Source organism: Aptenodytes patagonicus, chromosome 3 (genome assembly GCF_965638725.1).
Source record: "Aptenodytes patagonicus chromosome 3, bAptPat1.pri.cur, whole genome shotgun sequence".
In the NCBI taxonomy this organism is placed as follows: Eukaryota; Metazoa; Chordata; class Aves; order Sphenisciformes; family Spheniscidae; genus Aptenodytes; species Aptenodytes patagonicus.
Genome location: NC_134951.1, coordinates 109,371,898 through 109,584,434, shown reverse-complemented (window position 1 = coordinate 109,584,434; position 212,537 = coordinate 109,371,898). Strand labels below are relative to the sequence as shown.

General features: G+C 39.7%; 4 protein-coding genes and 1 long non-coding RNA gene across 11 annotated transcripts; 3 read left to right on the top strand and 2 right to left on the bottom strand.

Moving 5' to 3' along the window:
• Window positions 1-58,174: 58,174 nt before the first annotated feature.
• On the top strand, window positions 58,175-107,069 carry RAB3GAP2 (RAB3 GTPase activating non-catalytic protein subunit 2). 2 transcript variants are annotated; one of them, XM_076334601.1, is made up of 35 exons: window positions 58,175-58,303; window positions 68,277-68,344; window positions 71,629-71,752; window positions 73,327-73,408; window positions 75,614-75,661; window positions 75,778-75,853; window positions 76,003-76,104; window positions 77,215-77,314; window positions 79,819-79,911; window positions 80,758-80,906; window positions 81,901-81,980; window positions 82,093-82,182; window positions 83,002-83,141; window positions 84,896-85,112; window positions 85,438-85,581; window positions 85,838-85,920; window positions 86,469-86,533; window positions 86,970-87,060; window positions 89,330-89,457; window positions 90,198-90,411; window positions 91,901-91,998; window positions 92,855-92,960; window positions 93,994-94,154; window positions 95,653-95,869; window positions 96,241-96,414; window positions 96,544-96,650; window positions 97,689-97,755; window positions 98,503-98,573; window positions 100,693-100,728; window positions 101,310-101,384; window positions 101,629-101,847; window positions 103,589-103,678; window positions 103,763-103,981; window positions 104,659-104,817; window positions 105,108-107,069. In XM_076334601.1, exons 1-35 carry the CDS (start codon window positions 58,195-58,197, stop codon window positions 105,252-105,254), a joined length of 4,149 nt encoding a protein of 1,382 aa, XP_076190716.1. In that variant the 5' UTR covers window positions 58,175-58,194; the 3' UTR covers window positions 105,255-107,069. The 2 variants fall into 2 exon arrangements, with proteins under 2 accessions (XP_076190716.1, XP_076190715.1); XM_076334600.1 differs by having other exon boundaries at window positions 79,813-79,911.
• A 238-nt stretch (window positions 107,070-107,307) lies between these two features.
• On the bottom strand, window positions 107,308-137,785 carry IARS2 (isoleucyl-tRNA synthetase 2, mitochondrial). 2 transcript variants are annotated; one of them, XM_076334598.1, is made up of 23 exons: window positions 137,543-137,785; window positions 136,855-136,977; window positions 135,624-135,780; window positions 134,296-134,444; window positions 134,158-134,207; window positions 133,950-134,059; window positions 133,774-133,864; window positions 133,202-133,317; window positions 131,063-131,232; window positions 130,006-130,096; window positions 129,645-129,796; window positions 128,474-128,634; window positions 121,353-121,455; window positions 120,613-120,706; window positions 115,077-115,185; window positions 114,175-114,277; window positions 113,071-113,196; window positions 112,530-112,661; window positions 111,784-111,890; window positions 110,743-110,888; window positions 110,384-110,574; window positions 107,781-107,925; window positions 107,308-107,634 (listed from the first exon to the last, which is right to left on the bottom strand). In XM_076334598.1, exons 1-23 carry the CDS (start codon window positions 137,783-137,785, stop codon window positions 107,483-107,485), a joined length of 3,021 nt encoding a protein of 1,006 aa, XP_076190713.1. In that variant the 3' UTR covers window positions 107,308-107,482. The 2 variants fall into 2 exon arrangements, with proteins under 2 accessions (XP_076190713.1, XP_076190714.1); XM_076334599.1 differs by lacking the exons at window positions 136,855-136,977; window positions 137,543-137,785 and adding an exon at window positions 136,481-136,537.
• A 3,844-nt stretch (window positions 137,786-141,629) lies between these two features.
• On the bottom strand, window positions 141,630-154,221 carry LOC143158540 (uncharacterized). 2 transcript variants are annotated; one of them, XR_012995023.1, is made up of 7 exons: window positions 154,169-154,221; window positions 152,882-152,935; window positions 150,067-150,207; window positions 147,911-148,162; window positions 147,328-147,435; window positions 144,310-144,415; window positions 141,630-141,708 (listed from the first exon to the last, which is right to left on the bottom strand). It is a non-coding gene; the product is annotated as an uncharacterized LOC143158540 (long non-coding RNA). The 2 variants fall into 2 exon arrangements; XR_012995024.1 differs by having other exon boundaries at window positions 150,067-150,181.
• Window positions 141,648-151,025, top strand: BPNT1 (3'(2'), 5'-bisphosphate nucleotidase 1). The gene is made up of 8 exons (XM_076334597.1): window positions 141,648-141,764; window positions 145,054-145,158; window positions 145,390-145,497; window positions 146,044-146,092; window positions 146,821-146,912; window positions 147,922-148,119; window positions 148,974-149,079; window positions 150,421-151,025. The coding sequence occupies exons 1-8, from the start codon at window positions 141,648-141,650 to the stop codon at window positions 150,567-150,569; spliced, it is 924 nt and encodes a 307-aa protein (XP_076190712.1). The 3' UTR covers window positions 150,570-151,025.
• A 112-nt stretch (window positions 154,222-154,333) lies between the features above and the next one.
• On the top strand, window positions 154,334-198,321 carry EPRS1 (glutamyl-prolyl-tRNA synthetase 1). 4 transcript variants are annotated; one of them, XM_076334593.1, is made up of 35 exons: window positions 154,334-154,421; window positions 157,055-157,139; window positions 161,633-161,732; window positions 163,634-163,790; window positions 164,964-165,103; window positions 165,752-165,846; window positions 167,146-167,272; window positions 167,822-168,014; window positions 168,390-168,561; window positions 169,549-169,782; window positions 171,257-171,341; window positions 171,679-171,738; window positions 172,033-172,053; window positions 174,136-174,246; window positions 175,911-176,047; window positions 176,779-176,986; window positions 177,423-177,535; window positions 178,150-178,267; window positions 178,375-178,752; window positions 179,667-179,897; window positions 180,589-180,837; window positions 181,666-181,896; window positions 182,228-182,493; window positions 183,751-183,802; window positions 184,710-184,919; window positions 185,074-185,146; window positions 185,915-185,994; window positions 186,337-186,438; window positions 187,107-187,262; window positions 187,383-187,580; window positions 187,936-188,109; window positions 190,548-190,708; window positions 194,203-194,281; window positions 197,616-197,680; window positions 197,953-198,321. In XM_076334593.1, exons 1-35 carry the CDS (start codon window positions 154,376-154,378, stop codon window positions 198,101-198,103), a joined length of 5,058 nt encoding a protein of 1,685 aa, XP_076190708.1. In that variant the 5' UTR covers window positions 154,334-154,375; the 3' UTR covers window positions 198,104-198,321. The 4 variants fall into 4 exon arrangements, with proteins under 4 accessions (XP_076190708.1, XP_076190709.1, XP_076190710.1 ...); XM_076334594.1 differs by lacking the exon at window positions 172,033-172,053; XM_076334595.1 differs by lacking the exons at window positions 179,667-179,897; window positions 180,589-180,837 and having other exon boundaries at window positions 154,335-154,421.
• The last annotated feature ends 14,216 nt before the right edge of the window (window positions 198,322-212,537 follow it).

The window sequence follows — 212,537 nt, the reverse complement described above, 5'->3', positions numbered from 1 at the left end:
AACATCCTCACATTGTACGAGCAGCGTGGACTCGCTCTTTGCACATTCAGCATCATGTTGCTCTGAGCATGCATGATTTGTCTGCCTGGAATGGTAGAGGTTCCCAGCTAGTCCTCGGCCCAAAGCCTCCCAAATCCTTGCGAGGGCCTCTGTGAGCTCCTAGCTCTCTCCTCACATAGCTGGCACAACCAACTGCAAGGGAAATTTCAGGGTGCTTCATTTTTCTGGGAACAAAACAATCCAAGATTGGGTTTACTCGGGGTAAACGGCTATGGTCTAGCCAGCATGCCAAAACAAGTTTGTTGACAAACTGGATATTAACCCAGTTTGGTTGCTTAGCTCATCAAAATGCATTCACTTTTATCCCAAATAAGAACGAGGCTGTGTCTAGGGCTCTGCGTGGGGCCTGACTCTGCAACCCTTACTTGGTCAAAACTCCCACTGATGCAATCCCATCACGGTACGGATTTGTGTATGTGCTTGTGGTCAGAGAAGAAAGGAGTGTAAACTCAAATGTCTTCTAATGTATTCAGTGGCACCACTGATTAAGGGAAAGCTTAGAAAGACTTCCTGCCTTAGAATTTGAATATGTTTTGGTCAGTAATTCATAGGAACACGTTGGTTCATCAGAAATTAAAAGTGTAATAATGTAATAATTCTTGTTATCTGAAGATCTGCTTTGCAGTTGTTTTGGCCATGGTTGTTGTTGTTATCATCTTCTTTCATGCTAATACGGTCACCCATTCATTTAATAGCTCAGTCTAATTTTTGTTGGTTATTATTACAAGCCTCTGCTCAGAGGCAGTGACTAAGGAGCTGCGAGGAAGAGAAGGTGACCACAGAGATTGTCCCGTCGTCCCCCAGCCACTCTCCAAAGAGGCAAAACAGAAGACAGGCAATGGGCTGAGCACAAAAATAGCCTGGAAGAAGGATGCTCCAAACTGTCTGAGACCTGCACTAAAATATACAGAAAGTCATCGCTGCTTTGAGCGGCATTAAGTCCCGCTTGGTGCCCAGCGTGAGTCACAGAGCACAGGCAGGGCTCGGATGGCGGAAGCAGCACAGCCCCTGTGGCTGCAGAGGGGTGCAAACAGCAGGCAGCGAGGGGAAGGCTGTCATTTTGGGAAAGTGGGAGCCAGCAGGAGCGTTTTGCCTGGGATCCGTGTTTTGAGGGGCTGGAGGAAGCCTTGGCTCCTGACATCGAAATTGAAAGGACAGACTCGTGTCGATAGAAGGATCTGGGTAGTGGTTGGGGTCTTTTATCCTGAGCTCTGAGAAACCTGTACAGGCCCCTGCTCGAGCCTGGGCGGGCACGCAGTTGTTTTGTTCCTGGCTGGTTGTTCAGGCAAAGAGAGAGGATGAAGAGCTCAAGACTTAAGCTCTTCCACCATTATTATTCTGAAATGTGCTCATTCTCTGCATTTTTGCCAGAATTGACATGTTTGTTTATGACTAGATAGCTTTGTTTAGTGAGGAAACTAAGGTGTCAGTCAGGTTTGTAGGCACTTGTGCCTCCCAAGAGGAGCTCCAGCAGTGAGTCAGCTGCAACTTCCCGACACACAGGCAGAACGGATTCGTTGCTTTGTGCCTTGTAGAAGCCAAGCCCATGTGCCGCCTCCTCCTCCACGAAGCCAGCTGGCTGGTGCTTAGGCCCGGTTTTCTTTTTGTTTGCAGGGATGTGCTGGATGGGAGCAGTGCAGCCAGGCGAGCGCAGACACCCCAGTCCCCCCCCCCGGCACAAGGCCGGCGTCCCGACTCCAGCACTCCCTCCAGACCCACCTCAGAGGGTCTGCGGTTCATGTAGTGACTTGACTTGAACTTTAGCACTGGAAGGGTGGATGTTCCACCACTTCAACAGTAACTGAATCCCATCCACAACTGTAGTAGCAATGTCAGACACTAACCTGAATGAAACTTTTCCCCACAATTTTCAGATTCAGTTCTCGACAGCAAAAGGGTGAGAGGTTCAGAAATAACGCAGGAACAGGTGACCACTGAGATGTAAGCAAAACGGAGCAAAATCTTGGTCTTTGTTGCCATCACTAGGGTATCTACTATATTGTGAAAAACAAAATGAAAAACCTGGCAAATACGTAAGGAATAATATACCTCCAGCTGTATGTAATAAGACTGCAATAGCATTAAGGACTTCTGAGGTCATTCCATCTACAGATACAGGGCTCCATGGATTATTTACTTTCACGGGAGACACAGGACAAAATTATGTGTACTCTAAATATATGTAGACTTTGTAAATATTATTAATTATTAATTACAGTCAAGATTCTGATGTTGCCATAAGAACCGTTGGGGAGTACAGTCTTGGTGAAAAGTTAAAATATGATTTGTCCCAAATACTTTAACCCTCCAAACAAATGAGCAATTTTTCAGTTTAATTGGAACACATAACTGCTGTGAATACTCTTATCATGTGTATGCAAACAAAGGTTTACACACATTTAACAGGCCAGAATTTCTCTCACGGTCAATTGTACTGAAATTTGTCCTTAAATGTAGTGAAGTTTGTGTCTTCACATTTTCTGGGTAACTGAAGATTTTTATAGTTTCAATATGTGGGTTGCCGATGGTCTGAAGAAGCCAGTAAGGACATTTTGCTCTGTCCCTGGGCATGCCTCTGATGGCCTGAAAAAACAGAAGGGTGTTATAAATTGGTCCTACATTGCTAAAGATCCCTGCACTGGCTCTTAATAGTCATCGCCAAAAATAACTAGTTTCAATTGTTTCCTTCAGCTTTGATATCTCATCTTGCTCTTGACACCCCCAGTCTCTACAGCCACAGCCAACTTCTCACATCTGAAGAGTTTCAAAAAGGAAACTAGCAAGCCGCTGTAGCACTGAGGTAGAACCACAACGAAACCTGAGGCGATAGCAACTGCATGGATTTCAGCCCTTGTTTTCATTTGCTGCAGTCTTTTTTTGACCGTTGTGGCTTTCAATAGCGGTTTCAAGCTTGCTTTTTAAAAATCTCATTTTTCTTTCTTTCCTTTTTGTAGCTTGAGTTTAGATTAAGTGTATTGGCAGAGGAGGTAAGGCTCGAATCATTTTCACGCATCAGCACTGTCAATATATTTTTTGATATTCATTTTTTTGGCACTATCAACATTCTTAGAAAAGACTATATATCAGAGAGTAATAACAATGAAAATGTATATTTAGATAGCATAGCACGTTTGAAATATCTGTAACATAATGCAGTATCTTGGTATCCCTTTTATCTGAAAATATTTATTTGTTATCAAAGCAAGGTAAAGGTTAAAATAACTATTAAAAGCAGGTACTTACATGATTCCTATTACAGCTGTATCTGAGTCTATCACACAAGACGTAACGCATTAGACCTGGGAAGCTTCCCTAGCTGTTGCTACAGCTGTAGATCTGAAGAGCAGAGAGAGTAAATGGTCTGTCCAGGGAGAGAGAGGAAGCCCTGGACAAAGGAGACAGCAGACTCTCTATAAGTAGACCTTTGAGACCCTCTGGGTACAGATTTAAAACCAGCTTTAGATAACCCCAGGAGACGGGGCAGGATGGCAGAAAGCCTGCAACAAGATGCCTGGTGATCTGCCATTGATCTTCGGAGGGCCATCAGAGACCAGAAGTGGGGGAAGAGTTGGGAAAGGCAATTAACCTAAGTGGTCACAGATGTTCTCACTCTACATATGCCCTCTGCAGACTTCAGTGGTGTGGTTTCTGTGGAAACAGAAATTCTGTGCTCCTGGCAGGATCTAGTTTTTCCAAAGATGTATTCTACAGTAGCACAACAAGAGCTTGTTGATGCAGAAGGGTGCAAAGCTATCCTGCAGCAGCATTGCATTTCTGATCCAAACCAGAACAGCTTTTGATCCAGGAATAATTTTGTGGTTTGATATGAGTTAATCCAATAAATGATTCTGTAACAGGGAAGTCTCTAATTGTTGCAAAGACCCTATGTAATCCTCAGTGAGTGGGGGGTCAGTTCCAGTAGTCTTTCCTCTCCCCCATTTTGAGGTGACCAAGGAAAGAAAGATTTGAGCTAAGCTCCTGACTGCAAGATTTAAGCATGTGTGTGTGTCTGTGTGAGTGAATATTGTTTTACTTATTTAGGACAACTTTTATTTCCTATTTTTATAATATCTTATTTGGTTAAGATACCTTGTTGAGTGGACAGGGTTTCATTTTTCACTGAGTCATTCTACCACTTTAGAGGCTTCAAATCGCTTGGGATGTTGGGTACTTTTTTTTTTCATCTCCTCCCCCCCCCCAAAAAAAAAAGCAGTCTCCCTGTTTTGTTTTCTGCTGACTGCACTGAACTGGCAGAATAGCCTTAAAGATAATTGACAAAATGACAGGATAGAATAAAATGTTGGAAGGGAAGCTCTGACACAGGCATTCCTGGACTTTTCAACAGTTAAACCACAATGGCCTGTTAAAATGAACGCGTTACTCCCACAAGAGAAAGTAAATTTTATCCCTCCCAGAGTTTGTATGAGGAACAAAATGGCAAACAACTGCTCACTGCCGTGAGCCATACTGACCATGTCTTACAGCAGACTGAAGGCTAAGCTGAATCCGTCCCACCTTCTCCGAGGTTATCAGGAGCAAAGAAAGGCCATCTGGACCTCCTGTAATAGCCGCTGAGCCAGAGCTGGCAATAACCTTGGCTGCAATAGCTTCAGCGATGGATTTAAAAGAGGACGGATTCTAGACGTCTCCTTTAAAGAGTCCTAAGAGGGTATGAAACGACCAGATGAGAATGATAGGCAGCAGGGTTCACTTTGCGTTGACTAAATGACCGCACAAAAACATCACCCCAAAGTCGGGCGCAGGGAGAGGAAAGAGGACCTTACTCTGAGTTACCTGGTCGCCCCGAGATGTGATAACTGACTGTACGGGGCCGTAGTCTGCCACCAGTACCATCATCTTGCAAAACCACGTCATCTTGCTTTCCCAGCCTGCGAAGGGAGGGTGCCTGGAAACAGATAGGAGAACACGGCAAACAAGAAAAGGAGCACGTTGTCAGGTTCTACTTTTTAAGTTAGCCAGAGAAGTAAGAAACAATGTCAACCCGATTTCCAGAATGAGCTAAAAATAAACCAAAGGGTTTATTTTTAGATGTACCAAGCTATCCAATAACAGCTCAGCTTTATGGCATGTAGGAATAGGATCCAGATTCTGATTTTGGTTATATTGCTGGAAGTTTTCCATTGGCTTCAAAGATAATTAGCAGTTTCACCGAAGTAATTTGATCAGAATTTGGCCATAGATCTATTGTTCCTTGATGTGATGCACTTACACATAAATTTTAGTGGAAAAATAATTATTAAAAAAGAAAAAAAGAAGCAACATACCAATCTACCTCACAGGTTTTTTTGAGGTTTAAATGATTTTAAGTGTTTTGAGAATGAACAGTGCTATATGTATGCTAAGCATTATTATTTATTATATAAATGCATAATATCAGGCATGCTTTTTTCATCTTTGCCCACAGCACGATAATGACGTATCTGCAGCGGGATGAAATGCAACACTATATTTAATAAAGGTTATGGATTATGTTTGTATTTCATGTTGTTAGGTGATATGCTGCTTCTGATATATCTAGGTCACTGTTCAAATCTGTCAGGGGTTAACCATGGCCAGTCGTTCCTATCCGACACCTGGTATGCTTCTGCTGCTAGAGGAAAAGTTGTTCCCCTCTGTAACTCATCAACTTAGTTGAGAGCCATCGAAAATGCTCTGTGATGATGCCAGCGCTTACAGGGGTGGAAGAAAATGCCAGTCTTTATTCTGGGATAACCTATTCAAAACTCAGCTAAGCAGTGTTGGTGATGGTGATGTAAAATGAATTAAGGACATAGAGCTAAAATACTGTAAAGTCCAGCACCTTTTAGGAGCGCTAAAAAGCTAACTAAAATATCTGCAAATAAGTTTAGCAAGCTAATGGTTTGCTTAAGATAACAGTTCCTTTTTTTACAGAGATCTGATATGGCTGCAATGAAGTATGGGACAGAAGATCTCACTGGAGTACCAAAACATTGTCCAGTAAGGTTTGCAAGTCCAGCTTTGCGAATACCCAAGTTTATTTCAGTTGCAAAAAAGGTATACAAATTTTTCAGGTTAGATTTGTGTCTCAAGCCTAACTTTTGGCACTGTTCCTGCATTGCCAGTATTTGCCCTGCAGAAGTACACTGAAAATCTACCAGATCAAATCTGAAGGCCTTCTGGTCAGTTTTTACTGAGTCTTACTAGAAACAGAACTCGCGGTAGTTCAAATCCTGATGTATAAAAAGCAGCTGAGCACGCACCCTTCCCTCTGCTTTCCATAGCAGTTGTTGCTGAGTAAGGCCTGGATGCGGCTCCTGCTCCTGCGTCAGGACTGCTGACATGAACAAGTGGGAGGAAGATCAAGCTCCGGCGAGGACGGACTTCAGGAGCTGGTCCATTCTTCTTTCACACGGATGGGAGTGTCACAGCGTGCTTTCCTGCCTAATCAGTCTCAACGCAGCCTTGCACAACTCAGCCTGTTTTAAGCTTTTAACCAGGGTGTAGGAGTTCAGAAAAAAAAACCACCTCCCTTCCCCGAAGAAAAATGTAATTGCAAAGATTTGTTTTGATGTAGCATGTACAGTAAACTTGAATCACTGAAAGTGAACCACACATTTGTGCAAGTATTTTTTCTTTCTCTAATTTTCATTCCTAGTTAGCTATTCATTTTATTTACCTCCTAGAGAAAACATGCTAGAGACGGGATCTGACTCCCAGTGAGGCTCATGGTGGAGCTCCCAAGGCCATAATCCCCGGGGCTGTAAGACAGCTCCTCTCCTCTATTGACCCTGCTGGGTCTATCCCAGCATATACCAGCAGACAATCTGGTCCCCATCATCGTTAATGCGGACAGTCCTCTGTGTGACTCGTCTTAAGGGCCAAAGCAAACATTAATGCATAGTAATAATATCAAAATAGCACATGGTGATAGGTTCCACTCACTGTAATTGTGTTACTAATTACAAGTGCTACTTATTCTTTATAAGGCTCATTTGTTTTAATACTCCGAGAGAGATCGGGAGCCTAGTGCATTTAAGGCTTCATACAAACAAAAGCCCTGATGTTACAACATGATCGGTGCTAAAAGCCATCCATATATGCAACTTGAGCATCAAGATCATGGTCCTTGCAAGCTCTCTAGACCTCTGCTGAAGCCAACCCAGAAGCTTCAAATTTATTCTTCTGTTAACAGGCTCAGAACATGGATCTTGGTTATTATTATTACCAGTACATAGCATGCCAAGATGTGGAGGACAAATGGATGAGCAGTTTAGAATGCAAACGATGCAATAAATGGGCATAGTAAATAGCAGGGCGAGAATGGAATACCAAGGGAAAAAGCCAACAAAATGATGGCTCAGTTTAGGGAAGACAGTCCAACAAAATTGACTAATATTTAATGTACTCACTGTAGAGTCATTTATTGTGACCAACAATAAGAAAAACAGTAATGAATGGCTAGAGAAATGTACTGATTGGGCCCCTTAATATAGATTCGAAACGATGCCATCAATGAATATGGGAGTTCCTTGACAAGACGAAAAGGGGTATAATCCTGTCTCCAGTACTTATACAGCCTCTTTTACCATGGCACCTGAGCATCTTTCTCATAATAGTCGTCATATCCCATGCAATTGGGAAGCTTTAGAGCAGGCCCACAGCAGCAGGCATCTCTGGGAGGGGGGCAGGCTGCCAGGGATGGCACAGCTGGGATGGCTTGTCCTAGCCTAATCCCTACTTCCTACTAGCACAGCTGCTGGTACCATCACCTAATAGCAGCTCTTCAAGCCTCCCCCATCCCATCCCATCCCATCCCATCCCATCCCATCCCATCCTGTCTCATCCCATTCCACCCTGTCTCTCGTCATGCCATGCCATGCCATGCCATGCCACGCCACGCCATGCCATGCCATGCCACGCCATGCCACACCATGCCACGCCACGCCACGCCATGCCATGCCATGCTGTGCCATGCCATCCCGTCCCATCCCATCCTATCCCATCCCATCCTTCTCTTCACCTTTGCTCTTGGTTTCCCTGCAGCAGGACTATGCCACAATCTCAGCCCTCTTTCCCTCTATTCCCAGCAGCATGGGAGATACAGGAGAGAAGGCTGGAACTGCTGCTCCTCAGGGGAAAGGAAAGAGCTGTTGGTTTTTGGAGAGGGAAAGAAAGTAAACTCTCACTCTTCCTATCCCCAACTGCATTTCACTTATCTTACCAGTCCTTCTCCCTTCAGACCTGCTCAGTGCAACTACAAAATTCACTTTTACCCATCTATTTTGGGATTCTTGGGAAATCTTATGCCCTTCATACTAATGGGAACTGAACCATGGAAAGAATAAATGAGGCTATCCAGAAAGTCTACAGCAGAGAGAGACCCAAAAAATGGATCTTCTCACATGCAGGCTGTTTCCCTAGCTACTGAGACTTTCTTTTTGTGGAGCCGTATTTTCTACACGTTAATCCAGGCATCTCTTTTCTTTTTCTCATATTTTTGGGTCTTGAATTCGGTAAGAATGTGTTTTTGCTTCCTCTGACAATGTTGATCAACAGAATTTCACTTGCAAGCATATCTAGGTAGCAAGAAAGTTTTGCAAATATTTGTGCAAATGTTCATCCAGTTCATAAACTGCATGATTTGACCATCTTGAAACCTTCCTATGGTTTGGAGAGTCGTGCAGACAGGGATTAGAAACGGTGACATCTGATGAATCAGGCCAAACTATAGGCAGCTGGTATTCTAAGCAATCATCCTAATGCATAGTTCATGAGCGAGCCATTGGCTGCAATATATTTGTGTTAGTCATTTATCAAATAATAATGAGCGCCGAAGGCTAGATCCTGTAAGTGGATGAATGGGGCCGATTCCTGCACCTTAGTATGAGGAATGTGTCTCGAGGCCCATGTTTATGGAGCTACAAATTTGTTCTTTGATCTCTTACCAATAATAAGACTAAAGGAATGCAATTTTTGTTGTTAATATTTTGCTTAACGTTAGTCTAGGGAAAGATCGTTAGTATTCTATAGCTATCTCGTCAGTCTCAAGGGACAGGTCATATACATTAAAGGGTACAAATCAATAATTAACATAAAACCGTCCTAATCCTAAAGTCAAATATTAACATCCTCCCTTACTTTTTTCCTTTTTCTTTTTTTTTTTTTTTTTTTCTTTGCTTCTGGCAAATTCCTAAAGAACCCAAGGCCGAGGGTGGTAGAAGATTGCCCAGAGATGACAAAAATAATGAGACAGCCATGTGCCTGCCTGTCTGTGTCAGATTTCAAGCATATAAGTCCGCAGTAAGCTCAAAGTTAAGTATGGAGGGAAGTGCTTTACGACGCATTGGAATCCTGCAGGATGCTCTAATCAAGAGAAGGTTCGATACCTGGTACCTATAAAACAAGAAATTTTTGGTACAAAAGGTATTCTTCTCTGGAATAAAGCTGCTTCTTTCTAAAAGTCTGTAAAAAATAATAATTGCCATTTATAGAAACAATTCCATTTATATAATCCTTAAAATATGCTTATTTAATTATTTTAAATATTAAATATTGCTAAATGTTTCCAAAACCAAGTTATGAATCTGTGCATAAATCCTTGTAGTAAAAGCTCTGTTTTCATCTCGCAGCATTAACATTCAGAGCATTTTAAAAGGTGCAATAGTGCCACATGTTCAAAGCAATTCCAAATTCCAATTAAAGGGTAACATCATGTTAAACAGTTATAAAGTTAAATATATGTGCATAATTTATTAGATATAGGCATAATTTTTTTTTTCAAATGTCTGCGCACATCTGAAAATGGTACCTATCACTATATATTTATACCTGTATGCATAATAAACTGCATACCCATAAGTACACTAGGTACAGGCAAATAGATAGTTCAGATACATTCCCAAGACATCTTCTGTTACTAATATTTTTGTAAGTGGAAGGAACGTGATCTTTCATAACAATGAAGTAATTGTTTATTTTCTCCTTGCCATTTTGTTGCAGGAATTAGACATTTTGGGTTACTTATTACCATGAGATAATTCCTGCTGGTCTGCTGAAGGCACAAGCAAGGCAAAGTGTTTCTTAATTCCCAGAAGGCATGTGTTATCTCATGGTAACATACACACGCATTGCAGTGTGACATTTCTTCTTGATACAGATAAATGGACCATACTGTATCCAGGATACAGCTTTGTGCTTCCATTAAAATCTCACTTGTATTTCCCTGCTTGCAAAATACTTTATCAAGCTGTATAGTACAGAATAAAAATTTCACGGAGCGCTTGTACCACTGTGATTTTAATAAAATCCAGAGAAAGACTAAACAGAAACATACAACTGCTTAAAAGCTAAAGGGCTGACATTTAGGTGAAAGTTGCTGTCTTTAGTCGTGTGTGTGGGAAAGGATATTGATAATCTCATGCTACTGATGGGCAACAGTGTGCGGATAGCTGTCTTAAAACATATTGTGACTATAATGGAAACATATTATTGCTAAATGTTTTCATGATGTTTCTGTCGGGGCCTGACTACGACAAGGTTTCCTAACTTAGGTCAGCAAATCAGACGAAGAGCCTTCTGCAAGTCTTCTCCTCCCTGGCTGTTTGTATTTCTCAATATTCTCAGTCAGGAAGGCATCCAGGATGCATCCCAGCTTTCAGATGGCTCCTTGTACTGGCGGTTCTGCAGTTAGTCGCTTAGAAAGATGGACAAGTCTGTGCGGTGGGCAGCTCTCTTGCGTCACGTCAAACACGCCCTGGGCCAGCTCTGACTTATTTCTCCACACATTGGTTTACTCTGAGGCAGAGATTTTCCATGCTGCTAACGTCTGCTCAAAGGAGATGTAAAATTTCCCTTTTAGGAGATGTAGGAGAAGGAAATAGAGGAAGGCACCTGCCTGTGACAAGCCCCCAAATCCATTATTAATTTCTAATTGCAGCATATTTTTCTCAGTTCCTTTATAGTAGAGCCTCATTCCACAACTCTCACCTCTTCATTTGAATTTAAAGTCCACTGAGGTCAATATACAATGAACGTGGACATGAGAGGACAGATTAAGGATGGAATAGAGAGAGGAGAGTGAAAACAGCCTACTAATTCTTGCACTTGGGGATTTCCTCCAGAAACTAAGGTCCTTCCAGATTCCCTCTAGAAAGGAATTTGCAGCCGCTGGGCACATACTCTTTGTGTCAATAATTTGTTGTATACTGCCGATGAGGCGACACAGCCCTTCCTTTATGTACAACTAGCTATTACACTCGCAAATAAAGTCACGCATATGGTATTATAAATGTGATCTTTAAACCCCAAGTTAGTCTGTGTTACAGAATCATCAACAGAGGAATCTGTTTCTTCTATTAAATGGGGACTTGGATATGGGAAAATTCTCCACGGGGAACTCCCATATACCATAAAAATTATCATGAACCTGGTTATCTTCTAAATATGTTCATAAATCATCTTTTCCTTTTTGTTAATAACCCCCCCTCCCCGATTAGTTTGGGACATTAACAGGCAAATTTTTGGCAATAGCTTTTGGTTCTTCAAATGCTTTCCTTCAAGAAAAAGGGGGAAAAGATGCTTGGATTGGAGGGAACTGGAGAGGCATGCTCACTCAAACACAGCTGCGGTAGCAAGACCAACATGAAAAACAGATTTTTTGCTTGTGGTTTTCTTTTTCCCCAAAGTTGTCCATGGGACTAGCTCCCCTACAGATGTATTTCTCCAGCTGACAGCCTCTGCTTTGCGTCGCTTGCATACAGAGCTGAACATGCGCTCTGAAGTTTGAAACTGGATTTCCAGTCAGTCAGAGTTCAAGGAAGACTTGGGATTTTGGCTTGGTTTCATAGCTAATTACATGGGGTAAAATCCTAGCTGTCTTGAAGTCAATGGCACAAATCCCACTGGTTTCAGTGGGGCAAGAATGTCACCCCTTGCAGTTTAGAGGTCAACTACAAAAAAAAAGAACTATGATTCTGACTGTACAGTAATTATATCATTTTTATTTATGCCCATTCTTGTCGTGCTTTTAGTCTACAGGATCTATCCGTTTCCCTTACTATATATTTATAAAGGTTTCCCTGCCTGCCTCTTTCTGGTGTTCCTGTGATCTGTTCAAGGGGTGTGATCTTCAAATCCAAGAGACAGAAAGACCACTGGGAAGTGCATAAGCTTGTGATAAAACGCTGATAGCATTCTGGCACTTAAATTCCAAATCCCAATGGAGTCACAAGACAGATTCCATTTATTTTAATTGTCTCTACATTAGTTCTTTTTAGTGCTTGAGAAGTACTGGACACCATCAGATGAGACATGCCAAAAGTGTTCGTCAGAACAAATTGGCAATAATCTGTGTAGCTATAATCTTTTTTTTTTTTTTATCAGCACGTCTTCCTCAAATATTCCCGGCCATATATGGTATGAACTTTTTGCCTTTATTCAGGAATTTCCTTTTCAATTTCTCTTTTTCTTAAGGCTGCCTGTACTAGGACAACATGAAAAAATTCTGGAGTGTGATCCAGTCCCTCGCATTCATATCTGATAAACAGATGGTTCTGTGAGCCTCAGGCAGTGGAGGAATATCATCACATTTATAGAGTTTTAGTGATAACTCAGATAGTTACTCCAAAACATCATATGTTACACCAATATTTTGCACCAACTGAGTAATGTGGAGTGTTCTGCCAAGGCTCCTCGGTGTGCTTTTTCACAGCTGTGATGCTGTCAGCCCAAAGACAATGCTTGCAGTGAGGAGTCCAGCGCTCCCACAGATGCTCAGCTGTCCCGAAGCTGGATCTCAGCCAAAAGGCTCCTGAAGCATTTTCCATGGGCTACATCCTAATGTATATTGCCTGTGCATTCATACAATTATTTTGAATGGGAGGATGGTTTGCAGGATAGCTGCTGGACTTCCCGCTCTGGAAGTGCATAAGGCAGAGGTCCCCTCTATAGAACTAACATTGCGTTATTTTCTATGACAACTATGAGTTTACACATAGATATTGCGTTGCGCTATTTTGTTTCCTCAAACCTCATTAAACTATGTGGAGTTTAAATATACCCAAGCCACAATGCTGGTTTATAAAATCCTTCTTTGTTGACCACTTTGTTGACATAGCTATGACCTTGTTTGAGACCTTGTTTGACTGAACGGCATGGTGTTCTGGAAAGACAGCCCCTGGTGTGATGATATGCCCCTTGGTTCTGTACCTGGTGGTTTCTCTGGCAGTACACCATGGGATGGCCACCACAAAGTATTGGGGCTGGGTGCTTGGAAATTAATGTCTCTGCTTCTTCTCTAGGTATTGGTTATGATTAACCTGAGCAAGTACTTCAGCAGAGCATTTATCTGCAACAGCCCTTCTCAGTGCAGCACGACTTTGGGTGCAGTGGTGGGTGCAGCAGGGTCCAGATGCCATCCTGGGGTCACCAACGAGAGCAACTATTCCTCGGGAAGCTAAAAGCTCCACTCATGCCTGCATCAGCAACAGGCGCACAGACAGAGCTCCTCTCCAATTGCCACGCCAGACTGCTAATGGCTGTAGCAAGCCAGTTTTGCAATGACTGGTCAACTGCGGAGGCTGTTGTTACATGGGCATTTGTGATTTTGTGAGAAGGTTGCTGCCGTATCACTTAATAAGACATCGCAATGCATAGGAGTTTATTAGTGGCACTGCATTTCAAACAGTTTAGAAAAAGTCCTTACTGACAGACAAATGGGCTGTATTAAATACCTTTAGCAGGTGACACATTAATCCTTTGATTACTAATAATAACATAAAAATAAGATGACCTCATAAAATTAAGTAACGGACCCCAAGTCACAGGTTCCTTCTTTGGTGAACAGGTTATTTATGCAAACCTAGATTCCTTTCACACCCTTCATGCAAAGACATCATCAGTGAGAATGGTTATTTCTTAGTGGGTTTTGACGTATGTCAGTTCAGTGCCCCATATCATTATAGAAAGGACACCTTGCCTTATGCTTCTCTGCTTTCTAAAACTTTTAGCTGTTGGTTGGATAGGAGAAAACAGTGGTCTAATTCTGAACTATGTGTTTGCAGGCCGCTATGAATATGCTCTGAAATAGCCGAAGTTGGTAGCAACGCCTGTGTAAAAGCTGATGTTTCTTAGCATCGTGACTCTATCATGCTAAGTGCCTGATAGATTTTGCACATTTGTGAGTGTAAGAGAAAGATGCTGAAGGGCTGTGGGGAACAGGAGGTCAAGAGATCCTCTGGACATATGTAAGCCAAAGAGGGTATGTTGGCAAGCTGCCTCGTGTGGTCAGGGAAACAGGATCAGGGAGGCATTATGCTCCTGTTTAGAGACCAGAAAATAGTTGGAGGGAAGGAATGTCGTGTAACCAAGAATATGTGTTTGCATTTACTCATACTTGGAGTTAACAGCATGGAAGGATATTATGCTATTTATAGGTGGTACTGCAATGAAATTTTGCAACTGAGTTTATTTTGTGATAAATAATAACAGGAAATAAATGTAAAAATATAGGTAGCGCATTGTTTCTTGTTTCAACAAGCCCCTGGTGAACTGACCTTTTTGGTAATTAGGTGGGTAAGTAATAAAGCAAGCAGATGGTGTAAGTTAATGGAATACAAATCAGGACCTCCACTAGAAAAGTGCTAGAAGTCTGCAAACAGACCACAGGTTAAGAATGACCAATGTAGGTAATGCATTTATTCTCGTCCATCTTCTGGGGGGTGGGATTGCACATCGCGTGCTGTGGGAGAGCCTTCCAATTACCCCTGAATGGTGTATCTTCTCCAGAGTGCAGTACTCCGGGATGCAGCCATTAGTGCCGATCACGAAAGAAGTTAATCCATGACATTCCTCCCCTGCAATGCCTGCATCAGGGCTCTTTCCAGGGAAATGAGCTCCATTTCAGTCCTCTGAGGATTCTCTGGGAAATGCTTTAGGGCCTTCTGTTGGGTTAGGTCCAGTAGCTGGAACAGATCCCTCTCTCGCTCCTTTTTCTTTTTGAACTACATGTTGGCCAATCCATCTGTGTGCACTACTTACTGCTTTGGGGGAGCCGTGGCATCAAAAAGCCTAAAGCAGGTTTTAAAAAAAGATGAAGGGGTTTAAAATTATACTTTCTTAATATCAGTCCTCATGCTAAATGCAACAAAACTGCTCCCTTAACACTACCCCATCTTCAGTTCACACTCTGTAGTCCAAATGAGGCAGTAAAGTGTAATCCAATCGCTTGCTGTAGGTCTTCATGTAGCAAAGATGAGGTGCTTTGGAATATGGCAAGGCAGGGGGCAATTAGCTGGGCGGGGCTGTGGTGGCTCATGTAAATAGAGGACACCAGTCAGCAGGTCAGCAATTCCCTTGTACCCCTGGTTCTCTTTGTACAGGAGGATATTACAGCCTCAGGAATCAGAAAGAGCCTTGCAAGGGTCTTGTGCAAGAGAAAGGACTTTGTCACAACCGTGGGCCAGTAGCTTCAGTGTTCCTCTCTGTGCAGGGGTCTTGTGCAATTTTCGGCCCTGCTGGTTTGTGCAGCGTTGGCTGCTCTCATAAACCTCCTGATTGAATCCCAATGCATACACAAGATCAAAGGAGCCTGCAGTGGGTCTTATGCTGTTTGTTTGGCTGTCTCCAGTGCCTGCCACTGCAGCCTTGGGTGCTTTGCGAATAGATAACCGCCACGCAACATTCAGAGCCTCTGCCTGCAATACTTGCAAAAAGGTGGTCCAGCTTGTCCCTGGGTAATTCGCCTGGAGCTCACTAGCTTTGCCTTGGCAGAGCAGCCAGCGCAGTGTATTCGTTATTCCCTATTTGTCTTGAAAGTGTTCTCTAAAGGTGTCTGCATTCTGGCGGGTCTTCTGAGAAAGACCAGAAAGGTCTGTATGAGTGTCAGTAAAACCTTATCTCTCAGAAAGGGCACACTATGGCATAGTTGCTACAGTACTGGTAGTTACTCTTCTTTAAAATATCAAATGGTAGCAAATTCACATATAATATTCCAATGTGGGGTCTTTATAAACCCTAAAACTAGCCCCGTATGAAGTGCTGACCCTAGATCCTCTAGCTTCTTATCTAAGCCTAGCCTGGGAAATTTGGCAAGTCCCAGCCCCAACCACAGCTTGCCGACACTTACGTACCACGGAGCTGCGTGGTGTGAGGTGGCAGTGACCGTGGCCTATATTTGAGCCCACGAGCTGCAGCAACAGTTGTAGGAAGTAGAGGTATGGAGGATGTGGTTCTAAGTATAGAAATTCTGCAAGACCATTAAGATTTGCTTTCTTTTGCTAAGTCGTTCTTGACGTTGACTTTCTTACAAACCTTGCATGACGCATCTCCTTGCTGCTCTGCTAGTTTTCATTTTGCCTCTGAAAATTTATTTCAAACTCTAAGACATCACGAGACAATTCAACTTTGCTCCTTAGCACCCTTGCAGGACTGCAATCTTATCATTTCGTATTGCTGCTTGTGACGGTCACTAGCCAATTTTGTAGTCCGCGCTTCTGTTAAAAGAGCAGCTAGTTCTGATTTCTTCAGACTGAATATTTGCATGTTTATAGCAGCCTGCTCCCTGCCCCTCTGTGAGAAAATACAGGTTCTGTAATCTTCTAATACGGCTATTGACGTGCTCAGTGCTGCCTGGAGACTTAACACTACGTGATCAATGCAAGCATCTCCTATTCCAATCTGAAAGGTAGAACTTTGCTGTTTTGTTGAAATCACAAGTGATCTGTATACACTACGCTTTCCCTTAAAATCACTCATGCAGCTCCACTGCGTAAGTTATAGGGAGATTGGTGTGGGCTGGTAATGAGGTTTCTACCACCACGTCAGCCAACCTCGTCTGCAACAGCGGCCTCTTTTGCATTCTCAAGCTGGAAGTGATAGTATACCAGTACATAGGAACACCTAATTTCATTTTGGCGTCCGTAAAGGGGACATTTCGATCTCTTCTGGAAAAATGAACATACAGAGTTATGGGAACAAAAAATACTGCAGCAATTACCTTTTGCCAGATGATTAATACAGTGGAATAGGGTTAATTAGGAAGTTGAACAAATCATCACAGAAATGTATGTCGTAGAATCATCTTTTTTAAGTGTTGTTGATCTCTTCCAACAGCATCGTGTAGACAATTTTAACAGAAGAAATTAAGACAAATATAAGCAGCTACTGCTAGAGGTGAGCAACATATCAGTCTCTTAAAAATACCACTGACTGACTTCACGCTCCAGAGACTCCACATAGATCATTCCCTGGATAGTGTTATGAATCATTTGCCCATCCCAACGTTTTGTTCGAACAACAACTCTACCAGTCATCTGATTTGTCAGACAACTGGATGATGTCAAATTTCTCCTCTGCATCTCACTTTGTGCCCCCAGGGCTGAGAAAATGGATTGATTTTAAAATGGGACCTATCGTGCCAAATTTCCTGAGCACTTCAAATGAATATTCTCGCTCGGTCATGACTAATGCCTTCTCAGATTCTGAGAACATGTCCGTGGCTTGCGCGCTCTCCTTTTGGTTGAATAACAAAGAACCTCCATTCATAACGAGATCTTTCAAGAAACTTCTTGTAAATCAATCACTGACAACTGCATAGTCAGTCTTCTTGGTCTTGTCAGTTTTTAATTAAAAAGTTACGCCAACAAGTGATGACAGACATGAGCAGCACAGCCTTCTTCAAAACGTCCAAATACATCTGAAGGTGAGCACGCAGGACAAGTTACAGTGCCACTCACAGAATACCAGCTGAAAATGACCTGCCATGTAGAAATAAAAAGCAAACGTTGAAAGACAGATTTTTTTTTTAGTTCTTTGTTATTTGTGAATACCTGAAATGTGCTCTCTAACTTGCTGCCCTAATCCAGGCCTAGATGTAGCCCCAGGATAAACAAGGCGACTGTACTTACTCTTGCATCATTTGACTGCATGACATCAGCATTCATTCGGTGGTGCTAGCTTACAAGGAGTGATAATGGCTCTGTGTTTCCGTCCATATATTCTCCTAAAATGCACTTTACTGTTTGGATTTTAAATGAATTAACATGTTGGAGGGAGGAAGCCTCTGTTACTAAGCTATCCAGCACTGAACGTATCTTTCCCTTCACATCATCTCCTCCTGGCCATTTTAACTAACGCGTGAGAAGTATTGACACACATCCTTACAGGATGCCAACAGATGTTCATGCAAAACCAGTGAAGACCCAGAATTGACAATCCAGATGATATGAGGTGAAAAGAAAGCAAGGCAATATGATTAGAGGTTAAATCTTCTCAGGCTGCCTTTCAACATCATAAAGAGGGAAAAGGAGAGAGAAAGGACAACTCAGTTTAAAATCATTTCTTTCAAGGCAGATAACCTTAAAAATAGAGCGAAGAAACCTACTGATTTGAGGCTTGTGAAATCTTCTGTCCCTAGACTCATAACCCATGTAGTTTTCTGCTTGGTCAGGAAGCAGAGATTAAGGAAATTGGACCAGATTCACAAGAAAACTTGAGGCTCATTTGGAGACTTTTTTTATCTTTGACCCCAAATATGAAAGTTTACATTTTTATCATTCAGTTAGTCAACTCGGGATTACCTAAGATATAGGGACTTACTGAGGATTTGTAGAAGTCTTTTCAAAGGGCTTTTGTTTCTGCACTATCAAGTAGTTCAGGCCAGCAACTTCAGAATTCCCCACTGCTTTTGTTTTTGTTTTGTTTATGTCAAGAAGTGCTTCATACAGCTTAATATCAATGTTATTATTTTGCTTTTCCATTAATAATTCAATGTCTTAAGAAAATGCCATGATTTTGTCTATTTTTATCCTTCCATTCTTTGTAGCAATGTCTGAGAATAAAGCAACTGGAAGAGAGTGGAACAAAAAAAGACCAGTTTTCTCAACTTTATTTTATCCCAGCACATTGCATAGCTTTTATGTTCTCACTTTTTATGGTGTTTCACCTGCATTGCCAGTTAGGGCTCAGTTCTACACATGGATCCAGCAGCATTGACTACTGCAGTTATGTGGTATTTTATTCTCTGAACCCTGTTTTCCTTGCATTCTGAGTACACAAGGCAGATCATGTCCTTAAATTTTAACTTTCTGCCTATTCTTTCATTACAAGAACATCCTTTTAGACTGTGCAAGTTTCCAGCAGTGCTTGATGTTCGGTGCACCAAATGTATGCAGTGAATATATGTGAGGTACATTACTTGCATGGCCCAGCATGTGTTATAGCTTATAGTACTTGAGAAATATATTTCACTGTAGGAAAGGCAGAACACAATGTTAAGCAGACAGGCAGAATTGCTGGGAAAGCAAGAGAAAATACTAACAAGAAAGAAAGAGGAGAGAAAAGGTAAAAGACCAAATCAATGCTATGTAGTTAACAACTCCATAATGATCAATAAAACCCTGCACCTCTCAGAGACAGGCAGGGCAACCACAAGAACATTTACAGAAAAAATTCAATAATTACAGATCAAGAAATAACATGCTTATTCATAACTTTGTCATTACAAACAAGTGATATATTTGTAGGAAGAAGCCAAACATATTCCCCCCCTCCCAATAAATTATTTTGCCCCTATTTAAATAGCCAGTAACTTCCCAGCCAGAGAAGTACTCGTCCATATTTACCATACATTCTTTTCCTGAGGTTTGCATTATTGCTTAAAAAACCCCTATGAAACACTTTGGGCTTGACCCGTAGCTTCTAGACTTTTCTGTAACTTCTCTCATTAGGAGGAAAGGATAGTATTGTGGTTAAGGTATGGCATTTGGGCTCAAAATGTAGGGGAGCAATCCCCTACAAGTTATCCCAGGCCTCCTTTGGCAGAGAGCTGTAGGGCTTGTTTTCAAAACTGGCTTCTGATTTTTGTTGTGTTTGGTTTTGTTTGCCCAGTTGGAGGCCTGGACTTCAATGCCTCCAACTCCATCTGAAGTCCATGGGACCTGCAGTTTTTACCATGTGCAAATCAAGGTCAAGATGCTCCCAGAACAACTGGAAACGGCATATCCCCAAATTAGAAGCCATGCTTGAAAGTCAAGTTTTTAATCTCTTTGCAGTAATTCAGAATACCTAATTTAGGTGGCTGGGGACTTAACTGACTCTATGAGGAGCCTAAGGCTCCTATGTACCACGCCAGAAGCTTAAAGGTTGGCAGTGTGAACGTGTAATCCCCTGTAAAATGGGATACCGTCCCATCGTACAAGGCCACCGTGAGGTTGAACCCCTGCATGCTTTTGAAGTGCTCAGACAGTATCAGGTGTACATCAAAGACAATATATAGAAAAAGTAGAATAGGGCTCTGATGAGCCTTCAGTTATGCCAGTTGCAGGCACAGAGCAGTACGCTACCAACTTCCCACCAACAAAATCCCTTGAGTAGCCCCCCATTTAACTATATGCAGAAATCACACCAGCATCAATGTCTTTATGGCAGGGATAAGGAAAGATGGTGGGTAGCCAAGCGGAAGGTTAATATATTAACATTAGGGGCCTGATTCTCATCCTTTTTATACGTGTTCAAACCAAGAGCATCTCTCCTGAAACTGATGGATTTGCCTCTGTGAGATTCCTTCAGTGGAAATGAAGAACAGGCTCTGACTGACAGAGACTCCTCTTCTCAGTTTCAGATGCCAGTACCTAGGCAATAGATATTGACAGCGAGAAAGAGCTTAAGTTCAGTTTAATCCTCTTAATGACTTATTATATGTTCTGGTGAGCTTGATGTCATTTTGGGATATCATCCAAGACTAATAATAATTATAATACTATCGCATGAAGATTGGCTTTTACCCTTAGTGGAGCCCAGTGCGGCAGCAAGGAGGAGAGAGAGGAGGCAGACACCCTTTCATGGCTTTTCCCCATCCAGGCTGTGCGCAGGCATTCAGGGAAAACTCACTCTGTCTTCTGCAACACAAACATGCTTTGGATGAGGGTCAAAGAAAGAATAATGGCACCGCCAGCAGCTATAACTGCCAAATCCCTTCCTGATGTGGGATTTACAAAGGTTATCATGGACTGTGGAATAATTTCAAAGGACTTCTTTATTGCTATGGCCTGGGGTCAGGGGAATAAACCTTCTAGAGCAGAGGAGGATTCCCTTTACCTTAGGCTATTCGTTCTAGCTGTGAACACAGAGCAGAATTTGACCTACCAGTCTCTCCCCTCCAAAGGATCCTCAAAGTCTCTTCTTACAGCACCTAAAGAAAATCAGCTGCTTCTGGAGATGAAAAGATTAGAGCTGAATTTGCCACTACCCAAAGCACATTGTGTAACACTGTGGAGGGAAAAGGCTGGACCAATATCAGGGGAAATACGTGCTCCTGTAAAAGCAGCACCAGGAGAGAGAAGCCAGGAATTGATTTCCAAAGCTCCATGTGAAACTCTGAGGCAAGACTAGAGAGATCTACGTTTAAAAACTTAACAGATAAACTGAACAGTTTAAAATGGGGATTTTAATTCTCTGGAGTCTGTGGTCTGAGGCAAACACCTCATCAGATCTTTTGAAACTCCCAGCCTTCATTTTTTAAAATGACTTCTTAGCAGATGGTTATTACTCTCTCTAAGTCAGACATCATCTAAAGCTCAGGTGGGGCAGTTAAATACCGAACTTTCCTCTTCCTAAAATCAAGGTTTGGGTGCTTCAGAGTAGGCACAATTGTACTGAGGCGACAAATGGGAAACTCCTGGAGAAGGTGTCCGATGCTGGGAGACCACCCTTACGAGCAGGACCTCCTCAAGGGGTCCGGCCTCGTCATAGCATTTCTCCCCCAGTCACTTGTTTCATTGAACTCTGGAGACCGCTGGATCACCATGGCTGGTAGAACTCAGTATATGACTTTTTTTGCTTTCTAGTGGAGATGTTGTAAGCTTGTGTAATCTTTGCATCCTAGGCAGGTTGACATAGTTGTGGTTTGTAACTGAAAGAAGGCTGGAAACTTTCTTTCTTTCTTTGCTGTCGTTAGTCAAAAGGCTACGGCACCCTGTTTTGATTGTGCCCTACCTTATAACGTGGCAGAGGTGCTCAGAGACTGATTTCTGGTTTACTGTGGAAGATATTAAAGCTCCAATTTTTTCCCATATCCTTTATTCACTTTTCCGGTCTCTTCTTTCCATGACAATCACAACTGCCATCACTCTGCCTCAAAAAAACCCCATCCAGTCAGGAAACGGACTGAAATCCTGGGAGTGGCCGTACGCCGCTGTCAGTTTTAATGCACATCCTTTTCATTGGCACTAAAGCTGGAGATCACGTGGAGCTGATCGTCACGGATCGAGGGCAGGGTATGAACATGCGTGTGCAATCGCAGGACTTATCCCTCAGTCAATGGGAGTACAAAGCCCATCCCCAGGCCATTATTCATTCGGTGTCCTGCCTTTTGATAAGTTAATTAGCACCTACTTTTGGATGATGCTAAGTACACCTAAACTCCAAGTAACTTCAACAGGAGCTAAGACCAAGCTTTCCAAGCACTGAACACAAAAGAATAACAAGAAAACCTGCCCCTGACCAGGTCTCTCTGCTTGGTTGGTTCCCTGCTCAGAAGTGAGCTTGTTACACAGCCTCAGAGCAGATCATCTTCTTGTCTTACATCGTAAGACTGATGCAGAAAAGGGTTTCTGCTGCAGATTCCAGCCTGAGCAGCTCCTTCTTGGAACAGCTTCTGAAAATGAATTTACAGCTTCAAGACTACACCTGCACAGGAGATGCCTGTGGCAGTCAGTAGGGAATGTGGCTAATTAAATAGGAACAGATTTTCAAAGATTACTTCATCCAAGAAGCGAAAGCTTATAATTATATGGAACAAGATGATTACCTGGAACAAGATGATAAAACTGCTAATGTTCCTGTTTATAATATGACTGTGAAGCGTCTCTGTTAAAGCTGGGCCACAATGCATTACAGTTTATTGTCTAGTAATACAAGAAATAATGCTGCTGGTACTCTGTCAGAATCATGCTTTTCTTCTAAATAAAATTCCACCTGGAACTGACCCGTCCAAGTAACTCCCATGGTTTTCCGTGGTTTATCCTCACCTGGGAGGAAGGAAGGCTTAAGAAGGCAGAACTCTGGTTTTACCTCATATATCTAATATATCCGGGAACTTCGGCAGATGTTGAAGGATTGGTCCCTTCTTTACAGGAGAAAAAAAGACAACCTATATTTCTACGAGACGGCAAGTTGCAGTCAGTGGGGTAGATCTGTGATCCTGTGTCTCCTCTTTTGTGTGACAAAAATGTGCCGATGCAATGGCCACGGCTACCCCTCTCTCCTGGATTTTGTTTTAAAAGGAGGGCTCTGCCACTGTGTGCACATGGCTGAAAGCTACCAGAAATCTTTTGTTCACCATCAGCCGGGGGTGTGATTGCAGGGTGTGCCTGGTCCATGCATCCAGCCATTACACAAGCAAATATAGCAGTTAAAGTGTTGATATTTCATCTACCATTGCTGAGTTAACTCCTCTGACCTCTCCGTGGCAGAGTCCCAGGTTCTGTACAGGCCCTGCTCTGCTCTCCAGCCAGCCTCTATGCCTTTTTATTTATATACACATTTTTGCTACCTTTCTATATTTCTTTTAAAGAAACATAAGATTCTGGAGAATAAAATAACATCTTACGAGAGGTGCCGATGTGTCGTACCAGGAGTATAGCTCAGCACAAGCGCTGTCTAGACTCAACCATAGTACTCTCTATATGTTACCGATGACCCTCTGCAGAATATTAAATTACTGCTTGTCTCAGAACTAACTCTTCCTCCTGCTTTACCGTCTCCCACATCTTCCCTGAAGCCATTTATAATGACCTCTGCAGGTTGGCTTCAAAAATTTGAAAGCATCTTGGCATCTGCCAGCCTAAGTGGCCTTGATGCTGTAGCTCGACATCCATGTGACACCCCCCCCCCCGAAGTGAATCTCGACAGCAGGGGTCAGCATCACTGGGGTTTCAATGCACCACTTAGGTCTTTGGAAATTATTTAATTCTTTCAATTTCCATGAGACGGTTCACATCTTGAGAGCTAAGTATGACTTGAAAAGGCTTGTTGGATCGGGACTTAGGGCTTTACCTGAGACAGTATCTCAGGATTGGGACCTGCATTTCTATATGACCTTTAGCATACCTGTGTAAAATCTCCTGCAGGCAGGGATCCTAGAGTCTCTGCATTTATAGGGCTGAGCAGCCTATTCCAAGTTAAAAAAACTTTGATAAACAATGGCTCTGTTTCAGTTGCTGTTTGTTTTTAACCATTTGTGCAATACCTCAAGCCAGTTGGCAGGATTAATAGGTTAACAATGCTATATTAATTAATATCATAAAATTGCTTTGAAGGAGGGAAGAGCTAATTAACTACGAAGCATTAATACTCCAACCAAGAGAGAACCCAAGGGAAAAAGTCTACAGTGTAATTAAGAGAGAATATATTTTTCTTCATGCCCTACTGTCTCCCCATTGTCACAGTCACTAATGACTTCAGCTTGGCTTTCTGAAAGGTTTTCTGATCTCCGTCAACCTATGCCATGCATAAAAATACCCAGAGGTAATTTGTATTATTTTTTCTTTCTCGACCTTTTTTTCTGGCGATACCCTCGACGCAAGCTATGAACTTTCCTCTTCCCTTTCCTACTGTGAAATACTTCTGAAGCAGCTTCTTTCTTACACGGGAACAGCCGTGCTGGTTAAGATCCAATCTCCAGCCGTCAGTAACCCAGGCACAGCAGGAGAATGGGGCATGCCGCAGCAACCCTTTCCATGCTATACTTTCCCTTCCTACTGTACATCCCACATTTTTCCTGTGAGTGTCAGATGACTCACTGATTTATTACAGACTTTTTTTTTTATCTCGTTGGCAGTCAATCTGCTTCAAACCACACTGCATTTTATTCGTTTGCCGTTCTCTAGTAACAATCCTCAAGAAACAAACAAACAAAATGACAAATTATACACAATTAAGGGGGGGGGGGGGGAGTTAACAAATATGTGCTTGCTTCTATAAAATTCCAGCTGTCCTGAGACAGGGTTTCAAATGAAAGCTTACTGCCCTGCTTTTTGTGTTTGGACTTCAACCACCTGCGCAGCAAACGTTTGTGGAGGTGCCCCCAAGTGAGGAGCTGGGGAAGGGCACAAGGAGAATTGACAAAATAAACATCACATAAAGTGAAAATAGCTACCTTCTTGCTGTAAAAATATCTCCATGACAGAGTTTGGGCGGGGCTGACCGATGGCATGCAGGAAACAAATGTTTATAAACATCTAAACCAGAATTTACAAACGTGCAATACCAGCTTCAGTGAACTAGCCATCAAAAACTAAAACCTTTGTCCAGATGAAAATGCTTTAACTACATCAGTGTAATTGAAAGAGTAGAACAAACAAACGAATAAAAACCAACTGTAATACTGAAGCATTTCCACAACATATAGCTTATTCCCCGGTAAGAAGTATTTTCATGTATCTGCAGCAGTGATTATGCCTAATTATTCAGTTTAAGAAAAAAAAGTCATAATAATGAATTAAATTTATTTTTAAAAAGCCCAGGACTCCAACCTACACAGTCCTTAGAAGTTATTATGCATCCTCCAGCTCTGCTTTCTTAGTGGAAAGCAGTTAGTGCACCCGAGCCAGGAGGTTCAGGTCTGAGTCCAACATGGAAAATACAGCTGTGTGGTATTGCCAGGAGAGTGCTGCGTCATTAAAGAGTCTGTCCTTCAAAGGAGAGGTTAACTCAAGCTCCCTAATCTCTGGATGAATAATCTCATTATTTTCCTGAGAAAACATCTCACCGAGCAAATGTAGTCAAGTCTTGCCCGGACATGTTTTCTATAGGTGGGAATTGATAATACATGGAGGAAGGTGTGGAATGGCCCTTCTTGATGAAGTCTCTCTACATTAATCATTACATGTCTCATACATGACAAAAAGTGTTGATGGAATAGGTTTAGACATACTTTTGTGTTAGAACAAAATCCATGTCACACCAGCTCAACTAACAGTAGTTTTCATGTTGGTGGTTGTCTGGTATGATGCAATGGAAAATTCCTAATAAAATTCTGATGCGCTGTCAGCTCCTGTGAACTTTATCTGCAGGCAGGAGGGTGTCACAGAAATAGAGCAGCTTCCCAGGTCTGGCCACAGACACCTTCCTGGGACAGGAGGAGGGGAAGAGGAAGATCACCACTGTGAGAGATTACTTTTCTCACAAAAGGGGTTTTAACTTTGAGGGCTTTGCGTCTTTATTTTATTTACCTAGGGTTGAATTTCCTTTATCACCTTCTGTTAGTCTGTTTAATCCACATGGGCCAAATTCAGCTGTCGGCTTTATAGAGATAGGCAATGCACCATGATCCCTGTTGCTGGGCTAACACTTCACACGGTGAAAGGTTCCTGCCGCCTCTTCTGGGAAGCTCCAACACCTTTATTATTTGTCTCACGCTTTGAAATCTGGCAGGAAGAAAGGGATCAGCACAGAAAAGTACCTAGTTTTTCTTCTGTGAATTTCTCTTCAGGTATTGCCACAACAGAAATGATTGAAAACTTACTATTTCCTCACTCCTGGAGGAACTGCTGAAAGCAAAAATATTGGCAGCACATCAAAATCGTAGCCGATTACAAATATTCTGAAGAGAGGGGTTCGCGCACCACCAACGCAGCTGCGAGAACTGATACGGCACTGGCAGTGCTTGGAAACTGCCGGAGCAGATGGAGCAGCAGGTCTGGGAAAGAAGAGCGAGTCCAAGCTTCTCTAGCTATCACCTGGTGGTGTTCCCTGCCTGAAAGACACGCAGGATCCTCCAAGCTATTTCCTCCCCCATCCCCTCCCCACATTATTCCCCACCATGTCCCACAGGTGACCTGGAATAGGGTTCTCCTGGTATACCAGACAGGCTGCCAGCTCTCCTGGCTGATACTAGGTCTTATCCCTTTTCAGAGAATCTTGCCTATTCTGTGGGTCAAAAACCCCCAAACCACCTCCAGTCCAGCCCCAAGCTTCTCACACTTTTTACTCTGGGTTCACTGGTTGTTGCCTGAGGAGAGAGCATTGCAATCTGGCACTTACCACTTATTCTGGCAATCAGCCCAACTGGCAGGTCATGCATAGCAGCCTCAGGAGAGAGCAGGAATTGGTTTGGGGCTGGTGCCAGCTTTCCTCAGTAGGGTCAGGGAGGTAGAAGTAGCCTTGTTTGTGGAAGTAACTGAAGGTGGAGCTGAGGGTCCCCCCCACCGGGCTGAACAACTGTCCGTGCAAGATAAGGAGTATCCACTGCTCACTGGGACGTTTGCACCTCCCATCTCGAGCTGCCTTGACACACAGCTCACAAGGTATCTGCTTTCTGATGGGAGGAAAGTAGCTTTTGGAAATACCTTTGCAATGTAAATCCTCAGGGTGGCAGGTTCAAAAACTAAACCTCTGACAAATCCTTTTGTGATATTTCCTTACAATGCCATTGTTATCACGTACCATTGCCAGTAAATTAATTTACTGGAGTCCTTACAAAGTGGAAATACAAAATGTGTAGAAATCCATTCAAAGCAAAGCAAACCAGTGGGATAGCAGAGTTCATTTGGACCTTTGGTGGTGGAAATGAAGCAGAGCCTGCACTCAGCCACGAGTATTACAAAAAACATTGCTCACTTTTCTTCACAACCCACCTCCTGGGCTTCTCCAGCTTGTCAAGTTTAGTGCAGTTGCATACTTAACAGCTATGCCTGAAGCATGTTCATTTAAACATTCAAACCGGGAAATATTTATGCAAAAGCTTCTTGCACTATTCACCCAATTCTAGGGCTGCTTTCCTATATTTATTACAAGGGAAGAAAAGCAGGTAGACAAACATATGTTGTATGTAATGTTCAATATAGTTTTTAAAATGTGGGGTTTGAGCCTAAGGAAGCAAGTGACATCTTCTGCTTCTCTTACATTTTTGCACGATCTGCATGATTCAAGTTCGAGTGTATGGCCAAACAATAATGCAGACTTGTGAGCCAAAGGTAATATCCCCAACTTACTGGCACAAAGCACCTTTTCCCTGCAGCTACTCTACACTGCTTCATCATTTGGCTTTTTATTTTTAGCAGCTTCCAAAACTGATAAAATGTATATTGTTACAAACATTTTGGATGTACATTTTCAAGGCCTTATGACCATGAAGTCATGCTTGTGCGTGTCATTCTTTCCATTAGTGATGAGCCCGAGGTGCTGAGTTTATTTCTGAATCCAGATGCATATTTGGAGCCTGATTTTTCATCTGGGCACATGATCAGATGCGTTTCCTGGCTAAACACATATCAGTATCTGTATTTTTTGAGTATTCAGAGAAAAACATAGTCAGCTTCATGTTACTACTGAATGAGACGATCAGTATTTCTTTCCATGCAGAGGACAAAATAAAGTACAACTGTAATGAGTGAACGTAAAAAGTGGAATCCCCATAATCTTCTGAAAATTTTAGTCCGTTACTTGTCTGTCTGGGTTCAGCATCTTTTCACGCTTCCTTATTTTTACCTTGAGAAAGAAAGAGAAAGCGTTGTCTAGACTGCATCCTTAGAGCCGATGAACTGTTCAAGGGGAAATACACAGCAGGCACAAATACAAAGATTTGGATGGGACCCTTGTTATGTATTTTCACATCATGTCCTGCAGGATAATTCATTCCTTTGGGAATGCACATAGTACAGACTGCTATATTGTGCTACAAAGTCATACTGAAGTTAGTATTTAGGTCTGTTGAGACTGCCCAGGCTCTGCAGCAAGAGCTGCAGTTGGGGTTTGTCCTTGAATCAAAAGTTGCAGTTCCTGAAAGCAGGAATTGAATGCATGTGGTATTTTCTATGTATGCTGTACACATGCCAGCTAAGCTCTCTTTGCCCTCAGCTTCGAGATTTATTACTTGCTGCAGAGTGCTAGGTTCAGCTGCTATCCAGATAAGCGTTATATCTGGTTAAGAGCTAGCTCGGGACCCAGAATGGGTACAGGGTTTTTACCTACACCACCAGCAGGCAGCACACCAGCCTTCCAGGGAACATGGCAACACGCGTCTGTAAAATGGGCATAATAATCCTTACTTGTCTCCGGTGTAGGAAGCTTAATTAGCAATTTTAAATCGTCTTGAGATCCTCAGAGTGATGGTGCATATGCTAATAGAGTGAGTAATTTGGCACAAACGTGTTATCACACCTACAACTTTATTACCATGTAGATATGCTAGGGCAAATAGAGCAGCATGTGTCCCACATGCTGTGGAGACAAATAGCTCTGGAATTGCCCAAAGGCCTCTAGCAGGAGAGAGGGATACACCTACTGCGCACAGGCTTTATTATAGCACATACTGATACAGGAGCAGCCCACAACTTTTCAGACCTGTAGACAAAGACATCCACAACCACAGGCTTTCTGGCAGCACAGAGATACACCTACAGTCCAAAACCTTTTGGGAACCCTTAGGGATATAGTCACAGCCACAACTTACTGGCAGCGCACAAAAGATATGTCTATAGTGTGCAGACTTTCTGGCAACACAGCTGCATCCCCAGAGCCTGGCTTCCTACGAGCAGTGATATACCAATCATACCACGTACCTAAGGCAGAGAGATGATACAGAAACACCTCACGTTGCAAAGGCAGATGCCTTTGAAAAAGCCTTTTTTTTTTTTTTTCCCAGATACACTGGATAACAGGGGCTCTAATTGTTACCTAAGTGCCAAGAATGTCAAAAGCTATCTGGGCGTGAAGTGAATGCTTGATGTTAATAAAATACATCCAGACTGAATAGTCTGTACGTTCTGCTGAGCTGTACAAACCATGAGAACTCTCTGCTCTCGTGGTTTATGTTTCCACCAAGAACCCGTAATAATGAAAGCACTGACCTAGCAATCAGCGTTTTGAGTGCAGGCCCCGAGATTGCTCAGTTGGGTATAGCTTCTTTCTCTAGAAGAGAGCATGTGATGCAATTAATCCAGCTAGTGGTACACTGCATGTTAGGGGGCAGCCGCTCCTCCGTATGAACAAAACAGCTGGCGTTCGAGTATTTCCTTATTTCTGAGTACTTGACTGTCAAAGCTGATGATGTTCTTTGACACAGGGAAGACGAAAAGTAAGGGAGGAGTTATTTAATATTGTACAGCAGATCCAGATTTGTTGTTATTTAGGATTATAGCTAGAATAAAATACTCTGGGATTTACTTTAATCTTCATGAGGGGCTAGGTCTGTTTGGAAATGTCAGTGTTTATGCTACAGCTGATCCACTGGGGATCACTTAGACCTAGAGCTTTTCTTACGGTGATTGTCCTCATGTCACACTCAAGAACTATTCAAAATGGGGTCCCAGTTTCCAGGTGTTTTGCTGGCTGCAGCTGAGTGATGTGGTGGGAATGTCAAGGAGTTTCCTGTTACCTTGTGGCTTCTGCTCTCAGCTGGGATGGCCGCCAGGAGGCCTGGAGGCAAGTGGCTGCCAGGTTGCTGTTTGTCATCTTGCTCAGTCCAGAGTAGCCACTCTGCTCCCCCAGCACCATGTCCTTCAAGGATTCCAGGCATGAGCAGAGCAGGACATCTCTGCCACCTTCACACCACCAAAGGAGGAGGAGAGTGGAGCCAGTACGCTCTGTGCAGAGGAGAAAATTATCAGAAGTCATTATTAACAGCTTGCCAAGTAATAAATCAAAGTCACTTAAATTTTGTCTATCATGCAGCAATAAAAGATGCCATTACCCTGTACGATGTGACTACCCAAGGGGTCTGGAGAAATCCAGGTTAGGATTTGGAGTTTCTTGCTCAGGCTTGTCTCCGGTAGATATGACTCACCAAAAGTGATTCTGCCTTCCCTCTAGCTCATTGCTATAGCCCAGTGGTCGACTAGCTGCATTGCACATGTTAGTGAGAAGACACTTTGACTTCAGGTGTGGGACTGTGTGTAAGGGGTAGTATGCACTTGCACTAGATGCAGATTTTTCTGCAGCTGATGCTCATTCACCATCGTCTGTGGAATGAAAGGCAGGAGAAAAGCCACATCCGTAGGCATTGGGGAGCCATAGTGGCAGAAGGATTGCCTCATGGAGCCTCCAGCATTGGAGACCGAGAATTGTGAAGACCCATGTGGTTATGAGTGAAAGGTGTTGCTTCCCTCAAGAGCCTACATAGACATCTATGGCTGGAACCATGAGATAAGCCTTTCTAAGTGTATTTGACAGGTCTGGACAATGGGACTTGGCACAGCTGCTTCCAGTGCTGTAGCTTGTATGAGAGGTTCTACACGAAGATGAAGATAGAGGTGGATGAAAGGAGGCTGCTAAGTGTACTGATGCACTTACATCTCGACACCTTCTCTTGGGCCTTTATTGAGCTCTCTGTTTGCTGCATGGTGGTTTTGTGGGGGCACTGACAGCGTTTGTCATGTGCTAGTGGAGCTGGTAAACTGCACTGTTCTGCTGTATGATATAATGCTATCATCAACAGTGTTTACAAAAAGAAAATATAGTCCTTATCTTTATGGAAAGCTTGTGAAATAAGTTGCCAGCACGGCTTGTACTTAATGGCAGTGAGAACCAAAATGTATAATAATAATAATAATAATAATAATAATAAAGTAAGTCTTAAGGCTGGTATCTTGGACAGGAAATTGAAAATGAAATATTTCCAGCTTGTTGGGTTATGCCTAAGTACAGTATGTCTTGCTAGGCTATGTCAGGCTCCATTCCTACTTCAAAGTTTACTTTGATCTTCCTTTATTTACATTAGCCTTTGCCACAGTATTCACAAAGAGTTTTCAATGACTGCTCTAAGCCATGTATTACACTCTGCTAAGCCAAGTTCTAAGTCAGTACTGTGATGGTGCACAATATCTGGAATAACAATAATACCCCCAGCAGTATGAAGTATTACCCTTATTCCTTTAACGCACACATGTCAGAATTTATACAACCTCAATGGTGGTTCCAGATAATTAGGGACAGTTTCTAACCAAAACTCCCCAAACTTCTGTGAAAGTTGCCTTGTAGACCCAAACCTTGTACTCAATATGCTTTTTCACAGAGCGTGCTCCCTCAGAATGGTACATAATGGCATATAATGGTACATAATGGTACATAATGAGCGAACTCATAGATTGCTTTGCCCAAGAGAGGTACATAAACAATTGCACTAGGACAACCAGCCAAGTAAGGATCAAGCTAGGCACCAAGTACTGTGGCAGAAAGTGACTCTATATGGCGTCTATATGTGTTAGGGAAGCACAAAATGTGCAGGGTTTTTACTTTTTTTGCTTAGGTGTAAGCAACCCCCATGTTTGAGGGCAACAGAAAATCAAGCCCTAAATGTAGAGTCTCTTTTGCATCTCTTGGCCCTCCCTTGCCTGATGCCACGGGCCAGGGCAGGCACAATGGTGGCTGGCTTGGTCATTCCCATGGAAATCACAAGACAACGTGGCTTCTCGACATTTCTAAACATCCTGAGGACAAGGCAGGAAGTTTCTAAGTGTTAGCTCTCTTCATTATTTCATTACTTATAGCCGGGTCTATTTAGGAAGTATCGTAATAATAACATTGTAACAAGTGTCATCATAAATTAGGTAGCATTTTGCAATGCAAAATTCTAGATTTTTTCCCTCCCATTGACTTTGACTAGGTAGTTGAAAGGGTGACATAATGGAGAGACTAGTGAGATGATCAAAGCATTAGGCCATGAGTTTCATTTTCATTAAGGCCTTCTTAGACTCCCGTAGAGCAAGGGAATCCTAAACCAAGCAGGTATACCGGCAGTGACAGACAGTGTGAGAGAACTATGAATGACTTTGAATGCAGATTTTATTCTGTAATTTACATTTGTCAGGAGGCTACAGTAACTATATCACTCATGTAGGGTGTGGAATATGAATATTCCACCACATTTTCCAGAAACCAGACAGTTGGTACAGAAGACATTATGTAAACACCAAGCTTCTCGCTCCCATTAAGAATCTGTTGCAATCCAACTAATGTTCCCAACTTGAATGTGCTTAGGAAAACACAGAATTCTTTAGATTAAAAATTTTAGTTTTACTTATGTAGCAATCTACCACGCTCCCATCATCATTTAGAATAACAATAGGAAACGAAATAATGCGTTCTGCCAGCCACACTGAAGGGTAAAGGGAAGAAAGCTAACCTCACGCTCTGCAACACATGCATAGAAGAATGCCTAGGAAAATATACTATTTTCCATAATGCCATTTTAAGAACAATTGCATTCTTAACAGTATCTGTTGTTGCAATAAGTCTAATTGATACTGCATTTACACAATAGATTTTTTTAAAACAAAAATGTCACATTAATTGCTGCAAAATGACCAAGTAGCAATAAATCAATAATGAGAAGCTATGGCAAAATATTTGGACGGTTTTATGTAAAAATAGACCCAGAATTACTACTTTGTGAGCTGCTGATTTTTCAGCTGACTGCGTCGTTTAAAATGGAGTGTTAAACGCTAAGTAATTCTCATTTGACATAATGTAGTGTGTGCAAATTGTGAAAGGAATGGACAGACAATTAGAAATCCAGGAATTTAGATGTGATATTGGACTCAGTTCATTTGTCTATAATTCTCTTGAACTTTCTGTGTCCTAATTTCTCTGTCTTTCAATCTGGGAAAATAATGTATTCTTATCTTAATAAAACACTCTGAGATCACCATACACAATTTTATGCATAAATACAAACCATTCTAATTTTACACATAGAAAATATGATCAAGATTTTCGGTGAATACTGACAAGTGGATTTTAACCTTTCCTCTTTAACAACATCACTAGCACAGGCCTGGGAGCGATGCTGACTATAAACAGAAGTCACACCCTTTCTGCTTTCATCGTATGCCTTAGTGGATGGCATACAGTTTGGGGAAAAGACTATTACAGTGAAGCGGTGTAAAGCTGAAGTAGGACAAGAGATGACTACCATATTCCAAACCGGAGGTAAAAGGGGAGCTGGACACATTGCTCTTGTTGCCACTGAAACCACTCATCTCTATCAGTAAGGAAAATAAACAAGTGGAGAGATGCAGCTGATGCTGTATATTAGAAGTCTGTGTCTGCTGTGTTGTTCTGGGTTGACTGGTTATAAAATCAGCAGAGCAGCTGGAAAAAAAGACTGTAGGAGGTATTGTCTGTGGGAAAGGAGACCGCAAATCCTGTGGAGCACAGAGGCACCACAAATTAAAGATAGGATGTGCTCCTCAAGCTCAGATGGGAACTAACACTTCTAGACTTCAGGATATTCAGATTCCAGATTTGGATGCTTCCCATTATAAAATACAGGGCATTTTTTTCAGGATCCAAATCCAAACTCCATCAAATTCATAAAAGCATGAATGAAATGCTTTTTATACTTAAAGGCCTAATCTGCAGTGGCTATAAATCTTTGTAGGTCCATTGATCTCACTGAGAATCTGACCTAGAAGTTTTAACGTTCTCTTTATTTTTTTCCTAAACATTTGTTTAGGAAATGTTAACAGCATTATCAGTCATGGACTGGAAATGTCAGAAATGGTGCATTGAACCTCACAATGCTGAAAATTTCACTTTAGAGAGACATTAGTGGAAAAAATTTAATGACCAGATCTTTCTGTTCAAGACTGCATTATAACCCATAACAGGCAGGTAATCTCTTTTCTGAGAGTTTTCTAGAGTTTTTATTGAATTTAATTACATTATATAGCTCCTGCTTGTATGATTTTTTCTCTTTCAAAACAAAAAAGCGTCATAATTGCCATGAAAATTGAATTGCGCTGTCAGGACACCATCCTGGGTTGCTGTGACCAACAGGGGGTCTTGGAAAACAGTATTAATCTGGAGGGCTTTTCCGTAGTAGGATCAAAGCTTTGCTGACCTGCCATGAAATCATCTTGGGATGCACAACTGTAAAGCAACACCAACGATGTTTTAAGAACAGTATAAAACACAAACCCTGCTATCCATTCTGGGTGAAACGCCAGCCCGTTTGGGTATCCCCATGCAGTGAGCCAGCACAGATTCAGCGTAAACTTCAGCTGGGGAGAGGTTTAGTCAGAGAAAATACAAAGCTAACAATTCTTAAGCAACAAACTGAAAAGTTTCAAGGACCTGTGTCAATGAAATGTCCAGCACCATCTTGTGGCATTATCATTAATTCAACCAGTTGGTCTTTCTACTGTGGAAACTACATAACTCTTGTGTTTTTCTCCCCTGAAGAGAGCTGATCAGAGATTTCTCGTTATAAAGCAAGAGTATGGCTACAAATCTGCTGACAAAAAGAAAGAGTTTAGGACTAGCAGTATCATTAAAGATAAGATGTGCTCCTCAAGTTCAGATGGGAACATAAATATTTCAACATTTGCCTTTATTACTTGAAAAGTACTTAAAAGCTAAAATTAAGGAGTGTTTTTAAAATGCTGTTAGGCAGGAACTAGACGAGGTGACATCGCATATACCCAAAGCACGATGGGGCAAAAGGTGAGAAGGCCTATACCCAGTGTGAAATTTTGCAGTGCCTGCGTTGCAGGCTTCCTGACAAGGCTGTGCTTGCCAGGTCCTGCCTTCCCTCGTGCTGCCAGCATCCAGGAGGAGGCTGGGATCACTCCTTTAGAAACAGGCTGGGGAATAATTATCCTCCTGGATGGCCGGCCAACATTCCTTTGTCAGTAAGATGGGATCGACTTTGTGCCAGCTATTACTGAAATAGAGCTGCTGCCACATTTGCTTACATAGCTGATGCATTACCAGTATCTAAGTCATTGTTTGTAGAGTGCTATGCAAGATGTTCTGCATAAATGTGTATATAAAACCACATCATGCTCTCAGCTAAGTTTATAAAATACTCCCATACAGCTTCACAGCTTCAGCCCAGAGGTAAAATGGGCCAGAGAATGGGAAGAGTCATTTACGGGAAGTTTTCAATATTCTGGACTAATGCTTCTTCGTCTTACTTTGTTCAAACAACAAAACCACCCAGCTGAATTGCCTTGCTTTCTCCACATCTGTGGAGAAACATTCTGTGTGTGAATTAATTTCCAGTGTGAGGGGCTTGATTCACAGATGTGAAGACGAAAACACATTTTTATCCAATTCGGAGGGAACTCTGGAAGCTCACCCTATCGTTGCTTGAAAACTGAAGTTTCTCTGTCTCTTCCATCCCGGTGCTTCTCAGCCTGGACTTTAAAAGCCTGTATTTATGAATAACATTTTCGTTCACTCAGTCTTTGGCCTCTGCTGAGATTGATAAAACATTCCAACTTTAAACTGCACCTGGCAGGGAGGTTGTTTGTTTATTTTTAATGTGGTTTGTTGCAGCAGAAGTTGTATTATCATTACCAGATTCATTTCAGAGGTCATTGGATTCTTTGGCCTCCACCCACAGCTAATGTAAACTGGTATAGCTTCACGGACATAATACCTCCCGAGGATCTGGCTACGTTTCTTAGTAGTGTTTCTAGCTATGCTGCAGATGTTGCTAATGCATAATGCACATGTGTATAAGTATCCACGTATTTTTTAAAGCCTTCGCTTTAAATTTTGAAGCTCATCCAAATCACTTTTATGAGCCCTTAAGTAGCAAAAAATAAAAAACAAAAGAAAGGCAAAAGGATGTAGTACATTCTTCAATTCTGTAATTATTCGTTAATCAGAAAGTCATGGTCATGCCCTGAATTAAAACGGTGGAGATGATGTCCTTCTTATAACAAACACCTGCTCACGTTAACCTCTGACAGCAGGCAGTGTCCTTGTAGCTGGCTGTAGCCTTGCAGCCAGTTGTTGCACTCTTCGGTGTGCCCTTCCCCAGAAATCAGGAACGGGATTTCAAAGGGAATTAAAATGGGGCCGTATAGTCAGCACTTCAGATAGATAGTATCTTTCTCCCCTCTGAGACTGCATTCAGAGCCACGGAGGATGCTGTACCAGAGCCTGGAGACATAGAACTCAGGGAACCTGCTTAGGAACTCATTGTGACTTGCTCATGCTCAGTCACGGCACTGGTAGATACTGGATAGATGCCTAAAAAGACCCCTGAAGGGTTGATAATTTAGATCTAGGGTAATGTTTTGTTTTGTAACGGCCCTTTCAAGCAGGGAGAAAACACAGGTTCTCAAGGTGCACCTTGGCAGTGTCGGCACCTGCGGTCTGGTGCAGCTATTCCTTTTTAAAAAAAAAAATTGGGGATAAAACCAATTGTTGACCAAAGGTAAATGTACACAGATATTTTTTTGGACAAAACAAAGTTAATAGGTATTGAATCTCAGATGTACTTGATATTTAGTTTAGCTCTCAGTTTACCTGCTATTTAAGTGAGACAAGTCTGCACTTTGCTGTAAAACTTCAGTCTGTAGCTACTGTAAGTCCTTCTTGCCTTTCACAATAAATCAGGCGAAACAGAGCTCTGAAATAAGACACATGTGGACACATGATTTGTAGTCAGTGGCCACTGCAAGATATTTTAAGTTGCAAAGCAAGTGGACAAGATTACTTTACCAGAAGAATTGAAATATAGTTGAAAGTATATATTAACCAGATGGGTGCCAGGAAGACTTCCCCATGCTTTTATAAAAAATTGCTTTACAAACAGATGTCTGATCTCTAGCTGAAGGGATTATAGAATAAATAGCAGATTTGTCCTTCTAACTGCAGCTTAGTGAATCATTGGTAATATGTCAAACTTGATGCACATCAATAAATTGACTTAATGTGTAAGTTGTTGGGTGGGTTGTTTAGGTTTGGTTTTTGTAAAATGGAATTTCAATCTGTCAGAAATAAAGTAATGTGAACTACAGCAATGGAGTACCTTGATGTGCATGAAAAAATAAGGAAGAATTATCAAAATTCAGCATAGACAAAAGAAATTATCTGCTTTGGGCTAGGAGAGCAGACTGTGGCCTTACTAACTTCTCCAGGATAACTACATAAATTCATGTTCAGAAAAAAATGCTAATGTTATAAATTAATATATAATAATGATAGATAACCTAAGGGAAGAAAAAATTTTTTTTTTTTTCAAAAATGTTAGAAAAAGATACAATACTCAGTAGTCAATCGTTGAAAGAAATGCTCTGAATGCTTTGAATATGTTTTTAAAGAGAGACTTTCTCTCACCGTTGCCTATCTGGAAACTTGACGAATGAAGACTGTTAGTTTTTACTGCAGGATTACTGAAAACAATTTCTTTTTTATAAAGTGTTATTCAGCAGCTGTATTTGCCTTTTTAAATTAAAATAAAGACATGGCATTGGCTTTGACAACAGATTTCTGTAATGCAGCTTCGTATCCGTTATCTACCCAAGCCTGCAATTGTGCGCTAAAGGAAGAGGATGTTTTCTTTGAGAATACAAATACACCATTTCTGTGGGGCAGCGATGTCTCTCGGCTCTTCCCGGGAGCAACGCTTGTCCCAAGATACTTCAGAAAGAGGGAATTATGTGTAATTTGACAAGGAGCAGACCCACATAACCTTACAACCAACCTTAAGGGAAGATTGATATGTTTGATTCCTGTGACATTGAAAGGATTAACAGCTGAGACTGAATCCAAACCCCTCTATTAATCCACGGGGCGAGCATAACATCAGTATGAGCGCTGGCAGTGCACTCGAGACATTATTCTGTCACTGCCCTCTGTGCCTTAAATCATTTTTGAACATCAGTAACCGTGGTGTGTGGTGCGGCCACACTTCTGCAGGACGTCCCCCCGAGGCATGGGGCAGCTCCTGCCTTCACCCGGTGCAGCTTCAGAGTGGCTGAGAGGGCTGGCCATGGGAGGCTGCTGCCAGTTTCATTTCCTTTGCCTGGAAAAAGTATCTGTTTTAAAATGCTATTCTTCCAATTTCCACCCCCCTGATCTGCCGGGTGGCTCCCTGAGGTGATATAATGAGGGTGGGAGTTGCTTTCTCCTCACCAGTGAGGGGACTTGAGCCCTCCGTACCCTCTGTCCCTGTGAGCAGGACAGGATCCTTCACACCTCCTGGCAGTCCGAGCAGCGTGGCACCCCTGTACTTGGGGTGCTACAGCATTGGCCTCCTGGCAACCTCTGAAGCCCCTCGACTCATTAAGTGCTCCCAGCCTCTATGCGTCCTGGGCACATGGTCCCTTCCTGCTTGCCGGTGAGCCAGGTGGCCACCTGGGCTTGGCAGATCTCTGTCTGCACCAGCAGATCAGCACTGACTCCTGTCCCGGGCTGAGGGAGGGCTCAGGCTGGGAGCCAGGCAAGGGTGACAGCCCTGCAGCCTGGGTGCACGTCACCCGGCGCTCTGCAGCCCTCTGTCCCCACAAGCAGCTCCCCACAAGCTTGGTGCCCCCGCTTCAGCCAGGAATGACCCCTCCAACCCTGTGCCAAGGGGCAGCTGGAGGCAGTCCAGTGGTTCTCACCGGCTTCTTCCCAGTATGACCACCTCCCCACCATTGGGGTGAGGTGTGTCGTAGTTTCTTGATAATATCTAGCAGAATCTTAGTGCTAACATAGATGTTTTCATGTAGGACCTTGCTGATGGTGGAGTATTCCTGTGGAAATTTTCAAGTGGAAATTTGTTGATGGGCTAATGCTGTTGTGGCATTTTTCTTGTAGGAGTTTGTTGGTGGTGGAGTGTTTTTGTGAGAGTTTTCACATGGGAATTTGTTGATGGTGGAGTGTTACTGTAGAGGGACTGCTGGATTTATTTTGAGGTGCAATGTGGAGAGGACAACAGCGGTTTAGTGCAAGTTTATGGAAACAGGACTGCTGTAAGGGATGGGTAGGTGCAGCGTAGAGGGCAAAGCTGAGGTTGCCTATGCAGTGCAATGGGAATGGCATGGAGAGCTAATGTGGGTGCTTTTTCAAAAGTGAAGGGAGTTGAGATATAGCGGGCAGCTTCAGCCCCTTCTGCCTGGGCTGAGGAAGGCCAGGTGGAGCTGAAGTGTTTCCCCAGCAACTTGCTGCACCACTGTAAGTCTGAACTTCCAAAAATCCAAGAGAAAACATAAGGTTTGTGGAAAAATCTGTTCCTAAGCTGTATCATGTATTAAACAGGCAGTGAACTTTCCTCTGCACAGAGTACATTTGGTTAGAAGTGACACTGTTTAACTTTATTTCAGGAGAGAATTTCAGGGGATATTGAAGTTTATTTCAAGAGAGGCCACTGTAAATTATCAAATAAGATCACTTCTTATAGTGCTATTATAATATAATTAAATAAAATTCAGAAAGACTCTGGACTTAATTAAAGAAGAGGAAAGGCAACACAACTGTCAGCTTTGTAGTGAAAATGGAATAAAACCTGCCTTTCATGATGTAGGAGAGTATTTTATTGTAATGCCTTGCCTGCTAATTTACTTTGTATAATAGATACTCAAAGTTCAAAGAAAAGCTCACCTAAATCAAGAAGAAATCAAATAAGGCTGGTGGGTTTTGGTATTAAACGTAAATTACACCCACCTGAGAGAAAGGTGGGGACTTGAGGCTGGGAGTGGAGAATGTTACAGTCAAGAAGGGTGTCTTCTTTGGAAGAGGTGGGCTGTGCTTTTGGGAGTGATGGGGATGTGGTTTTGGTAATAGAAGAGCAACAGTCAAGGCTTGCCTCCTATTTGGGAGAGGAGAGCAGTGCAGTTGTGGAGGTGGTAAGAGGGAAGGAGGACAAGAGCTGTATCCTCTTTGGGAGAGGTGGGTTTTGTAGTTCAAAACAAGTGCAGGTGGATTTAAAATTAATTTTTAGCATAAAGTAGAGACATGTTTCCAAGCCTGGGGCTATGCTGAGCCAGCTTCTCAGGCTCCCTTTGCACAGTGACCTGATCTGGAACCAGGACAGTGTAAAAGAGTTAGTGTAACTGTGCTGAGGAGTTTGCCTCATGGTGGGAAATGTATCTATATGCCAGTTTAAAAAAAAAAAAACAACAAAAAAGGTCATGCTAGTGCATTTGGGAGCTGTTTGAGCAGGGATTTTCTTCTATGTGGCAGAAAGAGAAACAGTAAAACAGACCTCCAAAGCTAAGGGGGTTGCACAGTTGTATTCCAGGTTCCCTTGTGGTTGGAGTGCCTGTTGGCAACAGGCTGTTAAAAGGCATGAGAGGCATTTGGGGGCTCCAGAAAACTGATAGTTTTGCAGTCTTTGCAGGTAGCTAGGATATTGGCTACATGAGTGCGCGGAGAACACGCGGGATATTGCTACACCATTTAGATCCATTAAAAAAACCCAAATCATAAGACCATTGCAGTCAGCTCAAAAGACAGATATACTGGACTCCAAAGGAAGACACTGAACTTGGTTGGAGTACTAGTGCAGGTTTGCTTCCCTGCTTGGCCAGGATATCTCTGGTTTCCCTAAGTTAGTCTATTTGCACTGGGTTTCTTTTTCCCTCTTTTGTTGAGCCATCAAAAGACATACAGAAAGGAAATCTCCTCTGTAGGAGCTGAGGCAGGGGGGGTGGGAAAAGCTCTTATCTCCCTGGGAAGGGGAGTAAGTGCAGCTGTGTGATCTTAGCACACCTGTCTTGAATCTTTTAATCTTCCCCCAGCAAAAATAAAAGCCCAGCCTGCCACCTATAAGGATCATTAAGTAAAATTGTCCTTGATTTCTGGGGGATTATGGGGTAATACCTGGAACAGCCTTGTACACAGGCGAAAGAGCATTGCTGGCTCTGTTCCTTTTCTAATTCCAGATGAAAAGTGTTTTTCAGCCTTTGCTTGCAGAAGTTCAGCCTATGCTCCCTGGGTTGAGGGAACGTGCTTCATCTACTGGTTTACATTTGTACGCTGCAGGCTTTTATTCTGTTGGTGGTCTGCAAAACTCAGAGTCTCTCATTTTGATCTGGTATAATGACTTGACAGTTAAGTCACATTCCTCCCGTCTGCAGAAATGCAGCCATAGAAAGCTGTCCGTGACAGGCCAGCGTTAGCAACGAAGTGCAAACAGGTTCATTCCCCTAGCTGCGAACTGTGGTCAAGTAGGACAAAGTAGTTAAAAACCGAAACAGTAAAGTTTTAGAGGTCCCCTATAACTGATCATTTCCAGCTACAGCCTGCTCCTAGGGTGACACTGAAGGAAGTTAGTTAGCGGGTATTTTGGCTGTCTGCTCAAATTATATTTCTACATTCAGCTAGGTCAGAGTATCCAAACAATAAAAGTATCTTCTAAAAGTCATGATGGACTGCTCTTTTATCCTCGCTGCAGCCATTTTTCAGAAATTACTTGAGCAAATTTTGTAGCTAGAGGTGTAGGTGGACACCTCAGAAGAGAGCAGCCGGGCCAGAGAGCAGCCTCAGGCCAGGACCCGCTCCTGCTCCTGAACTGACGTGCTCCCACATGCCCCAAGAGCAGTTGCATGTTCCAGGCTTTCTTTCTCTGCTTTCTCTGATGCACAACCAAGCCAAAAACACCTCACAGAAAGCTTTGCCAGGGGAAGAATCCTCTCTGTGTCTGCTGCAGCCCCCCAAAGCTTGCAGCAGCAGGCGTGTGGCAGCTTAGATTGCATGCAGAAAGGGGTCCACCGGAGAAAGCTGCTGGATCTGTCGCAAGGTAATGGACATGTCTTTCTTTTTTATTTATTTAATATTTATTTTTCTTTATTTAATATTCTCATTCTGTTCATATCGTTCTGAAAATGAATAACCCATGCTGTTCTTGTTTTGTATGATATTGTTTCCTTAAGGTCTGTTGCATTCTACAAATGCCCACAGGCACCGGCACTCCTCTCCAAAGTTTTCTGTTGAGATGTCCACTGGCTAAAAAGCATTAAAGTTGTTGCTATCTACCCTATTCAGATTTAAGGCTTTTCTTTATTTATACAGGAGATAAGTACCAGCAGTGATATTCACATCTGGGTGCAGCTCTATACACTATGAAAATCCAAGGATATTTGTATCCGGATTGCAGGTTGAAGCTTTTATTTGAGAATGCATCATTGTTAATTCCCCACCTGCGGGCCAGCCTCTGTGAACCCGGTAGAGAATTATTCCTTGACAGCCTCAGACTCTACACTGAGAAACTGGTACAAAGAAACCTTTTCTTTTCTAGAGCTACCCTGTTCTTTCAATTAAAAAAAAAAAAAAAAAAAAAAGTTAGCACATTGACATTTTCTCTTCTGCTTTCGGCTGAAACAAATTACTCCTGTTACTAATAGCTGTTTCCGCAGTCATGAACTAATTTCTTTAATAAAACTACAATGCATATCAAAAATACAGTTCAGTTGTTGCTGTCACTGACCTTGGTGTAATACCTGTGCACTAGGAAAAAAAAAGAAGTTGATTAGGAAAGAAGAGGACTTGAAAAAAATGAGATTGGGAAAAAGGAATGATTTCTTAAATTACCACAGGTCAGGCAGAAATGCTTAAGAGAAAAGTAAGATATTTAATGAAGTAATGAATAATTCCTTTAACCAGTTAGAAGAAAACTGGTACAGAAGCCTGGGTCTTCTGGATGTTGGCATATTTAACAATATGATGTTCTGTTTAAATAAGCTGTTCTTATTAACCATCCGCAGAAATGAATGTCAGACAGGGAAGAAAGACAACACTAGATTATATTTTGCTGAACCTGAGCGTTATCTTCATTCAACAGGAGAGCAGTCAATTTTCACTGGACTGGCTGATGTCCACCCTGTATCATCTTTACCATTAGAAAAACTTTTCACAGCCCATTCTCTTCACAGCCCATGCTTTCCTTTGGCAGCCCCTCTGCAGTCTCACTCCAACTGCATCTCTAGGCTTTCACTCAACCCAAACCTGAATCCTAACCCTAAAAATAACCATAATCTGAGGATTATCCTTCCACACGGGCAACCAGCCATTACCCAGGAAAAAGGTTCTTACAACCCAGGTCTCTCCACAGCCCACACTTCCCTTTGGGTGCCCCTTTCTAGCCCCACTGCAACTGCAGGTATCCAGGCTCTCTCCTTCTCTCAACCCTAAACCTAACTTTTATTTAGGCTGAGCCTGTAAAAAAGCCCCCAGTTACCGCCCAGAGCAAAAATTTCGCATGGCACAGCCCTCTCTGCAACCTATGGTTTTCTTTAGTAATATCCCTTGTGACATGGATTTATTAAATATCGGAGGTGTGAGTGGACATCGCACGTGCAAACCTCTGACTTTCTTCATTTTCTTTATTTATGAGGACACATTTATATTCAACATCTTTAATCAGGCTGATATGTTTAGTCAGGATTTCCAAGAGAAGCAGTCTGAAACTAAGTAACTGTCGAAGGTCTCTTCTGTGTGCGGATTACTAATTATTTGTATAGCATAAACCTTCTGAATAATTCTTCCAAAGCAATAGCAATCCCTGCAGTGCAAAATCACAGGAAGAAACAATACCTATATTCAAAATAGACTCACCAGGAAAGAGGAGAAAGAAGAAATGACTCCTGAACATGCACGTTTCTATCTAAGATTTAATGATGAAGTTGAACTTCTAGGCAGAGTTTGCATCCTAAGTTCGCATTAACAAAACAAACAAAAATACCCCCAAAACCTGGTGAGGTGAGATTCTGAACTCATAGGGCTAAATGTGGAATAATGCAGGCATGAATTTCCTTATCTTAGTTCTTTTATACTGGCTTGGTTGCGTAGATCAGCAGAAACACTGTCCTCAATAGCTTCCTGTGAAGGACCCTGAGCGGGAAGAACCAGCGGGGCACAGCAAGATGGGCTGGGGTGCTACAACTGGGCCCCCGCGGACAGGAGTTACAAGTGCCCACGAGATCTATCGAATACCCACTGTGTACTAAAATGATTCACTCCTTTGCCATACTCTTTTATTTTCCTTAACTAATGCTACTGTTCACTTCTGATCCAGGCACAAATTTTCAAAGGATTTGCATCTGCTTTCTTCAAATTAAAATGTGGCCTGCATAAAGCAGTTTTCTATCAGCTCGTTGGTGAATTTTCTTTCTTTTTAACATAAACAATAAAAAGTAGTGCGACAGTATTCCTTTCATATAACTTCTTCATTAACGAGATGCCCCATATCCCACAAGAGGTATAAATTTATTTATTTAAATAAATCCAGCAATGAGTCATGGGTGGAAAGTAAAATGCTTCCAATGGGAAATGTTCTCTAGCTGAAACTAGACTTTCTGAAGAAACTGCACTGAAGCAAGCAATTTTATTTCAGCAGTGAACTTGATTAGATTTATTTATGCACATGCCTTGAGAAATTTTAATGGGACCTACACTTAGAAATCTCTGTGCTGTTAGAACGGCTTTTATTTTCATTGTCTGAAAAAAAAAGTAGAATTAATTTATTAAAATAGCAAGTTACAGTTTGACATTTCTGCTATTTTATGTTGAGTGTCTACCACTAGGAAGAGATTGTGCAATAACAAATCCTTTTAATTTTTCATACAACTCAGAGTTAGTAAGATTTTAACTGTAAGCTGTTTAGTGGTACTTTCTAGGGGACAAGAAGCCAGAAAGAAATAAAACACCTATGTTATTTTATATGTATTATTTTGGCTACAGTATTAATAACACCTTCCATTTTGTGAGACACGGGAGATGCTGCTGTCCTTGCCATCAAAGCGCTGCTGTGGCCAGAGGAGAATCCACGGGGGCTGTGACTTCCCCCATCAGCTTTGAGAATCAGCTTCCAAAGTGGCTCAGACACTCGGTTATTTTAATACAGGCTTGGTCCTGCTTCTCTTCAAATCGGCGAGAATTTCTGATGTTTATTTAAATGGAATCGGGACCTGTGAGGTCTTGGGTCAATCCTGGGTCAACAAGGTAAAGTGATGTCCTTTTTGTAATGGAAGACGTAACTCAAGCGCTTTAAAAGTCAAGCACCTGGAGTCAGAAATGCCAGAATTAAGGCTGTATGCGCAGCTTCAATTCTTCTCCTTTACGTGTGTGCGTTGCAATACAGCCTATATAATGATGTCCTGCCTTCTCCTGGAGACACTTGTTCTCTCAGATGTACAGGACGGACAGAGAATATGGCAGGAACGTGTTTGGGATGAGCTGGTTTCTGTAGGATGCTTCTTACCTCACACGTGACAGTTGGTTGGCAGAGGATGAGTCATGAGATATGGGGAGGAGTGTGCTTGCAAGTCTTGGCTATGATCCTAATTGTGGCATTTCCAGATATCTGGTGTTTGATTATTTATGTAAAGTAATAACAAACAAAACCAGCTTGGTCTTGATGCTGTTGCCCACACAATTTCTGAAAGAAAACTGAGCTTTCACACATTTAACTCTATGACACTGATGTCGAATGACAACAGTGACTCCTGGATTCATTTATTAGATTGCTTGGGCTGTTGAGTTCAAGCAGTCAGTAAAGTAATAAGCTGTTACCTTTTTTGTTGCATGCCACCTTTAGAGGGAGATCCTACACTTTTCCGGAAAGAAAATATTTTGAAGGCTCAGGTCAGAACTTTCTGCTGTTTAAACAAAAAATCCAGAGGAGCCAATTAAATGCCTTTTTTAGACTAGTATTTATAGGTATCAGAGCTAGGCGTACAGACAGTTTCCTTTGGAAAGCAGTGTAGTTAAATGGACAAAAATTAAGTTAAAGATATAGTTCCTATACTGGAGAACTGAATCTGCAGGACTTAACTCAGCTGCCACAGGATGGTCTCCTAGGTCAGGATACGCAGGTTTGCTTAACACACTAACTAATTGTTAAATTACCATCATTGAAAGAGTTGAAATTTAAAAAACTTCCAGAATCCTAGGCCGGTTGTTTGTTTGTTTGCTTTTCCCCCACCCCGAGGTCACAGATGTGTGATGAGAGCTGAAGGAGGAGGAGGACGTGCAGGTATCCTGATAAAGAGAGTAAAAGCTCAGTATTGATGAAGTATTTGCAAGCTTAAAAAGCAGATATTCAACAGGATTAAGTGGTTGTATCAGAATTTCATAATAGAATTCCGTATGTTTATAAAAATTAAAAAAGCTCTAGAGTCCAGCATTACACTTTTCTAAAAATTCCACTCCCGAATGTTGGAAACATCAGGTGATTTGAAGAAATGCTTGGTAGGAATATTTTTGGCATTAGCAGAATGATAGATTTTAGATTAATTGCCATCCTGAGGATGGTTGTAAAACTGTTCAAATTCTCAAGAAAGCCTGAGCTATGAAAGATAGAGCACGGAAAATATTAACCTGAAAAATTAAAACTTAGCTGACTAGACCCAGAGGTCAAAATGAGTGCTGGGCAACATTTCTGATTGCAGATCCCACAAAGCCCTGGCAGAACTAGGTCATAGTGTCCGGAGACCTTATTTAGGATATCTGCTGCCCTCTAACAGCAATACATAGGAATCACATACTGTTTTTCACAGTTTTCTAGTAAACTAGAAAACACAGGACCAGATCCTGCTCTGAGCTGCACACCCTCCTGTAACTCCAGAAGCGTGCGCTGCTTCTGTTTCGCTATAGCTTTAGAAGACAAACTGCATGCTGCTTTTGCCTGTCAGCCATCACTCCTTTGATTTTAATCAGCCATCAGAATTGTAAAGGGCCTATCAGTATATGCGTAGCTTGGAGTCTTCCCTCCAACACCATCACACTTTAAAACCAAACCAAAACAACCCTTCTAGGGAAGAAAGGGTCTTTTGGGTTGACTTTTTTTTTTTATTTCCTCCCTCAGTAGCTCTGCCTCCTGCACATATGCAAAGTCTGATGGCTACTGAGTGAATCACAGCTGCAGTTGCATTTACCAAAAAATGCAAACTAAATTTCAAAGGCATGTTATCTTCCTGAACCTGTGAAAAAAATGTAAAGGCCAAGGTATTGATGTCCATACTACAAAACTCAGGATATCGTCTCCCAAGAACCACATGGCTGATGTATAAAAAGAATTACCGCCATTTCTGAGATGAGATTGTGAAGAGGTGGCTGTGTTAGCTACTCAGTTTGCTTCCACTTCATGAATGTAATACTCTGATAGAATCTTGGAAGGATAACAGCATAAATAAAAACGCAGGAAATTAAGTTTTCTTCCTGAAACCTATACAAGTACAGTTGCACAAAAAGGGGGTTAGCATTTTTTTATGATTTGAAATTAGTATAATAGGTATATCCAGACAGGATCATCTCAAAACGTTTGTTTAAAACGCCAATTTAGAAAGCCATTTATGTAAGTACTGTAATCACACTCTCTTTCTGCACGATAAACACATGCTGTTCTGTGCAGACAGTTTGAAAGGGCGAAGAGAAACTCCCTGCCAACCTAATTTCTTTTGAGAATTTATTTTTCACGCTGTGTAGGTCTTCAAATCTGTAGGAGAGGTCTAGCTAAAATAATGAAGCTGAATAAGACTGTCATCCACTATTTCGGTTCCAGTTTTAGAAACTAAGCAGCTAATGCTAATGGGATTAACTATTAGCCCATTGGCACACTTGGTGCTTGTGACACTGGCCAATCTAACAAGCCCATGGCACTATGAAGTTAAATAAATTACACAGAGCTTAAAGCTAGCAGCTGGTCTGTCTCCCTTCTCTATCTAGAGGTTGTTTATTTCTCTCAGGAGGCACAAATCATGCAATTTTCATAGTTATAGCCGAGACCTGGACTCCTAACCGTGTCATCCAGCTCAGCAATACACAGCTGCTTGCTTTGTGCGTGCAGTACGTCATCTCAGAGGCATTTATGGATGTTCCCTTTCCTTATGTCTTCTAACAATGAGAGACTGACTTTGGTGTCTCTACTTTTCTGGAGTTACATATAGAAATAAGAAAAGTTAGTAAAATCCCGCTGAATTGAACAGAAGACAACAGGATGTAAATTGGTCATATCTTAACAGGCAATTCTCCATGATTATATAAACAGATTGGTTATCTATTGATGCTCGTAATTGCAGATTTAAAAGACAAATTACTGTTCACTTAGCATTTGAGAAAACACGTTCACAGATCTTTAAGTACACCTTAATAAATGGCATTCTGATTTGGATGTGATTCATTACCTTGGTTAGGTGGGAAGATGACAGACAAAGCATTTCATCAGAAATGTTATGTCTACAGCCTTAATCCAATTTGCAAGTCCAGTCACACCGACCACATCCACACTATGTAAAATAATAGGTAGTGCCAATCCCGTTTCTGCTCTGGTCATGAATAACCACTGCCATGGACTAAAGAGTCAAGAGGACTAGCAAAACCTTTTCCTTTCTAAAATATCCGTGAGAGTCTCTTTGGGTGCTGACTGTAGATTTGTAACCTTCTGTGCATGTGTGGATAAGCCCCTTGCTACATGAATAATTGTTAGGAAGAAAGATTATTCTGAGGTTGATAAGAGAAATTCAGTTATTTGTTTCCTGCTGATGGGGTGCTTCCTCCATAGGAAAAAAGGAAGTAATTTAGAGATCAATGCAGAAACATGAAAGAGAAATTACAGACAACATTCTATATCTGTGTGGATCTCTAAGGTGTATTTCCCTTTGTTTAGTTTACTTATAATCTTCTCTCTTACTTTTTCTTTCATGCTTCTGAATGTGTAAAATAATAAAATGAATGTGCTAAGGAAAGAATGGTAGTTCGCAGGCTCCAGTTTTGCAGAAACTTTTCAGATACTACCACTATCCTGATCTCAGCTGGAAAAGGCTGCGTGGCTTACAAACAACAAATGTTGTGGTTCTCAAAAAATCACTGAAGAGCACTGCTGAGACTCAGTGCTGAGCTCTTCTGTTCTTAAATGGTGGCTGAAAACCAAACGTAATGCCTGGCTGTAAAGCTTACTCTGGCACAGATGAGGTTGAGATTTCTCTCTATGTATAGGAAAACATGTCTAATGACTGTTGACCAGATATATTTATTTCAGAAAAATCTCAAAAACACACTATATAAATGTATTTGTTCAGGCTCTGCTTTTTACACAGTCTCAGCCTGCTTACATCTATGTAGAGAAGAATCTGCAATCACCTTTATTTTCATTTACTGTTCAGTTCATGTCATCATCTAAGCTACTGCAGAAAATAACTAGATTCAGCTCTTACAGATCTTTAACTAGAATCACCTTTTAAGCTGAAGGTTGATAGACAGGGAATCCCATTTTTATCAAGACCATAGAAAACTGCCTCAAGTGTGATAAAAGAAGAATTATTTGCATGCAGAGACCTAGGATAATTTCTTATTACTGTTATTGCCCTTCAGGAAAGATGAAAGCAGATGCAAAGAAATGAAGTGTCGTGCCTAAGCTGTGATAAATCAATTGCCATTAGAAACAAAACCTGCCCTGTCGCTCAAAAGTCTTGTCTGGACACATATATTAAGAGTAAAGATAAGACAAACAGTATGTGAAATTAGGGACATCGGAAAAATGTATAGACAGTGCAGATGCCACTGCCCCACTTTTGCAGTATCCCAACATCCCTAGGAAATGATCCAGGAATGCCTTCCCCTGCCCTAGAGGGCTTCTCTAGAGAAATACGTGGCAATAAGCTAAAATACCCAAACAAGACTACAAGAACCCACTACTCGGAATAAGAAATCTTCTCTTGCTCCAGGGAATTATGGTGATATCTGGAACCAGCATGATGTGGATGAATGTAGCTTGATCTATTCTAGATCTACAAGAGCCTCTGCTGACCACTGTCAAGCTGTCTTGCACCCCCAGCTCCTGCCACACCACCGTGGTTTGACAGCTCAGGCCCGCCTTCTGCTTGCACTCCAGTGACGATTTCATTACAAGCATTTGTGGGTGGCAATTAGCACTCTAGCCAGCTGTTACGTTAGATGGCCTTTGTGTTACATTATTCATAAAACTTTTACACAAACCCAATATTGTACGTACAAACTTTAGCGAAGCATTTCCCCAACTTCTTATGAATGCCTGGGTAGAGGCGGATGGTCCTTTTGTCTTCTGGTGATGATCATAGACAGGTGACCTATGATAGCATGATTTTTTGTTTATTAACCACTCTTTACTATTCAGTATATTTTACTTCCCTCTTTAAAAGGAAACAAAGGGCAAAAAACCCCCAACCAAAACTGAACAAAAATCCCATGTAAATTAAGTAACCAGTCACAGATCAGAAACATATTGAAGGGAAGTTTGAGAACAGGCTGTAGACCGAAAATTATTCATCCAAACAATTTCGCAACTACTCAGAAATCAGGCCAGGTTTGCAAAGAGTTTGCAAACTGAACAACTCGGTAAAAAGTTCACTGGGTAAGATATTTGCAGTGAATGCTTTGACTACTGGAAGGTATCCAGTTAGATCCACCACCCAGGCTAAATTTCTCAGCCCTTCAGCCAGATTTATCAGCCCTAAATCCCCCAGGTGGCAGTCTGAGCTCAGCCTCTGAGATGGTAAATTTGCTTTGCTGACATTCAGGTTTTCTCTCATTAAGGATCACGAAGTCTAGGCATCCTTTCTTCTCTATGTTTGTATCTCTCCCTGATATTTCTCTCTGATCTGTGATATCAAAGTCTCACTGTAATGAATAAAGACATTGAAAAGATGAACTTCAAACACAGAAAATGAGTATTTTTTTGCTTGATTGATAGCATGTTAGCAAAGTAGGAATGATATAGCATCTATAGATATGTCAGCTGCATTCTTAACAATACTGAAACCAAAGGAGAGGTTCCTAACTTTTAAGCACCTCTCTAGAGAGTTCTAGCTGATGTGCTGAAAACCCAGATATATAATTTTCTACTGAGACAACCAATTATTTAAAAAAATGTACTTCAGAGATACGAATTATGTAAGAAATCCATCTTACTGGATTCTGTCACTGAATAAGCCTATGAGGTTTAACTATCTTGCTTTATGCAAAACTCGGAGTAGTATCTGAAAGTTGTCTGAAGATGTATTTGTGAACTAAGATCTCTTAAAATCTACTGCTGACATTCAAGAGCAGGAGAGAAACAGAACAAATGATTGACTGATACCCACTACAAGCAAAGCTGTGTTGCTGAAAAGCAATCACCTTACTTATTTCTCTCTGCTTTTGTTTTCAATGTTCTGAACACCAGAAAACTGTGTAAGCTTGTTCAGATTCACTCACAAATCAATTGTAACAAAGAATTCCTGGCCTGTAAATTTTTCAGTCTAAATATTCAATATTTGAATTCTCATTCATATTGATTTGTCATAACTAGACCAAAAATTCAGTGGGGTACACATATGCTCCATGACTGGGGGGGTGTAAATGGTAGAATCACAGTTGTAGTACAGGGTTTTTTTGGCAATATTCTTCGATATTTGCATACATTTTCTTCTAAGACTATTTCAGCCTGTGAAATTATTTGCTGAAATATTCATGAAAAATGAACATAGCTGGGAATAAGTACTATCGCAGTGAATTAATGACAAAATATTAATATGCTCAGAAAAACTTGCAATTTTTTTTGCTTGGCCTTTATATCTCTAGAAGAATAATGTAAGATAGCGAGCTCAATAACCAACGTGCTTTTTCATGGAATGCTACGATCTGGATTCTGAGGTCAGGGAACTCAGGCAATACAAAAGAATGAGATTTGGCCACACTTAGTTAGCACAGAATGTCCTTATTGGAAGAAAAACTCTTTATGGGCTATGCATGAATGCAGTAGTGACATTGTTAGGGTTACAAAAATTATATGGTGAGTCCCCAGTCACTGCGCAGTCACCCAAGGCCACTGCAGGCTTGATGTCATGCAAGCCAGGGTGGCTCAAGGCGTCAACGGAGGTAACAATCCCCCAGGACAGAAAACTGAACTATTAAATTATCTCACTTTTCTTTCCATATTTTTTATCTCCTATTAGAGGTGGCTGTGAGGCCGCGTTTAAATCGGGACCTGCAAGAGGCAGAGGTGGAAGGTTCTGTGGCAGCGCTTTTTGTTCACTTGTTTATATTATGATATTGTCCTTGAAGACCCCTAGATTTGGAGCTTTGCTGTGCTAGGTTGTGTACAACTATAGAGACAGCGCTTGCCCTGAAGACCACCTAATTCTCTCTTTATTTCTTCCACTTGGGCCACATACATCGTTCCCTCTTTGCTTTTAAAACTCCCCTTTCTGCTTGGACACCTTTTGTTCTTTCTCTAGTGCAAATCACAGCTGCTTTTTTTTTCTCGCTCCCGCCTGCTCTTCAGCTGTATCTTGTCTTCATCAAAACTAATTTAGTTAATTCTCCATTTTGAAACCAGGCTGTGGTGCCTGGTCCACGGTTGCTTAGCAACAGCTACCCTCCGCATGCAGAGATAACAGGCAGGCAGGGATGCCAGTCTGAGTCTGGCCCAGGAAGGTGAGAAAAAAAGGAGCAAGACAGATTGTCTCCCTCTAGGCTTTGACGCTGCACATCGTACTGCTACACGCTGGCAGATATGTTGGAGGGGCAGGGTTTGCTTTCATCTCCAGAACTGGTTTTTCAAAGAAAAAATACTGGCTCCAGCGCAGGACAGGAATCAAGTGCGCACGACAGAGTATGTTTTGGATGCCTATATACAGATCTAAAGTATTCTATTATTAAGCATTAGGTATGGATTACAATTAATCAAATCCCAACACTTACAACTTCACATAAGCCCAAAGTGTACCAAGGAGGAATATGGGTAACTTTATTACGCAGAAATTAGGGGACTAACTGTTGCAATCTCCAACCAGGAGGCCTGGCATTTCCCAAGATGGAAATGTAGGTACAGATCCCTTCTGTCCCAAGACTGCCTTCCAAAAACGCAGAGGAAACTGGGAAGAAAACTTCAGGGGTTTTTACCATCCTCTACAGGTATTTGTATGTGGGAATATACCTTGACGATCTGTTAAAACAGTGTTTAAACCACATCTTTAGGTGAAAATCAAGAAATGCAAAAGATAAGAATCTGAGTGGGCAGCATCAATCACAAACGTGCAATGATGAAAAAAGGTCCAGATTATCTTAAAAACTGTATTACTTCAAAAATAAAAATCTGGAATATGAATTTAGGATTCAGATTATCTAGAGTTTGGGTGAAAATATGCTTTTAATTGAAGGCCAGGATAGTAAACACATCTCTCCAGAAAGATTTGTGAACAAAATCTCAGGAGTAGTCAAATCGAGACACTAGTCTTCATGCCTTCCACGTTACCTCAAGTTGCAAAGGATGAATTTGGAGCAAGGCACAGCCACAATTTTGTTAAGCCTTACAGGCTGTTGTAGATAAATTTCAGCTGGAGCTGCCTGCAGTGGCCCGCCTAAGTATGTAGAGAGGAAAAAGGGTTGCTTAAATCCAGACCTAACGCAACTCAGAATAATCAGAAGAGACATGCTGTCTGGCCCTCCCTATCTTCACTCCTATCCTGCCTTTCCTGTGAGTCAGAACATCTAGTCTAGGGACAAAATGGAAGTAATTTCTTCAGTACGTTGTTTTCCCTCCACAAACTCAGGCTTAGCATATTTTTTTCTATATGCAAGAAACGTAATTTATAGGAAAAGAGAAATATCAAGTGCATCTTTCCATCCTCTGTTCTTCAAATACAACCTTTACTAAATTTCATAAACTGTCTGTAACAGCAGTAATGAATCTTCATGCTTCTAGCCCTGCCCCAGCTCTGCCTCGTGCCCGTATGGGAGCTCGGAACAAAGAATTCAATGCCTTGTCCACTGGATAGACAGAAAGGTCTGTTACAGGTATCCCAAGACGGATCATTTTGTGACATATGGCTCTTTTTATATCTTTATGTTTTTATATGTTTCTATTTTATATATCTTTATGTAAATCTGAATTTAGAAATTTATATAAAGATATAAACATGCAAATTGATGTTCAGAGGTGACAAACCAGCATAAGTTATACTGAAGCTTTGGGAATCGTGGATATTTAGTGTATGTGAGACAGACATCACTTACTCAGGCATCTAAGGATGCAGTTCTATGCTTAGCTGTGATCAGACAGCAGTGAAAGATTTGGTACAAGCATGGATGTTTGACTGAGATTCTCTGTGTTCTCTCTGCTCTTCTCTGCATTTTATCGAACACTGATTAGTTCTCGCTCCCTCCCCATGAGTGCTAACTGCATTACTTGGAAGCCACATATGCATGTATTTGATAAGGTGATTGTTTTTATCAAGCTGGAATTACGGTATAGATGTGTGTCGTCGTTTAACCCCAGTTGGCAACTAAGTACCACGCAGCCACTCACTCACCCTCCCACCCCCGGTGGGATGGGGGAGAGAATCAGAAAAAAAAAGAAGTAAAACCCGCGGGTTGAGATAAAGACAGTTTAATGGGACAGAAAAGGAAGGGAAAATAATAATAATGATGATAAAAGAATATACAAAATAAGTGATGCACAATGCAATTGCTCACCACCTGCCGACCGATGCCCAGACAGTTCCCAAGCAGTGGTCCCCACCCCCCGGCCAGCTCCCCCCAGTTGATGTACTGAGCATGATGTCGTATGGTATGGAATACCCTTTTGGCCAGTTTGGGTCAGCTGTCCTGGCTGTGCCCCCTCCCAGCTTCTCAGTGGCAGGGCGTGAGAAGCTGAAAAGTCCTTGACTGGTGTAAGCACTGCTTAGCAACAACTAAAACATCGGTGTGTTATCAACACTATTCTCCTACTAAATCCAAAACACAGCACTGCACCAGCTACTAGGAAGGAAATTAACTCTATCCCTGCCGAAACCAGGACAATGTGTCTGCTGTAACTATTACTAAATTGCTGGTTTCATTTTCACTTATTATCAAAGACCAAATGCAGGACTCTGCATATGATAGTATAATCACATTCATTTATGCTAACTAGCATGAATGAACGGCAGGTGGAGATCATCACTGATGATGAAGAAAGCAGAGTTTTACTGGCAGTACTCCATAGATCTGTGGATTGACCCTGAGCAAATCACTTAATCTTTCATTACTGTCATTTCCCCAAGTGAAAATCCTTCACATCCGTAATTACGCATTTTTGTAAACTGCATTAAGGTCTCCAAATGACAGGACCTATGTAAATGCAAAGTATTGTTGTTAGTGTAAATGTATTGTTAATTTTGGATATTAAGCATTTATCTGAATGGCTTCAAGAACTTTGGTTAATATTTATGACAGAGGTTTTTCAAAGCTTTTTTTTTTAATAGCCTCCCATATAATTATAACGAATATTTAAAAATTAGTAACTATTGAAGAAGGTATAACAAACACAGAAAAGGTAATTCAGTAGCCAAAATGATAATACGAGTTCATCAGGGCTCAACCCTGTCTTGAAATATTAATTCATTTGCTGAATTATTAACTGCGTTATTTTATGCATTAGTTAGTATCTTGGCAGTTTTGTAACTTGACTTCTTTGTGTACAGCAAAGCAGGCAGGGATATGACAGTGTCTTACACTGTTCACTAGTCTCTAAGGAAATTTTCATAATGCGATGAAAGCGTCACTAAAGAATGACAAACCCGGTTGTTAATTTAATTCCTTGCATACTCTTTATTTATTCACTTATTACCAGTGACTGTGCGTGTTACACATCTAAAGTGTCATTAAATATTTTTTTCCCCCACGGGCTTTGCATGTTGAATTAGAGTGTCTTCAAAGTCATTGGCCATTCCTCAATACCAGTTGCTTTCAACCTTTCCCACACTGTGGCCTTATTTTCGAAGCACCTCCTTCCCACTGGTGCACAGCATGTAATTTTATGCCCGTTCAGAAAAAGAGGATTCAAGGACTCTGTATTGAATAGGCATGGGATTATTCATCTGCTTAAATTCAAGTCAAACCTGTGTATTGCCTGAGAAGCCACAGATTTTAAATGTAAAAACCAAATGTCCTTGCTGTTGCTACGGGCAAAACTGCTATTGGGTCCTGATTACTGCAACAAAATAGAACAGCTGAAGACATTAAAAAGTTGTCACGGTAAGTTAAAGCCAGTTTCTTTGAAAATCTGACAGAGATTTTCTAGAGTTTATAGCCTGTTACAATCTGTGCCTTCAGGAAAGTCCAAATGGAATCCAGTTTGGAATGAAACTTCTCTTAGTAAAAATGTGTTCGGTCTTAGGTTGTGTTTAAAGACCACCCAAAAAATCCTAGACCACAAACCAAACTTTCAGAACGACTTGGACTACTTGCTCAATCATTTCTGCTTTTAACTACTAAAGACACACACGCATTGTTATCTACCAAATAAAAGACATCTGTGTGAAAACAAGCAACAGGATTTTATATTAAAAAAAAAAAAAGCAGCCTGGTAAAGTAGGATCCATTAAAAAACATTGCAAAGGCCTGTGGGCTGGGCAATTTCTATTTCTTTGGGGCCCAGAATACATCCCCTGGTGTTCTTCTCACACAAGCTTTTTTCCTCCTTGCCCTAGGGGTAGATTTTTGAGGCTGTGGATCAGCTGTCAACACTATACTGATGTCACTCCACAGCAAATCTCACTGGTCATAGTCACTGCTGCCACTAAGATGCCTCAATGTCCAGAGAAGGAATAGAAATTGGTTGACATTAAACCCAAACAAAAGCTTTCTATTTGAAAAAGCAATTAAGGTTGAAAGAAACCCTGTCCTCACTACCCATTTAAGGTGTTCCCTGTTCATCAAAGTAACATAGGCATTTAGGGCCGCGTTGGTTCATCACTAGGGCTGGATGATGAAATCGTATCAGCATCTCAGAGCGCCTTTAGACCCAGGCCAGCTGGGAAGTTGTCTTGCCTTCCCTGCCAAGTACACAATCACTGTCGATCAACGCAACTCTCACATGCCAATTACTGCCACTGGCTGCATAATCAGTTGGCCCCGAAAAGCCAACGCAGGACTTGGCGGCTGTTCTTCCTCCTGGGTTTGCCAAGACCGGGCGTTCACAGCTGCTCCTTGGTGCCGGTGCCTGGGCCGTGAGCAGAGCTAGCCCCGAGGGCCGCAGGCATACGGCAGCTCGTACCCCAGCGGCCCCATCCAGCTGCCAGGGAAAAAACGGACACGCAGGCCGCGAGTCCCCGCAGGACTGGGGCGCCCGCCACCGCCCATCCCGCCTCCTCAGAGCGGCTCCCGCCGCCTCTCCGCTGGGCCGCTGTTTTGCTGCCCGGCGGAGGAGGAGCGCGATCCCGGCCCTGCCGCTCCGCGGCTGCAGCCGGCTCCGCCCCATCCCCGCTGCTCCCCCGGCCCGAGGCGGACGGAGCCCCGCGGGCGCCTCAGGGGCCGCGCTCACGACCCGCCGCGCCCCCCCCCCGCCAACGGCCGCCGGGGTCACGTGACAGCTCCCGCGGCACGCGGAAGAGGCGAGCGCCTCTCCGCGCCGCGCAGGCGCTCTGCGCAGGGCCGCGCGGCGCCGGGCGTGAGGGAAGTCTGTCGAGCGTTTCCGGGTTGGGCGGCGGTGGCGGTACCATGTCGTGCGCCCTGGTTCCCTTCGGCTCCTTCCAGGACCTGGAGGCGGCTTGCGACTTCCTGTGCCCGTACCGCCGCCAGGGCAGCGCCGCGGCCGCCAAGGAGAGCGGTGAGTCCGTCCCGCGGTGCGGGGGAGCTGGGGGCCCGGTTCGGCCCGGCCCGGCGCGTGTGGGGGCGGCGGTGGCGGGGCTGTTCCCCGCGGCCCCCTCGGGGCTCCGTCCGGCGGGAGTCTCGACCCTCCCGCGGAGAGCCGCCCGGCGACGGGGGCCTGACGACGGGGCCGTGCGCCCCTGTCCGGTGGCCACAGCCGGGGCTGCCTGACGGCGAGGCCGGGGGTGCCGGCTGGGCTCCGGGTTCGCTCGTCCCCGCTTTCCTGACCGTCCCTCAAGGGTGTGCCAGGGGCGTGCAGGGGGTAACCGCGGATAGCTGAGTGCTCGGCATCGTTGCTGTGATGAAGGGCTGTAAAGGGTGGATGTCCTGCTACAGGTGCCACATCTTCACCTGCAAGTTCAGATTTTCCTGCTGTCTGGAAGTTCAGCTGCTCTCAGATGTCGGTCCTTATCCTGTAGTATGTAGGTGAAGCTCCTTGGCGATAGACCCTGTGTGCCACAAACTTCGAGATGAAAGTTTGTAGTTTTCTCACTAAGAGAGTGCAGTTGTCTGAAGATGTTCTAGTAAAGTTAACAAACGTTGTGTGTGCAGGGTTGTCTAATAATGCAAAATGTGCTTAAAGTATAGTAAAGATTTAGTTTGGCAGCTTAAATTAAAAGACAAATCTTACAGCAACTACAGTCTGAAGTTATAGACCAGATTTCTGTTGTGTGAGGCAGTGCCCAGCGAAAGCTGAGCTGTCTGGCATGGAAGCTGTATTCTCAACAGAGAAGAAGGACCAACAGATCCATGCCCAGGATAGACAGTACAGGGAAATGAAACACTGGCCTGCATGTTGGTAGTCCATACTGTGTTAACTATATTTGGCTGACGTTTTGGCTTTCTGGCAACAGCATGGAAAGAAAGTGCTTGAAGAGGTTAATGAGGATGCGTATAAAGTTCTCTCAACTGTAAACAGAGCTATGAAAGAAAGCAGCAAGGTGCTTATTAAAAAGCTTAAAAGGTCTATGCAGGAATTAAAAGAGGGGGAGATCATAGGATGGCTTGTGTCAGAAGGGACCTTTAAAGTCCATTCATCTAATCCCCCCTGGCCATGGGCAGGGGCATCTTTCACTAAATCGGGTTGCTCAAAGCCTTGTCCAACATGACCTTGAACACTTGCAATGATGGCGTATCCATAACTTCTCTGGACAACTTGTTCTAGTATCTCATCACCTTCATTGTAAAAAATTTCTTCCTTATATCCAATCTAAATCTACCCTCTTCCACTTTAAAACTATTGGCCCTTGTCCTGTCACTACAGGTCCTGGTAAAAAGATGACACAACAGTTGTGAAAAAGGTTTTTAAAGTACACTATATGTTCAGCTAGTTAACTTTACCACTAAAACTTCTGTATGCATGTTGTTATATTTTATTACTGCTTTCTTTTTGTGTTCAAGATTGAATTTAATTTACTTTATTGTTGAAATGCACTAGGAAGAAAGTAATTCTGGAAGAATTTTATACAGCTAGTCGTCATTGTCCGAAACTTTTGGTAGAAAACAATAATGTGCTGCTACTTGTGCTTGTTGTTACACTCCAGTAATGCTCTGAAAAAAGCATGCAGGTCCCATATGGCTTTTCTTTTGGTATCATCTGTATCTAAAGGAGGGATTCTGGAACCATTAGGGTCCTGTTAGTGTCTCTTGAATACTGACGGTAAAAGCAAAAGGTTGTAATGTGTTTGTGTTTCTAAAAGTATGTGCTGAAAGAAATTAAAATATTTCTCTTGTATTTGGTGGTACACATGAGAGGAGTACGTGTAAAATAACTTTTGGATACTTTTGTTGGAGTGGATTTATCAAATGGCAGCTGTAAAGAGAGAAAACAGTATGTTGTAAAACTACAAAAAGGATAGAAGCAAAGAAGATACATGTTCTAAAATGTGCTGTTCTTCCATTTTAATGAGTTGGCTGTATTCTGGACTATTTTTATATTTGCTCATTCAGTCATCAAGGCAGAGTGTCAGACTCGAGTATTTTTCAAAATATTGCTCATTTAGACTTTTTGAAATCTTTTGGATTTGTGCCTGTAATTTTTTGATACCGCAGCTGTTTTCATGGTTCAGGATAAATGAGCATGAACATAAGCAAGTAAGAGTTCCCAAAGTGACTTTTACATAAGATTATAAACTAGTCATTTTGAAGCAGAAATCCTTAGTGCATTCATCTTTGACAGGGAGAAACACTGTTACAACTTGCAGAGGTATCTTAAGGTAGAAACAAGTAAATTGCGGAGGTGTCCTAAATTAGAGAAAAATAGATTTGGCTGCGTGGAGCAGGAGATTCTCTTCCTGTTACACTTGTTTCTCCAAATCTGCTTTGCTGCTACTTTGTGGCCTAGCCAACTGAATAGTTAAGCTGCATATTGCATTTTATGGCACAAAGAGCCAGGGCAAATATTTTTAACTAAGCAAGACATAAATATATGGTTTTTTTTATCAAGGAATGCTTTAGTAAAAACCGTTCCATTGGCAGAACGTACTGTTTTAAAACAGTAGTTTATTAAAGTTGTACATTTAAAAACTTGAATTTTAATCTGCTTTTATATTTTTACTCTTTAGGGAAAAAAAAAAAACCCTAATGAGTAGTTTGTTTTTAGTAATAAGTTCAACAAAGAAAACACATTCAACAGTAGGAAAAGATGATAGAAAGCATCCTATCAGCTACAACTTCACTTAATCTTTTTCTGTAGCCCAACAGTTTGTCTAGTTTGTGCAAAGGATATACTTGTCTGGTAAACTGGGGAGAAAAAAAAAAAGGTGTCGTCCTCCTTTGAACCTCATGTAAAGTCAGTTCTGCAGGTGCCTGTTTCCTCCCAGGTCAGGAAACACTGGAAGTAAGGGTTCACGTTGTCGTTCTTGCTTGCCTTATGCAATCATATGTTAAGATTGCTGATAACGCAATGCTGAAATAACTTAAGAAATGTTCATAGACTGTTGAGGTGACCATTGGTCTGTAGTGATACAAATATATAGCTACTTTTTAATTGTATGTATTAGAATAAAAGGGGTTGGGGTGGTTCTTGCCTCATGTGGCTTAAATTTAAAAAAATGATGTTATGGAGTAAACTGGTTAAAGATGCTTCATATAGAATTCCCATTCCTTTATTCTCTAGGAAGAAAAGGGGTTGAATGCTTTTCCATATTTTAATGAACAGGACTAATAAAGCATAAAAATTTAAGATTCTTGGGAAAAGTTAATGCTAATAATGAGGCATAAATCCTCTGGGGAGCCTGAGCCTAGTGGTATCTAAGTGGCTTTGAAAACTGCTGTTTCAAATGTGCAAATACTGGGAATAGAAGTATCTGCATTACATTTAATATGACAGCTTGCTGTGTTGAAGATGTTTTGTTTTGGGATGCATGTTGGCTAGATCAGAGAACAGCTGTAACAGTTAATTCCATTATACAGCTGGTGTTGTATAAAGGTGTACACGAGTGGAAAAAATGCATCTTATTTGCAAAATGGGATAAAGCTTCACAGGCATAACAGAATTTTAGCATTAAGAAATTAATGGATATTTAACTGAAAAGAGCAGAAAATTGATCAATAAAGACACGTAACATTTTCTATAATCTTTATAATTGGAGGAATTTAACTACAATTTATTTAAAGTGACGTGTCTCTGTTCTTCCAGTAGACTCTGAGCTTGAACTGTGTGTTTTAAAACATTTGGTAGGCTTGATGACAGCAATTCAGTGACATAGCGAGGTAGGACTGCAGCTAGCTAAACTTTGGGGGTGTTAATATGAAATAAAAAAATCGGTACTTTCCTGGTGTGCAGATATTTTTAGTTCCCAAATGTGTTTATCTCCCATTACCTAAATGAAATTAATAAGAAAAAAAACCAAAACCAAACTTGTCCTTGGAAGTTCCCAAGCTATGATACCTGCATCTGTAATAGTGAGCTGACCGTTTCAGAGCGGTGTGGCACAGCACACAACTTTGAGATGCTGCTGCTTATTCAGGGGAGGAAAAAAAAATCCACCTCCTGATTTAAAAGGTTGCTCAGAGCTATGAGGTGTCACTTTACTGCTTCTTTTCACAGTAGGAATGATGCCTTAAGCCTGTAGAAGGAACTCTTCTCCAAAATTCAGCCCTGTTACATTGACAGCATCCTGAAAAGTGCTCTTCAACCCAGTTCCTCTAAACAACATCTCTGGAGTTGTGCTTGCACGCTTTGCTTTATCTGGATCGACTAATTTAATTCAGAAATACAGAAGGCCAGGCTTTTTATTTCAGAGTTGCAAACAAGGTTGCAAAGGAAAAAAAGACTATTACAAAATCAAATTCTAGATTGCATTTAACAGTAGGGTTGTTCTTGACTGTTTCTGTATCCCTCTTATTGAATTTGGTGTATCCCTATTGAAGAGTCTTCTGACAAGCTCTTTTATATTGCCTCTTTAATCAGATCCTTCCTCTCTAGATTGCATTGTATACATTTAAGATTCATTTCTTTCAGTTTTCACTTAAAATATCATAAAAATACGCACCCTACCTGCATTGTGTTACATCTGTAATTGTTAATACATTCTGAGATACGGGGAAGACTAAATGACATGCTCTCAACAAACATGACAGAATGGTGTCAGAGTACTTTGTCCAAATTCTCTTCACACCTGAGTTGTTTTTTGCTGCTTTAGCACCTCCTTTACTGGATAGACTTCCTTCTTTCTTGCTATAACTTAAGGTGTCACTTGCACCTGAAAAAAAGCTAAAATACTGTGTTTTGTATGTAATCTTTCATTTGTTTCCTGTGCTATATAGCATCACAAAGTGCTTCCCCGCTGCCCCCCCTCCCCCGCCCTGTGGTACCTCAAACATTGTTTTTGGAGTTAAGTTAAAACTGTAAGCCATGGAAATTTGCAGCATTACTTTAGAATTTATGTAGTACCTGGATTATTTTTAACTTAGTTGTCTTTTATTCTGTTGAAAGCAATTGTGACCATCTAAAGGAAGAGAAATTGCACAAGTGGTTCTTTTTCAGATTAGCGAGCTAACTTAGTTTTGAGTGTCACTTTTTTTTTCCACTTATGGATATCTGAAGTTATAAGAGAAAACAAATGTAATATTAGTCTCAAAAGGGGCTTCCTAATAATGCTGGCAAAACAACCTAATATATTTGTCAGTCTCCATGTCGGAGGAGCTTTGGAAATAAATGGCCTATGATTACTGAGTAGCGAGATTCTGAACTATTTCTAAAATTCATTGGCCTGAAGAGGAAAGAAACTGCTTCTGTTTCTTCACTTGTTATGCAATCCAGTGGTATCAGAATTGCAGTAAATATACATGGAAAAAAAATCTGAAACTCTTGCACTTAATAAGTAATCATTTCTTGCACTATTACTTAATTTTATAAATTCTTAAAGCATGGATGGGAAACAAGCTGGAAGATCATAAGCCCAGCAAACTACACACATTCAATTAAGTGTCATGGTTTAACTCTGGTAGGCAGCTAATGCCGCACAGCCCCTCACTCACTTCCCCCTACAGTGAGATGGGGAAGAGAATTGGAAAGGTAAAAGTGAGAAAACTTGTGGGTTGAGATAAAGACAGTTTAATAAGTAAAGCAAAAGCTGCGCCCACAAGCAAAGCAAAACAAGGAATTCATTCCCTGCTTCCCATGGGCAGGCAGGTGTTCAGACATCTCCAGGAAAGCAGGGCTCCATCATGTGTAATGGTTACTTGGGAAGACAAACGCCATCACTCTGAACGTCACACACACACACCCCCCCCCCCTTCCTTCTCTCCCCCAGGTTTTATCGCTGAGCATGACATCATGTGGTATGGGATAGCCCTTTGGTCAGCTGTCCTTTGTCCACTCCCAAGTTCTTGCACATCACCAGCCCACTTGCTGCAGGGCAGTGGGAGAAACAGAAAAGGCTTTGATGCTGTGTAAGCATTTTTCAGCAATAGCTAAAACATTGGTGTGTTTGTGTCATCACAAAACCAAACACAGCACCATACCAGAAAATTAACTCTATCCCAGCCAAAACCAGTACATTGAGATATGAAACAAATTGATGCATGATTTGGTTTTATTTATCATTTTTATATGTACAAAAAGTGTACATAATAGTTTTTTGGCTGATGCAGCTTGATACTTTATGGCCAATAATCTAAAAACTGTTGAGGACAAATTATTGGCTTGTGTATGAGTTGAAATTTTTCTTATTTACTTTAAAAAAATAGTCTATAAACATAAATGTGCTTGTTTTAAAGCTATATATCAATGTAGGTACGGGTAGTTTGACCTTTGTGGCTTTGGGGGTCCAGTTTTCAACACATGCTCTCCCACTTGGGCAAGCATAAAGTCTTCTAGGCAAGCCATGCCAACTATGTCCTCTGGTACCTGCTGCATAAAGCTGGAACATCGAGGTGAGGGCAGGAGGGAGAGGCTTCTGCTGCCTGCCCCAGGTCATCATGATGCTCTGGAAGGGAGGACACTGGCAGTTTTCTGTGCTCTGAGAGAGATTCTGTGATTTGGGGAGGATATCTTAGACTAAAAACATCTTTCATATTGAATTTGACCTGTTAAATGCCCATTAGACCTCATTGGTCTAGGTCTGTTGCTAAGGTTTCTCTTTCTTTTCTTTTTTTTTTTAAACAAAACATGCTTATCAGTAGAAATTATTCTTTTGGGTCTTAAGATTATGATAAATATGCTTGAAATGAGTTTTCTTATACATTAGCAGCAATGCTGCAAGTACGCAGCATTTAAAGCAGCTCTAAGGTTTCAAATGTGCTGATGATGGAGCTTTAATGCTATGTGCTTCAAATTAAAGTGATGTGGTTTTTGTAGACCCAGTAGATGAACTTTTATTTTTGCAGTCTCCCCAGTAAAGCAAAATCTGACATATTGCTGCTGCTTTGTCAAAAATAGGGAGAACGGTTTACCAGACATCTACTGCTAGTCAGAGATGGAGATGAATAGAAATGTAGATTTGCACAGGAAAGCTTGATTTTTCCCAAGAGTGGACTGGAAAAAATGAATATGTTGCAAGTCAAGAACTGTTTAGGGCATGTTTACATTTTGGTTACTAGATAATGTCTTTCATTCCACAGTTGCTAGTTCTAATCTGTAATGTTACTAAAGGAAATGGTGGGGTATTTCTTCAAAATCTTCATTGTAGACAGAACTTAGATCCTGTGTCATCTCTCACTTGACCAACACTGTCAGGTACTGGTGGATGGGAAAGTGTCTGCAAGCTGACAGCTTCTGTGGGATGTTTTGTAATTCATTGGCACAGGTGAATAACAGTGTGCTTTGAGTTAAAGTACTACGGGTGTATCCCTCTGTTGCTTCTCTGTCCATTGTTTCAGAGATTAGCTGTCCATTGTTTAATACTCTGCTTCACTAGCCATTGCACAGGTGAAGTGTCTGAATGAAATGGATAAGGAAACAATTTTATTTTTAACTTAATTTCTTTTTTTAAAAAGAATTAATGTATGGGAAGAAGGAAAGAACGCATGCAGGGGCTTGAGAAATACACGATTAGCGCATGTAGGGGCAGTCTATACAACGTGGAGGCTGGGTATGAAAGAGCAAGCTTGTAAACCCTTGTAAGCTGGAGGACATGCTGGCTTTGCAGAGCGGGTCACAGTTCTGAAAGATCTCTGCAGCTTCATCGGTGGGATGGTGCCTCAGCATTACCTCATTTTTCCATCCTTTTTTGATTGATCTAGCTTCATCCGAGGAAGATGACATCAACCATGAAAATGTAGCTATTCACAAAGAGGCAGCAAGAATCCTCACAGTTAAAGTTTTATGTTGGGTGTTTAGTCTCAGAATTGAAGTGGCTGAGGTTTCTTGGAAAGGTTGGTCTGCTCTGTGCTGTAGGGGAAGGCATTGGCCCCGACTGTGTTTCTTGGATATGGTTATGTTTGTCTCTGGACTGTGGCACACTGACAGATTTCTTTCCCCCATGAATTTTACAGGAAGGAGATTTTATTGCCTTTTGAGATAATAAAATGCAAACAGAAGTAGAATTTTGTTACCTAACTTAAACTAAACATTGAAGTTAGTTACTGCTTTCTTCTTGCAGTTTATATTTAAAAGTATTTGCCATAATTCTTCTTTATATATTTGTACACTGGAAAATTCTCAACCTCAAATACAAGATGAGACCGTGACCCTTGGAAGCTTGTTGCTTATATAGTTATGCCTGAAATAACGGTGCAGTCAGATCTGCGTTGATGATGATGCAGTAAAACTGACTCACCCATTTTGTAGATGGTACAGACCTTTCAGTTCTAACAAAGGTTATTCGTGGAGTGGGCGTTTTGTCTTCTACGGTCTTGTGAAATACCTTCTCAACAGCATTGGTGGAAAGTTTCTTTCTTAAGCTAAAATATTTTTTGAAGTTTTTTGTCTTCATTAGCTATACAAAAGTTAAAAAAATCTGCCTGAATAGACAATACAGATTTCTGTTTTCTTGTCCTGGATTCTGCCTTGCTTTGTTTGGTGGCAAAGGAACCATAGTTTTTTAGACCAAATAAAATTGGAGTGTTTGTGATACAAGCCTTTTTATCCATACTGTTTGACCATCCAAAATGGCAAAGTCTTGCTTGTTTAAAACTAATTTGAGAAATGGCTTTTAAACTTCTTCTTAAAGTAAAGATAGCCATGACATCAGTTAATGAAAAACTTGAAAGAAATCCTTGAAAAGTCTTGAAGTCTCATTGATGTTACTGCTTCAGATTTCATGTTAGTGCTTCTGGATGGAAGTCAGTGCTTGGCTTTTCTGCTGAACTACAGGGATGCTTATTGACTTATTGAGGGTCCCAGTGATGGTGGTGTTTGAGAATTGTACATCTTTTACTAGTAAATGCCTGTGCATAATTACCTTTTGCATAGGCTTTTACATTCACATCAAATTCTGTATTTTTAGATTAAAGAATTTCAGATGTTTTCTATATGGCTAATATATTAACTCTTATAAGACAACTGAAAAGTAAGCCTGTCTCTGTGAATCTCTGTTTTCTCAGGTGTTTGAGGTATTTTGTAAGCTTGTGGTTTCTCTGAGGTTTCTGAATGACATAATTGAAACTGATCAGTGTCTCGTTAATTTTCCTCTGTGTTGTCTTGCAAGGAGGTGAATAGCAAAGGTCCTTGTGCTCATTTTCCCCTCAGAGGCCACAGCTTCAGCTTTTGCTTTGGCTCCTTTGGGAATGGTGGTGGTGGGATCTGCATTATCCTGCGCTCAGGTGTTTTGTTGTCACAGATGAATTTCCATGTCCTGTTAAAATGAACTTACGTTGCTACTTATTGATCCTGCAACTGACTTTAACCCAAAATCCATCATTATGGAAAGGGAGATATTTTACTTATAAGAAATAGTATTTCTATACATAAAATCGTGCATATGTGGTTCTTGTGGTGTGTTACAGGTCATCTTATGTCAGTAAGATATCTGGGGACAGGGACACAAAGTCCTGAGGGGTTAGAGAGAGCCTGCTGTCCCCTTACTTCCCCTCTGTAGCTGCCTGATATGTACAAGATGGGGCTTTTGTTGTCTCCGGAGTAGTAACAATTAGATAAATTGGGCTAAAACTTAAATTTTGCAGTGAGGCCTTAGGTCTCTGTACTTGCTGGAGAAAGTTTTTGTCAAGTGGACACGTAGGGTTCCCCCCCTTTATGCCCTCACTCTTTGCTTCAACTTGCTGTATAAAATTAGAAATATGTATTGGCTCTCTTGAAATGGCTGTGGAGAAACTGAGAAAAGACAAATCTGGTTGAATAATTTCTTCTAGTAAAGTGCAGAGAGGCCCTGTTGAAGGATCAATGATGTGTTGTACTCACTCATTTAGTATCTGCCATAAACAAAGTTATAATGCATTGGTGGGGAAAGGAAAACAACCACCAGCAATCCTTTTTGATTGTGTTTTGCCTATGCTGTATTCATGTGACAAATCTCTTTCACTTAAAGCTGGCAAATCAACAAGCTGGGAAGATGATGGCTGGGGAGCCTGGGATGAAGCAGAATTACAAGAACCTGTAAGTTCATATATATGAGTTTTTCTTGCTAACTTGTCTATTCTAAAAGACTTTTCCACTTGTTTGTGTGTGTGGTGGTTTTTTTTTTCTCCTGTATAGTTATCACCTGGGCAAGAAGGATCTTGACCAGTGTTTTAAATGTGACTGCTTGTTTGTCCCTTGCTCCTGTAATTGTTTCTAAATATAGCTTGGATGTTACCTATTGTGATAATTACTCATATTCTTGTATTCTGTAGGTTTTTTCTCGCTAGAGTATATACACATCTTTCTGTGCTGCTGTAGCTGAGGGTATCTTTGTTTTGTCCTATAGCTAGCCAGAGGCAGTAGGGCATGACAGTGGAGTTACAATAATCTAGCATGAATTAATATAAATCAAAGACTCCTAAATCATGAACCACGGACACAAGCAGCTTTCTAATGATCACGTAGTACTACTTTTATGTTGTGATGTGTGGATGGTATTACAAGAGGGATCAAATTACATATGTAGGATGGGGCAGCACAACTGCTCTTTAAAGGGGGAAAAACATCTGTCTGTCCAACTAGTTCAACTAAGAATAACATGGCTAGTCTATAACTGTTGGTAAGGCTGAGACTTCTGGCTGCCAGCTGACTTGCATAAAATGTTAGGGAAGCTGTCTGTGTAGAAATCCTCTGCACCTGAATGAATCATCTAAACAGAATTGCTTGGTTAATTCCCCATTAGAGAGCTAAGGGGGTAGATTGAGGAATCCAGACCTCACCTTACTAACAAAACTTTCTTATCTGCTGTCTTTATCTCAGTATGCAGGAAGTATGCCCAAGGAGTTGGGCACTATCCTTGTAACTACTTACTTCAGCAGGGAAACAGATTTTTCAGCTGAGGTGAGAAATGAGCATGGTGTCTCCCAGGGATGAATCACTGATGCTGATGTCAGGGAATAATAAGAGTATAAAAGCTTTTAAATAGGATGGGTATTCAGCTCCCCTATAATTGCCATGAAATGAGTGTGTTTCTCAGGCCACATCTTTGTAAGCTGTGCTGTAAGGTTTGTAAGTTCCTTAATGAGGAGAACAAATGCTTTCTTTACTACTTATGTTGTAATTTGATAGAGCCAGCAGGTGTTGCTAAATTGAAATTGTCTTCTTTTTCACTCTTCAACATGTCAAAGGTCTTCTGCCAGGTAGTTCACACCCTTCTTGCTAAAGACCTCCTTTTCCCCTCCTTACTTGTTTTCTTCCAAAGCTGTTAGTGGTTCCAGGTCAAACTCTTCAGAAAGAATGAACTGTGATCCACAGCAAACAGGTTGTTCTGTGTAGAAGCATATAAATATGCGAATCTGTATGTCTGAACACACACCAAAATGAGAGTGCATCAGTGCAGCACACAGTTGAGAACTATTAGTATAATATAACAATGAATTCAATTTTTAAAATGTTTAACTGTTGGTTGATTTGCATTATAGTTGGTGTAAAATGCATCTTTTTTTGGAATTGCTCAAGTCACTTGGACAAGTATCTATTTCATGGAACACAGCAACTTTTAAGAAGGCATTGAAAATTAAGAAAAAAAAATTTTTCTTCAACAAAGTGTCTTTTTATGGAGAGCTGATTAGCTATTTTGTAGGGATGGTGATGTTGAAATCCTGTCTTAAATGCTGATTTTAATCATTCTGTCTCTCACCTTTTAAAGTAGTTTCTTTTGACAAGTTCAGTGCTTTTCCTGTTTTAACTCTTAGCTTATTTTTGTCACTAACATGAGATGGCCATATTTTATGTATTTAGATTTCAAGTTCTTTGCTTATGCATGCAGATAATCCCTAGAGAAGCCTTTCACTTCTGTTTCTTTTTTCCTCAGTTTGAAAATCATTACATTAAAAATTACTAAAAGGATTTTCTTTGGGTTTTGGTTATGTGTTTTTACACAGGTTACGTTTATCTCTGCCATGAGGAGTTAAAGTTGTCATGAGTATCCCAGTGAACTTCATCACCTCTTTATGAAGTTTTGAAAAATGTCAGTGATTAGGGACAATGTGTTACTATAGAACTTGGTATCCATTGACAGACAAAAATGACGTGAAAATAGGATGTCGTCTCACACAAAGCAAGTGATAGTGTGGACAAAGATAGGTAGCTGAATATGTGTACTGTGCTAATGTAGACTTTATGATGGACATTCAGGGTATTCTTGTGTGCACAAAGTGACTTTTTATGGTACAACCTTATGAAAGGAAATAAATATAACAAATAGTTGATTATGAGTATGATATGTAAATTATTCTTACAGGGTTTTTTCCATGCCTGGAGTAGATGTCTATATTTTCAAGTACATGCAACTTTATTACAACAGAATAAATTGCACAGATCAGAAAATGATCACACTGAAGTTGCTGGGCTTTTTGTTTGCGTATAGCTGCTTTGAGGTACTAGAGGACGGACTAGTATTTTGAAGAGCTAGGAGGAGGTAGGATTGGATATGTGGCTATGGAAATGGAGACTGTGGACAAGGGAAAGTGATTTTATTGCTGTGATCAAGGTAAGAGGATAGAGCTAAGAAAGCAGGAGTAGTATCTCTGAGAGATCTTGTAGCAGTCTGCTCAAAACCTATTACCTACTTTCTGCCTTTGAACTGTGATTAGCAGGAGCTACCCGTGTTTGTTCTTCAGTGAAATATTTGGCTTGTTGTTCAGAGGAAAAAAAGATGCCATCGTCTTGCTTTTATATGCAATGATGGTGTCTAACTTACCAATCATTAAGTACCACCAAATTTTAAGGGTTTAGTTTGATTTGTTTCTTTGTAAAGTTCCTTGTTGTGGAAAGGCACATGATGATACCCTGTCGCATGTTACCATGAGGCTTTAGTGTGAATGCCAGCTTAGTTACTTTCTTCATATGTGCATATATTTACTCAGTGCTGGTCAGTGTATAAGCTTGAATAAATTGTTTATTTTGAGTATGGATTATAATGAGAATAACTAAAGAGATTCTCTCCAGTCTCTAATCAATAATAATAAAACTTTAAGTCTCATTCTTCTAGTGTCTCTTTGGTGAAAGGAGAAGATTTTGAGGAGTAGAGTTAGTGATGACTCCTTCTTTGTGTTCTGTTCTGTAAACATGCAGGTAGAATTAGTGCAAGGTTGATGCATTTCTCATGGCTTTTCATGCAAGTTGGAGCTCTAGTGACTTGATAGGTAATAGTCCATTTGGCGCTGGTATTGAGAGCAAGCCAAAATGTTGTTACAAATCTTGCAAGTGCTTCTGCGTTTTAAAGTTGTTGCATATATTGATTAAAACTTCACCTGTAGGAAGAAGAGGAATCTACTTCCAAGAACCAGAGAAATTACTGGCTTCAGGACTGTGTGTTGTCCTTGTCACCAACAAATGACCTGATGGTAATAGCTAATGAACAGAAAGCAGTCTTTTTAGTGCGTAAGTATACATTCTACTAAGTATATGTACTGGTACATTTAATGGTAATCAGAACAAGATTGTGTCGTCATCCCCCACCCCACCTGCTTACCCCCAAGTCGTACCTTCAGGAATTTTGGAGTGTTTTGTAGTACACATCATGCATTTTCTAGGTATTGCTTGGCAAGTAAGTTGTTTTGTCTTTACTTCTCAGCTATATTTTGATCTGAGAAAACTATTTTATCACAAATAATTAAATTTTAATATATACTGTAACTACCCAGTTGTTTGAGATGCTCAGAGATATTGACATTAATTGTGCTCAATAAGCAAAACAAAACTTTTGTATTAATTTTAGCCATTAAGAAATATTTGACCTTATTTTTCTTTTCCCTTGAAAAAAATGAGCTAACTGAGCCAGTGTCACTTGGAAGAAGGAGCATTGAGGTGGACTGTTTTTTAAGATTTCCACCTTTGATAGAAAATTCTTCTCCATCTTGAAGAATGGGTGGCTTTATATTTTACTCTAAAGTAGGGCTCTCAGAACTCTTTTAAGGCTACCCTTAGTAATATATGAACACTGATCAGCCAGCTGCTGTTTACATACGTGCTGTTGCCTAGGGTGCTGGTGCTATTAACAGCTGCAGTTGGTGGCATGTGAGCATGATGAAGGGAAAGCTCCTGACATGGGGAATATTTTACCATTTTAAAACAAAAAGAGGCACTTGAAGCTCAGAGTTGCATAATTAGGCAGATTGCATTGAGTTGTCATGCTGCATGTGTCATTCCCTGCAAAGTTGTGTGTTCCAAAACTGATGTAGGTTAGTCACTAATTTTTCACAGAAAATGAAAAGATAGCAATATTCCTCAGAAAGTTCCTATTGGATCAAGAATAAGGAGAAGATTTAGCTCACCTGCTGGAGAACTGCTTCTGCTGAACTGCACAGTGGCAACTTACCACACAATGGCAGAAGTGTCCCTGTGTCTCAGGTTTTATGTGTCAGACAAAAGGCACACAACACTAATTTTTAAGTTGTCCATTGGCACCTGGGAGATGATTCAACAATCAAATGTCATCTGTAATAGCACCCTGTGAATAACAAAGTGTAGTATTTTCTAACCTTGATTATGATGGGATGATTAAAAATTGTCAGATTTAATGTAGGATTCGTGTGTCTGTCTTGGGGGGTTAAAATTAAAATTTTCTATTTGTTTAAGCTCATCTTCAGTAATCATCCCAGAAAAAGTTTGCCCTTGCTTAGTACTTTTCTCCTAAGGCTCCCTGTTTCAATAATTCAACCTTTTAAAATTTGATGAAGTAGATATTACTGTATAAACCTTTTTAAATGAAACTAGACATTTCAGAATTTCAGTGGTATGTTGTTCCATGTAAGTTTCTAAGCAAACGTGGGAGTTCTTTAGAGAAGTCACTAAAAAAATGTAGTGTTATTTTTATGGTCTTCAGGCTTTGTAACTGGTACTTAATCTAAGTGTGGTAGGATGTATCGTGCAGAAGAGAAGGATTAGGGATAGAACTACATCTGTGAGATGCAAGACATTACAGTTTTATAGATGGTGTCTGTTTTCAATGGCAGCTAAATGGAAGCAGAGTGACAAGGGAAAAGAGGAAATGCAATATGCCGTTGGCTGGAGTGGCTCTCTGAATGTTGAAGAAGGGTAGGTGTTGAAATGCAACTGTGATTAAAATGTCATTTTCACGTTTAATAATTAGCATATGCTTTTTACTTGTACTTTTTTTTTTTGCTTTCATCCAAGTGCACTCGGGGTCTTATGCATTTTAATGTTGAAAACAGGAATGGAGTAACCTGGGTGATCAGAAACATTGTCTGCAAAGGTTGCTTTTCATGCGTTGTGTGATATCTCAGGGAAAGTTCATACAAATTATCAGAGGTACTATGTGTGCAAATCAGTGTATTTGCATATAATGTAGATATTTTAATAGATCTGGGTTATCATGCTTATTATAAGTTCCTGTTCTAGAAAGAAAAAAAGTATATGTACCCTTTTTGAAAATCTACTTTTATAGTAGAGATGAAATTTTGTTAGGGGATGTTGCAACTGGAAATGTATGAAGTTGTTTTAGAAATACTTCTTTTAGTTTTCAAAACCTCAAGCAAATATAAAGTCATCTCTCTGATCAAGAAGTCACTCCAAATTATAAGCAGTGAGCAACATTCATGTGATAGAAAAAGCGTTCATCTTTTGAGATGCAGTGAACTTCATGTATGGTTTTCATTTTTTTTACCTCCATTGTAAATATCCTCTTACGTGTTTCAGTCACTTTTAGAAATGGTTTTGGGCTCCAAGTCATTTAGCGGACTTGGAAAATTTGCTTTGGTCATGCATTTGGTATTTATACAATATTTCTGCTTGGTCTGTCTTCAAATAACCAGGCAGATGCTTTCTCAAATCTCCCATATGGAAGAGGATTTTGCATTTTGTTATTAAGTTTGCAGCCTTGAGTTGCTGTCTGCCTTTGAACATGCTCCCTGTTGGCTTCAACCTTCTGTTATGCTGCAGGAGGTGTTGACTTAATCAGACTCTCTCCAATCTGTAAAAATTATAATGCTTTTTTATAAACCTGCTGCTGCCACACATTTGAACTGTTTTATATGCATCTTAAGTTTTTTTTCCCCCATACTACCACTGAAATTACCGTGTCATCTTTTATTTAAAAAAAAAAAAAGGAAAGGAAATTCTGTTTGGGGGTTGGTTCCTTACTGCTGTTACAGCCCCAGAGACACTATCATATGGAACAGGTAGCTTTCTTTAGATAGACACAGTTATATTCACTACATCTTGATTTAAGGCTTGCAAGTGTTTCCCGTAGGTGAGGGTTCTATTTCTGTGGAAGTGTAAATATGGCAATTACTGTCAGATTGTCGAAAGACCTGACTTCTTTTTTTGCCCAAAGTTGCCTTCAACTGTGGGCATAACGTTCTGTGGTGGCTAAGCTTTGCTGTTGGAAGATGAGAAATCAGTGAGATATTTAACATTGCTTTGAAGTTGTAATTGAATTGCAACTCATGTCAGACTTGCATTTAGAAAACTTTTTTCCTGTAATTGTCTAGCCTGGTTATTTAATCACTCCTTGGGGAATGGAGGTGACCTGAAATGCAAATAATCAACAGTACTGCAGGCATTTATGCTTTAAGTGCTGCTTGGGATGTCATCTTGAGTTTATATGCTCTTTCATAAAACCTCTGTACTGCTTCTGTCTCCCCAGACAGTGTAAAACTTTCTATCGTGGTAACAGTTACATAACTTTTGATTTGAGATATTGAGGCCTGCTCATCTGCTTGCCTTCTGCATGCTTTGCCTGCCATGCATTGAGCATGCTCAGTTATTACATTAACTGGGAAGACCATGTTAGCTCTTCAAATGCTCTCAAATTATAAAGTGGTGAAATGCAACGGATATAAAATCTACCTAATTGCGTAATGTATTTCAAAAATTTATTTTCATGAGTATAGTTCAGTTGTTTTTTAAAAAAAGTGGTTGTTCTTGATATATCATTATAGATCAGAAAAAAATGATTTACCTTTAGGTACATGAGCTTTAACTTGAATCTTTACTGAAGAGTACTGGCAGAATATCAGTCTGTGAATGATGAAAGACAACATTAACAAGGTGTAATAAGCACTCATGCAATCTATTTGGGCACTCTTGAGCTTGTAATTGAAAATGTCTTTAAAATGAAAAGGTGTGTTTTGCCTTTTTAATATGAATTTGATAAATTGTGTGCTGCATTAATATATTGTTAAAATATTAAAATGCTGACTCAGCAAGATCTCTTGCGTAGAGCAAAATTTCACAACTGGAGAACAAATGTGCTTACTAGTTTTATCTTTCTGTTTCTAGTGAATGTGTGAGTAGTGTATTGTGTATCCCATTGGCAAGTCAGAAGAGGTAAGGATTGGTATTCTTATGTATATGCATCATCAGTCGTCTTCCATTACTCTTTTGTATGTCTACAGCTTAGAGCAGGATTTGTTTTTAATTTCTAGTATATCTTTGTGAAACAGGAGTTCCACAGGCCGTCCTGACTGGACCTGCATTGTCGTTGGCTTCACGTCTGGCTATGTTCGTTTTTACACTGAGGTATGTTTCTCAGCATGGCAGGCCCACAAGCAAGCTATTGTGTAATAAACATCTATTTCTGTAAAACTTCTGTTTCTGCAGATAGTGCTTTTTGCCTTCCCTAAGAAAAGGGAGAAAAATGTTCATGCTTATTATTCTTTTTCTTCTAGAGTGGAGTACTGCTTCTTGCACAGCTTTTAAATGAAGATCCTGTCCTACAGCTTAAGTGCAGAACCTATGAAATTCCCAGGCATCCTGGTGTCACAGAACAGGTTTTGTCAGATTATTTCAAAAGCGAAGTGGCAGTGTTATGGGGTATGGAAGGGAGTCTTCTCTCTGAATCCTCTGTGTCCTTTACCAGTTTTTGATGGGTGGACAATTCCTTAGAACAAGAGTCTCTGGATTTCTTGTTCTAGAAGTATTCGTGCCTGTATAGTTTGAGGATTCAGAATTTCTTTTTTTTTTTTTTGAGTATTTAGTTAGCTCTATGGATTTGTTCTCTTTTTCTCTGTGGTAACCTTGCAAAGGAAGGCTTAATTCATTTCCTGTTTATTCATTAATGTGCACAAAATATGATAATGTATGGATGAAAGGAGAAAATGCAACTTGACAGGTGCCAAGAGCTATATGTACTCTTTCATAAGAACTTATCTTAATTATTTCACAGAGAAGATAGCTGAAAATTAAAACAATCTTTATAGGAGATAGTGCTAGGAACCTGCATGCCATTATGAGTATTTCCTGCAGAGAAGGCTCTTGTAGAGCTCACGCTATTTAGTAGAAAAGCCAGCTTTCTTTGCTCTTGGCTGAGTTGGCATGCTTTATGCAGAAAACTAATGAAGTTACAGAAATTTCCAAGTTTGCTTTATACAAATGCTCATGTGATTTAGCATGACATTTTGGGATCAGTTTTGAAATACAGAAGCATTAAGGAATTTGAGTCTTGAATTTATATCATCAAATTAGCATTTATGTGCCCAAGTGGTAATCCAGGCGCTAATCCAGTTTCAGAATTTGGCTCATAAAACCTTGATACTTGCATTCTAGATAAACCTGTTTTTCAGCGGCCTTCGCAAGTTGCTGTAAGTTTTGTGTTTTCTCCGTAAGCCATAAAATATATTAAGCAAACATAAAAGTCATTGAAAGAAGACAAAAATATAAAATTTTGTGCCTAAATAACTTATTCATATATTGGACGGTTTAGTACTGGATTTCTGTAGTTTTGCCTTATTCTGTTGCCTGGGGCTTGTTAGATATTAACTCTCTGGATGTAATCCTCATCTTCGTGTAGTTAATAGTATAAAAAGCCAGAAAAGAAGCTGTTACAACAGTAAGTGATTTTTTTTTTTTTTTGGTCTCCCTTCTCTCATTTTCTTCCACAGAATGAAGAACTAAGTATCTTGTACCCAGCAGCAATTGTGACAATTGATGGTTTCAGTCTCTTTCAGTCCCTTCGTGCATGTCGCAATCAGGTAGCAAGAGGTACGTTTGAGAGGAAATGTTTATTTCTGACTCTGTTAATAGTACTTTACATTACATGAAATTTACTTATGTTTGTTAAATATCAAATCAAGGTGAAATTTGGATCTTCCTTGCTTGTCCGTCAATATATAGGCATCTGCTGCATACAAGGAGATTTCTTCCTCTACAGAAAATGTTCTCGGAGCACACGTTGTCTAAGTAGCATTGACTGTCTTGTACATTCTCACCACAATACTGTATACTGGTTTTGGCTGGGATAGAGTTAATTTTCTTCATAGTAGCTGGTATGGTGGTGTGTTTTGGGTTTGTGATGAAAACAGTGTTGATAACACACTGATGTTTTAGCTGTTGCTGAACAGTGCTTACACAATGTCAAGGTCTTTTTTTGTTTCTCACTGTCCTGCAAGCGAGCAGGCTGGGGGTGCAGAAGAAATTGGGAGGGGACACAGCCGGGACAGCTGACCCCAACTGACCAAAGGGATATCCCACACCATATAATGTCATGCCCAGTGATAAAAGCTAGGGGGGAAGAAAGCAGAAGGGGGGAATGTTCAAAGTTATGGTGTTTGACTTCCCGAGTAATTGTCATGCATGATGGAGCCCTGCTTTCCTGGAAATGGCTAAACACCTGCCTGCTTGATCGGAGGTGGTGAATGAATTCATTATTTTGCTTTGATTGCACATGGAGCTTTTGCTTTACCTGTTAAACTGTCTTTATCTCAGCCTACAAGTTTTCTCACTTTTACTCTTTCAATTCTATTCCCCATCTCACTAGGAGGGAGTGAGTGAGCTGCTGTATGGTGCTTAGGTGCCCACTGGGGTTAACCCACAGCATGCTGCTAAGGTGCTTCTTAGCACGTCAGGATGCTGATTTCACTGACTGTCAGTGAAATGCTTTTCTTCCACGTAAGGACTTTGTGGGAAGGGATAGTGCTGTGATGATGACATCGATAGTGGTCACTGCTCTTTGTGTTAATGCCTGAGAGCTTTTGATACCTTGTTTGATTGTGCAGCCTTTGATCCTGTTCCTTTAGTATAGTGCCTGTTCATACTCTAATTTGGAAACAGAGTCAGTTTCCTGGGGTGAGAGGAGAACCACGTAACAGTATTGTGTGGTAGATTGCAGAAGTATGGGGCTCTTACAATTCTGCAAGATAAAATGTTAAACAGGTGCTGTTGCTGAATTGTTCTCCCGAATTTCCTGATGGTTGTTCTCATTGAACTTCAGATTCGTTAGATTCTTGTTTCCTCTACAGCAGGCCACATCAGCAGACAATCATGAGGCTGGGTGTAGGTGGGAAGCACAATGGATCTGCCAGCATGACAGCATTAGGAACTGTTGGGACAGCAGCACCCTTAAACTAGGGCTTGAATCTTACATAGAAGGGATGAGTGGTAAAGAACTGGGAAATGCTACTGTGGTGAGACAGCTCTTCTCTGAATCATATGGGGATGGCCAATAGGAACGGATTGCTCACTCTTTCTTCCAGTTCAGGGTGAAGTGGCATGAAATGAAGCTAGGTGATAGTAAATTCAAAATAAAAAGTGGATGGGTGTTTAAGCAGTGTGAGGTTAAATTGTGGAATTCTTTGCGTGAGGTTGATGTGGATACTAAAAGCTTGCTTGGGCTCAGAGGCAAACTGACAAATTAGTGGAGAAGAAAGCTGTGGAGGTTTACTGAGTGCTTAGAGCTTACCTCTGGCTGAGAAGGTCTCTTTAGAAGCTGGTTTAGAGGAAGGATCAGATATGTGTCCTTGTTCTGGTATTCTTCCCTAGATAGCTGGTTTTAGCTGTGCTCAGATCATGATCTGCTGTGCTAAATGATTCCCTGGGTCTACCTAATAATGTCTATTCTTATCCTCTTAATGAAAAGGTAGTACTTCTATGGAATATAAGAGAAGGCAAAACTCTTGTAAATCAGAACTTTTAAAACTGATATTGTGTGAATCATGCAACAAATAAGAAAGGAGACAGACAGTATAATGAGAAATACCCATCTACTTTCACAACCAGAACATGCTCTACTCTTTTGATGAGAGAAGATCACCATTTGCAGAGGAGCACTTACAGCTAGTTGTAATATCTGCACCCAGAGTGGTATATCTTCTTTCAGTCTTGATCATTTATGTTTGTTGTAACAGATATTTTGAAGAGTTTCAATTATCGCTTTAGTTTTACCACTGTTCTTACCTCACACTGTTACATATCCAGTGAATGTGCTGACTTTGCAAGTACTCTGACAGGGGAGTTTCCACTTAAACATGCCCAGACCACAGAAATAAATCGTAGTAGCATTTTAAAATTGTACAGAATATTAAACCATAAATTATGTATTTCAAAAGGCCATTTTAGCTCAGCTGGTGTTTAGATGTATGTTAATTTAAAACTAGGTTATTTTGTGACTTTAGACTGCATCAAATTTTTTTTCCCTCTGTTACGCTGTTACTCTGCCTCCTACTCAGTAGGAATTGTTTTTGTGTTTTATCAACTTTTGTCAGCTGCAGCATCTGGCAATGAGAATGTTCAGCCTCCACCATTAGCTTATAAGAAATGGGGTTTGCAAGATGTGGATACGATTGTTGACCATGCTAGTATTGGTAAGCATTTCTGTTTAATTTCAAATATTTGGCTTAAATGAAACTGGATGCTTTCGTGCTGTTAAATTTGGGGTGAGAGTACTTAGTGATACTGGCTGGCTAGAAATAAATAGTGGCAGAAGGCTGTCGTCATGAATGATCTCATTAACCATCGTCAAAAATGTATTTTACTTTCTCTTCTAGTCTGATTGAGCCTCCCCTCTCCACTTGAGGGGAGAAAGGATGTTACAGCTGTAGCTGTCTTGTCCTCTCTTCTTTGTTAAGAAACAGCCAAGAGAGACTAGATCAGATGCAGTTATTCCCGTTTCTGCCAGGTTAAAGAACTCTCTGGCAGGCAGGTTAAGACTGGTATGGGTCTTTCCTGAGTCTAGCACATAAAGAAACTAAAATTTGAGATTGCTCCTTTCCAAAAAAGACAAACTGACTTGTAGGCTCTCAGACTTTTACTCCTTAGGAATTTGCAGAAGCCTAGGTTCTTGTCAGACAGGCAGATCTGAGGGACAGTAAGCTTCATTTCTTTTCCGCCCTTTTCACAAAAGTAGGTAAGAGGTCAGAAGGGGGCTAACAAGGCAGGTGAAGTGAATCTGGTAGATGTGTTTTTCCTGCTGAACTCTGAAGGTTTTTTTTTTTTCTTCTAAACAAACCAACTATGCTTTATAATTAACCTAAGTACATGAGGCTATTTCTGCTGTGTTCTTTGGAATTGCTGTGGTTAAAGCTGCTCTCCTCCCTTCCCTCTGAATGTTGACTGGTCAGTCAAGAAGGCAGGAATATAGTTAGACCTTTAGAGCAATTGCATACCTTTGTTCTGAAAGTATAAAACATTCACTTTAATGTTTTTGTTAGGCATCATGACACTGTCTCCTTTTGATCAAATGAAGACTGCCTCCAATATAGGTGGATATAACGCAGCTATAAAAAACAGCCCACCTGCTATGTCTCAGTATGTTACAGTTGGATCCAATCCTTTCACTGGTTTCTTTTTTGCCCTGGAGGTATGTACTACAAAGCTGACTTGCTGAAACTTTGAATAATTAATCCTTCTCTTTTCTGTGTGGGTATTTCTGAAGTATTCCTATGTTCGTTCTATGCTGACATTTCCCCCTCTTCTTGATCTTCTAAAACTGGAATGATTTGGAGTAGATGTGATAGTAATGTCTACCACAGGTTCCTGCTAGTAAGAAACTTTATTTTTTATCTTAAAATGAATGTGATAGTCAAGTGTTTTTTTTTACTTTTTCAGTTGTTAATTTATTGCCAGTTAAGTAACGTAAGGTTTTTTAAAAAACTAGGTTGCGATTGTGTAAACATGCATCTTGTGGATTTTTGGAGGCCTTTGGCCTTTGATCATGTACACATACGGCTTGAGTATACTGTGGTGATTTCAGATAGTAGAACTACTACTTGTAGAAGAAAACTGCAAATTATGCTTAATGATACCTGTAGTACACTTACATCTTCTGTTGTATTGGAGGAGAAGGATAGTAGTGTAGCTGTGTGTCTTGTACATTCAGACCCTACGTGTGTGCTGTCCTTATCAGGATCAAAAGTTGATTGAAAATGCTAGAATCGAAATTTTGATTTTGTACTTGCTTTTCCAATATGTTTATGAAAAAACTGCTTACGTTGATATTTGCAAGGATGCCAAAGCCATACACCAGCTAACTCTCCATGATAAATCATACACAGGGTTTTTTTAACTTCTGTTGCAGACAAACATACTGAGCTACCAGTGACTTGCAGGAGGATTTTGAAATGGTAAAGAGATGTCAGAATGGCTTTTCTGGGGGCAATGAATTAAAATTTTGCAGAGTCTTAAAGCTATGCTTTCTGAGCTGAAAGTCCATAGGAGGCCTGAAAAACTATTCTGCAGTTGAGTTCAGTGTAAGAACTATTTCTTGGCTTTCTAAACACTTTGTTCCTTCATTTCAGGGTGGCTCACAGCTGACTATTTCTTGACTTTCTAAACACTTTATTCCTTTCTTTCAGGGTAGCTCACAGCCACTGTTGTCTCATGTTGCCTTAGCAGTTGCAAGTAAACTGACTTCAGCATTATTTAATGCTGCCAGGTAATAACATAAAAAAATACATTAAATTATTTTCGTTTTAGTAGCTACATAATAGTTTGAGGATTTTTAGGACCATTAGTATGATTCTCCTAATGTGTTTTTCTATTGCAAGTGGCTGGCTTGGTTGGAAGAGTAAACATGAAGAAGAACCTCCCCAAAAACAGAAACCAAAAGTTGAACCTGCAACCCCATTGGCAGTGAGGTAAGTTTTACATACAGTCTCAATTGCTTTAAATCCCCTGTGTTTTTAGTTGTTTGAATTATTTTGAAAGGTGCATAATTGATGAATGCATTTGTTTTTCTTGACTTGAAGCAGCGATTGTAGTTTGCAGGTCATTTATTTTAAGCTTTGTTTCATCTCAGTTTATCATTCTGGGCAAATTACTCATCTCTTTCACTTCCAGTGTGTGGGTTCATTGTTACTGTAAAAGAACAGTGTGCAAGTTTAATGACAGTTACAAGTACACGAATATCAGTCCTGAAGTTCATCACTGAAGAGCTTCTTCTAAAGAAGCCACATGAAGTGCTTGCTGCTTAAGATAGTTTAAAGCCCCTCACAAAAATTAGGAGGGATCCTGTTTCCCTGTTGATTGTGGAGAGAGGAGGATGGGAACAACAGGTTGTAGCCTAATGTTTTCAAGAAAGCTGATGATAAAAGACTAAACTAATTCCTGATTGTTTTTCCTGATACTTTTTAAAAGTATTCTCAAGACTCGTCGGCAATAAGAGAGGGCTTACAAAGTAACCCACTCCTCTGAGATCCTTGCCTGACGATGCATGACAAGGCAATCGCTTATCCTAGTTTCTGAACTTTGGTTTTCAGTAGGACTTTAACAGACTTACGAGACCTTCCAGTAGACAGCACAAAAACTTTTTTCATGCTTTGCTCTTAATTTTACCCATACCTTTATGTTACTTTAAAAAACCAAACAAACTTAGTCCTTATAAGATACTCTGTTTACTATTTCTGAAGAAAAATTGGTATCTAGTGTTTTTTGCTTGACTTTTTTTTTTTTTTTAGGTTTGGACTTCCAGATTCCCGTCGCCATGGTGAAAGAATATGTCTTTCTCCATGTAACACTTTGGCAGCAGTAACAGATGATTTTGGAAGGGTTATTTTACTGGATGTTACAAGAGGACTGGCGGTTCGCATGTGGAAAGGTATGATAGTGTATATTAGTATAGCAAATAATATTCTTCAAAATACTGTGGCTTCTTATGTTCAGACTTAGAATTCAAAGTGTTTTTCCATTATTAAGAAAGACTTTAGTATATTGTGTTATTTCAAACAAAATATTAAAGGCAGATGTAATATAAAGTCCATAAGGGTATTGTTGTACCAATCCTTGAAATACCGATATGGCCTACAGTAAAAATCCAGTTTGTATGGTTTGTATTGTATAGATTTTTTTTAAAATTTTTTTTTCATAGACTGTATCCCAACAGAAAGCTTTTGACCTAATATTTTTTTCGGAAGAGCTTTAGCTCTATTCTCAAAGATTCTTTCTCTTGATAAGCTCTAGTATCTTCTTTAATTCTGCTGAGAAAAGAAACAGAAGCTTGAAAAATCAGCAAGGAGATACACCGTTTGTTAGAGTCTCATTTCATCATGGTGACTGTGCAAGAAGGGAGTGTTCAGTCTCTTCTAAACTGAGGACTTTATGGGGAAAAAAAAAAGCAGATGTTAGGGATAACTACAATTTCAGAGCTTAATGTTACAACAACTTTTATATTTTTTTCCTATAGAATTAAAATTTTGCAGCTTTTTAGGAGATGGAAGATAAGTTTTAAAAACAGATAGAAAATATCTAGCTCTTATCTCTCGCTCCCACACTACCAATTCAAAAGATTAGTGGTCATGAATATAGTAGCTACTTCAGCGACACACTAACAGTGTAACAGCTAGAGCAATCATGTTTCCCCTGTGTGTTCTCCTTCTCTCATATTCTGAAGCATATTAGCTATAACATGTGCTTTCTGATATCTTGGACCTTTTTTCTTCATTACTGAGAGCTTCATATTATCGAGGAAGTACTGTTAGAGTCCTAAGCTTTATTTGATAGTCAGACACATATTTACAATTTGCCAGCCTTTCCCCAGTGAGGCTGTTGAGATGTGAAATAGCGTTGGTTTTTTGTTTGGGTTTTTTGTTTAAGCAAAGCTGTCTGCTGAATTAAATCTTTTGGATCGTACCTTTTCTCATTAATTGAGTTGTGAATACTTTTCAACCTTCTTGGTATAACATATCTTTTTATAAACTTGTTTTATACGTTAGTATTTCACTTGTGGTTTGGAGTCTTCATTTGTACTTGCTAAACCATTACATAGTTTAGTGATGTCATCAGAGCATTTCTGCCTTTTGTTTAGGAAGATTTTGAGGGAAAGTATTTGCGTTACGCAGTGAGAGAGAGAGAGGGAAGATGAGTATTTTTATTGGGTTTACTAAAAATTGCATTTTAATGATGAAAACATAGGAATAAAAAAACCTTACATATCCTATTTAATAGGTTATGCAAATTTCCTTCCTTAAATCTTTTTGTTGTTGTTTTGAAATGTGAGAAATCTGGACACTTACTACGGATTTTTCTTCTCCAAGAAGCTTTTTCATCGGTGTAATGTCCAGAGTACAGACCTGATGAGTTTTGAGGGTTTTGTGGCTTCTCCCAGAAGAACTTGTTCCTCCCCAGAGCTTTGCAGGAGGCTGCATTTGGCTCTGAGGAGTCTTCCGGTGTGCCCTGCTCTGAGTCAATGGACCACAGTTCTTGACAGGAGTCTGGCTACTGGCCAGAGTTGCACAGTTTGAAACAAATTTTAAGACAGCTTGCTGCTGGAATAGTACTTTAAGTGGGTGGTGATGTGTACTAATCATGTATTAATTTCTGTACGCTAATGCACTTCTGTCTTCTCTCACAAAGGATACCGTGATGCAGAAGTTGGTTGGATACAGACTGTAGAGGACCTTCATGAGAGGGAAACGGAGAAGATGGATTTTTCTCCTTTTGGAAATGCACAAGGTCCAAGCAGAGTGGCTCAGTTCCTTGTGATCTATGCTCCGAGGAGAGGCATTCTGGAAGTATGGAGCACGCAGCAAGGGCCTCGGGTTGGAGCCTTCAATGTGGGGAAATATTGTAGGTAAGAAACAGTTAGCAGGTAGGCATATTGGCTGTGCTGCTGCAATAAAGTGATACGTGGATACACCGGTGGTAAAAGTAGAAAGTGCTGGCAGGTGCTTTTTGCCTTGCCCACGGTGTTTCTGCTGAATGCAGCCTTTTGTTGTTGTTTTACAGAAGGGGATTTTGTCATGTTTCGTCACTCTACAGTCTTCCTGGTAAACACATTTAGCAGTTGTTAAACCTTAGCTTTATAAAATTTGTCGTCTCTTTATTCAGTGTGTGGAAAGAGAAGGTTGCTAATTTTGTCCTTCACTGTAAAGGCCGTGGGGTTTTTTTTGTTTCAGATTGTTGTATCCTGGTTATAAAATAATGGGTCTAAACAATGTGACCAGTCAGGGATGGCAGCCCCAGACTTACCAGATATGCCTTGTTGATCCAGTCTCTGGAAGTGTAAAAACTGTCCATGTACCTTTCCATTTAGCATTGAGGTAAGGACTTTCTGTGCTCTGTATAACCAGATGAATTTCATTATTGTTTTTGGAAACAATGTTTTATTTAGACGGAGCAATTCTGGTGTTCCTTCTCAAGCTGAATAGTACTCTGGTAACAGCCTTATTGGTTTGTATGCATTAACTTGATTTTTATTAATGTGATGTTACCTTAAAGTAGCATAATTAATTTTTTTTTTCTGAATCATTCACTTTAGTTCTCTTCACTCATACAATTAAAATTATTTCCTTTTAGTGATAAAAAGAGTGAGCGAGCAAAGGATATGCATCTAGTGAAGAAGTTAAATGCTTTACTCAAAGCTAAAACCTCAGATCCAGGTAGGTTCTCCTGTATAATTTCTTAAGATTGTATGTTATCAAATGGTACTTGTCTTTTTTTGTCCTGTAAGTGTACAAACAAGGTATGATTGCGGTGCATTCTGACAGCTGTATGTGCTATGAATTATGATCTTTAAGTAGCTTGTATTTTTTTATAAGATACCAGATTAAATTTCTCTCATACAAGGATCCAGTATAAGCCTTGTCTGCCATGTAAATCTTAACTAAATTCTACTTTGAGTGCTTGCATAAAACATGGTCTATTTGCAACCCATTACGCTATGTAATGGAATTCAGCATTTGACTCTAGATACCCTTCTTCCTGTAAGTAATATATATTTCTTACGAAAGACAGATTTGGAGTAAGAGATGCCACTGAGCTGTTACTTTGTTTCATTTTCCCCAAGCTTATTTTGGCAACTTCTGTAATAGTGTCTTCCTCTCTATAGCATGAACCCATGTGCGTCTTAACTGTGGCGCGGGTTGACTTGCTTTTCAGAATGCGTTTGAGAAATATGAATTGAAGTCATGATTGTCTTTGTTTGCAGATTTGATTGAAGCTGAAGCAAAGGATTTAATACTTGATATCAAATACCCTGCTACAAAGAAACAGGTGAATATTTAGAGGCCAGTATACTTTAATATTAGAAAAAAAATATTGTGTTATCAGATTAGTGCTAAATCTTTTTAAATCTTTCAAAATATGTTATTTTTTCCTAGAGTTACTTGAAGCAAACAATTGAGCTATTCTGTGTGTGTGTGTGTGTGTTGTTTTTTGTTGTGTGGGTTGGTTTTTGTTTGTTTTGGTTTTTTTTACAACATATTGACTGGAATTAATTTTGACTTGACTTCCCCAAGGCATCTTCCATGATAAAAGTCAATAAAAACAGAGCAGACCTTTCTGTAGGATCAAATTATGCCACAGGTATATGTGAAGACAAAATACAGATGAAAAATCATTGTCAAAGTTGTGCTTTGTTGGCTTACCTTATATATTTTTACAGTAAAATTAAGTAAATGTTTAATTCTGTTGAACGTCTGCTTAACAGGCTCTGGAAAGTATATTGACAAGTGAACGTGTGCCACTTTCATCTCTCACAAACATCACTCAGACATTAATGGATAATTTAAAAAAACAGGGTAGGTGGATATTTATTTTGCAAATATGGAGAGGCATTTGCACTTTGTCTGCAGTGCTGTTAAGACTATTGTAGAACTATTCTGTTCCACAGGGAGACCAGACCTGGTCTGCTTAGTTTTGCTGCTAGATATCACAGAATGTTGCTTCTACATATTTCTTTTTTTTTTTTTTTTTTAATGCAGACTGCAAATAGCTTGCTAGTAAGTATGCTTTGCTATGCTTGCTATGTGCCTAGTAACTTGTGATTATATTCAAAAAGAAAGAAAAAGACAACAACTGGGCTGGGTATTTGCATCTGGTAAAAGCTTCCTTCAGAAAGAAGCTTTCACAGACTTTTGCCTGTAGAAGTTTTAGTTTGTTCTCTCTCTTCAAGGAAGGCAGTAAGGATATGGCACTTCGGATCTGTGAATTTTAATGTACTGGAAGCACAAAATCCTTATCACTGAGAATCTGAGCCTTGGCCAGATGCCTACTATCTTTTCTTGGAAAACTTTGCTGAAGTTATATTTCACGTGTTTTGCTAGAGATTTCAGAGCCAATGTCAGGAAATTTCATTACCCATTCAAAATTTTGTTGCTGAAAGTCTGCAAGATTGTTTCTTTGAAATGATACACTTGGATCTTTCTAAACTGGGAGAACCTTCTTTGTGCTTGAGGTGACCCAATTTTGGAGACCCAGCTGGGTATTGAGGAATAGAGTGGAGAAGCATGTGCCTGCCACTTCCTTTGCATGTGTTGGGACTTCTCAGCAATAGAAGTCTGCTTTTTTTTTATCTCTGGATTCATTTCAGCTTGTTAGAAGATGAGACTTTAGCAATAAGAGTCAGGAAATCCCTACCACTGTTGTGTGGAAGTTCTGAATAAACCATTTGTTAATTAGAAAGGCTATGTCCCTTGTCCTACCTCAGTGAGAACGTGACAAGTTTTCGTAGTTTCAAAGCCTTGAGAGGAAATCTATCTTTCACTTTATCAACGGGGTTTTTTTTTTTTACCATTTTCTTGAAGTAGAGGAGATTGAGAGCTTCACACATGCAGTTCCCTACGTAATTTTGTTCTGGCATTCTAAATCACCAGCATTAACCATTTCTATTAGAACTCCTAAAAAAAAAAAAAGAAAAATGGAGGCGTGCCCTCTTACACTGAAGAGAGATTGACAGAACTGTATACTTACTGAGGTCTGTTTGTTTGAGTTTGTATTTTTCATCATTAATCTCTTATTGTCATACATAACATTATTTCCTCACAGTCACAATAAAGAACAAACTTGGCTGATGTTCCAGCCTTCTAATTTCAGAAGAGTAGTGGCATATCCTTCCACTTGTGCTTAGTAGGTAAAATATAATGTGAAGCAGGTGCTGGGCTCTGTGAATGCTGTGGTTGCAAATAAAAGGTCAAGTGACTGTGCAGCAAGCTCTGTGCCTTTCTCTTTTTTTTTTTTTTTTTGGTAGGATTTTTAATAGCAATGTGTCAAAAGTGTTTAAGGGTATGTAGGGAGAAAATCATGTTTAGAAGCTGTTTCAGATGAAGATGATATATTCAGAGATCTTTTCTATAGAAAGGTCCTTTTAGGATCTCTGTAAAATGATATATTCAGAGATCTTTTCTATAGAAAGGTCCTTTTAGGATCTCTGTAAAATGCTTTCTTTTAAAACAAATAAGTTGGAATAGAGTTTTTTTCAACATTTTGTTGGTGTTAGCTTCCTATATTCTGATTGCTTTAATTGTTACTGAGATTTGAATGTCAATAGATACATGAAATTTCTGAGACTAAGATTGTAGAAATACGAAAGGCGGTGTCTTGCAGAGATGAAATTGAATTCGTATTGGTAGATATCAAGCTCTATTCTGATGCAAGGAATATGCTTAAAATATTGGCATAATGAATAAAAGATTATAGTTTGGTATTGATAAATTCTTGATAAAGGAAAATATGTTTGAGACTTAGTGTATTGCAATTTTCGGCAGTCTCTGGTTTGGCCTTAAACCAGGAAAAGACAATAGATTTGTCTTTGTTCAGTTCCACATTGTCAACCTCCTTCCATTTAAAAATGAGCCTGATATCTTTCTCTAATACCTCTCATAAAAATAGTTTTGTTTTATACTGCCGTGAATTAAATACAATTATTGCAAGCAGCAGTGCATCAAAAAATTACACTGAGACACATAAGTCCTCCAGTTCTAATAAAGGAGGAGTTTAATGCAGCTGCGAAGTATGTTTCACTATTCCAGGCGATATATCAAGTTCAAATGCAGTTTTATTTCTCCTCAGAGCTTGAGTGTGTGGATGAAGGACTACTGCAGTTCTGCGCAAACAAGTTAAAGCTGTTACATCTTTATGAACTAGTTAGCAAACTAAATTCCCAAAGCATACAGAAAGACATTCCACCCTCGGATAATGTGAGTAAATTCAAAATTCACTTGTCTTATAAAATTGAGTGATGACTTGAGCATAAATATGTTTTTCAAGGCCTCGGATAAAATAAGTAGGTAAGCAAGTTACCCGTTCTTGTGGCGTGGAACTTTTAATGAAGTAATTGTTTTATAATGCCTTTTTTTTTTCCCCTTGTACAAATGCCTAGTAATTAATCTACCTAATATTCTTTAGCAGTCACATAAGGTTAAGACAGAAGTGAAAATAGAACCAGAATCTCCTGATTTCAGTCCTTTATCCAAAGTACATAAAATATTCTTAACTTTGTTTAGTTTTTGAGGGGTATTTTGGGACCAGTAGAAATTACAAATTCTGATATTTGCTTGTGTAGCATCGTAATTTGGCTTGCTTTTGATGTCATTTATAAAAATGCTTATACATTTATAAAAGCCATACGGAGTGGTGTTATATGGGCTTGTTTACTTGATGGGTGATTGTTACACTATGAGCAGGATCTAAATATGGGAAATGTATCTGTTGAAGTCCTTAAAAATGAAGCTAGACAAGATCTTCATTTGAGCTATATGAATAAGTGATTTTGAGATTATTCAATCATTTTGGCCCTTTTTAAAGACATTTTTAATGTTCAAAACAAAATATTTTGACTCTTCTGACTTTTGTTTTAGGTTTTACTGTGTTTTGAAAAACATCCGTTTGCATTAGTCTTGTGATGTGCGATTTTTTTTTTTTGGCTTTTGTTTTTAAGGACTTGGCTAAACTGCTTCGGCTGGAAGAAAAAGATTTTCACAGGCTCCAAACTTTGCTGGAGAACTACAAGAAGGAAAATACCCAAACTACTGTTCAGTTTGCTGATGAGAAGTATGACGTATTGTCTGTGAAAATGTTCTTAGAGTATTTGGAGTATGAAAAGGATGTGATTAATGTGAAAAATATGGAAGATGGAGAATATGTGGCTTTAGGTAAGAGGTACTGAACTGTTTGTCAAATTATTTAAAGACTGATTATAATCTAAGATGGTATAAATATTTTAGCCTTAATCAGGGGGCCTTAACAAGCTGGCTTGCCTTGAAGTAGTATGTGACAGTGCTAGTTCCAGACTCTTACCTTTAGCCATAGGATGTGTCTTTCTACCTAGATGGATATTAATACAAGTTAACCACATCTGTGGATAAAAAAGCCATGTTATCACTGTTCATTTGTTTATTAACGCCACTAAGTTGGACAGTGGTAACTAGGTACTTTACAGAGCAGCTGCATCCTGCTGTTTCTTTCGTGATCACAGCACTTCAAGAGTTCAGTTAATGACAGGACTGACTTTAGCCTCAGAGATGGGGAGCTGACCACAGGCAGCACGGGACCATTAGGTGAGGGAATAAAGACCCCTCGTTTGTGGAGTTGAGGAGACTTTGGACAATGTTGATCTGAAATATTACGGATGGAGAGAGTGTCTGAGGTGTCTGTTGGGGTGTGGGAAGGGGTTACTGTCTGTAGTCTGCTTTAGTTTTCAAATCTGTTCCGGACTGTCCTTGAGGGGCTCTTGGGAAATAACTAGTGGAAGCAGCTTGAGTTAAATCTGTCTCAAAGGCACTGTCTTTCCAGATGATTTCTTTTCTGGGGAAATTTTGGTGCTAACACAGAATTCTGTGCACAGGTGTTGTATGGTGTTCACTTTGTAGCCTCCTGCTTCTTTTGGCTTTAATGGTCAGACTTTGAGAGGAATTGGGATTGAAAAGTTGGGCAGAAGAGCTTGGCTTTCATCTGTATGAAGATCAAAGGCTGTTTCTAAGTAATCTTAGAATTTGCATTTTCTCTACTATAACACTATACTTGGTTTTAAGAACTGGGGTAGAAGTACTCTTCTCCCCACCCCCTTGGACAGGGATCACCAGTAACTTATTAGGGTGTTCAGCGGTCAACAAATATAATTGAAACATGAATGTCATGCTGACCAGTTTAGACGTTTTCTTGAAGATCTTGTTTTTCCAATTTTCCTCTGCCTTAAAGGGACATTCACACTTTTTGTAGTGCTGGTAAGGTATGAATTAGGTAATTGTTTGGTTTTTTAATTGCTTGAAGTACCACTAGTTTGCTATATAAGATACAGCATGCTGCCACGCAGCAGTTATGGGTTACTCCATGGACAAACTTGTCTGACACTTCAAGTCATTCTTTGAATTGAACAAAATGTGTAATCCAAGCAGTACAATAACCTTTGTTTTGTTATGAATCCATTTTCCATATGACTCCTGTAGTGGCAGGAACACTTATGTCCTTTGTAATGAACCACCTTCTCCGCTAAGGGTAAACCGTCAGGGTATCCTGGATGTAACTTAGTCCTTTGTATTGCACTCAGTAGGACCTGATCAATAGATGATCTTTCCTGTAAGTGTAAGAGGAGAGGCTGTGGCTTTAGATATTGTTCATAATGTCAACTAATTTTTGCTTCAGGCAGCTTTTTCTTCTGGAAGTGTTTGTGTGGGGGGAGTTCCGCAGAGGAAACGTGTCATGCATTGGAATCAGCAGGGTTTAGCCCTCAAATCTTATTGGTAAGATATTTATTACATACTTTAAAACTTTGATTTAGTATTTTGAAAACAAAATATTGAAAGGAAAAATTCTGAATGTTGACCTTTGGATTAATGCTGTATTCAGGCTGTGTTCGACACCCCCACATTCAGTTCTTTAGGTGCTGATATTTATATTCCCCACTTAAGAGATGTCAAAGAAACAAAAAAAAGAAAATCTTCTAGTAGAAAATGTGGGTATTCTAGTGAGAATGTCTAGAGTATGCATTTAGGACTACAAGAAGATTTGCTGAAGATTTCTTTTACAAAGAAGCAAAAATTATGAGTACTTAATTTCAGGTACTGATGCATTTGTTATAATTCCTTTTTGCAAGCAAGCAAGGAATTTTAAAAAGAATTAAAAGTAAATTTTTCAGAATAGCTAGTAGTGTTCAATCAATCATCTTTATCTTTCATCTGCATGTAATTTTAGTCTTTTGCTACTTTTCTTCCATCCACTACATAATGATGGAAATACCTATTTCAGTATTACATGTCTGTGTGAAGATTTTCAGCTGTAATATTAATAACTACTAATGTTTGCCAAGTTGTGATTGCTAACATACTGGTATTAGCTGGCTGTGCCTTCAAAAGAGGGTGTTTTCTAAGACATCTTTCTAAATGAAAGATACAGATTGTATTGTTTCATTTCAAAGTCTGTCATAGGGTGCCTTATGCAATATATTTTTAACTTTCTGTGTTAATATAATAAGGGTTCATGGATATAACATTTCTGCTCCATGACACAAAATTTGTTTGAGAAAGCGTTTGCATTAGGTATCTTGCAATATTAGAGTTTCATTCTATTGCTTTTATTCCATATTCTCTTCTTTTACAGTCACTCCTTCTCAGTTTATGGCTTTCCAAGGAAAAAGATATTCTAGACAAACCAGATTCTGTCAGTTGCCTTCACACTATGCTGTCACTTCTGAGCAAAATGAAAGGTGAAATGTGCATTTGGAACACTTAAACACATCTGATATTAATTATTATTAGAAATTTGCTACTCTGACTCACCTATATTATCACTTAGAGTTACACACACACACCCCTCCCTCCCCGTCACAAATTGGTAACAGAGCTAAATGCTGCATGTTGATGAACTAACTAAAAATACCATCAAAATCTGAAGGGTGTCACAATTAAAGGCCTTCTTCATGCCGTGCAGTCTCACCCTCCACTAAGTTGACACAGCTCCTGTTTGGCACCAGAAAGTGGCTGTCCAGCTCCCCTTCCTCCCTTTTTTTGGGTGTATAGTTCTGCCCCTCTCCCTTGTGCTAACTGGCTTTCAGAAGTCTGAGTTGCTTTAACTCATTGAGACACTGTTACTCTAGCAGCATTTGTATATTGAACATCTCTGTAACTTGAGGGGTACTCTATAAAGTCAACTTGCCGTTGTTTGGGGTAAGTTGTGTAATGAATAAATACTGATTCTCCTACCTCACACAGAGCTGCTATGGATATGTCTGTGCCAGGTTCCCTTATGTCTGGTTCACCATAGGGCACCATTACCAGCTTGAAACTGGAAGCATGAATGAGCTACTGCTGCTGTCTGAATAAATTAATTGTGCTGAACGCGAGGTAGCCTGAAGAGAGCCAGCTTGAGTGCATTGAATACATGTGGCATCTTGAAATAGCAAAAGAAGCTGTCTGCATTGTGAAGTGTCATTTTGTAATATTCCTTAGGTCTAGTAAGCATGCAGCAGCTTTTACTACCTAGTGATTTAGATCTGGTGCCTGTTTCCTACAAATGAAACTTGGAGAACAAGTAATTCCCGTTCTGCTCTTTATTTTAAATTTGAGTTATAATCTAGAAATTGTATGCTACGTATCTAGAAAAAGATAATGTAGAGTAATTGGAAATTGCTCCTCATGTAAGCTGTATTAATAAGTGATGGTTTCGGGGCTGGTTGCTGCTTTACTAGCGCTAACACCCAGGGACCCAAGTTGAGTTTCCTTCTCTCCCTTTCGTGACAGTTGCTATAGATGAGTCATGGGACACTCAGTCAGTTTCCCCCTGGTGGCAGCAAATGCGTACAGCTTGTGTTCAGTCTGAAAATAATGCAGCTGCCTTGTTATCGGCTCACGTTGGACATTCTGTAACTGCACAGATAATTGACAGTGTGACAGAGAAAAAGGTAAGTCATCTCGGACCTCCCCCTTTTATTTTATTTCTGTATCAGTTCCATGCAAATTGCTGTCTTTGTAATGAAATAACATCCTTGGCATTAATTTGTTATCATTCTGACATGGGCACAAGCATGCCATCCTGGAAGCCTGAAAACTTGTATTTGAGTTTGAGGAATATTATGCTGAGGTGAATGAATGATATATCAGAATTGTTTGCTGAACGTATTTAAATTGTGATGGGAACTGTACAGTGAGTTTTTCTCTTAATAGCAGATGATGTTGACAAACTTAAAGCCTATGCAGTTTCCACATAAATTTGAGAGGTTCACTGAACTTTGAATGGTAAACCTGTTTCAATGCAGTTTTGATTTTTTTTTTAATATATTGGTGAATTTGTTTTAGCCCTTATGTTACTGTGTTTTACTTCTTAAGGTGATGGGTGGTTGTTTTTTTGGCAATAAGTATCTTTTCACAAAGTTGCGATTAACACTGTGAAACTCCACACAGCATTGCCACTCAAAATGGAAGAAGTTATTACATGCCTAAATAGCACTAGGTATATTTGTATTTTACAACTTGCCTTAACAGATTAGATGGGGCTTAAGTGATGTTCAGTCTTGTAAATAGACTGCCTTATAAATTATAACTCGATTACTGGGAAGTGTTTTAGTATTTTTGCACATTCATTTTAACTATTGCAATTCTGTATATTAAACTTGTTAGTGTTGCCCAAATAGGAATGTTGGTAGGTTGCAACATATTACGCTTTACCCATATGCTCTCTCCTTTGTCACCTTCTGTTCTGCTCTTAAAAGAATAAAGCAACAGCTTTATTTCCCTCAGAACTTCCCTTCCATAAAGCCATTTATCTTTCCCCCCTTTTTTTTTTCCTCCCATCCTTTGGCTTAAAGCCTAAAACTGTTAATGGCCAGGCTTCTGAGAACCCTGGAGTTTGCCGTCTTGGTGCACAAAGCTAAAAATCGGACCTGCACCCTACTGGAAAGATTCTTGGGCTTCCTGGCAGAGCGTTTGCCAATAAACATGAGAATTATTAAAATAATGCACAGAACTGTGTGGTGTGATCTAGTGTTTCTGGGTGCATGATATATGTTTTTTTTAATGTGGTAGGAAATTGAAATGTAGGTGGATTAATCATACATGTAGGGAATGTGTATATAGTGGAGGACTTAGAATTAAACCTTTTTGAAGGGATTGTAACTCACTTTTCAACTAAAGATGAATTTTAAAATGGGACTATAAGATGACCTTTCAGGTCCTTTTATTTCCTTATGGTTTTTGTTTAGGAATCTGTGTATCTTGTGAGCAGTGTGGGATATTAATTGATGTTTGCATGATAGTTAATGTACATATCTTGAGCTAAATTATTATTTAAAATGCAGTAGCTTTTAGGATATAGCTTTTCATTTTAATACTGTGCATTTTTTTTTAAACAAAACTGTGCTACTTTAAGTGAACAGACCTAAAACAGTTCATATGTTCTGTTAGTTTTCCCAAATAATTGTAGGTTCAGACACGGAATCCTGGGAAGCACTTTCCCTTGATACTGAATATTGGAAACTTTTGCTGAAACAGCTAGAGGATTGTCTGATACTTCAAACACTACTGCATAGCAAAGTGAGCAAAAGGACAAAAAGAGTTTCATCACTCCAGACTGAGCCTTTGGGCAGGCTTTCTGTAAAGAAATTGCTTGAAGCTGGAAAAGGTACACTTTTTTTTTTCCCCTCTTGGAAAGATGGTCGATTGTCTTTCTAATAGACTTCTGAGCCATCCTTACCTTAACTTATGATATACATTGCATTGGAAATTGTTCTGCTGGTTACTTTTCTTAATTTAAAAAACAATGCAAACCATGTAGAAGAGCATTTTAAAATTTTAAGATTATTACTGTGAAGACTGCATTGTAAACCTCTAATCAGTTGATTAGGAAGTTTTCTAATTGGCAAAGTTAACCTTATGTAATTAATGGTATTAGTTAAAACTCCTATCTCTTCTCTTGTCCTTTGATTCTGAACCATAAATCTTCTGGGATACATTGACTGTACCTCATAATTTTATTTTTTTTTAATGTCCTAGGAGGTATTGCTGACACTGTAGCAAAGTGGGTTTTTAAGCAAGGCTTCAGTCCTCTTGTACTGAATTTGGCCCAACACAAAACCAATATAGATAGTACTGAAGAATCTGTAGAAATGCATGCTAATATCTTTCTTGAGGAACCAGAAGCAGATGCAGGCTTGGAAACAATCCTAGGTAAGAAAATAACATGAATTTTTCAAATTCTGAATGTCTGCAGAGATGTTTTAGTTGCTACTGTTGTGAAGTAGGAGAAATTATAGTGGGAAGAGGTCTGTCTTGTAACTTCAGATTTTCTTTTTCTAGAGCTGCTGCAACTAGCATATCAGCAATTTCCATGTAGTCTTGAAGTGGATGTACTCCATGCACACTGCTGTTGGGAATATGTGGTGCAGTGGAATAAGGACCCAGAGGTAAAAGAACTTCATTTGTGGGGAGTAATGGTTAAGACCAATTCAAGAGAAGCAGTTTCACAAGTTTGAAATAGTTCATAAAAACTCTTGTTAAGAAAACTGACTTTGAAAGCGTGCTAGTTAAAATTTTTCTGTGATAAGTGGCAAGAAGAAATTGAATTGAGAAAATGAATGCAGGTCCTGAGGCTGAATGCCACCTCACAAAGACAGGACTGTGTTTCTAAGCTATCAGAGTCTCAAAACTGGAAGTGTGGAAACTGGATTCAAATAAGCAGCATGAGGAAAGGTTTTGACTGTATTTTGTGCAAGTTCAAAACAGTTTAAGTACTGCAAAATAGTGATGAACCTTTCTTCTGTTCTAGATATGCTAAAACAGATCACAGAATACTAAATTTGTTAGACTAGAATCCATTCCCTTTAAAGAGGAAAGAGATTCCTTGAATATTCTTAGATTCCCTGGCCACTGCTGGGAATTGTCATAGAAGAAGGAAAAAAAAAAAATTCTTTTTTCCACTGCTTTATAACTTCTGTAATATTGGAAAATGTTGTCCTAAGTTCAGATGATATTAAAATTGAAATTAGCACTCCTTATATCTGTGCAACATAACACCTTGCTATAGGACAGGTTCCTTTGAGATTGTTAAAAACTTACTCCATCATAATGAAATGGAGTAAAAATTAATCTTTTTAGCACAAATAGATTTTGTATTTGAAAAACGACTGTAGTCAGTGGAGGGAGGTACCTTTCAGCAAAGAGTATGTGAGCAGTACATATACTAAAACAAAGCCCTGGAAATAGTGCTGAAATCGCAATGTGAATCATGATTACCGAAACATACTTTTGCCACATGCATGTATGTTTGTCAGATAGTAGCAGAGGAGATTGCAATGTCAGAATAACTTACAAGGTTTTTAACTGTCATAAAACAGTAGCTTTAAAATAATTTACCTGGGCCCTTTAAGAATCAATAGTTTACATTTAAAACAAGTTTTGAATAATGTAATAACTTGTTCTTTTACTTTTTTGTTTTACATAAGGAAGCATGTTTTCTCATTAGGTCTATAGATCATCTAAGATGCATCATTAATGCTCACGTTCAGCATGGTAAGTATGAAGCTATTATTAAAAATGATCTTTGAAATTGTAAAACAACAGAATAAATGGCTTTGTCGACTAGTATAAATGTATGCAGTTCGTAGTAGTGATGGCCATTTTTGTCTGAAAAACAAAAACCCAAACAACCCTAAAACTTTCTGCTGACATTCAAGTTTTTGTTTTTCATGTGGAAACTGAATTTCCATCAGAACGGTGAAAATAAGTTGGTTAGATAAAGTGAATGTGTTTCACTAAAAACATTTAAAAATAGAATTGCTCTGAAACTGTTTTTTTTATTTGTATTTAAGTAGTGGCACACGCTTCTTGCAGTCAATTACTTTTCATGCATTTCATGCATTTCTTGATACTCTGTTTTAGTGAATGTGATGACAACTGTCTTTTTTTTTGTAGACTATTTATGTATGCAAATAAGGTGCACTCTGCCTAAAGCACTAGACTGAAACCTGCATGCTTACCACCAAAGTTTCTGTGTACCTACAATGTTTAACCCAGTCTGCATAACATAATAATTTTAACGAATGATTCATTGCACTTCTGACTGTATTTGATCACCAAGGTAGTCTCCTCCTGAGAAATCTGAAGTCCAAGTATAAAGCAGTGGGGATAACCCCCAATTCCTTTTTGTTTCATTCACCACCTTGTTTTAATTCCCCACCCGTTAAAGGAACTGTGGCCCACGGCTTTTCACTCCATACTTGTAAGATCCTGGAGTTTACAAGTTTGTGATTGTTCTAGGTATCGCTCTGATGATGTGGAATACATTCATAGTAAAAAGGCTTTCTTCTGCTACGTATCTAATGGACAAGGTGAGTGCAGTATTGTGACAGTATTTTTGAGGCTGACTTTTTATTATTAACTGAAAAGTGAAACTAGTATTTTTAAACCATCCTTTTTTTTGTTTTTTTTTAAAATAAGTTTGGAATATTTTTGATTTAAGCGTCAAAAAAACCCTGCTTATTTGGTTTATTACGTAGCTAACTTTTGGAATCGATGAAGGAATGTATATTTTAAAATAGCAAATCCACGGAACGATCAACGATAGGCAGCTTTAAGTAATAGCTGATCAGCACTGGCTGATGTGTACTGAAGACTTACGTGCAGTGTTAGCTCGTAGTTGCTAAATAAAAAGTATTTGTGAAACATTTTGAAACTATATATGTGTGTGTACATAAAATTTTAAGTTAGAAAACAATAAATAACTTAGTGTTTTCTCTGTGCCTGTTTCCTGGTAAGTTATTGCCATGAAACTTTCAGGTTCCCGCAAGCAGCAGCTTTTCCTAATGTTGTGGTCCAAGTTTTGCAAAATGCAGAACGTTCTGTGGATGTTGTCGAGCATTTTTTAACTATCGTTACCATTGTAAATCAGCTTCTGTCCTAGTATGCAGCTTGTTTGCCATGAGTTTTAGCAGTCTCTTGTCCCTGCTAAACTTCGGGTTTTTTCATACTTATAAATATGCAGTGGATCTGTTTACTGGAAGACAATTCTGTTTAGGACTGGAAGACAGTTTAGGAAGAGTACTGCCAGTAAATGATAGATCTGTTTAAATTGCATAAGGGGAATCTGCCTATTGGTTTGCCGGCTGTAGAGCAGCAGCTAAGTGTTTTTCAGCATAAAAGTCCAGGTGCAAAGAGAGAAGTGTTGATGGTGATTTAAAAACAACAAAAAAACCCCAAACAAAAACCAACACAAAACCCACAAGAATTTGCTGTCTTGTCGTCTTTTTTTCTTCTCCTTTGCTCCTCTCATTTTCTGCTTTTGCTTTTTGTTTAGCTCTGTAACAATTGGAGAATATAGTCTTCCTTGTTCCTTTCAGCAAATAAGCTCACTTGTATACAGTTGTAGTAGGTGTTTCTTCTGCAAAAACTCTTTTCCAGTTTTTCTGCATACCTTTATGTAAGTCCGCCATCATTACTTCTGCCTCGATTAACACCCGCAGGAGAAGAGATAAAGGTTTTTATTAACTAACTGTTTTTGCACACATCTGTTACTTCAGACAAATAGCATGTAATAACAACTGTTGCTAACTTTTAATAGTTAGTTATGTATGTTTGAAAGCTGGGAATTAGTCCTTAGGGTTTGTGTTACAGAAGCAGTAGCACAACTGATCTCTCACCAACTTCCAGAAAAATACAGTTTCCAAATCTGTTGGCACTTAATCAGTCCCAAAATTGACAGCTGAAAGTTGTCTTGAATTCAGACTTCGAAACAGCATGATGGATCACTTGAATTTGAGTTTAAATAATCCTGTAATTCAGGACCCTGGAATCTCACTTCAGCTGTTGTTTAGACTCTGCCATGATGTTGTAATCATTACTTTTTTTTTTTGTGCTATGGAAGGAGAACTTCCAGTGATGTGTACGTGCTTCATCATGTGCAGCATGTGATTCAACTTGTAGAAATTGGACCTCATAGTAACATTCCTAAACAAGATATGATTGAGGTGTCTCTTCTGAAGAATTCAGATAGGCAAAGCATGGAAACCGTGTAATAAGTTTCTTATTAGACCTTCTCCATCTCGATGAATATGCTGGAGCATTCACTCTTCCTTTCCTCTTCCCTTGTTCCCCAATGTTTGTTTCTAGTATCACGCTTGGTATTATAGCTCTAGTTCTGTATTGTAGAAATCACTGGGAATTTTTTAGCTGCCTTTGAGATTTGAATGAGGAGCTTGGGGCCTTATTTCTCATCCTAGGCTTCTAAGAAGGATGAACTAAATATGGGCATCAGTGATGTTCATTTCTGAGTTGTATGATCTGTATCAAGCTTTTGTTGAAAGCAAGCTATGCAATGTGTTGCATTATGTAGCTGTAACGAGCTATTTCCTCATTTTATGTTAGGAAAATAGTAATAAGTTAAAACATGGGGTAACAGATACCTTATGATGAAAATTATTTAATTGTGCTGAAATATTTTTTTTAAAACAGGTTGGAAAAGCTCCAAAGGACAGATTATGCAGACGGGCAAGTAATACTACTTTTGTCTAAATGGGAAGAAATAAATAAAAATGCCTTAATTTTAATACTCGTTTGTGATTTATTTTTGAAAGTTTCAGAAAAATTCAAAATGCAGCCCTAGAGAAAATGTTACGAATTTTAAGAAATGTAAATTAATCTTTATCTGACAAAGCAAATTCGAACAGTAGTATGACTTCAAATATTATAGAGGGTAGACCTGAGACTATAACATGACAAAATTACTATTATTTTTCATGTGTAATTTCTTTAGTTAAAATTTTTTTGGAAGACAACTGATATGCTCAGAAAATGAAAATTACTAGATGTGATTACTTGAGGAATTCAGTCGTCTTTAGAGATACAGTATTGTAAATGGCTACATTTAGCTTTATTCCTATTTTTTGCCCTGTTATTTCTAATTCTTTGTTGTACTTCAGTGAATATTTGTTTACCTTTAAATGTAATAGGTTAATAAACTGAGCTCAACAATGTGTTTTATGTCAGCAACTGTCTTCTCAAACATAGAGCTAATAAAAGCCTGTTTCAATTCCAGCTGAAACAACTTAAATCATACTGTTTTTTAACAGGACGTAGGTATGGGTGACACAGCAATGACAGCTTTTCTTGGTTGCTGTTCAGATCTTCTGCAAACATTGCTAGAGGTAAACTTTTATTTTTCCCATAGAAAGTAAGGAGCTAATTGATTCAAATTTAATTTTAAAGAATATGGTTATACTAATTTCTGTACCGTTCAGTTCAGACAAATATTAATGAACTTCCAGACAATATGAAATTTTCTTTTTAATTTCACTGCAGAGAACTTGTGATTAAAGCCGTCTCTTTTGCGTAGAAGGCCAATATAGATGACATTTTGTGTGTGACTACTTTTCTGTGTTGCTCTGGCAGGCTGATGTTAGTAGCGATGAAATGCAGGCTCCTGTCTTAGACACTGAAGATGCTTGGGTGTCGGTAGAAGGACCAGTATCGATAGTAGAACTAGCCCTTGAGCAGAAACGCATTCACTACCCACTTGTCGAACACCAGTTTGTGTTATGTACTACCTTGTACGCCATCATGAGGTTTTCTCTGAAGAGTGTGAAGCCTCTTTCGCTGTTTGATAGCAAGGTATGTCTTTTGAAAGCATACATCTTCACATTGCTATCCTTCCTCTTGGTATCTATTATATATGCTAGCTTTCACTCTTTAAACAGTTCGTGCATAACTTTATGAAAAACATTTAGTCCACTGTGGTGCAGTAATGAAGTTGTCACCAGAATTCAGGCTGAGACCCAAACTTGGTGCTTTTCCTTATGAATAAAAGATTTGTAGTGACCTCAGATGCATAAAAATCAGCTCCTTAATAATTAGCTGGCCTAAAAATACTGCATGGTAAGAACACTGGATGACAGGTTTTTCTAGTTCCTTTGAGAAAACATAAATATTTAAGGTCAGAAATGTTATGTTAGTGTCACTGTTGTATCCGTTATTGCTGATGATTAGTCCAGAATTCTGAGCATCTCAAAGAGAATAAACAGCTTGTCATTTAATGCATATAAACCACTTTAAAAAAAAAAAAAAGCCACTGCATTTAAAATGCAGTATATCTCCAATCAGCAATCAAAGCTCGACCCTGATACAAAGCAGGTACCACAAATTGAGCTTTCCTCCTCCTAGCTTTACCACACTGCAATTCTAAAAAAATTTAGAATTGTAATTCTAAATTCTACACAAAGTACTGTTGTAGACTGTCATTTAATTCCTGCTGGGGAGAAAATGATGTAGTCCTGTAATACTGCACAGATTTCTTCTTAATGATTTACTGGAATTTTATAAATGCAGAGTATGACTCTCCTTTTGCCATAGTTTCTTGTCTGTGTGTAAGCTCTGATGAAGCAGTTGGGTCTGGTTTTAGCATTTTACCGTAGATCAAATTCCATTGTTTTTATGCCTTTTTTTTTTGCTTATCCGTTAGCAGAAAGCATTATACTACCTTTTGTCACTTAAGAATGCATACTACGTCTCAAGAGTAAAATTAGATCCTGTTCCTGTGCCTCCTTTCTTTTACATGCAACTATTATTCTCAGCCGCTGCCTTTTTTCCTTCATTCACTCAAGATTTCCATTTTGTTCTGTGAGCTTTATGAGAGAATTTCTAACAGGTCTTTAGAGAATCTTGGCTGACGACTGAAAAAGTGGTTAAAAGTTTCAAAGACCATTTATTACCTTATTTCTGACAAGGCAAGTCACTATCTAGACCTACGCATTCATCACTGTCTTTTAACATAGGCATTTTTTTGTACCAGTTTCCCTACTCCCTGCGTTAGTACGGAGCAGGACTGCCAGAGCTGCTTGGCATTGAGTATGTCACTGCTGGAGCATGATGGGCTGAAACAAGGGCTACCATGTGCCGTCGTTCAGGGTTTTACCTGAAATTTGATTAACCTGTAGTTCAAGAGACCTTAAAATTAAGCGGTGTCAACTATACCAATAGGTAATAGATAAAATGTACTTTTGTATCAGCTAGCTTGCATTTTTTCCTACATATTACGCTGGGTATGTTGGTCTAGAGCCAGGGACCAGGAAATATATCCAAACTTCAGCTCCAGCTGGTAGTATATCAACTACCTAATTTAGTAGGCAGGTAGTTTTAAGTTTGAAAGCAAATCCTTGACATATTATGATTGCATGAACCAAAGTTTTTGTTCTGTGGCTTTAACTTACAGTATTAATTTTTTGTCCTCAAAGAGAAACAGAAGATGCAGTACAAATTAAATGTAAAAAATAAATAGGCTTCTTAGTATTGGATCAAAATGGATTACTTGTATTCCCCTGTATCTCTGAGGCCTGTCTTTGGTTCTCAATTTTAGGGCAAAAATGCATTTTTCAAAGACCTTACTTCAATTCAGCTGCTACCTAGTGGGGATATGGATCCAAATGTGTTATCCATACGACAACAGGTAGGTATAAGTTTTGTACTGAAAGTTCTTAAACTTCTAAAATTTCAAGTAATACTGAAATAACCTGCAATTTTTTCTTCCAAGTTCTTGGTCAAAGTTGTGAGTGCAGCGGTTCAAACACTATGTTCATCACAAAAGGCCAATGAAGTCTCAGAAGAGGAATTGTTTCCTTTTGAAAAGGGGAAGAATTGGCCAACTTTGGCTGTGGACCTGGCTCAGTATCTTCAAATCTCTGAGGATGTGGTCAAAAGGCATTATGTCTGTGAACTGTATAGTTACGGGATGGATCATCTTGGTGAAGAGGTAATAACAGCTTTTAACGATTTTTAAATCAATACAGCATTACGTCAGATATTCCGCTAACATTACTTTTCCACTTACTTAAGATGCCTGGAAGGGTTAGGCAAGTATTATCAGGCTCAAAAAATCCCCAGGCTGAAAAAGTTAGAGGCTGGAAAAGTACTTCTTCAAGACCAGGAATTACCCTCACTTTTCCTCTTCCCAGCAAGAATCTGTGTATAGCCACTAGTGGAAACACGATAGGGAGTTATACTACTGGTCTAAACAAGTACAGCCTTTTTTCTTTTACTGTATTTGATAGTTTCAGGAATCTGCTTTTTTGCCTGTAATCTCTTCTTTTAGGAGAAGTTTACCAGTCCTTGGACAAGAAGATCCTTCCCTTATCTTGAGGCAAAAAGCAAACGAGATTCTATGAAAGTTAGGAATATGTTGCTGAACTGTAAAACAGATCTCGTGCTCATGCTAATCACTGCGTAAATCTCCGCCTTTGTTCACTCTTCCGCTGTTCAGAAGCTTTTAATAATGCGCTTTATTACAGCAACAGATAACACAAGAAACAGTCTCAAAACTATTTGTCCTTTTAGTATCGAGAAGCTTCTTCTGATACAGCTTGTCAAGCCTCTAAGTGAGCTGTGTCATGCTGAAATGGTTTCTAGTTCCTTACGTTTTTCTATCTTCAGGCCTTTCTTCAGGTGACTGACAAAGAAGTGCTTGCATCGCAGCTGCTCATACTGGCTGGACAGAGGCTGGCCTTCGCTTTACTTCATATGCAGACAAAGGAGGGCATGGAACTCCTCGCTAGGCTTCCTCCAACACTGTGTACTTGGCTCAAAGCTATGGTAAGCTAAGCTCGATTTAGGAAAACGGGTTGATTCTTCAGAAGCTTCTGTTCACCAAGACGGAGATTGCATCTGAATGGCCCTTTCTTATTAATGGAAACAAGAATTAGTTCTCATTTTTCCTGGTGCTAGTTCTGTTTCATGAAGGGGAAAGCAGTTTCATGGGTCCAAGCATCAGCTTAATTGAGTTAATAAACCTTAGTAATCTGTTTTATACAAGTTCAGGAGGGCTTGTATGCAGGAGATCATCTGTAAAATTACTCTAATGCTGTGTTTATTCTTTTATATAGGACCCCCAGGAACTTCAAAACGTAGAAGTGCCAATTGCAACAACAGCTAAACTAGTTAACAAAGTCATAGAGCACTTACCGGAGAATCACGGGCAGTACAGCCTTGCCTTGAACCTGATAGAGGCTGTAGAAGCCATCTCGTCATGACATTCTTGGTTAGCAGTTCTGCTGTATAGTGGTGTAATGCATGATTTTACACGAGGCTGAACTTCACAGAAAGAAACTTTCGTGTGGCTCTTGTTAAACGGTGAAAAGAACAATGCTCCCCATCCCAGAATTTCAGAAGGTGATTTTAAATTGGGGTATATTTTAAATTCTGCACTAGTACAAAGATGTTTAGTTTCTAGTACACTTGTCAGTACCTGAAATGCTTTGTTATTTATTTCTGACTTGAGCGCTTTTCGCAGTAGTCTAAATTGGATATATTTGACAGCAGTTTTAGTCTATTTACAAAATCACATCTTGTGAAATTCTGTATTTCATGCTGGCAGTAACTGCTGCAGTTTCAGTGTTCCGTGTATGATTTGTTTTTCAAAACAAGCTGTAGAATTACACCCGAGAGAACCTTCAGTCTCTGAAGTTACCATGTAAAGCCAATACTACTTTTTCAGAAGCTAGAGCTGGTGTTGGCTCACGCCTTGTAACCGCATTATACGTGACAACGATGACTGCACTAGACCTAGGGTGAAACGTGCTGGGCCCTTATGCGGAGGGAGAACAGCCCACATCAGAAACAGCTCGGGAAGGAGAATCCAATTCTCCAGACACAAATACAGACTCATCTTTTAGTCCAGATCTCCCAGTATTGCCTCTAGGGTGCTGGGCTTCAGCTAAAACTCGATTTACATCCCTCTCCTTTATTATTAAGCTCCGCTGAGTTTAAGTAGGTCAAGGAATGTCTTTCTTACTGTAAGATTGTTCCCCCATCTTATCACTGTAGAAGATGTAGTATGCTATAAATCTCTGCACATGTTAACTTGTAGTCAAAAACTGCTTAAATAGTTGACCCAACTTCACTGAAGATCTATAGTACTGAGTACTTTAGCCTTAAAAAAAAAAAACCCAAAACTTTTATTTACAGTACCTACAGGGAATCATATAGTGAGTATCTTCACTATTGGAGTGGTATTAAACATGATTATCTTGCATCAGTTAGTACTGTTTACTTTACTTTCTACCTAAAGGAAGCCAGGAGAGAAAAATGAAATTGGTGTAAACTGTTTTTGTCTTGAAGTCAGCTGAAATTACTTGCTCCATCTTGTAACCTGCTCTTCTTGCATTATATGTAAGAAACATTCATAGTATTCTGCCTTGCTGGAGACAGAATTTGGTCTTATCTTTCTGAAGTATGTGCTGCTGTCATCTAAGGGTTAGACTCCCTCTAAAAAAAAAAAGGTCATGTAGGTGGCTTGTTCTACACAGCCTCCTTCACCTGTTCAGCAGCCCCTGTTCTGAATCACTGCACTTTTGAAGAAGGCTTCATCAGCTACCTTAAAGTTTTGATACTAAATGGTTGACTTCCGACAGTGCTATGAGCTCAGACAGAGTAAAGAATAGTAAGAATTCTAGTAAGAAGTAGTGGCCAGGCCTGGTCTATGGTTTAGGTACTTCTGTATCAACTTCCATAACTGGGGTTAAAACAGCTGTAGGGGGAAAGCGGCAGACAGCAGGATTGTCCAGGTGACTTTACAGCACTTCAAACTTCCGCAGAAACAAGTACGCTAGAGGTTTGGTCGTCATGGAACCTGAGGAAAACTGAAAGTGTTTCTTAGTTGCATATACATTCCTGTATCCTGGTACAGCTATGTAAAGGATTTTACTGTAACAGAGTATCATGTCAGAGCTGACACACTACACCAATCAAATCTGTAATGTATTGTAAGTAACACTGTATATAGTGCTATTTTGTGTCTAATTTGCTGTGGATTTGTGTAAATTGATTAAATAAAATTTGAGGTTTCATTGTGTCTTTTCCTCCTTTTTAGGGAATGGTGGTGGTCACCACCTTTCCTCCTTCTGTTCCGTTTCATGCAAGAGGAGCAGCCGCTCCAGGGCAGAGAGGACTGGTTCTCTGGGGTTCTGTAGAACTACCTGCTGACAGTGTAAGAATTAAACAATAGCTGGTTTATTCTGGAGTTTCACTTAACTGGAAGTGAACGTCAAAAGAACGCAGGTTGCTAAAAACAAGTACACCAGTCAGTTATTTTGAACCACCCTTTTTAATAAGCTGAAAAGTGATATACACAATTAGGTATATATACATAAGGTTCGCCCCAAAACACATGGTAATTCTGCTCCGGCCTTCTGGTTAGCCACCATTTTTGCATACTTAATACTCCTGACTCTGGAGCAGCTCGCGCATAGGCATTTCATCTTCACGTGCTCCCTTTTCCAGCAATGACTTTCAGGCACCGTGGGCAGGGAGTGCTTGAGGAAGGGGAAGTGTATCTCCTGCAGCGAGGGCATTTTGCTTTGGCAATTGGTAGGGCTATAACTTTATATGAAGATTCCTCACGGATATCACCACCTGTTAAAGAAAGCATTATTACTGAGATGGCAGAGTTGAGTATGCTAACTACACCTACATCTGTGAAGCAAACAACGGAGTATGTTGTAGCGCAGAAAAGAACCAGCTGCTTAAGCACAGCAGCCTGCCTGGAATAGTTCTCTCACCTTCCAAGTTAATCAGAAAGGTCCCTTTGATGATGTTTGCATCTGTGGGTGTTTCTTTAGGTAGCTCACTCAGCAGGGTTGTCTGGGAAGCCATCATTATTTCATTCAGCTGTGAAACGCTGGAAGTTTCTTCAGCCTGCAGGGCCTAGGGAAGAGAGTTAATTTTCAGATTTGCAACCTGTTTTTGTTCCTAGAAGATGTTAAAGCAAAAGTAGAATTACTGTGTATGTGACTGCAACAGCTGTCACAGCCTTGCCATGAAGAGAGCATGAGTTTGTTTACACACACGTGCCTGTGTGTGTCTAAATATATGCACATACAAAATTATGTTTAAATCCAGCATCAAAACTGAGGTCTACCACTGCAAGCTCTAAGATGCTCCATTCTTTAAAACAAGTGCTAAGGCAGTGGTTCCTAATCAGAGTGGATGACTTGAACCAAGAGTCTAATTTACTTACTCCTGGCAGGAGTAAGAGTACAGGCTTGAACTGCAGCGTCCAAGGTTCCCTCTGCAGAAAGTTTCAAGTTACTTTGACCCTCACATCAAGAAAGCAGATCACTTTGGAAGAGCACAGCCAGTGGCACCAGAACAGGCGTTTTCAAGGAGTCCAGAGCTAGAGGCCAGTCACTAGTAGTGTACCTCAGGGGTCAGTATGGGGTCCAGTACCCTTTACCATATTAATTAATAACCTGGATGATGGGGCAGAGCATACCCTTAGCAAGTCTGCTGATGATACGGTGCTCGGAGGAGTGGCTGATACACCAGAAGGCTGTACTGTCATTCAGAGGGACTTCAACAGGATGGAGAAAGGGGCCAGCAGCAATCTCACAAAGTTCAATAAAGGGAAGCGCCCCATCCTGCCCCTAGGCAGGAATAATATATAAAATAGTGCACCCTCAGTAAGTTTGCAGATGACACCAAGCTGAGCGGGAGTGTTGATCTGCTCAAGGGTAGGAAGGCTCTGCAGAGAGACCTGGACAGGCTGGGTCGATGGGCCGAGGCCAATTGTATGAGGTTCAACAAGGCCAAGTGCTGGGTCCTGCACTTCGGCCACAACAACCCCATGCAGCGCTACAGGCTTGGGGAAGAGTGGCTGGAAAGCTGCCTGGCGGAAAAGGACCTGGGGGTGCTGGTCGACAGCCGGCTGAACATGAGCCGGCAGTGTGCCCAGGCGGCCAAGAAGGCCAATGGCATCCTGGCCTGTATCAGAAATAGTGTGGCCAGCAGGAGTAGGGAAGCGATCGTGCCCCTGTACTCGGCCCTGGTGAGGCTGCACCTCGAATACTGTGTTCAGTTTTGGGCCCCTCACTACAAGAAGGACGTCGAGGTGCTGGAGCGTGTCCAGAGAAGGGCAACGAGGCTGGTGAGGGGTCTGGAGAACAAGTCTTATGAGGAGCGGCTGAGGGAACTGGGGTTGTTTAGCCTGGAGAAAAGGAGGCTGAGGGGAGACCTCATCGCTCTCTACAACTACCTGAAAGGAGGTTGTAGCGAGGTGGGTGTTGGTCTCTTCTCCCAAGTAACAGCGATAAGACAAGAGGAAATGGCCTCAAGTTGTGCCAGGGGAGGTTTAGATTGGATGTGAGGAAAAATTTCTTTACTGAGAGAGTGGTTAAACATTGGAAGAGGCTGCCCAGGGAAGTGGTTGAGTCGCCATCCCTGGAGGTATTTAAAAGACGAGTAGATGAGGCACTTAGGGACATGGTTTAGTGGGCATGGTGGTGTTGGGTCGATGGTTGGACTCGATCTTTCTTAGAGGTCTTTTCCAACCTCAATGATTCTATGATTCTATAACCCCAGGCACCAGCACACGCTGAGGGCCAACTGGCTGGAGAACAGCTTAGCAGAGATGGGGTGCTGGTGGACAAGCAGCTGACCATGAGCCAGCAATACGCTCTTGCAACAGGGGCGGCCAGCAGCACCCTGCGTTAGGATGCTGCATTAGGAAAAGCGCTGCCAGCAGGTTGAAGGAGGTGATCCTTCCTCGCTACGCAGCCCTGGTGAGAGACGTCTGCAGTGCTGGGTCCAGTTCCAAGCTCCCCAGTGAAAGAGAGATTGAACTTACAGTGTGACTGACTCCAGCCAAGGGCCATAAAGATGATGATGAAGGACTGGAGCATCTCTTGTATGAAGAGAGGCTGACAGTTGGGACTGCTCAGCCCAGAGAAGAGAAGGCTCAGGGGGATCTTATTAATGTATATAAATAAATACCTGATGGGAGGCTGTAAAGCAGATGGAGCCAGGCACTTTCAGCGGTGCCCAGTGACAGGACAAGAGGCAATGGACAGAAATAGAAAGAGGAAATTCCAAGAAAACGCAAAACCACTTTTCTACTGTGAGGGTGGTCAAATACTGGCACAGGTAGCCTGGAGAGGTTGTGGAGTCTCCATCCTCAGAGGTGTTCAAATCCTAGCTGGACACAATCCTGGGCAACCTGCTCTAGCTGACCCTGCCTGAGCAAGGGGCTTGGGCTATACAGGCTCCGGCAGTCCCTTCCAACCTCAGCTACTCTGTGATTTTCTGGCAAGTACAAAGCAGAAGAAAGTTTACAGAAATTACTATTTTTTGCACAGACACCACCACTATTCTTAGTTGCGTCTTTTACCTCCATTAATTCAAACAGCAATCCAGGCTCAATTACAATGACGACTTCATATTCCAAAGCATTCTTGCCAGAGATGGACCCGAGGAAAGAGTCTCTCATTGCGCATGCACCTTCTATCGCTTCCTCAATGCCAGGCTTCTTCCACGCTGAGCTTGCGTTAATCCAGCCAGTACGAAACACGCCCTCCGAGTCTTGAAAGCAAAGCAAATAAAGGAGTTTTTAGTTTAGTGTCTTTCTAGTCAAGTGTTTATTAAATGAATAAAAAAGAATGGCATCTCTCTGTATTTGCATTCCTTTTAACCGTGCAATTAATTAAACAGTGCACGAAAAGAATTCCTTAGAAATTATACATGCTTTACCTTTCTTGTAAGGGAGGTGCTGGAAAACCTCCTCTGCCAAGTGTGGAAGAATTGGTGCAAAGGATCGGACTACGATGTCTAAAGCCTCTGCTAGCACAGTTTGACACGAACGACGCTTAGGATCTTTCTCTTCTTCACAATAGAGCCTGCAAGACAGAGATGAAAGCTGGAAAGTATTCATACGTTCATGTTGCTGTTCTTGCTCAAGATCCACACCTTCAGGACTGCCACTGGAAGTACAGAAGTCTGACCTAGCTTGCCTTTCTAAGGAAAGCTTTTCTTAATTGCCCTTCCTAGGCAAGCACAGTGCTATAGGTACAGGACCATTTGCGTAGGCAGCCACATTTTGTCATAGGGAAGCAGATTTTGTACATGGCATGTTAATTTATTTGCCTCATTTGTATAGAAGAGAATCTTTCCTCAGGGAGGTGAGCCTGCAGCTCTGTTAGCCCTTTGTTCTGGCTCATCTATAAAATATAGCATTAGGGCTTTTTTCTCCCCCCCGCCCCTTATTTGCATTCTGGAAGCTAAAGATCAGCATAACCCCCAATCAGTACAACCCCCTCCCTCCTTCCCCCATGAAACAGCCCTTTCAAAATTTACAAAAGGTATCAGTCACATCCTTTACCTGTTTTTTAGATCAATAAAAGGCATTAAGGTTGCCCAGATGAGTGCTAAAAGCCCTTCCCCCCACCTAACCAAATTCAGATGCACACACCTCTAGGTAAGAAATACAGATCCAAGAATCTATCTTTAAAACTTTATTTAGTTTTAAATGCGTACGCTTGATTACCTTTCAAAATCATTCAGTACCCCTAGTGGACAGAATATAGAAGCAGCACACTGATGACAAAAATACTCGGCTGAAAGCAGCTAAGCTTTCGCCTGTGAGCTTTAGTGCACCAAAGCACAATACACAACTGTGAAATGTTCTCCCGAGATGTCTGTATTCGCTCAACGTTCGCCTGGAATGTTATTACTCTCCATCTCAAACTGATTAACTTGGTTTTTCCCTTTTAAAGGTAGTGGTAATGAACTTACCTGTCTTTGATTACGCTGAAATAAAAGTTAGACAAGTTTCTGGAACAGAATGCTTGCAATAACCGAACAACTTTGCTATAATCATATTCTTTGTATGCTTCTGTAACCTGGGAGAGGGAGCAGAGAGAGATAAGAACAGCGTATCAGTTTTCATCACATGGCATACAATGACAACCCCTGATGAACCTGAACTTGCAGAAACTGTAATGACTGACACAAAGGCTGGGAGAATCTTTCCTTTAAAAGGTTGTTGGAGGGGGAAAAAAAAAGTTAATTCAGTTAACGATTAGGACAAAGAAATAATTTCAATTCAAATTTGAGGGGAGAGGACGGGGGAGCCCCAGAAATTATGTCCATACTTCCTCATTCAGCAGAACAGTTCTGAGTGACAGAAATTACTAAATTTTGGACTACAGCAGATTTCCAAAGCTCTAGAAGTTTTTGGTTTTGTTTTTTTATATCCTATTCTAACTATTTCTAAAGACTTGAGGCCTTGGGCAGGGGTGGGGTGGGAAAAACGGGTCGATGTCAAAACCAAGTTAAGAATGTTAAAAACAAACAAGTTAACAACTGTCAAAAGTTGAAACGGGCTTAAGGGAGTGCACATTGCATCAAAGAAACCTTTGTGGTCATAATTTGCCTACTTGACACATACTCTTTATCATACACTTAAAGAATTTTCCCTAGAGGGTATAACCAGTGAAAAACGTTACACATGTATTCATCTACGTACAATTTACCCCTACCTTGCTGCCATAGTCTTGCAATAAATGCAGCATGTATTGATCTACTATGTACATCTCTGAAGCGGGGATGGAATCGGTTTCTGGGTTGAAGCCAGCCATGTTTCCCAGCATGAAGCGTAGTGTATTCCGAAGCTAGGAACAAACCAGAAAAATTAAACATTAATGGCCTGCACTTTAGATGAAACACAAAGTGATAATATTCTATAATGAATTAACCAAAAGTTGGCTGTTTTTCAAAATGATTGTTTGAATAGTTACAAAAACATCATGAAGAACTTATGCCAAAAGGACCTATAGAAAAGTAAAGACAAGACTGGCTATTATGAAAGCATGCTGCAAAAGCTAGTCTTTTCCTTAGTACACTTTACTATTTGATCCACAGATGTGAAAAGCAGTAGTACCTACCTAAATGAGTTCGGAAAAGCCTTCTTTAGTCTAAAGATTGAAAAGCTTTGCAATGAATTCTACTCGGCCAACACAAAACCAAATATAAAGAGGACCTGTCATTAGAATGAAGAGCGTTAGCAGATTTGGCTCTTACCTTGTTGATATCGTCTCTTGCAGCATTAAGAACAACAGGCCCAATCAGCACCTCAGTAAAAACATTCGATTCTGCCACCCACCAGCGGAGAACATCGGCACCGTATGGAGGATCCTTGGTGTGATCCTAAGTAGAGACAGAAAAGGCACAGGAGTAAAACCGCTGGGGGCCCCGCAGCATGGCGAGCAGTGCAATTCTGTGCTGTCGGTGCTGCGAACATACCTGTAAGCGTGCCCAGAAGGCCACTGTATTTGGAGGCCTTCACCCTCTTTTAGCAAGATTTACCGTTAAACCAGGGCTACAACATACACTCGCAGCAGTCTGCGTTCAGGCAATGCTAGAACTCAGGTAAGCTGAGATAAACTCATCTTCCAGCATTGAGTCCTTTGAATGCTTAACATTAAAATAGCAATGTTAGTATCTAAAACCACATAGGTTTTTTTTCCCCTTCAGACTGTTTTCCACCCTGTTTCCAACTCTGAAAATGGCTTCTCTCCTTTTTGAAAGGATAGAAACTATTGTGTGTTTTACTGAATCAGATTCTTTGCAAGGACTGATTCTTTTGTCTAGAGAGTTGCAAAATCTGCTAAGCAGCCTCAGAAAGAGCAACAGCAGGAGTGGGGAGGGAAAAAAATTCAGAGCATCACCTGCAGTGCAACCTCCCTGACCACGGAATGAAGTAAGTTTCCAGAGTCAATAAACAGCCTAGGCTGAGAGCAGACAGATTGCTGGGGTGTAACCGCTACTCTGACTGCTCTACTGCTAGGCCCAGCTTGTAGGTTTCAGTCAGTTTGAAAGCAAAGGTTAATTATTTTAATTTTTTTTAATCCCTCCCCCCATCACTCCAGCAGCAGTGTTCCCAAGTGAAAAGGAACCATTCTACACCTTCTGTATAACGTGTTTTCTTCTCTCTTAGCACAGAACAAAGGTGTGGGGGTTTTTTGGCACTACAGCTGAAGCAAAACAACTCAAGGCTTTTACTCCAGCCAAATGGAAGCGCAGTGTAGCCAAAGTTTAGAGAAAAACATGCCATGAGACAGCTGCAGAATGTGGCAGCGAAAAATTGTAACTAGCGATTTTAAGAAACTCAAGAGTTTGACTTACTTCGCCTCCATTGATAACTACATCAGGGTCAACCACGTTGCCAATAGATTTAGACATCTTCTCCCCTTTCTCTCCGAGAGTAAATCCATGAACTACCAGAGTCCTGAAGAACAGATTTTAGTGAAAACAAAATCCCAGTGAAAAATCTATGTTAAAAATAGATTTCTAATGCGGATATCCCTAAGTCAAAACATACAGAAATCCTCTGTTTTGGTAAGCCCGAGGCTTCATCTGTCAAGTTCAACCAACCATGAATACGCTGTACTACCATCCAAGTAGTGCATACAGCTTTATTGTCCTCATTTAATTTTGCCATGCGAGCAACAGAATGTTTGCAGATATCCGGGGCACACGTATTTCAGATGAATTAAAGACTAAAGTATTATTTACTCTTTAAGCCAATACATTTCCCAGAATTGCGCAGCCTCTTTGCAACTGGCCCACATTACCCTTCCCCATGCTTTTTGTCTTCCAGCGGACAAACAGTATGTCACAGCCCCAGTATAAGACATGCACACAGTGATTCTGAATTCCTTACAGCCTAACGTTCGATTCACAAGTCAATGATCTTAGGAGATTTTCATACTGCACCTCCCATAATAATCCCTTTGATTATGGGAGCGGAAGAGATGGCAAAAGAACAGACCTGTATCTGATAATGTTATAGGATATACCTAAATGACTGAGAAAGAAAACATCTATTAAAATTATGATGGAAAAAAATGAAACAATAAATCCATTACAATCTAATCCGAGAAAAACTTTATGCTGAAAATGTAAGAACATAAATGAGATACTTAGTAATGGCTTGATTTCTCTTGTTTATACACTCCTGTCCACATTATCAAAAGCCCGGTATTTAACAAATGAACTAGCAACGTGTTTGCAATCCACGCACTTACTTATATGGTGCTTTTTTCCTCGCTGCCACACTGGTTAATAGAGAGGATTGAAACCAACCTCCCAGTTGGTCTTTTCCTTCAAGGTATGTATCAGCTCTTTGCTCTGCACCTTTAAAAACAGAAGATTTTGTTTAAAATATCAGCCTATATCTTCAAACAATTAATAGACTTAACAGAAAATCTCTGAAAGTCATTAGTAGAACTTATTTTGCTCTTTAAACCCAGTAGATAAGTTACTTTTAGAAATGGTGTATGGTTACCTGAACATGATACAAGTGATTCATTAGCATCACAATTTTTTTTAAAGTCCAAGACTCACTAAACTCCAAAATTTAACAAGTAAGCTTGCTTTCCCCCAAACAAAATAATAAATTATGAAAACAGAAGCTATGACGCTCAGAGCACTTCATCAGTTGTTCTCAAAATACTTCCCAAGTACTCCTGAACAAACTGAAGGACCCAAGAAAAGATGACATACTTTGGAATTAATAAAAATCTATGCTACAACCTGAAACTTCACCGGTTGGGAATTACTCAGGATACAAGTCACAGATGTAATGTGCCTGACTAGCCTGTGTAAGGCATCAGGTATTTTCAGAGGAGACCAGGAAGCTTTGGCAGCGACCGCAGCTCATCTGCGACAGAATCTACATTTCTGGTCACTGGTGCTGCAGGAAGATTAAAAGATTCAGGAAAGGGTTAGGACAACATGGGAAACAAAGCCTGTTGTGGGAGAGAGGGGTCTGGAGGAGCCTGGCTTGATTAGCTTATCTAGGAGAAGGCTGAGTGGAAATATTATTCTCTATAAATACACAAAACAGAGGAATACTAGAGAAGAACAACTGGAGCTAATGAGTGCTATTGGCGTCAGAGAAAAAAATGGGCTACAAGGCACAAAGACTGGGTATTAGCTGACTGCACATTAAAAGCAGAAGAGCAAACCCAGCTTTCCCACAGGGTTGAAAGAGGGCAGTGAAATTTTAATGGCTTTACTGGTGGAATTCAGTCACTTTCCAAAAAGGTACAAACCTTGTTGACTCAAGAAGTCCCTCCTCGTCCTAAACAATCCCAGACAGGTCACCATCAGAGTGAGACCAGAATAAATGTGGAGCACAGCAGAACATGCAAGTCAAAGCCTACAGATGTGCAAAATTATATGCATATTTGGCAGGAATTTAGTTTTGATTCTACAAGTTGGTGGTGTAATTTTCCAGATATTCAGACAAAAGTTTCTCTACTCAGTTTTTATCTACTAGTTCCTTTTGACCTCTTCCTAGGACCCCTGAGACAATGCTTCTTTCTGCTGCTGATACACTTGATTTATTTGTTTAACTCAATGGAAGTTTAGATATTTAGATCCATCCTGCAATAAAAGGAAGTTCAACATTACAAAGGTCAAGGCCATACAGTTCCAGCTAGCACAGGAAAAACGTGTGGGTGGATGTTATGGTTTTTAACACGTTTATTTATTCCTTCAAGAAAATCTACAAAGAGTTTGGCTTTTAAAAGTAGAATAAGTAGGGATCAGCCTTTGTATTAACAGACTGCAAAAATACTTGTGAGGACAAGATTAAAAAAAAAAAGAGTATTTGTGGTAAGGAAGAAAATAACAGTGGAAAATCTGTAACAACACATCCGTTATTTACAACTAGTTTACTGGTTTTAGAGAAGTGAACTTTTCATGGAAGTGCCAGTAGTTACAACTTAAAGAAGAGAAGAATTTAAACAACTGACTACAAACAGCAAACTGTATTGGTCTTTTCTGGCAGGAACTAGTACATCTGGCAGGCTCGCTAATGTAGCTTACAAAGTTAATGGCGGCCTGAACATTTTATCTCTGTAAAATACAAACACGGCTTGTGCATATACAAAGCCTGCCTTTTAAGAGCACGGGTAGCTCCCCTACCTCAGTTTCATTAGTTGCGATGGTTATATATAAATTAATTAGAACCATGCGCACGTTTCTTTGTAAATGGAAGAGTATGTCCGACAACCCAGAAGAGACTTTTCAGTTGTTTATTTTACACTGAGGTATAGTACATAGGTCATTAAAGAGAATTACAATTTATGATCCTTCTGGTTTGGATTTCAAGATTCCGTATCTTTGATCTTACAGACTTTGACTGTTAGATTAAACCTATTGTATTTTAATGCCAGGAATGAATCAGCTAAGATAAATTCAAGTCTTTCAGTCAGCACAAAAGTTTAAACACTTAGATAGGTAAGTTGTAAAATAATCACATTCATTCAGTTAAATATTAGCCAATAAGATAGGGAAAAAAGTTATGATGCTGAAAACTACCATCACTGCAATACAAAATGATGGGTAAAAAGCTGTGTGACTTTTACCAACGGCACATCATATCGCAATACAGTCCAGTACGCGTTTTCATATGAAATATTTTGAAAAATAATAATCTCGTTTGTAGTGCAGATGGCACTCTGCCCATGAGGAAAATGCCAAAACCTACAAGAGAATTTTAAGACAGAAAAGAATTCTCTAAAAGGGATACTCCAAAGACAGCTACTGAAATAAGCGCTATCAAAAGGCTGAACAGAAGCTGAACTTCAAAGCAAAAGAAAAAAAAAAAAAGTCCTAGGCACCACAGAATTGGGTATTCAAAATCAGCAAGTGCTTTTGAACCAACTTTTGCCTTTGCCACAGCTTCTTTTTGGAGGCAGTGTATTAACCCTCTTCTACCTCACAGCACTACTGTGAAAAATAATTTATTCACGGACAAAGCATTCAGACTTCAATTTTAACATTGCATAAAAGAATGTGGAAACGGTTCTTTCGAAAAAATATTTGAGGCATGTGTAGTAAGAAAGAAACGGGATTAGATAGCACAACGGTAAACTGTTTAGTGAAAACAGCGTTAGGCAAACAGAGCATTAGCGAAGCAAATAGTATTCCCCGAAAACTTCAGTAGCAGTGGGGTTTTTTTGAGCACGTTGCAGTTGCGGATTTGCTCTCAACAGTGCAAGCAGGTTAGCATTTATTTTACACACAATCTAGTTATAACTGTACATTTTTGGTTTCACGACTACAGTAGCTAAATCCTTGATCTTAGTGTGTAAGTATCCTACCTGCCACACTGCTGACGTAGAACAGTTTGGTTAAATTGTCATTTAGCTAGAAGTGGTACCTGTGACACACCTAGGCTGGAAAAAGGAAGCCAACCGTAATTTAATGCAGAAAAGAGCAATTTTAAGTCATTTCCATCAGAACTATGCCCTGTCTCTGGTAGGAAATGCAGCAGGGCAAGCGTTAGAAATACGACTGTATCCATGCAACCTATGATTTATGCCATGGAGCTTGCTGTCACTGAGCAATTCCTTTAACCTGTTCAAAAACCTCATATTGCAGGATCTCTCTCTCCTCTTCCTCTTCCCCACCCCCTTGCCAACCTGCCATGGTTTTTGAAAGCAATCTGTGTGGCCATCAGCTAAAGGGATGAATTTTATAACTGCTGCACCTCATTTAATAAGCTTGGACACAGCTAGTTCAAGCCCAGTGAAAACTCGGGCCTAAGTTCCCCAAGTTGCAGAGATGTTGAAGAGAACGACTTATTTTTGCGAGACTGGAACCGGCAGGGAAACCTGTAACGCTGTTTATTGCTGCTGGTTACTAACAGACAGATCATGGATTTGTAATTTTCAAGAACTTGAGTTCATGGTGGAGTAAAACAATTATAAACATTAGTCTCACAGTTTTAGCCATCTATTATCTCCTCCAGTTGCCCTGAAATTAACTCATGTGCTGCGAAAGAACCACTGCCATGCATGACGCTGCCATCAGAATGCGAGCAGTAACTGCTGTTATCACTGATCTCCTACCACAAAATTAACAGGGAGCACGCCAGCTTCCACATGCTCTGTGCTTTCATGAGTTTAAGCCACGGGAAGTTCTTCTTCCTGTTGTGACATTCTCTAAGCAATTTTGGATTTCTCTGTGGATTTCATCCATTTTTCCCCAGGAGCACTTTGGAAAAGAATCCCATCAGTTAGCCTGTTTGTAAGCCTTGCCAATTATTTTTATTGACATAGGAAGAAGTTCTGCAAAAAGTTTAAAAGCTGGAGCATATCGGGAAATACAAGACAAAAGTATTAATTCAACAGCTTCTCCTGCAAAGTGCATTTTTCATAAAGGGTAAGTTAAAGCAGTAATTTCATATGAATCACTGCGACTGTACTTCTGGCAGCGGCTGGGAGCCTCAATTACATAGGAGAAAAGGTAATGCAACTTTTGTGTCATTTCTGAAGATAAAGAGGCTTACAAGATCACACTGCTTGTTAGTCCTTCCCCCAACTTTTGAACCAGCGGGGCCACTCCAGTCATGTCAGACAGCAAAAGAAGATGCCTCACACACACCAAGTTCCAGCAAGTTTCATGAAAAGAATGACTAGATAGAGAAAAGGAACTTTCAATGGTTCCGTGAAAGAAGTCTGTACTGTGGAAGACCCAACATTTATGAGACGTTACAGAATCCATACGAGAGCCTTACACAAATTAACAGTAAATCAAGGGTCTTGATTCCGCTATTCCTTATTAAACATGGTGTCTTTCCTCTACACAGGATTAGAGGTAGTTTTTGCATGCTGATCTGTTAAGCCCTTAAAAGAATGCAAGTATGTAACTGTGCACATAAAATACCACTACTTTGTTATACCTTTCAAAACCAAACCAGAACCATTTTTAAAGAGTATGAACTTTACTATATGTAAAGCTCTTCTAGAAAATGAATGTTTGCTGATGGTACTGTTGCTAAGAAATAAAACCTCTGGTACTAACGTGTTTTATAATTCAACAAGATTGTTATCACGCAATTGTGTACTGAGGGTTTAAAGTCCAAGAGACTTGATGTATGGGACCAGACTCCTCCTTTAGAAAGGACTCCTGACTTTGGACTATCCTCCAGGCAAACAGTGTGTATTTTAAATATTTGTATAAAAATATAATCTGCTACCTGCTGAGTAGCAACTACTGGCAGTAGGAGCTGTAAATAGCATATAGCACGTGTAAATATTTTAAGCCACAATATACTGCTTTAGTTACTGAAAGTAATCAGAAGTGAAAAAGTACACCTACACTGTTAACATTACAAAACTTACTTAGATTCAGCAGCTGATCTCAATTTTGTTCCGCTTCAACTAGCGTGCACAAGCACAAACTGAAATTTGTTAACGGAAAATAATTTAAGAGTTACCAACTAGCAGTGAAGTACCATGCCATTTGTGTCATGAAACTTCCACACTCAAAACAAATACGTTCTGATTAGAAGATACATGGTATGCCACATGGCGCAATCAGTCAGAATAGAGTATTAGAAAAATCTCAACTTCAACTATGCTGAAAATGAGTTTGCCAACATTAAACCCTTATCTTTACAAGCAAAAGCAGCTTTACAAGAATTCACAACCAGTTTGCTGCTGGCATAATCTAACTCAGTTTTGCTGATACCAACACCATCATGCAGAACAGTTACATTTGTTCTCCGAGTATTTTAAAAGAAAGATCAACACATTCATTCTGTACCTTCCAAAACATGAGCCCAGGAAGTTCCACTGTCAAACCAGATGTCTAGGACATCCTGTCCCTTGACGTAATCCAAAACATCATGACCACCAGCCTATTGGAAAAACAATTATTAAACAATGCAAATAGAATACTCCGTATCATCAATGCTTTTCAAAGCTAGAAATAAAGTAGATTTGGTTTCTGGACCAGTTTTGTACAGGCTCTGCTACCAACTTTGTTGAGTGAACACAAAATAATTTAGATAATTTTTCACAATAGTTTTCCAATAATTACTGATGAAAGCCCAAAACAGAACAAGGAAAAATTACCAAAAAACCTGAGATGGCAGAGTAACACTACAGTTTGTGTGCTAGCTTAAGAACACAATTTTTAAAGGAGCAATAAAAAGTGAGGAAGAACTAAATAAAAATTTGAATCTATTTTAATGACAAAGACTTAATACACATTTGGGCTCATAATTGGGTTAATTAGGATGTCGCTTTCCACCTGAACTAAACCAAGGAGGATGGAGATCTCTGCCCTGAACTAACGGCACAAATCTGATTGTGTGTATTTTGCCATACTCGGATCTCACTTTCTGAATATCCCTTTCACAGGATACCTTCTCATGAAGGTACAAGATTGAAAAGGATCGTGGGAATACATGAAGGTTTTATATTATTTCCCATCACTGAACTGTCTCAAGCACCTTCTGTATTTGAAGTAAAAAAAAAAAAAAACCACCAAACCAAAATTACCTTCGCTACAGCCTCTTTTGATAGTAGTTGTTCAATAGGAAGGGTCCACCATGCATCCGTTCCTTGCTGCTCCACTATTTTGATGACATCCGTGATAGTTTCACTGGGTTAGAAGGAAAAAAGGCGTTCATGAATTGAGGAGTTAATCGTACCTCTCTGCAAGTATCCCAGGTTCAAAGCGGTGAGATATACTGACAAAGAGATCAAGCTATTTAAACCTGTGATTTTCCAGCTTCTAATCCAGACAAGACTCCACAGAGCTTTCTGCTTGTATTAAAAAGACTTCCTACTTTTGTCTTCCAAGATGGGTAGGGTTGTGTAAAACCTAGACATACAGAAACCCGCATGTATTCCAAACAGCTTTTTCTGCAAATACTCCATAACTGGGCACTCAAAAAAGATGCTAGCAGCTTGAAAACTTCTAAAATCCATTTCACTTGCTGTTTCTTGACCTTGGATTTACAGAAACTAAACAACTACTTCCCCCCAAAATATTTGCTCTTTTTGACAACAGGCTTCTTTTCTCCACTGGATGAAGAGACCTTGAGAACTCATGCGGAAATGGAGAGTTAGGAAATGGCAGCATTTCAAATAACGTACATATATATTAGACCTCTGGTTGCCTGGATTCCTCCTTTTTAGCAATACATTTTTTAAATGGTAAGAAACATATAATAAATATATTAGTCCCAATAATGTGGGAAACTGAAACTTCTGTACCCCATAGAGGAGTGATGTAAACAACCATTCAACATACACTCTGAAGGCAATATATGAGTTCATATGCTATAGCACCAGCCAGGACAAAGGTCCTGAAGTAAATAGATACTATGGAAATAAGAGAAATAAAAAAAATTAGCTAAGCATTTTTTCTGATGTGGACAGATAACGCAACCACAAGGCGTGCAATTCTGTGCGCTATTGATGGCACATTCAATCGTTGTCCCCAGTAGGCAAGGCTATGGGGAATTGATTTTTAACATCACTTAATGCCAAGTCTAGGCGTAAATTAAGATAGCTCAAAAAACAAAACAAACCCCACACACTTTGTCTTGCTGACTCACAGACCACTTACTAAAGAGGTGATTTTTAAAACATCTGCTGTATTGAAGGAGTACAGCAGATCATCATGACCCGCCAACTTCAATCTAAAACCGCTGTGTTACCCAATCCACCACAGACTAGTTTTTAACTCGAGAAATGAAGATTTAATCAATTAACTAACTTCTTGACACAGTATTGCGAAAGGGGAAAAAGCAAAATAACGATCTGGCATAATTATCTTGAAAACACAAAAAGCAGATGATCTAACTTCTTTAGTGTCATCACTCGGTTTTGTATTTGGGCTTCAGCACAGTATTTTTTCTGCACTGCTAATAAGTTGAGCTACATCACTACAACATTTAGTGGACTCTTACACCGGAGTTTAAGCATGGAAACCCATGTCCTCCGAGAAGATGTAGAACAAATTATTACTTAATTACATGACATGAGGTGCAACAGTAAGAAGAAAATGCAGTTTTGCTCTTGATTGCGGAAATAAAATTGCAATGATAGATCAACAGTTTTGTATTAATCAATCAATCATCAATTAATCAATTTACTTTTCAAAGTAAATTGCTGTAGAACATCCCAGTAGGTTTTCTGGAGAGAAAACCCACTAACCAGTAACACTCACAAAGCAACAGTCAGCTAGCATACCACCGCCATTCTTACCCTTTCAGACTAGAATGGGTATCATTCACCTTCCAGTTTAACGATGATAGGACACAATTTATGGCTTTGTAATATATCTGCTAACATTTATCTTGGTAAAACAACATTTAGGAGCTCTGGTTCTGAATGGTATCTTTTCCTTTCAGAAATATTTGCACAAGAGGCCTATTTGCTTATACTTCCAGTTGTGAAGTGTTACTTCTCCAAGACAAAAGCAAACAACAACTCCAGTCCAGGTAGATTCCCGGCAGATAGCTAGTAAGTATCCCTTAAGACTTGCCTCCTTCAGGCTAAATCTTCAGATTCAGAAAGCTCTTGAGGAAAAAATCAAGTAAGCCAAGGAGAAGTTTATTTGTCTCAGCCCAGACTAAACTACTTCACTGAATTTGTCTCTCCCTTGTGAGGTCAGTACCTTCCGCTGAAGAGGCTGCTTTACGCCCAGACCTTCAATGATGACACAGACTGTAGCACCTGGGAACATTTTAGAAAAAGCAATACACAACATTATTTTTCACTCCTTGCCAACAGAAGGCTCCACCTTTGATTCTTCTCAAATACACTATCAGTGTCTTTTTAAAGACAATTATGGATAACTATTTGTCTTCAAGTATTTCAAGAGCTCCCTCCACAGCCTCAACGCCTTCCTGTTACTGGCTAAGTCTTACCCATGGAAGTCACCAGCAGAAGACAGAGTAGCTAAATTAAAGAGGATGATTTACCCTAAAACACGCTTATTACCACATAAAGTGTTAGTGCATGCTGAGTGATTCATGGAAGAAGTAATTCAGTGCTCAGCTAATGGCTCTGGCATCAAATTAGAGCCAGAAAATTTTTCTAATCAAGAATCATACCCATAACTAGTAAAGAAAAGCTACCAGCATGCCCTATAAAGCAAGTAGAAAATTTAAACAGGAACTAAGCTTGTCTTCCACATAACTTTTGCAACGTGAAGGCTTATATTGTTAATTTATGAAGGGCAGAATTATTTTGAAGACACATTTTCGTGACACGTGAACTAACAGGTATGATTATGCTACAGATCTAAGTTTTCAGCCAACTAGAAGGTGGTCAGATTTGTGTTATGAGTCACTTACAGGAAATAAAGAGTCAATGACTGTGAAGTCAACTTATTGACCAATATTCTCAATCTTATCATAGTTTCAAATCAAGTAAACAATCATTTTAGCAGTGCAAGTTTTTTTCCATTATATTCCGTTTCCCTACAGAATGTAAGTGCACATTAACAGTCAAGTATTTTATAAAAGGAGATAGTTAAGACCAAAGATTTCCAGGATACCATTTCACCAAATACTTCTTCCTCCTACAGTCTGAAAAACCCAAGACAAACACACACCACCACCGCCCCCCATTCCTCTAATCTTTTCCCAGGATCCTTATGATTAACTATTACCAGAGAGAGAAAAATGACTATATTTAAGGTAACTGTATTGTAAGGAGGAAGAATTTTGCAAAGTACTTTTATGTAAGGTGCAAGTGAAAACCACCTTTCTCAAATAACTACTCATCACTTTATAATCTGTGGGCTTCAACGTGAGCATGATAATTCACCGAGTTAGCAATAAACACCATTGTAAAACTTTGCCCTGTATTCATACACTATCTAGAAGAACTTGCATTACGTGTCACTCGCTACGTTTTAACACTGAAACTCCTACGGCAATTCACGCTACCACGACATCAGCCAATCACTCTGAAGGCTGATATTGATTATGCTGAACACTTATTTAATGTGTTAACAGAAATTAGGCAGCATGAAGATATAGTCGGGAGAAGAATACAGTGCCTGATGTTCTCTCGACCTCTTTTCAAACAACAGTAAAGAGGGCAAGTTATCTTCTTTTTTACGTGAACGTTGATACTTCAGCAGTAAGTATTTAGGTTACGGGAAGCTGCTATTGCTTAAAAGTCACTGATATGTCTTAATATTTTAAAGAGCAAATTAGAGCACAGGGTAGATCTACTTCAAAAACAAGTTGTTGGGTGGGGTTTTTTTTGTCAGAAATTTAACTTTCTTGTTAATCAAAGTCACAGAGAAGGAGACAAAAGTTCTCAGGCATTAGAATAATCTTTGTAATAGGACTTATTATTATCAATATTTGAGCAGAGAATTTGTAAAGTTAAGAAGTTATTGCATGAGGTCAGATTAAAGTATGTATCTCACATTTATTACCTGGTCTGAGCTACTACTGGAAATAAAAAAAGTGTCTCATTTTACTTTTGCATCTTTCTTCTCTTCCACAAGTTACAGAATTTCCTGGAATCAGAATGTTTTCTCAAGAAATTTACCAAATTTTGAAAGTTGACAAAATTATAAGCTTGTATTTGTACATGTATTCTATTTAATTCTTTTTTTCCTCCACTTGTGCAGAAAAATCGCACAGAATCTTACCTCTATTCTTGTAATTCTCACTGAAAATTGCAATAATGAAAAAACGTTCTCTCTTTTCTCTCTCTCTCATATAGGGTTTTGTTATTTTATACTAATTTTTAAATTCCTGATTGCAATATGATGTGGTATACTCTACATAAAGGATCTAATCTTCAGCGTATTAAATTTATAACCTTAGACAACGGTGTCATACAATCAAATGTCTTTTAGGGCTACGGGGGGCCACAGCAACAAACAGGAAGACTCACGGAGATCTTGCATCAAACTTGTTGCATACAAGATTACAATCTAGCTCTTGGCTTTCAAGTTAGGAGGACAGGATTGTTGGTGTGAGAAAAATATTCTGCAGTTGCAGAGACGAGCAGTTGCATCTTGAAAAAGCAGCTTTCTGCAGACTTTCACAGGACAAATTCAGGGGAAACTCTGACTTAGAGGGAAACACAGTGCTTTATTTTAGGGATTTTTACAGGTGATACATAAACAGGATCACTCAAAATCGACCATCGGTGCTCTCATATGTAACAGCAACTCCATGTGGACTACACTGACTTCCAGTGGAGATGCTGTTACTTTTGATAGCCACTCAAAAACTCCGAAGCAGCTGCTACTGGAAGCATGTTTACCCAGCATTCAAGACAAGAAAACAGCTTTTGTTTTGAAATGTACATTATTTACTGTTGTTTTAGTGATATTAATTATTCACACAATCTGAATATGAAAATTCTCAAGTCTTAGAAATATGTCAGCAACCTATTGTGATATGATTTCAAAATGATAATGCAAATGCAACAAACGATTTAGGCTTACTTGTTTATTTCAGTAAGAACTGGTGTCCAGGAAAATGACCTATGAATTGACAGACTGCTTTCTAGATTTGCCTGTCACTTCTATAGGCCAATATTCTGCGCACCCTTCCTACTCTGGTTACGGAAGTCTACTACGGCTAACTTTAAATATTTAATGTGTATTTTACAGGTTTTTTTAAAAACTTCACCTCTACTGTAAAACACGTTAGAAGCAAGGGGTACTGATTATAAATGAGCATCAGAAGCTGCCAGTCAAATGAAATAAATCTACTTTTCAAACGTATTGGATATGTCTCTCTTTTTCCTAAACGTCTCGCTTTTTCCCCCAGATCACTTCTAACCCAAGATGCCATGCTGTCCCTTTGTTCATCCACCCACATGCGTGACTGCTAGGCCAATACCTACACACAAAGGGCGAATTGTTAAACTATTGCAGAGTTTATCACATCAAAATGCCCTGATTGCCACATATCGTACAACTCCAGCAATAATCTCACACAGCTCAAGCACTTACAAAAGACATGCTTTTTAATACAGGTCACCGGCTTTCAAGGTAATCTTACTACAATCTAAAGGAATTCCCATACATCCCTCCTTTCAAATGCTTTCTGTACCAGCCGGGTCAGCTCCTCTAAGGTCTGAAGGAGCTATTGCTTCATGGTGCCCTTCACATTTGACTGCCAACTGCAAAACTGTTTTTCATTAGTCTAACAACAAAATAAGAGTGTACATATTTAACAATTTTAAGCAAGCACAAGTAACACACTCAAGCCTACTCCACAGAGACTACAATAAGTATTCCTCAGAAAGTGTAATTTTTAAAACGTGAATGTATACTTACTTTTTAATATGGTAACAGTTTTTGCAGGTAAAATGATTTTACACCCCACAGAGCCTCCATCCCTTTATTTCCTGATGTGCGTCAGCATTATTCAGGTACTATAAACAACTACGGTTATTGTGGTCTTTTCTCACAGTTACTGCCTACTGTGAGAGAGTCAAAGTACATATCTGTGCACCTACACACCCAGTGACACTACGTGAAGCTAAGGACTAACTGCTTAAAGTCCATTCCCTGCTCTCCACACCCCAAACTCACCTACTACTACACTTATGTGCTCAGTCCAGCCTCTGGAAAACATGCTGGACTCTCCGCAGTGTATTTATTCAACACCAGAATAAAAAAAGTTCTGCAACACCACTTAAGTTCATCTCCAGCTATGCAATCTTATTATCCATAATGAATTTGCACCAACGGTTGTGAGGTTAAGATGTATAAAATGGAGTTACACTAGCATACCTCAAGACAGGAAACAATTATGGAAATAAGCAATGACCATGGAACTCCACAATACTACTTTTATGAAATCATCTCTTAGAGGGTATTCACAATTGAAAACCTCTGCTCCCCAAAGGGGTAAAAGCAGAACTCTGTTACTCCTTAGAAGACAGAAAAGGATCATATGTGGTTGAGGTTTCCTGTTTTAAAGCATAGCGTGGATTTCCTCCGCATTACACAGTCTGGAATTCCTGAAATGCAATGTTTGCAATATCTGGATACTATTAACTTCACCAAAAGATGGCAGAATAAGGCTAGCATCTGAAGCTTTAGCCATACCAAATCATATAGCTAAAGGTCACTTATTACATTTATTAAGGCCGGCTCTTCAAAACCACTCTAATTTTATTTTGAAACAAAGTGCAGTTATTTATTCTGCAACTGATTTGGTTATTCCACTTCAGGTATCTCATTGTCACTTACTCAGTTGCAAAAAGCTATTTTGACAAAATACCTGTATTGTTCAATTTCTAGTGCTACAATTACAGTTGCAAACTATTCTAACTACAACTTGCATTTTACTCCTTGCTTAAATGTAAAGGCCAGTGATTACTGCCAGCTGACTTAACTTGAAGATGAGGGATGAAAGCAGCAATTACTATCAAGGGGACTTTTCAGGTAACTCAAGTATCCAAGTAAATTGATTCCTGTTACTTACATACAAGTCACTTTCAGCAATGAGTTTTTGATTATTTTAATTTATAGCTGAATTAGTTCTGTGTATAAACAATTACAAGTAAGAGCATGTATTTATACTTAAATAGTTAGAAGTTTTATAATATATTGTAACTGCAGCACAACAGACAGTGCTCATTCTTTCATTTTTCATTATATAAAGCTAGACAAATACCTGTTTATCAAACATTCTCCTGTGTTCTTCTGATAAAAAACGGGAATCGGAACACCCCAACATCTTTGCCGTGATATACACCAAAACGTCCTTCTGTCCAGCATTTCCAGCATTCTGTTCACTGCAGATGTAGGAATAACTTTCACTTTTTTCAGCACTTCCTATAAAGTAGACAGTCAATTGTTGAGCATGCTTCAGCATTCAGACAAACACTGTTTATGCTACCAGTAAAAAAAGGTACAAACCTACACTCCCACTCCCAGTATTGAGTAACATGCTCTCAGGCAACTGTCACATTTACTTCATTTACTTCACCGCATGTTGCTCTTCAATAACATACTTAGAACGCTGTATATACTGTACATGTCCCCACAGAGCAACCAATGCTTTTTTGCCAGCTCTGATTCTCTAGCAGATGCACCCTAAAGTGAGTTAGAAATGGCTTCAGTATATCTAAAGTTTAATAGCTCATTGTGTCTTGCGCCGTTTTCCACTTTGAAACTACACCCTGATACACACTGCCTGTATTACAGAGTGTGGGCTACCACTCACTCCCAACCCCGCTGAATAACCATCCTGTTTTCCTTCCTTCTAGACAAGGATGAATATGGAATAAAAACCTCATGCGCCTCAATTAGAATGAAATCACTGTTACCCAAGACAGCCTAATGTGCTGGTCTGAGTTTTCTGTGTGGATGTACATAATTTCACAGAGCACCGCATTTAAAAAAAAAAAAAAAAGTTATTTAAAATAGGACTGTGGCAAAATGAATAGGGAAGCAAATAAAGATCTATGGTCGTACAAGGCTACCATAATAACAAAGGTAATTTTAATAGTGATAAAATTGTCTCTTCTGAATTAATTTTGTGAAATGTTGTATTTTTATAAATATTTTGGCAAAAAAACCAGCTCTTTAAGAAACATGTGTCTCCTGTAAATGCAATGAACAAACATGTCAGTCAATGTATTTATCCTGAATTGTATCAATATTGACAAAAAACCCCCAGAACATTCATCCCTTCTACACATAACTCACACTTTTCAACTAGGTAGTGTTTGTAAACACTAGAGAAGAACCTATTCCCGAGAGAGCTATAGCAAGATTGTTTTGCTGATTCCAAATGGCATCAGCTGCCTTTAAATGACCCACAAGAAAGCCAAATTATATACCTGTGCTGTAGCCTTCACACTTGCTGTGTTTACAAACCACTGTTTGCTGGCACGAATAATCATTGGCTTTTTAGTCCTCCAGTCATATGGGTAACTGTGCACATACTTCTCCTCTTTTAACAAACTCCCGGCTGCTTGAAGCATCTGAATGACTGAGAGAAAAAATGAGGCAAGATGAAAATCTGATCTGAGCACACTGCTACTGTTAATCTCAATTCATTCTTTTCCATGATCAACACATAATAAGAAGTGCCTGTATCTCATCCATATTCAAAATGTGTTCAGTTTATATGAACCCTCAAAATATACCTGCAGGAATGTAACGGATAAAGTAACAAACAGCTAAACGTCAAATACTTACCAGCTTCATTTCCCTCTTCAAGGACATTCTTGTTTTGAAGTTCAGGACCTGCAGCTTCGGTAAAAAACCCACCTTCATCCACAAGGCAATCCTAAAAAAAAGTGTTAATCATGTCAATAAAATATCATGTGGTAATTTATTATCTTTTAGGTATTCAAAAGTGAGTTAAGTACTCTGCTGAGTAACTATTTTTCTGATGAAAAGCAAAGTTTTTATTTAAGTACACTTCAGATTTAGTGATCTGCAATTTGGTGATTTACAAGGCAAGTGAATTTGACATATCAGAAGAAATCAGCACCATTACGTTTGCAGACATACCACAAATGTCTTACGTCAAGTCACTGGTTAGTATTTCAATGACTTCTCAAATGAACAGTGAAAAACAAAACCAAACAAAACCCCAAGAAAAACCTTACCCCCAAAAAACCACAACCAGAACTATGAGTATAATCAGGTTTTGGAACATCTCAAGAGTCACCTCTTTAAAAAGGTAAAAGAGAAAAAGAATACCCTGCATCTTCATTTCCATCAGACACAAACTGATCATGCATAACTGAAGCGTATTTATGTATGTGTTTAAAAACCACTGACACACAAAGATATTATTCACTAAATACAATTAAGTCCCTTAAATGCAGTTTTTTAATTTATTAAAGAATATCCCAAACTTCGCTGAAAAAGAATAGTAATAATGACCTACATAACTGCTAATTTATTGGTCTGCAGCTTTAATAGCCAATTCTGAGTACTGAGAGCCAATATCTTTGAATTGCTGTCGGTGTTATTCTTTAAAAAAAAAAAAAAAGTAGTAAGATTCTATTCTACCACTTCCCTGTAAGCTTTAATTAGCAGATGGATGAAAAACTTCATCCTCTTATTTCAATACGCACTTTTTTAAGCTTAGTCCTGCATTCCTACAGGCCATTAGCGATACTCATGCTTATCTGAATGCTTCAAAACATTTTCAAGTTTATGCACAAATGACAACAGTTGCTTTAGGGGCATGTGATCAAAAAGTTGCAGAAAATCAAGAGCAACAGCTGAAAAAATAAAGTACCGTGGGTAGCTGATGGTGGGAAGCTACACTGTAATCTTCCATGCCATGAGCTGGGGCTGTATGAACTAATCCTGTTCCTTTTGCCATTGTCACGTGATTTGCAGGTAACAGAGGAGAGACTCTGTCAGGAATCGTGGGATGAGCACAAGAACCATCTGCCAAATCTACACCTGGGGGTGAAAAAAAAACCAAACAGAAGAGCAAATGGAGAAACAATTCATGCATTCAGCTTCTTTTATCAGAGAGCAGAAATGGAACAATTGATCAGCAAGTGTATGCATGGGATACTATTCAGACGTACTACTTCTTTATCTTGCTTGTGGGTCCCCGTCCAATGCTTTCAAATTCTCTGCATTGTTAATCTTGCACACGGTTTTGTTGGTTTTTTTTTTCCCTTTGAAGAAAAGGATTTTCTTCTACCTTAGACAACAGTATTCCATTAGCAGTGACATTCCACCTAGAGACACTCCACACATTTCCATTCCTTGGGGACCACTATCTCACGTGTTCCAGAAACAGATCTCAATAATGATTTAGTAGGCTAAAAAACCTTGAATTTGGGATCTGTTCCTAGTTCTGCCACTAAGTACTAATATTAATCATGAACAATTCATTTAAATTCTCTAAAATTGCATACAAATAAAGAGAGTACAGCACGAATGAAGCTAGTGACAATTTAAGGTTAAAATAACACTGAAGAAATCTTAGCAGTAAAGCCTTGCTGAAAGTCAAGAATCACAGAGCTTGAGGAATGCTTCATATGACAAAGTGGCCTTCATTGAATGCCTTCTTCCTAGAAGGAAGATGTTTAGGAACTGCTGTCAGACAGTTAGGTACACAAATACAGAAAGGTAACAAATGTAACTAATAACTGAACATATGGGAAGATAAAAAGAACAGGTTCTAATATTAAATTTGTTTTCAAGAAGGTCCAACTCTACTGTTGTATGTTATCTGCAAATCACATGATTCAAGAAGGTGGAACCTGTGAGAACACCACCTCCAGGTAATTTTATCATTAGGTAAAAACAAGATTATTAAGCAGGGAAACAGATCATCCATCCCCTCCCTCCCGCCTCCCCCCCCCCCCCAAAAAAAAGAAGGCATGGAAAGACACCGAAACAACCTGAAAAGAAAGTCACAGAAACAGATTTCTCACCCCCTTTAGATATGCATATTTCCAGCACTGAATCACTGATAAAGGCAAATGAATAAAGTCTACAAATGACACATTAAATCCCGACTCGTGACACTGAATCAGAAGTCTGTCTATTAAGAAATGTCACTACGCAGTTTGTTAGGATGCAAACTTAAGTCCTTTAGTTTGTCCGTACAGACAACAGCCACCTACAATATCTCAATATATCTTCTCCCAAGTAACTAGCGATAGGACGAGAGGAAATGGCCTCAAGTTGCGCCAGGGGAGGTTTAGATTGGATGCAAGGAAAAATTTCTTTACTGAAAGAGTGGTTAAACATTGGAACAGGCTGCCCAGGGGAGTGGTTGAGTCCCCATCCCTGGAGGTATTTAAAAGACGAGTAGATGAGGCACTTAGGGACATGGTTTAGTGGGCATGGTGGTGTTGGGTCGATGGTTGGACTCGATGATCTTAGAGGTCTTTTCCAACCTCAATGATTCTATGATTCTATAATATTCTTCATGGTTATGGTGAAGGCTTAAGACACCTCTTAACAATGAGAAACTTTAAAAGTAACATAACGTGGCAACAACGGCCGATAGTGCTTCTGATTCTGCTACACTAGGTAATTTCAACAGTTTTCGCAGAATTTAGCAATCAGGCAGTCAGCAAGCATACTTGTAATTAGCCCCTTGTTCTCATCAGCAATGGATGAAATAGACAGACAAACAGCATTCAGTGTAATTAAGATTTTGATACTGAACAGACTTCCACTCCGTGTTTAAGTTTTCCAAGTGTAAATCCGGATTTTAAAAAGTACTTTGAAATCTGTGGATGAAAATTTGAGCTACAATACACCAACACTAAATCTGACAGACTCCTCTTTGTATTAAAGTGAAGCATGTTCTCAAAATATAAACAAACTTAATACATCAAAACTGAAGCAGCTTTCAGACACCTACAAGCAGATTTCTAAGCGACTTAACAATACTAAAACCTACCTTTACACGTTGACATAACCTCAAACTGCGTGTCCAAAACAGCAGCTGTAGATTCAACTCTATCTGCAGCTAGAATGAAGTGTTCACCAGTAGTTGTACATTTCACAATTGAGTATCTGCAATGCAAATTATATTTGTGATACTAAATAATTACAAACACCATAAAGCTACAAACTGTTCAAACGCTCCACCTCTAAGAGACAGCAAAATATGTTAAGATCTACATGTCCAGTTCACTCTTAAATCTCAAAAGAATTTAAAGATAACATAACATCAGAAAGAAATAACTTTTAAAGAATAAAAATGAAAGCAGAAATTAATATATTGAGAGAGAGAACAAAGCTTACAATTGTGCCACTTTAAAAAAAAAAACACAAAAAAGATGCCTTAAAAAAAAAAACCTCAAAAAAGATGCCTTAAAAAAAAAAAACCTCAAAAAAGATGCCTTAAAAAAAAAACACAAAAAAGATGCCTTAAATAAATTGTAATGGTAGTCCAGAACGTTTTAACTTTGCTGATAAATATTGATAAGGACCGACGCAGATCACTGAACCAAGTTAAAAGACACCTACGCTGAATCTGGCATGTAACAAACTGCTTGATTGGCTGGCACAGTCCAAGGTTGCGTGGTCCAGACTAGCACACTAGCAGGGGATGATCCATCTACAGATGTAAATTAGAAGTACTTTACTTACAGTTATAACAAAAATAAAAGCTATCAGTCTTAGAATCTATATAGAAGTCATACCTATCACAGAAGTCAGCTTAGGTGGTGACTTTAACAGGGGAAATTTCATATACACAGAACGACTGACATGCTGTTCATTGTATTCAAGCTCTGCTTCAGCCAAGGCCGTTCTGGGTAGATATCAAACATAAGTTAACACACTTGAACGTGAAAAGCTATTGATATCCTTGCTAAAATTCTGAAGACAAAATAGTAAGTTGATTCTTACTTTGCTGAAGGAGACCAGAACACAGGTTTATAGTCCTGATAAACAAAGCCCTAAAGAGGAAAGCGAGGGAAAAAGGAAAGTTAGGAGAATCAAAACTCATGACAAAACAAAACACGCTTTAACAAAAGTTCAACATACCTTATCATACATCTTGTAGAAGACTCTCAGCTGGTTCGCTTCATACTTTGGATCAAACGTACGGTAGCAGTTAGCCCAATCTGCCATTACACCCCAACGAATGAAGGCGGATTTCTGTTTCTCAATTGCTCTTTCTGCAAATTCTCTGGCTGAAGGGAATAGTTCCATGAAGCACATGGTTTAGGTCACTAAGATCAATATAATACCATTTAAAATATGCTGTTGCCTTTTTTTTAGAAAAGCCTGAGCTGAACATATTGAAACTGCGCACTATTTACTGACGTGTATTAAATAGATTATTATGGCTCAAAAAATATATATTTCAGAGAAGTAGTTACATAAAATGACTGCAAAGAGTAAAAAGATCCAGGAGTGGCACTTTTTGACTAATATGGGGACATAAAGCACAAGTGTCTCTAGAACATAAACTTTATTTTTAATGAAGAGGGGAAAAAAATAACTATATTTAGTTATGAAGAAAAATGTCCCAAAATGCATTCTCCAATAACGTAAAATAAGTAAGAGCGAAAGTTAACCACCTCTGTTGATGCTGATCCAAACTTTTCAAAGCAACATGCATCTGAAAATAAGTTAGCCCATTTCAGTGCTGCAATTTCAAGCTAAAGCAGTTTAAATTGCTCATTACAAATAGTTTTGCAGCTGAATGTTGTTGTCTTTCAATACATAAAGTATTTGAAATTATTTTTTCAAAAGACTTTCCATATAACGCAGACTAACTTTCTCTGAAAGGATCACCCCTATAGTTTTGTAGCACTGTTAAAAACAGAGTCAATAAATACATCCCTAATTACGATATTGAGCCAAGCTGTCCCGATGAAGCCCAATTTTTAATCACAGAATGGTTGAAGTCGGGGGGGAGGTCATCTAGTCCAACCCCCTGCTCAAGCAGGGACTCCCAGCTTATGAGGAGCTTCTTTTTAGCTCCTCAGCAAATTCAGTCTTCAAAACCCAAAAGCATGCTGATCTAATAAATACCGGTTTCATGCTGCTACACAGTTATACAAAGCAGAAATCCCAATCCTCGGTCCTTTTGGTTTTTTTAAACCCATGGTCAATGCTATGCATGGTCATCGCCAGCAACAAATTACGCCTGTGTTCAATTATCCCACTTTGTAACTTTACATTGTACTCAATCTGCTTGGCAAACACGTACAGTGATCCTGGAAAATGGTACCAACAGCTAATAGAAAAGCACCCAATAAAGCGTAAAAGCTATTTATAAAGCATAAAATTCAAAATATGCCGAGTAGGATGTACAAATACTTAAGCCAACTTCTTCTATAAAGATACTGCAAACAGTAGTTTACCTCTCTGTCTAATTTCCATTGGTGAAAGATTTTCAGCTCCTTTGACTTCTGACAACGCCTTCAACTCAATTGGCAACCCATGACAATCCCATCCCGGCACATAATGTACTTTATAACCTCTCATCACGTAGAAACGATTAGTGATGTCTTTCAAAATCTGAAAAGACACAAGGGTCAGTTATCACTTTAGCTCCCCCATGTGGAATAGCTACATTATTAATTAAGATCCTCCTATTAAAAAAGCAAATATAGAAGGCTGCATGATACGTTTACATTTAAGACCATCCATTTATGATCTTTTTCTTGCCTATCATTTTGTATATTGGCAGAACCTCAAAGGACCTCTGATCAAAGGAATTCACATTCAGTATGGCTGAAAGATGCAGTTTATAAACTTGCGAGACTTGAAGCAAACAAATCCTACTTGCTCTCATTTTTAAAACACTGAGCCGGACCTACAGTGTTGGCCTAGTGCACATTATTGCTTTTTGAGATAAGTGGTCACCTACCAAAACTTGTCATTTTCAGAAGTCCACGCTTTAGCGCTAGTACCTTCAGAAGCTGTGGGTCACATTTTAGTCTTTCCCACTTTGCAGCACATGTAATGCTGTCGCTCTTAGGACTGAATCTAAACGTACCCAAACATTCTTAGGAGTATTATTTCGAAGCTGAAATTTACATTTTAAAAACCATCAACATTTAGCCGTTGTGGTTCCACTGAAAATACCCAGGTAAAATAAAATAAATGCAATATAACAAACTTACAAAATACCCAAAGGAAAAAAGAATAACAAGGCACAGCTCAACCATGCATTACAGTAACATTATAACATATACACAGAGAAATATAAACTCACCCACGTGTGCATGTGTGATACGTTCAGTACACAAATAAACTGTGCGTTTAATATTGCTTAGGAACGAAGGCTGGACTTTCTCTAAAAAGAAAATGTTCTCTTTTTACCGAAACATTCAGCCCCATAAATGAGCACTCAGCATACAGGTACCATATACTGGTATATGGTATTTATGTCATGGTATGGTATCTATGTCACCGTGGCATCATATGGTATCTACGTAACCGTGTCATTTGCTTTTTAAAAGCCCTGTCTACCAAAATACCGAACGCTTTAAAGTGTCGTTGATTTAAATGGGAATGGAGAACACGCAGCATGTTATGGGAAGTATTTACCACTTCAAAACAATACCGTATGAACGAGTAAATATTTACTTTATTCAGTGCGTGGCCAACATGAGGGTCTCCGTTGGCATAGGGTGGTCCATCATGAAGACAAAATTCTTGCTTTGTTTTCCTTTGCCTTTGCCATGAATACAGTTCCGAAAAACCGCATTTCTGTAGAGACAGCAAGAAAACACCTAAATCATCACAGGCCCTTGCACTTCCAGAAAGTCCGAATTTTGGCTTTATAGTAAAACGTGTATTGAAAACAAACACACACGCACGGCGAGTTAACTCTTCTAACTCTGTAACAGGAGATGTGAGCAGTTTAAAACCATTAGAAAGCCCGAGACAGGCATAACGCTGAGCCTAACGTTATTACTCTGGCTCTCCGCGAGCAGGGGGGCCGTCACCCTTTCTCCAGACGAAGCCGTAAGAAACTTGGGAGCATCCAGACTATAAATAAGCGAATAACTAGAGAACCCGAGCGCCCCCCCTTCCCCCGACAGCTAACTTCAGACGGCCCGGCCGGGCACCCGCGAACGCCCAGACCTAGGAGAAGTCAGCCGCGGCAAAGGCGGGCCCGTAAACAAACCTCCGCCCGCCGCCCCCGCCCTCCTCCCCGGGGCCGGGGCTCCGCCGCCGGGCCGAGCCGCGCCCCCACGGCGGGCGGGGGAGCCCCGCGCCCCTCTCGGGGCGCGCACCCCCCGGCCGCGCCAGCCCCGGCCCCGGCCGCTACCTGCTGCGTCTCCAGCTCGGTCTCGGGCTGCAGCCGCCCCGGGAGCTGCGCGGGGAAGCGGCTGCGCGGCACCAGCACCGTGTCCCGGTACTGGGAGTCCTGCCGGCTCCCCACCGCGGGCTGCCGGCTGTCGGCCTCCGAGGCGGCGGAGCGCGCCCAGCCCCAGGCGACCCCCGCCCGGGCGCGCAGCACGACCCGCGCCCCGGCCCGGGCCAGCGGCGGCGCCCGCCAGGCCCGAAGCATCCTCACGGGCTCCCTGCGACGCGCGCTGGGGAAACACTTCCGCCTGCGCTACGGGAAGCGGCGCGGCGGAGACGGGCCGCGGGAAGGGACACGTCACGCAGGAACGCGTTTTTCTCCCCGCCGCGGGGGGGCCTCCCGATGGGCGGGGGAGCGCCTCAGCCCTCCCCGGAGCCGGCAGGACTTGGGGCGTTCCGAGCTTATTTTGTAAAGGCGCTGGCGCCCCCCTGACGCGATCGGGGCGAGTTCCTCCTGAAGAAGCCGGCGGAAAGGCCGCAGGAGCGGGCGCCGCCTGCAGGGGCGTCCCGGCGGGTCCGCCGTCGGGCGGCAGGGCAGCGGTGCGGTGCGGTGCGGGCCGGGAGCTGCCGGCTGCTGGGGGAAGCCGACAGGCGGGGCTCGGACTTCGGTTTCGGTTACCCCATCGTTTGGCGAGGGGACCGGCAGGAAGGGCTTCCGGCGAGCTCGGGGCGCCCCGCACGCTGCTGCTGAACGGTGGCGGGCGGAGCGGGAGCGGGAGCACCTCGGTCGCCGGAGGAGCGCAAGGGACGCTGCCGAGATCGAGGGGAAGGCAAGGCTGGAGACGGTGAGTTGGCTGTTGCACCGGCAGAGAGAGCTCTCCCCCTCATCTGCGACCACCTATTTTACATTATGCCGTGCCCAACGAAACGCATTAGAGAGCGCTGCTCAGCGGCCGGGGGCGCGGGCTGGCCGGGGCTGGCCCGCCCTGCGGGCAGGTTACCGCCGGGGATCCTAATCACGACAGAATCAGGAACAGGCGCTTTTTTTTTTTTTTTTAATACAAACGCAAAAGGGGTCAAAGCAGTGTGGTGGAATGGGGTAGCGCAGCCCCTTCCCACCGGAATGCTGCCGGTGAACCGCAGCGGGACCCCGGCGTTCCCACTCCGAGTCCCGGCCCGCTTCTGCTGGGTAAACACCGTTTCCTCACGTTACGCGGAACGAAAAGTTTATCTTTTACTAAATGTGAGCCAGAGTTTACTGTAAAGAAATAGGGAGCTCCAGTCACTTGGGCTTTGAAGAGTTCGGAGGAAGAAGTCGTAGCTCAGCACTTGCGTTTAAAGGCATGCTGTCCGTGATGTCCATTTTCTCCTTTCACCGGGTGAAACGGTAAACTTGGAAAATGGATGTTTGCAGAAAAGACTCTGAGATAGCCTCATCGACAAAACCTTCATACCTGTTTTGATAAACTAATTGTAGCCATCCTGTAATAGTTAAATATTTCAAAGTTAACAAGAACTGGGGAACCCGTTTATTTTAGGAGGTATGAAAGCAGGCCGATTTGTCAAGTTGAGACCGTTCAACAATTTGGTTGCTAGGCTAGGAGAGAGGACGGATGGTCTTTGGAGGACGAGGTATGTTTTGAAAATAATACGCAAATTTAAATTGAGGGATAGTTGCCGTGCAATCTTTCTAAACTGTACAGTTTTGTAAGAGTCAAACTTGTTTGTCCGAAGCAATATGTTCTTGAATGTATTGTGGAAGTATACATTAGACATTGCCCTCATCAGAAAGAATGCGCCATAAACTTATAAATAAACTAGTTAATTTGAGATCAAAAAGCCACAGAGATAAGAAACTTATGGCCAACTAGCACGCACACTTACCTAACCAAAAAGGTCCGGCGCAGCAGAAGATGTGCCACACAGGAGATGCAGCCCTGTAAAAATTTGAGGCACCTTTTGCAGTAATAACATGCTTTGCACTTCATCAGTTAGTTAGTCTATATTGGGGAGGAGGGGGCGCTGAACCTCCCATTTCAGTTTCTCTTAATAAACCTTGTTTTTTCATAAGAATATTTTAATTTTAAGGTCTGCTTAGAGATTCCAGGTGTAGGTTCACTACAGAAAGAAAGTATGCTTGTTTGCCTTAAGTATGTCCAAGAAAAATGTGCCCAAGAAACACCTTGGGTCAAGCTTCAAGAATGTAAGAGAGTAGTTCTGTATTGTTTTCTGAGTCTTTTGAAACTTTATGCAAACATTAAATAAATCGAGCCTTTAAACCGATGAAGTAAGTTTTAACCTCATTTTACAAAGCAGGATCAAATGTGCAGGAAGAGGTCAAATGAAGAATGAGAAGCTGAGCATAAAATCTTCATTCTGTAGCCCAAACTTCCCATCTAATATGCTAATTTTTTTACTTTCTCTCAGAAGTACTCATATTCCAGATATTTTCAGTATGGAATCAGCTACATTCAATTTTCCTTCTTGTTAACTTGTTTCACGTGATGGTATATACTTAAAATAGCATCTGTCTTCCCATGTGTTACGACACATTTGCTCTATGACTTTCAATTGTTTGAGAGGTGCTTTTTGCCACAGGTAGCGCTTCCAAAATTTCCTCTGTAACCATTGTTACCAGTCCAAGATAGCCCACACGTGTGCTTTGGGCACGGACCGTGGCTATTTTACAGGACTCCAGAGCACTTTGCCCCCAGTCATGAGCAGTAAATAATAATTAACACTAGCAGCTGTGCTTTTTGAATGTATTTATACAATCACTCTACTCTTAGCTTCAGAGATCTTCTGACTTTAGAGATACACATACAGTGTTTCTAAAATGCTGAAAAAGCTCTTAAGCCAGCTAAATTTGGGATTTTGATACCTGTTGCTAACTTTGCGGGTTGCCTTTGCTGTAAACAGACGTGAACTTGAGGTCACATCAATATCATCTACAGTAGCTAGCCTTATCACCTCATTATATTATACTTTACCGAGGAGATTTCTCAAGCAAGAAAGGAAAGGTATTGTATAATGACCTATTGCCACTTACGCAACACTTGCTGCAATTGCTGCAACTACTGATTGTGGGGTAAGCTGAATATATCGTCTTCTATGTGGTGATTAATGAGTTCCTCTGTGGTTTTTTTTCTAGCGCTGTGCTCAAGTGTTTACTTGGAAGTATATCTCACATGTGAGCCCAACCCAAAAAGGATGTAATCTACGCAGATAAAAAAACCTGACAGGGAAACATAAAAAGCAACTAGCACTGCCTTTTAAAGAATACAGCATGGTTATCGATACTTCTTTTTCCTGAGGTGGAGAAAAGCTGGGAGGAATGGATAATTGCTAGCCTTTTGCAAGAGGGATAGTTATTCTTCTATTTGGGAACTGAAGGCATAGTGAATTGCACCGCTGTGTGCTGGGGAACAGCCGTAGAAGACAATGCCACAGGAAGAATGACGGGACATGCAGTGTTGAGGGGAGGAAGATGTAATAAGATTTCCTTAAAGAAATCAAGAGAAGTTAAAGAAGTACAGAAAGGATGGTAAAATTTAGATGAGCAGACTTTCGCATGCAAGTGCAGTGTTTGCAGTATCTTTGTGTCCACAATTAGGCCATCTACAAAAGCCTATTTTATATTTAAACAAATGAAAAGAGTAAGTAAAGTTGCTGTTGTCATCCTGTCTGGTAGCCTTGTACTTGAGTCTGGGCACAAACCAACTCTGTAGGTTCGGTTCTGAAAAAATGAACTTATGTTCAAAATGTACAAAAAATGAGTACTGTGTGTAGACTACACTTCTTCTTAACATTTATGATAAAGAGTTGCTGCTGCTGTTCTTGTTTAATGCCAGATTTTATTTTAGTGAGGAGAACTAGGTTCACTGTCAGACAGAGCACGGATATTTGAAAAATCTTGTCTAAGATAGCTTTATATCCCTGTGTTTGTTAATTGTATTTTTAAAAAAGTCAAAGCTCACTTTGTTACTACTCACTGGCAGTAACTCGCTTTCCCCTTCCTACTCAGCTTAAACTGTATCTGTTTGGAATGTTACGTAAAATACTTTCATCTTGTCTTCTCTTGAAGAGGAACGTACAAGCTTGCTTTTTGTTTCTTTTCAGCATTCAGTATGGCTTCTCCAGCTCTACTCATGCGTGTGGTCGCCTCTGCGTATTCTGTTGCGGAAAAAGCTGCAACAATTGTTAGAAATGTAATGGCTGCAGGAGATCTGGGGATAGTGGAGAAGGTATTACTTTTACTTTGTTCCAATTTAGTTTCTCTTATTAATGCTGAGTTAGATACAGGTCAAAGTCGTATTTTTGAAGATCAGCAACTGGGGAAGGAAATACAGTCCTCACCTCTCTGATACAAGAGATATTCCTTATTAAAGGATTAAAAGAGCACTGGAGAAGTGTCTTTTGACCAGTATTTCTGAAGAATGTTCGGACACTTAAAAGAAACACACCATAATTTTGTCCTTATTCCCCTCACAAAACACAAGCTTTGGATAGCATGTCAGAATTCGTAATAATGTCTCTTCCCATTAAATTCCGTACCTGTGTTCTAACAACTGTAGTACAGCTTGAAGTACTGTGCCCTTGATGAATTTTGGATTAGGATAAATCAGTGTTTAGTTTCTTAAAACAAAAAAGAACCTTAGGTTTTATTGTAAATCAGTGTTTTCAAAATAAATTCGGAGCTTCAAATTTAATTCTAAATAGAAAACAGAAATGAAATTACAGTCATCTGCATGAAGTTCTTAATTTGCTGTTAGTTAGCTGCACTGATGAGCCAGGATCTTTGTTTTGACTACAGTACTAGGGTAGGTGGAATTAACTTTTGATGATAATTCTAGCTTTATAGGTATGTCACAATATTAGGGACTGCATTAAGTATCTATAGTATTTTTGGTCTTTACATTGAAGTAATTGCTGGTATTTACATTTTTCTGGTAGTAAGCACTTTCAGGCAGTTGTGAAGAAAAGCCTGATCCTTTATGACTTTTATTGTCAGTTCAGACAGTAGATGCAAAAAGTTTTTTTTTTTCCCCATTTGGTCAGTTCTATTTACCACTATGAAAACATTTGCAAGTTTTTCTTGCTCCCTTTTTTTCCTAAGCAATTAAAATCAGGTGTATGGGGGACAGAATTAAAAAAAAAAAAAAACCTGGAAAGTAACAATCTGTTTTCAAAAGTACTTAGATGCACAGTAGGATTCTCAGACACGTAAGTAGAATATACGCTCCCACATAACCTGCTTTTAGGTTCTTGGAAAAACTAATGCAGCTTCACTACAAGAAAGCCTTAAAATACTTGCATCCAGAGGTACAAAGGAAGCACTGTCTGTACTTTGATTAACCAGTTAATTTTAAATGCATAAACAAGTTTCATTAAGCTTATTTTTTAAGAGTCCAGCAAGCTTAAGGTAATTTGAACTAAAACTAAATGATCTAAAACTTTTATCCATTTAATTTGGTGTCACTTTAAAAAAATGCATGTGTATTAGTATTATTTCCCAGTAAATCAGAAATGCATTGCTCAATCATTTTCTAACATAATAAAACCAGCAAATGAACACATTTTAAGCTCTGTAACCAATTAAGTAAATAATTATAAATACAGTATAACAAAAATTATCGAAAGTAACAGGTGATGTTGGTTCTAAATAAGACTGGTTATACATACTTTTTTTTTTTAAATGAAAACTACAAACACACAAAATTAGATGGAAAACAAAACAACAGGAAGAGGTTCCTGTTGGAGGGACTAGCGATCTCAAAATTCCTGCAAGCTTCTCGTCAAAGGTGCTGGTGAAGAACGAGGAAGAATGCAAGAGAGAGAACCTGTACGTGCCTCTGCTTTACAGTCTGGAGGGAAGAGATGCACAAGAACAGAAAGTGCTGCTTCTCATCATTCATCCTCTTTCTGCAGTCAGCAAACATGAAGACCAATTCCAGCTGGTCTTATTGAAAGCTTTAGAAAAGCTAGGAAGACAATGATGTTCCACCTTTTCCCTCAACACATTGACCTCCCATCTATTTATCTAGATGAGGAAAAATAGTTCAAGGACAGTTGAATTTTTAGCTAGCTCCTCTCCTTCCTCTCCTGATGTCCAGAGTTTTCTGTCCCCCAGTCAGCTCTAAGCTCTCCATTTATATTGCTTCTCCTTGTAGCATTTTTTTTTTTTTTTTTTCCAGTTGGTAGGTAGGCATTTTGTCCAGCCATTCTTACGTTATTGATGACTGTTTTGAAGAACTACTTCATACTGTTTTATTAGGCTGGTGTCCTGGAACAAAGGACATTCTCTGCAGTAACTTGATCTTTCTGAGTCTAAACTCAGTGTCAAATTCAACCAAATTTATCAGGGGATGAGAGGGAAATTTAAAAAAAAAAAAATAGCAAGTTTCATAAAAATAGGCAATTGGATAAAGGGGCAGACTAGGTTTTGAACATGCAAAAATTAACCCATAACATGATTCTAAATGGAATATTCCATTCCTATGGCTAATTTCTGTAGCCAGATAAAACAATTTTCATGTTGTCACCAAATAAGATACAAGCAGATAAAATAAATTTTTTGTTTGATTCAACTAAGATGCAAATCCTTGGATAAACTGGCTTTCTTAACTCCTGTCCTAACAGAAGTATTTCTTACTGGGATTCCATCTCCGGACCTAAAGGGCTCCTCCATTCATAGATACATGAAGATTAAGGCCAGAAAGTATTAATAAGTTACCCACTTCCACTATATAGCAGGTTATTTATGTTTAAGACGAAATTACTGTAACCCACCTGGCAACGTATGTTTGGCTACACTGCATCTTTTGGGAAGGCTTTCAGTCACTGTTTCATGTCATCTTGAGACACCAAATCCACCATTTCCTCTCTAGTATTTTTGCTGGAAAATATGTATGGGAGTTATTGTCAAGTTCAATTTCACTGGTTAGCTTCTGGCCCTCCTTGGTCTTTGTCTGCTAGACTAAGGATCCGTTCACTATTTAGAAATTTATACATCATAACTGTTTCTTTTTTTTTTTTTAAACAAGCTAGATTAATTGGACCTTTAAATCACCTTTTACTAACACCTTCCCTGTATTTCTCCTCTTTCCTAATTTGCCATGTCTCTCCAGTGAACCTTAAAATATTTATTTTTTCCTGTTAACATCTTAATTTTTGCTTTTCCCTCTTGTATTGTATCTGGGTTCATACTTGTATTAATTTATTCTGTACATAGTGTAGTATTTGCACAAATACATATTCAGTACAATTGCACCAGTGCATGAGAAGAACACAGCATGTAAATATTGTTCTAATATCATACTAGTCTACCTTAGCTCTGGGGTGTACAGGGAAGCTCTGCTTGTTTCAGTTGTTAGCCTGCCTCTTTCAAGATCACTTACTAGGTTGATGATTTATCAAATTAGACTTCTTTTTCATTACAAGGTAGAAATTCAGGGTGACATATGGGCAGGGTGACATACTGGGTTTTGTTGTCGCTCTTTTGAAATACACAAATTCCTCTCCATCCTTTGACAGACCGGAGCCAATGACTTGCAGACCAAAGCTGACCGACTGGTACAAATGAGCATTTGTGCTTCCCTGGCACGGAAGTTTCCCAAGGTGACAATCATAGGAGAAGAAGTAAGTACCTAATTTATTTCATGCTAACAACTTAACTTGCTGTAACTTGCAGTGGAATTTGCTTTGGCAGGTTTTAGGAAATCTTTTTTTTTTTTTTTAATATTTCCACCCCATTTCATCTGTCCATTGCATTAGCTTTGTCAAGTAAGTGGCAAGCAAATCCACAGTTCTAAGGCAAATCAAGGTGAGTCCAACACATTTTACTAATAATTTTGAGAATCCTGTTGTTAGGACCTGCCCGCTGATGAGGTAACTGAGGAATTAATTGAAGATGGTCACTGCGAAGAAATACTGAAGAGAACTTGTCCTGCTCAGTACACAGGAATTAAAGAGGAAGAGGTAATGTGGTAATGCTATACATATGTCTTCATAGTTTACACTCTATCTACATTACTTATTGATTACTTATTGATTACTTATTGATTTTAGCTAAGAATGTATTAAGAAAAAGGGTTATTTCAATGTTGCCATTTTTTCTTTTTGGTTTGAAAACTGAAATGTAGTCATGAGAATCACACTTCCAGAGCTGGAAATGCTGCATATCCCTGTGTGTAATAACGGGAAATGGAAATTTGCTTCTTACAACTTGTGATTCAAATTTATTTGGAAGGAATCTACTTTGGACATAAGAAAGTAATGTCACTTCCATGTTCAGTTTAAGACTTCACACCTCTATTAAGATATTTGCTGAGAAGTTCCAGTCAGTTTTTAAGCTTTTTTGTGTAAAATACTATTGTAGGCTTCAGTCATATCATAATGTTAAAAATTTGAATCTATTTCCTTACTGCTGTAAGGAAATAAAAGCACTAAAGCAAAATATATACTTTGCATGGTAATTTACATGATTTGTATTTGTTAATTTTCCTTATTTTTTTATTTTTAAAGCTTGTAATATGGGTTGATCCCTTGGATGGAACCAAGGAGTACACTGAAGGTTGGCTTCTCTTTTAATTCTGCTGATTCAGAAAAAATTATAGCAGTGTAATAAAGTAGCATGTACATGTAAACAGTTTTCTGATAGAAGTTACATACAGTATTGTTTCATAAGGCTGATGTTGTTTCTGTACTTTTTGAGTTCTATGGAATTTTTTAATCATTCCATTCAGTTCTAACCAGTATTGAATATTCCTGATGGGCTACTGAGTGCCCACCAGTTTTTATCATTTCAGGGAGCAAAGGGCTCCCTTTGATTGCTGGCAGGTTGTCTCAAGTTTTTAGTCAAACTTACAATTTCGCATATACTTTGAATTGAGGGACTAAATCTCCCATTCGCACAGGAATATGCTCAGTTATATTTACATCCTCCTCTTCAAACAACCCAAATACCGGAGCTGTATTTGTAGCCCTTTCAAAATAAAACAACTTCTTCCCCTAAATCATAATTCTTCAGTTATGGGCAGAAACTGTTTTCAGCAAAGCCTAATTTGTGTCCATAGAAATAGACCCTAAAATGAAGAAAAAAAGAAAAACCTCCAAAACCAATATGCCAAAACCTCACTTTAGCCTCCTGCTGCATCTTTTAGTTGATCAATGTAAAATCTTTTAGGCAGATTTTTTCCCCATTCCCTGAAAAGAGATGTACAACTGTCAACAAATTGCTAGTTTTGAATATATATATTTCTCTTTTTCAAGCATAACTACATTCATATTATTTCTGTACAGGTCTCCTTGACCACGTAACGGTTCTTATTGGAATTGCTTACGGAGGCAAAGCAATAGCAGGAGTTATTAACCAGCCATATTACAACTATGAGGTATTAAATGCATTGGTTTGTTTAAAAGCATTAGGTGATTTCTAACTGTCACTTCTAAGCCATTTCTAGTTAGCACATTTTCAACTGAAAAGCAGTGTGTAGTGGACTTCATGTTGTAATATAAGGTGGTGTTGTTTTTATTAAATATACGCAATTTTGAATGTTGGTCCCTGAATCTCAGGGACCTACTAACAGCCATACTGAATCCTGAGGCGTGTATAATACACTAATATAGTGTATATTACATAGGTACTGTACATATTACTACAGTACATATAAAGAACATATTGTAAAACAAGTACAGATTGGTATTTTTGCACTTTGCTAGAAATTCCTTAGGAAGCCCATGCGATAGGTGCGTTTGTGATGTGTGGTAACTGCCATAAATCTGCAGCCCTAAATAAACCAAGCGTACCTGTCACTGACAGCTGGGTTGGAGTGTATCAGGCCAGGCTTCAGGTTTAAGTCCAGGACGGCCAACTTACAGGCACTTACACGCGTTTGGAGATTATTTCAGTATTTTCTGTGAGGGGCAGAAAAAAGCCCATGATGCAGCCTGATTAAACGAACTTACTAGAATTTAAAGAAAAAGCTCTTGAGCTGATGTAATGCATATCATCAGCTGATTCTATACATTCTATGTGATATGTATGATGAAACATTTAAAATGACAAGATATTTTCAGTTACAGATTGTGCCTGAAGTACAGAAATATACAAATATTAATTTGTCAGTCATTGGAGGCAGGATGTAATGCACCACCACAATGTCACAATGTCAGATAAGAAAAGAGTAAATGATGTCATTGCCTTAGAGGGAATAAGAGCCAATTTTTCACTCTGGGCTCTAGAGTAGTTCTTTTTAAGTGCCATTGTTTAAATGTATAACCCAGTATTAATATTATACTCCCTGATACGCAAAGATGTCTCTAGGTACTCCTTTCCATTTGTGCTTTAAATGCTGGTCACTATGATTAACCATCACCTGGACCTGTGTACCTGTTTTGTAGGCAGGAGCTGATGCTGTGCTGGGCAGGACAATCTGGGGAGTCCTGGGCATAGGTGCCTTTGGATTTCAGCTCACAGAAGCACCTCCTGGGAAACACATCATCGTTACCACCCGTTCCCACAGCAGTACCCTGGTAAACGACTGCATCAGTGCCTTGAACCCAGACAGTGTCATCAGAGTCGGAGGAGCAGGAAACAAGGTATGAAAACTCAAAATCTTTTGTTTTTACTGGGAGGTGGTACCTTTGGAATAAGAAAAAGAATTTTTAAAGAAATCATTTGCTTACTTGCATGAACGTACAGGAGACTTCCTCCTCCTTCCTCAGCACAACTTCTCTTCCTAACATTCAGTCTGCTGTGAGGTAGAGAGAATTTGGTACAGGTATATTTGTAACCGTGGCCATGCTGGTCGTGGCTGAGGTCCATCTTCGTAGAGGAGAAAATAAAAAGTTCTAAGACCAGAATGACTAAATGCAAATTCAATTTAATCACAATTATTAGACATTACCTCCTGTTCATGTTATACAGTTTTTGTTCCAACTATCTAGCAGCAGCACATATGAAAGGGTAAAAATAGAAGCACGCAGTGATATTTCCTTTGCAAAACTTCTCTGCATACAGGGAATACTCATTTGCTACAGTTTTTAAAGCTTAGTTTTGTCATGGCTGTCAAAAACACGACCCTCCAATCTCTTTTCTCCAACATGTGCAAGGCCCAAAATGGCACCAAGACAACATGGAGATAGTTTCCACTTTATTTTTTTAGTACTTGCACAAGATGGGAATTCTTGTTTCTGAAACTAAAGCAGATTTTCATCCTATAGACTGTATTTATAACAATCAAAAATAGGTCATTCAGAATGGTAATACAGTATATAGCTTTCTAAATCTTAATAAAATTTCTTGTAATACTGGAAAGAAAATGGCTGGTGTTCCTTTTCTGACCGTAAGTACATAGAATAAACTGATCTAATCCCTGTTTCCTGGTGTTATTTTCACCCATTTCTAAACGCCTAGATCCTTTGCAATGATTGCCACTCTCTATTCACAACAGATCATTCAACTTATAGAAGGCAAGGCATCTGCTTATGTATTTGCCAGTCCTGGGTGCAAGAAATGGGATACGTGTGCACCTGAAGCTATTCTACATGCTGTGGGAGGTAAGTTAATACCATTCAAAATTCCAAGATAAATGAAACTGCATCGATTTAAAGTTATTTAAACTTTTCATAGAAAAAAAGAATTTCCAAACATGTCTTTGGAAAGAAAAATGACAGTACGTATGTATTTTTAAATAGTCACGATTCGCTAGGAGCTTTGAGCCCTTTGAAATCGACAGTAACTCCAAAGGGACAGCAAATTATGCTCTGGAAAGCATGATATGATCTGTTTTGCCCTGGACTAATACAGTCAATAACTGTCAAATAATGAAAAAAGCCAAATTCCAAAACTTTGGGTATATTGATTTTAGTATTTTCAAAACAAACGGCTTTTTTTCTGTTGGCTACTATTTCACAGTAAAATCACGCTGTCCTACTAACTGGATATAGTAGTATATTATTAGTAACATATTATGTAATATGTGGACATTGAATTGTTTAAAACAACAACAATAGGCCAAATCATGCAGTTGTTCCTCAGATGTACAAACTCCAAACTTGAGCCGTTCACGTAATTCAGTAAAATTAGCGGTCTCCAGCCAACATAAGCCACTTCACCTTTCTAGGGGGTAAGGGGTTAGAGAAGTTATGAAAAGTCTCACTGACAAGAATTTGAGTATTATTATTATACTTTCTCTGCTGTTCACATTGATAGACCTTTTACCACCATGTGCTAAAATTGTGGGGTTTGATCTCCTAAATTCTGTCAAGCAAGGATAACAGGCTTCATAATGACATCATTTAACTCCTCTGCAGTCTCTAGCGTTGATAACTGGGATAGCTTTAAACAGGTTAGCTCAGGCACAAAAAAGTAACCAATCTGGGGCAGCACAGTGCTGTATTTAGCCTCCTCGTTATGTAGGTATCTCGTGGTTAAATTAGCTTGCAGAAAGATCTGTGTTGATCTTGCTAAGTGATTTCTAGAAACTCATTTAAAACCAGCTGGGGTATTTCTATACGATGTTAGAGTTTGTTGTATAGACTTACCCTGGCTTTTACTTGAACTGAGGATTTTTCTTTCCTTCTTGCCAACGGCCAATGTATAAACTACTCGGGAAGCATTTTAATTAATCCGTAAGAGAGAGACGTTGTTTTCCTTTTTCTGAAACACAAGGAATTTAAGTATTGCTGAAAGAAAAGAAAACCATTAGTTATTTGATTTCGGTCAATAAAAAACTGTTGCACTTAAACTGGGAGCAAAGATATTTCACATCTGAAGACAGGCATGTGTACCCCAAAGACTGTCTGTTTTTTTTTAGTTATGTCACTTGTACTAATAAAACAGATTCTCTCTCTCCAACTCCTGTTTGCTGGAATAATTTTTTTTTCTTTTTTTTGCAGGCAAGATAACTGATATCCATGGAAATGCATTCCAGTATAACAAGGAAGTGAAACACATGAATTCAGCTGGGGTCCTTGCCGCTTTGCGAAATTATGACTATTATGCCAGTCGTATTCCTAACACCGTTAAACAATCTCTTGTGCCTTAAAGCAGTAAAGCATCTTCACAATAAGAAAGAAAGAAAATAACCAAGCTTGAAATTTGTTTTATAGAATCTGAACCAAATTCTTCCATTAAGGTATTCAAAAATTTCAAAATTACATACAGAATCTCTAGGCATATGTTGGATCAGATTGTTTTGCTGTGTTTAGCAGACAACATCAAAAAAGTCACATTTCTTCAATAGCAGTTTTCCATATTCTTTGGGAGTATTTATTCTTCATGTGGTATGACTGTGCTGAATATACTGCTTATCATACACTACAGTCCAAAAATCATCTTAATATTCAGGGCACAAAATCATGTTAAGTCATTTACCTGATCTTGCTCAATGTTTTTTGTTGTATGTAATCAACAAGGGTTTATTGTGTTAAATACAAATGGACTAAGAATTTGCCTAGATGGATTAGCCCATTTATCATAAAGTTGACAGTTTTGATTCTTAGACGTGAATCTTTGAATTTGTTGGTCTGCACTCAGTTTTGGGATGGCCGAGATTGCTATTTGTGGTGAGCTGGGTTGTCCGAGTTTTGCAGGAGCGAGGACACAGTCCAGCTGGACCTCTGACGTCTCAAACCGGGGTTCCCGGATCATTGGATCCATTGAGGATCAGAGAAGCGTTAATACAGCTGGGTTCAGGACACCTCAGTTGAGGAGAACCCAAGGAAACTGCAACAGGGGGAGGAGTTCCCAGCACCTCTCTGATGATCTGAAATGCCTCTGTCGGGGTCTATGCCAACCTCAGTCTTGGACAGCTTTGGGCATCCTAGGTCACTTTGTCATACATGGGGACAAAGAAATGCTGGAACGTGAAATTTTTCATGTCCAAATTTTGAGAGAAACAAAGTCCAGGTGCCTTTCCAACAGCCCCAAGAGTTGAAGAACGTGACACTACCACTTCCCCCTCCTGTGGAACATAGGCATGTTAGGGGAGGGGAGAGAGCAGGGGACAAGATGACCTAAAATGAACTTAAAAATTGGAGAGCTTGCTTCAGTCAGCATTCCCATAGGCGTGGGGGTTAGGAAAGCAGGATTCAACTGTTCGGTCCACTTGAACACAAAAGAGAACAAGAAGTAAATTACATATGACTAGCTAAAATTGGCAACCTTAGCCAAAACAGATGAAGTCTCTTCAAGCTGAATTTAGGATTCTGGAGTATCTTGAATCAGTGGGGCTCCTACGTACTTTGTTTTCTCCAGATTTTGTGACCCAAGTCCCTCATCCTCAAATCAAGGAGTCTTAGGGACTCCCTTTCCCTAACAATGTGACACATACTGAGGTATGCCATGAAGAGTTGCCAGTTTCAACGGACAACACATAGTTGTGCTTTTCTTCCTGTTCTCTGTGTGGATAGAAGAGTGGTATGTGTCGGGTTCTCAGGGAGGGGGTGGTATCAGGGGGGGTGGTGTCAGGGAGGGTGCCTCAACTTGGCTGCTTGCTTAGGTAAAGACTGAATGCCTAAGCTCTCCCAGCACGATTCTTTTTTTTTGCCTTAACCTCTGCTGACACTAAGAACGGCAAAGTAGCCTGCAAGTTGCGCTGCACCTATTCTCACTTCCTCTCTGCCCACAAGTTTAAGTCCTCCAAATAACTACACTCTTGGTCCACTCAAACCATCTTTATGCTAGCACTGAACTTCAGGATACAAAAAGCTGTGTTTTCCGTAAAGAAGATAATTTCAGTTTTCAACAGTGTGTTCAAGTTATTTCTCCTTTCATCACACAAGGTATTTAACATCTCTGATTTCCTTAGAGTCCTTTGATAAGATCCTCTCCTCACAGTAGGGTAACACCAATGAGACTTCATTGGCTTAAAGTTGGCTCTATTTCCAGCAAGCAGGAACATCTTGACACCAAAAGATATTAACAAAGTAACTCTTACTAAAGCGTTCCCAGTCTCTCCATGTGCACACACGGAAAAGGATCTAAGGAAGCTCTTTCCTTAGTGAGGTCATCTTATCATAACATCTACAGATAAATTAGCAAGATTATCACTTACCTCATTCTATCATCATCAGCCAGTCCATAATGCTATCATGACACTGGATTAAAGCTGCATATATAGGAACAACACATGCTTCTAATCCTTTCATCTATAGCTTACCTTTCTTCTCCTTCCTCAAGCGCATGACTAGTAAGAGCACGCAAGACAGATTCAGCCTGCTTTAATTAGAGCCTTCTTCATATTTTGGCCCATTGTAAGTTTAATCATTCCACATATTGATTGTGACTGAAGTTTGAACCACGTCGCAAGTACAAGATTAATCTAATTTCACTGCCTCAATTATACATAATTCTCACCTTTATCTTCTGCAGAATTCTTGGATATGCATGCTTTAGTAGTCGCATCAAAATCTGCATGTGAATTTGCAAAACGCATTAAGATAAAATGTAGAATGACTTAGACAACACAAAGCCTGCCTTAGTAAGTCTTTTCATGTAATCATTAAAATACAAAGTCAAGTACAGAACCCACTGTTAGTAATCTTCATCTATGTCTCTATATCCTTATTTTCATCTGAAACTTGCTGTATGTTTGAAAATTTCCTCAGCATAAGACCCTTTCTAATTCTGCCATAATGTACCTCTCTGCTCATTTACAGTCACCACAATGGGAGTAGAAGACACATGGCATACACCGGCTTCTACCTGATGTGTAAAGATGCTTATGTACGGAACCACTTTCCACACTTACAGAGACTGTGGAACTGCTAACACAGGAAAACGTTAAGGAAGGTTGAGATAAAATTCAGCAGCAGCAATCAAGGATAAAAGCCAGCACATAAGGTGCAGTCATGCTCTGGCTGTACCACTGTGCCCACTGCACAAAACAGCGCCGGTCCACCAATCAAGCATTTGAGAATTTCTCTGCTGGCACGTTAGGTGCTATAGTCCCATCTATAAAATAGACTGGAGGCAAAAAAAAAAAAAAAAAGCACAGGACAGTGACGCTGCATTGTCCTTGTAACAATGTGAACTTGAGCGTCTCCTGTGAAAAACTGCTGGCACCGTATTTTTGTAATTCATTCCAAGACTAGCTTGGCCCACTGCAAAACGTGCGTGTTTGCGAGGAACGTGACAAGTCACATTCTATGAGAACAGATGGGTTAAACCACTGTACTCAAATGCGTCGGTGTATGTTGCACCGTTTGATTTGTTTGTATCGTTACGAACAGAAGAGGGACTGAAGCTGTCTCTACAGCTGCTGCCAGACGCCTGGCTCAAGAGTTTTTTTTACAGTTAACTCCTGCAAAGCTCTCGGGAAGGGTCTGCCTAAGCGCCGGGGCAGCTGTGAGAGGAGAAGCGGCCGGCATCAGACACCGCTCCCGCCGGTGAGCACCCGGCCCCAGCGAGGCCAACGGGACGCGTAGAGGCGGGGCAGCCTCCACGCAGCCGCCAGCCTCTACCGAGCACCCGTACAGGACGGTTTCGCCGGTGCTTCGCCCGGCGCGGGCGGGCGCCCCGCCGGCCGGGAGAGCCCTGCGCGCCGCCCGCTAGTCATCTCCCCTCCGGCTCCAACCTCACCGCCTCCTCCCAGCGAACTTCGGGCCGTGGCTGCAAAGCGGCGGCCCCCCCGTAGAGACCCACCGGCGGCGGCGGGGCCGAAGAAGCCGCCCTCCGCCTCACGCACCGCCTCTAGCGCGCCTCCCGCCGGAAGTGACGGACACGGCCCCGCCCCGCGGCGGCGGGCGGGGCCAGGGGCGGGGCCTGCCGGGCTGGCCCTTGCCGAGCTGGCGCCGCCGCGCGCTCCGCCCCACCCTCTCCTTTGGTTCCGGCGCGGCGCCGGCGGCGGGGATGGCGGCGCTGAGCCTCACCGTCAACGCGGGGAGCCCCCCGCTCGGTAAGCGCAGTAGGCCGGCCCTCGCTTTCCCCGCTCCCCCGGGGGGCGCGACGAGGACGCCGTCCCCTCACCGCCCGCCGGGCCGTGCGCGGGGCGCGTGGCCGCCGCGTTGCATCATGCGGCGCCGCGCGCCGGTTGTCCTCGCGTGCGGGGACGGGCGAGGCGCGAGGGGAGGCCCGCGTCCGTCCTTCCCTCTGCGGCCCGGCCCCGCTGTAGGCCAGGGCCGCGTGCCCGCCGCGGCCTTGGCACGGGCGGGTGAGGCGGCCGGCGGGTCCCCGGGGCGCGGGGCGAACGCCCCTCGCCGAGGGGGGCGGCGGGGCCGGTCCCCGGCGGGCAGGCCGGCGCCGAGGGGGCCACGTCGCCGCCGGGGACTGGCCCCCGCGGTGTCCGCTGGCACCTGGGGCGCTGAGGAGGCGCCGGCCCGGGCGCCCGGCCGCGTGTCGGGCTCCGCAGCGACTGCTCCGCCGCGCCTGCCCGGCTCCGGTCTGCAGGGATCGGGCAGGGCCGGTCCTGCCGCCCTCGGGGCGGCTGGTCTGCAGCAGGTTGCTTTTCGGGTAGCAGTTTGGGCAGCGGTGACAGCTGCCGGCACTTGGCGTAACTTGCGCTAAAGAAACTGAGTCATAGGTAGACCCCTCCAGTGACTTAGCACGTTCAGGCTAAATTTTCGAGGCAGCCCTAATTCAGATTGCTTGTTTGTGTGCTCTGCCTATAATTGCTGCTGTCTTTTGTTGTCAGTTCTAATCTGCTGCTAAAATTCGGCTCATCCGGGGAGCTGGTTCAAAGTTGCGCTGCAAAATCTTGCTGTTTCAGTTGCTCGCTGTCCTTCGATGTTATTTTGCCTTTAAAAACGTGAGAACCTCCTTCATTACGCTTCCTGCCAAATGGAAACAGCCTTTTATATGTATTCCATACCATTTCTCCCTTTTCTTACAACTGTTCAAAATACATTTTCTTCCCATTCTTCATCTTAGTTTATTGATTTCTTTTTCATGCTGTTATTCCCAAATGCATTTCAGAGTTCAATACAGCTTGTATGACTACTGATTTAAGGTATAAAAATGTATAAGTTTTGAATAACATTTCTCCCGATACTTGTTTATACTGATTTGCTAGAAAAGGTATGATGCAATATGAGCTGTGATTAACATGGGTTTAGGGGCTTTGGAGGTTCTTTTCTTTTGATAGCTGGTGAGTGGCACTAGAGGTTTAATTCAGGAGATTCCATAATTATGTCAGAAATATTACATATTACAGATGAAACACTTTGGTTAACATTTGTATCAAGAAGTTAAGCACACTCATCCTACTCGTTGCTACTTCGTACTATTCATCATGGCTGTGCACTGGGAAAAGCGTAGTAGCTTTTAATGTCATTAGTATTAATTACATGGCTTGGTGTGCATAATACTTGTCATTTTCAAAGCATTTCCGTGCACGTTATTAAATACTTACATGTCTTACAAACATATTGCATAAGGGATGTCCTCCTGACTTTCACAGATGGATAACTGAGGGATGGGAAGAAGAACCTTGACTTACTGTTAATAAAAGCTTAATGCCACAAGAAGGGTTTGCAGCTGAGCAGAGGTGAGAGCTAGAGAATTCCTAGCTCCAGTGCTTTGTATTTAGGCCAGTGTATTAATAGCTTACAACATCATCTGCCTTGGGTAGTCTCTGTGCTGTTCTAGGGAAGATAAAGCGCACGGCACGCTATGAAGACTGTAACAGGTTAGATGCCTTTCAAGACCTGGAGTATAGTCCTTTGGCTAGTTTCATTTAAGTAATATTTGCCTATGCAAAAGCTTGCTGTCTTTGTACGTGCTTCTGAGCAAAGCAAAAGAACACAAGCTCCTCTACTTAAGCTCAGCAGGCTGAATCTGGACCAGAGCCAATCCAGAAATACAGCCAAGTTAGCTTGGTGCTTTGTTTGAGCTACTGTGTCGTGCTATAGAGCATCGAGATCAGAGCAGGTTTGCATCAAGCCACTTTGAATATGGGCAGAGCTGTCTTCCCAGTTGATGATGTAGCCTAAAAACTTCAATAATTCTTTTATTTCTAGAGGCTGTCCCTTACTGTCACTGGTGAACTGCTTACTCTGAAAACCCTGTATAAGCTTCCTGCACTTTTACGTGGATAGAGTTTCTTGGTTTTGAATGGCTAGCCTTTTCATAAACATTAAATCAGGTTAAAAATAGTCTCATCCTTGTTCAGAAAGTACTGGTATATTTAGTAATTGATGTCCTTTGATGCGTATGTCAGGGCTGGGATGGAGTACATTACTATGCTGTTCAATAATTAAAAGCAATTTGATTACATCTCTACATATATTGGGGGACAGGACTAATTTTTACAATACCCTTAGGAAGCAAAATGTATTGCTGCCAACACTTGCTGAGCTCACTGCAGGTTACTGTATGCTGGACATATCAATTTGAAGCTGTAAGGATTGCCAAGAATAAGAAGCCTCTTCAATATGAGACTGAACATTGATTTCTTCCCTGGGTAATCTTACTTGAAGGAGCCAGTTCAGTCACCTGGTCCTCTTTGATAAGAAATGTAACTATTTTGTTGCTACGATGAAAGATATCTTTCCTGGAAGAAAGTCCAGTATCTTTTTCTCTTGTTTTTTAAAGGAGCTCTGCTGACGGTGGAGCACGTGAAGAATGATGTTGAAATTTCAGTGGAAGAAGGCAAAGAGACCATCCTCCATGTGTCCGAGTAAGTGACTTTGCATCTCTCCTTCTAGCTTTGGGTCAGCAGTTTTAAAGATCACATGGCTGTAGCATTGACAGTAACCTTTTCAGGTAGGAGGAAGAGAAGAATACAGTTTTATTCATCACTGCATTACTGATGTCGCTTTCTAGCACAGACAAAACATCTACAATATATTCTAAACTTGATCTTTATGGAAAGAGCTCTGGTATTATTTGCATGCACTTACATCTAATCATTTATGCCGTACCAGTCACTTTATTGATTAGGTATTTGCCTTTTTGAGGTGCCATGGATCATCAAAAGCAAGGCCATTTTGTACTAGGCAAGATTGGTATACAAGATTCCTTGGACTTGTACGTATGTGGTGGAATGAATTTTAAAGGTTTATATGGCATTATTTTGGGCTCACTGCTGCATATAAGTGAAGGCATGATGTTATCTCAGAAAAAAGATGTTATCTTAGCACTCAGAAAAGTGCTAATTAACTATGCCATGCTACCCAGTGTATCCATCTGCATCCTGTAGAAACAACCTTGGAATTTTTTGTAGGAATCTATTGTCTACCCTTCTAAAAATACTCTGCCATTGGAATAAATATTTTCAAGTTTGGGGTGTGAAGGTGGTTTTTATGATCTGAGTAGGATCGTATGCATATCAGAAATGCAGAACTAATGCTATTAGTTTTGGGAAGCTGCATTGTCATCTTAGATTCCATATCAGGTAAGATACCTGGATATATCAAGAGGAGATATCCTGATATCTTAAGTACCACTGACATATCAGTGGAAATCTCTCATGTCTAATATCTACAGTAAGGAGCATATTTTGACCCATAAACATTGCAGTCCTAACTTAAAGTGTATTAACACTATGATGAGTTTGGAATTAGTGATTTTAAGTGTAGTTTTTCAATACTGGTTTTTTTTTTGGAAGAACAGGGGAAAAAAAATCTATTGTTCACAGACATGCTGACAAACTTGCCTTTTGTGAGCTATTTCGGTAGAAGATGCTGTTAAAGCCACCAATGCATCATAAATCGGTATTCCTGCGTGCATGTAGAATGGTTATAAAAGCAACATGGTATTTTTATGTTGTGTTGCGGAGATCCTGACTTGATCCTCATAAATTAACACCGACTGAGCTTTTCCACTGTCTTCTAACCTGAGGGAAAGAGCTTGTCACTACGTACGTGTTTCTGCAAAAAAATCGAAGCACACGATGATTCACAGTCTTCAATCACAGTGATTGCTTTACTGGTTGCAAATATTGCTTTCTGTTTAAAATGTTAGACTTGAACTCAGATATGAGTTCTTTCCTTACTGTAGTCTCTGATTTTTACATGTTGTCTTTTGCTGTGCCTAGTAATGGCATTGAATTTGTGATTTTGAGTTGAAGCAAGAGAAATGTGGCAGGTTGTATTGGGACTTAATTGGTACGGCATTAATAATTTTCAGTGTGTGTTATGCACATGTGGGATACAGCATACATAACAGTTAATTGGATATTTTTTAGTCACATGAGAGAGTTTTTCCCTTAAGTAGTCTTGGTCAGATTTTGGTTTCATTTTCCTTTCTCAGTTTAGGCAGTGTGTGTGTATATGTATATACCAAAAGATACACATGCGCATATGCACACTCCTGTGACACATGGGGATGATCTTGGAGTAATACAAATTTATATACTTGGCTTTGAAATAATATCTTCTTTTATTAAATAATTTTATATTACCATGCCTTCTTCCCACTGCATTGCAAACCCACTCATTTTAGCTGTAATGGAAATCATCAGAAATGTAAAGCCAAAGCTCTTCTTCTGCACTTTGGCTGCATGTGGATAATATCTAGAATCGTGGTTCCATCAGATGGAATTTTTTGTGTGTTAGTGTCATCTCATCCCTGGCATTGGATTATGTTTAAGAAGTTATTCCAAACCTCAATATTGCATTAATTTTCTCTTGCTCAGTTGTACAATCATTTTAAAAATTGATTCTCTATTTTAAAGTCTGTTAAAAGTGTATCTGTAACTTGAGAAGCATCAGCTGAACTCATGTCTCAACTAATGCTTTTGGTAAATGGATTTCATGGCATCAGTTCTGCTGAAGCTATCTTATTTTGGCATGACCTGAAATTCACTTGGGATATTTCAGACTTTGATTTTTTTTTTTCGGGAAACCATTAGTTCTAATGACTTGACTTGAACAAGAGAAAACATTTTATTTGCTATTTTTCTAGGTTGTATTTTGAAGTGCAGTTAAAATGTGGTGACAAATTTTTCAGCTAACTAGGTGAAACTTAGCTGTCAGCTTGTTAGCTGAAAAGTTTATCACTAATTTGAGATTATGAATTTTATTTTAAAGGTTATTTTTGAAGCCTTAGCTTCAAAACTTCATGTGATAATAGCTCCTAAACAAACCACTCTGCTAAATGTTGAAGGCATTATGGAGTGGTTTAGTATACCTGCATCTTCTCAGATAACAAACTGCAGTAGAGCTTTTCTGTTTTGTGTTGTGAGCACATGCGTGCTTCAGAGTAATGTTACTGTTACGCAGATGTATCTAACCTCTGCACAGAACCATTCTGCAATGCTTTTTACAAATTAATTCAAATAATGATTTATTACAATTGGAGATTCTCTGTGGTTTGTGTTTGTTTTTTTTTTTCCTCCTCCCATCTTGTCTTCTGCTTCTTGAGTATTTGCCCTGGTATTGAATTATGTGGCATTTCATGTCGCTTTTGAGAGACACTTACTCTTTGCCTGTAACATTACATTGTCCCTGGTTATTCTTCCTTCCTTACCCCTGTGGTTAGCAGGCACTAGCTACAAAGAACAGCCTTAATGTTTTGTAACTTTTTCAAAGGAGGCCAATTAGCACTATGTTTAGGTGGAAGTAGATCTTTCTTCCCAAAGAAAATAAACAACTTTTTAAGCACAAGTAAGATTTTGCTCAGAGTAACATTGTCACATTTCATATATTTATTCCATTTTGCTTGAGTAATCAAGGGTATTTGTTTTAGTATGAACTAGTAAAAACAATAAAAACACATTTCACAGACTTTCTGTAGGTGCAAATGTATTAGAAATGTTTTGTTTTTCTCAGTTTGAAAAAGCTCCATTAAAATCTGATAGCAGTGTGAAATTATAATAGGACATACTTTGTGTATGTTAACCCTCCCACTGTGGCTTTTGTTTTTACTTATAATTAAAGGATCTTCCGTATACTGGATCCTAGAAGCTTGAAAAGCTGTAAGCAAAAAAAACTACAAATGAACTATGTTCCTTAGGTTTTAGTTCAGTTAACGTAATGAGACTGGCTGATCCATTTGTACTAAAAATGGGACTCATTATAATTGTCAATATATCAAGAAGTCTTCTATATCTTTTTCAGAACTTTCATTGATTTTTGCAAGGCTTTTTGAGGGCTATCAAAAATTCTTTTAATTTTATAAGGACACAGTAGATGTAACGGGAAGTACAGAACAGTGGCAGAACAGAAATGAAACCTTGTTTGGACAAATTGAAGTGTAGCATTCAGTCCATTAAATTGAGTGGAACAGAACACTTACAGCAACTCTTTTTGGTGATGTCAGTGCTTGTTTAGAAGCAATTGGAGGTCTAATTTTGTAATCTACACCTATGTGGGACTGTGGAGATGAGTATTATCTGGAGAATTGATGGGTGTGATGCATCTTTCTTCCAAAGCTCTTTAGTAAATATTAATGAAAATGTTTGCGTTTATCTTAGATGAATTTGAAGCTAGATTTCTGACAGTATGCAGCTTTTTGTAGTACTGTACGTAAGGTGGAAAAGGGAGATTAAAACACAGAAGGAAGTACTCTCTTTAGAGAGCCTTTTGCGTCCAGATCTATTGAGAATTTTCAGCAGCAGAATGGGAAAAACAAATTCAAATTAGGCTTTTATCTGGAGAAGACTGGGTGAAAAACAGAAATACAGGCAGCCAAGTTTGTTTAACAGAGGATAGTCTATGAAGTGTGAATTGAGTAAAGTTGAGTAACAAATGAACAGGTTTTTCTCCTCCGATGCTAGCCCGTAAAACCACGGCGGAGACCTCTTGATTCCTCTGTAAATTCTCTAGGAATCCTCTTCAAAGTCATCCTTCTTATATGAAAAGAAAAGAAAACAAATGTTGAGTTAGCTCCTTATATTCTGGAAAATATGTAGAATACTTATGTATTCTGTCAGATGTGGAGAGAGAGTTTTATTCTTTGAAAGAATAATCAGTTTTATTTTCTTCATTACTGTCTATCTAAACAAAATTGTTTCATGTTTAGAAGCTTATTGTTCCATCTGGTGATAGAAAAATAAAGACTGATATATTCTTTTGCTAGATTTTTTTATTTTATTCTGGTGACCTGGTACCTGCTGGTTCACCCAGAAATTTTGTGTTTGCTTTACACGTTTCAACTAAGCGTGTACAATTAAAATTGAACTGGAGGTAGTAATTTAATGTACCTTTATTTTGCCTCTCTCTTTTTTAGGCATGTTTCATTTACCGATGTGAATTCAATAGCTCGTTACCTGGCTAGAGTTGCTGGTTCTGCTGGGTTGTATGGTTCGAATCTGTTGGAACACACTGAGGTGAGAAGGAATCATGCCTCCCTTTTTTTTTTTTTTCTTTCTTTTCCTTTTTCTTTCTCCTTTCTTTTGGCCTGCGATCAAAGTTTGTTTTGTTGGGTTTTTTTAGGAGCTTGTGTCTATTGTTCTGCATTTTATTGTTAGACTGAGATTCCAACTATAGGGGATGCTGTGAGAGGGTTTTGTTTTCCTAAGCTTGCTGCTGCTTATAAAGAAGAGTGATAAACTTGAGCATTGAGAGGGTTGCCCTTTCCCACCCCTGCAACAGCAACTCCTAACCTGACAGTTCACTACAATAAGGTAATTCAGGTTGGAAGGTGATACCTGAAATTTTCCCTCTTCACTTTCCTCAGCTCTATTGCCATCAGTTGCTACCTTGTAACACTTCAGTATAACACCAAGGAACACTGTATGACACTGAAATACTGAATTAGTTTTTGCTGTATATGATGGACGAAACCCTGACCCCGATTTCACTCAGTGATGTGTGGCGAGACATCGCCACATAGGTGGACTGTTCCCTCGTGCAAAGTCCTGTATTCCGTAATGCTTCCTTACTGGTGCCGTGAGGGCACCAGAATTTTTGTGCCACAGAAGGAAATTTTTTGGTCTTCCCTGCTTACACAGATTACAAAAAGTTATTAGGAACTGTGGATATGATCTGAAACGAGAGGGAATTCTTCCTGAGTCTAGCTCAGAATAATCATATGCTGAATTTTAAGTTGGTGGCTGAAACTAACAGATAAATTGAAATTTATTTCCTCTGAAATTTGAGGAGGGAACTGAAGGACTTGATTCAACTCTTTTCTACAACTACTTGAATTAAGTGATTACTTAGTAGTAATCACTCTTTGGCCCTTATAGCTGGTCTCAAGGGAAGTGTTGCCTTAGTATATTGCTTGTAAGGCATTTAAAAAGTTGTAGGTTATCTTGTGGCTATTTAAACTTTCTGACCAAAAACCTTGTTTTTAAGTTAAGCCCTGAGACCTCTGCAAACACACTTTCAAGATTGGTATTTCTGATAAAATAGTTCTTTTCACTTCTGCATCTTTCAGAAATAAAGTTGTACTTCGAGAAGTACAGTGACGGCTGCATTTGAGGCACAAATATTTTGGAGCATAACTGCAAATGACTGAACTGAATTCTGTGGTAGTGTAATTTCATCTGTGCCTGCCACGTTGGCTCGACTATTGGCAGGATTCCTGATGCAGTTTACAGAACACTTGCATGTGAAATAGGGACACAGAACTAGAAGAGACACTTAAGTCTCTTACAGGATTGAGGGATTCAATTTATAGATAGGGCTACATTATTAACCAAGGGCCTGATTCGTAATTTTTTTTTTATTTATATACCAAGATATATTCCCTTTTATAGGAGGAGACTGTTTTGCAGGAGAGGGGGGAGGGAAATGAGGTGGGGGAGGGATTTGATTTCTTCAAATCTAAAAGGAGATGAGGCAGAGAATATAGGGACAGAGGGGAAAATGGTATACTTGTCCAGTAGCAGTACCAGGAAGATCAAATAGGTCGCAAATGGGGTTGAAGGATAATGACGATTATTATATACTGTGTGTGATAAATAAGTACCGAAGAACTGCTGATTATTTTTACGAATGGGAATAGCTTCAGTAAAGTCGGTATCTTCAGCAGTTTGAATACAACCTGAAGGAAGAAACTAAATTTAATCACTTAGTATAGTTCTGGGTGAAGGTTTCAGTATATTTTATTTTAAGTGGTCTTTGAGCATATATTGTGATTTATTGTCCGATATATTTAATGCTAATGTTCCACTTAATATTTTCTGTTCAGCTATTAAATGGATTGTATATTACTTCAGATTTTTAACAAGCTGCTTTCTCGTTCTTTTAGTAACTTTGACTATCTTTTGTCCCTTAAAACTAGATTGACCATTGGCTGGAGTTCAGTGCTACAAAGTTATCTACTGCCAGCCAGTTTCTTTCAGCAGTCCAAGAGCTCAACCACTGTCTGTCTCTGAGAACGTACTTGGTCGGAAACTCTCTGAGTCTCGCAGACTTGTGTGTCTGGGCTGTACTAAAAGGTATCAGTATATGTTCTCGCTTTCATTGGCTTGCAATCAGTGTATATCGGGAGTCCTCAAATTTCCTGTTTTGTGGATGCTAGTAGCGACTCTTAGCTGTATGCCAGCCTGTATACTATTGTGCATACTGCTTTGACCTGTGCATCGCTAGTGATGGGAGGGAATAGTATAGCTTAGGAAACCCTAGAATTTTTTAAAATTGTTGTTATATGTGGAAATTTATAGGATGTAATTATAGATGGGAATTTTTTTAACTACTTTTGTGTTAACTCTAAGAGTGTCTTTTTATTACCTGTTTCCTAAATATGAAAATTTGCTGTGGCCCAAAATTTTGGATTAAATATTTAAATTATTTTGTAATGCAGAGTAAAATTTTATACACAGACTTTTGAATGACATTATCTTAGTAGAGGAAATTTCTTTGGTGTTTAGTTTGAATTATTAAAAGAGGTATAAGTTACCCTATGAAATATCCTTCAGACGTCAAAAGAAGCTTTGATGAACTGTTTTTAGGGGTTTGGTTTTTATATTCTCTTAGATGTGTGTCCAAAGTTGATAGGTCTCAATCTACCATTCAGTATGACGAAATTCGTCTTGTTAAGTAAAATACGTATTCAAGATTACAGGCTAACATCTTTAAGTATTTTTTCAAAGTTGCTGCTTTTGAGAGAAATCTGAAAGGAGTGTATTTCTTTCATTTTTTTTTCTCCTTTCCCCATCAGAATCTTTCTAGTGAAGCTGTGTTCCTTTAAAAGCAGATTGTGGGAATACAGCCCCTCAAAAACAAAGGGTAGTATTTATCAGAAGTGAAGCATGTATCAAGCTTAGAAAACATCAAGTGTAGACACACTAGAAGGATATCGTATATTTCTGTCTTGAAAAAAGAGGTGTTATTAATTTTGAGGTGGTGATACAAAAAAAATGTATGTTCCCCAGTACCCCCCACCTTCTGCTTTGATGAATCCAAGAAAGAATTCAGTATGTTTTGGGTTTGGAGGGAGTTTATTTAATTTGCTTTAGAATGGCTTGTCCCCATGGCTGAATGTCTCTTCAGAAGAGAGCATAAGTAGATTTTTTTAAAATTATAGTATTTTCTTAGTCTTAAAAATTGCTGTTGGTAATCATTCCATTTTTATCATTTAATAGCTTGAAAAATGTTTTCTTCTCTAACAGATAATAACATATGGCAAGAGCAATTACAGCAAAACAAAGCTCCTGTCCATGCAAAGCGATGGTATGGCTTTCTTGAGGTACAGCGTGCTTTTCAGTCAGTAGGAGCCAAGTGGGCTTCTGGTACACCAAAGGTTAAAATGGTAAGATTTACTCAGATCCTCTGGAGAGAGTAGCTTTATTTGTGTGAATACACTATAAGACTTTTTTTTTTTTTTTAAGTTAAAAGGAATCAGTTGTACAGTAAATTAAATTTTTGTAAACTCGTGTTTAAAAATAAAGCTGTCACTTTCATATTTAGAAAGACATGAGTGGTGTAGTCCCGTGCTTAAATGGCATCATGTAAAAATGACACCTCTTAATCAGCACTGCTCTTTAGATACATTGTTTGCTTTTTCTAAAGAGAATTTTGAGATCCCGATAGACCTGCAAAGATTGCAGTCTTTGGTTGGTTGAACTTGTTAATCACATTCAGGTTAAGAACACTAAGATATAAAAACTTGGCTAGCAACTGTTCTTCTTTTCTTCTGTGGAATAAATTAAACAACTTAGTGAGACTTTTCAGTTCTGGATCAAATTTGAAGACAGAATAACTTAAAACTCCAGAATTAATCTTGTTTTGATGTACTACGAGTAATGTGAAAGTTGTGAAGAGGTGAATTTGGGGTCCCATATAGCAGCTTTTTGTTGTCTGGTTTGAAAGGAGACCTTGGAGCAGAAGCTATTATCTAGAGTTTTATATCTGATTGTACAGCTAATGCGATCTGTAAATGTCTCTCTTAATTTTTAAGCCAACAGAAAAGAAAGCGGATGTTGGGAAGTTTGTTGAACTTCCTGGTGCAGAGGTGGGAAAGGTCATTGTGAGGTTTCCTCCTGAAGCAAGTGGGTAAGAAACATAAATACTTTGAGAAGGTTCTATTTGTGATTTTTCCTTCACAAAAAAAAAAGTGGTGTGCTTTGGTGAGAGTGTTAATCATCTTATCAGCCAAGACTTTTAAGCCAAAAGAGTATTTAAAGCTTTGTCCCTATCTACGTTAAAGCTGTATGTTTACTTCTCCTCTATACCTCATTGCAGTGTTCCCTGAACTTGGAATAGGGAGGTTAGTTGCCAGCAGGTGACATGTACTGCTGAGCAGTGGGATGAGGAGAAGCAGAAGGACGGCATTTGCATGGATAATGGAGGCGTGTGCACTGACAGGAGCTATGATGTGTAAATACAGTCTTTGAGTTGGGTGAAAGGACTCATAGTGCTTCTCAAGGAAGCTTAGATTTGAGAAGGGAAAGATGTATCGGATAGCCTCCCTTAGGGAAGCTTGACACCAGATGTGTCATGGAGGCCCTTGGCCCAGGGGTCCGTACTGTATGTAGTCCCAAAACACAGACTCCTTAAACACCACACAGTGGAGATGTGATGAACCAATTTCATAAATACAGTTTTCAGCCAGCTTTTAATTTTCTGTTTCTTTTTAGAATTGCCTGATGAGCTGTAAAATTTCCATGATTGCATTTCTTCATTAAACTGGCTGTTCAGCATCATGTGACTTCTAGTAGTGTTTCTTACTCTATTAGTCCAGTATAAACTGTTGCTCAAATATCATGAGTTATGTGCATGTATGTGTGTAACATATATTGTTCTCACATTACTTTAGTAGCTTTTAGCGTCTTAATTCTGGTGTTTTACTTAAAACACTGTTCTTTAGGGACACATATTTTTAATTTCTTTTGGAAGCAATTTTCATTTTGTGGATTTAGGTTTTTTATATTTAGTTTAAATTGACATTAGCTTTTTAGCTTATGTTAAAAATTCACAGCAACCACCATTTTGGAAAATTCCACTCTTCTGAATGTGGTTAGGTTCAGATTATGTGGTAGCTACTACTGAGTGTCATCAACAGTTGGTTTAAGTTAGTCTGTAAAACTGGAGATAATTGCAGTCCTATCTTTATATCCATAGTGACACTCTAATTTACAGATTTAGGTATTTTTAACAGTTAACTACTAAATTTATGGTAGAAAAAACATAATCTACTTTCATAAAAGTACAGTATTTCAGCAAATGTCCTAGGTTGTTTTTTTTTGTTGGACTTAGGTATTGCTTTCCATTCTTTCTCCTTCCCTCACAAAAAGCCCCAAACCTAGCTGAAGTAGTGCTGATGTATATATTTATTTTTTATTTCCTTTTTAGATATCTGCATATCGGTCATGCCAAAGCTGCCCTGCTAAATCAGCACTACCAAGTTAACTTTAAAGGAAAACTTATTATGAGATTTGATGACACAAATCCAGAAAAAGAGAAAGAAGACTTTGAAAAGGTATGATAAGAGTGCAGGGAAATCCATTCACTGTATAGCTAATTCAAAGGTAAATGTCGTGGATCTGCTCTTGCACACTTTTTTTGCACTAGATTTTTACGGTATCAGTATTACACTTAAGTCTTATGCTTGAAAGAAATTTCCATCATCTTTACCTTACAAAGCTTAAAGCCCTTTTACTGGTAGCTTATTTCTTCCTTTTCCCCAACATTTATTTTACAGTGTGTAGATACACAACTCTTGCAATATACTGTTGTTTTCATTGTATAAATACTACTTAGTCCATAACAAGTAATTTGTTTCAGCTTTCATCTCCTTTTCTTGTCCTACCTCTTTCTTGAAATTGCCTATGTCTGATCACATATAATTATAGGCTGTGAATTAATGGTAAGTGCCTGCATCTCTCTTCTTTCGTGCTTGTCATATTCTTATGGCTTATCCTTCCCAGACAACGGAGCATTAAAAACACCACATCTGGCATGAAGAGGGTAAAGGTTTGAGAAAACTAGCTTTCCTGAATATTACAGTATACAATTTCACGCTTTGCAGGTTATTCTTGAAGATGTTGCAATGCTGCACATCAAACCAGATCAATTTACGTATACCTCGGATCACTTTGAAACAATAATGAAATATGCTGAGAAGCTTATTCAAGAAGGGAAGGCATATGTGGATGATACTCCTGCAGAACAAATGAAGGCAGAGCGTGAGCAAAGAATGGAATCTAAACACAGAAATAACTGTAAGATATTTTAAGCTTCCGTCTTGCTTTCTTATCTTTTTAATTCGGCATGAAAACTTGCTTTTTATTAACAAAGATGGATGAGATGAATAATTGCATATCTCTAAGGTCCTTATAGGAACTTGGAAGTGTTTAGTGCTTTGTTCTGCAGGGCTGGAATAAGTGTACATTTAGACAGGTGCAGTAAACTTGTGTATGTATGAATTCATCACCATTCATTAGCACTTTTAAAAAATTCAAAATGTAAAATGTGTGAACAAATTTCAGTGTCTGAAGAGGGAAGGTGATGTTGTTTTTTGTTACTGCAGTCATAAAACATGGTTCTGTATCAACTTCATAATACCTTAGAAAATAATTTATTTTTATTGTTCTTAGGTGTTAATAAGAATCTACAAATGTGGGAAGAAATGAAAAAGGGAACAGAATATGGACAAACTTGTTGTCTACGAGCAAAAATAGATATGAGTAGTAACAATGGATGTATGAGGGATCCAACTCTTTATCGTTGTAAAAACCAACCTCACCCACGTACTGGAAGTACCTACAAGTATGTCCACTTCCTCCTTGTATGGCCTGTGATTTTTGCTCTTTTCAGGGCATTTACCATTCCTTAGTAAACTTCTTTTAATACTTGGGACCTGCTAGCATTTTTCAGTCAGAATATGTAATGAGTTTCTTGACTTTCTGAAACTTCTGCAAATGACTTCTAAAACCTGTGAGTGGGCGATCATAGTCAGCAGTGAATATTATTTCAGTTTTGGTCCATAAATACATTGTAAGTCATGAAGAGCTTTGAGTCAAAACATGAATTAAGCCTTAATGGCTGTATCTTGGACAACAGAGCTGTTTGCTTTAGCTCTTGGAGCTTAAACAGAACCATGGCAATTTTACATTGCTACATTTTTATATTGCTGCAAAACATCCTTGATCTACTTACCTGAGTGGCTGCTTCCATTTTCACAGCAACTGCTGTCTTTGTGCAGAGTGAAGAATTACTACATTGTGCATTGAAGTAAGCCTACCTGATTGTTCAAGGCTATGGTTCAGTGCTTATTTGAAACCTCTGTTTCCAGCTATACAACTCCCTTTTTGGAAACATTGATTTAATGTGTGCATAATAGTAAAGCTATGTCTATGGGCAGGGGTTTGTTTTTAAACATGAAAGCTTTGCACGTTATTCAGTCAACTAATGATTCTTTTTGATATTTAAGGAAAAAAATCCTTATCAGTCAGCATTTTATGTGTTTGAAAAGAACAGTAGCGGTGTAGGATTTTTTTTTAATCTTGAATATTAAGGCTATCATCAATTAATTTCTTGAAGGATTTATTTGTTTTAAAAATGTATTGCCCTATGGATCTTTTTATGGACAATTTGTTGTGTGTGTGCTGTTTTAGTCTTGATCTGAAAGTTTTCAGGATCATAGATTATAAATATTTATAATATATAAATATAAATTATGCTTAGCTTAAATGTTTACATGTGAGGAAAGTGTTTTGTTCTTCTGCCCTGCTAATTGAAGGTCTTTATTCTCAGGGTTTATCCCACATATGACTTTGCCTGCCCCATTGTTGACAGTATTGAAGGTGTCACACATGCACTGAGAACAACTGAATACCATGACAGAGATGAACAATTCTACTGGATCATTGAGGCACTGGGCATAAGGAAACCATATATATGGGAGTATAGCCGGCTAAACCTCAACAACACTGTGCTCTCTAAGAGAAAGCTTACGTGGTTTGTCAACGAAGGTCTTGTGGATGGATGGTATGTTACATGGTTGTAGTTCAGCATTGTTCCTTAAGATACTCGTGACTGATGCACGCATTCTCTGTTTTGGACAGTGCTTAGACATCAAAGCAGCATGAATGAATATTTAAACAATATTTAAGAACAGATAATTACAGTGGCTTCGGCATGTACAATGTGTCTGTTTACTACTCTACAGTAACTGTGTACATACATATTCATATCCTGTAATAAACATGAGGTAGCTTATTTTTGGACTCTGGCTCTTGCTATGGGTGCTAGTTACACATTTTCCACTCTGAGTCATCGGATACATTCCTGAGCAATGCCAGAAGGGGGCCTGAATTGAAGAACTTCTGGTCCTATCCATGCAGTCAACTCTGTCCTACTTCCCTCCTGCCTGCCCTGCCCTGCTTCTTTCTGTTCTTTTTTTCATGTTAACTGGATTTCTGCAGGTGGTGCTCGGTGGCCTAGTAGCCTAAGTATTTTCCTAGAAAGGGTGAGCTGTGGGTTTACACTTCTGCAAGTAGTTCGGAGTCTGGAGAGGTTCCTTCTTTGTTCATTCCCACAATGGACTAGCTGTAGGAGCACACCATCTAAAGTCCTCTCCTCATAGTACAGGAGTCTGAATAAATCCATGGATAACACTAAGTTAGACAACTGCTTGTGGTGTTTTTCCTGGGCTGGTGTTAGGTGACTCTGTGCTCAGCCTATGGGAGCATCATTTTACACAAGTTACTAGGCTGCCTGGTTGTCTTGCTTAGGTGTGCCAAATGTGGTTTTTTTTGTTTTGTTTTGTTTTATTTTTCAATTGTGTTGGAAGCCTAGATTCCTAACTTATGCGTGGAGCCGCTCTGCTAGAGCCAAAATTCTTTTTTGTTTGTTTGTTTTCCCCTAGATGTGTAGCAGGTCTTATGATGACCTCTCCCTCCCTAAGCCTCCCTGTTAGGTCCTCAGCAAGGTTTGATTCGTGTTCCCACCAACACACATTATACATTTCAGATTAGGCCTTTTTATTTCTTGCATAAGAGAGTAAAATCATAGAATTCTATCACTTATGTCATTGAGAGATACCATTGTCATTGTCACTCATCTCTTTCTGGTTTCTCTTGAGCAAGAAACAAACAAGCCCTGTTGTTTCGGTTCCATTATTCAGGTGCCATTGAAAAGGAAGTAATGTGGTAGGGACATAACTTTTGCCTTGCCAGTTTTTGAGGGACTTAAGATTGAATAGATATAGGAGAAGAGCCACTTCACCAAGAGATGGCTTCTGTCCCTGGGGTGAAGTAGAAGAAAATCTGCACCACACGTTTTGTATGGATAAGAGCTCGGTCTTTTCAGTTAGGTCTTCTCATCTAGCTCTTGACTCACACAAGCGAAATACGCTGAAGCTGGGCCTTTCATGTGTGGCAGTATTAGTAAAGTTTTTGATCAGCCTCAATAATAGGTAGAATTTAGCGTGTGATATTGATGAAACGTCTTTGTCTACTAGGGATGACCCAAGATTTCCCACTGTGCGTGGTGTCCTAAGAAGAGGCATGACAGTAGAAGGGCTAAAACAGTTTATTGCTGCTCAGGTGGGTGTTTTCTTTTCTTCCAATTCTTTGACTCTCACTTGGTAAGGACAAGTTTTTGAGAAGTTTCAGTTAAAGTACTTATCACTGGGAGGTTTCTTCTTTTGAACGTTTGTTGCTTTCATGTGTACTGCTTCAACAATATTAACACCTATGAGCAGGTCCTGGCAAAATGGGGTAGCAGGTTTCTTATTTCAAAAAGTATGTATTTTGCAAGCTCAGGATGCCTTTCTAAACTGTTTTGATGAATGCAAACAGTAGAGGGTTTGTAATCTTTAAAGGAGTTTGTTTTAAATGGGTCTAATAGCTAGAATATTTATATTAATGTGTTTTTTTCCAGGGTTCCTCTCGATCTGTCGTGAATATGGAGTGGGATAAAATTTGGTCCTTTAACAAAAAGGTATGTGCTTACTTGAATTTGATGCTACTCCTGAAATCCTCTTTCTGGGATATGTAGAGAATCCAGCATTCATTGGAGTGCTTATGACAACAAGTAGCAGTTGCAGTATCTTGCATCATTTGGCACACTTTCAGGAAAATGGAATGTCCCCCCCTTTCTAACCTGATCTAGCACTAATCCTATTGATTCTCCTATACCAATACTTACTTGCCTTACTTAGTAGTACGGGGAAAGATAATGATATATGCTGTAAAATCTGATATGAAAACTGCATTTCATTTTTCTGCTTTCAAGCTGCGAGCTATCTGTAAGAAGGTATTACTTAATGCTTTTTACCTTAGCATATAGCTTACAGTGCTGTAAGCATACATAGCATAAGCTATCATTTTGCAGCTTCATAGCACAGTCACATTTGCTTATATAACAGGAGCTCTACAAACCCACTGAAAATGCATTATTCCTAGTTTTAAAAGGCTGCCCATTTCTGGTTTGGCTTATTTGTTAACATAAACACAAATCTTAATCAATTTGATTCACGTTGGCCACTTTTCCTTTCTGTGGCAAAAGGACTAACGCACTGGGTATGCTGCCTATGTAGATAAAGCCAGCACTGCTGATGTTTCTGACTGAATGTCAAATAAGGAATATTGCATCTTGACATGGTTAGTTGCTTTCTGGCAGCGGATGCTTGGACACTATAATAAGGCGGATTGTTATAATGCTGATTGCATATTTTGTGTGATTGTGGAAACACCTGTTATTTTGCATTGGGATTCCTGCTTGGTTTTGTTTAGATAGTACCCAGATCTGTTCATTTAAGTGGTTTTTGCTTGTCTGGCATGTGTCTTGTATTTCTTCATGTATTTTGTATTTGGTCTGCTACATACACAAAGGTTTATGAATTGGTTCTTTCTGTTGCTGCATAAATATATTTATGACTAAGAATTGGATTTTGGGGAAAAATCCACAATGGACTGTTAGGGTTCGTTTTTTGAATTGGCTTTTAAACTGAGTTTCTTAGACCTCTGACTCAACTTCTTGGACAGCACCATATTTATTAGCCAATTTTATTTACATGTATCTGTGCAGATAGTTTGCAATCTGCAATATGAGGAAAAACAATTGGTTGCATGCAGGTAGTTCTGAGCTCAAAGACTTCATCAGTGTGAGAGCTCTTATTTTATATGTTATCCTGTAATTATACTGCTGACTTTTTAACAACTGTCATCTGAGGAAGGATTGTAAGATTTAATGAGTAAAATGAAGAGCCTGGTAATATTGTAAAATTCGGTCATTTAGTTATCCAAATTATGATATTAAATCACATAATACACCTATGTTTTGAGAGACATACACAAGTCCTTTTTTAAAGTGTTTGTCTAATATTTAAGAGTGACTTCAGTGACTATGAACTTACAAATGTGTGACTTCTTACGAGTATATCATCATATCACCTTACTTGCTAATGTCAAGTAATTAGATGCTAAATATTTTTTTTCTAAAATTGCCATGTAGTGTTTTCACTTGAGCAGGAATAAACTAAGGAGAAAAAAAAAATCACTTTATATTAATAAAAGCAGGTGTTTTCCTTTGTGTTAGTTTCCAGTTAAACTGGTAGATCTCTGATATTCCTTTTGGACCTAGACAACTGTTTTCCTTGAATTCTGTTTTTAAGTGCCTCTGAACAGTTTGATGAACCAGTATTTCAGGTATGAAAAATGCTGTGAAAAACTACGTCAGTTGAGTTTGAAAATGGGCAATAAAAATACAGGAAGATATTTTAGTGGTATCTTTTTCTTGCCAAACTATGTTGTAGAAATCCTGATGAAATCAATGTTACGGTGTTGCCTTATTATAGTATCTAATGCGTCTGTATTAAAATTGCAGACTTAATTGGTGCTTCCTCTATAGCCAGGTCTGTCCCTGATTCTGCTGGAGTACTGACCTGGAAAATGAGTATGGGATCAGGTCTTGTGCTGCTGGTAAAAGAACGAACTGCACTGATAAATTATCGCTTTAAATTCAGCTACCTAGAGAGAAAGCAGTCCAGATGTAATAGCCTATGTGCATAGTAAAACTATATCAAAGTACATTTTGCTGTCTTCCCTATGAGGCATTAGCTCACAATTTTGGTTACTTCTGGTGTCAGTACTACCCAGTCTATAGTTTTTACTCAAAAGTATTTCGGTAAAGATGGGAAATTGAAGTATTACCACTGTTTTCTCACTTTTCTCTTCTATAGCTTTGGATTAAAGTAACATTAAAGCAAACATAAAAAAATGCAGTAACATAAAGAATACCAGTTAATATTCCTTTTTGGTGGTTGTTGTTTTATACAACATCTTATTTCTCTGTCCATGTCATATATTCATGATCTGCCTCATTTGTTTTCTGTAGGTTATAGACCCAGTAGCACCTCGGTACACTGCTTTACTGAAAGATGCAGTGGTCCCAGTAAATATTCCTGAAGCTCAAGAGGAGATGAAAGAAGTGGCTAAACATCCAAAGGTTCTTGCTTTATTCTCTTAATATTCTTGTATTGCAGATCAGTAAGGTTGGAAGTACCTTGGCTTGGAGCAGTCAGCAAGGAGAGTCCTGCTTTTAACTTGCTCAGGCAGCATGAGATAAAACCAAGGTGTACTTTTTTTCACAGAATTGTCAAAAAGTGGACAACTACTGAACATGTTTTTCCTGTTAAGAGGGTGTAGGAAACTGCTTTTGTAAATATGGAGAGTGTGTATAGACAGTGCCTTGAAAGGCCTCTCTGGGAGTTTTCAGAACAGGCGAGATGTTACAAGTATGGAGTGATGCTCAGACTGTTTTTATTATTGTTTGATACTAAATTTCACAGAGAAGTTTAAATATAAAATGTTATTCAAGCTTTATGGGTATAATACAGTAGATACTGCTTATCCATAAGAGTGGGGAATGCAGGAGATTTTTTTAAAAATAGTTTATGAAATTAAACTTGTGTAGAGAAGTGATATATTAAACTGTTAATTCTACCAATTTCTGGATTTTTAAGTATGACTTTTAAATTTGGATAGCAAAGAGTTATTATCAAAATTAATTAATTTGTATCAATACAAGAGTATCAATATTAATTTGATACTCTTAGTATCCAGTAAACAGAATAATACCCCTTAAGAAGGGGAGTGTGTTACTGATACAATCCTTTTTTGGCACTACAATTAGGAAAGATGCTTTCCTTTGAGCATGGCATCTTGAATTGTACTTAAGCTTCACTAAAAGCATCCCTTAGATATCCCACTTATACTGAGAAACAAATGAATATTGTTGAGGTTTTGCTTCGTTTCTTTGTTTTTATTTTGTTGCTCTGAGTGTTCCTGTAGCCATTTCTTGTAACTGAGAGGTGGACATCTAGTTTGCCCTTTTTCCCGTGGCAGATAAACAAGGAAACAGGTTTTGAGCAGATGCAAGTGAGAATTGTGACTCTTAAAGAGTCAAAAAGTCTGAAGTTTGGTCAGATGCAAGCCAGCATATTAAAACATTGATATTAAAAATGCTGCCTCCAGTATATAATGAAATAAGTGCGAACCAGAACAAATAAATTTAAAACTCCTGATCAGTTGAAAAAGTCTGAACTCCCAGCTGTCTGCCTTTTTTTTTTGGTTTTTAAAAAAAAGTTTATCTCCATTGTTGAGATGCTTTAAAGCTGAGTATTTTTAGTGTTATAAGCGACATATTTCCAATTTCTGTCTTTAAAAATCTGTGCAGCTGAGAGAAACTCCATATTTGTTTCCACATTAACTATATAAAAAAGCAAGAATGAGAGTTATGAAATTATTTTTGAAGGGAATTTGCATAGCAAAATGGACACTTGAGAAAAACTTTCTTAGTTTTTACCTGTAAGATCTTAAAGATGTATGGACCTTAAGGAAATGGGGTATGCTATCAGTTGTATTGGAGCTAGGATTTGACAGAAGATAGGATTTTTTCAGTGTACCATCAGAGGAATGCATGCAACACTTGTGAACGAGAAACCTGAGAGCATTGTAGAAGAATACTATAGCTTTGCATTACTGTTACTGTCTGTCTTCTATCTTCATCTGTCTTCTATCATAAATAAAGCAGTGTTTTGGCACTGCATTAACTTTAGTCAGCTTATATAATAACAATCTCTCCTTTGAAATTAAAATCATTATTCACAGAATGCCGATGTTGGGTTGAAACCTGTGTGGTATGGCTCCAGAGTCCTGATCGAGGGTGCAGATGCAGAGACCCTGACAGAGGGAGAGGTGGTTACATTCATAAATTGGGGCAATATTATCATCACCAAATTAAACAGGTAATCTGTTTACTGGGAGATGAAATTTAATTTTTGCTTTTCAGCTTTTTGTGGATTTTTTTTTTTAATAGGTAGCTTGTAACAGTAAAATATTAGTGGTTGTCCATCTTTGTCCATTCTATGATTCTATATATAGATATCTACTTTGAAATATGCTACAAAACTGTATTTTAGCGTAGAGCATATTTTACTGTAGATTCAGGTCTGAAATCACCAGTCAGTCCTGATACTGCATGTTCCTCTCATTCAGCATTCTCCATGTTTCTACGGTAATGTTTCCACCGTGAAACAGCTTTTTCAGACAAAAAAACCCACCTGGAATTTTAACAACTTTCACCCTGTAACGAATACAGCTTTTGCATACTAAAAAACTAAACCTATCACAGTTTCAGTTGCAGAACTGTTGAGGTGGGGAAGGAGACCATTAATGTCATCACAATATCTTTGAAATGGTTGTGTTGAGACAGTGGCAGAATGGGGTGAGCTGGGATAGAGGACATAAATATATGGAGATTTTTTTCCCCCGTGTTCTTTACTGTCTCTTGATATTTAAGAAATAAAATTAAAGGAGAACTTCAACAGGAGTGAATACACTCTTTCATTTTCTATGTCTCCCACACTTCAAAATGAACTCTGAACACTTGTTTTTCAGTGAATCTATTGATGGTCTGTAGTATCAAATGAGAACTAATCATTTAGGCTTTACTCCTATTATTTCTGTTTTCCTGTAGAAATTCAAGTGGAAAAACTGTGTCCATCGATGCCAAGTTGAACTTAGAGAATAAGGACTTCAAAAAAACGACTAAGATCACTTGGTTAGCAGAAACGCCACGTGCACCACTCATCCCAACTGTCTGTGTTAATTATGAGCATCTGATCACTAAGCCAGTTCTAGGTAAAGATGAAGATTTCAAGCAATATATCAACCGAAATAGCAAGGTAAGTTATCTTTTTGTCCCCTTTATTCCACAAAGCTTAATGTTTGTGGGGTTTCTTTGCCATCACTATTTCTAGTTACTCTTTTTTTAATTTAAAAATTTCATTTGTCAAACAAGTAAATCATGTGCTGATGCATCTAGTTTCCATGTTTCCATTTAAACTCTCATAATTTCAAAATTAAAATGTGACTCATGTTTTTTCTCAGGCATTACCTGGCTTTTACACATCTGGGACCAATAGTTTGAGGTTTTGTCTTGATATATTCTTATGATATGGCATATTCTTGCTAGTACTTGTTCTGCTGCCCCTGGAATTAACTAACATTTCAACACTTCCAAAATCGGAAAATCACCACTATCCTTCTACAGCTCTACTGTATTTCTCACTATTTCTTGCGCTCTGTTAGATTTGGACTGATTTCTTTTAACACTTACAGCAAGAAGAACTGATGTTAGGTGATCCTTGCCTTAGGGAGTTAAAAAAAGGGGACATCATACAACTTCAGAGGAGAGGATTCTTTATTTGTGATCAGCCCTATGAGCCAGTGAGGTAAGCTACCTAAGAATGGCCTAAGCAGATTTCACAGGATTTGCTTTAGCTTGTTGTGTTGTAATGTTTTCACATGTGTGTTGGCAAGAGTAATGTTGCCTGCAAATATTTTCTCCTTTACCATGACCTTTCTGTGGAATATTTCTGTGGACTGGCACAGCTCTTAGCTTGTACGTTCCTACCTCTTCAAACTGTCTAAGCCAAGCACGTGGCGCTTTTGGTGCACTCCAACTAACGTGGACTTAGTAAAGAGATCGTGGTTTCCTTGTGATTCTAAGTATATAAATTAAGGAATAATGTTATGGAATAAAACAGTCATTTGCCCAATTAGAGCGTGCACATACTATTTAATTGTAACAGTTATTTAGCAAGCTACCAAACATCTAAATTACACTGCATTTCAGCATAATATTATAACATAAAGAAAACTTGATTGAAGGAATCAATGCGGATCCCCAATTATGTAAATTTGGGTAACTACAGTTGTGTACAAAGATAAAATTGCAGTTGTGCCAGAGCATCTTGTAGAAAGAGTGGAACATTTGTTTCAATAAACATTTCATATGTATCTTGTATTTCCTTTATTATTGTGTTTTCTATAAATGCTTTTATAGTCCTTACAGCTGTAAAGATGCCCCGTGCATTTTGATTTACATCCCTGATGGACACACTAAGGAAATGCCAACATCTGGGTCAAAAGAGAAGACCAAAGCTGAAACTGCAAAGAAAGAGGTAAACTTGTGTTTTAGAAAAGTGCCATAAAATGTACTACTGTACATATATTACTGTACAAGTTTATCATGCTGAATACTTGGCTGCTTTTTTTTTTATTTTTTCAGGCTAGTTCTGCTGTAAAAGGAAAATCTGCTCCACTTGTTGCTGATATCTCTACTCCAACCTGTACTGTGTCTGAAGGTCACCTGGTCATTTACAACAGGGTGTCTGCACAGGGTGATATAGTTCGTGACTTGAAAGCTAAGAAGGCAGCGAAGGAAGATGTTGATAAAGCTGTGAAACGGTTGCTGGCCTTGAAAGCAGAATACAAAGAGAAGACGGGCCAGGAGTATAAGCCTGGAAATCCTCCAGTATCTGTAACTGAACAGTGTGTGTCTTCAAAGCTTGGGACCTCCGGTAACCTGGACAACAAAGCTCTGTATGATCAAGTAGCAGAGCAAGGAGAAGTGGTCCGAAAACTGAAAGCTGAGAAAGCACCTAAGGTGGCTGATTAAACTGGTATTTTTTTTGTTTGGGTTTGCATAGCCTGTTGTCCTCTGTCTGTGGAGGTGAATGGGTGCTTATGGTTCCATGTTTCCATAGTGATCATCATTTGCACTGGGCTCTGTTCTGTCAAGACTTGTGTTTTCCAATACTTATCTTTTAGCTAGATATGTATGACAAAGTTTGTGTTAATATTCATAAAGATGCAAGTAAATTCCTATATTTCTTGGACTGCTGTTTTGAAAGGTGGACAGGATTCACCCCACTGTATGAGTTGATTAAGTATCCAAATCTGGTCCTTGGGGTTGAAGTGTCCTGCAGTATTTATTTATTTATTTATTTATTTATTTAACTGAATATGGTCAAATTATGTGACTTCATAGGATTGACTTGTTGCTATTTAGATGTTAAAAACAAAACAAAACAAAAACAAAATGCAGAAGGGAAAAAATAAAGTAAAGGCCCAAATACTACAGATATTTTTGAAACCTCTTCCTGTCTGGAGCTGAGCTTAGAAAACATAGCTACTAGTAGCTGTTTTCTTTCTGTTCTTTCTAATGCAGAGCATGAACAGATGGGAAATAACACACTTTGCCTGGTGGTTAAATACTGTTCATAATAGTGTCTTGGTGGCACCATAAGATCTAAATAAATGGGAAGATCTAAACTAATTTATTATTATAATTTTATTTAGCACTATTGGGGTTGTATATCCCTTAACAGGAGTTACTTCGTTGCAGTAGGAAAGTAGTAGAGAAAACTTCTCTGAACAACTCTACTAAAGAGTTAAGAAAATGGAATAGGTGCACATAAACTGCGGGTCTTTTCATAAAAGTATTTAAGGTGCACTTCAGTGTCTTATGTCTCTATGTCTTTGTTCCTCCCTCTTTCTGCCCCGTCCTTTCTCTTTCAGGATGAGATAGGTGCTGCTGTGGAAGTCCTTTTATCCCTAAAGGCAGAATATAAACAACAGACAGGCCAGGAGTACAAACCTGGAAGCCCACCTGTGGTCTTTGTCCCTCCTCAGTCGTCTTCTGTTTCTGCCCTTCCATCCCCATGTCCAGTAGACAGCAAGTCTCTATACGACAAAGTAGCTGAACAAGGCGAAGTGGTCCGCACGCTTAAATCGGAGAAAGCTTCAAAGGTGTAATAGCAGCGAATACTTCTGAGTGGAACAATATTTTCAGTTTAGACTAAAACCTAATGACAGGTTTTGTGAAACTTGAGGAACAAAATATAAGCAAGTACTTTGAAATTCCATGAAGTGCTTTCCCGAATTCTCTTAAGCTGATACGGCTGACTCCATGAGTTCTGTGATAGTGCATGGAGAACCTGGAAAATAAATAAACAAGTTCTTTTCTTAGTGATGCAAGATAAGTGAAGCAGAATATAGGCGGTAACTTGAAAAAAGGGATGTAACTTGAAAGCTAGAATAACAATAATAAATTTGGTAGTAATTTGATAGTGGCCAGGGAACCATTCTTTATTCGGAGTCTGAGCATTTGCTCCCATTCTCCAGTGTAAAAAGTCATGGACTGCTGTAACTGCAGGGAACTAAGCCGCCTAAATGGGAAGCTTTCGTGGCACAGAAATCAGCCCTTACATATACTGCCTGATTAGGTCCTTTGATGTGCAACTTGTAGGTATTGTGGCTAAAAAGTTTTACCGCAGAAGTCAATAATGGCAACTTTTACTAACAAGTTAGCTCTAGAAGTTTTATTACAACAGCTAAGTTAGTGCTATTCTAGTAAAGGTTATGTTATCTTAGCTATTGTGTTGCATCTCTGTTGTTTCTATCTTTATCTGTAACTGTTGTTTTTCCTTTCTTGCTTCAGGAACAAATAGATGAGGCTGTGAAAACTCTTTTAAATCTAAAAGCAGAATATAAACAAAAGACAGGTCAGGAGTACAAGCCTGGAAATCCACCTTCAGCTCCTCCTTGTATACCTTCTACTACACTTCCATCTTCTGTATGCTGCAGTAACTTGGCACCCTCTAGCTTAGTGGATGGCAAAGCACTTTATGATAATGTAGCTGAACAAGGGGAAGTGGTACGCAGACTCAAAGCAGAGAAAGCTTCCAAGGTATAATAGTAAATAGAGAGTAAGCAATTGTAATTCTTACCACATTTTGTCACTGGGGGGAAATCTTTCACCAAGTAATGAACAAACAGTGTACTAAACTCCCTTATGTCCAGGCCATAGCTTAGCAATCAAACTTGCATGGTCTGACAATGCCACACAAGGCTACGCTGATGCTGGATACTTTCTTGACTCAGATATAAATTCTAAATTCGGCTGGTATAGAAAGTCAAACTTAACCTCTCACATCTAGATGAATAGGCACAAGCATGGCAGATGTCAACCCTGCATAAGTTGTTAATGTATTTTGCTTTTTCTTGCTGTATTTGGGACAAGTGAAGATAAAAGTATCTAGTGTACTGCAACAATAGCAAGACTTTTCAAAACTTGACAAATTCAGTGATAGTTGTGGAAAAGAACATGAGACAAACCTGTATGTTTTCAGGAGCTGCTGTTTTTTTCCACCTATATTTCTACCTTGCAGAATTGGTTGGGTTGTTTTTTGGTGGTTTTTTTTGTTTGTTTGGTTGGTTTTTTTAGAAAAGCCCTTTTCTAAAACAGTTTATTGTATTTTTCAGTGTAGATTCTGCTGCAATTATTAATGGGTTGTAGCTGGCCAGGTGGGCTAGGGGAACATTCTGGTATAATGTGACAGCTCTCAAATGTACTCCTGTTGCTTGGGGAAGAGCTGTTACATGAGTCCTCCCCTAATTATGAAGCACTGTTTATTGCTAGATGGAAATTTTATTTTCTTAGCCTGAAAATCAATGCTCCTTGTCAGTTCTGTCTTTAATTCTCACCAGTACATCCTGCTATTTGTCCTCCATATAGGGTGAAATAGATGAAGCAGTAAAACTCCTTCTTTCTCTAAAAGCTGACTACAAGGAAAAGACTGGGCAGGACTACAAGCCGGGACATCCACCAGCAGCTCAAGGTGCTTTGCCTCAAGCATCAAACACAGTACCTGGTGGTCCAGAGACACCCGAAGCTAAAGCCCTGTTTAGCAAAGTAGCTCTTCAAGGAGATGAAGTTAGGAAATTGAAATCGGAAAAAGCGGAAAAGGTAAAAAAATACTGCAATATAAAAATGTAATAGATGTATTTAAATCTAGAAATCTATTTTAAATTCCGTGTGATTATGGGAATTAGAAATGTACATTTAGAATAAGCAACATTTGAATTCTGAGATCTGAAACGTACTTTTAAAATTATTCCTGTCAGATATGGTCTTTAAAATGTTAACGCATTTAAGTTAAGTATTGGCTTTTGCAGATTTTCCCCCCAACACGATGTGGATGTCCACAATGCCATACATAGATCCATTTTTAATTTTTTGATAGAGCCATTTTATTCCTGTGATTTCTGTATGAATTTATTTTTTTTTGTTCTTCAAGGAAAAGATAGATGCAGCTGTTAAGGAACTTCTTCAGTTGAAGGCCCAGTATAAGTCTGTTGCAGGAATTGACTATAAACCAGTTTCTGCTGGTGGCACTGATGAGAAAGACAAGAAGAAGAAAGAGAAAGAGAACAAGTCTGAAAAGCAGAGTAAGCAACAGAAGCAAAATGATGGTCCAAAAAAAGAACCTTTGCAAGGACAGAGTGGTAATGAACTCTCCTCAAATGGATCAGGAGAGGGTCAAGGCCCTAAGAAACAAACGAGGTAAAGATGCAATCTTTATCTATTTGCCAGAAACCTCAACTGTTTACCTCTATTCAGAGTTAGAGTTTTACAGGTTTCTGATTTCACTCGAAAGCTTAGACATCTGCAGAACAACTATGTTCATTTTCATATTTAGGATCAAGCCAAAAGCAAGTTACCAAAGTTTATTTAGTGTCTCGGCATCCTACTGAGGAAAATTCTACCTAGCCTGTAGAAGGCATAAAGCAGCGTGCACACTCTGTTACTGTGGGTACTGTTACTGTCATTGAGAACTTGCTATGCTTCATTATTTGCTTCTGTAAACGTGCTGCTGTGTCTTGCTCAGTAGAAACCCCGGAGAAGAAAACCCCTTATGCTTATTTAATTGTACCAGGGTTTCCAAAATATTTACTGCGAGTACCATGAGAAGTATGTAGCCCAACCCAGAGCAAGGCACTGCTGTTGTTGATGGTCGAACTCTCCAGTGATGATTGCTGTCCATCCCCTCTCCTGCTCCCACTCTGAAAGTTTAGAAGTCTTTCCACAGCGTGTATTATGCAGCACTATTTGTTTCCTCTTTCAGATACATAAATCACGTTAGAGACAGAGATGTAGTTATTTTGTATAGAAATTATACCGTAAAAATGCATTTTTCACCCTTAAAACTTCTCTGTAGAGATATAAAAACTTTACTTTTCTCTACTGTCATTTGAGTCTGGTGAGTTTAGCCTTCTTTAGAACCTTGTATTTTTACTAGTTTATTTTGGTGGTAGGGTCAGTTTTCAGTCTCGAATACTGTGACTGACATTCACGTGAATGGTGAATTCAAGTTGCATGTGTTTCCTGAAATTGTAGCCACTGGCTAGGTAAGAAATTTTTAAAACGAAGAGTAAGACAGCTTACACACAGGTCTGGTTAGTCTTAGGTTCTTACTGGAGGTGCTTGGGTTTTTTAATGTATCATTATGAGGTTCTTTGATGCAACTATGGTGAGAATTAGAAGGGTTCAAACAGTAGAAAAGAAATGGAGCTGTTTTTATGAAATATTCTTGCTAGCCAAGGTAAGGAAAAATGCTAGCAATTCCTACTAGCCAATACATACTGAACTGTCAAAAAAAAAATTGGGGAAGTTAGCTTTATGAAGTAAAATTAAATTACTCTGTTCCGCGCCTCACACCCCACACCCCACACCCCCCCCAAGAAAAAAAGAAAAATGTTAGGATAAATTTCACTGCTAAATGCTGTACAGCACAAATCTGGTTCTTTTCTAATACCGTAGGCTGGGTCTAGAAGCTAAAAAAGAAGAAAATCTTGCAGACTGGTTCTCTCAGGTAAGTGCACATCAGTTTGAATTGAAGAATTATTTCACTGTCTTATAAATCAAAATCTGTTTTGGATTTGTATCTTATCTTGTATTTCTGTTTTTTTGTGGTTTTATTTTTTTTTAAATACAAAACAAAATACTTGCTCTTTCTATTGTTTACATTGCTATCATGGTCTTAAATAGAAGTGCCTGGATTGAAGAGCTGAATAAATTTAGGAAGCTGTAAAAAGGATGAGCATCAACCATTTCACCTTCCCCCTCCCTCCCTCTCTCTCCCTCCCCCTCTCTCTCTCTCTCTCACTTTTCTTAATTCATGTATGAATTCCTCTTTCATTAAGAGTGCAAAACTTCAGTGAAGTGATAGGAATTTCACAGGCTTGGGAGTTTTATTTCGCCTCAAGATGATGTATAACAAAGTTAGTACCCGTTGATCCGGAATGAGTTTGCTGGCTTATGAGGTTCAAAGCAACCAGAGTAGAGATGATTAGTTTAGATTAGCCTACTTATGAAGGATTGAAAATAGATGTCACTGGTGTACATTGCCTCTCACTAGTATAATTTTTGCATATACCCTAAGGAATAAAAATATTTTCTGACATAAGATAGAGACATTTCTTACAAAAAGTGCAGTTTGTTGGTTCCCGGAAATTAGCTACTGTCTCTTACTTGGATTCATGAAATTCAGTTTTTAAGTGTTCACATTATTCAGATCTATTATTAAACTTAATGTTCCTGCTTAACTTTCTCTAATTATAGGTAACAAAAGCGATCTCAAAGCATATCTTTGTTAACTTTTTGAGCACAAAGACTTTTAAATAGGAGACTTTTCTTGAATTGCATGCCACACGCTTGAATTAGTGAATGTTCTTTGTGTATGAAATTGAAACTTCAGTATCTAAATAATCTTTTGAAAGGTGATCACAAAATCAGAGATGATTGAATACTATGATGTGAGTGGCTGTTATGTTCTTCGTCCTTGGGCTTATGCTATTTGGGAAGCTATCAAGAACTTCTTCGATGCAGAGATCAAGAAACTTGGAGTGGAAAACTGTTACTTCCCCATGTTTGTGTCCCAGGCTGCCCTAGAGAAAGAGAAGACTCATATTGCTGACTTTGCTCCTGAGGTACACTTCAAAACATTATTTTAATCTGAGTACAAGAAAAACCCAACCACTTAGTCTGCAGCTGAGTACGAAAGTAAGGTTCTTTTCAAACTCGTTGTGTTTGATTTTTTTTTTATTTATTTTATCCCCCCGCCCCTTTTTTTTCTTCCCTTAGGTTGCTTGGGTCACAAGATCCGGGAAAGCAGATCTGGCTGAACCAATTGCTGTACGTCCCACAAGTGAAACAGGTAGACCTCTTTTCATGCAGTCTGGCAGGTATAGAGTAGCTGACAGACAAGCATCCCTTTTGAAAAGTGGAAACCCATTTTTTAGAATGTTTTCTATAACTCTGTATTAAAATTTCCTAAATTTTCTGCTGCTTATAGCAAATGTCACAACACTATACGTTCCCTTAAATGGGCTTTTCTGGGAAATGTATACTCTAGGAATTTTTCCATTAATATCCTGAAGACTGACTTGCTTTGACTGAAAAACGTTTGGTTGTTTGTTTTATATTGTTTATAAGAAAATTTCTTCATCTCATAATTCACTTCAGTTTTGCATGTACTTTGACTATAGCTGTGAAACTAGCTTTTACTAAAATTTCCTCTGAGTAATTTAAACGTTTTAAGATCTAAGGCTGGATGAGTTCTTAATTGAATCAGGTATAGTATAGCATCCTGAAATCTCGAGGTCAGTGAATTTTTATTTGTGAACCTAAATGTATTTACACACTCTAAGCCAGTGACTCAAACGTAGTGTCATTAGATAGTAAGCTTTGGATTGTACTTTGACCAGCAGCAAGCAAGCTATTTTGCAGAGACACAGGATGAAGTGAAAGTACTCTTTTCAGTGAAAATATTACGTGTTAAGACAAAAAACATGTTTTAAAGAGAAATAAACATAAAAGCATAGTTCTCAAAGCAAAGAATGTTAAGCTTATATGTAGCAAAAAGAAAGGTTTGGCATAAACTGGCTGTATTGTGCAGAGACCCAAAGCTGCTTTCTTTTTACAGTCATGTATCCTGCCTATGCAAAGTGGGTGCAGTCACACAGGGATCTTCCTATCAAGCTTAATCAGTGGTGCAATGTTGTGGTATGTCTGTACATGATTTCTGAGTAACTGTTGTATTGTAAGTGCAGCGTAGGCTAATTTTTCTGTGTGGACATGGCATGATGATACTGATCACAGCACATACTTCATGGCAAAAGTATGAATGTGGTTTATGTGATTTGTTTTTCTCACTGTTTTTAATAAAACATACTTTATCAATGTATATTGTCGATTATATTGTTTAAGTAGAAATCTGTGAATAGTTGACTACTTATCTTTTATTCAGAATTTTCTAATACTTATTTATCAACATTATTTTTAACAATAATTTGACACTTTAGTATTAATCATGGTGTTAAATTTTTTTATTTCCCCCCCCTCCAGCGTTGGGAGTTCAAACATCCCCAACCTTTCCTTCGCACTCGTGAGTTCCTTTGGCAAGAGGGTCACACGGCATTTGCAACATATGAAGAAGCAGCAGAGGAGGTAAAAAGCAAATATGCTGGTGCTTTTGCTTTCAGAAAGTTACCTTACTCCATAGCAACACAAACAGATCTTTTTACTAGGACCTGGTAGAAATCTGTCTCCTTTTCTTTGGGAGCCCTCATGAAAAATGCCAAGTGTACTAGAACCCGTTTTTTTTCTCAGATGTATCCCATGTCTGAGGCTTTAGTCTCTTTAAACAATATGGGGAGTTTGGAGAGTGTGATATATAAAGAATGCTTTCCTTAAAAGTTATTTTCCTTAAAAAACTGTTTTCCTTAAAAGTCTAGATAATGCGTTCACATGTTAACTGCTAGAAATTTTAACACTTCCTTTGCCCAAAAGACAGATGTTTCATTGAGTATCATGGCATATCTTCATTTACTTAGCAGACGTTCAAACTTTTAGGTGGAAACTAGAAGTCAGTATAGCCATTGGACTGGCATTGCTGCAGTGACCCTTCTTGTTTTCTGTCATGGTTTATAGTTGTTGCTATTTGATTCATAGAAAATAACAGCCAAAGTTTAAAGCAATTGAAGAAATCTTGTTTTTTAATCACAATCTTGAGGAAGTGTTAAATTTTTAAGATTTTAGACTGACATATAAAAATATTTCGTGATTTAGCAAATGCAAAATATTGAGTAATTCTTAAGACAGTATGTTCATCGTAGGTGATGCAGATACTTGATCTGTATGCTCAAGTGTACGAAGATCTCCTAGCAATACCTGTTGTGAAAGGAAGGAAGACAGAGAAGGAAAAATTCGCTGGGGGTGATTATACAACCACTGTAGAGGCATTTATATCTGCTAGTGGAAGAGCTATCCAGGTATTTCTCTATTAGAAGAATATTTTTTTCCAGTAAATACAGTAAGATGAAAGCCTTAAACTGATGCTTGATAGCATTAACTTTCCATTGGGTAGAATTTTCTGTGTGCAACTATTTCAGGGAGCAACGTCACATCATCTAGGGCAGAATTTCTCAAAGATGTTTGAAATCGTATATGAAGATCCCAAGAAACCAGGAGAAAAACAGTTTGCTTATCAGAATTCCTGGGGCATTACAACTCGAACTATTGGTGTAATGACAATGATTCATGGAGATAACATGGGATTGGTGCTCCCACCTCGAGTGGCCTGTGTTCAGGTGTGTAAAATGCCTTAAACTACCATTTTGGTTCCTTTTCTGTCTTGGAATTCACAAGCATTTCGTATCGGGCAGCTGGAAGACTTAACATAGGATAGGAGCTGTCTGATTACAAAGCATGCTATATAAAGTTAATACAAATCACTAGGGTACTTGTGGTGGATAAGCTCCCTTTAATAGTCCATCTGTTTAAAACAATCTTACCTGTGTCATTTGGTTGAAAAGGGAAATGTATCTTTTACTTCTGAGAACTTGAAAGAAATTACTGGGATATAGGGCCACAATATTGTTTTTAAGTTTTTGTAATAACTAGGAGCTAATTTTCTTATAAAGTATGTGTCATGTTTTATTGCAGGTTGTAATTATACCCTGTGGTATCACAAATTCCCTTTCCGAAGAGGACAAAGAGGCTTTATTGAAGAAATGTAATGAATATCGTAATAGGCTGCTTAGTGTTAATATCCGTGTACGGGCTGATTTAAGAGACAACTATTCACCTGGTTGGAAGTTCAACCACTGGGAACTTAAGGTACATTTCTTTCCAGGAGGTGTTTTGAAGCTTATATGTGGGGTATGTATGAGGCATGTTATGCGTGCCTTGTATTCTGAAAGCAAATATTTTCTCTAAATGAAGAATTGCTGCCTGATAATCAGTGATCGCTTTCATTAATAGATGAAGAAAAGATGTTTTCTGAGACTTGCTCTGTTTGCTAGGATTTGCGTGTCAGTAGTGATTTTTGAACTTCCAAGTCTCCACTTTATGTTCCTAGAAAATGAAATTAATAGTACAAATTACTTGCATGTTTAAAAATTTGTATTACTACTTAAGTGTCTCCAGGGTCACAACAGTGCCTTCCTTGCACACAGTGGAACAGAGAAGATAAACCTGTACAGCATCAACAAAGAAAGGAGCAATTTTTTTTGTTTCAAAATTACCATGTTCCCCTCATAGTAGTTGAGAGGAACAGTTCTGCTTCATCAAATATAAGAGGCTTTTGTAAAACAAAAATAGTGAACAGAATGAAACAATGGTAATTAGAAATTGAGTAATGTATTGAATGATGTTATGGGATCGTATTTTTGTTCTGAATTTGAAATTAGTTTCAGTATGTTAATCTTCAGTGTAAGACCAAAAGGGTTGTCAAGCATTGGAACAGGCTGCCCAGGGAAGTGGTTGAGTTACCTTCCCTGGAGGTATTTAAAAGGCGTGTTGATGTGGTGCTTTAGGGACATGGCTTAGCGGTGGACTTGGCAGTGCTAGGTTAATGGTTGGACTCGATGTTCTTAAAGGTCCTTTCCAACCTAAACAATTCTATGATAGGAGCTCCCTGAGTTGTTGAAAGTTCCCACTGTGTCCAGGTTCTCTTCCCTTTATGTAACCTTATATTTTTCTTAAATGGAGCTCTAATACCATGAATCCGTGTTGGGAGACTTTTTAAATAAAATTAGGTTTATCAAGGAGGCACAGCATGGGGCAAACTTGATGTTTTTTATAGAATGTACTAATGTGTCCGGCATAATACGTAAACAGCATCTTCAGGCTAATTGCAGGCAAAGTGCACTCATTTTATTGAGTACTGATAAGGAATTTCATAGGGTAAAAAATACAAGGGTACTGGAGTAAGAAGTACAAGAAAGAACTGGAAAGTATTTTGCCTTATGTATTTGTCAGCTTAGCAGATTTCTGATGTTACCTCCAAAAAGATCCAAGTCGTTGGTACTTGTTTTATGTTGTCTGGTATTATTAGTTCCATTGCTCTTTCTTAGGAAGTCTTCCTACGTGACTATTAGGCATCCTTCTTTCACTGGAAAGTAGTATTACAATTAGAAATACTAGATACTTTCCGATGAGTTTAATTATGGAGACAGCTTTTTTTGTATGCCATAAACTAGAATGTTCAGTTTAAATTGTTTGTTAATTACGGTTTTGAATAGCTTTTTATGTAGCTTTGCAGTAGGAGTAGATATTTCACCCTTCAGACAGATTTTACTATACTATTCATCTTTTTAGCATAAATAAGGGGGGGGCGGGGGGAAGGTATAGGGAATCATTTGGAAGCTGTGAACTTGAAGAGATTCCAGGGCACAAAATGCGTAGAAAGCTTGGGTAATGTCTTTGATTCTCCTGTTCACCTGTTGAACACTGTAGAATGTTTGTAGCTTTTAGCTTTTTAGCTTACAGATTAGATTTCCCTTGGGGCGGGGGCGGGGAACCAACACCAAAATGCATTCACACTTACTCTCTTCATTTCCCGTGAAGGAACGCGTACAGCTTGGGACACATGTTAGCAGGATGCAGATAAAATAAGTTAGACTCAGTAGACTCTTAACTGCCTAGTAAAATGGAAACTCTTTTTGTCTGATGGCATGTGGGAGATGAGAAATTACATGGTTCTTAACACCCAAGTTTATGAAGCATAAAAGCTTTACATGAATAAAGCAACTGTTTGTGGTCAAATATTCTATGCCGTTAATGTCGATATTAGGGCTATATGTAACAGGACTTTTGCTATTTGCTGTTCATACAGTTGAAAGTGTTCTGTGAAAACAGAATTAAAAGGTATTATTGGATGAACTAGAACATTAAAATGATTTAGAAGTCTTAATCATTCAGACTTTAAAAATCTGATTTGCACTATCTGGGATAGCTGTCTTAGTGTAGTTTCAGCTGTGCTTTAGCTGTCTTAGTATTACATGCATGTTGGCACAGATGCAGTCTCCAAGGTAGTGAAGCAAGGTTGGAGCAAGGTATAATGAACAAGTGAAGAGAGTGTGGATGGGAAAGACAGAAATGCATAAAAGCGGTGGAATATATGCTGATTTTTTTCAAAGAAAATTAAATGTGTAAAGTGATTGCATATTAAGACTGGGCTTTAGAACAACCAAAAGAAAAAGAGAGAGCATGAGAAAATGAACTCTTCTGAGAATGACCTATTCGTTATAACTCCTAACTTTTTTTTAATGAAGGGTGTTCCAGTCAGGGTTGAAGTGGGACCACGAGACATGAAGAGCCAACAGTTTGTAGCTGTTAGAAGGGACACAGGACAGAAGCTGACCTTTTCTGAACATGAGGCAGAAGATAGACTGAAGCAGATTTTGGAGGAGATCCATGCTAACCTTTACAACAGGTAAATTGAGAGGTACAGTAAATGGCTGTGCTAATCACAGATGTGCTTTACCTGTCAGAAGAATTTCTCACATTATTGGTTCATCTGTGCAGAAAGACAGGTTAGGCCCATCTTTCTGTTTGTGACACTTCATTTTTCTGCCTCTGAAACTTGTTCACATACAGTGATAGAAGTTTCTGTTTCATGAGCACAATAGTAATGTTAAAGATTGTGAACTTATTTTAAAAAATACTTCTGTGAATTCATGTAAAGTATTAATAAACACATACACCATAAATAGTTCATGGGATAATAATGTGCAGGATTCGTTCCTGAAAGATGCTTTTGGTAGGGAATTTTGAAAGATAAAGTTGTCTAAGAAGCTTTATTAGTTGAAGTTCTGTGTTCAGAAGTGTATTTGAAGACCCTATGTCCTATTGACTTTCATAGTATTGTTTTCTTGGAAGCAATCAAATGCTCTTGGAACTGTTATTTGTGCTTACTGCGTATGCCAAATCCCTTGCATGTCTGTCATTGCAAATTGTTGTTTGTAGTGACACCGAGAAAGAACATGGTGCTGATCCAGCCCCATGGCAGATGAGTTTTCCTACTTTCTTCTGTGGTGATCAAAGTTGCTTACAAGCAGAATATTTTTACCTAGTGTCGTGGTTTAATCTCAGTCGGCAACTAAGCACCACGCAGCCGCTCGCTCACTCCCCCCCACCTGGTGGGATGGGGGAGAGAATTGGAAGAGCACAAGTGAGAAAAAACTCGTGGGTTGAGATAAAAAACAGTTTAATAATTGAAATAAAATGATAATAATAATATGATAATAATAATAATACACAAAGCAAGTGATGCACAGTACAATTGCTCACCACCTGCCGACCGATGCCCAGCCAGTCCCCGAGCAGCGGCCCCCCCCCGGCCAGCTTTCCCCAGTTTATGTACTGAGCATGACGTCACATGGTATGGAATGTCCCTTTGGCCAGTTTGGCTGTGCCCCCTCCCAGCTTCTTGTGCACCTCCAGCCTTCTCAGTCGGTAGAGCATGGGAAGCTGAAAAGTCCTTGACTAGTGTAAACACTACCTAGCAACAACTAAAACATTGGTGTGTTATCAACATTGTTCTCACCCTAAATCCAAAACACAGCACTGTACCATCTACTAGGAAGGAAATTAACTCTATCCCTGCCGAAACCAGGACAGTATCCACCCCTTATTCTATACCATCTACGTCATGCTCAAGTCCCATATTTTCCAGTGCAACCTCATTAACTACCCACCCCGTTTTCCATCCTTTGATATAACACACAGATATCATTCCCTTAGTCTATGGACCACCCTTGTGGAATGTCTGTAAAATGTCCAGAAATGTCCATTGAGTTCATTTAGTCTGTGACTTTGGGCTCCATCTGTGATGGTGGTCACTCAGGACAGGAGAGGTGGTGTGTTGTGTGGAGTTACTGGGTACCAAAGCCAGCTGAGGTCAGGTCACTGCTGCACTTGCACTGCTTCTTGTAAGGCTTGTCCTCCACTGGTTCGGGTGGTTCCTGCTATAGTAATTTCTATAACATGCAACTCAAATCATGGGTTACAACAATTTAAAGGTATTTCCATTACAATCTCCACCCCTGGTCCCTTTGGGCCAGGTTATAGGGTTTAACATTGCAATGAACTCCTCCCCTTGCTCCTAGCCTGGCTAGCAACAAGGGGTTTCTGCTATAGTAATTCCTATAACATGCAACTCAAATCATGGGTTACAACAATTTAAAGGTGTTTCCATTACAGTCTCCACCCCTGGTCCCTTTGGATCAAACCATAGGGTTTAACATTGCAATGAACTCCTCCCCTTGCCCCTGCTCCAGCTTGGACTTATCCACAGACTGCAGTCCCTTAGGGTAGTACCTGCTCCAAGTGGAGCCTTATCTATGAGCCACAGTCTCTCCAGGGGTACACCTGCTGCGGCATAGACTTATCCACAGACACTTTGAGATGCACCTGTTCCAGCACAGCCTTCTCCATGGGCCACAATGTCTTCAGAGATATACCTGCTCCAGCGTGGCCTTACTCGCAGCCACAGTCCCTTCAGAAGTAAACCTGCTGTAGCACAAACATAACCGCGGCCACAGACGCTTCGAGATGTACCTGCTCTGGCATGGGCTTATCCACGGCCACAGACGCTTTGGGGTGTCCTGCTCCCGCATGGACTCATCCACAGGTCACAGTCCCTTTGACTCGAGTTCACAGTGGAGTTCCAGCCTGTCCAGTACAGCAGCACAGAAACAGCAGCGATGCCCTGGCCATCTGCCAGCCCAGGCACATCGCCATTGCTGTTATCAAAATGTTCCCAGGCACAGTAGCATACGATGATAAGCAGTACAGCAGTACAGCAAGCAGCGAAAGCAAAAAGCAGCCACTAACGAGCACTAGACTCTAATATACAGTAAGGCAAGCAAGCCCCATGGCAAGCACAGGAGCCTGCCAATTAATAGCTAAACAGCTATAACAGGTATAAATTCGATCTAGCACATTCCAATCAAACCTGTCATTATCTCGAACCCTTCGAGCCCCACGTTGGGCGCCAAAAAGGACTGTTGTGGTTTAATCTCAGTCGGCAACTAAGCACCACGCAGCCGCTTGCTCACTCCCCCCAACCTGGTGGGATGGGGGAGAGAATTGGAAGAGCACAAGTGAGAAAAAACTCGTGGGTTGAGATAAAAAACAGTTTAATAATTGAAATAAAATAATAATAATAATAATAATAATAATAATAATACACAAAGCAAGTGATGCACAGTACGATTGCTCACCACCCGCCAACTGATGCCCAGCCAGTCCCCGAGCAGTGGCCCCCCCGGCCAGCTTTCCCCAGTTTATGTACTGAGCATGACGTCACATGGTATGGAATGTCCCTTTGGCCAGTTTGGCTGTGCCCCCTCCCAGCTTCTTGTGCACCTCCAGCCTTCTCAGTTGGTAGAGCATGGGAAGCTGAAAAGTCCTTGACTAGTGTAAGCACTACCTAGCAACAACTAAAACATCGGTGTGTTATCAACATTGTTCTCACCCTAAATCCAAAACACAGCACTGTACCAGCTACTAGGAAGGAAATTAACTCTATCCCTGCCAAAACCAGGACACCTAGTTAGAAAGCATTTTGCTATTTAGATTTAGAACATAATAAAAAAGAAAAATATACATCTATAGTACTTATCTGTTTCTATCTACAGGAGGTCAGTGCTGAACTAACACGCACAACAGTGTGAATTAACGTGGTGAAATGTGCAGCAACCCAGAGAAAGCCCATTGGCGATTAATCAAAATTTTATCTCTTTGAGGGCAGAAGTGGTAGAAAGACATAACCTGATTAGGAAGATTCAAATGAATATATAGCTTCTCTTCATGTAACTTTCTGTTTTGACTGACTCTGAAAACTTAGTTCATTTGGCCAGTGAGGTTATGTGCATAAATCTGCCCTGACTGTTTTTTTTTTTTTTTTTTTTCTCCTTTTCTTAGAGCTTCTGAGGACCTAAAAAGTCATATGGTGGTGGCCAATACTATGGAGGACTTTCAAAAAGAGCTTGATTCAGGAAAGGTAAGGAAATTTACTTCATTCTATCCCGGTAAGTACCTTCACATGCTTTCTGTCCCTTAGAAACAATCAGGGGCTAGAAATTTCAAAGCTTGTAGATAAATACTGTTGTGGTTTTTATGGAAGTCTCCCTTCACAAGCAGATGAAGCCTGTCCTGTAGAGCTGCACAAAAATGAATTAGCTTTCCCAAAATTTTTGATATACACTGCTTTCTTCTTTTTCTAAAAAAATGTATTTACTAAATAACAGTGTTTCAGGCTACCACCATTCAAAATTTAGTCCTATGCTAGAGGTGACAGGGTATCTTGAAGTGACTTAAAATGCTGCAGTTTGGTAATTTGCATTTAAAGCATTACATTTTTATCAGAAAGTGCTTTTCAGAGAGATTAATGTAAATATTTTATTCAGATTAAGATAAACTACTGTCAATATTCTAATGCAAGCAGTGAAAAACACCTGTCAAATCTCATAATAAGGTCCAAGTAAGAGTTTAAAGTACATGCTATTTACGTCAAAGAAGTTTTGCCCTTATGACCTGAGTAGAAGCCATTGGGTTCATTGAGAATTACTGCAAGTCAGAAACCTCCTTGGGTTGATAGTAAGAACGACCCATAATGTGGATGATTGAGCTCTACTGATCTAGAGATCTGTGAAAAATTTAAATTCTGGCAAAGTATTTGAAGTTTAGATGAGAGATTAAGTCTTCAGTAGAGAATTGAGCTTTTGCTTCTTTTTCAGAGATCCAGTGACAGAAGTTCTTAACCCTGAAATTCTGTCACAAACCTCAGCTTGTGAAATTGTTCATGTATTTAGATTAATGTGTTCAACTAGTAGGATCTCCAGGATCAATCATTAAGGCTGTGTATTTTATAAAGAGAGATCACGGGGTTTTTGTGTGCCAATTAGATCTACTCTGAAAATTTCAAAATTTCTGATGGAAAATGCACAAGTGCCAAGAATTCATAGTACTTTTGTTAACTTCAAAAATACTTTTACATTATTCTTGGTTAGGCTTAACCTTCCATCACACTCTTTTCTTGCATTTCTATTGCACTTAAACTTAATTTATAACAAGATTTAAAGGAATAATTATGAACTTCAGAGGAGGGACTGATTTAGCATGCTTATGAAGTTGAGGACACAGAGTTTTTAGACATTCTGTGCATAGGTGCTAGAATAGTAGTACTGCCTTATTTTCCTCTACAAAACTAAATACAAGTGTGAAATACTCTGTTTCCAAACAGAGTTGGGCTCTTCCTACTGACTGCAAAGTATCATTTCCTTGGTGCAAGTGTCTCTAAAGCATCTGATGATTCTGGTGTTAGATTTAAAAAATAAAATTCTTTAGTCTGCTTAACAAATAATTGTGCTCTGCATAGATGTTCAACTAGTATTACTGCTCTCATGTATTGTGATTTCAAGATGTGCCATCGTGTATCTTTCACTTCTGGATTAAACAAGCACTCTGAAACTATGCTTGACTCTCTTCAAGACAAAGAAGTAGTTGAGGAAGACATAAGCTCTTAAAAAATCTTAAGAGATGCAATAAACTTGTACGTAAAAATAAACTGAAATGGACAGTCAAGCTCATTCCAAGAGCAGGAATGGAATGTGAAGCTAATTCTGTATTTGTATATGCACATAAATTATTATCCTTTAATTTTGATGAAATACTGTAGAATCCCCTTTCTTGTCCTCCTACTGCAGAGGTTCCAAATGATACTCTCTGCCTATGGAGAAGGTAAAATGCCTGGTCTTCAGTGTTCAACACTCAGTGTCGTGTAGAGCTGGATTCTAGAGAGGGCCAAGAGAATTGAACTGTTTATATTATGTTTAGAACTCTAATATACTCTAGTTTATAATGTAGTTAAACTTGGAAATGTGAACAAATATTTTTACATTCCAAGTTGGATACTTGTACCATTTTGGTACTTAGGTTAAATAAGTTTATTATAATCGGCATATCCGAATAGAAAAAAAATTATGTACGTCCTTTTATGACTGTTTCACTCTCTACCTATATATGTTGTATGGACAAAATTTTATAGCACATGTATTCTGTAATTTCTTGAAACTACACTGTGTTAGCACTGACTACTGTTTAAGAAGAAAATTCGTAAGCTGAAGTACTCCTGCTTAATTCCTGTTGCTGTTTTCCCCTGACTATAATTGCAGTGTGGACTATTAGCTCTTTAAAAACGTGGACTGCTTCCGTGTTCTTTTAAGTTGCGTGCAAAGTTTAGTTGAAACTCTTAAGAATAATTGCACAGGTATTTAAACAAAGTTTCATTTGAGTAACAAAAGAGTAATGCAAGAACAGTATAGTAGAGTGATAGTAGTTCCTTTTTTCAGTTGCAAGAAAGTGAAGCTATAAAGTGAAGTATAATAAAGGTGTGTTCCAGTTCAAGGCAAACTGAGAATTTTCCACTAAGAATGTACATTCGGTGAAAGAAAGCCACAGACCAGCAAACCTTATTCACAGTTTGGATAGAATTAAAATGACTGTGAAGGCTGAATTTAGTAGCTGTTGTTGCCCTCAGCTATTAGCATTACATGAGCGTTCAAATGTGTGTAGGGGGTGCCTTTTTAAGGGTAATCCTACTTTTTAGTAGTAAACAGAATTTTCACTGTGAAAGTCCATTAAAAATGAAAAAAATCAGTAAAATCGAATATAAAACTTGGGAAAAGAGGTTTGCTACAACAGCTAAGAGTAGTACTGAGAAGAGTGTACGATGTTATCATTTCAACTTTACTTTCTCAATTTTCTTCAGTTAAGCTAACTGAAGGAAACAGCAGGAAAATACGCACCACTGCCTCCCGCCCCCAAGAAAAATGTGCTGTTGGCGATTCTATTTTCTTAAAATGTGTGACCTTGTCTTGTTCAGAAAATATGAAAATTCATAGTAATGGAATTAAAATGGAAACTTCATTAGGAAAGCACTATCTTGCAGTATGTAAGCAAGCATTTGTTCTGCAGTTTGAAAGATTTAAACTTTTCTCGAAAAACAGAGTATTTCAGGAGAAAACAGTATTTATATTTTCCACAGAAGAAAGATATATTGGGTTAAAAAAAAAAAAAAATCAGCACCCTGACTTGATTTATATGCTGCTTTGGGTTTGTGTAGGTTTTTCCATGCTGCACTACGGAGAGATGACTGTGCTTATCTATTTTTCTGATGAGAAAGAGCTATTAAAATTTAACTGTAGCAATTGGAACTTTCCCCACTTTGAGTGTATATGAGATCTTAAGGTTTAGGAATCTTCCAGAGACAAGGATGATTTTTTAGCTGTATAACTGTTTGTTTTTTTCTCTCTCCTCCTCTGCCCCTCCTTCAGATTGTACAAATCCCTTTTTGTGGGGAAATTGAGTGTGAGGATTGGATCAAGAAGACCACTGCCAGGTAAAATATAACTGAACTAGAGAGTATCTACCAAGATCAAAATCAAAATGTTTTGAGTATAAAACAGGAATGTAAGATGCCTCCGAGTATAACACTGATGTACAATCCTCACCCTTGACTCTTGTTGTCCTGCATAATTCAATATATTTACTTCCTTAGTTCTGAAACTTTCAGACTAATTCGTGTGCTTTTGAGATTTTATGTATAATACACAGTATTGCACTTTTATTTTTAAATAAATGTATTTATTTATTAATATGCTTTTTTTTCAGGGATCAAGATCTTGAGCCTGGCGCCCCCTCCATGGGAGCAAAAAGCCTCTGCATACCTTTTCAGCCTCTCTGTGAACTACAGCGTGGGGCAAAATGTGTCTGTGACAAAAACCCTGCCAAGTTTTACACCCTATTTGGTCGTAGTTACTAAATTACTAGCGAAAGCACCTTCTCCTTTATCTGTGAATTGAACTTTTTTTAAGAAAACTGAAATAGCCCCCAAACTTAATCAGTTTTGCGACTTTTTAAATGATTCAAAAAACAAAGCCATAAACCATAACCCCCCCCGATTGTCAGTCTTAGGCTAGCAGTAATTCACAGACTTTTCTGTAAACACCTCTAACAATAAACATGTATTGTGAGCTGTAATATGCTTTGGTGGTTTTTTCTGTGTTGCTCAATGGGGAGGATAGGTATTCTTTGCTCATGTCTTTTTTCCGTTTTGGTGCATATATTTTCTTGTACACTGAGAAAATGCCTGAAAGATCGGAGAGAATGTCGTAAACACTCTACAGTACAGTTTAGTGTGCTGACATAAACTTTATAGGTAAAGCATCTGCTTTTAATTTTGCCTTCAAATTTTTCAATTTTCAGTACAGACTTGCAGCTAACTTGTAGGCAGGATAAATGCTACCCTTTTTGAAAACTCCCTCTGGAGCCAGGAGTTTCAAGGAGTATTTTCACCCCGTCGTAAAACAAGTTTGAAAGGCTTTCTTAGATGAAATGCCACATTGTTAGCAAGATGCAGGTGAATGCCATTTCTTGAAGATATTTTGCGAAGCCCTGTTTCTCTTATCTTACGAACTGGCATTTTATAGCTGTCTCGCAGTGATACTGCAATGAGTAATGCAAAGGCAATCTGAAGAGAGGTATTTTCAGTGCTAAAGATTTTAGGCTGTGATTATACCTATAACATGTTCCATAAAACCCTTTTGCTTTTCCTGTGTTGCTTTAGCAGAGAAGGCTGGATGTTGCAGAGTTATGAAATTATTTAAAAAAAAAAACCCCAAACTTCTACTCTCAATATACGATTGACTTAAAAAAAAAAAAAAAAAAAAAGTTAGTCCTGGTACAAACTAACTTTTGGATGACGCATGCTTAATTTGTTCCTTGTTTTTCCTGTATGTTTTAAGGCCATCTACGTAAACACCTTTCCCTGAAAAGAGTTGAGTGAAAACTTGGCAATTAAAAAGTTAGACCAGCAAGATCCACATACTCCTCCTGGGACAATACTACATGACTACATTATTTTAGGTAGCATCAATAGTCTAAAAGTCTTAAGCATACAGGCAACTTGCAGTGCTATTCCCAGAACTTCACATTTCTCTGCTTTTCAAAAGCATGCAGAATGTTTGCTTTTGCCCAGATTCCTGTGGTCAGCCTTCCTAGTCAAAATTTTGAATATTAAATTGAACCAGTGGTCTCTCCAGTTTAGGATCACGCACCTTGTGATAGTACCCCAGTTTTTCAGAAAAAAAGTGCAGAAATGATAAAGTATTTCAGATCAGCTTGCTCAGAATGCTTGAGCACTTGGAAATTCTCTGTAATATTCCTTGGATGATGATCAGTCCTGAAGTGTTTGCTTCAGTTGCACCTTGAATCATCTATCTTGCATTCATCTGTCTAGATATTTTCTCACCATATAGACAAAGTCTTGGGGGTAGTAATGAGCAAAGGATTTGGGGAGTGATATGTCAATGCATGCATTCATCTTCTGTTTTCAGTTGACATACCAGAAGAGTGGCCCTAAGGTCTTTCTATCCTGGTGTGCCGTCTCTAACACTGACTGGAATTACACTTTGAGAAAGAGTGTAAGTAGTAATACCAGAGTGATGTTTTCCCAGCCTCAAATGATGGGTACCTAAGACTAGTCTTCAGAGGTATTGCCTACTGCAGCGCACTCATGCTGGGGGAAGGGGAGAGGCAGTACCAAGCAGCTTCAATGTCCTCAGGCATGAGAGACAGGAGAGCGCCAAGATTTTTTGACAGAGCAAAACATTATTAAGAATAGATGAGCACTTTCAGCTCCCATCAAAACACTCTGCAACATTGGTATTTTAAAAATGAGATGCGGAAGCTGTTAATAGCACAGAACAAAGGAAAGGCAAAACTAAATGCAGTCTCCAATACTGCTGCAACCTTATCAGTTTGAACAAACGGCCAACCTTCAACCAGTTGACTGGATCAAATTCATGAGTAAACATGTTGACAACACTGTTCTTAGAAATGAGTTGCTCTCAACCTATAAATGAATTTGTTTGAAGCCAGAGGTTTCATGGAAGCCCAGCCCTTTGATTGTTTGGGGTTTTTTAATTCTTTTCCTCAGCATGTTTCTTCCTGATTATAGTAGGGCTTGTAGTGTATGGAGTGTGGATGGCTCACCTGCAGATCTCTGTGGTGATCTTCCACAGAGGAGAAGCTAATGCCTGCCTGGGAGAGACACGTCCATCTCAAGTATCCTTCCGCCAGAAGCACAATCTGAGTTATTGTTGTGGTTTAACCCCAGCCAGTAACCAAGCACCCCACAGCCGCTCGCTCACTCCCCCGCAGTGGGATGGGGGAGAGAATCGGAAGGGTAAAAATGGGAAAACTCATGGATTGAGATAAAGACAGTTTAATAGGTAAAGCAAAAGCCACACATGAAAGCAAAAGCAAAACAGTCACCACTTCCCATGGGCAGGCAGGTGTTCAGCCATCTCCAGGAAAGCAGGGCTCCATCACGCATAACGATTACTTGGGAAGACAAATGCCATCACCCCGAACGTCCCCCCTTCCTTCTTGTCCCCCAGCTTTATATGCTGAGCATGACGTCATATGGTGTGGGATATCCCTTTGGTCAGTTGGGGTCAGCTGTCCTGGCTGTGTCCCCTCCCAACTTCTTGTGCACCCCCAGCCTGCTCACTGGTGGGGTGGTGGGAGAAGCAGAAGAGGCCTTGACGCTGTGTCAGCACTGCTCAGCAACAACAAAAACATCCCTGTGTTATCAACACTGTTTCCAGCACAAATCCAAAACACAGCACTATACCAGCTACTAGGAAGGAAATTAACTCTATCCCAGCCAAAACCAGCACAGCTATCTGTAAAGCCTTATACAAACATCCATACTCTTAATTATACTGGTATAAAAAAACTTGCAGAATCTTAATAAATTGTGTCTCTTGGAAAATAAGTATATGAATCAGAGTAACATACTACAGCTGATTAAATTATACTGCTTTGTGTTTACACTAGAACTGCAAGTCTCTTTGTGTTCCTTAGTTCTTATAGTTGTATACTGATAAATTTGGGTTAAATAGCATAGTAAGGTGGGATGTAGTGGAACTGCCTTAACGTGGTGCTGCTCCTTATTGACAAAGTAGAGCACATGAGTATTTTAGCTCTGCTGCAAAGGGAATGCTTCAGGTAGCTCGAGCTTATGATTTGGTAATCAAAGTCTTGTGTAAGGCAGGACTTTTGAGAGCTCTGAAGTTTAACCTTGGTCTGTTTCCATTGAAAGGAGAATAACTCTTGAAAAAAAATTCTCACTTTTCGTGCTCTGTGGTTCAGATAATAAAATAAGTAGTTGAGCATTAATACAAGAAGGAAGAGAACACCATAGAAATAGCTGGAATAGAAGTAGTAACACAGGTGGGAGAGGATGAAGAGGAAGAAGAGCAAGTACCCGTTTCAATGTTGTAATTAGTTCTACTAATTCACCCTACCAGGGCTAGTGGTGTTCTTAAAAGGTAGTGGGGGGGCGGAACTCTCAAGAGCTGCAGCTGCCGTGTGTAGGTAAACGAATGACCAAATGTTAAAAATTACATCTGTTGGCAGGCAAGGCTTCTAACAGACTGGACTTTAAACATAAATATTTTGGCTGTTGAAACCCTGTGAGCAAAAAAATAAATGAAAAATGGGGGTGGGTGTTTGCATTTTTGACCTAAAGTTAATTCACCTTGGGAAGTCTAAGGCCGGCAGGGACAGTTGGTCAGCTCAGGTTATCAGTACTATCTTATCTCTCTACGGCTGTACTGCATGTAATTTCCTTCTATTTTATCTTGTAACTGTGTGTATATAGGTACACAGATGGGCATTTCAAACAAAAACTGGATCATAAACTTTTCAAGGAAGGCACCTGGTCTTATCCATATTGCCTAGTGTGCTATTAGCAGCTAGATTTCCTTCACTGGGGTTTGTGAGTGTGCATAAACTCCTGTGCGTACACTCAAGACCTCAACAGGTAGTACAGTGAGTGACAAAAAAAAGTTACTGCTTCAGGTTCTTTGTTCCAGAAATGGCACCAAGTACAAGCTAGGACTTATGCAGCTCTTATTTCCCCCTTAACTTCTGGTTGTGCTTTCCCCAAATCTGACTCTTCCTTGCAAGTGTGTGAGAATTACTTTGGGATTTTGAGATAGGCAGGGTTTTCTAAACGGGAAATAATGTGCTTTGGGTTTATTGTTAAAGCTCAGCTTCCGCGTCTACTGGTCGCATATTTAAAAAATGGCCTCCAACTTTGCTCCATGTCCATGAGCAACGTTAAAACGTGCCAAAAGTACAAGCAGTTGAGAACTAGGTTGCTAAAATGGAAGATCAATTCAGTTGTCTTTGAAACTTGCTCTATGGACAACATGTTCAACTACCCTCGCCGGCAGTTCACGTTTACTGTGTTCTTAAAATTAATGTCTACCCAACATGGATTTCAAATGCCTTCTTCCACAGGCGTGTAGTATTTTCTCAGTACTAAAGTTACTGGCAACAGAAATGGCCAAAACAGACATTGGAGGAAAGTTTTATGCAAAAAAAATGCCTTCTCTAACTGCTTAAAATTGTGAGCCACTTTCTTACGCTCTCCTGTCTGGGCTTTACTCAGTTTTTTAGGACAGTGCTCTTGGGTAGAGTAGCAAGTGCTGGTGCTCCCGGTAGTCTCCCTTGGTTTATTTTTGGTTTTGTAGGAAAAAAAGCCTCCTGAGGGTGGAACCCCTACAGGACTGGAGCCTTCAGACTGCCTTCACATGACGAATCTTGCTAAACTGCCCTTTAAACTGATTTATTGCTTTACTGCTTCCTATAAAAGTGGCTCCCGCATGTGAGCAGCACTGATAGGTGAAGGGCAGAATCACAGGCAGTGAGTTGCTCCTGGCACACCTCTGTCTTGCAGAACCTCAGAGTAAGGGGAAGAGAGCAAGAGAAATGGGTCGCTACTCGGGCAGGAGCATCAGGCTCATCCTTATGTGCGTGGTGAGCCTTGTGCTTTTTGCTGTTGAGATCTCAGTAGCCTACGTTGGCAATTCTCTTTCCTTAGCTTCAGATGCCTTTGCTGTTCTCTCTCACTTGATCTCCATGATCATCGGTTTGTTCACTGTTAGATTCAGTCGCATCAGATGGCACAAAGCTAACACTTTTGGCTTCAGCCGGGCAGATGTGCTGGGAGCTTTTGGCAACTCTGTTTTTGCCACCGCTCTGATGTTTAGCATCTTCGTTGAGGCAATCAAGAGGTTTATCAATCCTCAGAAGACTGAGAAAGCACTGCTCGTCCTTGTTGTTGGGCTTGCAGGTCTGTTCTTCAATGTGTTCAACTATGTTATCTTCATGGATTGCTGTTATTGTCGTGAACCCCAAGGAGACACCGAAACAGGTAAATAACCTAACGCAGTTGCTCAACGTTCCCAGCCCTCTACACTTCTGCTTAATGACTTTTCTAGAGACTGTTTACTGCTTCTCTGAGATGGGCGAGTAAAACGTAGTTTTCTTCATCCTTTTTTTAGCATGAGTAATGGATTTTATGTCTGAACCCATACATGTTTCCTGCTTATTCTGCAAGGCAGCTATCACCACGTGTTTCTCAGTAAATAATGTTTAAGTAGTGTATGTGTTGACTTTCTAAAGAGTACAGTGATCTACAAGAGAAATTTTCTCCCTAATCCACTGGCTGGCCAAACACGGGACAAGGTGTACTACCACCCTAAGGAGATACTTATTAGGAAATACCTAATCCTGAAATACCAATCATCCACAATCAGTAACTCTCCATGCTTTAGTAATTCTGCTGTAATTTTTGTCTAGGACGTGGTTATCTTTTGAGAGGTGTTCACAGTCTGTACGAGACAAAAGAGTAGGTAAGGGCAAAAGGAGAGTCTCGGCCTTCCTTGATTTGGGGGTAAAAGGCAACTGTTTCGAGAATATTTGAATGCTGACCGAAAAACCTGTGAATACAGAGCCTGAACTATTCTTTGCTATGTTTGTTAGCCTGTGCTTTAGAGAGGGGCAGGGGAGAAACAGTGATACTCTCTACATAAATCTTTTGCAGGAGGTTCTGTTGAGTGCGCAGAGGTTTAGCCTTTCAGTTTATTTTTCTTAGCATAGGATTTTTGAATTTCTACATTTGGGAGGAGGGATGGGGGCTGGTTTTTTATTCCCGCAGAAAATATCTCACTTTATTTGACATAAGATACATGCGTGTTCTCTCTCTCTCTGTACCTATATATACACACATACATATACAAACATATTTCTTAAAAATAGAAATATTTCAGTTGGGATAGGAAACAGACATTTGCAAAGCATTAACTGGACATCCTGGGGGGAAAGCTAAGAGAACCTGTCTAAGAAAGCAGCTGCTGTTATGTACTGTTCTAGGTGAGGTAAAGTAAGTTTTATATTTGACTTTCAGGCTGGACAGGGATTTGGAGATAGAAATTAAAAGTTTGTTAGTCTACATTTCAGTGTTTAATGTGTTTTCTGGAGGACTTAAAGTGGAAAATATTTCTGTTCATTATTAAAGGTACCCCCAGACAATATTGAAGCTTTAACTTTACTAGTGTATAACACTAAAACCAGATGCACAACTTACTTTGCTGCCTGTTTGTTTAGATACCCAACTGTTTAAAATTTGAGCGGCTTTTAAACAAAAGTTGTGGTGGTAGGTAATTAGCAGGGGGATTTAATTGGCTTTTATGTTAGGAACTGACAGCAATTCCTGACAGTCTTAGTCTCTGTGACGGCTTCTTGGTTTCACCCTAGCAGAAAATTATGCCTCTGGCTGAAGTCAGGGAGGAGCAACACATAAGCACTTAAAACCAAAGGTGGAGAGTGTCAGGCAATTAGGGAATTAACTTAAATTAATGGCAGCTGTGTAGGTAAATGCCATTTTCACCGAATTTCCAGGATCCTGCTCCTAACAACTCTCTGGGACAACACAGCCATCCCTCTTCCTCCGATAGACTCACATCCAAATATCTGGCAACTCCACTTTGCTTTCAACTGAATTTCAGTGGCATAAGCCAGAGATGAATTTTGTACCGCCCCATAAACACAGTGGTAGATTTGTCGGTGGTTTTGCCGCTCTATTTCTGGTACGGTGAATCTTCTCTGCTTGCGGTAATGCCTACAGGCAAGACAATGCTATTTTGTACTGTAGAGGGAATGTTCCTTTCTTCTGGACTTGATTTTATAATCCCCACTTAGGTAAAATCTCACATTTGTTTCCTCTAATTCTCTCTATATTCAACCTGAGTGGGGGTTTTATTACATTTATTTTAAAAGAAGTGTTATTCCCCAAATAGCTGTACTCCAAAAAGTATGCTTATATCCTTTATATATATTTTATGTATATATTAAACAACATGAAAAAAAAGGCATTCCATCTCTCTTGTCATCTTGTGTATGAGGAAAAGATACTCTTTCCTGGAGATGGAAGTCAAGGCAAGTTTTCTAGTGCATCAGTGGCACTAGCAGAAATTCAAGTGGATGAACATGGTCTCTGAATACTGCTGGTGCAACCCAGCTGTCCACGGGCAATACCCTTGGTGACACCGGAGCAATCTCCTGACATTGGTGACAGTTCGCTGGAAGGTTTGTAGAGTAGCCCTCTACCTCTTAGGCTTTCCTGGGAAGTAGGAGAGCTGCTTTCAAATCTCTGTTCCCCAAGTAGGGAATGGATTTAAACAGCCCTCTTCTCTCTTGTATGTGATTGTTTGCATCGCTTTGAAAAATACAAAGCAAAAAATAAAGAGAGTGGTATAGTCATCTAGTGCTGTATTGTGGGTGCTGAGGGCAATGGGAACATCTAAATCCACTGAAGCAAATTCTTCCACGTGTATTAGTGCCATGATTAATCGCAACAGCCAACAGTTCATCTTGTTTATCTGTTGTGTGGTCTACCGTCAGGGATGGAAAAATTAGCTGGTGGGTTTTCTGGGTGTTGCCGGCAGCAGGGGCAGAGCCATGCCTACAACGAGCGTTGCTAGCCAGGTCTGAGGTCCAGTGGACACAGAGGGTGGTGTTCACAGGTGCCAACCCAGCTCTCCGTCCTTTCCCCTTGTTCTACTTCTGTACTCCTCATTTAGCTCATTCCAACCTCCACGCCTCAGGTTCTCATCTTAGTACAAATATTCTTGTTGAGCAAGTATAAATGTGTTTTTCTAAGTTGCCATCCCTGCTTACCCAGGCAGACCCAATTTCCCTCCTCCACCCATCGGCTGGGTTTGTTTTGCCTCTCGCCCCTTACTCTTCTTACTCTTCTGCCCCTCCCCTTCTCTTTTTTCTGGTTCTTGCTACTGTTTTGCTCTGTGTCCGACTGCCTAAGTCTTCATCTACTGCCTTCCCCCTTTGCCTCTCTCTCTAGCTCATTGTTCAAATTCCCGTCTGCTCCCTCTGCCAGCTGTAAGCGCCCATCTCTTCCCACCAGGTTAAATTAAGGTCTCTCTGCCCCTCTTTGCACTTAATTCAGGCAGTCTAGTTCCCCCCGCTACGTTAGCACTAAGAGGAGAGGTCAGCAAGAGTATGGGGAAGACGTGCCCCTGTTCTTTCTTTTGATGCTGGCCCAAAGCAGCTATTAGAGGTGTAAAATATTTCTACACTCTCTAAAGGAACTGCTGTGTAGAGATACTTGGGCCAGCTGGGCTATCCAGGGCAGCGTGGAGGGCAGCACAGACTAGTCATTGCTTTGACTTAAAATCCAGGAAATACTTGTTAAAACATAGAAATATTAAAGCTTCCCTAAGGAACTTTTGCCAGAAGTTAACATTCACAAAATGTTTTTCTTGCTGCTGCTGTTGGAAATGACAGAGCAGCTTTAGCCAGAGTTTTCTGACAATTTTGAGGTCTTGTATCTTACACAGAAAGATTTGGCACAAAAATGAAGAATATGGCAAAGTAATAAGCAGCTGAAAAAAAAAAAATCAGGCTCTTGTAATAAATACCAGACGACTTTAATACTGGCTATAGCCGTTATAGTCAGTCATAAAAATACAGAAGCCTGTTTTACTGCACACAGAGATGGGCTTACTCTTGTTTGCGTAGTTCAGTGTAATTGTCTCTTCTACTCATTTATACAGAGTTTTAAACTGTTAGGGCGACCACAGTTTGAAAAGCACCACATTAGCGTGATTATACTACTTCTCTGTTGTTTGTCTTGAGAAAATGAATAAAGATTTAACGTGGATAAAACATTTGTCCTGTCATCTTGTGATCTGTATGGGGAGGCGGGGAGGAAGCAGGAAATGAAGAAGATGTCACCTAGCCCAACCCGTGCAATACCGAGCCACCCATAGAATGGCTGGGGCTGTGAGAAACAGCCCTAATCTTCTCATGAGAGACCTCATGGTCTTTGCACAGTTCACAACTCATTAAATCAAACACGTTCTGTGTTAGCAGCCAAGTGGCTCGCTTTTATATTCTGGTAGGTGCAATTTAGCAGGCATGTGCGTGAGCTTTTTACGTGATAACGCTGTTGGGTCTTCATTCTCCTATCTCACTGTGCACCAGCAGCCTGCCTCCCAGATAAGAGGTGGCATGTAAGCTAGCGGTCACATAAGTGGAAAACATACCTTCTTCCTCCTCCTGGACCTTATGCAGAGTGAGTTTGTTTATCCTGAGGCTTCCTGGGAGGCATACCTCTTTTTGCAGGCTTTTTTTAAGTAGGAGAGAGTTGGGGCTATATGTCTGTGAATGAAGGGAGATGAGGAGAGGTACTAGCTTTAACTGGCTGGGTGACTTGGGAAGGCTTTGTTGCTGTAATATTCTGAACTCAACTTTCATGTCTACTGTTGCAAATATACTGATCCTAGGGGAAGTGAGAACATTTATAGGCTAAAATAAGTGGGTAAGTGGCTGCTTGACCTGTATCTTAATGCTATAGACCTTCCCAGTGGAGACCTGGTGAGCAGAAGTGTGCAGGTATTGAAAAGCAATAGTATTTTTAGCACCGCTCTCGGATTCAATGGACCCAACAATCTATCCTGCAGGAGACAAAAATGCCCTGGGGATTAGAGATCCAGAACAGAGGATTTCGGTTTCTTAGGCTGCCAGTGTAATGCATTTCATGATCGCTTAATTCACCTGCATTTAAGAAGGGAAAAATAAGTTCCCTGGTCTGAACAGGTTTCTCTCTAATGTATTGCTGAAAGGGTGCCAGACTATGCCAGTCCGACGGTTTTGGGACCTTTCTAAGGAATGGGAAGGAACCCTGGCTGTAACACCTGTAACAACAAACCTCTGGCTTACTGTGCTTTTCACACTTGAAAAGCCTGAAAGCTTTTCCTCAAGATCAGCATTACTACCTCTATTTTACCTCTCTTTTGAGTATACCTTCACCAGGTTGATACTATTTTTCCCCAAAAGCACCAACCCTTCGGTAAACACTTCATGCCAATTCATCCCCTGACTGCATTCATAGACAGATGATTGCTGAATGTGCAGCACAGGAGTTTACCAACAGAGGGTTGCTTCATTCACACAGTACACCCTCATGGATTTATGCTGCCTGTGTAGTGCACTGCGGCATCCAACTCCTAAACGCTTGCCAACATAGTATGTGTAAATGAAGGGATGTATGCCTTATGCATTTATTTCCGTAAATCCCAGAAGTGTTAGTGTGTTGGCATGCAGGTGACCAAAGCCTACTCTAACCACATATTTAGATTTTCTGGCTTTGATTTCTACAGCATTACTGGAGCTAGTCCTCTCAAACAGAATAAAAAGGCCAAGGGAAACTCTCAAAGTAATTTTAAGTGTTTATCAGATACCTAAGACTGAACTTTTCTGAAGGTCGTCTTTAGTTTAATAGCGTGCCAAATAATCCTCACCAAATTCTTCCAAAGCTTTTCTGAGCATCTACCCCAAAGGTTACCAGAGCTGTGTTAACTTATATTATCTGAAGCTCTAATCCAGAGTCTTCAAGAAAGACAAGACAGATGGGAAGAGACTGTGAAAGTCTATTTAGCAACGTGCTTCAATAATTTTTCTTAAGATTTTTTTTAATGCTTTGTTCTCTTAAAAGAAACCTCAGAAGCTAATCTAAGGGGGAGACATTTTACTTTCTCCAATTGTTTTCAAGGAGAAAATTTTGCATCAAAACAAGTAAAAGCAAAGGTTTTGGGTCTACCTTTTGGTCAAAATGAAAAGTGTGGAATGAAAATTTTAAGTCTTTAAGTAAAGCAAGCAAAGCATCCCTGAATGGTTTATGCAACAGCATAAAGGTAAGATCAAAACTTCTGAACCTAGATTCCAACTGTACTATTACCACTGAACTTTGGGTAGCTGCATTCGCTCTCAACCTTGAAGCAATTTCATAGTAAATGCATAGACAGACTGTCTGAGTTACGTCATAGTATCTGTGGTGAGCTGTAAGGAAATAAAAGGACTGTAAGATAACTGACTTCAAAGTCATAAACAGTTTCAATACAATGCGGGATTTTAAGGCTGACATGTTATATACGTTAACTGCAATTGTTTTATTTGGATGGCTGTTCTGCAGAGAGTTTGCTACAGGCACAGGTTTGGTATCAGCTTCAGTCTAGAAATGCTGCTGGCATAGAAAATGAAGTTTTTGCAGTAGGACTCAATGTAATTTACAATGACAAAAGCAGTGACTGGCTTTCTCCTCTTCATGTTCTTTGCAATATGCAGCACTACCTACTGGTAGGAAAAGGTTATATGGGGGCGTGTGTGTGTGTGTGTGTATATATATATGGGAAACTTAGCAGAACTACACTTTTCTTAAAGTGAATTATCAAGTAGTTGAAATATTCAGGGAAGCACTATCCAGGTAGTAGAGCAGATACTGGCTGGATATGTCTTAAAGTATTCAAAAGGTTTCTTTATGCTAGATACTAAGGGCAGGGAATGGTGGTTTGTAACTAACAAACTGAACAACCATCTTAAAATAGAAAAAAATCTAATAAAAAGAACACATTCCAGGCTAGGAAATAAATAATCCCACAGGTCCATCATGTCAGATTGACCTACCAGTGTATTCAAGCCCCCTTTGGAAGGGCATGAAAAATCCGTTCTCCATGTCCAGCAGCCCGTGGTATCTCCCTGGGACAGTTTCAGGACTGTCATAGAATCATAGAATCATTGAGGTTGGAAAAGACCTCTAAGATCATCGAGTCCAACCGTTAACCCAACACCACCATGCCCACTAAACCATGTCCCTAAGCGCCACATCTACACGTCTTTTAAATACCTCCAGGGATGGAGACTCAACCACTTCCCTGGGCAGCCTGTTCCAATGTTTCACCACTCTTTCAGTAAAGAAATTTTTCCTCACGTCCAATCTAAACCTCCCCTGGCGCAACTTGAGGCCATTTCCTCTCGTCCTATCGCTAGTTACTCGGGAGAAGAGACCAACACCCACCTCGCTACAACCTCCTTTCAGGTAGTTGTAGAGAGCGATGAGGTCTCCCCTCAGCCTCCTTCTCTCCAGGCTAAACAACCCCAGCTCCCTCAGCCGCTCCTCATCAGACTTGTTCTCCAGACCCCTCACCAGCTTCATTGCCCTGTCCTGAACAGTCACAGCTGTGATTAAAAAAGCCAGGGACATTCACCTCTGTACTCTGCTGAGGACGCTGATAAAACTTTCACCCAGGCTGCTGAACTCTTGCTGGAGGGCTAACTTTCAGGTTTCTGCTCCCTAGATTGAAGGGAACAGAAGATTGATGAACAGATTTCCCAGCCCTCCTGCCCTTCAGTGTATGCCAAGAGACCCCATCTTCCTCTTGCAGGTATCGTTCTGAGCAGAATTAGAGGGAGATACGAATAAAATGAGCAAACAGCTAGGAACAAAACAACTGCAAACAGAATACTCTTGTACTAACCATCTTGCACACTAAGGTCAGTTGGTTGGTGTTTACTTCGTGATTCATTTTGTGGTCAAATTTACCTGTGGCAGAAGCCAACCACATTGTTTCAATTTAGGTTTGCTATGAGTTTGGCCCAACTTTCCTAATTTAAAGAAACAAGCTTCATGAGAGCCTTCAGGGCTGTCAACAGGTCTTGTCGGCATGAAGATGGTTTAGGCTCCGTACAAAAAGAGAAACGCAAGCTTAAAGGTCCATTCTCACCCACCCATTGGATTTCAGGCTCTTACAGCTAGGGATGCTGCCTTTAAATGTAATGTGCCTAGGGTCAGCCTCAGCTTTTTAGTGCAAATGTAGTATTTTTCACCCCACAGTCTTAAAAAGACATGACTCCTTTATCACGTACAGCGGTGTGTGGGCATTTGTTTCTTTCATTCTCTAGTTTCTTCCAGATCATTCCTGAAATATCTTTTGTAAATCATTTTTATGATGGGTTAAAAAGTAATCTCTGCCAGGACTTTGATAAGCAGGATGAAGAGTGATCTCTCTTAATTACAGTGTTCAGAATTAGTTCTTTATTTTCAAGACTTTTTTCACTATCTGAATTCTATAGCACCACAAGGCTATGAGTGATCTTATTTTCATTCTTCATTCAGCAGTGGAAGAACATTACAGTTGTTACTGCTGTTGTTGTTGTCTAATATTTCACAGTAATACAGAGAAATCCTATTTTCAAAGGCTGATAATGGCTTCTCTGCAAGGAACAACTAAATCGATTTTAACCTGTGACCTTGAAAATGGGTAACTTAAGGAGGGTGTGACACAAGTCTGCAAAACCAAGAGTGGCATAAGGAAAGTCAGTAGTCGTCGACTGTTTGTTCTGTCCTCTAATACAAGAACTAGGATATATCAAATGAAACTAATGGGATCCAGGTTCAAAACAAAGAGAAAGAGGTGATTCTTCACACCATGTGTAGAGGATGTGTGGAGCTTGTTGCCAAGCAATGTTGAAGTCTACATTGGTGAGTGAAAGGCTGGACAAGTACGTGGAAGAGAAATCCACTGACAGCTACTAAATACAGAGATACCTAGCTCAGAAACTCGCTTGAGCTGAAAATACTTGAAGGACGGAAGAGCTTTCTGGGAAAGTATCATATATACTTACCCTGCTCTTACTGCTGCCTAAGCATCCCCTTATGGCCTCAGGTGGGGATAGCCTGTGTTGGCTAGAGGGTCTGACTGCCAATGGGTAAGTGTTAAAAAATGGTGTGTAGAGAACCTTAAAGACTTGACGCACAGAAATCTTGAAGCTTACAGGAGTGCTTTGCATCTTTGGGGTTCAGAAGGACAGTTGTCTCGTTCGTAAGAATTTTACCAATTCATAAGAATGTTACCAATTCCTGCTCCTGATTAGGATGAGGAAACTGCAATAACAGCTCTTCTAGCAGTATTGTAGCTGAAACTAAAGTTGGCAAATAATTCAGAAAACTAAGGTGTTGGACGACCTTTTCTGAACCTCCTAAA

Bases quoted from the DNA above. Each gene is read 5' to 3' on its own strand.
- BPNT1 (XM_076334597.1), top strand. From the start codon at position 141,648: ATGGCTTCTCCAGCTCTACTCATGCGTGTGGTCGCCTCTGCGTATTCT. The intron at 145,159-145,389 runs GTAAGTACCTAA...TCCTGTTGTTAG, and splicing joins TGACAATCATAGGAGAAGAA to GACCTGCCCGCTGATGAGGT. The intron at 145,498-146,043 runs GTAATGTGGTAA...TTATTTTTAAAG, and splicing joins CAGGAATTAAAGAGGAAGAG to CTTGTAATATGGGTTGATCC.
- IARS2 (XM_076334598.1), bottom strand. From the start codon at position 137,785: ATGCTTCGGGCCTGGCGGGCGCCGCCGCTGGCCCGGGCCGGGGCGCGG. The intron at 120,707-121,352 runs GTAATTTTGGTT...TTTTTCCAATAG, and splicing joins CAAAAGAGGCTGTAGCGAAG to GCTGGTGGTCATGATGTTTT. The intron at 112,662-113,070 runs GTAAGAGCCAAA...GTTTGTTCCTAG, and splicing joins CAAGAGACGATATCAACAAG to CTTCGGAATACACTACGCTT.
- RAB3GAP2 (XM_076334600.1), top strand. From the start codon at position 58,195: ATGTCGTGCGCCCTGGTTCCCTTCGGCTCCTTCCAGGACCTGGAGGCG. The intron at 81,981-82,092 runs GTAATAACATAA...TTCTATTGCAAG, and splicing joins GCATTATTTAATGCTGCCAG to TGGCTGGCTTGGTTGGAAGA. The intron at 103,679-103,762 runs GTAGGTATAAGT...TTTTCTTCCAAG, and splicing joins TGTTATCCATACGACAACAG to TTCTTGGTCAAAGTTGTGAG.
- EPRS1 (XM_076334593.1), top strand. From the start codon at position 154,376: ATGGCGGCGCTGAGCCTCACCGTCAACGCGGGGAGCCCCCCGCTCG. The intron at 161,733-163,633 runs GTGAGAAGGAAT...CCTTAAAACTAG, and splicing joins ATCTGTTGGAACACACTGAG to ATTGACCATTGGCTGGAGTT. The intron at 168,562-169,548 runs GTATGTCCACTT...CTTTATTCTCAG, and splicing joins CGTACTGGAAGTACCTACAA to GGTTTATCCCACATATGACT.